This window comes from Pituophis catenifer, unplaced genomic scaffold, assembly GCF_029215685.1.
Source record: "Pituophis catenifer annectens isolate HBS135680 unplaced genomic scaffold, rPitCat1.0.hap2 SCAF_2, whole genome shotgun sequence".
NCBI classification, from domain to species: Eukaryota; Metazoa; Chordata; class Lepidosauria; order Squamata; family Colubridae; genus Pituophis; species Pituophis catenifer.
Genome location: NW_027256882.1, coordinates 262376938 through 262661927, shown reverse-complemented (window position 1 = coordinate 262661927; position 284990 = coordinate 262376938). Strand labels below are relative to the sequence as shown.

The following is a 284990-nucleotide window of genomic DNA, read 5'->3' as shown; positions in this document are numbered from 1 at the left end:
GTGCAGCACACCAACATTATTCATATGGCCCAACAAAAAGCAAGCCTTTATTCAGCATTTACAGTAGGTTCAATTTCCCAATCCTTAGCAAGTTATTTACAACTACAGCTAGAAAACTCTCCCACCTCCTTCTTCCTGTTTTGAGAGAAGGCACAACCACTTGGGATTCTAAGATGAAGAATGAGTGAACTTTTTTTCCTGTACTTCTATGTATTATATCCTTTAGGTGTTTTCTATATTGATGTGTATAGTTGGTTTCATGTACATGCATTGCTATATTTCTATACAGAGCTTTTTCTCTCTCACTATGTCAGCACTGTAGAAATACAATAGGAAAGGGCCAATTCTAATAGGGTATTGAGACTTTCTTCAGTTCTTTCTCTATATGAGAACTGTGCTTAAAAGGAAAATCTTTATAAGTTGGAGCATTGGGTAAAATATAAATCTCAAGAACAAATCCGAAGTCCTAGATCTGAGGGGAAACATCAAAGGCATAATGGAGATAACATACTAGGCACCAATATGCATGAAGATGTTCTAGATATCTTGGTAAAACACAATCCGAATACTACTATGCTACAGCTTCAGAAAAAGTCAATAAAATCCTAGGCCATATCAATAGAAGTATAATGACAAAATCAAGTGACATTATTGATCTCAGTTCTGCAGATGCATCGAATACTGTGTCCAGCTGTGTCTTTCCATATTTTAGAAAGGATGTTGATAAATAGCAGGATATCCAGAGATCAATCAAGGTGATAAGAGCACTAGCAGGAAAACGTACGAAGAACAGTTTGAACCTTTATGTATTTTTTTATTTAGATGTTTTTATCCTACCTTTATTATTTTTATAAATAACTCAAGCTGGCAAACATATGTAATCCTTCCTTCTTCCTTCTCCTATTTTTCCCTTGGCAACAACCCAGTGAAGTGAAGTGAATTGGATTGGAGAGAGAGAGAATGACAGGCCCAAAGTCACCTAGCTGGCTTTCATGTCTAAGGTGGGACAGAACTCACAGTCTTCCAGATTCTAGCCTGGTGCCTTAACCACTGGACCAAATTGGCTCTTGTGTGTTTTGCATGGACAAGAGAAGACTCCAGGAAGACAAAATAACTTATCTTAAAATGTTTTAAGAGCTATCTTTTAGAAGACAGGATATTTTTTTTTTCAGAATTGTTCCAGAAGACAGAATAAGGTGAAATTAATTTAAGTTACAAGGAAGTGGGGAATAGGGAAAAATTTAATGGTAACCCTTGTTCACTAATGGAACAGACAAACCTGGGAGGTGGAGGTGTTTGTCAAAAATGTTTAAATAGAGACTTGATAGCCATGTATCAAAGGTGCTGTAGTAGTGGACACCTGAAGTGTGTAGGAAATTGAATTAATGATCTCCAGGTCCTTTCCATCCTTTACATTCTGTGATTCAGCCACAGTTAAGTCACTAATAAAGAGTGTCATAGCATATTGTACTTCGTCAAATGCTTTACTAAAGATTACTTGTTCTTGACTAATCAGTGCTTTTTAGTGATCAAGTTGTTTTTAGGTGCTTATATCTTGATCTTTTAGTGATCTATTCTAGAATCTTCTTCGATATTAATATTTAGTTCTGGTTTTGAAGATTAAAACTAAAAAAAACATGTTTTCCAAACCACATTTTACCAATCTCTTTTTTTAATTAATTTATAATATAAAATACAAAAATGCAAAAGAAAATCGTAGGAAAGATAGGGTAAGGAAAAGGTAAGGGAAAAGGAAAGGAAAAAGTGTAGGAAAAAGGGGGAAAGAAAGAAAAAGTGTTGACTTTCAACTCCCTTTGGTGCAATAGAATAATACAGTATAATAACATTAAACCTCAACTTTTTATTTTTACATAATTGTATAAACTAGCAATTTCTATAACAGCAAATCTAATAGGTAAACCCAAAAATCAAGGTTTCATTTTTTTCCACCTCAAGCACAAAGTCCAGAAGTGATTTCCAAGTAGAAACCAAAGTAATTGTGTTTGTTTCTTTAATTGAAGCAGTCAATTTAGCCATCTCTGCCATCTCCATCAACTTTTGCAGCTAATCTCAAGTTTCAGTTTGCTTTTTAAATTTCCTAATATAACTCTTATTGGAAAAGATTGAATCAAAATAGTGATCAAGTTGCTCAACCTTTTTTGTTGTTGTTGGCTGTAAGCATTTTGCATTTTGAGCGGCTGATATAGTGATTCTTTTCTCTTTGTTTTGCATATGTACATTTTCTTAGAATCTTTCATCATTTCATCTCCTTTCTAAATGTTAGCTTTTTTGACAGTGTTTTTCTATTTGTGGCTTCAGTTTGTGCATATTCACAGAAAACCGAGCATGTCAGGGATTGGAGCCTAATCATCTAAATTATATGATCCTCTTATTATGTCGTATGAGGTATGATATTCTTGTTCATATTTTTAACCTATTGCACTATGTTGTTTGTCATGTACTTACTGAGTAGCAGTTACGTTTTGTGTGAGGAGGTAGCGTAGAACTACCTAGTTCAGGGGTCTCCAACCTTGGCAAAGCTGGCTGGGGAATTCTGGGAGTTGAAGTCCTCCAGGCTTAAAGTTGCCAAGGTTGGAGACCCCAGACCTAGTTGACCCTGCATGTTAAGAAGGGTCAGTCAGTCTGGTCAGTCATTGGTTGGGAGACAAGTTAGAAATTCTAGAGCTGTTGGTAGGATTAGGAAATTGAATAAATATTCTGAAAGAAAAGCAAGAGTAATCAACTTTATTACTAACAAAGCTGCATGGATTCAGCCACGAGGAAATGGGGAGTGAGGTGTAAGAGCTCCAATGTAAAAATTGTTTCTCATAGAATCAGGTCATAAGAAAGCTTCTTCTAAACTATTGGCTAATGAGATGCTAATGTATTTAAAAATTTTATCTATTTTCCTAATGGCTAACATTGGAGTTATTCCCCACAGAAAAATAAGCATTGCAGCAGAAGTAAAATTGATTGCTGATACTGTGATAAGCTATAATGGTGCTACAGAAAGATGGATGAAAGTGGCTTCATCTAGAATGCGGATATAAAAGTGACAGCTGTGTGCCATAAAATATGGTGAGCTGTATTTGTTTTGTTTCTCAAATCCTTTTCATATGGAAATAAAAATATAAGCATGCTTTGATTATATTTGAAATTAATATAAAAGAAAAGTGCTTAGGAAAATAAAAATAAAAGCTACAAACCAAGAGATTTAAACAAAAAATACTTCAGGGAAAATTCTTTGTCAAAGAATTGTAATAATTACAAAACATTTTTAAATGCAACATTTTAATCTGAAATTACTCATAGCTGTTTTCCATAGAACAACCTTTTCCAACCTGACACCTTTCAGATACACTGTGATTAAAATCTGAAATTACAGCCCTAAGATATTTATTTATTTATTAGTCCAATTTATATGCCGCCCTTCTCTGTAGACTCAGGGCGGCTTACAATGCATTATAGCAATAGCCTGCATACTTTTATGTATATACTTGCTTATTAGGGCTTTCGCCCCCCCCCCAAGCGGTGTTGTTCTATACAAAGCTGGCTTATTGCCCCCACAATCTGGGTCCTCAATTTACCTACTCGAAAGGATGGAAGGCTGAGTCAACCTTGAGCCTGATGAGATTTGAACTCGCACTAATTGCAGGCAGCTGGCAGCTAAGTGCTAGCACTTAACAGCATTTAGTCTGCTGCACCACCGAGGCTCATGTCCCATTGTCTGATCCATTTTATAAAAATACACGGCTTAAATTTTATAATTGCCCTGTAAACTTTAGGCATTGTGATCTATTCTATATACAGCTGCTATTAGCCGATCAGTATAACTCAATTACTTTCAACATACTTGTTTTATTTTATTGTTTCAAAAATTCACCGTATCAACCATATCAACCATATTGCTATTTCTGTTTTATTTGTTCATTTTATTTTATACTTTCTAAATACTTATTTTGTTTTACATGGGACCTTGGTCAATGCCTTCAACATATTCTGTCTAGAACATTCTACCATGTATCTGGAATCCAGTATCCACCATCCATCTCTTGTTTTAAAAATCAGCAAGATAGTGCATGTAGTCTTCAGGACTTCTAACAAATCATAGGTTTGTTTGTTTTTAATTGCTGAAAACTTGGAAGATCTTAGTCAAGAATGTTCAAAGCTTTCAACATCTCAATGAAATCTTAGAAAATGTTGGTAGTCATTTCTGAAATCACTTGGGGTTTTGGCAATCTCACATTAGCTCGTGTGCAGTTTAGCTTTTGAGAGGAGCATCTAAGTTATTGTGCAATATTTGTAGGACTGGGCATGAAAGCATTTCAACAACAAAATGGCTATCTCTCCCAAAATCTTCATTGATTGGCTACAAAAAGCTGGACAGGCTCTAAATAACAGCTAATTGTATTCTAATCTAATGGTCCTCTGGATTTTTGCAGCTCAAATTTGGTAGCTCTAGCCTGATCGTGCTCACTGAGGTTGCTGGAAGTTGGAGAATGCTAGATTGTCTATTCTAGCATAGGCATTGACCTCTTTGTACACCATGTTTAACTGGCTTTTGAATCAACCCAACCAATTAATCCAAACACTTTACATTTAGCCTCAGAAAGTGTCTTGCTTTGCGTTAGAGAAACCCCTCCTCAGCCCAGTGTTATGCTAATTATTTAAGGGAGCATTATGTGTCTTTTCTGTCCATAATTGAGAAAAAGCTGTGGAGAAGCTTTTCTCCACAGAAAATGCAGTATATCAGCCTTCCAGTTCTGTAGTTTTGATCCTCTACAGCCATGAGACAGATGGAAATAAAATAGAAGGACTTTATGGGGAGGGAATTGAGTATTTTCAATCATACAGGTATTCTCATGACAAAAAATAATAAAAATGGCAGGAGTGGCATAAGAGAAGTATTATAGCTTCTTTTTTTTAGCAACCAAGCAAGAAAGTGGTTGGTTTCTTTGTATCTTGGAAATGGGACCAGTTTTGCCCTGGCTTCTCCTACTCAGAAGTTTCAGAGCCAGGCAGGATAGCTTCTTTAGAAAAAATGACTTAACATAAAAACATTGTCTGGGTTTACACAACACTCTAGCTGGTGTATTATGCAAACTCAGGTAGTATGGTTAACCTATGGTTCAGTATACTACATCAGCACAGACAACTGCATTAATTAATTAAGCCATTATTTAGTTAGTCATGGGTTAGAGTGCTATGCCTCATACACAGCCTTGTGTGCCTGTATGCAGCTTGTGCTGCTCAGAACCTTATGGACCATGAAATTGCTTAGATCCAGTCAACAATCAGGAAAAAAAAAACTTGGGTGAGCAAAAATAAGATATTCCATAGAAAAATGGATTGTTGAGAACACAGAAAATAAGCATGTGTAAAACAGAATATCTAATCTAGGAGCAAAAGTGTTTGAGCTTTTACAGCAAACTGGGACTCAGTAAATCTCAGAGCACTTTGAGACTTAGAAGCTTACTTTATTTGAACTATTTTAAAACAAAAACAAAATGTCAATATCAAATATCAGCATGAAATATCCTATATGCTATCCCAGATTCTCAGAGATACTCAGGTAGCCTTTCTTTTAGCAAGGGCATCTAAAAAGGAGGGTTTCAAGATGGTAGCCATGACAGCATAATCAAAGCTTTGCTCCACTTTATGTTTATAATGTGGGGTTGTGATCATGTGATTGTGGGCCCCATCTTTTTTATCCCTCCCGTTGACACTGTCTGTCACTATTTATAAATTGACAGTGTCACTATTTATTCATTTCTTTTTCGGTTCCTACGTGAGAGTTGTGATGTGGAGATTGAGAGTTTTCCTAAACAACAGTTTTCCACTTGCTTATTCATGGTCACCTAACCATGCAATAAACAAGGTTGAAAACATGTTATTTATAGATATTAAAGAATAGACCTGAAAAAAGTTCCATTAAATTATTATGGTCTTTCAGTAGTAGGAAATCTCTTGGAGATAGCATGGAGAAAAGAGCAATTCCTAATGGAGCAAAGTGAGAATTCCCAGATGATCCTTGCAGAAGTCTCTCAATATCTTTGAGCACAGATATTCTCAGCTGTGCAAGATTGCTCAGTTTTACAGACTTTTGCTCTTGAAATTATCTTCTTGCTGATGTTGTTGCATGTTAAAACTGGAAATGCAATTCAAGTAATTCCAGGCTATGCTGAAATAGAACTTAATAGACGTCATCTACTTTACTTTCATATAAACCATACAGAGGACTGTAGCAGGATTAATTGAAATTCTTATGTAGTTTGTATGTGGTATATGAATTACCAAGAGGTTCAACTAACTAACATGAGCTGACAGAGAAGGATTGAGACTGATATGAACAATCCTACATTGCTAAAATGAATATTGCATATGATATTTGCCTGAAAATAAGTATATATTATAAGAAAGCATTCCAAAGCCCCAATTAAGACTCTGCCAGTTAGGGCCTGTTGCAGTGTCATGGCAATAAGCTTTAAAAAGACATTCTCAAGGGAGGCATATCTCACTATAATATCTCTAATCCACAGGTTGCAACTTGTTGTTGGATTGATTCAGTATTAGAAAAATGAGTTTGTATTTTTATTTTTCATGCTTTGGAAAACAGATGCATAATAATGTAACTCCATGTGAGACTATTTCCTACAACCATAATAGTAACAGTGAGTGGATGGATGGAGGGAGGGAGGGATGGAGGGATGGATGGATGGATGGATGGATAGATGGATGGATATGGCAATAGAAAGAAAAATGAACTGTTTCTGGACTGAATATTAGTAGTTATTTAAAATATCTACGTAATATATCTTTGATTTAAACAATATTTTGCTATTTAATATTCCAAGATGGATAAATCACACATTTCCAAAAACCATCTGGAAAATGCTATTTCACTGTTCTTTTATTTCAAAATACATGAAGTAATACAACAGCTAAATTCACTTAAAAATACAATTATACATCGCTTAACAATTGCAATCCTGCAGTCCTAGTTGCTGATGTAATTCCAGGTTCATTAAGCAGGAAGAGATAGGAATCCCATGTAAGCAGCCAGAGGGTGCATGGGTCCTGTGTGAGACTCTCACCGGAGGTACTGTGAGAAGGCAAGGGGGGTACTGTCGGAGGGGGTGCTGTAGTCAGGTGCTATGGAGTGTGGGTGGGAGAAAAAACAGGAGTGTGAAGAACTTCCAACTTCCTGCAGGCTTTCCCATTAATTTTGCTTCAGGGGATCTGGCAGGAAACATTGAAAATTGTGATTGCATGACCACAGTTCACTGCAATATCATAATCGAGTACCCAGATCATGATCACATGACCATAGAGATATTGGATTAGCCACAACTTTGTGTATCGGTTGTAAGTCCTCCCTTCATTCAGCTTCATCAGAACTTTGAACAGCCACTGAACAAGTGATCATAACCTATACTGCCACTGTTGTGCACTGCGAAGTTCGAAGTTGTGAGAGAAATCCTTAACCATTACATAATAAATAACTGAAAGTCATGATCCTGGCTTCCACCCAAATTTTCTGATGCAATATTTTTCCACCTATTTTCAGAATAGAATGTTTCCAAAGAGTTAAATATCCAAATGTCTCATGAAAACCCAATCTATGATCCAAGGTTTTTTCACCATTTGCACTCTTGGAAATAAATCACCTTTTCTGCTATATATTGTATAATAGCAGAAATAATAGCTTTCCAATACAGGCCATAAAATAGTATTCTACTATATTTTTATTCTATATATTGATAGCTGATGAATATAATCCCAATGATATACTTGAAAATCAGATAGATAAAATGCACCTTCCTCAAATGGTAATCTCAATTTAGCTAAAGAAAATGATCCATTATCCTCAATTTCCTATGTCAATTAATCTGAAGAAAAAAATATTTTATATTAACATAGAAATACCTCTAAAGACATAAATAAAGTGAGGGGCAATATTCATTTTAATAACATTACTTTTACCCCACATTAATAACATTACTATTACCCCAGGTTAATAGAATTTTAACCCAACTGTTTATATCCTAATTCAATGTTTTCTAAAAATTTATTTTTTTCACATATTGGGAAATATTTTGAGATATGTGAAATCCCAAATATTTAATACTATCTGATAATATTATCAGTAGGAATCACAAAATTCAATAATTTAGATAACCACATTCAGGGGTGAATTTAAATAGCAAAGGTAATAATTAGCAGTCCTGCTGAATACCACATTGTAACTGAAAAGAGACCAAAATTTAGTATTTTATCATACCAACACCAAGTTGCAAATAATAAATTTATTTATTTATTTGTATTTATATTTCATATTCCTAACCTAGGAGGACCTTTGCTCAGGTTTGCATTGTGTACCAGTGATGCCTTTTCCTGGATAGGGGGACCTCTTCGCTTGGTCTCTCATGCCCTCATCATCTCCTGTTTGAACTATTGCAGCATACTCTATATGGGGCTACCATTAGAAAGTAACTTTGTACCAGCTTCAGCTGGTACAAAGTCCAGTTGTGCAAGTAATTTTAGGTCCCCAAAGAAGGGTGCATGTAACACCTCTGCTCTGTGATCTCCATTGAGTGCTAGTTTGCTTCCGGATCCAATTCAAGAAGTTGGATGTGTCTTATAAAGCTCTATATGGATGGGGCCCAGCTACCTATAGAACCATCTTTGTCCCATTATATCAACCTATCCAGTGGTGAAATCCAATTTTTTTACTACCAGTTCTGTGGGTGTGGCTTGGTGGGTGTGGCAGGGGAAGGATACTGCAAAATCCCCATTCCCACCCCACTCCAGGGGAAGGATACTGCAAAATCCCCATTCCCACCCCACTCTGTGGTATTTGCCGGTTCTCCGACTACTCAAAATTTCCACTACCGGTTCTCCAGAACCTGTCAGAACCTGTCAGAACCTGCTGGATTTCACCCCTGAACCCATCCCACTTGGTCAGGCAGGGAAGATATGTTGCAGATCCTGTCAGTTAAAAAATTCTGATTGGTTGGATCTAGAAAAAGAGCTTTCATTGCTGTTCTTCCCATCCTATGGAATCAGTTGATATTGGTAATCCTTGACTTAAAATCACAATTGGGAACAGAATTTCCAATGCTAAGCAATGTGGTCATTAGACAAAACTTCACATGGCCACACTGGTAGCGATGACGGTTCTAGTAGTCCTAGTTGAGATCCTTAAGCCAGGACAGTAACATCAGTGGATAAGGGCCTCATGCTTCTCCTGCTTTGTTGTGCTTGCTTTTGCTTCAACTTCCCCAAGCAGTGGACACATGGCAGGGGACAGCAGGGGTCTGTGACAGAATGCAGGGCACCCAACATGGCAGAGATGGGGAAGATAGATGGGTAGGGGGAGTTGAAGTACCCTTGCAGTTGTAAGTGAGGGTGGGCTACCAAGTGCCAAATTTTGATTACCCTGCCCACAGTGACCACAGGACAATGCAACAGCTTTAACTTTGGAGACCAGGTATAAGCCCATTTTTTAGCACTGTCATAACTTCAAACAGTTGTTGTCTGAATGATTGTAGGTTGAAGACTACCTGTATTATTTTGGCTACCTTGATTGTCAAACTTAATCTTTTTCAAAATACATATAGACTAATTATTTACCCATGTATATATATTTTTAAGTCTAATTTTGATTCAGCAGACAATGTTATATTTCTACACAGGGTTCTAGACTGCGTCACCTTGGCTTGTTGCTGCAAAAAGTAATTTAATCACTTTTTAGAGAAGGGCAAAGAAAATAATCAAGCTTCTTTCAAATAAAGGCTTGACAATAACACTTTTATCAGCTTCAAGAGAAACTATAGGCATCAGTATTCACAGGAAGAGCCATTGTCACTTGGGTATTACAGAATACTTTTCAATTAAAAGAGCAAACCTCATAAAAGGATTTAGAAATGGCCTTCATTGAAAGAGAACTGAAGGAAGTTGCTTGATATTTGACAACAATAGCTACAGTGATTTGTAATCATGAAGGGCAGAAGATAACATATAATTTGTATTGGTAAAAATAGAGGGATGAGTGGAATTTGTGCAGTCATTCTCCTATCTCTGCGCAACATCATTTCTCAAAAGCGTCCTCACTTTAACAAACTACAGCCAACTCCAGTCTTATAAGGTCTTTTTTATTTGCTTCTTTATTTCTTCTTTCCTGCTGTTTCGTCAGTGGAGAATAAAACATTTTTATTTTTGTTTTTAACCAAGAGAGCAAACTACATTTCTGCTTGATGTAGGGTCGGGATTTTAAATTTATTAATAATTACATCTTTGCTTAATAATATATTGTTGTGCATGGTTATGCTGCTACAGCTTACAACAAAATTGATTTGTTACATAATGTATTCATCCTTTGAAAAGCATTTTATTCCAAAAAATGTATTTTAAATGGCTTAATAAATAAATGGCATGCTTATTTCATAGCTTGTGTCCGAGTTCCTTTTTTCTGAAATAAATGCACTGTTAGCCAAAGATGCTGCATATACAACTACCGAATTACCATTAAAACAAAAGTATATATTATTCTGTATTGTTAAAATAGGAGAGGGGAAGAGTGAATTTTGTAGAAGATTAAAATCAGTACTGTACCATGCCCTTTGTCACATTGTAAATATCAATTTAATTTAAAATAGCAGCAGGTGCTGTTCATTTTGTAGTGACTCACGTGTAAATATTGCATCTGCCTTTATAGGAAATGATGTGCGAACAAAATCTGTAGCTGCTATGATTAGTAGTTGCTGATCTTTAAAGATAAGTAGACAAGACTAAAAGGGGGAAAGTGGGAAAATGCGTCACTTTCTGAACAAGAAACTTTCTCGAGATACCAGAAGTAACGAGGCTGTAAATAAAAATGATTGTAATGAATCATTTCTCTGAAGTACAGCAACTTACAAGAAAAAAAATATGAAGGACATTAAAGATGTCCTTCGTATTTTGAAGTCATCAGGGGAAACCAAATACAGTAGGGAAAGCACATAGAAAATAAATGCGTTTGTCTTGGTTTGTTTAGATGAACTAACAATTGAACCCTATTGAATTTCTATCAAACCATTTCATGGAATAGTTGGCTATTGTTTTAGACTATTTGTCTAGCATTCCCCTTGTTTGTTGTTTCTGAGGTCCAAATGCTGCTTCCAATAACTTTCTGTGCCCTGAGGTAATTGTCTGGCACTCAGCCTTGGATTGCTCAGTGGCTAAGACGCTGAGCTTGTCGATCAGAAAGGTCGGCAGTTCGGTAGTTCGAATCCCTAGTATAGGTTTCCTGTGTGAGCAGGGGGTTGGACTAGATGACCTCCAAGGTCCCTTCCAATTCTGTTACTGTTATTCTGTTATCTCCATAACACCTGAGGGCAGACAAGAAGCAATGGGTGGAAGTTTGTCAGAGGAAGATTCAACTTGGAAATATGGAGGAATTTCCTAAGTAAGAATGATTAATTTATTGAACAGCTTGCCACCTGGGGTATTGGGTACTCCATCGCTGGAGTTTTTCAAGAAAAGATTGTGTAACCATTTGTCCAGACTGGTGTAAGGATTCCTGCCTTGGGCAGGGGAAAGGACAAGACCTCCAAGATCCCTTCCAGCCCTATGATTCTATGGTTCTAGCACTTTGTGTGACATTTTTATTCCCCAAATCTGGCTTCCCATCTTTCCAATTATTTCCTGCCACGCAGGCCTCAAAATTAGGAGTCACTAGACAGGGGCTCAGAACATTTCCTCATAGTTTTGAAGTCTTGCACAAGAATAGTTTCATGGGTTTGTCCATCAGCTTCACCAATTAACCATTAGTACTTGATGAGAGGAATATTAGCTTTGCTAAGTAGATCCTCACAGGGCTTGCAGAAGTATATTTTAATTATCTTAAAATGTGATTAGAGGGGCTTTATATCAGGAACTGAAAAGGCATATTAAGCAGACTGGGACACTGTAAACTACATAGTACCTGAATTTCATATGTGGCTAATTCTGAGGATTAATATAACCAGTTGATTTGAATGAGATTTATAATTGGAAGGGGCGATCATGAGCTTACAGTAACCACCCAGTTCTTACAGAATAAAGTTGGAAGGGACATTGGAGGTCTTCTAGTCCAACCCTTGCTAAAGCAAGAAACCCTATACTCGTGATGGCGAACCTATGGCACGCGTGCTACAGGTGGCATGCGTAGCCATATCGGTGGGCACATGAGCTCAGCTCCGGCATGCATGCGTGCACTGGCCAGCTGATTTTCGGGCTTTCTGGGCCCACCAGAAGTAGGGAAACAGGCTGTTTTCTGCCTCCAGAGGACCTAAGGGGGTGGTGGGGAAGGCCTGTTTCTCTCTCTCCCCAGCCTCCAGAGCCTTTCTAGGAGTCTGGGGAGGGCAAAAATGGCCTCCCCCCACCCGGAGGCTCTCCGGAGGCCAGAAATGGCCCATTTGCCAACTTCTAGAAAACTACCAAAAACTACAGGCTGAAAAAAAGACCTGAAATCCCGTCACCGCCACCGTGTTCTTCACGCCGGCCGTGCACGTGCACCCCATTGCCTGCCAGTGCAGCTCGCAGCCAGACCCGGCCAGGAGTATTATACTATTTTAGAATCACAGAGTTATTTAGTTCTAGAATCACAGAGTTCAACTATCTGCTCAGTTCAGGATTTGGTAGAATTATTGCAGATATTACTTTGCTTACAAATTTCCAAGGTACAAACTTCATCAATATGAACAAACCTGTCTGGAACTTCAGCCTAGAAGATCCCGAAAGTCAGGAGAATGTTAGTTTACAGTGCACCACATGCATACTCTTGTTTGGATCTGTGAACAAAATTGATCGATGAACAAGATCTCAAAACATAACATGTACAGCACTATCTGTATTTGAAAACCTTTAGTGAAGGTGCCATTGATCCACTGGGTGACAGCTTGTTTGGTCAGAAAGTTCCTCCTGATGTACTTCCTTACTTCCTTGTAGTTTTAACCAATTGGTTCTTGCTCTCTGGGGTAATAGACAACCAATTTGCCACTTCTTTTGTGAGGCAACCCTACTGATATTTGATATTGACCCTCTGTCATCTTTTCTATAAGCGAACACACACCCAGATCCTTTGGAGTGGTGCGGTGGCCTAGTGGTGGAGCTCTTGCCTCACTATCAGGAGGTTGTAAGTTCGATCCTAGGTAGAGGCAGATATTTCTCTCTCTGGGCACACTGAGAATATATCTGCTGAATAAAATTCCGCATTGGCAACAGGAAGGGCATCCAGCCATTAAAACATTCTGTTAGCTCCATTCAGTTGTCCAGACTCCACCCCACAAGGGATTATGGGGTTGTTAAATGAAGAAGATTATGATAATGAACACACCCAGATCCTTTAGCCATTCCTTCCAGAATTTGGCTTCCAGAGCCCTCACCATTTTGGTAGACCTTCTCTGAATTTACTCCAATTTTTCAGTGTTCATTTTGAATAGTGGTACTGAGAACGGGAAACACTTTCCAAAAAAGGTCTGACCAGAGACTGTACAGTGAAACAATTGCTTCTTGCCACCTTCTCTTTGAAAATGAATTCTGCTGAAATTTAGTATGCAGGTCAGATTCTTGTTATCTCTCAGTCCTCTGGATATTATAAATTCAAGGAGACCATGATCATTTCCCCCCAAGGTGCTGGTCAACTTCACTCCTTCAATCAGTTCCTCCTTCATAGTTAAGATAAATCCCAGGATAACAGACACCCTTGTTCTCTCCTATTTTCTGAGAAATTAAATTGTCACCAAGAGAAAAAAGAAATGCGTTGGACCTCTTGACAGAATTAGATACTAGGTAATGTTAGGATAATTGACATCCCGCATTATCACTACTGCATGTGTTTTTGCAAAATTGGTCATCTGATGAAAGCCTCACTTGTTTCTTCTGCCCGCCAATGTCATCTGTCATAAACTTCCACAATCATATTGCTTTTGTTTCTCCCTGCTTTTAGGCTTATCCAAAGATTTACAACAAGGTTTCTGTGCTTCTCTCTAAATATGTTTGAATATATTTTTTCTTAATATAGTTTGACTTCTTTATCCTTTCTCTTGGGTCTCCTTTTTGAAAAAATAGTAGCCTTTGAGTGTATGTGCCAAGCCTGACTCTCATCCCACCAAGTGCCAGTGACGCCTATTATATCATATTCATCTTCCTGAGTTACCATCCTTAGTTATCTCTGTTTATTCCCCATATTCTTTAGTGTACAAGTATCTGAAATTTTGAGTAGTGCTTACTGATGTCTCTGTGATAATGTCCTGTGAAAATCTGAGTCTCCATCCTTGCCTCTTGCTTCTCCAGTTGTGTCCTGTCTTCTTGGCCTCAGTTCTTCACTTTTGTTTTTACCATCCTTCTGTTTTAGTTTGACATGCCAAATGCTTCCCTCCAATTTTTGTAAGATGTTTTTTTTACCGTCTCCATATTTCCACTACTAATACAGTACAACTACTACTTCTACAACTACCCTTCCACTAAACCTTTTCCAGAATGCAATGAAATAAGTAAGGACAGATCTAGTTAGATCTAAACAAGACCTCTGAATCTCAAGAAAGGTTCATAAGAAGCTGTCATTATTATAGATATATTTGCTAGTCTGTGACCATGATAAAAACTGTCATGTTGTACAGATATATTCCAGTGGTCCAGGATGCACCCACATACAGTATTTTTTCATTTATGAGATTTAGGAGTTTAGGGTGATGTGTGAATGCAGCTAATTATTCTATAAGCACAACATGAAAAACCATGTTATTTGTTTGTTTATGATCATGTAATGTGTGAAGCTGTGATTAAGCAAAATTGGACTATGGGAGAATTCAGCCAATATTTTATGAATAGTAGCACTAGGAGTTTTCAGTTGGGAAGCATCCCAGATGGTTTCATGATCTATTTCTTGCTAAAGCACCTGAAAAAATCACACTGACAGGCAAGGGTGAAATTCTAATAGGTCTTCCCCACAGATAGTACCATTTCCTCCCAATAAATCTGGGGAGAGCCCATGGGGCAACTTGACACCATCAATATTCTAATAAGAACACATTTGCATGTCTCATTCCCCAATTAAGAATGTAGACGTGTCTTGAATATTTACCACATTCTTCTCTTTGGCCCCCCTATTAAAAAATGGGATTCTACCCATTTTTTAAAAAGTTCTTGGCAAAGTTTGTATTTATATTTCAATCTTTCACTCAACTATCAGGAGTATAGCTTCAATATAGATTTCTGAATACTTGAACCAAAAGTAGACAAGCTTTAGATTTAGGGAAGCTGACATTTTATAAAAGTTCCATAGTCTTGTTATAAAATATTAGTTACGTATATTATTAGGAATCAAATTGTGGGAGAATATTAATAATTGTCCAATTCTGAAAAGTTATCTTAGTGAATGAATGCAATGGAAATGTATTCCAGTCCCTATTCATGGATGTTGATCCACCAATCTAATTCTACCAATTAACAATTGATATAAAAAGTTTATCATATATAAATTTACTTAACATTCTCATTAACTTCTTAGTTAAATGTATAATTGTTGTTTCTAGTACAATGAAATCCAATTGATGAAAGTCACAAGGAAAAAACAGTCCAACTAAATTTTGTCAATACTATGAATGTATTTATTATGTTAAACAGATAAAAGCAAAATCTTTTTTCATGCTATAAATTTTTATTAAAAACTGAATATACATTTGTGTAAATAAATTAACTGGCAATTAAATTTATGCACTGTAATATTCTCTTATAAAATTGTAATGTCATTTTTCTCTATGTGAATCTTTCTACTTCTGACACCTAAAGAGACACCTTAATTCAACTGCAAATTGAATTAAACAATGTTCTAAAATAAGTACGTGCACAATAAATAATTTCAAAAAATTGTGCATGTATTTGAACATTCATGGCTCCTCTAAAACAGGCACCCTGATGCAGCAACAACATACCACATTTGAATTAAATGGATGCAAGTATGTCTAAAGACAGCTTTTGGAATCTGTACAGATTTGCATGTCTTGGGTATATTCAATATTCCTAAAGACAGGAAAAAGACAATGTATTGCAAATGCTATGAGTAATACTCTTCTAATCATGTTCATGGAAATAATGATTTCATATGAAAAGATAAGTGCTCAGACAGCAGAAGTGTTTCACCAATTTAGCTGCTCAGAATTAATATGTTCCAGGAAGAGAGACTTGTCCAATATTTCAAATGCTTGAAAGACAAAATTCGTTGAGGCTGTTGTTTTCCTGTTCATATTGATCCAACTGGTAATATTCAAAGGTTACTTGATTGATATGTTTTCCACTTGAGACTAACCGCAGTACGGTGTTGTCACAGCCAATCTTCATTTGAGCTAGTCAAAGGGAAATAATTTAGATTTTAATTGCTTTAAAAATGTGTAGTTATTAAACAACTTTAATGGATTGCACTTTTACATGCAGGACTTGTGTACACATTTTTGAAAGGCATGCCTATATCATTTCTTTATACGCTACTGCCTCTCTCTATATAAAAAAAGATCTCTGTGTATAGATAAAAGCAACTTCCATCTTCATGCACTATTATGCATGAAGATTAGATGTGTATATACTGCAGCAAATATATGGACATATGATTTCTAATGAGGCATCATCTTTCCACATTGAAATGCACATTATTGCAAAGAGGATAGGAAAAACTTTATTAATACACTAAATCAAAGAATGCCTTCACACTGATTTCATTGATGGCTTCAAAATAAGGTTGAATAATATTTTTCCTATTCTGGATTCATTGCCTTTATTCTGAAATGGTCTAATCTGACCTCAGTAAGATCAGTGTATGACTAATTTAACTAATATAATATGACAACAATGTACTGTTCTTTATAGGATCTCTGATTGAAAAGAATAATTCTTGAGGCACTAATTCTAGAAGCACTTTCCTTATATCAAGTGTGTTTAATTTGTCTTTATTAACACCCATTAAATCAAATTTGAACGCCCATAATATTTCATCATGTGAGCTACATTGTACTTGATTTTCTGAAAGATATAATTAATTGTAACTACAAAAATAGCAGAAGAAGGCAGAAACAACGGGCAGTGAATGGTACTGAAAAGATTGTGAAGATTTTTGTTTGTTTGAAGCAAAATAGATTACACTCAGCATCATTTATAATTCTCAGATAGAAAAGATTAAACCTCACTAAATTGCATAGAAGGGAAAAACACCTTACTGTATGGATATTTAGCTGAGCTAGGTCTTCCTGCGTCTTTATGCTGCATATATTATAGCGTGCAATTCGATCTAGATTTGAGAAGGAAGACTTTCAGGGCCAAGAGGCTCTAAGTGCCATGTTGGGTGGGAACAATAATACAAGGAGAATGAGGCTATACAGTTTACTTGGGTATGGACATGAGTTATTGTTTTTTCTAGATAGTGGACAGAGTTTGCAGAAGATGGCATGTCTGTGGGTCTAATAAGCTACAAGCTTTTCGTGTTTTTTGACTCAAAAAGGAACCAAATACTATATGGCAATTGTGATTAGGCAGGGTTAGGCATGGAATAGCAAAAGAGATGTTGGGGACTGCATAAAGTCTGTGTATTTTCAGGTTTCCCACTTTGCTCTATGGTATTTATGAGACCATCTTCACACAGCAATGATGACATTGACTGATTGATACCCACTCAGGGCTTGAGTCAGCAGCTAAGCAAAACTCTTTCCACAAGATAAGACCTTATTTTTTCAATACACATTGCCAGTCTTTTGTATTAATCCCAGTCATGAGAAGTAAATGTCCAAAAAAGTATTAATACCATGTCATTCCTTAATACCGTGAGCTTAAATGGACTCCAGAGGATGGTAGAGGACAGGAAGGTCTGGAGGAATGTTGTCCATGAGGTCGTGATAGGTCAGACATGATTTCGCAACTAACAACAACAAATTCCTTAATACAAAAAATGCAAGACATTCTGACTTGTCTAGATTTGTTGGAAAAAGTTTTTTGGGAGTTGTATTTGCAGTGCAAATTAGGATGCAAATAAATATCAGGAAAGCTGTTTCTCTCTAAAACACTTTGTCATGCTTTTTTTTTTTACTGGAAAGCTGAAAATCCTAAGCAATCAGTCCATATAATTATCTTTTTTTTAATCTACAGTGTCTATACTTGGACTGCCAAAATCTGGATGTCTATTAAAAGAAAACAAAGTATAGCCTTCCTCTTTGCTGCCCTCTAAAGGTTATCTGGCATTTTGCAGATATGGTAGCCTTATTATATCACTTTGAGGAAATATTTGAACAAGAAGCATTAACACAAGAGATTACCAGGGCCACTGAAAGAATGGCAAAGATCAGCCAATGGAAGCATCTTAGAAGGGTCTAACCCATTTCCTCCCAGCAACTCCATAAAATCTCCAGTGCCCCTGCAACCAGCAGTTGGTTTCTGTGCACAAGGAAAAGCAGAAGGACATGAAACCATGTTAAATGGGTAATTTAAAATTCACGTTTATTTTAGCAAATGAGATTTATAAGATCATGCAAAACAATCAAGTGTGTTTTAGTTTTGATTAGTGAAGTTCTCTTTCAATCCTTCTAAAGTAGTTCAAAATAGAGTTGTAATCATCTTCCCACCCTCAAAATACTCAGAACTCGCAAAGATTGCTATAAGCCGGTGATAGCAAATCTATGGCATGCATGTCACAAGTGATATGCCATGACATTTTTGGTGACAAACCTAGAGGCACATGAGAATGCAGCCTCTGAACCCTCTGGAAGTTATGTGAGAGGGCCCTGCTCTTGAGGGGCCTCTGGACCATTCAAGAATCATACAAGAACATTCTCACACAATTCTGGGAGGCTCTTGAAGACTCTCACACAACTTCCAGAGGGTCTGGAGGCCGTGTGAGAGCACATTATATTTCTCATGTGACTTCCGCAACCCCCCCAAAATGCAGGAAGGTCCCACATGATTTTCAGAGCCTCCAGAAGCCACACAAGAATATGTTGTGCTGTCCACCTGGACTTTGGACCCTCTGGAAGTCACACAAAAGTCAGACAAAAGAAGCCTCCAAAAAATAAGCAACAACAGGGTGTGTTTTTCCACTCTTCTCAGAGGCTGCAAAGGCATGCAAGAATATTCTCCTTAGTTTCCAGACTTTGTGTGACCTTGAGCTGCTTCAGATTGGCATTTTTTTTCAGAGTCAAACAATTGTATACGTACAGAATATAGGTATTTATAGTATAGGTGTCTTAAATTGATATGCCATCCATTTCACTATCCAAAGCAACTCTTTGTTATGAATTGTTTCTCTTTTGTCTGGGATGGGGTGACAGGCTAGCAGAGTCCAGTTAAGCATTTTCTTGAATTTTTTACACACCAAGCCCAAAAGTTTCCCATCATTGTTACGAGGAAAGGGGATAGTGCAAAGATTCACATTCAGATTCCCTGCATTTCCAGAGAGCCTAACAAAAATCAACTCACTCTTACACACAAAAGGGAATAAAAGAAATTGCTAGTTTCTATAAAAATCAGGCAAGTGAGTGTTAAATGAAATATCACATAAGGGCATAAAAATTTAAGAAGCTCTTTAAGATTTCCAAATGCAGAATTCACGAATATGGGAAGCTTTTGGAGCAAGAATGTAGTAAATGATAGCTGTCCTTGTCCCATTTAAGTGATGATTATTTAAACATCATGCTAAGCCAAAAACAAATAACCACTTTATGGGTTTGTACTATATTTATTTTATTTATTTATTTATTTTTCATATTTGTATACCGCCCTACTCCCGAAGGACTCAGGGCGGTAAACAGCCATAATAAATACAAATACATATAGAAGTTAAAAACTATTAAAAACAGATTATATAGTAGCTAATAACTCTGCTATTTACGTCAAACTACGAGATCTCCCCATATGCAAGAATATAGTTCAGAAAACATTTTGTCCTTTTTTATGACCTGTGCTGAACAGGAGGATGGGATTTTCCAAATCCACAGATGGGTACTGCCTTCCAGAGTTAATATCAAAGAAAGTTAAGGAGAGAGGGAACAAATAGAAAAATAGGCCAAACGTAGCCATAAGGACTAGCAGCAAATTTGCTGAATCGTGTAACCCTGTAGTGTAGCAGATGTATAAGGAAGAAACTGACAACTCACCTTCAAGTGAAAGCCCTGCAGATGCCCCAGGCTAAGATCAGATATTTTTATCAATGTTGGGTAGATAATGGAAAAACTGCAATTCCGATGCTGATGAGGAACTATCATCGTAAACCTTCCACTTGGAGTCTGGGAGATGATATTGCAAGCTTTAGTACAGGGGGAAGATACAGAATTACTGAGTCACAATTTGTTCACTAAAAAGGAATGCAGACTTTTTTAATCTGAGGAGATTTTGGCACCGACACAGATAAGATGCTAATCAGCTGTGCTGAGGTTTTCCAACAGTTTCTCCATTTAAAAATCAGGCACAAATTTTTCAATTTAGGGTCGCAAATATCACACTGACAGCAACAGAAAATAACCATTGCTTATTGGCCTATTTTACTTAAGTAATACTGAACGTACTATGTCATGTAGTAGGGAAAAAAAACCCATAGGGGCAAATAGCTTCCAGTGTTCAGAGAACTTAAGAGTTCTCAGTATCAAAGCGTGTAACCTAAATTGTTCCTACATTGGCAGGATAGGAAAAAGGATGATGTTGTTTTTTTTAAAAAAGTCAGTGAATTTGCCTACTCTTTTTTGCCATGTAAGTTCATCTTATAAAGGTACACTTAACCCCACGAGAAAGACCAGACCCAAAAATCAACTCCACGTAAAGTCTAAAGCTACTTTTATTAAAAGTGGCTCTAGTAACAGAATATTGAAAGTGTTCTTACTTTAAGCTTTCCTCATTTTAGCAGTCTAATTTTAGGAAAGACAAAGGGAAATTATTTTGTTGCTTTTTTTGTTAAAGCATTTGTGGACATAAATATATATTTATTTATTTATTTATTATTTATTTATTTATTTATTTATTTATTTATTTATTTATTTATTTATTTATTTATTTATTTATTTATTTATTTATTCAATTCCTATAGCTACGCAACTCAACCCAATTCTCTTTGGTTTCTCTTTGCATGCTCTTGTTTTACCTTCAGGGAAGAGTTCTATTTTTTAATGACTTTAACGATTTCTAAATGCCTGTGCCAAATCATGCCTAAAAAGCCAGAATAAGGACCCTCCATTGTCATCTGATCATGGCCCAGTTAAGTTGCAGCAGCACCTAGCCCAATGGTTCTCTTTTCTTCACCACGGACCCCCTTTAAATATCTTTTGTGGCCATGGACCCCTAAGATTTAATTCAATATTTAAAACATAACATTTCTTCAAATCTTTGTAGATCTCTTATGATGACGTTGCAGTTCCCCCCAGGGGTCCGCAGTGAGAATCACTGACCTAGCCAATCAGGGTTGTTCTTAAAAATGAAAAAAAAAAAAAAACAGAGGCGTGAACTTGGATAGAATGGAAGACTGCCAGTCTAGAGTAGACTGGGAAATCGGAAACATTCTAGAGAAGAAGGGAACAGCCTCCATTATGGGTAAGAAAACATAGTCAAGCTGATTGAGCCTTTGCTATACTACCGATACTATTCCTATTTATTTGATCACAGCTTGTCTGAATTGTTCCCCTTCTCAGAAATCACAGCCATTTCCGAAGATAAAATGAAAACAAGCTTACGGAAAAGATTAGGCTGCTTCTTTATTGTTAAGGTGAATCCGTTCCCTGCATCCTGAATCCTGAAGATGATCATGGCAACATTCTGAGATGACCTGATGGTGGTTGGGCTAGCTCCAGCTTCACAGAAATCTCTATACCTTTCGGAAGTGGGGAGAGGGTGATCCGAAGAGCTAGGAAACTTCTCACCCTTCAGTATCCAGCCATCAAAAACCTAGAGGGATGTAGGATTATAGAAGAGAATTCGGATTTAATATCAGATTTCCTCATCTTGATGCCTTCCATATTTACTGAGACTGCAATTCCCAAACTGAGGACATTCTGCCTCCAAAATCAAAAGGAGACAAATCACAATTTGTCCATTAAAGTAAATTCTTTGTTCCTTATGTTTCATATTAAATTTTAAATCCAAACAGATTGCTCATAATTTGACTGATTGTTATTGTTCATACTGGTATTATTGGCATCACATTATTGGCATAAATATGGATAAGAACATGCATGTTCTCATTTTCAGATTATTCCTTTTAGTGAGTTTAATACTAGTTAATGAAGTAAAAAGAGACTGACTCTTTTCATTATAGGAAGAATGTCTTGTAGGCTTTGGACCTCTCTTATATCTCATGCCAATCCAGGAATTTCACCAATCTGCTGCACACATGACTTGGCATTAACATCTATTATAAGTCATCACTTCATGCACTAATAATAATCACTTTGACATTCTCTGTAGTTTCTACTTCAAATATTTTAATAATTGGGCTTAATTATGAAAGATGTGTTTCTAAACCTGACATTTAAATTTGAAGCAGAGTGATCATTATGCAGTGTCACACAGATGCTGATTCCCTTCACTCCAGCTCTACAATCCATGCATTCTCCTCAGGGGTTCTGATCCAAGCATTATTGAGCCGAGCAGCCAACTATGCATATACTCCAGTTGAGGTGCCTAAACCTTGGGAGCTAGAAAATACTTTTGGAATGTTGAAACCATGTTTTAAGAACTCTCACAAAATGACTACCAACAAGGAATGTGGTGAAAATACCTACCACCTTCCAGAAAAACTTTCATTGACCAATTTAATTTTGATTTCTGGAACCCAGACAGAGAAACAAAACTCTGGGCTATGGCCATCTATCATGTTTTCTTTGAATTCTCCCAGGACCCATATGAAATTTACGTGGTATTCTTGGGGATTTAAAACGATGCAACTGCCACTTGGCTTTGTAGAATGGCAATTTTACAGTTAATGTTTCTAAAGGTGAATAAAAATAACCGCTTTATGTTCTAATCATCCCTTTATTCTTCAAACAAACATGTGAGATCCTTCATGTTGCAGATCCAAGGAAATTAAAATGTTCACATTACATGAAATTAAAGAAACAGACGTTTTGACCTGAGTGTTGATTATATTATTTTAGGAATTACTAATAAATTCCATTTAAAGATAAGGCAGACAATTGATTTTCAAGCAACAAATGCATGGTGTATGGTGGTTATCTGTGATGGAATGTAGTAGAATGGATTCCCAGGGTGGAGAGGATGCATTACAAAGGAAAAAGAGACAATCCAGTCCAGATATTTTGTGTGAAAGAAAGACGATGAAGTATATGGTAAATGCAGACAGTAGAGAGCTTCAGTTTGGCAAGATTCTGTTTTATAGGTGTAGAAACAATGAAGAACTCAGCTTGAAAGACTCTGGTATCACTCTTGGGTTTGGGGCCTCACATGATCTACAGATTGGACTTCACTTCAGGGTTATGTTTTGGGTAAAGAGGTGATGGTTTCCTCTGCTGCATTTTATCCTAGAAAATGCAATTATTTCTCCAGATAATATGCTAATGTAACAATAGCCAAAGAACAGCAAGTTCTCTCCATCTATTGTATCAACAGAACAAAGTTTCTTGCAATACTTTAACTCTGGCAAATGTATAAAGTATTGTGATAAATTTATGGTATCTTTCCTATAACAATATCTTCTGTGGGCTGTCAGCTTCCTTCTTTATTTCTACGTTTATTGCCTGCAGAAGTTCTAACAATGTTTTGTTAGTATTTTAATTCTACATACTTAAATACTTAATTTCATTATTAAAATAATATATTCCCTACTGAATCTCAAATTCATGAAAGGCATTGTAGTACAATGGTTGAGGGTTGGGCTATAGCTGATGAGTTTAAATTTCTACCCAGCCACAACTGCTAGTCTACCTGCCAGGCTTTCTGCTAAAAGAAAATGAAAAAAAGGGAAAACTGTGTGTATCCTTGAAAACAAGATGTAAGTGGAATGAATAAACAAAAATAAAATTCATGGTACTAAGTAGCAAGGCTATCAGAAGCAAGACTGTAGAGGAGGGATTTTGGATCCAAAGCCAATCTCATTCCACTCACCATGTCTGGAAACCTCAAATGCGACATCTAAAGCATTACCTTCTATTTTGATTTTTTGACTTTACCAGTGCCAAATATATACTGTTTTTTTTTATAAAAGAAAAGTGTACATTCCCTCACCCCTGTCTGATATAGAAACTCTCAGTCAGCAGACAACCTCTTACCTTCAAGAAATCTCCAGCTTGACAGTCAATGTTGACAAAGTCAAAATCTATACTGATGAACTCCTCTGGTTCTCCTATGAAGAATGTTGCACAATGCATCTGGGGTTGCTCTGCGGTGAAGGTGAACTGCCCTTCTATACTTAGCATGTCAAGACATCCTGCAGACAAGAATAGAAGCAAGTCAATTCCTTTTTCTTAGGGGAGGAATCTCTTTTCACATGTCAGATTCAAGGGCAGGGAATATTGAAGAGAGAAGCTGTGTGCATGCAAAATGAAAGACAATTATCTGTTTGACATTATTGAAAGAATCCCAGCTTTTAACAATCTTAAAAACAATACACATGTAATCTTCCAAAAATCATGCAATATAAAAACGAGTAACAATAATTCCTAGGTCAAGGCACTATGTTAATAAATTGGATGTAAGTATATATAACAGTTTATAAGAATGTTCAATATGGTTATACAAGAATAAGAGAATGATTAGGATGATTGAATTTAAAAGTAAAGATAATTGTCAATGCAGACAGTTGTAAAATATTATACAATGTTGTTATTTATGTTTTGTATTTTACTGTTTGGTGTATGTGTATGTTTTTCCTTTTTTTGGTCTTTTTTTGTTTTTTGTCTTTTTCTATTATGTTTTTGGTTTTAAAAATGTAAAATATTCAATAAAAACTATTAAAAAAACAATAATGTTAAGCTCATATTATAAAGAAGAAGTCAGTAGCTAAATAATTCCTAGGTCAAGGCACTTTTACATGTTTTTACTAAAAACAAGACAAATGTAACTCACAATTGTGCCGATTATATGCAAATGTCCCTTTTTGATAAAGGCCATCATTCTCAGTACGCTGTTTAATTTTTAAGAAGATTCTACATTCAATCCCTGGCAGATAGAGCTATAGAAGACTTCAGAAAGAAATCTTGGAAAGTTACATCCAGACTCTTCTAGTCAGCTTAGGTAGCTCCCAGATTGCTTAATTATGTTCCCAAATTGGTGAGAAAATTTTCTGCCATTTGGATACAATAAACATACAAAACTGTAGTGTAAACCTTAAAAGAAGCACTCTCCTAATCTAGACACAAATGGAAAACATGTGCAGAACCATATTATTCTCTCAATCACTACCTTTGCAAATTTCAACCCCCTACCTTCACCCCGTCATTAGGACTACAGACTCAAATATTTTCTTTTCCCTAAGCCTTCTTCTTAGTTTTTACTGTCATTTTTAAATCTCATCAGACAAAACCCTTCCCTTCCTTCTCCATATGGGTTTGAAAGTTCATTGGAGGAAAGTCAGGGGGGCACATTAATCTGTATTTCATGCCCATTATCAGGAAACAAAAGTCTAAGCTCCTATTATGCCTTTATTAGGATTAATTAAAATGACATAAAAGAATGTGCAAAAACTTTTGGGTTTTTCTTACATTGAGCCTGATGCTTCCAAAAAGCAGGAGAGAAAAGCAAGAAAATTCAAATTCTACAGCTCTGAGCTTAAATACTCACTCTTAAAATGGCAATTGGGAGCTAAATGCTTTATTACCAAAAGGTGCAATTGATGTCAGCTTTTGACTGTCATTTAAGAACAAAGTGATTCTTCCCAATTCTGGAAACACAAGTCCCCAAGCTCACAGGTTCCTGACTCAGAAGAAAACGGGGGAGGGAAAATCTTGAATTTACATCTTGGAAATGACTAGCTGATTGAATGATTATGTGCCATCAAGTCTGGATCTTCCAACTTCCTTGGATGTGATTTCTTCTCAAAAGGACGTACAATTATAAATATATCTGCACAATGTGCAAATTGGCATAGCATTTATATAGCATTTCCGAGAGTGCTTGGTGGGCTAATCTGGATAAATTTAGCAAGAAAATCATAGCTTGAAGCCATATGAGATTTGAACTGTGGCTTTCTTATTCTTCTTCATGAAAGAAACAGGAGTAAGTTTCTTTTCCTTACATTCTCATTCTGATTTTATTGCAATAAATAATAATACGGAAAGTAGAGGTCATAAACTCACTTCTGAGCTGAACTACATCCCATCCACCCTTGTAGCATTCAAGTGAGGAGGATAAAAGCAGATTTGCACTGCAAACTCCACCCCTTTTTATACATGCATTATTATATCACATTCACATATTAACGGGGTGGAGCTTGCAAGGCTGCTTATGTCAGAAAAGTGTAAGAAAAGCTCCTGCAGATAATGCTGCCAATGCCATCTTCACTGCTGATTCATTTCCTACTTCCTTTACCTTTATTTCAAACAAGTACCTGACATCCAGCCGTAATAATTGGATTTTCCAACCCAGGAGAGGATAGATAGGCAAAAGAAAAAAAAGCATTACTTTAACATGAAGTAGAGAAGGTGGATTAAGCTTATCTCACTTGTGGACTGAGGATGGGATGAAGGTGAGATGGTGGGAACACATCAGAATATAGAAATTGCTCAGGCGTTTTTTGTGCCATGGAAGGTGACAGAAAAAAGGTCTGGAAATAGGTAATATTACAGTCATGCAACAGCAGGCAAGCTGTATACTTTCTTTTCTTCCCTTTTCCAAAAGATTTTAAAGTCTGCATTCGGTTACTCATGTAAAATAGACATGGGAAAAGTACCATGTATCAGCGATAGAGTGGATTCATACATTATGGTAAGTCATGGTTTGTTTAATCGTAACTGCAACACTCCACAATTAGCTGGGTTTAGGCAATGTACTAAGCCATAAAATGTGATACAATGGCATATTCATGTAAGCCAAGTCAAAACACACAAATTACATTGTAATTTAGTACTATGTGTAAATGTTGCATGAATTAGTGTCTCTGTTTAATCCCTGAGATGCCAGTTAAAAGAATGAGACAGAGGTATTGTAAAGAAACAGAGGGAATGTCAACAGAGGTGAGCCTTTGGAGAACTAGGTAACACACCCATGAGAGTGAATTATATTTGGCTACATGGCATAATAGCAATAGCACTTAAACTTATATACCACTTCACAGGGCTTTACAGCCATCTCTAAGTGGTTTACAGAGACAGCATATTGCCCCCAACAATCTGGCAATCGGCAGATTGTTGGCAATCTGCTGGCAATCGGCAGTCAGCAGAAGTAGCCTGCAGTACTGCATTCTAACCACTTTGCCATCACAGCTCTTAAGAGTTAATTTTGATAGCCAATGAAGCTTTTCACTGCATTTCTGCAATCCTTTTCTCTTGCAACTCATCTTATTTTGAATCCCGTGTTTTTTTTTCCCTTATGCCAACTGCTTCCCTTCTCGCACTGCTAAACAAAGATATTGGGCTAGGAATGGAAAGAGCCTTCATGCTTCATTGTCATTTCATACTTGGCATAGGATACGGAGATCCTCTCAGGTCCTCACCACAAGCCTCCCTGAAAAACATTGCTTCTGTCATCCTTCCCCATCTTAGTAAGACCCTTGCAGCTGAGTGGTGCAGACATCTGGGGGACTGAAATCCCATACCTACAGAGGGCATCCAGGGAAAGATGGCTTGGAATTTTGCTCCCAGGAAGGAGCCTCTCGCTCTTAATTTCAACTCAGGGTCAGGAGCAAGCTTTGGAATCTGTCCCAGTGTACAGGTTCAGCCTTGGCATGCATTTAGCCATGAGGAAGGAGACCACTCATGAAAACATATTTAAAGGTATCTCCTCTCAACTCCAAAATACCAACTGATATCTCCTAGGAAGCTGGAACCATTCCCAATCCACAAGTGAGACAACCTAAGTTATCCAGAGCCATTATTTTCTTTTCCTGAAGCACACAGTACAGATTGCTACTGCTATCTATATCCCACCCACAACTTTTTCTCCTATCATATCTTCTCTTCTACTGCACCTTCCTCCACTGGTGGAAATCCCACTGAAAAGAGAACTTCATCATTATTTTCTTTTATCTAGCTTCAGACGTTAGCAATGTCCTCCAGGTGCAACCAGACAACTGATTGTCCAAAAGACATCAGATTGGAGAAGGTTCGACTACTCTCTCACTCACAAGCATCCTCTGGTATTCCCCAGCCAGCCAGCTGAATAAACCACCATAAACTTTTTCTTCTTTCTGGTTGGCAGTTCCAAGAGCAGAGATTTCACATTATCTATCTCTGAAATCACTTATTCAAAACTTATTTTGTCAATGTTTATGGAGATTCTCAGTCATCCAGGTCATGGTTGTCCCAAAGGTGTTTTTTCAAGAGGCAACTGGACTTTCTGATTTTTCTCTGAAGATGCTTCACTTCTCATCTAAGAATCTTCTTCAGCTGAAAAGCAACTTCATCCAAGCAGCTTCAGTTCCTTGCATCCAAGAAGCAAAAAAGTCTTCAAAGAAAAAAAAACAGACAGTCCAGTTTGCCTCTTGAGAAAGCACCTTTGGGGCATTATTCTGCCAATATTCATGATACCCTCACAAAAAGGAAGTTCTGATCCCCCTTTTCCAGGCGACGTTGGCAACAGAAACACAGTCCAGGAGATGGAATGCCACAGAAGGCGAAGCATCGGTCCCTCTCAGAAAGTTTTGCGCTCCGGCCGATCACTCTGGAAAAGCACTCCGCACTCCGCACACAGCTCCACAGCTTAATTTGCACTCTTACCAAAAGTGGCGTTTAGAAAAGGGCGCCAGGACGATTTCTCGTCGTTCCTCACTTCCGAGAAGCCGTCTCTGGTTACATTTTACCGCCGCACCCAGCAACCTTTGGGGCAACCTGCTCATTCTAGGGCTGGGATCGAGGTCGCTTGAACTCACGTCTAACCTTTTTAAGTCGCGGCGTGCGGACATCGGTAGCAGCAGCGCCTTCTGAACCACAGCTTCCCCAGCAGCGAGAGAATTACAGTTCCCATCACACACGCATACACACACACACACGCCCCGTCCCGTCCCGTCCCGTCCCGGAAGAAACTCACGCAGCGTCCGACGGTAGATCTGCTCGCCCGAGAGTTGCCTTTTCAGCTCCTGGTTGAACAGCAGGACCGGCCCGTCCGCGAAGGCGTCCTGCCGCCCCTGGAGACACAAAAGACAGAAGAGGTCCGAGGGGCTGGAGAAGGGGCCACCCAAGGCTCTTGGCGCAATGGGGAGGGTACAGGGTCTCTTGCTCGAGCAGGGGGTTGGACTAGAAGACCTCTGAGGTCCCTTCCAGCTCTATGCCGATTCAAAGATGGCCAAAGGGGGCCACCTCGGCGTGGAAGGGGTCCGGGCGGAGAATGGGGAGGGGACGGGGGGGGCAGCGGGACGCCCGCTCTTCGCTTACCTCGAAGACCCTGCTCTCCCCTCCGAGGGCGGCCCAGAAGATCAGGGCGAGCTGGCAGCGCCGGAATCCGACAGCCATGTCCGACAGCCTTTGCGCCGCGGCGTGAGGAAAAGAGTTAACAGCGGCGGGAGCGGCGCCTTCTCTGGGGCTGCCTCCTGGCCGCCTTTCCCGGACGGGTCCCTTTTATAGAGCTTTGGCAGAGGGGAGGCAGCGGGTCCCCTGACTGATAGGGTAACCCATGGTTACTGGATCTCTGCCAGGGAGGCGAGGAGTGCGCAGTGATGACGGGGGCCCCCCAAACCCGCAGCTGCGCTCGTAACCCCGCTGCTCGCGCGGTCCACTCGAGGCTCAAAGCCCCCCCCCGTTCCCTTACCACACCACGCCGCCCTCCCTCCTCGAAAGCGAAGTTCTCTGCCTCTTTTGCCACTCGCCCTTTTGGAAGAGAGACCCCGGCAACCGACGACTAATTGAAACATCGTGCCTTTCTTTTTCGGGGGTGGGGAGAAAGGAAGGCGCGCGTCAGTGTTCTGTGCTTTTGTTCCAAGCGAACTTTTAGCACGTTCTGACTGAGCCAGGCAGGCGAAGAAACAGAAATCAGATCTGGGGGAGAGTTTTTATTCAGATTAAATCCTGTTTTCCTAAAGAAACTTGTCAGAGGTGTAGATTTTAGGATGAGAAGGGAAATTTACTCACTCACTCACTCACTCACTCATTCATTCATATGGCTCAGTGGCCTGAAAGTATTTGGATGGAGTGGAAAGTCTTTGACTCAACCCTGACAGGACTGAGTGGCTGTGGCTGTCCATCCCCCATTCCTCCCCACCCCTATTCCAGGGATATTTTTTTATTATTGGGCTTTTTAAAAAATGGACTGACTAGCCTATCAGAGAGACAAGTCTTCACAGTCTCTGTCTTTTTCAAGTTATTTTTATTAGAAGGCTATAGTAACAGTCTGATTGTGCTTCTCTTTCTCCCTCCTATTATGAGAATGGGGGGGGGGGCTGGCTGTCTGAAGTGTTTTTATAAACCACTTTACTGACCTGGGCTCAAATTTTATGTCTCAGTAGCAGATCTTCCCTCTGTCCTTTAAGGCCATCCTGTTTACTCAATGCAGGTTAAAAGTAGACCCACCTCACTTCTTTCAACTGAGATGCTCTTCTGACTTACAAGCGGTTCCTGACAACTGACTTAATCTGCTGGAAAGCTTTGCCATCAGAATTGAACAATGTCAGCAAAAGAGCCAGAAAATGTGGTCAAGGGGAAAGTCAAGAGAAGGTCATCTTTGTTAGATCAGAGCCAAACCTCAGCCAGTTTAGAGCGTCTTGGCTGAAGATGATCCTAAATCCTGAAGGTGATCCTATCGCCCTTCTCCTCCCATTTACGACTGTATGACTGTAGTCTGTTGCTGCATCCTTACGATTTATATTGATTGTTTCCTAGTATGATTCAATTGCTTATTTGTACCCTATGACTATCATTAAGTGTTGTACCTTATGATTCTTGACGAATGTATCTTCTCTTTTTATGTACACTGAGAGCATATGCACCAAAGACAAATTCCTTGTGTGTCCAATCACACTTGGCCAATAAATAATAAAGAAAGAATTCTAAATCCTTTCCATAAATTCAAAGGATGCCCTGAAAAACGTTGCCTTCTTGTGCATGATCTTGGCCAGGGGATGCTTGAATTCAACACAGTCTCATGCCAATTCATATGGGTGTTATTTGCCATTGATTGTAGTTACTTGAGATGCAATTCGGCGGCATAGTGTATACCACAAGCTCTTGCCCCTCTCTCTAAACATTTTAACTGTTAGACTTTTATTTTGCTAAATAACTGAATATTTCTTGGCAAGCTGATACCTATGTAAAATATTTAAGCCAAAACACCATGTAATACATTATTTTTCTTTTTAATGCGATTTACAGTATTACATGGTGTTTAACTATTTTAAGCATAGGATTCTATATAAGGTAAAGCAATTTCATTTTAAGGGAATAAGTCCAAATGTCAGGTGGAAGTGGCTTTTTGTCATTTTGTCACTGCAACAGCACTTTCTTTATTACTAACAACCTATTAAATGCATATATATCCACACAAACCTACACACAAGCATGCACGCACGCACATGTGCACACACATCACACACACACACACAGCCTTTGATTGGAACTTATTCTTAGAGGTGCACATTCAGCAACAGAGTTACAGCTGAATCTAAAATTGCTAAAATGGTTAAGGCACCATCTGGGCTTCTATCACTGCAAGCAAAAGAGCAATTTGTCAGAAGAATATACTTTCTATACATTGCTTTATTATTATAGTGCTACTCTAATCATAAATGGTGGTGTGTCCTGAATGGAGACAGCCAGCAGTGGATTAGACAGGGCAATACTTGCATTCTGTTGAATAATAAATCTTACTGCTATTCTAAAATAACCTGATTGATTCTAGTTTCACCTTTTTAACAGGATCATCATTTTGATTTTTGCTCAAGGGAGACTTGGTTTAGGATTTGCATTTGTATCTTTTAAAAAATGCCATCCAGACAAATCTTGAAACCTGTGCATATATTCAGAGACCTGGCCACCGTCTGTGCTGAAGACTCAGGTGCAAGTCCGCCCTCAGCCATACAAGTTCATTGGGAGGATGGACATTTGCTCTCTCTTGACTCTACTCTACTCACAGGATTGTTATTCTGGGGGTGAAATGAAGAAAAGAGAGTTTGGATGGCTATAGCCCACTGATCCAAGCAAGCAGAATGCACTGGAATTACTTTCAGGGCTTCAGAGGGGCCCTTGCAGGAGTCAGTAGGTATCACAAACAAAATAGAAAAAGATGAAATGGAATGTAAGACGCTCCATAAATTGCCAATGACCTTTAGTTATAAGGCGCTTTATGAGCTACAAGTTACATTTATTTTGTAGAATACAAGTAAAGGCTTTGAAATAGAATACTATAAATTGAATATATCAAAGTGGAAAAACCATTAAAATTAGAGCTAATTATCAATGGATTAGCTGAATAGAAGAGATATAAAAATGATGCCCAAATTTATGTTAACAAATAAAACTTTGAGGCACATAGGCTCACAGATGGTAACATTTATAGGACTCAATGAGTTCTGTTCAAGGTGTACTTTCACTGTATTGGCTACATTTCATTATTATGTCTAGAACAGTGATGGCTAACCTTTTGCCATCGCATGCCAAAAGTGGGGGAAGCACAGGGGAGTCATGCGCGTGCGTGCCCACACCCATAATTCTATGCACTCCACCCTGCGCATGTGTGCGCGACCCCCCCACGTTTCCCCCGCTTTTGGCACGCAATGGCACGGTGGGCCCGGTAGGCCCATTTTTTGTCCTCCCCAGGCTCCAGAGCCTTTCTAGGAGCCTGAGGAAGGTGAAAACGGTCTTCCCCACCCCCCTGGAGGCTCTCTGGAGGCCGGAAACAGCCTGTTTGCCAACTTCCAGGGGGCCCAGAAGGCACAAAAATCAGCTGGCTGACGTGTGCATGTGCGCCGGAGCTGAGCTTGTGTGCCCACTGATATGACTCTGCATGCCACCTGTGGCACGCATGCCATAGGTTTGCCATCACGGGTCTAGAAGGAAGATCTATATTTTGCAACAACAGTTAGTGGTTGTGGTTTTTTTTTTTTTCTTTTCTTATTTCTTCATTATAGATTAACTCTTCATTAGTGATTTACTTGTAAGTGATTTATTTTCTCATGAGCCATCACCAAAATCAATAAACTAAACCAATTTTAATTTTTCTCACTGATCTCTATGGGATTTATTTCGTAGAAAGCAGGCACTGTATTTAATTTTTATGGTCCTGCTGCAATCACTTGCAATTTACAACAATTATCCATATAAATCTACAACATTTGAATAAAAAAAACATTTCACATTGTTAATAATTCTTGAAAAAGAAACCAGAAAATTATGCAAAAAAGAGCCGCTTCGACCTCAGGCAGCATATGAAATTCAATTAAGAAAAAGAAAACAGCAAACACAAAATAACAATATCGTGTTGCTTTAGCCAATTTAATGCTTTAAAAATATAGCAACAACACAAATTACATTCATTTTTTCATGACACCGTGGGTTATGGAGACTTCAAGTCATTGCTGAAAAAAATGTAGCACCAGTTGTGATGCTTAAATATATTTTCTGCATCACAAAACATAAAAAATTATAAAGAAATATACTTAGGACACTCAGAGCTGCATTCATGATTTTAAAAAATAGGAAAAAATAGAGTCACAATACTAAATATTTCATGCTTTTAATGTCTGATTTTTTTATTGAACAGTCACACATGATTTCACTGGTGATATTGCTAAAGCCCAAACAGTAACATACTAGAAAAAATGCTTTTTAAGTAATATACAGTAATCAAGATTCTCTTCTGGAGATAGACAAATTTATCTATCCAAACATGATTCAATATTCTTTGACGAGGTATGTGGTGTGATGATCACTAAAAGCCAATTTGAATGTAGGCAAATCTAATCTGATTAGCAAGTACTTTCAATTTCACACTCCTACTGTTCTCTATTCTACTTGGGTTTTTCTGCGTCCAGCTAAAAAGTTGTCTAGTTATTGCTTGCAAAGGATAAAAAACAATAAGAGGAATGTATGTTGAGGAAGGGCCCTCAAGTTTCACTCTACTGTGTTTGTCATGACTTGTTTGTATGGAATATAATTCAGCTGTTTTCCTTTCTGTGATAAAATACTAGAAAAATAACCATTGTTGTGTCAGACACCACAGTTATGATATACTTTGCCCATGTTTTCAGCACTAGCTAAACAAAATCCATTACTATTTCTTTCTCTTTGCTCTATTAATCCTTGATGTTTTAATGAACCAATTTTAGTGATTTCTGACCTGACAAGTAATTTTGTATGGAGCTTGATGTTTTTCCTAGATTATTGCTGCACTCAAAAATCCTACAGTTAAATTCAGCGGATCTACACCCCCCCACACACACCCAAAAGATTCAGGCACTGGAGCTCAGCGCCAGCTGGAAACCAATTCTGCCGTTCTTTCATTGGCCTTCAACCAGCCTTTTGGGTGGGTGGGTGGGTGGGGAACATCTAAAAGGTGATTTCCTCTCTCCCTGCGGGATCATCCAATAAAAAAAAAGTAGGTATCTATAGTTATGATCGGACAAAAGGAACTTCACTATTTTAATGAGCAAAATAATAACCTTAAAGATATGTGGACCAGGGGTGGGTTCTAAATTTTTTTACTACTGGTTCTGTGGGTGTGGCTTATTTTGTGGGTGTAGCCTCATGATCATGTGACAATTCTTTAGGATTTAGCAGAGGTACTGGTCTACCAGGCTTTTAACTGCTTGCAGAGCTGTACCGGTCTACCTATTTGTTTTTGCAGGCACTGGTCTACCCATTTATTTTTGCAGGCACCGGTCTACTCATTTGTTTTCTTTTAACACTGATCAGCTGTAGGGCGGCCCTTTGAAGCCCCGCAGCAAGAGTTTAAACAATTTTTTTCCCCTCTAGCAGATAGCTGGGACTCAGGAGGCAGCAATAGATTGGGGGTGGGGCCAAATAAAAGGTAAGAATAGGTGGTGGGGGGAGTGGGGGGCAGGGGGCGGGAGGGCAGGGGGCAGAACCGGTTCTGTGATGTCATATCGTCACCGCTACCAGCTCGGCGGAACCGGGCCGAACCGGGAGGAACCCACCACTAATGTGGATGGTATTAGGCAGGTACAGGAATAATTTTCAGTCAGTAAACTATTGAAATCAATGGGATAGAGGCTTGCTCAGAATGCTCTCGTTAAATTTACAGTACATTTCAAGAGAACAGTACATACTTAAACCCATTTTCTCCATTTCTTGCAAACAATGCCTACAGCAAAAATGTCTTTGTAAAATCTCATATACAGTCCTAGTTCTCTTCACTAGTTTCTTCATGGTATTTAATCCTCCTTCTCAGCCTGGATATCCTCCTTCTGAATTCAATCTGTTTCTTCTCAGTTCTCTAAACCTTCCCCTACTGATCCACAGGATGACTCCCTCTCTGATAAAACTGCCAGCCCATCTTCTGATCTAAACAAATTGCCTCTCTCCTCCTTCACTTGTGCTTTCCCCGCTTTATCTCTGACTGACTCACAAATTGTCTTTACTCCCTTTTTCTTTGTTTGGTTTCCAAATTAACTTTTCATTTTTTCCAACTATACCTCCAAGCTAAGCTTTTTCTTCTCTTCTCTATGGACCTCTGTCTAGGCCTGAGACTACACCCACAGCTTCAAAGTATTTTCAACAGAAACTAATATATATAGGTCAGGATTGAAGTGTGGAGTCCTTAGTGCTAGTGAGTGTGGGATTTGCTCCCAGTTTATATACACTAGCTCAATGATGGCTAACCTTTTTGCCATTGCATGCCAAAAGCGGGGGGACCGTGGAAGGGGTCGTGTGCGTGCACATGCCCACACCCATAATTCTATGCACCCCTCCCCCTGCGCATGCACGCGTAAACCCCCCCCCGGTCCCTATGCTTTTGGCATGTGATGGCCCGGTGGGCCCAGTAGGCCCATTTTTTGCTCTCCCCAAGCTCCAGAGCCTTTGTAGGAGTCTGGGGAAGGTGAAAACGGCCTTCCTCACCCTCCTGGAGGCTCTCCAGAGGCCTGTTTCTCAACTTTCAGTGGGCCCAAAAGGTCCAAAAATCAGCTGGCAAGCATGCGCATTCGCGCCAGAGCTCAGCTCATGTGCCCAATCTATTGCTGAGTCCCAGCTGATGGCTAGAGGAAAAAAAACTGTTTAAATTCTTGCCGCGGGGCTTCAAAGGGCCACCCTACAGCTGATCAGTGTTAAAAGAAAACAAATGAGTAGACTGGTGCCTGCAAAAATAGAAAAAACAGCCCCTTTCAGCTTCAGCATAGGTTAAGTACTATAAGTTGATTTGATCAGCCTCCCGACTCTCAGCTGATTTGCTGTCAGCTCTCAGAGGGCTGAAAAAGTTATTTTTGACTAGCGCCCCCCCCCCCGATTAATGGTGTCCCTCTTTACAATGTTAAAATCTGGTCACCTTATGTTTGAACCATTCAATTGTAAATCTTGTGGATTAACCTGTGCGCCTCCATCTGCCCAAGGTACAACTTGTCATTTATTGGTCTTCATTGAGCCAATTACTTTTTAATGAAAAGGAAGGTGAAAAATCATCTGAGGCTGATGTTAAATTTTATTCCAGACTGTTAACATCAGAAAGACTAATTTATTTTCAAATAAAGTCAGTCATAGCACATAAAAATATAAATGTGATTAAATGTTAAAAATGCTACAATACTCAATGTTTTGGGTGGAGAGGTTCTGTCGACAGACAGATAACAATAATTCTATCCTTCGTTGAACTCAATTTGGTAAATAGATGTCCATGTGATTTACATGGCAATAAGGCAGAGAAGATTTAGTCACTGTCCTATTCTGAGATTCTTTTGTTTCTTAGTTTTACTTCCCAGTTTACTATATAGGCTGGGATTTCTGAATGGCCTCTCTCCACCCCCACCCCAATTATTAACCAGAGCCAACTCAGTTCTTATTTGATTATACTGTGGCTTACACCCCACTTTCCTGAAATGTTATTCAATGAAAACTACTATAGAAAATTAAGTATATCATTTACTACTCCTTTTGTAGTGCTATCTGCAAATAGGTTATCTTCACTTATTGAAGACACTCTTGTTTGCAGACTAAGACACAAAATTAAAAATAAGTACACCATATATGCTATAGAATTAGTTAACAAAGATTAGAGAGTGTCAGATTTCAGTGTGACTCAATCTAGTAACATTTTGTCACTGATTCTGATTTTATAAGAGACTCTTGTATTTCACACTGTGCTAGAGCCACAGTATGGTTTCTTACAGATGTGTTACAGTTCTGTCTTGCCAGCACTATTTGAGTTGACATGAAACATTATCCCTAAGGTTTTAAATCGATTTTTCTTCAACCAGAAACCTTCTAGATATGTCAGGATGATAACTTCTAGCTATTTTGCTGGGAATTATGAGGCTCCCAATCCCAAGGTACATAGAATAGCTACATTGGAACAGTTGTCCTAACCTAAGAACAGCTGCAATAAAAGAAGTTTATTCCACTGAACTCAATGGGATATACTCATATACTCAACAAACTGCAAATAAAAATAAGCATAATCACCATGGAGCAGAGCCTGACTTGCTTTTTACAATTCAAGATATAATAGAATTAAGTAAAGGAAAATATTTTTAATTTTCCTTCGAAATGTGAACCTATTTAATTTTTCGTTAGTTTTTCAAACAGAATGCAACTTTGTTCAGTTACACAACATTGCCATTTTTCTAAATCTTGCAAAGTAGTTTACTAATTTAGAAATAATGTATATTATGGGAAAATCTGCATACAGTATATTGGTGAAAAAATATAGAGATGTTAGGGATGCGCAAACATCTGTAGAACTGCAAATTGAACTTAAGGAATAAATTGGCATAGAAATAGGACAATCATGAAAAAAAAAAAGATCCCCCCCAATTGAAACTGACATTTGCAAGAATGACAAATTAAGAGGAATAAATATGATACATTTCTACATTCCTAAATGAGACTGATCACTAAAAAAAATAAAGAGTGTTTTATGGACATTGTTCATCTCATCATATTCTTCCCCTTATAGTATTCCATGATTCAGGTGGGAATATGCAATTATTTCCTTATAGTGAAAATCTGTTTCCTTATGTGTTCACTCACTCAAGTTTCAAATGAGAAAGCTAAAGGCTAGCACTGACAGTGTTATCTAGTTTGGTAATGAAATGTCTTCAAGAAAACATCCAAGCTCAGAGAGCACCAAGGACCCACAGTTGAACCCCGAGCTACAAATATTTTTATTTATTTATTTATTTATTGGTTCGATTTATATGCCGCCCTTCTCCGGAGACTCAGGGAGGCTTACAATGCGTTAAGCAATAGCCTTCATACTTTTGTATATACTTGCTTATTAGGGCTTTCGCCCCCCCCCCAAGCGGTGTTCTTTTTTATACAAAGTCAGCTTATTGCCCTCACAATCCAGGTCCTCATTTTACCTACCTCGGAAGGATGGAAGGCTGAGTCAACCTTGAGCCTGGTGAGATTTGAACTCGCAGTAATTGCAGGCAGCTGGCAGCTAAGTGCTACTTAATAGCACTTTAGTCCACTGCACCACCAAGGCTCTACTGTTTCTCTTCTGTGAGAAAGAACAGCCCAAATTATCCTTCCCCTAAAGGAAACTCCAGTGTCTAAATGGGGTTAGGAAACAAACTCTGTCATGTCATGAAAAAGTAGATTAAAAAGGATAACATTTGTGTAGTAATACCCAGCAGAAAACATTAACAGACTTCCTTATTTTCTTGAAAATAAGCCACTGCACATCAATGCATTTTTTACACCACTTGTGATGATGTAAATCAACTAAATTGTTTCTGAAAAATAAACAATGCATTAGTAGACTGATAATCAAAAATCCTCCAGAGATATGGTGTTGAAAAAGCATCCTCAATAGCTCAAATTTCTTTGAGAGGTTTTTGCTACTCTAAGATACAATATAGTAAATAATGTGATATGCAGTTGGTCTTGGCTGATGCTTTCTTACCATTCCAGTTGTCTCCCCAAGACAGGTGAACTGGACTTCGTTTTTGTCATAGTGGTTGAATCCAAATGTTCTTCTGGGCTGGTTTTGGTTAGAGATGATGCGTGCCGAAATGAATAGCAGAATACAAACAGATGCGTCGCTCCATGGGATGTTCTCTAATTGCTTCCACAATTACAAATCTGAAGTTGGCATTTACAGCAAATATTCAGCTGCATCTTTACACCTAGCACTAGCTGAAGATTGATGTCGGCAAAGCCATTACTTTTATTTTCCATACATTTTCCATTTTCCTAGTTTTAAATTCATTTCATCTTCTTTCTATTTAAGTCTGAGAGATTTTTTTTTTTTTAGTTCACAGCTTGGGCATATTTTTGCTTGCAAATTTTACTTTTTTCTCTTACCATATTTTTATGCTATCTTCTATCTTTTGGACCCAGTTATGTGCTTATAATGCTACTAATGCCAAAGGATGAAAAGATGTTGTGACTTGGAGAGACTATAAATTTAGATGTTAACCATTGGAGTATAATGTTAACAAAACCTTATTATAATCCTTGGCTACAACAATGATTGCAAAGGCGTATTAATAGAGACTTACTACAATGCTGTTAAATGAGTAATTTTCTCCAAGTGCTTCTTAAAGTCTATTTAAACAGACACAAAAGGTGATTATTTCCTGCTTTGGGATTTATTTTTAATGATGTATAAATATCTACATGTCATTAAATGTGGATTCTAAACAAGTTTGTTTTTTTCCCCACTCAGTTATCAGCATTTAATACAATCTAAACTCTATAAGGACTTAAGACACACTTGTTTGACATTGCTGTATCTTTTACTGGTCTCGAATGTAAAAGAAAGGATATTAGACCATAAATAGCTTTTGCTCTTCTATTGATTTTTTTTTTGAGTAGGTTCTCTGATATAAACAACTTCCTTAATTTAAGTGTTTAATGGCAGAGCCGAAATGTCTGGCTAGGCCCACAGATGAAGTCCCGACTTCATTGTTCAAAGACAAAGACTAGACTAACTTCATGACTATAGAGTGATTTAATTAAAGAAGACAATAAATCTTCAGCCTTTCTCTGACATTACCTATCTTGCTCTGTCTCTTCAACTGATCTAATAGAAAAGTAGCATTAAAATGTCTAGAGCAAAGAGTAATGGATTGCAACTTTCCTTTTGAAGAGAGTACATACAAACATTCACTCCAAGCATTAAACCGATCCTCAGAATACACTCGTTCTACTACTGCTTATTGGGGCTACATCTATTTACCCAGAGGTAGTATTCACTTACCTTCACTACCGGTTTGAAAATGTGACCGCGTGTGCATGTGCAGGACCTATCTCTGTGCATGCGCAGAGCAGGGGTGGATTCTACTTACCTTTACTACCGGTTCGCAGCTGGGCCGCGCGCACTCTTCTGCGCATGCGCAGAAGCATTCTGATGACATCAAGGTCGGTGGGAGGAGCCTCACACTGGTTTTACTACTGGTTCTATAGAACCGATGCAAACCGGGAACAACCCACCTCTGGCGCAGAGCCTTCCATGCATGCGCAGATTGTCAAAAACAGGACGTGATGACATCCAGGCGGATGGGTGGAGCCTGCCACTGCCACCGCTACCGGTTCACCTGAGCCAGATAGAACCGGCTGAATACCACCACTGCTATTTACAGCATTGGATAGATCTCTTCCAAGTTTCATGTGTGTTCTACATTATTACATGTATAATTTTAACAAAGGAGCTGGGGTTGAATGGTGGAACTAGAAATGCCTGTTTTTCCACTTAATGAACATGTTTATCAGAACATATATTCAAAAATGCCCATACCAAAATTTGTCTAGTACTTTATTGAACATTTTAAAAACATGACCAAAAAGGATAAATGAAATAAAGTTTCACCAGGAAAAATATAAGGCCATATTCACAATAATAGTATTCTAAAGCCAAAACATCTAAAATTAAACAACAAATAGTTTGAGGGCACCTTTTGGATGAATTAATCAAGAAATGCAGTTTGGGGGTGGGTGGGTAGAAACATGAGAAAGAAAGGCTGTTTCTGGATCCTGTGAATAGAGTGACAGACTCGCCTTCACATGCAAAGGGATTAATGTATGGAAGATTCTCAAGAAAAGAAATTGAGATTTCAGCCAGAGGTCACTGGGAAGGTATTATGAATGCTAGTCCACAGGTGTATATAAGATGCCAGAGTGGCGTAATAAAACATATAAACTTATTCCCCTTTCACTCTCCATAACCCATTAAGGCCAAGCCTATTAGAGGATTCTATCTGAGTCAGATGAAGTAAGAGATGCATTTGTTGTCATTGAATTAAATTACAGGTAACTCATCAGATGCTGAAGGACATCAATGTGTCCCAAGAGTGAGCACAGGTTAGTGTCCACCATTATTCCTGTCAGTCATGACTTTTACTATTTTAAAGATTCCCTTAATTCAAAATAAATAAATGGGAAATATGTTACAGAGTAAGAATCAGCATCATCTTTATTCTCAACAAAATCGGTGGGGTTCCTTAAGCATAATACAAGTGGGATATAATAAATAAAATAAAAATAAATTTCCAGAATGTACGAAGATTAGATGGCTGCATCCCAGTGTTTGGCTTAGAAGGATGCGCTCTTGCCAAACAAACAGTCAAGCAGCAGTCAGAGGAGAGCTGCTCCCGGTAGGGAGGTCTTAGGAGTTAGAATGACCGGGAAGCTTTTCCACAAAGTTCCTTCTAATGCATTGATATTTTGGGACTGGTTACATTTGGTGTGGCTGTCATTTAGCAAGAGTGCCACCAGCTAAAAAAGTAGACAATATTTATACTATAAATTTTTACCAGAGAGAAGAGCTCATCAGCTGCTGAATTCTCCTTACATCTTTAAAGGCTGTTGGCAGTATCTGGGGAAATGTTATTTGGCTGCTCTTTGCTGGTTCTATACTTGAGCTATGATGTATTAACAAACAGCAAATGTTCTGGGTTAGCCATCTGAGAACACTGCTGCACAATGCCTCAACTGTGGAAAGGCTATGTAATCCCACTATAGCAGGGCTGTCAAACTCACAGCCCGTGGGCTGGATGCGTCACTCTGTCGCCACAGCCACAACCAGTTTAGTGAAGGGGGGGAAGTTGCGATATGTCACGTGACGCTGCCCTGATGACACGTGTTTGACACCCCTGCACTATAATCATCTCCACAAATTAAGCACAAAATGGTGTGCCTAAATGTAAGAAACCACTATCCCCCCACCCCCAAAACCCTTTTAGACAATTATTTGGGACTCTTGAGCTTCTATTTCATCTTCCTCTAGGATCCAACCAAGGTGGCAAGGCAGCATGCAACAATATCAAATCTAATATGGAAATAAATCCAACACATATAATAAATGTATTGACATCCCCATTTGTGTTCACAATGGCTAAATTGACAGACTTACCAAATGCACTTCACTTATGAATAAGCTGTTTACATGCACAGATATAAAAGGGAAAAAATGACAATATTGTTGGGAAAACATATCCTATTAGAAGAGAAGGGAATGTCAAACATCAGTACCAAGGGAAATGGGGGAACAGAAGAGATGAAATCTACTTCAGCTGAAGTTATTCTCTCCCATCACGTCCAAACGGTAGTTTTGGCCTGCAGTGCAGAGAAAGAAATATGAATCAGTCAATTTTAGGAGAAGAAAGTTATTCATTTTAAAATTGCTGTATGCTTAAAAGTAGGAGTAAAAAAAATGAGCGCATTGGAAAATAGGTTATAGATACAAATACAGGTATCATCAAGAGAATTTAAGAAGTCTTTAAACTGAAGATGAGAATCAGTTTTGTGTAGTGTTTTAAGATAGGGGTCCCCAACCCCTGGTCTGCAATCTGGTGCCAGGCCACGCCCCCTTGGGAACCAGGCCACACAAGTGTTGGGCAAGCGTGCAAACACACAAAGCTGCATTTGTGCAAGCAGCGTACACAAAACCATCCCCTCTGCCCCTCTCCGCATCTGCAATTGTGGCTGCCACCAGTCCACAGAGTCAGAAGGCTTGGGGACCACTCATTTAAGATGTTACAAACAGGAAACCATGAGTTCTAGATGGGTAACTTTGGGCCACTCACTTTCTCTCAGCCCTAGGAAGTAGGCAATAGGAAACCACTTCTGAAAATCTTAAGAAACTACACCGACTTGTCCAAGTACTTGCTAGGAGTCAAGAATGACTCAAAAGTACCAAGACAAAAATAAAACCCTAAAGTTGCTTTTGAGTTATTACCTTACATTCATACATTTCACAAATACTGCATATGGGAAGTGGTGATTTAGTGAGATGGCAGCTTTGTCTATAATAATGATTATAATTCTCTTTGCTACTCTGTTTCTAGAAATCCCTACTGATTTTGGCTTTTTTTTTCTTTTTTCTTTTGTTCTAGGAAACAAACCAATTTTGTTCTGGGAAACGATCAAACAATGAAACAACTTCAGCTGAACCTGGTAAGATAGGGTGGCTATGAGTGGGTCCCTCAATTTGATATTGGATGGGTTGCACTACTAAGACAAACCCAATGTGTAATCTGGGACTTCTTTTGGATTCATGGCTCCTTCTTGAAGAGCAGATAGCGGCTGAAGCAGGGAGGCCTTTGCTGAACTTCATATTGTACACAAGTTTTGCCTTTTCCTGGATAGGGAGGTTCAGTCACTCATGCCTGGTCAACTCCCATTTTGACTATTAGGATGCAGTCCACATGGGGCTACCCTTTAAAAGTACCCAGAAGCTTCAGCTGGTACAGAATGCAGTCACATGGGCAGTTATATGCACTTCAAGAATAATACATGTAACACCTCTGCCGCAGGAGCTGCATTGAATGCCAGTCTGTTTCCAAGTCCAATTCAAGGCGTTGGTTATGACCTTTAAAGCCCTACATGGCATGGGGCCAGGTTTCCTATGGAATTGTTTTCATCCCATTACATCAAGGTTGTAATTGCCCAAACTGGAAAGTGGAGAGGAGGAAGGGGAGAACAAACAAACAGTTTTAAGTTCTAGAAAATTTCTAAACCTGAAGTGCAAATTATATAACACAGACTGGATATTCTTCCCATCCAAAGTTTTCTCTCCTAATTTGTTTTCTCCACCATGAAGGACAAGAAGAATAGCTGTCTCCTCACACAGACAACAGGCAACTCAGCTGGGATCGTCAGAGAGGCATTTTAAAAAATGCTTTGAAAAGCCTCTCTGATGATCAGGCAACTCAGCTGGGATCGTCAGAGACTTTTCAAAGCATTTTTTTAACCACCTCTTCGGCCAAGAGGTTGCAGAAAAAAATGCTTTGAAAAGCCTCTGAGGATCCCAGCTGAGCCGCGTGACCATCAGAGGCTTTTTTTTTTTACTTTTAAAAGCATTTTTTCATCGGAAGAGGTTGTAGAAAAAATGCTTTTAAAAGTTAAAAAAAAGCCTCTGATGATCACGCGACTCAGCTGAGCATGGTGGGGGTGCGCAGGGATTTTTGCTACCAGTTCTCCGAACCACCCGCCACCATCGCTACTGGATCGGGCAATCCGGTCCAAACCGGGAGCATTTCACCCCTGCTCTCTCCTTTTCTCACAACGTTTCTGTTCAACTACCCAGCATTAGGTGGCCTGAAACAGCTGCCGCGGGAAGCAGACTTTGAATATTATCAAAGGTCAGGGATTGTTAGTATCCGGATTTAATTTTTTCATGGTGGACATTCAGCTTTAGGGGTCAAAATGGCTTCGGTTAGTTTTGAGCTGAAAAGTCTGCTCTGGTGGCCAATTAGTTATCACGTTAAGTCATTTATGTCCATGGTGTTCTCAGTAGCTCAGAAGGAAGATATCTGATAATTATTTGCTTCTCTGTAGATCTACTCAAGAATTAAATTCTTTCCTGCCTACCATAATTCAGATTAATAACACAAATTTAATTGTGGTTGGAAATGTTTTTCTCTATTACAGCATCCACAATGTAAGAAGGCCCCGAGTGCCTGCCATCCACATACCCACACCCCTCCAAATGTTCCCTGCAATAAGTGAGAGCCAACCTGTTACACCACCAATTTAGTAGTAGAATATATTCCTAGATTCTTTGTCTACTTTTTCACGTATTTTTCAAATAATTGTTTATATATTAATTACTGGTGTTAGTGTTTTTATGGTATTTTGTTATTATGCAATGAGAATATTTTTAACTTAAATAGTGTTGGTATTTCCTTGACTGTCTGAAAACATCCTCTGCTTGAATGGATCTTCTGTCCAACTGGGTAAAAGTTGGCACAGTGCCATCAGGCTGTCCTGACCACGCTCATCAAGCCCACGCTCATCCCTCTTCCAGTCAGAGTAGGAATGTGGGCCTCCCAGTGTGGTCCTGTGGCTCACTCCCCAAACCATCTACTGGGGTTGTTAGTATGTATTTCCATTTAAAATCAATCCCTGTAGTCAATCCCTTTCTGGGAAGGAGGGTTTGTCCAAGATAGATTCTTATCAATGCTTTCCCCCACCCAGCAAGGACTTAAGGACTCTACAGGGGAAACAATGGGCTTGGAGAAGATTTATTATTCATTTTATTTTATTTATTTAGTTTGTCAAACATGTACGAGATAACAGGTAGAAGTATAAACAAGGACATGAGCACGTGAAATGAGTATGAATAAATGGGGACAGTAGGATAGGGACGGTAGGCACGCTGGTGCACTTATGCACGCCTCCTTACAGACCTCTTAGGAATGGTGTGAAGTCCATGGTAGTCAGTTTCAGATTGAAGCTATGGGGGTTTGAGGAAGTAACAATGGAGTCAGGTAGAGCATTCCAGGCATTGACCACTCTATTGCTGAAGTGAATCGAGTTTGGAGCAGTTTACCTTGAGTTTGTATCTATTGTTTGCCTGTGTATTATTGCGGTTGAAGCTGAAGTAATCCCCCGCGGCCGCGCGGGGGATTATGGGGGCGACGAGGTGCTCCCATGTAACACCTCTCCTGCGCGAGCTGCACTGGCTCCCGGTGGTCTTCCGGGTGCGCTTCAAGGTGTTGGTGACCACCTTTAAAGCGCTCCATGTCTTAGGGCCGGGGTACTTATGAGACCGCCTTCTGCCACCAATAGCCTCCCACCGGCCAGTACGCTCGCACAGAGTGGACCTCCTCAGGGTGCCGTCTGCCAGACAATGTCGGCTGACGACTCCCAGGGGGAGAGCCTTCTCTGTGGCGGCGCCCACCCTCTGGAACAACCTCCCCCCAGAGATACATACAATAACAGACCTCCAGATTTTTCGTCGGGCCCTGAAAACCCATTTATTTCAACTAGCTGGGCTGGCTTGAGTTAAATTTTAAATTGATTTTAAATTGGGTTGTTTTAATTTACGGCCAAAATATTTAATTATTTTAAACTGCTTTTAAATTTTGTATGTATTGTTTTTTACTTTGGCTGTTCACCACCCTGAGTCCTATTTGGAGAAGGGCAGTATAGAAATAAGAACAAATAAATAAAATAAATAAATAAAATAAGTAGTCGTTGACAGGTAGGACGCTGTAGCAGACAATGTTGTGTACTATGCTTAGGTCAGAGACCGTAGGCAGCGTAGTTCAAGGTTATCCATGCCCAAAATTTCAAGCCTGGTGGCATATTAAAAGACTACCTATCTCTGTTTTCCCCAACATCTAAAAAGCTGTGGCAAGGAACATGTACAGAATACATAAGCATAACTTCCCAATTAGGACAGGGCAGGAAAGGCTACTCCTAGAATCTCTTTAATGCTCATTTGAGGATTGTAAGCATACAATCTGTAGAAGCCTACAGAGATGCTTTTCTGTTATAACAGTAACAGAGTTGGAAGGGACTTTGGAGGTCATCTAGTCCAATTCCCTGCTCACGCAGGAGACTTGTCCTAGAGATTTGAACCGCCGAACCAGAGGTGAAATGCTCCCGGTTCAGACCGGATCACCTGATCCGGTAGCGATGGAGGCGGGTGGTTCGGAGAGCCGGTATCAAAAATCCCTGCCCGCCCCCCATACCCAGCTGAGCTGCACAATCATCAGAGGCTTTTTTTTTTTTTACTTTTAAAAGCATTTTTTCTACAATCTCTTTGGCCGAAAAAAATGCTTTTAAAAGTAAAAAAAAAACCCCTCTGATGATCGCGCGGCTCAGCTGGGATCCTCAAAGGCTTTTAAAAGCATTTTTCTACAGCCTCTTCAGAAAAGAGAGAGAAAAAAATGCTTTTAAAAGCCTCTGAGGATCCCAGCTGAGTTGCCTGATCGGCAGAGCCTTTTGAAAGCATTTTTTTACAACCTCTTCACCGAAGAGGTTGTAGAAAAAATGGTTTTAAAAGTAAAAAAAAAATGGCCACGCCCACCCAGTCACCCCACCAAGCCACACCCACAGAACCGGTAGTAACAAATTTTAGATTTCATCATTGCGCCGAATTGCCGACCTTTCTGATCGACAAGCTCTGTGTCTTAGTCACCGAGCTGAAGGCTCACTAATTTTGATGGTCTTTTGCTGCAAATTCTGCAGACACCACAAGCAAAGACTTTAACTTAAACTATGGTGAGTTGCAAAGAAGAAATGGGAACAAGAAGAGACGTCCATGGATCTTTATTTAAATTAGAGTCTAGTTTGTTGTAAACCCTCAGCTGGTTTGCCACAGTTTTCTGCGCTAGTTAAGTTTTTATAATTTCTGACCTCTGAAGAATAGAATACAAGTTCCTATTCTAGATGTCTCCATTGCCAGATGTGGAGTAAAACTTCAAATGTTGTCATGTATGGTAAAGGTTTGGTTACAAAGTAAGATTTTTAACTCAATGCAATGCCCTTAACAACATTTTCTTTTTTTAATTTTTCTAACTTTGGGATTTCTGGTTTGAATGGATATTCAATTGAGAGGGTCTTTGATATTCCTAAATAATGCCATAATATCCATAATATCCCAGACACATCAGCCTATTTAAGTTAATTATTAATCAAAAGAAGAACTGCCAGAATAGTTATTAAATTTGGTGTTACTTACCATTCCTATTCTCCTTTTTTCCTCATTTGCTCCTCAAAGAAATCGTTGCACGCAACAGTCAAAGCAGCAACCAAAACCACAAATTCATTAAAATCCACTTCATTATCTCTGTTAATATCAAGATCATGCATGATCTTATCAACCAGCTGGGGATCTTTTTGACACTATAAAAGAAAAAAAAAAAGAATAGCATACAAAATTGTTTGAGGCATGGGAGTTGCATTAGAGATTTCTCTTTAGTTCCTTGAGGCTATGTATATACTTTCTCTGTAAACCTTAGGGAATTTTCATATGAACGATGACATTTACCATTGCCACAACAGCATCGGCAACCTGTGTTTGTCTCAGTAGATGTCCATAGTTTTAATATGCATAGATTTTATTTTTAATTTTTCCAACAATTTATTATCAAAAGGTAAGAAAAGCCTCCACTCTTTTGGCCTTCCACAAAGGGGTCAAAACCTGGCTGTGTAGCCTTGCATGGGGGGGACACAAGGACCCCACAACTATGGGTTGGGCTGGTTGGCCCCATAAGACACCCCCACACTAACCACTTCTAATCCACCATTTTGGAATTCTTCATCTTTTGAAATTTTTACAATGTTGTTGTATAATTTAAAATTTTTTAATCCTAAATTATTCTGATTTTAATGTTTAATTTTACTGATTATATTTGTACACTGCCCAGAGCCACTCTCTATTAAGGAATATGAAAAATAAATAAATAACAAAACAAACAAACAAATAATAAAATGTTTCTTCTACTTCTGTCGTTCAGTTAAATGAATCCAATCCTGGCCTCACCTATAAGGTGATGCAGCCATTTTGTGCCATCAACTTTCTCACTGCAGTCTCTCTTTCTTCTCTAAAACTTTAACTGTGGTTCTGGAGTCTAAAACATTGCCCACCCTGTGTTAAAGTCATCACATGCAGGACTGTGATTTTGTTTTTAGTGCATAATGTAAAGGGGGCAATCTTGATCAATGCCACTGAGCACTGGAGGAAGGTTTAAATTCCCACCATCCCTCACCACTTGATTCATGAAATCCCCACAGGTGTACACATAGGATCCAGATTTAAAAACAAATGCAAGTGATTAAAATAAACAATTTTTAAAACTATCTCCTTCCTCTGGGAGAGAATTTTGTAAGAAAATGTCTAGAGAAGAAGGCTGATCTTCCCAAACTGGTCACATGGTCATATTGGTCATAATTGGACTCTGTATATTTAAACTCTTAAAAATATATCAAAGGGCAGTTGCTCACTAGGGTATGATCTAACTTTATTATCTAGTTAAGATCAAAGAAAGAAGAACTGAAGCTCACAACGCAGGTGGACTTGTCCTGAACCTAAATATAGTACAGAGTTTGTTACTTTTGCCTGACCTACACAATTGTGTAGCCAACTTAAAGTGTGAGAAATCACCCACTGAGGAGATAACTTAGTAAATTGCTACACCGGATAAAAAGAATCCAATCCAAGAAAAGTCATGATTGATTTTTTAAAATTCTCCTTTCTGCTTTTACAGGGCTGCAAATTTTTAAGATGACACTTTTCTTAAAATAAATAGGCTACAGATGCCTGTTGTAGATCATATTTCTCTCCTTCCCCATCTCTGTAGAACAATGTTAGTAAAATACTGCATAGGAACAAATAGTGCAGCAAAAACCACATTCTCCCCAGAAACGTGTGCTGGAATGCAATAGTCTCCAACCTTTCCAGCTCAGCAGGTTGGTGGTGACGGGGTGGTGGTGGAAGTGGTGGCAATGGGGAAAGAGGGATGGTTTCACATGCACACATGTGACGCTTTCACAAATGCAGCGTCACGCATGCACACATTCACCCACCACTTCCGCAGCCCGGTTCCTCACGGGTTACTGCCCAGCAGCAGGCCAGAACTGGGGATTGGAGACCCCCTGCTATAGTGGGAGTTATTCTTGGCAGTCGCTTTGTTTAGCATAGATAGGAAATTATATTTAGAGCTGATACATTTTCTAATCAATTTGTGAATCATAGATTACCCATGATTACTCTTGTGTTTTGAAGAGCCACTGTACCTTGTGCTTGGGCTGCCCAACTTTCAAATGTCATTTCACATTATGGATTCTCCATTCAATCCCCAGGTCAAGGAAGCTTTCAAACAAAGAGTCATTGACACCCACGATGCTACTGCAGCATTTAAATAGGTTCAATGGCTCAGCATAAATTAACCTCCCAGTTAGAAAAATATTTCACAATTTATATGCCTCAACATCTTAGAAGAGCTTTTTCTAGACCTCATTTTGAGGAACTAGGCTCCATGGTAAGATATGGGAGGTTTCATGGAGCTCCATTTGAAGAAAGATTGTATTTGTGGAGCACCAGCCACTGAAGACATTAGGACAGTGATGGCTAACATTTTCCGGACCAAGTGCCCAAAGCGCATATGTGTGCGCCCAAACCCCCAAAATGCAATGCATGCATGTTGCCCGCCCCCACGCATGTGTGCATGGCCCCCCACATGCACCCCATCCCCCGCGCATTCATGTGCAGTCCCCCCACACCCCCCGCCCCCGCCGCATGTGCAGCAGAGACCCGATTACCAGCTGGCCAGCGGTAGGCGTGCATGCAAGCATGGCAGAACTGAACTAGGGCAACAGCTCATGTGCCCACAGAGAGGGTGCTGCATGCCACCTGTGGAACGCGTGCCATAGGTTTGCCATCACGGCATTAGGACATATTCATTTTGATCGCAAGCTGTATTCGGCAGAAAGGGCTGCTTATTTAGATTTTTATTTAAAAACTAAAAAGTATTGGTGCACCCTAGGGAACTGTCTTACTTTTTGCAGGGAATGAACCTGCATTTCACTAGTAAAACCACACTCTTTATATCAAGGCCATTTTGAAGAGGATGGAATATTTCGCTCAGATGGGATTAACTGCAAGGGTGAGGATTTACTATGAACATGTCCTATTGTTTTCTTTGTATATATTTGTATATTTCTATTAATTTTATACTTTTAATATGGTCAAATGACTAAATCAATAAAGTTTCTAGTGTATTATGTGAATGAAATGCCATACTGATTTTAGTTGTTGTTCATTGTCATATTCTTAGGGCCATCTTTGATAATACTCTACATTTATGCCTTTTGAAATTCAGATGCAATTTTTTAAATGTATGGAACATTTTTGGGCCATTTTTAAATGTATGGAACAAGCAATGAGGATATAAGGAGCACAAAAGGAGGGCAATTAGGTAAAGTACAGCTGAGGAACTATATTTTTGAAAATTTTCAGGCATTTATGGCTAATTATATTTTCATCTTTAAGAAGAGAAAAAGGGATGTTGGAGAGATAAAATGCACATTGATAGCAAAGCACATCGAAAGAGCCTATAGTACAGTGGACTAAAGCACTGTTATTAACATCTGCTGCTTGCAATTACTGCAAGTTCAAATCTCACCAGGCTCAAAATTGACTTAGCCTTCCATCCTTTCAAAGGTAGGTGAAATGAGGACCCAGATTGTGGGGGCAATAAGCTGACTTTGTATAAATATACAAAAGTATGAAGGCTATTGCTTAATGCTTTGTAAGCCGCCCTGAGTCTCCGGAGAAGGGCGGCATATAAATTAAAGCAAAAAAAAAAAAAAAAAAGGTATGACATCATGTGGAGACACCATAACAAAGTGCTGCTAGTTTACCTTAGAAAGAAGCTTTGGAAAGATGCTAGGTCCTCTGAGACTTGATAGTCATTATTACGCCAAATACCTCTTTCATTTGACATATGTTTGCATGCTAGCAACCAATAAAATAAGGCACTGGGAAATAATATGATATTTAAGATGTTCACAATTGAATTTATATTTGAAAGGGGGAAGGATGAAAGGAAACTGCAAAAAATGCCTTTAGATCAGCAAGATAAGCTATTGGGAGAATATGTGGCAACTGAAAATACATTGGAAAACAACAGTGCCTATAGAATATGATGGAGAATAAAAGGAATTTAGAATGGAGAAAAGTTAAATAGGAAGAAAAGTACAGCTAACAATCACCTGCCACTTTTGCTATAGCTCATTTCATAAATAATGCGCTCTCTCTCTCTCTCTCTTTCCCTCCCTCCCTCCCTCGCTCTCTCCCTCTCTCCACACATCCACACACACAAATACAGATATTTAACTGTCAGTTTTGAATTATTCATATTGCAGAAATAAATTTGGCATTGGTATACAAGCCATTATCAATTTATCAGTATCAAGATATTGAATCAAAAAAATGCAGCTAGTGTTCATTTCTATCTGGAATTTGGAATTCCTCTTTGCAATTCAGAAAACAGATAGTTTTCATTAAATAAATATTTATTAAACTAATTTATCAGACTAAACAACAAACTTCTTAAATCTCCACATGTGGCATAGGTCTATGAGCTGTACTTTCCCACTCTGATCTTGAATCACCTGAAAATTGTATCTTGTGACTAATTTACAAAATCAACCTATCTGTCTTCAACCCCATCTCTAGCAACAGTGAGGATACAGCCACCTGCTTTATTCCTCCTGAGCTACCATCAAATATAATTGGTGATGATAACTAAATATTATTATGCTTTTCTGTAATGTCAATTACAGAATTGGTGCCACCACATTCTTTTACATGATTGCTTAGACATCTCCAAATCAACAAAAATCTCATTAGAATCCACCAAAATCCAGTAAGATGTTATTGAGCTCTCATAATTTTTCAGACTTCTCAATTGAGTTCTTGCAAAATTTTGACATTCTTGCAGAAGATCATTAAAATTTCATGAGATTTCAAGAGTTTTATGAATACTGTTATATTTTTCAAGGATTGAAATGCCTCTAGGATGCTATGCATATTGCTGATTTTAAAAAAAATTGTAGCAGTTCTTTTCAGCACATGACATAAAAGACATCAACTTTTTATGTCATCAGCACAGCAGAGATATTTCATCAATTCCACTGAGAAACCAACTGTCTTTAGTAGCATTCATTTCAACAAGATTCCTGAACTATTTACCCCAGAATAAGAAATTTATGAATAGGCTCTGCTTTTTGTCTCTTTTGAGATCTAAGAATGGCCAGCATATGAATTAACAAATGTATTTGGCCAGTATTCCTGGAAATAAAAGGCTGGACTATTGTAGATGAACTTGATAAAATCCAATTTATTTCTATCTGAGTTTTAAAAGTATGTTCACAGATCTTACTCTGAACAGCTTTGTACAGTGAAATAAGATTGGTGGCTATTTGGGATTGGATATTTTGCATTATACATCTCCAAGTTTGGAGTATGCATTTAAGACAATATTGCTCCTAGAATCTACTGCATTGGCCATTTAGTTCTAGCAAATACTTTATTTTTTCAGTCCTCTTAATGGTACTTATATTTGTTCTGAAATTATGTATTTTAATTCTTAATTTTTTTTTAAAAAAAAACTTTATTACGCATCAGTTCCTTCTGTAATTCTTCCAATACATGGTAGGTTCTACTATTAGGCTTAACTAACACCATTTTGTTACTGAGCTTTATTTGGATAAATAACATATTTCACAAGCAGGATCTCAACTTATGATTTTCCCGTTCCCAAAACAAAAAGATGATAATTGTGCTTTCCATAATAATGAAACCAAGATACCAGGCTACCTAATTCTAAGAACTCATTCTCTTGGAAGTGGCATAATGTTGCATGTCTATAATGTATCTGCTGCTGCAGAAAATGTCTGCTTATCTGGAAGTCAAATGTTTTTCAAGCATCAACTAATAGCTATTCCTCCTCCCCAATTTATATTTCTAATACTGTAAATAAACAACAGAATATATGTAAGAACAATTATTCTTACCGCAAGGAAATCAGTAAGTTCACTGGTGAGAAGTTGTTTGAGTTCTCCTTTATTGAGTTTGTATTTGTCCCCTTCTTTGGCAGAGTAATGATGAAAGACTCTGATTAAGGTATCCATCGCACCTTCCAGTTGTGATGGCATACTGCAAAAGGATCAGAAGCTAATGGCCAGCTTTCACAAATGCTCCAAAAAGGCAATTACTCCCTTTTATGCAAACAAATTAACACCCCACTCATCAGAAATTCATTAGCATAGCATCCAACCTCTCTGCTGCTTTGATCAAGAGCACACAGTTGTTGTTTACCATGCTAAGTGAGGAGAACACTTTCTAGAGACGAATCCTGGAAGACATGTTCATGCATTGGGTTCCTCAAATATGGCAAAGCAGGCTACACAACCAGAAGTCCCTAAAACAAATAAGACTCCCATCTCCTCTCAACATTGCAGGCAAATGGTCCTTTTCAATGGAAGGAAAGAGGGAGAGAAATGTCTAGATGTTGTCAAATGACCACATTACTAATTCAATGTGATTCACTTGTTTTTTGCTCTGATTTAACCATTTTTGGAGCCTTAGATCCAAAAATGCAACCCAGGGATAAAGAAAGAAAAAGTTTATAGTAGGAGTATTTAAATACAACATTCAGGAGTTTTCCTTCCTACCTGTTTCAGATAAAGCAGTTCCAAACAAGTACTGTCTCCAGCAGGTACTGTATAGATTCTCTTTGGTTTTATCCTGAAAGTCCCACCCAACCTCTTCTAATTCCCCAGAGCTTCTAGAAGGAAATCACCAATGACAAAAAGCCTCAACTCTCAACTTTCGCTTTATTTGTGACAGCCTGTTAACTGTCAACAAGTGTTGCTATCTTTCCCCGGAGTCCTTCTGTAGGCTAGTTGGCTTCCCTGAGCACTATGTTAGGAGCTGAGAGCAGAAAGGCTACCAGTTCATTAAGCTACAGAGGTCGGAAATCCAATTAAGTTGCTAGGAAGCCAGCCTCCTGGGGAAACACAGGAACTGCAATACTGAACAAGAGAATACAATGAATTCTCTTATTATTTATGGAATTTATTTCCCATCCTTTCCCTAAGAGGCTGAGGCAGCATGCGTAATCAATCCCTGTTAATTTCTTTCCACACGGGTGCATCTACTTTGAGCAACAATGGTTCCATATGGGTTTTGCGAAATGTGTTAGGAGAGGTGACAGACAGGGCAAGGGGAAAATGAGCATGGCCACTAAGTTAAAACATACTCTTTCATCTCTTCTACTAAATATGTTTCACTTAATACAAAGAAAATTTATATCTTGGGTGATTCATTTGGCTTATAAGAGCCCTGCAGTATACATAGAGGCAAACAACCATGGCAGGCCCATGGGTATCCAGCTAACTATCAATTTGAGTTTGGATATTCTTTCCTTATTCCAATCAAACGGACTAAATTACCATGTCTTTGCTTTTATAAAATAGAATATTGTCATGAATTTAACTAGCTGGAAAGATGGTGTTACTCTTTACCAATTTTTAAAAAAAGAAGTATTTTCAATATATTGTTTTGAGATTTAAAATTTACAGTAGATAAATACTTAATGGATTAATTAAATTAATTAATTAAAATACTTAATGTTTCACAAGACTAAGTGGGCAGCCTCTGGGTCCCTAAGTACTATTGGAAATATGTGCCAAATCCCTTACCTGGCTAAATGCATTGAGTAGGAACGGAATGCATTTCTTGCTCTATTTCACATAATAAAATCTCAGACAGGGCCCGAGCACAGCCGGCTCTATTTGTACTTTCCACATTTGTAAAAAAATGACAACAGTTAATCTTCCTTTGATCTCACACAGTCCACTTCTACTGAATATTATTTGGGAAAGGCAGAACTATGGTTGAGGAATGTAACTCTGATCATAAAGTATGTGGATTTTTTTTTAAAAAAAGAAATATTATTTTACATGTATTTTTTATTATCAAGCACATTGCTACCCCACCACTTTCAAAAAGACTATCAAGGGCTTACATAGAATAAAAAAGATAATTTAAAATACTGCAGCCATGATAAATCTAAACTAGTTGGCTAAGGAAATCTGGGCATCCACACATTTTAAAATTATCAAGTCTGAAAAATACCGATCTAAATATTACCCTCAAACATCATAAATGTCAACAATAAAACAACCTTGAGCAAGGAGCAACAATAATTTTAGTCCAGAACCCTATTATGCATTACAACTAGATATTTTCTTTGGAGTGTGTCTCCCCCTTGTGTTTTGATACTGGGCAATTTCATCTCTAACTCATGCTGGCTGAGGAATCCTGGGAGTTGAAGTCCACAAGTCTTAAATTCTGGGAGTTATGATTCAGAATTTAAGTCCACAAGCCTTAAAGTTGCCAAGATTGGACACTCCTGCTTTAGAAGAAGTTTGTTGTTTCTTACATGTGGCCAGCAGAGAACTGAAATATATCCACATACTCCCCACAAGCCACTGGCTAAATCTTTTAACCTGTCATAACCCCAAAAATAATAAGAAACTACTAGTTTAATTTCATCCTTTCAGTCCTCTATTTTAAGTATTGCCATAATCAAGTGGACTAAAACAAAATTCCATTTTATTTAAACAAAGATGTTTGATGCTGGAGTGTTCACAGGAGAATTGAAGATGGAAGCCACAACTGCATGACCATAACTCTGCCTCCTTCTTAAGTGTGTTGTGTGTGCAACACTGGTAAAAAGGAATGGTTTTTGGTTGCTGACCACAGCCACTCTTTGACTTCTTTTTTTACTCCCCTTGTGAATGTCCCAGGCTTCTCCAAGAACATATGGCATGACTTCGTTTATCTGAAATTTAATATTATTAAATTTATCAACCCAGTCTTTTTGAACTAAGTCCATGGAGAAAACAACCCACCTAGGATGGAGTATCCATCAATTGAAATATGGTTGGTTCTGAGACTTCTGAATATTTATAATTTTGATTGCATGGTTTTTAAAGGGTATTTTACTGATGATCATTTTTATTGCTAATAGTAATTTATAAATAGGTTGAACACATTGTCAATTGTTTTTAATTGTTCCTTATTTTAAGGTGGGAGTAAATATGAGGTTGAATAATAGCATAAAGAAATAATTAGTATAAAGGAACAAAACAATCCAAGTGGTTTTGTAAATGCTACATAATAAAAATAGAAAATTAAGCCAATTAAGCTATTACTGGCATTATAATAGGGTAGTGTTGTGGAATTCCATAGTTGTGGCAACGTATAAATTGATTAAATGAATGAATGTTTTGGTACGGAATGTTTTTAAAAGACCTGATGTTCAAAACATAATCAGAAGAGGGAGCCCATGACATATTATGAATAGCTTGTAGTGTAATGCAGAGATGGACAAAATCAGGCTTGTTAGACTTTGACCATATTGAATGAGTTCTTTTCTGTTTTAAAGAACTCCATGAGCCACCTTCGGAAAAATCATGTTATTGATGCAATTAGTAAATCATTTGAGAATCAGTAATCTGCCAAGTATAAAAGTGCAACAAAATCAACCTGTGTATCCTAATTTAACTTTTTCCCACCTTTGTAATAATAAGCACTAGGCTAAGTTAATATTTGCTTTGTTACTTCTTTCATATTTTGCTAAACGTTCCTGCCATCGTCAGGAATATTTCTGGGTAATTTTGTATTCCACCATAAACCTGGTTCAGCATTTTAAAAGAACAATAAAGAGTTTATAAATTAATTGCAGTTATGTTGAGGACATAAAGACCTAATATTAAGAAACCATAAGTCTTGCTCTGCAACATTCTTGCCTCTCACCTAGGTAAGAATATATACACCTTCTTTGTTTATTTTAGAAGCCTCCCTTTTCTCCCTCTAAGTAGGCATAACACTGCAGGTGTATATTAATGTTACATAACATTGCTAGGACACAAAAGAGAATTAGCTTGGCTTAGAAGCATGAAATTATACACTTGGAATAATTTAACATATACTGAAGTACAGTCATCACAGAAAGCTTTTTAGTTTGGTTGATTTAAAAAAAAAGGGGGAGGGGATCAAATAAGTTTAATACTTAAAGCAAAAAACCTTCAGAAATTCCCAGGGCTGTAGGCTGGCTTGGAAAGCAGCAGACCATTTTTGCAGCTTGCCAATTAAACTACAGGGACATAGCCCGAACCAGCCCAGTGATGCCCTCAACATGATGTCCCGGTGCCTGGAAGCGGTACGGACCTGGATGGAGAGAAACAGGCTTTGGCTCAACCCTGCCAAGACCGAGTGGCTGTGGGTACTGGCATCTCGGCTCGAACAAGATATTCCATCTCTGGCTATAGGGGGTGAAGTGTTACCCCCTGTAGATAGAGCGCGTAACCTGGGCATCCTCCTGGATTCACAGTTAAATTTCGAAGATCATGTTATGACCGTGACCAGGGGGGCATTTTCTCAGGTTCGCCTGGTGCGCCAGTTGCGCACTTATTTGGACCGAGATATCCTACGCACGGTCACTCATCCGCTCATCACCTCCCGTATTAACTACTGCAATGCTCTCTACATGGGGCTGCCCTTGAAAACCACTCGGAGGCTTCAGCTGGTGCAGAATGCGGCCGCGCGGGTAATGTTGGGAGTGTCCCGACACTCCCATGTTACACCTCTCCTGTGCGACTTGCATTGGTTGCCGGTTGCCCTCCGGGTGAGATTCAAGGTGCTAGTGATCACCTATAAAGCCCTACATGGCTTAGGCCCGGGATATTTGGCGGACCATCTGCATCCAGCAACATCCCATCACCCGGTGCACTCTCACAGGGAGGGCCTACTCAGGGTGCAGTCAGCCAGACAATGTCAGCTGGCGACCCCCAGGGAGAGAGCTTTTTCTGTAGGCGCACCCACCCTTTGGAATCAACTCCCTCTGGAGCTCCGGGTGGCCCCCGACTTTCGCTCCTTCCGCCGTGGGCTGAAAACGTGGCTATTTCATCTAGCCGCCCTAGACTGATGGGGTTTTTAATAGAACTTAATGGGGTTTTATTGGATTTTTTGTCAATTTTATCATGGACTTTGTTTTTAATGGTCTGTTTGTTTTGTTTATTATTGTGAGCCGCCCTGAGTCCTGTGGAGATAGGGCAGCGTATAAGTCCAATTAAATAAATAAATAAATAAATAAATAAATAAATAAATAAATAAATAAATAAATAAATAAATAAAATTAGTCACGCTCAACTTAGCAAAGTCCTTACTTTAAAGCTCAGGGTCAGGTTTTTTGGAATAATCCACTGCACGTGCCAGGTTATTTGCATGGTATATTACACAACATCATATATTTAGGCTAGCAGAGTATGCTAATATAAACATAATATCAAAATAGTTATAATTAATCCTTCATCTAGTGGAGTACATATGCAGAGCTTTGGGAAAAAAGTAAATGCTCAGATCTACTTGCATTTCTTGTTGCTAGTAATTATATTTAAGTAGTAATCATAACCACTTATGGTTAATTTTACAGTAATTAATATTTAACTAAGAAAACTCTAATTCAATAGTCTAGGAATGTAAGCAGCCACCTACTCTTATGGATGTATTTCAGAACATAGGTCTGGTTCCAGAGAGTAGTGAAATCAGATTTCTCAAGGTTACTACACCAAAGGCCCACCATCCCTACAATTTTACCAGTTCTCATTTTTTTAGCCCCCCCCCATCTTTATTATTTTTATGAATAATTCAAGGTGATGAACATACTTAATATTTTTTCTTGTCCTATTTTTTTGCCACAACTCTGTGAGGTGAGTTGGGCTGAGACTGAGTGACTGGCCCAAAGTCACCCAGCCAGCTTTGCACAAAGTTTCCAAGGAAACCACAAACATCTCAGATGACATATCTTAGATGTTTGAAGATAGCATTATTATGCCCTGCTTGATGGTCCTGAAAATCCAGTTCAGAAATAGGTCCCATTGATTTCAATAAGTTTAACTTTCCCATAAGGATACATAGCACTTCAAATTTAAGCTAGAAACCTATGTTAGAATTTAACACCAACTATGAACTTCCTCATTATAAACTACTCATTTCCTTAAATAAAATTTATCCTTTCTAAATGTATTTAACAAAACTAATATGAGGGAATGGGATTCAGTATTATACATTTTGTGTGAGACCATAATTTTAAAAATGTTTTCTGTAGTTCATAGAACTATATGGAATTCTGTGTCCAATTGTAATAAAAATAAAGTTAATTGCTTGCTTCTTCTATTATGATAGAAGCTTCAACTAGATACCTTTTTTATCACTGACTGGCAGGCTCAATGGAAAAAATATGCTTTGTATCTGCACATTTAATGTCACAATTTAGAGTATAAACTGCTTGAGATCCTAGAAAAGGGCAGCAAGTGAGAGTATACAAGTTCAAGCTAGTTAGACAAATATTTTGATCTAATAGAATGGAATTTGTCATCTAAGATTGTCTCTCTAGGATGAGAGATGGACTGTGTATGTGTGCCAGATAGCAATATTTATCATTTAGGTTTGTTCATATTTGTATATTGTCTACAAAAGCAAAATCTAATGTTGCTAATCAGTCACAGCTCACAGCCAGAATACAGATTATGCAATTTCATGCATAATCTATTCAATAAACATTAGACAAACCAGCTTATCAAGGACATATGTCTGCCAAACGTCATGGGTGGTAATATGATGTTGCAGTACAGTTAAGTACTGCGCTCCATGGCTTAGGACTCAGTTATTTACGAGACCACCTTCTGCCTCCGATAACCTCCCACCGGCCAACACGCTCCCACAGAGAGGGTCTCCTCAGGGTGCCGTCTGTCAGGCAATGTCGGCTGGCGACCCCCCGGGGAAGAGCCTTCTCTGTGGGGGCACCCGCCCTCTGGAATGAGCTGCCCCCAGGGATACGACTAATCCCGGATCTCCGGACCTTCCGCCGGGCCCTGAAGACTTTTTTATTTCAGCAAGCCGGGCTGGGTTAAAATTTTTTTAATTGGTGAATTTTATGGGTAATGGGGTTTTAAATTGGAGAAGCCTAAGATAATTTAATTCTGTTTTAATGCATTTTAATATTTGTATTGTGTGTTTTTAATTTTGGCTGTTCACCGCCCCGAGTCCTTCGGGAGAGGGGGCGGTATAAAAATTTAATAAATAAATAAATAAATAAATAAATAAATAAATAAGTACAAAAAGGGCTAATTTTTGTATCTGTGGCAAGAGGCCAGAAACATTATTACTGCCAATAGTTTTTCAGAAAACTACAGAAGAATTCGATTCCAGTTAGCATCAGTTTTGGCTGCCAAAATCCTACTTACATTTCCAAAATCAAATACAAATGTAGTGATGCATTTGAAAGAGGAGGAATTCATAGCAGACAAGTCCCATAGAATTTTGCAGAATGCAGTAAATAATCAGAGAAACAAACTACTTTTATGTAATTTGAAGCATAGAACATTATGAATTTAATTTAAGATTATGACAATCTGTTTAATGGAAAAATGGAAAAGTCATGGATTTAAAAGTCTATGTATGAAAGTCGTTTAGAAAGAACTAGGGACCAACTGTAAAAAAGAAAATTATCAAATTACTTCCCTTTCTTCAGCAAAGGCTTGGCTATCTCTTTTCTTAACATACCTACTTCTATGGTCTTTTTTTTCCCCTTTAATGGGAAGATACAGTATTTGAGAGAAGGTATAGCAGAGCAAAAAGGAGCCGGAAGGATCTGGAGTAAACAAAAATATGCAGAAATATGGTATAAATATGTGCAGCTAGTCTTGATCAGATTTCTCCAACTTGTTGGAGAGTTGTAATCATTTAATACATCTTAAAGTTCCAAGATATGAAGGCCATGTCACCATCTAAAATTAATCACCATGCTTGTTAATGTAAAGGATTACTTTGTTTTCCTTGCATCTGCTCTCTGCATTGTGAGTGACCTATTTGTTCTTATTAGCCGTAGAAATCAAATTGGACAATTGTGTTATTTTTTTCTGATTGCCCTTTTTGCAGAATGTGATGGAAACACAGCCTAAAAGCCTAATTAAGTTTGCACACCAAATCATCCATTCCATTTTAAGACGCTACTGAACAGCAAACTATGTCATAATTCCTAGCAATATTCATTTATTGCGTCTACTTTATTATGCAATATGTATCTCTTTGATTATATGAGTGCTCCCCACTACATTCCCTTTTACTCTTAAAAGCATTTTTAATCACTATGTTTCCAGCCTGATGAAAAATTCTAATGAACTTGATTACTTGCTAAGATCTTTGTTATTACTTCTCAAAGAATATGTGCTTACTGTGAGTTTTGGTTCATCCCACTGCTAGCTTTTCTTACTTAATGTCTATGACAGCTGCTTGAGGAGTGAGAGGGGGTTACAATACACAACAGCCTTCTAGTAAGTGTCATTAAAGACACTGAAATTTGGTAGGTAAAACAAACAGCCAAAACCTGATTCAGTGCCAAAAAGGTGAGTTGTTTTTAACAGAAACACATTTAAAACATAGCAACACACTGGTATCAGATACTTGAACCTCTTATTGTTGCCACAAACATAGGCTTATGAACGTATATGGTGAGATTATCTTGTTCCATTTCAGCAATTTTGCTTTGTTTCTGAATAACCTTGGAAGAAATCCAACCTTTCTTCTCATCTTACAGAGCAGTAGTAGAAGGCCTTTTGGGGAAACTGCTTTGTAGTTTTGGCTTTTATCCAACTTAAGTAAAAAACTATTTTTTCAGGTTATGATTCCTGAAAAGGCTCAATAATTGCTCAATGATTAAAGACGCTAAGTTTATCATGATTGCATGATGGGGTGAGCTCCCATTACTTGCCCCAGATCCTGCCCACCTAGCAGTTCAATATCATGTGAATGCGAGTAGATAAATAGGCACCTCGATGTATAGTCATGTTGGCTACATGAGCGTTGAGATGTCTTTAGACAATGTTGGCTTCCTTGGCTAAGAAACAGAGATGAGCACTGCCCCCTAGAATTAGACATGACTGGAATGGGGAAACTTTTACCTTTACCTTTATAGTTATTCTTTAGAACATCTTAGAATTGGACTTACCAGGTGCAAATCCAGTGGATCAAACCTGGAGATCGCTCCTCCCAAGTTCCATGGCACATAGATTTTTTTTAATCAATAGAGCCCAGAGTCTTATGGAAGGGTTTCTCTGCAATTACTATGGGAATGTCCCCATCAATAGGAAAGTGCAAGCTGCAAATCAATGGTAAAGGTAAAGGTTCCCCTCACACATACGTGCTAGTCATTCCCGACTCAAATCATTGTCTCAAATCAATAGTAGAGTACTGCAAACAGTAAAAAACTCCATTTGTTCTGCATTAAGTTCCCCCACCCCAACTTTCTGTACCTCTGCAGTGAAGATAACAAATACACTGGCACATTTCTTCTGGTCTTTTTTTTAAGGAAAAGACTACCATGCTCTTTGCTTTCTGATTCATGATTCAGTCACTCCATATTGGGACTTGCAATGGTGTGAACAAAGCAAAGGAAAACAAGGGCAGTTTACAGCGAGTTGGGAACAGGTTTCCTTCCTACATTGTCCATGTGTCTCCTGGCAAAATGCAGTTGTTGGGATGACTTCATTTTGTAGCATACCTGTCTCATTTCAACGTTATCAGAACACGAGAAAGCAAAGGTGAGGACAAATGAAAGGAAGAAGGGATTTGAGACCAAGGGAGGACAGGAGACTAAGAACCCAGGAATGAGTATGCATAGATATGCATGGGGATATTACCAGTGGAAATTTTGACCAGGGTTCTTTAAGAAATACCAGATAAATTGCTCAGTCACTCAAATTAAAATATCTTTTGCAATGATTTTGATTTTAAAATGAAACAACTGAGCTCATACAATCAGCAGAAGCTCAGGTCTTTTAAAACTTTGCTGAGTTGTGAAATGTGGGCCATTTTCATAATATTTTAAGGACTGGCAGGCTCTGTCTAATAGTATTAATACAGGAACTCTTTATAAACCATTTCTGGTTTAGCATACTCTGCAAACCCAGCAAATGGTAGCTTATTTAGTAAATCATGTTTTAGTATGATGACTGAACAATATCACCAAATCTTTCTTTGTCCTCATATTCTTAATATGTTCAAGCCTGAGTTTTCAAACTAATCTTATCCATCTCACTTTGGACTTTAAGATTCATAATTTCCCAAATTACCTGACCTTTGGGAAGTTAATAGCAGTTGAAATCTAAGCCATCTGGTGAATACCAACAGTAGCAGTTGTTTTGCACACATTTCTATATGTAAAATGTTCCTATGTTCCTAAAACAGATTATATTCAGGAATTAAAGTGGGAGGTACTTTTTCCCCCTGAGAATTTAGGTGCTTTGCTTTTAGAGTATAAAAAAAAAAGGGAGGGGGATAATTCACAAAACCCACTCCTTCCTGCATTTCTCAACATTACTCATATTTCTGAGCATGACTCATTTGAAAGGCAGTTTCCTGGAGTAGTGAATCACAGAAAAATGCAGCCAACAGGCTCCTGTAAAATAGTCTGGCAGTATCTTGACAAGGTACAGGAGGCCCTGTCATAGAAAAGTTACTCAGCAGATGCTTAAAAAGAGAAAAGCCCCAGCCAACAAAGCAGAAAATGATTAACTTTAGAAAGGAAGTTTAGTTATTGAAAACATTAGGTTTTAAGGCACACTGGTTTGGAAATTACATTTTAAGAAATCTTCTGAGGGAAAATTTAGGGATTGTAGTGATCATAGCAGCATAGCTACACTGAATGCATAACTTCCAAGATTTTTGTTTTGCAAGTAAGAAGAGAAATATCTGAAGACCAAAAAATAACTCATTTTTTAAAACGAGGTACTTTGTGCTAGTCCACCAAAGATAGGATAAACCATTCCCAAGACTCTGTGACCTCTCATTGCTTATGCGATGTTGCCTTTGAATGTGAGTTAATATAGTTAAGAATTTGTAGTTTTATTATCTTTGGTATTGTTTTAGCTACTGAGAACCAGTTTGGTTTAATGATTAAGGCACTAGGCTAGAAACCAGGAGACTGGGATTTCCAGTACTGCTGGTGGGTAATTTTAGAGTACTCACTCTTTCTCAATCCATGACGTTAGGCTCAATTCCTGATTCATTGGATCAACAATTGGTTGATTACTTAAAATAAAAAGTAAACCTTGCTAGGGAAAAACACTATCAAGGAAATTAAATGTTCTAACTGCTGACTCTTCCATAGGGCTGCGTATGACATGACAAATTTGAAATCCCTAAGACATTTTGTTTTGAGCTCAGAACAGTCAAAACACTCAAAATGTGTTGCATTTTTATAACCATATCTTCATTTTTTAAAACAAACTTAGAATTCTTAATTATGCTCTGCTTTGCTGAAAGCTCTCTTCTTTAGAGGAAAAAGGTAGGATACACAATTCAGTAAAAACAAAGAAAGTTCTTAAGTACTAATATTAGTCAGCTTTAAAAAGGGGGTTTTCTTGAGTCATGAGAAGTTCAAGCTGGTGCTTCAACTAAGATTTTTTAAAAAAGTTTTACAAACATTGACTTGCCTACATTAGTTTACTAATGCTATTTTCAAACATGTTTGTCAGACCAGATAAAACAGAGGCGTGGATTTGATCTCTAAAGTATCTCCTTAACCCAGAACAGAATTACTGAGAAAAATCATTTATCACTGTTTTGATACCTGCATTCTGCCATGCCCAATTCAGAAGCAGTCTACATTGTCAGAGATGAAAAAAGAGCTTATTTTTGGATTAGCAACAGAGATTGCAATCTAAGTTAAAATACTGGTATAAGCAACTAAAATAAATGGCAGATCATTTTTAGTACACAAGGTGCTATAAAACAGACAAGTGGGGGTGAGGGGCAGAGAATAGGCAAACATTGAGGCATTAATGAAAACATTTAAAATGTTGTGTGTTAGTGATGCTTCTACAATATATCTCCTCTAGGAGGGCATGCCTATTAACAAAACACTTAAGTTCACGGAAATCGATTTTGGGAAGGCGTTTCTCTCAGCCCCCGTCAGTGCTTTTTCTCACTGGTTTCCCATATTGGACGTGTGTGTATGTGTGTGTGTGTGTGTGTGTGTATTTGGATAGGTGACCACATTTCAAAAAAGCAGTAGGCTAAAGCCACTCAACCACTGTTTCCTCAGAAAGCCAATGGGACTATTATAAGAAAACAGATAAGATGGTGCTAAATGCTGGTGCTTTAGAGTGGGCCAGCTTTTTTTTTTCATCAGGAATTAAATTTAATAAATTACAATTAGGTGGGCAAGAAGCCTGGCTAGACACACTTGTGGCCCTGGTGGGGATTTTACAGCGGAGAAAATGAAATCAACCAGTTCTTTTATTGATCCATTCACTACTTTGGAGATGTGGTTCTTAAATCTTTTATTTCATTTGGAGCCAGTGAGAAGAAAATGGAACTTTTTACAGTTTGGTAAAGTGAAAGCAAATTTCACACATCCAAACAAACTCAAATAAGTATATAAAAGTGTTCCTTTATTTAATTAAAAACATTTAAAATATTTTTATTTTAAAATATTGCAGTAAGCCTACAATTTACATGCTACATTACTGGAAACATTGCATATTCACAGCATAGTTAAAAATAAAAGTATTAAGTATATTAGTGCAAAGAACAGTCACTGGGATATTAATAATACAGTACTCCAGGGCCTTCATAGATCCTGGATTAGGAAAAGACAGGTTTGGCAAACTGTCAATGTTCTTCTACCGTTCCCCGTTCTTATAAAACAAAAGTTGTCTAAAATCTCAAACTAGTTAATATTAGTTAGGACCATCACTTGTGCCTGGATGCAAGATGTTTCTTTGATTAACGCTAATATGGAAAAACTTATTTGCACACCTGCTAATCGCTTGTAAAAATAATCTTGTATTGGTCTAAACCCAAACTCAAATATATTATATTGTCCGTATCAGGGGTGCTACTTTGTTTTTTCCCTTTGTAAAGAACATGTTTGTTCATATAATTTTGTATGGAAAGAAGGTCCACCAGCTGTAAACATTTGTTTACTAAATGTTACTGGAATTCGGTTTCATGTTCTGTCCATGGAAATCCAGACATTCCTGTGTCGTACGTACAAATTTAATAAGTTGACTTAGTTGTGTTTGAACTAGAGGAATAAGAGGGGGATTTTCTTGGGTATCTGTTTGAAGAGACGGAGACTTGCATCCTCTTGGTGGTGCGCACACTTCGACATAGAAGGGCATTTTTTAGATTATCCCTAAAGTCTTTTGAAATGAAGTAGTAGATAAATGGATCGATGCAGCTGTTTAGAGTAGAAAGGCAAAGGGCTGTAAAATATGATGCATATACGTTACTGAATCCATTGCTTTTGATCTGGGCATAATGGACCACCAGCAGAATATTGCTAGGCAAGAAACAGATCAAGTACATAGAAAGTACGATAATGATGAGCTTGATGGCTCTTCTCCTTTTCTTCCCAATTGTTGCATCTGTAATGGAAGCATTAAGAGTCTTTATCATGAGAATGTAAGCCCCAGTTGTGAGAATGGCTGGGAATAAGAAGACCCCAATAGCCAGAGAAAGGAAGTAGTGGAACATGTCGTTGGCCAACACAGACTGCGGTAAGACATCATGACATGTAGTGATGTTAAGGTTAGAAACATAAACAGTTTGGTTAATAAGATATAGTGGCACTGTGCCAAGCAGCAGCAGGATCCATACTGCAACTGAAACTTTCATAGCAATTTCTGACTTCCTTCTTGAGTGCAGTATGGGGTTTGCAATTACCCAATATCTCTGCACGCTGAGGCATGTCATAAAAAGAATGGAGCAGTACATGTTTCCATAAAAGAACCCAACCAGTATTTTGCACAGGACTTCGCCATAGATCCAGTTGTTGCCATTAATATGGTAAGCAATTTTCAGAGGGAACCAGATTACGAACAGGAGATCTGCCAGAGCCAAATTAGCCATATAGATCACTGCAGGATGCTTCTTCTTTGTTCTGAAGAAAAAAACCCACAGAGCCAAGGCATTGCTTGGCAAGCCAATGATGAAGACTATAATGTAGATCATAGGGAGGAAAATTGTAGTCAGTTTTCCTGTTAGGATTTTGGTTGCAAACTCATCTATTTTGTATTCTTCGTTGTTTGTTGAATTGGTTTTTTGACCAATAAAGCTTCTTCCTCCTTTTGAAAAGACAGTTTGGTTTCTCACTAAAAAAAGAAACAAAGCAAATATGTTAAGCTACTTGGCCATTAACAATCTCCCACATAGCCTATATAATGAAGTAACAAGTTATAAATACATAATTGGTACCATAAGTTTGCTTTGGATAAAAATACTGTTGAATTGAGGAGACTACATAGGCTAACTTGACTCCAGTAGGAAGACTAATAAGAAAAACTCTGCAGGTAGTCCTCAATTTATGACTGTTTAACAACAGCCTGGAATTATGACAGCATCGGAAACATTGTACTTATGACTGGCTACCAAGCACCCTACAGTCATGTAACTGCCATTTGGATTCTTTTCTGTCAGTTTCCCTAGGAAGTCAATGGGAAAGACGGCAGGGAAGATTGCAAGCTGCTGCCGGCTACTGAAAAGATTCCCTTTCATCTTTGTGGAATGGCTGAAAGAGTTATCCACTGAGCTGAACTTCTTCAGAGGGATGCAAAATAGAGCTGAAATCCTGAAGCTCTGTTCCTGCACCCCATCAAAGGAGTTCTCTTCCATGCACAAAGGAGACTTGGAGTCCTTTAGCAGGGTACAGAATGGGAACTGATGAAGATTTCAGCTTTGTTCCTGAACCCGGCCAAAGGAGGTCAGTTCCCATGGTGGGCTGCAAATAGTTTAACAACCGGTTCTGTACCGTAATGACTGGCTGGGTGGGCGTGGCTGGGTGGGCATGGCCAGGGGGTGTGACAGCACTCAGCCTCCTGCAGCACTCTGCCAGTCAAAACGGGGCGTGGAGGTTAATTACAAAATGTGGCCTTTGCTTCCAGATCCAGTGACCAAGAGGTGTGAACTTCACTGAAAATACACTTTTGTTTGGTTATGAAGAAATATCCCCAAAGTCAGATGTACACTAAATGTAGACTGACTTTTAGCTACACATCTTCCTAGCAAACAGCAAATTTTGAAGCTCCAGATAAAGAGGATTCATTTTAGGATGAATAACCACAGTTTGCATGTTGGAGGTTCCTAAAGGAATGCTGGGAAACTCTATATTTTAAAGAACATTTGAGGGAGGGGTGCAGAATAGCCCTTCTCTGCCTGAGGCTGTGGAGACCTGGCACCAATCAAAACACTGTTTGTGAAGCAACTGATCAACACTGATAGGGTAAGCCACTAGTATATGAAAATAAGAGCAAACTCCACTCCCTTCTAGTACTGATGATGTTACCTAGTTTGGTAATGCTGGAAGAAATATCCAACTGGGTTCAGTTCCAAGTGGGGAGAAAAGAAACACGGAGACTGCTTGGAAAGATGGTTTTAATGGTGGAAAAGACCACATGGTTTGATCCTGGGCAAAATGAGCACATGGGTGAGAGAGAGGGATAGATTTATACCCTCTTTTGGGCTATGACCTTGCTTCCCGTTCCTGTGGCAAGGGGAAGTATCCTGATTGGTTGTAGACTCCCATGTGGCAATATGGGTCATTATTTTGATGCAATGATAGGCTTTGTTTGTGCCATGTGGTGAGTTGGGTAGAAGGCTAATCCTATCATGTACTGAGGGTAAGGTTCTTTTGTTTTGTAGATGAGCTGGCCCAACCTTTTGTTTTGCAGATAGGTTGGCACCAAAATATCTGCTGGGGCGATCAACAAAGGTTGGGGCTGCTTTCCAAGAGCGTGTTTCTCCTTTTCTCATCCAGGGAGATATAATATTCTGCCTTTCTAATATTTCCTAGAATATTTCATTCTTCTAGGAGTGGGGTGGGTGCTAACTTTCTACAGTAATGAAACATCTGCAAGAAAACCATCAAGCTCAGAGAGCACTAAGGACCCCACAGTTCAACCCTGAGCTACAAATAACCTCTTCTATCAATAAACATTTTTTGGTTAGAGGGACTCAGAGCCTGCCTTATATGAGATGGCTCCCAGTAGATTTCATTCTAAATTTTGATATGATTTATGTAAATAAGAAATGTAGAATTATAATGGCTGAGTATTTGATCCTTCATACATCAAAAAAATACAAAGCTAAGGGATAAACAAATAAAAAACAGAGTTGAAAAAAGAAAAGGCTCAAGAAAGAAAAAGAGTAAAAGTGTAAGAAAGAAAGAGGAAAAGAAGGAAAACCGAAAAAGAATGATTTCCAACTTTCTTTGGTACAGATATAATCAAATACAAATACAAAATATATCAAACTCTTACTCTAAGATTAATATTTGTCTACATTATTTCCATAATTCCATATCTAATCATCAAAGCCCAGATCAACTTTTAATTTCAGTTTCTCACAAAAAGTCCAGTAATGGTTCATATCGCTTTAATCACTATTTGTTAAGGAAACCACAACTGATTTATTTAACTGCACCAAACACTAAATAAAACAGGAATGGAAAATCCTAAATGGATGGATAATCCATTTAGGATGGATAAATGGATGGATAAAGTGCATGGACTTCAATTCCCAGAATTCCCCAGGCATCATGAAGTTCGCCCATCTTAAAATTGCTAAGACTGAAAAACACTGATCTACAGATAGGGATTTTTCCATTCCTCTTTTACTGCTTCCTACTTACTTATCAGCAATCATAATGCAAAGTCCCCATTCCAAATTCACCCCAGTTATCATAATGCAAAATCCATATTCCCAACTCACCCCACAGTAATGATAATGCACTATTTTCCTGCAGCATTCTGGGCCTGCTAGCAAAAACAGGCTTGTTTTGGGTCTGCTAGGCCTCCCAGCACCACCCTGGAAGTGAAAATGGGGCATGGGGGAGGACCGTGACGCCCCCTTGCACCCTGTTTTGGGCCTGCTAGCCTCCCAGCACCACCCTGGAAGCGAAAACCCTGGAAGCGAAAACGGGACCCATGAGGCCCCCCCCCTCCCCATGCCCCATTTTGGGCCTGGAAGGCATCCCTCCACCAAACTGGATGCCAAAACAGGGGGACTCCTGGGAGGGGAGAGGCGGGCAGGGCCAGCCAGAGGTGGGATTTGCCGGTTCGCTGAACTGTGCAAATCCTTAACATTCGGTTCTAAAGAACCGGTTCGAAGTGGCAGCAACCCACCTCTGTCAGTTCCTTTTCATGCACAGAAGGCAACTGAAAGCCTTCAGCAGGCAGCTTTTTCAGCCAGTTCCCACAGATGAGAGGAACCCAAAATCCCAGCAGAGAGGTAAGGTAAGGCCTGGCACAGGCTGTGGGTGTGTGTCTCTTCACTCAAGGTCTGAAAATCCTGCTGGAATTTTGGAAAGAAGCATTTTCAATTCCTGAGTGAAGCCTCCCAGTTCTTACTCACCTTCTGAGACCTCATGGTCCTTACCTGGGATTCCATCTGTTTAATGACCCCATAAGATTGCTTAACAATTACAACCCTGAATGCCAGGATTGTAGTCACTGAGTAAAGCAGTCATGCATCTAGCTTAACAAGCACTTTGCCCAGCAACCAATATTCCAGTCCAAATTAAATTTTGATTGTGATTGAAAGTGTTACTCCAGGAACACTTCAGCATTCTGGATGGAGCCAAAAAAGGAGGGGCAAAAAGGAATGATCAGCTCTGCAACTTTTTTTGCTTTTTAATGTTAATGTCTAATTCCAATTTTATAGATTAAATCATATCTAGTCTGGCCCAAATAGCAAATTTGGAGAGGCAATTTCCTTTTTTAAGAAATAAAATTTGTTGCCATTGTAGAGGATTTAATGCAAGGAAGGAAGTTTTCTATTGGCTTTAATAAAAACATCTGAGGGACAACAAGATAGGGTAGATGTTGCATATCAATGAGAAAAGTTATTGTCTACCCCAACATCCTTGCTTTCTATAAAAGGGAAAAAAGATGCAATTCCTGCAATCTAAATTGCAGTGTCTCACCTCAGACAGATCAGAGTTTGAATTGATAAGCTATTATGGACAGAGCTACACATTATTAGAACAAGTGCATACACCAAATTCCCACTTTGCCCTGCTAGTGTAAGTTGGCCAGCTAGCCAAAATATATATAGCCCTCCCCCATCTTTTTAAAATATACGCAGCCCCCCATCTTTTTAATGTTTTATTTTTTTCAAATAGGTTCCTCAAGGAACTCACATTGGATGGATGGATGGATGGATGGATGGATGGATGGAGATATATACATATATATATACTTCTAACCCTGTTAGGTTTATTTTTATCTTAAGGGTCTAGAAAGAAAATAAAGGGAAATAATATTTTTCTTTTCTTAGAAATGCCCCATCCCACTTCTCTGTCAATTGGTTTATTTATTTAACGTATGGCATATCATACATGGATTAGCAATATATATATAAACATTTCACTTAGATTAATAAAACACAATAAATCTGTCAACTGGTATTGTAGCATCAACTTGACATTGAGAATCGTGTATTGATTCACAACATGTAACTTGTGCAAGAGATTGAGAAACAGGCACAATATTCTTGTCTGCCAGTTCCCAAGCACTCAATATCACCAGCTCATTTTACTCTAGCATACTTGGGACTAACTTATTCGTGCATTTTATATTATATTCATTGTGTGGGAGGCCATTAGTATTAACTGGATCAGAAGTTCACCCATTAATTTATGCAAACTCAGTTCAGTTCAGCGTTCACTGGAAAAGGTCATACTTTTGTTCAGTACCCCCCTGAAAGTATCTTGGGTGGTAAACAGGAACAGCTTCCCTTATGTAGAAAGTATGTACTTTGTCGTAAGCAGAGAGGGAATCCTTATTAGGCAAAGACGCGAAAGACGTAAAGGGCATTTTAGGTTCTTCTCATGTTGAGCAATTTAAGTTCACCACATACATTCCATGTTATTTGGCTCTGTAGAATAATACCTCAACATCTGAAGCTCTTCATCGTTTCTCAGCATTTAATATTAATGCAAGTTAATGAAGGTAAGTTAATGAAGGTAATACTAAGTATTAAACTGTAAACACTGCATTAATTATTATTGCATATGAATTTGCTGTGATCTTCTAGCAACCCCCCCCAAATCATGGAGGTCAGTTTAACCGCAGATACATTCTTCTTTTTCTTCCACCTCCTAAAGAATGCACCACTGCCCATGTCCAACTCATCAAACTGCAAAATTATATCATAACCCAAGATAGGAAGGACTTCTTGCTTTAGGATCCTATACCACTTGTTTATGTTGATGCAGTCATTCATATTATTGGATTGTACATACAGTAAATTCATCTATCACTTTTCTTAGAATCTAACACCCTCTTTATAATCCAGATTAAAATTTCTAAGCAATTAAAATGAAGGTAAAGTAAACAGAGTAGTTATAGTTGCTTAAGCATACACACACACATGTTCATTCAAGGAAGAATACTGTGATGCTCCTTTATGAAAGGCTAATTTTTATATTTCCAAATCTAATGCTCTCATTCTAAAACAGCTTTAAAAGGATGAGCTCTTATGCTATTCTGAAGATTTATTAACATCAACCAATTACTGGAAAACAGGTACTTCTGCCCTTAGCTAGAACAAAGTTCAACTTAGCTTGTAAGAAAAAAAAATAGTGGGTTTTTGAAATAATAAACTCTTTAAATCTTTTCACTAACAATCAAAGTACAAGAGGTATTAATTAGTTTGCTACAAGTCAGCTTTTCAAGCGGTAAACTGAAACTTCTCAAGCAGTCAAGGCAGAAAAAGTTTCCTGAACTTCTGGACTTCGTCTTTGTAACTAGAGATTTTAGCTTCAAAGAAGTTTAAAAAAAACAAACTTTTGCTTCTCTTCTAAAGAACCTGTTTCTGTTAGGAACTAGGCTGTGTCATCAGGTTAAGCTTCAATTTATCAGGCATAAAAACAAAAAAGCTTCAGTGAATAGATAACATCACTGCAGCAACTCAATGCACACATTCACTGGGGAGTTAAATCCCAATGAAGTTACTCCTGTTTTGATGACACAAGAACCTTTTCTATCGCCTACTAGACTGTCAAGCTAAATTCCCAATGTGGTGCCCAGAGAACAGCCGCACACCTGAAGAATCTCCCTCCGTGCCCTTCAGGTTACCTGTCCTATCTGGCATTTTCCTTTTTGAAAAATAGGAAACGGGGAGCCAAGCTGCGGACAACCACCAGATCCAGCCTCTTATTTTCCCAAGAAAGGCCCCTAACCTTTCTCACAAAAGAAAAACAACGGGTGATCTTGGCTAAGCTGTCCTCCTGATGAGCCCCAAAGGATCACCAAAAGTAGGAAGAAAGTTCGCCATGGGGCAGAAGGGAAAAGAGCAGGTAGCCATTCTGATAAAAACAGGTTTTTGTCCCTGGTCCTATGCCCACGGCAGCCATTTTGTTGAGAGGGCAAGCCCCCCACCCCACCCCATGTCCAGTAGCACCTTGGGGGGGGGGCGCACAGGATGTCCCCAGAACAGCCCGTCTCCCCACCGGTCCCGAAAGGCGGGAACCCCGGCTCCGATGGGGAAAAAAAAGATGGGAGAGGGCGAAAACTTCCCGAGCGCACCTCTCGCTTCTCACCTGTAACAGAGGCGACGGCCAGAGTTCCTCCCAAGACCAGGACCCCCAGCCAAGGCTGGCAGAGGCGCCCCATATCCGCGGCAAGGCTCCCACTGGATCGCGGCAGCAGCGGCGGCGAACACAGGAGAACTTCCACCTCCTTCCTTGTCAGCGCCCGGGAGTTTCACCGGAGTTTCACCGCAACCTGAAAAAAAGGAGAGGGCGGCGGAGGCGGAGCCTCGCCCCTTCGCGCCGGCCAGGTGCCCTTTGAGCCTGCGGGGAGGCGGGGAAGGCAGGAGTTTCGCCCGGCGGCGGGCTGGCAGGCAATCTTCTCCTTCGCCGGCAGCGCCGGGAGCGCCGCGCGGGAGAGCCCAGGGGGGAGCCGGGAACACCGAGAGTGGCGGGGCGCCAGTTGGCAGGATAGTTGACCTGTGCTTCTAACCTCTTCCCTTACAGTAGGGGACGAGCCCTGAATTTAAAAAGGAAAAGCTCTGTGCGTGGGGTTTTTTTTTTTTTATGGAATGCTTTTATTAAGACTAAACACCCAGACGACCCGAAACAACAATGCGTATCTATCATCACCGAGCACGCAGGTCTGATCAACGCTAATTGGGGGCCATGTCGCTGCCTCCGCCTGCAGATTTCGCAGAAAGGGAGGAGCCGCGATGGTGCCCCAAGAGAAGGGTTTACTCGGAATGGTGTCTACTGCAAACTATAAACAAACTTTCTTTTTCTTTTTTCTTTTCTATCGGCTGTCTTCAAATACATTTCAGCCTATTGCGCAATTTTTTTACCCTGATAACATTTACAGTACCATTGGTCTGTTTGTCAATCCCAACAACTTTAAAATGTGTGGATTTTAAGTCCCAGAGTTTCTCAGCCAATATGTTGACTGGGATATTCTGGGAATTATAGACTCTATACGTCTTTAAATGGCCAAGTTAAAACACGGTGCTGTAGATAAATGTTTATTGTTCTGTACTGAGCCTCCTCATTGTCTTCCTTCTGTCCCTGTAATTTTTCTCTTTAATATTAAAAAGCCCTCAAGAGCAAAATGAAGCAAGAACATTCTAATTTGCATAAAAGAAAACCCTAAATTTTAAACACAAAAGTAATGATAGCCTGCCCACTGCATTGATAAAAAGCAAGTTCATGAACAGAAAGCATTTGTCTCAGGGATGTCCAACTTTGGTAATTTTAAAATCTGTGGAGTCAAATCCCAGACTTCTCCAACCAGCTGGCTGGGAATTCTGGGAGTTTTCACAGGTGTTAAAATTTCCAAATTTGGGCACCACTGATTTATCTATAATCAAAACCTGATGATAATCTGGAGAAGGTCTGTCTGCAACACTGAAGAGTGATCTTTTTTTGCTGTCCTGCATGCTAGATAAATCCGTAACGGTTCATAAAGTGATAAATTGCTAGATAAATACATAACGGTTCATAAAGTGATAAATTGCAAATGTGGAGATTTGTAAAAACTGCAAATACATTTGCATTTTTAAACTGTACTTATCTTTATAGGGCCATATGAACATTCCTACAGATACCAACCAAAATGGAGCAATCATAGACAAGACCACAGAATAGGAATAAATATTCCCTCATCAGTTTTACAATGCCTTCATCGCTAGACTTCTTTTTATTAATTAACAATATTGATATCTATGTTGTTTTATTGTTGATCATTGGAATCTCTTCTTCATCATGGTGACATCAACCTGACAAAATATAACACAAATTTCAGCCCTTTATTCTTGTGCAGCTCATTACATGCAATTAAGTAAGCGTCAGAATTTGCATCCCAGTGCTCAAGACACGTTTTCTCCCTTGCTCTCTCTTACCAATCCCGACCAGTCATTTATGCTATTGATTGATTTTAAATGGGGAAATAATGGCTTATTTTTGTTGTGATTTTTATTTTAATCAGAAGGTGGCAAATTTGATACAAAAATATCTGGCCTCTTGTATATCAAATATATGATGCAATCAAAAATCAATATCAGGTTAAAGCTACATTTATGTTTTATAAAATATTTTATTCATCTCTGACTCCAGTTAGCTTATAACAATACTGGGCTCTTAGTCACTGCATCCCGTATGGCTGGAGAAAACATTCTTTCCTGGGCAGATTATCAGAGTGCCTCAGAACCATCTTTTTGCATCCCCCAGAGCCACATGTGATAGTTGAAAATCAATGATAAAATTCCATTTTGAATTGAAAAAAATGAACAATACCAGTAGAAGTCTGGAAATAAGCGTAACATTTTTAAAGGAACTGCTTAACCAGAAATGAAAATGGGAAAAGCTATGTATTGCAACCTTTCTTATCCCAAAATGTATTATCCTCAATTGGAAAAGCTGCCCCCGCAACCCAGGTAATATTGACGTATTCATCCTCTGATTGGGATGTAATCATGCAGATATCCTTCTAAACTGGCCTACTTTTTTCCATTATCTTCACTTATCTCTTCACTTCCTTTGTTAAACAAAGGTGTTAGGAGAAAGAATCTTACTTTAACCAAAGGCTTCCCTTTCTCTTTGGTAAAATAAAATATTTCTGAATACACCATCCTGATGCATCTTTGATAGAAAGCAACAGCAATAGAGTTAGTGGCACTTAAGTATGTTGGAAGGCGAAGAGATACGCAGATACACAAGCAAGCAGATTCCTTTGGAGGGGACAGGTAATAGTCACAATAGCTAAAATTGCTGCTGGTCAAATTTCATTGTGGAGAATAAATCTGTATTTAGGACACTATTATCAAGAAAACTTTGGCACTAGCATTCACCCTTGGAGCAGGACTTTAATTAATGAATTTAAGGCATGTTTTGATACATAGAGGATAAATGTTCTGTAGGTCCTCAGATCTTATGTCATAAAAACCTATATAACTAAAAACCAATATTTTGAACTTTACTTATGAACTAAGAGCTGGTGAAAGCCTTCAGAACAAATGTTTAATTCTAGATTAAACTTTGCCACATTTTGTCCATGTAGAAGGCATTATAGTAATAAAAACAAGAGGGTTACCAGAGCATGAGTCAAGTTATATATTTCTAAACAGGGATTACCAGATTAAACTAGTAAGAGGAATTTAGAGAGGTCACTGAAGTTATAACAACAATAATGGATCTATATGTATGTTTTAACTTTAGACTTTATTCTTTTGGAATCCTTCAGAACAGAATTAATTCCATTTTTCTGAACCCACACAGTACCACACAGTAGCTGTTACTATTATCTGAATTAAATTTTTATTTGTTGGTTTTTGTACAATTTATCTACTGTAGACTAGTACTAGTTTAACAAGTCTATGCTGAACACAACTCTAAAACTCTATGTTGCCTTGTTCAATAGCTTCATGGAGACATTTTATATAAGGGGGAAAAACATGGAACTTGAGAATGGTACAACATCCAGAAGAATATTCCCAACAACATTTTCTGGAAGTGCCCATGAAACATGGCCGAAATCCTGACATTTTCACTAGAATGTAGGGGAAACTGCAGTATAAAGCTTCATTTGTAAAGTATTTCCCTTCTTTCCCCTACATTTTGCAAAAAAGTTAGAATGGCTAGGACAGCTGTTCTCAAGTGCATATAATTCTTCAAAAGACGATGGAACAAACAACTGAAGAAATATAAATTGTTAACATTTAAAATGACCTCATTTCATAGTAACTTTATTTCAATTGACATGATTGTTTTATTGATTGTCCAGTTTATTACTTGTTTCTTTTCAGATTAACTGTATTGGATTTTTAAAAATGTATCTGCTCTCAAATCTGTTTTGGATAAAAGCTAACAAGTTTGAAAATTGCTATTTTGACCCCAAACTATCTGTTCCTTTTCTTCCATCAAATGTAGATTACTCTTTCTAATTGCTGATTCATTTAGTAAGAAGAAAAAGTCCAAAAAAATATGACAGTTAATGCATTTCTTAAAAATTAGCATGTGGCAAAGATCCAGAGCAAACAATGCAAATAAAAGCTATTAATAATATTTAAATTGGAAAGAAAACTGAATTTAAGAATTTATTCCTTCATTTTTGGATCCGGTTGATCTAATCCTTCTAGGAAACAAGATTGCATCAATTTGGGAAGGAACAATAATTACTTTATCCTTGAATGGTTGGCGTAATCTTATTTCTACAATATCATGAATCACTAATGTATTCAGTCTGTGGCTCTATACTGAGACAGATTTTAAAGGTAGAACTCATGGCTACACTCTCTGTCCTAATTTATATATCCTACTCCAAGATATCAAAATTGAGAAAATATTCTTCTGTTCTTTGTAATAACCCTGATGCTCTTTCCAAATGTTCAAGTAGATGTACATTCCTCACATAAGCAAAACTTTTATATTCATGGATTTAAGGGAGAAAGAAACTTATCATTCATTTGTTTATTGGTTGGATAACAGTCTACTCTTTCATCACATAAAAAGCATTTTTAAGCTTTTTTAAATCTGTTGTCAGATTATGCTTTTTAAAAAAATGGCAAGACATGCTATCTTGAAGTCCAGATCTGAACTGTTCCTTCTATGTAGAACAAGAACAAAGGAATATTTTCTATGTGATGCGTGATTTACAATCATTAGTTTATCTTCTAACAATTTCAACAGATCATCATTTTCAAAGCAAGTCTGAGGAAGTTTGCTGCCTATATTAAGACAAGTTATGTATTTGCCTACAGAAGTGTTTTAAATTCTGACTTCATTCTTATTTTCTTGGTTAGCTGGAAAATGGAAACAGTTCTTGCTATGATAAAATTGTAAATTTCATAGAAGCTCTGGTATCTGTATCGGGGGAAAATTTTCATACTGAGAAATGGTATATATGTGGGGGTCCAACCTTGACAACTTTAAGATTTGGGGGCTTCAACTCCCAGAATTCTCCAGCTAGTGGGGCTGGCTGGGGAATTTTGGGAACTGAACACCACGACCCTTAAAGTTGCTAAGGTCAGATACCCCGGTGTACATAGAAATATTATAAAAAGTGTATTTTCTGATGTTCAAAACTGCCCTGTTGGGTATTGGATTCATAAAACAAACAGCAACCTTAGATATTCTAATATGGGTTTGACTCCACCAGTGAACACATGTCCAACTGAGGTACAGAGTTCATTGTTACCATCCCCATCCCCATCTGCTTTCCAATTCACTACCCAGAGTCAACACTTAATTGGGTCTATAGGACGGGCGTCTTCTGACTGGCTTATCCTCTGTTGACCACCCTGGATTGCTTTGAGGACTTTCTTTTTCTCAGACCTTGCAAAAGACTTTCTCTTTCTCAGACCTTGCAAGGGATGTTGATCTTAAGAGTAGATGATGGGGGTGCTATTGCTGAGAAAGGGCTGGGAAGGAGAGGTGGGGACAGCAGTTGTGTGAGAAGCAAAAACTCTTCCTGCTTTAAACAGTGAATCTTCCCCTTTCTTGGAAGCAGTTCTTTCTGCTCCTGGTGGATCAAAATAGGTGAAAATTTACCACAGAGGTGGGGAACTATGGCCCTTTTATGACTTGTGGACTTCAAATCCCAGAATTCCTGAGGCAGCATGACTAGCTCAGGAATTCTGGGAGTTGAAGTTCACAAGTCATAAAAGGGCCATAGTTTTCCATCCCAATTTGCCAAATTAAATAACAAAAATAGGAAATGAAAATCCAGCTCACAATGGCTTTCTAGGTCAGGGCCACCAATGATTTGTAAGACTCCTTTGTGCAAAAAAGGCACCTTTATGGTGCCCCAGGTAGAAAAAAGAAAAAAAAAGATTCAGCACAGCTCGTATTTGTTGGCTGAACTTCCCAAAATATGTGCACCAGAAGATGTTAGCAGTGTTGATAATGTCACACTGTGCAATATGTATGAATTTTCTGAATTGATATACTCCTTTTGGAAGGAGGAAATCTGATGTAAGTGAGCATATATAGGTAGGTTTGGAAAATTAATTTTTAAAATTTAATTTGGCACCCTGCCTCCCATCACACACACACAACTTGGACACCTGCTTGTGGTGGCTCTGACCTAGATATTCTGAAGAAAATGACATTATAAATTTGGCTTTTAAATTCTCAGAGGTTCACAGCATTGTTTAGTTAGAGTTTAGCTGACTATTCCCTCTTCAGCATGACTAATTCTGCTATCATTCTGTTTAAATGTTTAAACTATGAGTAGTCAACAAAGCTGTCTGCTTGATTTCTCTGGTCTGTTCAAAATTAAGCAATTTTCTTTGCTCACTAAAAGATACAGCTGCCATAATACAGAATTTACCCTATTTTTTTAAAAAATGTGTTATTTATTTTGTCCATCCAAACATTACAAAGCCAGTAACCATTATGATAAAGACAGGAACACCCTAACACATCACCAAATTGGTTACTTAGGTTATTTTATTCCTTACTCCAATAGTGGGTTGCTCCCGGTTCACACCGGGTTCGTAAAAATTTGTAGTAGTTTGGAGAACCGGTAATAACATTAGCTGGCCACGCCTCCGAACCGGTCCTCAGCCCGGTCGCTGCTCGCTTACCCCACCCATCTCATCAGAGGCTTTTTTTTTTAACTTTTAAAAGCATTTTTTCTACAACCCCTTCGGCCGAAAAAATGCTTTTAAAAGTAAAAAAAAAAAAAGCCTCTGATAATCGCGTGGCCCAGCTGGGATCGTCAGAGGCTTTTAAAAGCATTTTTTCTACAACCTCTTCAGCCGAAGAGGTTGTAAAAAAAATGCCTTTAAAAGCCTCTGGCAATCCCAGCTGAGTTGCCTGATCGTCAGAGGCTTTTAAAAGCTTTAATGCTTTTAAAAGTTTTTTTTTTAAAAAGTTGGCCATGCCCACCCAGGCACATTACCCCCCCCCACCAAGCCATGGCCACAAAATAAGCCACGCTCACAGAACCGGTAGTAAAAAAATTTAGAACCCACCCCTGCCTTACTCCCAATCCTCCTGGACTATATTTGAGCTGAATAAGTTGCCATGGCAATTAATTCTTATAGTAATTTTATTAAGCATTGCAATTAAATGAAAAACTAATGCAAACTACAAAAAAGAAAAAATAGAAAGTGCAGAACAGAAGAAAAAACAAGAAAAGAATATAGTAAAGAAAAAGAAAAGAAATATATACAAAAACACTTCCTCATCTTCATAGGTATAAACAATTTTAGTAATTTGTTTATCTTCTTTTAAAATACAACAAATTATCTCTTGCTTCCATATCTCATTTCTTATTTATAAACACATTTTTAAAGCTTCATCATTCAGTCTTGGTTAGCAAAAGTCCATTAAGGATTATTAGAGATAGCAATATATCATTTTAATGTTGATCAACTAAATAAACTTTATATTGTTTTCTTCAGTGGTAAAATCCAAATTTTTTTACTACCAGTTCTGTGGGTGTGGCTTGGTGGGCATGGTGTGGCTTGGTGGGCATGGCAAGGGAAGGATATTGCAAAATCTCCATTCCCACCCCATTCTGGGGCCAGCCAGAGGTGGTATTTGCCATTTCTCCAAACTACTCAAAATTTCCGCTACTGGTTCTCCAAACTGCTCAAAATTTCCGCTACCAGTTCTCCAGAACCTGCTGGATTTCACCTGCCTGGTTTCCTTCTACTTTTCACAATCTTGATCTTTAAATCCTTCAAATAATGTTGTAGAACTTGATTTCTTTTCATTTTTTTCTTTCTCACAAAATTTTTTAGCAAGTCACTTTTGTAAATCCAGTATAGGAAAGTTATCCAGGTCACCCTTTTGGTTTGTTATTTGTGTTTACCTTTTAATTATTATGACATCATATTGAATGTAGCATCTTTTTCCATATTTGTAGCTTGTCATTTTAAAATCTACTTTCAGATCAGTCTCAGTCTTGTCCGGCAAAACCGGTTCCTCACCCATTATATCTTTTAAACACAGCCTATGCTTAATGGCAGCCACTCTTAAAATTGTTCACAAATACCCTTTAAATAAGTCTAATGTTAAAGTAGTTTGCTTCTCTAAAGTATTCTGTATTAATAAATCCAATTTAAGTGTTCTTTTCCTTTAATTGTAATCTCTACTTCTTTCTGGTTCCTTCTAGTATCCAACATTCATCCTATCATTTTTTTATTAAAGAATTCAAAATGAGCATTTTCCTATGGGGAGAATTCTTATAATTAATTTCAAATCTTATTTCAAATCCAAATGGATCCTTAATCTGTTTGTAGCTTTCTAAAATCAAGGCTTTAATTACCTTTTTACTCTTTATTCCAGAAAAAAAAAAAGAAGTCCTTGAACTTGTATTTAAAATTTCTTTTTGTAATGAAATCCACACAGTGCTATAAAGCTTGTCAATCCAAAGGTCCCTAATAACTGAAAAGTGATTAAAAAATCATTTCTAAAAGTGATCAGAGAAGGCAGTATGCAAACCCGGTGTCCTTTGGAAAGGCACTGACCATGGTTTGGGAGGGAGATGGCATTCCCTTATCTCTCAGAGCTCTAAACTCACTGGAAATAGCTGTCCTGCAGTCTCCTCATGAGGAGAAACTGTCTGGACCACTTGTGGGCAATCTCAAGTTATCTCCTCATGTGGAGAGGAATTACAAATATCTGGTCTACTCTCTAGGACTTCATTCCACTGTGGTTGCCTGCTATGGTTGCTAAAAGTGACGCTGTCTTCATTCACCATTTCTTCCCTTGAAGCCCCCCAATAACATGCTTTCTCACTTCCTGTAAAGGGTAAAATATTCAAGTTGAGTGTGATTCTCAATGGACCATTGGAATATAGTGTTGCTGTTGTTTTTAATATAGAAGTGGTTTTAATTCCCAAAGCAATTATATGAGATAGAAAAGTTCAAAATTCTAGTTTTATTTTTTTAAGCTTGGAGTATCTATATACTACTAAAACTCATGCCTGTTCAATACTTTGCAAACTTCAGTTGGGTGAAATGCTACAGCATAGGGCAAAACTTTCTCAACAAATGTACCTTAAATGAGCTAATCATCAGAATGCAGGGATCCATTATTCCTGAGGAAATAAAATGTGATAATTCTTTTGCCACTTTAGTGCTGCTGTGCTGCTGCTATTCAGCACTGCCTCAGTCATCCTCAATCATGTAATATTTATTTTCAACTTTCCATAACAGTTTCTCACAAGTTGATAGGGAATCCAGAAAAAGTTGATACAATTGCTGATGCACCTACACTTTTTTTTTGTTTTGTTTTTTATTAAATTTATATACCGCCCTACTCCCGAAGGACTCAGGGCGGTGAACAGGCACAAAATAAAATACATGATACAAAAGTTAGAAACATAATTAAAACCAGATTAAATAATTTAGTCCGAGACAATTAAAAATCCTAATAATTTAAAACAGATTAAAATTTTGATTTAAAAGAATTTTAAAACAGGGGAGAAAATTAGGCCAGGCCGGTTTGCTGAAATAGGAGGGTCTTAAGAGCACGGCGGAAAGTGCGCAGATCCAGGATCCTCTGTATCTCTGCGGGGAGCTTGTTCCAGATAGTGGGTGCCCCCACAGAGAAGGCCCTCCCCCTGGGGGCCGCCAGTCGACATTGTTTGGCTGATGGCACCCGGAGGATCCCCTCTCTATGAGAGCGTACCGGCCGGTGGGAGGCTGTTTGTGGTAGTAGGCGGTCCTGTAAATAACCAGGTACTAAGCTACTTCTTGCCACCTTCTCCCCAGGAAAATCGCTGCTAGTGGGAAATTGGCAGGGAGAAATTCAGTGGAGAAATGGTCCAGCCACTTATGCACTCTCTTGTCCCTCCCACACCCAGCAGCAGCCATTTATCTACCTGCTGGCAAGAGAAAGGAAAGAAGGGAAAGAGGAACCCAGAAGAAGGAACAGGAAAGGAGGGAGGGAGGGAGGAAGGAAGGATGTTGTTAGGGTTCCGACTGATCCTTTAATTAAATCATGAGCCTCGAACCAAGCTTCAAAAGAAATCCAGTTTGGGAGATTTCAAAAGAAATCCCCCAAACTGGGGGCAATTCAAAATTGCCCCCAGTTTGTGAGGGCAATAAGCTGACTTTGTATAAATATACAAAAGTATGAAGGCTATTGCTTAACGCATTGTAAGCCACCCTGAGTCTCTGGAAAAGGGCAGCATATAAATCAATTTTTTTAAAAAAAAATTATTAGGAGCTTCATGTCGGCAAGTTCCAAGTGAAGCCAATTCTGACCTCATTTACTGTATTTTTCGGAGTATAAGATGCACCTTTTCCCCCCTAAAAGGGGGTGAAAATTTAGTGGGGCTTTAGTAGTGCATCTTATACACCAAATGTAGCCCCACCCACCCACTGGCCCCCACCCTTTGGCCTCTGCCTCCCAGCAGTTAACTCCTTGCAGCAAACAGCAAGAAGAAACAGCTCGTTTCAACTTCAGCACAGCCTAATTAGCACAAGTTGATTGGATCGGCCTCCCGACTCTCAGCTGTTTTGCTCTCAGCTGTTTTGCGCGGGTCTCTGCTGCTTGCTGCAAGGAGGTAAATTGCTGGAGCAGATTTTTTTTTTCCCTTGTGCTAATCAACCTATGCTGAAAACAAAAATCAAAGTAAAGCAGGCTGATTGCTGTTTGCTGCAACGAGGCAAAATTGCTGGGAGGCAGAGGCAGAGGCAGATTTCCTTTTCTTGTTTTCCTCACCAAAAAAGGACTATAGTCTTATACTCCGAAAAATATGGTAATTTATGTCCTGGCTCTGACCCTATTTCCCCCCTCCCCCCAAGTGTGTCATCAGTCACATTCTCCAACAAAGCAATTTTGGGTTTGTAGAGATCACTCCCCTCCGGCCAATGTGGGTTACTGTGGAGACGGCTTCGGCTTATCAGTTGGAATGTGCTGTTTTGACTGAGACACTAGGTCCTTATGCAGCTGAGAATTTCGTTTTTCCATCCCCCTTGCCTATGGCAACTCAAGAGCAGGCCAGGGATGCTCTCCTACTGATTTCTTGCCTGACCAAGGTCATTCTGTTTCTTTGTTTACGAAAGGAAATATCTCTGAAATGATGAGCCAATGGTTATAGGTTCTCTATATACAGTATAAATATATGTAGTATACACACACACATATATCTATTTACATTAAAACAGTGGTTCAACATCATCATCAACATCTTCATCATTAAAACATTTTAAGAACCATCATATAATTCTAGGACTCTGAAATTAAGTAAGAAAAATAATGGAGTTTTTAGAAATGGCTAAAATTCTATCCATTTCGTTGGAATTATGTCCATAAATCACAAACACTTTGTGTTTCCAAGATTACAAGCATTCTTTTAAAAAAAATACCCATCCTTGGAACCATCTACTGCTTACTTACAAACTTCCAATAGACCTGGAAGGATTGCATTAAAGAATAACTAGAAGGGATCATTCCAAACTAATTCCTTTGTTGTTTAATAAAGTATTTTCACTAAATTAAACTATCCAAGGAGTGAATTACTGCTTTCGGCTTATATAAAAAAAGAACAAAAGTTTCCTTTTAATTTGCAAATTGTCCTCAAAAGAAATTACTATAAAGGAGATTGAATTGATGAGAGTACCTTAGTTGGGACTGCTTTCCTAGAGGTCCATGTAGTTGCAAATTTGCAAGCTGTATTAGCAGAAAGCTTTACCGATATTTAGAGCAGAGGGCATTATGATTACTATCTCTATTACTGGTAAAAATCAGGGTTCCGTTAATTATTTTATAGGCATAGTCAATAACAATTTTTATTTGTTTCCACAACATGGAAGTTTCAAATATTTCTTAGATATTCCAGTTTCTTTGTTTGGTCTCTACAGTGTCATGTATTCTCCAGCAGGATTGCAACTTTCAAGCCTTTTAGCTAATTAGTCTTTTAGCCTTCTAGAGATTCTTAGTCTTTTCTTTTCACAATATAACATAAGCTTGGAAGTCTGAACTTAAACTAATTTGCATGGAAAATAAGATATATGCGACATCAGTATAAAGTAGAAGTGATACAGATTTCTTTGCCAATTTAGGTGATGGAACTTTTTTTTTCTCAAAAGTTGAACTGTGGAATTAATGTTCAATTTTTTTTTTTTTTTAGAAAAAGGAAGTGCTACAACACACATTTATTTGATCTGGGTTTGAATAGGAAGTAATACTGAAAGGTACCCTGAGGTGTATCTGACCCATGTTAAAATAGTTTCATATGTTCTCATAATCAAAAGTTCTAGTCTACAGCAATAGCATTAGCACTTAGACGTATATTCCGCTTTACAGTGCTTTACAGCCCACTCTAAGCGATTTACAGAGTCAGCATATTGTCCCCAACAATCTGGGTCCTCATTTACCCACCTTGGAAGGATGGAAGGCTGCGTCAACCTTGAGCCTGGTGGGATTTGAACTGCCAAATTGCAGGCAGACAGCAGAAGTAGCCTGCACTCTAACAACTGCGCCACTATGCTCAATAGATTACCGGCCTTGGTCAGAGTTTGCATTTATCAAATGCCACCTTTGATTAAAAGGAGATAAATGTGACCCAGCAAATTCTCATTTAATTTGGCTTATAAGCAAAATCGGTAAACTCTGTTCCAAGCACCTTTACTGGAAATTAGACTGGCTTATCAAAGATAAAGCACTTGCAGAGGAGAAAGATGGGTTTAAGCCAAGAAGGTCAACAGTCATTACATTGTGCCATCTCATCTAACAGAAATGCATTCTAATCAATTATGAGGATCTCTTTATATGATCACAACAGTTTGTTTATTTCTAGGGTGGTGACTTGGCTGAATGCAACAGCTGTTAAACGTTCATAGGAACCAGACCTACAGTAATGATGTCACATTAATAAGATGCCATTCAGAAATGCATCTGGGAAATTCCCTTTGTGATAAATTTAAATTCATTTGCCGTGGAGTTCCTGACAGCAAATGTGAAGGAGACTGATGTTATCCAAAATGCAGAGATTGAATATATTTATTTTCTGTGCAATGGGAAAATAATAATTTTTTAAATTATAATTCTATGGTTGTTGAGCTTATGGGTAAAGCTACTGCACAAATTGCCACTCTCCTGCCAAATTAAGTTTAGGATGTATTAGGCTTTAAATAACTCAGGACCAGATGACTTTCAGGAATTATTTATTTGTGACCATCCTTTCCTACTGTCTTCTATAAGTTTTTACAGGACAATTAAACATGCATTTATTTAAATGCTGGCTTTGCCTACCCACTAACTCCTCTAAATATAAAAATATAAAATATTACACACAAACACACACGCACACATAATTGTTGTAATTTTTTAAGGATTGCCATTAATTAGAAATGGTGCGTCCATATTTTAGTTCTTTAGATGGAGGGAGGAGGAAGGAAGGAAGGAAGGAAGGAAGGAAGGAAGGAAGGAAGGGGTGTTTGTTATATATTATTTTTAATTTTATTTGTCTTTGGAAGAAACTCAGAGCCAGACATGATTGAAACAGCAATAAATAAATACTTCAGTGACCTTGAAGGGTTTGAACTTCCTTCTTTGTTAAGTGATGAAAAGCAGACCACTGCTCAAATGCTTCTAGCCTCACATTGAGTCTGAAATTCATCATATATAGTGCTGAAATCTTGCCTCCTATAAAGCAATCTATATGTATATCTTGTGTAGACATGAATTACAACTATCACCATTCTCCATAAACTTGTATCTGTTGTTGGAAGTGTAGTTCAAAGCATTTGAAAGACACCAAACTGGGGAAGGATGAAACAATGCTTCATTTGCTGTCTCAGCAAGAGTCAGATTTATATTGGCTTTGAAAGCAGAGCATCTTAAGAAATACATCAACATTAGATTTAAAATAAAACCCCAAGCATGCTGAACAGATGTTTTATAGCAAACTATTAGAAACATGGACAACTATTCAACAATGGCAAGTATGTGGGGAGTTTACCTATGAATCTTACAGAGAGATAAGGAGCACATTTTAAAAAATGATTTAAGGGATTATTGCATTGCAGTCTAGTTTTAAGCATATTTGTTTAAATGTAAATGTATTTAGGACTGCTGCCTTGGAAGAAAAAAGCTAGGTCACGGGTGTCAAACTTGCGGTGTCATGTTGCCAACATTTTTCCCCTTCCTGGAGCTGGGGTGGGTTTCGCCTGTGAGTGACGCATCTGGCCCACGGGTCGCCAGTTTGACACCCCTGAGCTAGGTGGTTCCATCCCACTCTTTCTTCCCAGTAACTTCTGGGAAGAGAAGCTGGGACAATCAGTTCCAGATGTTCTTGGCTCTCTGACTTTCATCATTTCTAACCAGCCTTGCTAGTAGTCTGGGTTGATGGAGTCTGAGGAGACCTTTGCAGGCAGGATTATGTTTGATCAGGGAGAAACACCAGAAAATAGAGACCTTCCTTCATAAATAAGAGATGTTTATAAATATCCAGTTTACAAAAATAAAACAAATATCAGAGATGTCCTACACAGAAAAGAACATTTAGTTATTTTTGTCTCCCTCATTGTACACATGGATGGACGGACCTATCTAGTTCAATATCTTCTCCTTTTTCTGAAGCATGTTTTTACTACACTAATATAACTTGGTTCTAGCATTTCCCATACTATAACGATTTGAGCAAAATAGGTGACCAGATAGGTAGAACCTCCATACGTAGAAACATTTTGAATGAGAATTGACTATGTGGCCTTCCCAGTCACCAGATCTTGAAAAAAATATATGCATTTTTAAATTTCTCCTCCTCTGCCTTGAAAAGAAATCCCAATGTGAATTAGAGAACTGACATCATCTAACTGTGCACCTTGCTTGAAACTTTGCATTCAGTTGCTATCTACAGTAGTAATGTAGAATTACAGTATTAAATCTTTCTGTAATATGCAACTGTGCCATTGCCATCTAGTGGTAGACAGGCAATCCAGCATCATCTCATCCTGTTCTGGTTTGCTTTTTGTATCAGAAAAGTTGGCACCGACTTTAGCAGGCTGTCTCAGTGGTTTGGCCAGACTGAAGATCTTTTTCACACGAGTGACTTATTATGTCTGTAAAGCATCCCCCAGCCATTACTGAAGTGATATAAAAGTCTGTCTGTATTACTGTTACTTTGGCACAGAAATAATTTGCTGGCAGAACTCTAGAAGGCACTATAAAGCACTGGTAAGGAAATGAACCATGTTTTTGTTTCCTTTGCATGTGCAGATTAAAAAACAAAAACAAAAAATGATAGTTTGTTACAACAGTTAGGAAAGCTGTGAGGAAAGAATTGCAGTGACAGGTAAAAATATATATATGTGTGTGCGTGTGTGTATGTATATTTCTTTTAGCCAGGTTTTTCCTACGTAACCAAGATTTTTCTACAGCCCTAGATCTCAAAGTTTCTGGGCTTTTTGTATCTTGCTGAAAAGCAACAACTCTGTGCTGCAATTTGGGAGACTCAAATAGCTATTTCTGCCTTATAAGGCGTCATCTCCCAAATTGCAGCACAGAGTTGTTGCTTTTCAGCAGGATACAAAAAGCCCAGAAACTTGTGAATGAGGGAGTCTCACAACAGACAACACAAAATGTCTGATAAAGCCTGAAAGTGGTGATTTGAGATATCACCCCACTATGGCTATATAAACATCTTGAGCTACGTAGGAAAAAAACCTGACTAGAAAAGTATTATACATATGAACCTACGAATTAAAAGAACAAATATATTATATATATATATATATATATATATATATATATATATGTATGTATGTATGTATGTATGTATGTATGTATATGTATATGTATATGTATATGTATATGTATATGTATATGTATATATGTATATGTATATGGCAGGTCAAAACTAAAATCATTAATGCTATTTTCCCACTTCCCTTTCTGAGAGAGGGAGACCTTTCCCTCTGATCAGGGTTCAGTAATGTCAGGGCTGCCAAGAGAAGCTTTATTAAAGGCAGGCCTGAAACTCAGCAACAGCAGCTGGAAGCCAGAGACTCCACTGGTTGATGGATTGAGATCTAAGGACCAGAAGGGGAGATTGGAAGCAACAAGGGACTCTCAACCTCCCAAAACCCTTCCAGATCCTGCCCAGGTCATTGGCTTGTTCACTCTGGGTGCCTGTACCTAGCCAACCTTCTGGCCAACAACCTGATTTTGCCAAAACTAGCTCCCACATTCTTTCTGCCCAGAAATAGCTTAATTTCTTCTAAGTGTAATTTAGGAATAAATATATATGTAGTTTAAAATATTGCCATTGCCACTCCAAACTAATAAACATAGAGTTCTTATTATGAAGTTATCTCATCACTTATTGGTTCTTCTTCTGTCAAAAACCAACAAAGACCCATAGTTACTTCCTAGCAGTTTCCTTTATTGCACCTCACATATAGATAGAAATCTTGTACAATTAAACCAACATTCTTGCATTGTTAGAAATACAGTTTACTCTGTGAACTGCTAGGGAAGAGCTACCTTGATCCTGTTTCTCCTGATCTAACCATCTAAACTTGGCTGTCACTGGTTCTCTGGAAAGCAGCACCTCCCTCCTGGGAATCCAGACTACCTTCCACCACATCTCATGGTGGCACAGCCTCTTATGTTTTGTTGGGCAGGGTTTTGCCTTGTAGCCCTCAACTTCTACAAAAATCTTTGCTTTTCCATTCTTTGGGGTCCTCTTTCCTGTTATGCAAGAACCCAACAGACATTGCAATAAAGCTTGGTATGTGCTCCTTCTTCAAACCAAATCTATTGCTTATTTGTTATTCTTCTGGTACTGCAACCTCTTACATATTGGCGGGCAAGGGACAACAATTATTATCCACCTCTGTTTTCTCCAAAAGACCAGTTGCCATGGTCTCAATCTACACACTCATGTGTACACAAATATAACTGTAATAATTTACCAGGATGGAAAATAGATATAGCACAAATAGAATGTGTAGTTACCTCAAATACAAGTCACAGCCCCTTTGAACAGCTTGCCTGAGAGGAAATCCAAGCAAAAGAGTCCAGAGCTGTGGCAAAGTTGGGTCAGAAAGCACTCACAGATTCAAGAAACAAATATGGGTGGTAGTCTGGTTCAAAGTCCAGGAGCAGAATTCCAAGAGGCACAGGTTTTCAGGAAGAGATCAAAGGAACAAGGCAAAGTCAGAATCGGAGGTGGTCCTGACACCAATCTAATTTTTACAGTACTGTAATAATGAATAAACAGATAATATAGTCCAATGTTTGTCAACCTCAGCAACTTCAAGATGTATGGACTTCAGCTTCCCAAATTCTCCAGCCAGCATCTTGGCTTGGGAATTCTGGAAGTTGAAGTCCACACACCTTAAAGCTGCTGAGGTTAAGGTTGAGGTTGAGACTCTAGAAAGAGTGCAGAGAAGAGCAACAAAGATGGTTAGGGGACTGGAGGCTAAAACATATGAAGAACGGTTGTAGGAACTGGGTATGTCTAGTTTAATGAAAAGAAGGACTAGGGAAGACATGATAGCAGTGTTCCAATATCTCAGGGGCTGCCACAAAGAAGAGGGAGTCAAGCTATTCTCCAAAGCACCTGAGAGTAGGACAAGAAGCAATGGGTGGAAACTAATCAAGGAGAGAAGCAACTTAGAACTAAGGAGAAATTTCTTGACAGTTAGAACAATTAATCAGTGGAACAACTTGCCTCCAGAAGTTGTGAATGCTCCAACACTGGAAACTTTTAAGAAGATGTTGCATAACCATTTGTCTGAAGTGGTGTAGGGTTTCCTGCCTATGCAGGGGGTTGGATTAGAAGACTCCAACGTCCCTTCCAACTCTGTTATTCTATTCTAACATGGATATACTCATGTTCAGCTGTTGACTGATATTTTAGTTATTTGTTTGTCCTATCATTTTTCTCCAGTTATTGCATACAGTACATTGTATTTTGGTTTTATATTTTAACCGTTCACATACTTTTTTGCCATTTTTTGGGGTTAAGCTTGACATGTGGACAACTAGTATACTATGATGCATCTGACAATCCTATCCCCCACACAAGTATCTTTTCATTTTATAAGATTTTCTATTATTCAAGCTGTTAACCATTTTATGGAGTTCTGAGATAGTCATGTTAGTATTTAAGAGACGATATAGCTCAAGTTCCTAATTTTGACATGGTTTATCTCTTCTGATCTGAGGGCCAAATTGGAGGATTGCTCCTGAAATGAATCATTTGTGTGTGAACTTCATCTCGTTCACACTCTAAGACCAGCAAAGCAATTTTGAACTTGCTTAGATCATACAAGCATTACCTGAAATTTAGTTTAGTGAATACTCTTAATAAAGATCTATTGTCTTGCATGCATTTGCACCTGCATTGTTGAGAATATTTGGTCTCAAGTGAAAGTGTGAGAAGGTCACACTTGCATCATCTCTGACCAAAGACCGCAATGGAAGGGCAACCAGTTGCATAGCAATTCTGCTACACCAACATGCATCATAATGGCTGCAGATGATCTTTGAATCATAAACGTAACCAATCCCCTCCCAAATTCTATAATTCTATAATAATAATAATAGTCTCTAGATTTATTGGGCTCCAGTATCTATCAACTTTGGATAGAATTACCAATAGAATTACCATTACTTATAATAATGATTATACCTAGTCAGTATGGAATATTAGAAAGCTATAAAAAGGATCCCATGAGGTACACATCTTTTTAAGTCTTTTCTTCTCAAGGTCAGGCTTATAAATTTCTCCTTGCAAGCTTTATTTCAAATCATCTGATTGTTGTTGAATAGCTTTTAACTTCTCTTTTCCAGCTATTCTCTTTATTTGTACAAGAGAATGTTCTCAAGATGTTTGGTACTTAATTTTCCATATCAGGAAAAATTCTAGTAAAAATAAGAAAGATAATTGTAAAGATTAAAATATAATCTAGCATAGATACACACTTGAAAATCTGCATGATATGTGTTTTTCTTCATTCTGTAAATTTATCTAGTCAGCAGTTGATTTCCCTTTCATATTTTGAGAAAAAAATTATCTCCATGTATATACATTTGCCACCAAAGAAAGGAAAAACTTAAGGGTAAGGATTAGAATCCAGCTGTTCCAGCTGTAGACCTCAGTGAATAATCAGTGCATGTTTCAGTATTTGCTGAAACTGCTTTAAAATTAAGTGGCCAGAACAATAATGCTGTAACATAAATATTTAGAATGGCTTTGTTTGAAATACTGCACAGAGCTTAGCACCACTAAAGAAGCCCGCTCAAGTTCTGGAGCAAAACAGTTTGATAAATCACATGAAACCTCTTCCTGAGATTCCTGAGAAAGATAAAGCTTAACTCTTGACATCATTGTTACTTTCGGCTTTTTCTTCTGTACCATCCCTAAGATAGAGCACAGTAGTTTCTCCAATGCTTTTTAGCGGAAGGCTCGTCAGTTAATTTTCCAATAATATTAAAATCTTATCAAATCACATATCTTTATAAATAAGAATATAAATTATCAAATGTTGTGTAGAATATCAAGTCTGGATGTATCAAGTCCTAGAGAAGCTCTGGAGCCTCGGGACAGCAAGAAATGGGCCTTCCAGTCCCACCGGAAGTTGGCAAATGGGCCATTTCCGGTCTCCAGAGGACCTCTGGGGGGGTGGGGAAGGCCGTTTTCACCCTCCCCAGACTCCTAGAAAGGCTCTGGAGCCTGGTGGGAGAGAAAAACGGGCCTACTGGGCCATCACATGCCAGGAGTGGAGGGACCGGGGGGGTGTCACGTGCGAATGCGCGGGGGCAGGGCACATAGAATTATGGATGTGGGCATGCACACTCGCAACCTCCCCCCCGCTTCTGGCACGCGATGGCAAAAAGGTTAGCCATCACTGACATAGACAATAGGTCTTCCTTGACTTACGACCACAAATGAGCCCAAAATTTCTGTGCTAGGTAAGGCAGTTGTTAACTGAGTTTTGTCCCATTTTATGACTTTTTTTGCTATAGTTTTTTAGTGAATCATTGCAATTGTTAAGTGAATCATTGTTAAACAAATCTGGCTTCCCCCGTTGACTTTGCTTGTTGGAAGCTGGCTGGGAAGGTTACAAATGATGGTTACATGATCCTGGGACAGAGCAACTGTCATAAATACGTGCCAATCGCAAGTGCCCAAATTTTGGTCATGTGACCATGAGAATACTGCAATGGTCATAAGTGTGAAAAACAGTAATGTCACTTTTTTAAGTGCCATTGTAATTTCAAATGTTCACTAAACCACTGGTTGTAAGTTGAGGACTACCAGTAAAAAATCAAGGATAAAGACCACGTAAACATTGAACTAATATGTACTCTATGAAGCTTAGGTCCACAGTTTCAAGAGAGTTTATTAGAGTTTACTCTACTATCATTTTAATAAAATATTATAAGGAGACAACAAATCTTGCACTGCTTTCAACATTATAACATTTATTGTCACAGAAGCATTTGTAAATGCAGACCTTAAATCAGATATTTAAAGTGATATTGTGCATTACATTCACATGCACAATGTTAACACAAACATCCTTGCATTGATGAGCTGATTAATGTGAATAAAAGCTGTTGTTCAGAGCAAGGGAACTTTCCAATAAATTATAGGTTTCTTGAAATACAAAACCTAGCCATTATCATACCAGAGTTCTCTTTCACCGATTTATAATCTAAGAAAGTAGTTGTGATATTATTCTGATAGAAGAGCTTGAGTTTTCAGCACAACATCTGTCCACTCATGATGTCTGTCCACTCACCAATGTCCTGAAATACCTCCTTTAATCCACCACCACTATGGAATTTTGGGTAGATAAGCTCTGTCTTCCAAGCATCACTCATCCTTTTTTCACTTAAAAGACTTCTTTGCCTACATGAATCGCAGGGACATTTTCAGGCTGGAGAATTAAGATTAGTTTTTGACTTCTTAGAATTCCCAAAGCCTGTGGTACTAAGTACAAATAGTACAGGTAGTCCTTGACTTATGCCCAGAGGTGGTATTCAGCTGGTTTGCACCCATTCGTGCTAACTGTTGATGGAAATTTGACTAAGGTTGCTGAACCGGTAGCGATGGCTGGCTGGCCACACCCCCAAACCAGTCCCCCATTCGCTGCTCGCTTGCCCCGCCTGCTGTGTTCATTGCCGCCATGTTCTTTGCACCTGTGCATCCCATTGCCTTGCAAGTCCAATGGGATACACATGTACGAAGAACATGCTGGCGACGGCAGCAGCTTTTTCTGTGACCTCCGGTACTTTTTGGCAGCCTGTGGCCAGCCACCACAGCCACAAAGCGGCTCTCAAAGAGACTCTCAATTGTTTATCATGAGAACTCCGTGCATAGGAAAAAGCTCCCGTAGGACATTGAACATTTAGATTCACACTTGTGATATTATCAATCCATGCATTATGTAGATACAGCAATAAAACACTAAATGGGAAATGAAGGGTCTAAGCCTTTGGGAGAGGGTACTATGTTGCTGCTTGTTTGACTAACTTTTCCAACCAGAAGCAGCTTTCTAGGGCACAAAACACCCCATATCTGCCTCCGGCATTCTGAGGAGGCATAGTAGTAGATTAAGGGGTCGAAGCAACAATTGAGGGCACTCAGGGAAAGACTGACCATATGGGCAAAAAAGATGTTCTGAAGCTCTTCAGGCGGAAAAAAGAGTTGCATTAATAGCAGGATATTGGCTGGACCAAAACATAGAAAGAAGGTGCACAAGACAATGCTGGACAAGAAGATTGCACGTCTTTTCCTCCCTGGCTGCACCATAAACCTGGACATAAAAAGTCGCCTTATAATGCATATATAACAAGCGGTAGAGATTAGTAACGGGCTGAAAAAGAAGAAAGTAGATAAGGTAAAAAAGTAATAGCTGAAGAATTCCACAAAAATAGATACGTTTTGCACCTCGAAGCAAGTGGTAATGTTCATCTGAGGTATCCACAGGGTGAGATCAAAGACCAGCAGTGGGCTCGCCCCCACTATGGCGAGCAGCCAGATGGCAAAACAGATCACAGAGGCCCGTCTTGCTGTGCGCCAGGACAGAGACTTAATGGGGCAAACCAAAGCCAAGAAACGATCGATGCTGATCCCTGTCATCAGCAGAATGGAGCAGTACATGTTGCAGGTGAAAGTAAAAGAGGCCAATTGGCACATAGTAGGCCCAAAGACCCAGTTGTGTCCACTAAAGAAGTATGAGATTTTAAGAGGCAGCATGCTCAGCATAAGCAGATCTGCAAAAGCCAGATTGAGCATATACACTGCAGCTGGCTTCCAAAGCTTCGTCTTCGTCACAAAAATATAAATCGCCAAAGCATTTAAGGGAAGACCCAGAACAAACACAAGAATCTCGACCACAGGGACAAACAGGATCAGCCATAGATTAGTGAAATATGTTTCAACATCACCTAAAAAGAGAATGGGACTTTTTTCTTTAGGGTGGATGTCTGACAGATTCCCATTTGTAGAATTGATTACAGCTGGCAAAAGGTTCCTAGGCTTAGATGAAAGAATAATTTGATCTGATGAATCTGGGGGGAAAGGGGGAAAAAAAGCAATATATAAATGAAATATATAAGCACTGCATGAATTGCCTGGCATCATTTCATATAACACTTTTCATCAAAATATACTACAGGAAATACTTGCTTAACAACCGCCCTGTTTAGTGATCTTTTGAAGTTATGCCAGCATTGAAAAAGGAACTTTGTGATTGGTCCTCACATTTACAACCATCATAGCATCTCCGTGGTTGCATTGCAATTAGCAGGACTTTACAACTGTTGCAGCATTCTACAGTCATGTAATCATCATTAGTGAACTGCACAGCCGACAAGGAGGGTGAACGGAGAAGCTGGAAATAAAATCACAACTCATGGTCATGTGAAGTCCGATTTAGTGACCAGGGGTGATTCGCTTAACAACTGTGGCAAAAATGAGCTTGTACGTTCATCATGGTCACATGTTGTCTTGCTTAACAATTGTGTCACTTAGCAGTGGAGTTGCTAGTCCCAATATGGTTGTTAATGAGGACCATCAGTAAGCAATAAGTTACAGAGTAGAATATAATCAGAAATCGGGTCGCACTGCTTCCGACTATCACATCTTACTAAGAAGCACAAGCTCTGATGAATCGCAACATTCTTCGTCAAATGCATAGTGTGGCTGGACTGCAAAAGGACCTTGTCTACCAAAACTCAAGTGGGAATGAGTGATGGGAGTCAATGCTGCCCTCCTGCAGTTCTATACTGGGAGAAGTTGGGCATCAGAAAAGTCTGTGCCTTTTAATAAAATATCTGAATCTGAAAATGTACCACCAGGTGCTGGGTTTTGGTTACCATAGACTAACATGGATCTCCTCCTACAATGTCTAGATCAGAATGTACTGATTTAGATTCTTAAATGTATCCATTCTGAGACAATTAAAGTTGCTATACTTTTTTTTTCTTTTTTCTTTTCTTTTGCCTACTATAATTGGGACACTTCAGGTTCTAAATCTTCAGATTCTAGAGGAGGTATAGAATTGAGCCGGGGGAGCATTACGACTAGCTACATTGTTCAGCAACAGTAACAATGACAATCACAACAGCAAACACAATAATTTTAACCTTTTTTTTTAACCTAGAAGAGACTCAATGCAAATAGGGTGCCTCTTTACAAGAAAATTCTCAGAAGCACAGGCATTTCCTTTCCTTTGAAATCCAATATTAAAGATAAAGCAAATATCCATAAAACTGAAACATTGTAATGAATAATATTTTGCAATTTTCCCCCTTTACCTTGTGTAAAAACAACTCTATTAAAAGTGGCTAATCACGATGACATGTACTCACTATTTGTTTTCACAGTAGCAAATAACATGCAGAGTATGAAGAGAAAAGAAAACAGCATCTTCATTGAAGAGTCCATTTCTTCTTTGGAAAAGATGCTAACTACTACTATAGGTTTCTCATTACAAAAACCACCTTCCTTTTCTCTGATCTAGGTTTAATGGAAACGTAATTTGCCTCTTTATTTTTTGTTCTATTGGGATCTGAAGGTTTGCTTAAACCTGAAACCATTTCAATCCATGAAGTCAGAGGGCAGCATAAGAAAGAAGAAACAGTGAGATAATTTCTCTCTTGGGCTGGTCCAAAAAGCAGCTTATGGGCAATCTCAGGCAACTTGGCTCATTTACTTTCTTCCTTTAATTTATTTTTCAGGAGAATAATGAGTGGTAATAATGGGAAAGCACCAATGATTTTATCCCTTGCACTTTGATTTTTGTCTTCAAAAAGTGCTTCCTAACAGCAAATTGTTTCTGAAAAACACTTTATGGTAGATGTTATGGGTACAGATGCATTTATTGTGCTTGTAAATGAAGAATGGCCAAGAAAAAAAGGAAGAGAAAGTAACAATTAAACTTCTTTAATCAACAGAACTCATATCTTCTCAGTGGACTAAGTGATCTGTTTTATTTCTCATCACTGTAACTTGAAATTGGAAGATTTATGCCTAAAATCAGCCGATAGTTTCATTGGTGAAAAATTATTTTTCATTCTAAATACAATCAATGTACGGTTCATTCTGTCTTAATCTCATGACTGTGTTAATCTCATGAGGCCATGCAATTCTTCAAAAAGTTCTTCAATTTCTAAACTTTTTGAAGCAGCTTCATAACTCAAAACTGAGTCTAAATTGAAATAAGTAACTTTAGGAAGGACTTCTGCTGCTTCTAAGAGTTGTTACAGATACTACTGTATATAATGTTGAACATTCACTTCTGTATATGGACTCTGACAATGACTTGAAAACCAGACCATTAATTTTATGACTTCATTTGTCTCTGTGGTTATTAAAGTATTGGAAAATCGGCATGGATAATTTCTAGTTTTGTTTGTACCCTGGTATATAAATCTCTCGTCCAGTCCAGAGTCAGTTCAACTAGTGAAATACATAGCTTGATGTTGCTTTCTTAAACTTCACAAACATCAAATCAATTAACTGGAACCCTAGAACAGGGGTGGGCAAATGTGGCTCTTTTACAACCTGTGGACTTCAACTCCCAGAATTCCCAGAGCCACATTTGCCTACCCCTGCCCTAGAACATGGGTTTTATGGCAGGCCAAAGCAGAAGGAGACAAAGACCAAAACAACAGGTGACATTTTATATTAATTGTGCATTTATATATCCAAAGGCACAGAATATTCCAGAGCTACTGGAAATAATACTGTGAGTAATTAGTATGGATGGTCCCAAAGGGAGAAATCCTTTGGCAAATCCAACCTTAACTCTATTTGTTTATAACAGCAGCAGGATAGAGCTGAAAACAAGACATCAGATCACTACTCTGCACTTGAAGAAAACAGTTTCCAACTGGATATAGGAATGATGTGTCCACCAAAAACTGCTTTGGGCTTTTTTCATTCAGTTTCCTTAATGTGGTTATTCACAAGTATTAATTGCCTTGTGCTAAAGGAATGTCATAATGTCCTCTCCAAACAGCTCATAATAGGATGGCCAACTCTGGAAATAATCTTGGGTCAAACTTAACTTTTGAATTACGCATGATTGGAATGCTTTAAAGTCTTTTAACAATGAAGGAATGAGTGCCAAGTTAACATTCTGAAGCAATAGCCATCTGTTGGATTGTTTTAAAAATAGGAAGCCATATCTAGGAATGCTACTTTTTTGTTCCATTTTTTTTTTAAATGTGGTTTATACCTCACCATGCCAGTCCATTTTTGTTATCTCTGCTAACTCAGCATGGTCAGCAAGCTGCAACCCTGACCCATCCAAGCATGTCTGAGGGGCTATTTTGCAGGAACAACCATATATTCTATATATGCTGGGTAATTTAGAAGCTGTTGGTCTCTTTTTGCATATAGCACTTAGCACTAGCACTTAGGCTTATACACTGCTTCACAGTGCTTTTACAGCCCTCTCTAAGTGGTTTACAGCATATTGCCCCCAACAACCTGGGTCCTCATTTTACCCACCTCGGAAGGATGGAAGGCTGAATCAACCTTGAGCCTGGGGAGATTCGATCTGCCAAATTGCAGGCAAGTAGCCTGCAGTACTGCATTCTAACCATTGCGCCACTGCGGCTCATCCCAGTTGTCTGTGCCTGAAAAGAAGTACAGGGGGTATATTCTTTAATAAATATTGCAGTGAAGCTGTTGAAGAAAGCCAGATGAAACTTGACCAAGTTAGTAACTACCCTGTGAAGGACGTATCTCTGGGAGAATATCTGTGTTGTCTCTAAGGAAGAACATCAACGTAATGGCATTTAATCAATATCAATCAATAAGTCAATGAAAGGAGCCACCATCCCTATTATCTTTATATTACAATTCTTTGATCTCTGAATCAGCTACAGGGACTGGAAGCATGGGAAAGATATTGTGGAGGTTTTCCATAGTTGATCCCAGTCAGTGTTAGTGGGATAGGGAAGATTAAACCTGAGACTCCTGGTCTGTGGGGTCTCTTAGGATTCAATGGTCTTCCTTCTTTTAAACTTCTACATGAAACTGATGGGTAAACTCACCTGGAAGCAGCCAAGTGATCCTGTCAAGATTCTGTCACAGTGCTTGAAGGTGGTTATGAGCCTGGATGGGGGGTAAACTGGCTTTAAACTCAACCTTAGCAAGATTTAAGGGGCTCATGGATCATTGGATTTTGTGATTTTGTGATTTTTGGGTTCCAGAGAGAATTACACTTTTCTTCCCTAAATGAAACTGGTACATAATCTGAGCTCTTTTCTGGACTCATAGCTCCTACTTGAGAGGCAGTTGACAGCTCTGATCAGGATAACTTGTGCGTATATTTGTCTTATGCACCAAATGCACCCCTTCCTGGACCAGAACCTGGACTTTCTCATGATTAATCTTCTAGTCCGGGGGTCTCCAACCTTGGCAACTTGAAGACAAGACTGGCTGAGGAATTCTGGGAGTTGAAGTCCACAAGTCTTTAAGTTGCCAAGGTTGGAGACTCACTTTACATGTGCATTAGCCCTTGTGCCTACCCTTGGGGAGTTATAATATAACTAGTCCACAATGCCTCAGTATGTCTATATAACAGCTCTGTTACCATGGGCTTTCAGGTGCAACTTAAGGTTCTAACCATTATATATAAAACCTTACATGGAATAAGGCTGGATATTTGTGGATCAGCTTTCTCCAATTGTGTGTGCCTATCCTATAGGTTTGGGTTCTGAGAATGCCGATTTATGAAACCCAGGAGGGGTGTCTTCTCTGTTGCTGAACTTTCTTTGGGAAAAAAATGAGGAACAGCCAATCTGTTGGCAGAGAAGCTTAAGTAATTTGTGCTATAGCCATAGAACCAAAGGGATTTATAATAAATACTGTAGAGAAGCAAAGAAAGAAACAAGAGCTCCATAGGTCAAACCCCATGTGAGAATGAATTTGTCATGCCTTTTAAATGGCCATGAGAGGATGGGAAAATTCAGGAAATTGTTGTAAGAGTGCATGACATGTTGCAATGGCAGCCAACTACATTTATAGAAATCTTTTCGAATGAAAAATTTAAAAACTGCAATTAGTTTTTTGTTTTGAAACAACAATATAGTAGGTACACATTTTGGAGTGAAATTTGCCATTTTTTAGTCAGTGAGTTACATTCGGATGATAGGGGCTCATAGTTATCAGCCGTTCAGCATTTTGGGAAGCCTCAATCCCAGCAGTGAAATACATGAGGATCAAAAACCCTGGGAAGATAATGAATTCTCTGTCAATGATCTTGAAAATTACTTTTCTACTTGAAGGAAAGGTGTATCTGTTAAGGTGTATCGCCTCACCTCACAAGAGACTCAGAAGAGACTGGAAAGTGACTCAAGCATTCAGCTGCTAGTTGTAGAAATCTGTTCAGCTAAACTGAAGTAATCATGGGAGTGACTTGCAGGTTATAAAATTGCTCAGCAACAGCATGGGCAACATAGGGCAGCACAACCACTGCAAAAAATAATGTCAATACAGAATAAATTTGTGGGTCTTGTTCCTTCATGCTTATTGAATCATTGTTAATTATTTGTTGACGTGGCTGTGTCTTTTCATGGTATTTTCTCAATAAAACTTATACAGTATGACTGTGAGAAAGCAAAATGTAAATCATACAACTATAATGCAGGAGTGCACTACTGCTACCTCTACTTTTAATTATTATTTCCTCCTCCACATTATTCTTCGCAGTTCTTGAAAGATTGTTGGCTAATTCTGCTGTAGTTATGGCAGCCTCTAGTGGCCAAAGAAGCAACTGAACTCAAAAGTCTACAAATTCTTTTTAATGCTTCTGAGTATTCATTTGTGTACAGTAGGTAAACAGGAGCATGTCTCTCACAAGCATACAACTCTCATATGTTGTCATCATAACATCTGAAAGACTTTGCCTTTTCTTTAAGACATTTCGCTTCTCACCCAAGAAGCTTCTTCAGTTCTAATGAAGACCCTTCTTGGATGAGAAACGAAACATCTTCAACAACAAAGTCCAGTTGCCTTTTGAAAAAGCATCTTTGGAACAACCATGACATGGAAGACTGGGAATCTCCATAGATGTTTAATGAAGCAGAGTTTCTCAATCTCAGAGCCCTTAAGATGTGTGGACTTCAATTCCCAGAATTCCCCAGACAGCATGGGGAAATATTGCTTAACGCATTGTAAGCCGCCCTGAGTCTCCGGAGAAAGGCGGCATATAAATCAAATTAAAACAAACAAAAAACAAAAAAAACAAAAACAAAAAAACAACAACACTGCACTACTGATACAACTCCATAGCATTCTATGCCTAGGTTTGAAGAAATCTCCACAGTACCTTTTGCTTTCCCTCTGAAAACTTACAAATAGTCCTCAACTTATGACATTTGAGCCTCAAATTTATGCTGCTAAGCGAGACATTTGTTAAGTGAATTTTCCCCATTTTATGACCTTTCTTGCCACAGTTGTTAAGTGAATCACTGGTTATTAAGTAGTAATAGGTTTGTTAAGTGAATCTGGTTTCCCCCATTGATTTTTGCTTGTCAGAAGGTCACAAAGGCGATTACATGAACCGGAATATAGCAACTGTCATAAATATGAGTCAGTTGCCAAGCACTTGAATTTTGACTGGGGGAATGCTGCAAAGTTGTAAGTGTGAAAAACGGTCATTTTTTTCAGTGTCGTCATAACTTCCAACGGTCACTAAATGAATTATTGTAAATCAAGAACTGCCTGTATTAGAAAACTTTAGGATATGGTTTGGGCATTGGAAAAGCAGTAGCATTACCTCAATGTACATTTATGGCAGAATGAATGAATGATCTTTTTTTAATTTAACTTGTGGCATATTTTCAATACAGTTTTGGGAGCTAGTTACTGAATTACGAATTAATAGGAAATCATAAACACAAAGACCATTTGCACATTTATTAATTGAGTGTAATTCAATTTTCAAAAATAAAATGTAAAATAGCTCTGCCCATCAACATTTGTACAGCTTTAATAGAACAAAAAATTACAAAGTAATAGATTTGAATATGTATGTGTATTTAACATACATGTATATATGCATACACATTTATATAAAAATAATATACGACAATAGTTCTTCATTTACTCAACAAGTGTAGATCTAAGGTTTATTGACTTTTGATTTTATTGTGTCCTAAAATCTATGCACACAAGTTCTCAGCATTTAACCTAGAACCCAGGAAAGTACTATGCCCATAAAAAAAGAGACTATGCAAACAGCGTCTTGGCCTTTTTGAAATTATGTGAAATCACAAAGAAAGAATTGTTCCATGGCTCCCATTGGTGCATTTTTTTTCATTACTCTGTATGCCTCCCAAATTGTTTCTGATGCTCAATATAATATAGTGCTGATGTGGCGGGAGAAAAACCCGCCACATCAGAGACTGATGAGAGACTGCCTGGATTGTTCTGGCTCACATCTTACAGAGTGATTTGGACACAAAAAGGAATGGTGTGTTGCCGTACCTCTCAGGGCAGCCAACCTCTGTGTAAAAATGTAGCAACATGATCCTACAAAATAGGTCTTAGGAAAGACAAGATCTCATTAAAGTTTAACAGCATTTTACAAATTTGTGTTCCATTTTTGCCTTAAATAAAGATGTATGTACATACAGACATACTACTTACAGTCTCCCAAAGTTTTCTCCATTTACTGCAATTCTTATAGTGACAGATTTTATGTTAATAAAACAGACTGATAAAGAGTGTTCATGTCCTCACAGCAGTATTTTATAAAATGGAGGCACATATACCAGAAACACCAAAAATGTTTCTATGCTAGTAATTTTCGATAGAGACTGTTATCAATTGTACTGATGCCAGTAGCCCTTTGGCTTGTTCTGCTGCCCAGAGGATTATCCGAAGTAAGGCTGCAGAGTTCAGAGTCCTTTCTGCAACATAATAAATTTCTCAACTGACGCTGACATTCAGAGGAGGCGTAATAATAGATCAAAGGGTCAATACAACAACTTACACTGCTAATGCAGACACAGAGGAGATAAGCAAAATATATATTACCCCTGTAATTGCTGTAAGCAAAATGTGCATAATGAACTAGCAAGAGAAGATTTGTTGGGCCAAAACATATAATAAAAATGGATAAAACAGCCACAGACAACAATAAAGCTCGTGTCCTTTTACCCGATTTTACAGCGATGTTTGAAGAGCTAAGGCACCAGATGATACAAGCATAGCAAACGGTGCAAACAATTAATGGCACAAAAAAGAAAAAAGAAAAGAAAATAGTGAAAAAGATACGGTAATACCCTTGGAGGTCACTTTCATCCAGTACATCATGACAAGTTGTTATGTTTAGAGGAAGTATGTTCCTTGTTTGCTCAGTGATAAACAAAGGAACCACTCCAGCAATAGATACGAGCCAGATGGCAAAACAAACCACAGAGGCACGCCTTAGGGTGCGCCAGGACAGAGATTGCATTGGATACACCACAGCCAAGAAACGATCGATGCTGATCACTGTCATCAGCAGAATAGAGCAGTACATGTTGCAGTAAAATGTTGCAGTGACAAAGCGGCACATTGCAGATCCAAAAGGCCAATGGTTTCCAGAAAAATGATAGACAATCCTAAATGGAAGCACACTCGCAAAAAGTATGTCTGCAAAAGCCAAATTGAGCATGTACATTACAGCTGGCTTCTTCACCTTCATTTTGAGCAAAAACAGAAAAATTGCTGTGATGTTCAGAGGAAGACTCAAGGACACAACGAGAGTATAGACTCCTGGAACGAAATAGGTCAGCCATCCACTACGTAGGTAGTCTTCCAGATCTTTCATTAGAACATATTTTGGAAAGTTCCGTGTTCTGCTTTGACTGCTAGATGCTGACCCAATTTCCAAATCGTTTTCAGCATCGTTATCAAAAAGTGGAATTGGTTCATATTCTTCTTCCTGTATTCTTCTGGGAAAGGATCTTGGATTTCCCAGATTGTCATTCATGGAAGAAGATCCTAAAAAGAAAAAAAATATGGTATTAGGCAATTATATATTAATCTTTTAGAGTTTAACAATGTATTTAATTTTGCTAGCATTAGGTTTTTCAGTTCTCATATGTCATACCTGATCAGCATAGTGCCATTGTAAGCAAAACATTTCCACATGACATCATTACAGTACTGTATTTTCTACCTTTTTTACACTTTTAGTTTATATTTGTGTCTGTGTGTGTGTGTAATAGCCATATATTTTATTGTAGCTGAATAGTAATTAGATATATCGAATTATTTAAACAAAAATTTCAATTTAAATAGAAATCCCGGAAGGTATGATGAGGGCAAGATTTTCCATCAATGGGAACTCACCCTGAGGCTCCACAGGCTGCCAGTCCCTCAACAGCAAATTCAGATTGGATGTCTCCTGTGGAACCATTAACTGTGAAATGAATTGGCTGAACTGTCTAAAGAAGCAGATTGTGTGGGATTTGAAGCTGCGCAAACAACATTCATGGAGACATCTAATTCATGGAGACATTTGTATAAATATGCAAAAGGATGAAGGCTATTGCTGAGCATATTGTAAGCCGCCCTGGGTCTCCGGAGAAGGGCGGCATATAAATCAAATTTAAAAAAAAAATAAAAAAATAAAGAAAAATCCCCCCCTTTAAAGAAGGTGCTAATCAGCTGATCGCCCTTCAGATCTATTATTCTCTTACTTCTAGAAGAGAAGAATTGCTGTCTGATTCTATCATAAATTTATGCATCTAGTTAGGAGTATGTGATCTAAAAAAGTAAAACCCACAAAAACACCAATTGTTTTTTCACTTTTTTTCACTGATTTGGCGTCTTTTGTTACTAATTGCAGTCACTTTGAGATAAGTGTAAAATTTCAATGAAAAAGTGTTCTATCACTTTTGGTAGAAATGTTAACAATTATTATATAATAAAATATAATAATCCCGTTTCCCCAAAATAAGACCTATCTTGAAAATAAGCCTTAGCATGTTTTTACGCATGCGCCTAGCATAAGCCCTACCTCCAAAATAAGCCCTTAAATGCCTTTGCAGCTGGCTGCCTGCCCATTCTGCCTAGTTGCTCGTGGTGCCAACACGAGGTGAGGAGTTGCCTCACACCGGCTTATCTCAGGCCTCCGCATCCAGGCCCCAACAACTGCCTTGTGGTGACAACACCAGCAACCATGTGCAGCAGGAGCCCATGTGACCGCTGGCCCACTTTTTCTGCTTGTTCCTGGCTGCAATGGAGCAGGAGGCCAAGCGATGCCAGTGCCATGGCCAGGAGGCGAGACAGGTGTCAGGGCATGGGTGGTCTGGCTGCAAGGGCCCTGTGCAGGGCGTGTGGGGCAGTTGCAACCCTCACCTCACAGAGGCAGCATTGGCACCTCATATGGCCTCCTGCTTCTGCAAGCAGAAGTGGGCCTCCCGTACATGGGGAAAAAATAAGACACCCTCCCAAAATAAGCCCTAGTGCTTATTTGGGAGTCCAAAAGAAAATAAGCCCTAGTCTTATTTTTGGGGAAACATGGAACATAACAATATAATAAGACTTTAGAACGGAAGTACAGTATCTTCTGTATGAGATAAAATTTAGAGTGGGATGAAAGTTCTAGAAATATGCAAGTATCTGAAAAAATAATGATGATTGGGTTGAGAGTTTGAAATGCTGTTTATAATATTTATCATTGTCATAAAGGTATGTTACATGCTACTTAGACTTGTATTGCTTGAAACTATATAAGACCATGAAAAAATAAACAAAAAATAATTGAATCCTTAAAAAGGATCTGCATGTTTATTAACCCAGCATTTATCAAACTACTAAACAGCCACAAAAGGCAAGTTTGGTCTTAAAAAGTGGCATTGATGCTACCAGTTGCATGAATCTTTGCCAGCCTCCAAATACTGTTTACTATACTGCTGGATTCAGGAGGTAGACTGTATTTTGGTCAGTCAGCATTAATGATTCTTGCTTATGTGAATGTGGGTTGCTGGAGGGGCTGTGTGGTGGTCTTTTTGTTTTGTCCTACATTTTTAGCATCTCTTAGATGGTGTGTAAATGTGGTTTATCTCTATATATCTATTGATGGCCAATTTGTTTAAATGTCAAGTTTTCAGGAACATTTTTGGATTTGCCTTGGTCTAAAATGCTAATACTTCCCCATTGTCTCTGTGTTGTGAAATTAAGGAGTTTTTGTCAAGTCTTTTGACTGCTGTGTTCTTAGTGGTGTTGGATGCATTGCTAGTCTTCTACCTGCCTGTCCTACCTAGTGACTGTTGCAGTCCTTGCTATGGATGAATCCATTTTTTGTTCTTCTTGGGTCATTATGTCTTATTGCTTGGGAGGACATTAGATGGTTTGTGTGCTATAGTGATGCTGTGTAGTTGTCATTGTCATAATGGTATGTTATATGCTGCTTAGAGTCATATTGCTTGAAACAGTAGAAGACAATGAAAAAAATGTTTCTGAGAAGTTTTTGATACATGGGAATTTTATCCTTTCCCTATGTTATACTCGATGTGTTGTAGTGAATTGTGTTGTAGTGAGTTGTATGCACTTTTTGATAAAGCTGCATGGGTATCCGTTTTGTTGGAAGATGTTGTATAGGTAGTCTGTTTCTCCTTTCTGGCATACTGACTTGCTGAAGTGTATTTATGTTTATCTGAATAAAGTTCTTACACAGCTCCTCATGGGAAGTTGCGTTGTTATTTTGGTACTCAAAAACACAATGTGGGTGAGGTTCCAATAGCTTGGGTTTCTAGTTTGACATCATTTCCTCCACTGCTGCTGATATCCTGCAGGGGAAGTGTGTTGTTATTTTCTTCTTTTGTAAATGTTATTCCTTTGAAAGTGTTGTTGATTGCTTCATCTGTCTTTGTCTAGCTGTACCTTTTTTATTATGACAAAGGTGTAATCTATATTCTGGTTCCATACTTTTTAAAAATACAACACAATTATTAAAAATCACAATGGGTAATTACAGGGAACTAAAGTTATTCCCATTGCCTTTTGGATATTATCCTGTTTATACAACAGGACAGAAGTGGTGTTTTCCTTTTTTTTCTTTGCCACCTGCTTTGTATGAGTAGCTCCATCTTGTTTGTGCGCATTTTAAAATCTGGATCCTCAGTTTCCTATCTTTCTATGTACAGTCATACGTTCTTAAAGGCAAATGGGTGAGATGGGCAACAATGTTGTTAATTGCAAAGTCATGTCCGACCCATTGCGACCCCATGGACAATGTTCCTCCAGGCCTTCCTGTCCTCTACCATCCCCTGCAGACTATTTAAGCTCACGCCGACTGCTTCAGTGACTCCATCCAGCCACCTCATTCTCTGCCATCCCTTTCTTCTTTTGCCCTCAACTGTTCCCGGCATTAGGCTCTTCTCCAGTGAGTCCTTCCTTCTCATTAAGTGGCCAAAGTATTTCAGTTTCATCTTCAGGATCTGGCCTTCTAAAGAGCAGTCAGGGTTGATCTCCTCTAGGACTGACTGGTTTGATCGCCTTGCAATCTAAGGGATTTGCAGGAGTCTTCTCCAGCACCATAGTTTAAAGGTCTCAATTCTTTGATGCTCAGCCTTCCTTATGGTCCAACTTTCACAGCCATACACTGCAACTGGGAAAATCATAGCCTTGACTATATGCACTTTTGTTGGCAGGGTGATGTCTCTGCTTTTTAGTATGCTGTCTAACTTTGGGCAACAATGAACTCAATAATAATAATAATAATAATAATAATAATAATAATAATAATAATAATAATAATAATAATAATAATAATAATTTAAGAAAGTTTTGAAATCTATTTGTTTAATAAACCAGATTGACTGGTGGACATGATAATGAGTAAGAGGCTAAGAATGGTAATAATGTTGTTTTAATGTAAATCTTATTAGTACGTTTAGATGGTAGGTATGCTTACCTTTTTATAATTCCAAAGCATTCTTTTAATTCTCAGCATAAATACATTATAATACATATTGATTTTATTCTTTTTATGTAATGTTCATTGCTGCTTGGTTTTTGTTAATTTTTATTGTGATCGAATTATCTTCCAATGGGTAATATTTCATAAAATTTTTGAGGAGGGGGTTGTTTGTTATGATTGAAAACATTTTCTAGTCTATTTTTCTATTCAGAAATAGAGATAACTAACTTCTTAGTGGCATAGCACAGTATCGTTTGTTTATTTAAAGGAACTGAAGAAGGAGGGAGTTATGAAGTTTGCTTAACTGGAATCTGCCTGGGATTGTTATTCTATGCTCTACAATCTGACTTTAAGGAGTACAAATCTTGATCTTCTATTCACATTGTTCAGTCTTTTTTTTTCTCCCTGGAGATTAAATATATCCCATTCTTTCAGTCTCTCTTATACAATAAATTTTCCAGTCCACTGAAGTCAACTGACTGGGTACAGGAGGGAGCTATTCACTCGTCTTCTTTAAATCCTAGTTTCAAATGATTTGTTACAGCAGATTATGCTACAACAAACACATGGCAGCATAAATATAAAAATATATTTTGTTAAAGAAATCATATGCTTTTACACTTGTTAAGCTAAATAATTCCTTTTTCTGCTAGAAAAAAACCTAATTCAGCTAATATTTAAAAGTGTCTTTTCTTTTACAACAACATATATTATTTTGCTTTGTCTGCTTATCTCCCATCAATTTAATGAGATTCAAGAAAACTGAAAGTTCCATAGTATTTCACCACTTGATAATTCAATAGGTTTGAAACAAAACTCAAAATATAAGAAAAGTCATGTTAGATTATACCACATATCCAATCTTTTCTCAATGTCTACTCTTAATAATGAATCAAATTGATGATTCTGCTTATGTGACTTGAACATCTAGACTAGAGCAAGTCTCCTGAATGCCCTATCGTCACAGGAATTTATTGGATGTGTTCCAGTTTCCTTTTCAATAGTAATCCTCATTCTTTAGACTATAATTCCTCTGAAGGTTGAATTGCCCAACATTTGCATTTTGTAAGCCTATGAAGACCATCCCATTCTGATGTGCTTTTAACTTGGATGGTTCTGGGTGACCATAAATTACTGTTTGATGATTAAGTAAATTTTTGGATTTGGTATTTCTGGGGGAGTATATCTTGCCTAATTAACAATTGAGTCAATTTGTAAATATTATAAATGAATAAACCACATGTCTGTTTCAAGCATTCCCTTAGTCACATCCCCAATACTAGAAATACATTTGAAAACTGAAGTAATAAATGTCCATGATTATTATTGATCAATAACCTTATACTCAAACAATATGTCTAATTCTTATTTAAATTGTTTAAGTTAATTAATATTACTACTCTTTGTTAATTCCAGTTTAATAATATGTTTAGGTTAACTTCCTTTCGTTGACCTCAAGTTCTAATATTACCACAGAGGGAGAAAACACCAAGACTGATTTTATAGACCCATAGAACTGAAGTCACATTGATTCATAGCAAGGATCAAATTCGATAAAGTATTTTGCTTTGCAGGAGGATCCATCCAGAATCACTCTCTCTCTCAAGCAGCTTACTCTAAACCCTCATTCTGCAAACGAATTGGGATCGCAAACTCCCTTCTTGCCCAAAAGTTTGTGCTGCCCAAAGAAAATGGGAGTTGTAGTCCAAGGCATCCAGGAAGTGGTGGGAAGGAAACGCTGCTGGCAAAAACCGAACTGAAGAAGAGGTGAGGAGCAGCCACAATAAAGACAATTCAAAAGAAGTGAGGAAGCCACAACAAAGCCACAACTGAAAACGCCGCTCTTCAGAGCAGACTTCCAAGTTTCTGTCGAAAGCAAGCGCAGTGGGATAGATTAAAAAAAAACAAACCCAAATTGAAATGTCAGTGGTATTTCTAAATCAGCCAACGTATATATATAATAAGTGCTTGATGAGTGTATTTAGTCACGGAAGGGAGCGAAGGCGGTTCGGGGAGTGGAAAATCCACCCTTTTGCTTGCCAGGCAAAGTTCAAAGCATCAGGTGAGGCACAAGCCCGGACGACTTCGCCTTTTGTCAATCCCGAGACGTTTTCATATCAAAGGACGTTCATTTCCAGGAAGGGGGGGGGATATTTATTGCCTGGCATCCAGAACTGCTCCTTGGGGAGAACTCAGCGCAGGGTCCCCGTTCGTGCTCGAAAAGATGGCTGAAGTGCCCCCCGCCCCGCCGCGACCACCCTAAATCCCACGCTTTCCATCTGGCAGGAACGCCGCCCCCCCCCTCTCACCGCCTCAGCCTTACCATTTCGCGGCGAGGAGAAGCCGTGCAAGGGAAGCGCCAGCACCACGATCCAGCCCAGGGCGACCAGGACGAGCGGCTGCCCCATGGCCGCCTTTGCCGGCGAGGACCGAGGGAACAGCCGCGCTCAGAGAAGCTCCTTCTGCCTTGTGGGAAAACGAAAAGAAAGGAAGCGCGTCGCCTTGTGAGGCCGAGGGAGGTCCCCCTAAACCCCCGCCCCAAACCGGCTGGAGACATGCTGCTCCTCTTCCCTCGCCCTCGCCCGCCCCGAGCGTCTTCCCTCTCAAGGAGAGAGTTGAGCGGGGGAAGAGAGCATTCCTTCTTTTGGCAATGCAAAGCAATGAAGACATAATGTACTATTTTTTTTGTTTTTTGTTTTAAATCACAGACTTTTGGCAGGATGATATTTGCATCCAAAAAGTTTGACATGCCTGTTGCTAACAGGAAAATAAAATGAAATAAACAAACCTGCTAATGTTTGGAAGGGGGTGGGGATATTTCGCAATAGGAAAACTACCTCAGTGCTATCCATGACTCCTCTCAAATGTTAATACACAAAGTCCAACAACTACACTTGTGTGTGAAGCAAAAAATACTGTTTATGTGTAATGTTTATGTTAATATTCAGTGGGGTTCCTGTTACAATTGCTCTAGACAGCTATTACACCAATTGCAACACTGAATAGAATCTGTGTTTAAACTAACACAGGCAGAGATTTAAGACTGGTACCACAAGTTGCCTTCTGTAACTTTTAGCGTATCTGTTGATGAAACATATTAAATAATTGCACTTGGTCATTTATTCCATGTAAATTTCCTTTATCTTGAATCCAAATGTATTTAAAATGCTACAATGCCCACATTGGGAAAGTTTCTTTACCTCTCTCAACATTATACAAGTCCCTTAAGATCTGGATGTGTTGTCAAGCCAGGGGGTCCCAGGGAACCAGGGAGATTTTGCAATGGTTCTCTTATTGGGGTTAATATCACCCTCTCCTGTTTGTGTGCTTATATATAAAATTATTCTTTAAATTGTGATCGTTCTTAATGCATTTATTCTTTTTTAATTTAGTGTTCTACACTACCCAGTCACTTTCATGGGAGGTGGACAGCTAAACAAATATAAGTAAATAAAATAATAAATATAAGTGTATATAATTAAAATGTAACTTTGGCTTTTTCATTCCTAAATTCCAGCAAAATTTCAACGGATTTGCTATAGATTTGCCAACATTCCAATGGACTGTTAATAATGAATGTAAAATAGTTTTTAAATGTTAGGGTAATGTATAATCAAACTCTTTGGTTTTCCAGTGGTCAACTTGATGCCTCTGAAAACCTACAAATGATGTCAGAACAAAAGGCTTGTTATCTTCTTTCTTTATTGTTCTCAGAAACTGAGTTAATGCATATGGCCTCTCAACTCTGAGGCTTTCCTTTACTGGATCCAAAATAAAACCACAATCATACAGACGGTCCTCAGGCTATCACCATTTTTTCAATGACTGCTCAAAGTTATGATGGCACTAAAAAAAATGGACTTATGACCAGTCATCACACTTATGACTACTGAAGCATCCCTGGGTTACCTGATCAAAATTCAGGCACTTGGTGATTGTCCTGTATTTATGATCGCTGCAGCTATCTTAAAACACATTTTCCTGCATTGTGCAAACTGCCTCCACTTCACTTCCTGCCACCACTTATCTCCCCCTCTATCTCTACCTTTTGGTTGCCTTGCACACTGTCACATCCTGTTTTATGGCTTGTGTCAACAAACTGTAAAAATCTTTCTACAATTTCATACTGGTTTTCATATGGTATTAGGTAAAGGTAAAGGTTCCCCTCACACATATGTGCTAGTAGTTCCCGACTCTACGGGGCGGTGCTCATCTCCATTTCAAAGCCTAAGAGCCATCGCTGTCCGAAGATGTCTTTGTGGTCATGTGGCCGGCATGACTAAACACCAAAGGTGCACGGAACGCTGTTACCTTCCCACCAAAGGTGGTCCCTATTTTTCTACTTGCATTTTTTACATGCTTTCGAACTGTTAGGTTGGCAGAAGCTGGGACAAGTAATGGGAGCTCACCCCGTTAATGCAGCACTAGGGATTCGAACTGCTGAACTGCCAACCTTTTGATCGACAACCTCAGTGTCTTAGCCACTGAGCCACCGTATCCCTGCTCATATGGTAATTACATAATGCAAAAGAAATGTTTGTTCAACATGGGATGAATCTGGCGTGGAATCAACAATAACAGCAAAGTACTTTGCAGTCTTCCTGTCCAACATACGTTGCTTTACAAGTGAGGAACATTCAGCAATTAACTAGTTTTGGGAATTGGCACTGAGATAATATACTTAAGTCGTTCTCCTTTTTCTTGTGACTCTTTAACTTGCAACAGATGTTCTTTTAGAATTGGATCCCAATGAGACTACTGTATGACTCCCAGAAAATTTCCATTGTCTTTCTCAACAATGTGCTGGGAACTGCCACGCAAAACAAGCCCGCATTCACCAAGGAATAGTACAATATCAATGATTCGTTTCACAATGTTGTACCACTTGACAGATTCTGCTTCAACTGATGCCTCCAATAGACTGCCAATGCCCTTGCCAGATGACATCTTTCTAGTTGTTGCCAAGCCAGATAGCACTGCCTGTGACTATTGTTTCTCTCATGTTCTTGGGTGCAAATACATAATTTTTGCCACTTTTTAGCTGCTGACCATTCTTTTGTTGATGCAACCATAGACTTAGATGCTGAACTAATGCTGCAACAAATCTTGTTCCAAAATAATTGACAAGGAAAGCAAAATAATGATTGTTTAACTTCACTTCATACAAGCCAATCTCGGTCATGTTTTTCACCATTTAAACTTTGAAATGTTAGAATACTCTCAGGAAAAACCTGGTTATCTGTATCTTTGGGAAATGTTTTAGGAAAGCCAGTATGACCTTCAATAACATAGTTTTCTATATCCAATTGAGAAGGAACATCTGTTATAAGAAGTCCAATATCAATTCCGGTATTTGACCTACTCTTTCTCTTCACTATGTCTGCCATGCCCAGATTCTGTAGACAATTAAGTACTCTCATCACTAACGTTCAATTGTTTCTTTAAATCTTTAAATTGAGAATTTACTTGATCTGATGTTTCTTGAAAATCCAAACTGGCCTCATGAGATTTGTTTCAGTTCTGCACTTGTCTCATGTTGTTCTGAATTTTAAGTTTCATTTTGGTTAGTTTTGCTTGTTTTGCATTTAACGCCAAATTGAAAAAGTGTTTGTCACCCCTTTTTATTAATCTCATCACGTTTCTATTTTCCTTGTGTTTTTGAGCTCCAGATTTTTGAGATGACATTTCATAACCATTCATAAACTGAAATGAAATATAAAATATATTCATAAACGAAATGAAACTAAACTTGCCAACATAAATAAATAAGTAATGAAATTAAAATTCAATAAATTACATAAATAATTGTTCAGAGTTTCAGATTTATAAAGGTTATGTCAAACAAGGCTGCAAGGCAGTTTTGCTACACACACAAAGTATAGAGTATCTCCTATTTTCCAATTTTCCAAGATGAGGTAGCTGTATTCCACCGCTATCTACCTGCTGTTGTCTCCAGCTGACCTTCATTTTCTTCACCTTGTCTCTTTTCTTTTGGGCTCACCAATGGTGGTGAGGGTTGGCAGTGATCTTGCATGCATGACCCATTGCTGGGAGAAAGCTGAGACTGTTGCAATGGGGCAGGCTTGCCAGGAGCCTGGTGGCTGGGAAGGCAGAGGCGGGTCCAGCAGAGGGGAGATGAGACAAGGAAAACAATGAAGTCAGCTGGAGGTAGTGAAGACGGGGTGAAGACAGACTACAGCAGCCATTTCGTCTTAGCCATGCAATTCAGAGTGGCCAAAAGCCAGAGATGATGGGGATATGGGTGAGTAGGTGGGAGCTGAAACAGAGGCAGATCACATAAGGCAGGAGAAGTATGAGGTTCTATATATCTAAATCTTCATCTATATATTATCTATATATTTATTTATTTATTTTATTTTATATCAAATTTATATACCGCCCTTCTCCCTGAGGTCTCAGGGCGGTGTACAGCCAAATAAAAACATAGACTACAAACATTAAAATACTATTAAAAAGATATATATAAAATTGGCCCCGTAATTAAAAGACAATGACAAACCAATTAAAAACATTTAAAAGTGTTAAGCCAGCCCGGCTTGCTGAAAAAAGAAAGTTTTAAGGGCACGGCGGAAGGCACCGAGGTCTTGGATTCTCCTTATCTCTGGGGGCAGCTGGTTCCCCCTGGGGGTCACCAGCCTACATTGTTTGGCTGATGACACCCCGAGGAGGCCCTCTCTGTGGGAGCGCACAGGTCGATGGGAGGCCATCAGTAGCAGCAGGCGGTCTCGAAGATATCTAGGTCCTATGCCATGGAGCACTTTAAAGGTGATAACCAACACCTTGAAGCGCACCCGGAAGACCACTGGGAGCCAGTGCAGCTCACACAGGAGAGGTGTTGTATGGGAGCGCCATGCAGCTCCCATAACTATCCGTGCGGCCGCATTCTGGACCAGTTGGAGCCTCCGGGTGCCCCTCAAGGGGAGTCCCATGTAGAGAGTGTTGCAGTAGTCCAGGCGAGAGGTGACGAGGGCATGAGTGACTGTGCGCAGGGAATCCCAATCAAGAAATGGCCGCAACTGGCGTATCAGGCGAACCTGACAAAAAGTGCCCCTAGCCACAGCCGTCAGATGTTCCTCCAAGGACAGCTGCGTATCCAGAAGGACTCCTAGATTGCGAGCCCTCTCCGAGGGGGCCAAAGACTTGCCCCCAATAGTCAGAGATGGAGTCATCTGACTATATCGGGATGCCGGGAACCACAGCCACTCAGTCTTGGAAGGGTTGAGTTTGAGCCGGTTTCTCCCCATCCAGATCCGCACAGCCTCCAGGCACCGGGACATTACTTCAAGGGCACCTTTTTTTCTTTTTGGCACATTTATTTTTATTATTTTTTGAGCCATTTTCTTTTTCTAATTTTCTATCACTGTTTACCTTTTAACTTGGCATCTTTTTTTAAAAAAATAAATAATGTTATAGTAACGGAAAATCTGGGTTAGTGCCTTGTAGTCAATGCATCTTCTATCAAAGCCACTGTAAAATTTAAAAGGAATAGTCCATTGTTGGAAATGGAGCAAGAAACTCTTTAATTTACTTGCATAAGCAGGCCCAGCAGTATTATTTCAGTTATTGAGTCCTCCCAACTAGATATAAAAGAACTAGTTATTGAAAGAAAATTAAAAATTAACTAGATTATGATTTATTGCATTTTATTTGTGAATTTTTTTGTTTTCTTACAAAAAAGACAGGCACAATTTATTTAAAATACCTCAAATACACTGCAAAAAAGAGATTACTATTCCAATTACTTCTTTACACTTAAATTAAAAGGCTGTGTATAGATTTTATTGAGGCAGTAGTGCATTTTTAATAGGAATGAATTGCAAAATATATATTTTATACAGTAAATGTTAAATTTATTATTACTTATAAAACTTTGAATTGTACAATAATTCATTTTACAATTGACAGGCTTCTGGAAAAATAGCACTTAAGAAATATTTGCCAAAGCTATTCTTTAGAGACTCATATTAGAAATTATTTTTCCTATGAATAATAAGGAAAACTGTACTTGATACTGATTTACACATATATAATTTTACTGAGGTAAGATTTCTATATATGCTGTTCAAATGTCCATATGTTTAAAATCAGACATACAGTGTTTCGATGTCACTTGATCTTATCTTTTTAAATTGAGTACCAACACCACAGAAATCAGGAAGTGTTTTAAGCTGATTCGTAGTTTCTTATTTTATTATTATCAAAGGATGAAAAAGGCACACAAGTAATTTCCTCTGGGCTGCCTTGAAGAAAGATCTGTTGTATAATAGATTTAAATATTTAAGCTACAGCCAGAACTGGGACTTGATTGGAACAAAATGTAGTGAATCATTTTCCGTAGAATTTCTTGTTCAGCAGAAAAATCAGGAGGTTTACATTCACTTTAGCTTTCTCAAACATTTTCATTACAGAAACACCTTCATATTGCATTTGAAGCAAGTCCTGCAGCAAGGAAGAAAAGTGAAAGTATTTTCAAATTGAAATCAGAATTAGCAATGCTTATAAATTAAACATGAAGACAAGCAAAATGTGAAAACAGCCCTCCCTAGCATTTTTCCTAATGCTAGATCAGGGTTGTCAAACTCCCGGTCCGCCGGCCAGATGTGTCATGTGCTGGCCATGCCCACACACAGTTTAGCAAAAGGGGGAAATGTCCTGATATGTCACGTGATGCCGGGAGTTTGACATCCTTGTGCTAGATGGACCTAAATTCAATCTTGAAAATTAAAATCAAGAAGTCTCAAAACCATTTATACCATTAATACAATTAAGGCAAACAGAAAACTGTTCATTAGAAAAACATTATATTCTATTTAGACAACTTGATGTGATCCTCTAGAAGTTGAGATACTAGCCAGCCATTATCATGCACTTTTATATAAAATTTATCCTGAAGGCAAGCAGTTTGATGAGTCAATCACTATTTGCTTTTGCTACAATGGATGGGAGTTTGTTGCTTCCTTGTTTTCCTTTATTTTGGGGAAGATTACTGTTCCTGCACTGGGAAAGAAGAGACACAAACCCAACAACAAATGCAAATCCAGTAAGATCCAAAAATACTGGCAAAGTATTGCTGAATTGTGACTACTTTAAAAAGAATTATAATCCTGCATTACAAGAAAGCACAAGTATCTCTGTAAGAAAACTGAATACAGATTTATGCAAATTATCAATAGTTATGTCAGGGTAATTATCTAATCCAGTGTTTCTCAACCATGGCAACTTGAAGATGTGTGGACTTCAACTGTCAGAATTCCCTATGATGGGTAGGAATTCTGATAGTTGATATCAACACATCTTAAAGTTGCTGTGGTTGAAAAGCACTGCTCTAATCAGTTCTCCTAATTTGTGGCAGTGTATGTTTTATCACAAAATTTATCAATAATAAATCTGGCAAAAATCCAAGAACTGATCTAGGCGTAACTGTTGGAATTCTGCCTTTTTACTGTTTGAAATGAAAATCCCTTTAATAAGAGTACTACTTTGTAAAGTCCTCCATTTCAAAATAGGTCCTCAGATGCTACCCTAATGCATGCTGAAAGTTATTTTCTTCTTTTTACTCCCACAATATAATTTAGAAAAGCCTCCAATTAAGCACATATGATTAAAAAACACAATTTACCTGAAAATGGAGCTGTACTTTTTCCATCTCCACACCTAAGAATTTAGCTTTAATATCAAAGTCACCCACCTCTTCACCAGGTGTAATTTCAAACATTACATTCTTAAACCTATGAAGAAGAAAAATAATCATTTGTAAGTAGAAATATATTTCACATTAAAATGCTACAGAGTTAAAACCAAAACACTTGTGAAAAATGACTCATTTAAATTCTAAAATGAAAAATCCATTTGAATAGATAAATCAGCTATACAACACCTACTGATTAGGCTGAAGTTCATCGATTTCGAGAATAACTCCCTTTTCATATAGTCTTGCTGCCGTGTATTTCAGTGAAATATTTTTCAGTTTGTTTCCACTTTTCTCCTCTTGCTTTCCATTTAATTTAATAGATCTTCGTGAATTTCTGTAAATTGAATCAGATGAACAAATATTTGGCCAGTCACAGAAAAAAAATGTTTTTCCTTTTGCTAATAAAGACAAAGATAAAATAAATAATGTTTTAGATTCAAATTTAAAATAGTTTATCAACCTCTATACTGGCGTTCTCTTTTTTTGAGGAGCAAAGGCACTCACAAGTTGTTATTAAAAGGAGAATCTGTGTTAATAAATTAATGAAATGAAAATAAGAAAGAGTTGATGATCGTTACCTCCACCCTTATTTTATGAGCCAGGACCTTCCCAATGTTTCGATGCCTGGATGAAATTTATTTATTTATTTATTTATTTATTTATTTATTTATTTATTTATTTATTTATTTATTTATTTATTTATTTTATATGCTGCCTTAATTTTTTTAAATAAACAATTCAAGATGGCAAGCAAATCTAATAGCAATAGCACTTAGACTTATATACTGCTTTATAACCCTCTCTAAGCGGTTTACAGAGTCAGCATATTGCCCCCAACAATTTGGGTTCTCATTTTACTCACCTCAGAAGGATAGAAGGCTGAGTCAACCTTGAGCCTGGTGAGATTTGAACTGCCAAATTGCAGGCAGTTGCCAGAAAGCAGAAATAGCCTGCAGTACTGCACTCTTAACCACTGCGCCACCTTGGCTCCTAATGCTCCTTCTTCCTCCTATTTTCCTTACAATAACCCTGTGAGGTAGGTTGGGCTGAAAGAGAGTGACTGGCCCAAAGTCATCCAGCTGGCTTTCATTGCTAAATTGGGACTTGAACTCCCCTTTCTGGTTTCTAGCCTGGAAGCCTTAATCGCCAGACCAAGCTGGCATTGGATATTCAAAGACCTGACCTTGTTTCTGGATTTTCGGGGGGAAAAATGCTGTGCAATAATAAAGATAATTAATTATGGGGAATGGGACAACTTGCCATACCCAACCTGCTGTGGCTAACATGCCATGGCCAACTCACCACGGCCAACTTGCTGCAGGACAACTTGCTATGAGACAATTTAACAATTCTATTTAATTATTTAAAGTAAATAAAAAATACTTTAATTTTTGCATTCACATTTCATTCTGTCCCTCCTTTTGCATACTTTCTTTAATAATTCTATTCCACCATTTCTTTGATACTGATGTAACTCTTGTCCTGCAGTGAGTTCTCCTGTGGCGAGATGGCCATGGTGAGTTGTCCTGCAGTGAGCTGGCCGTGGTGAATTGGCCATGGTGAATTGTCATAGACCCTTAATTATGTACTTCAGGAGTGTAAGGGGCAGGCATTTTTTCAGTCTGTGGAAGGGAATATATTCATTAATAATATTTTGCCCATCTAGGACTATGGGCAAAATATTGTGTCCCATAACATAGTATAGTTACTAGAGAAATATTTTGTTTTTAGGTTTGAGGTCTTAAAGACATAATTTATCTCAGGGGTATCAAAATCGCAGCATCACGTTGTCGTCATGTGACTTATCACAACTATTTTCCTCTTAGCTAAAACGGGTAGGTGTGGCCAGCGCATGATGCATCTGCAAGGCTGCAAGTTTGACACCCTTGATTTATCTGGTTTAACTTGCAGCACTCACTCCCTCTTCTTACTTGTTTTATTTAAAATGGCACAATCAGTGATCAACCATTTTGGTACTGAATTTCTTCAATATTAATGCAACATGCCTGCATCTAAAGCAGTGGCCCCCAATCTTTTGGGAACCAGGGACCGGTTCTGTGGAGGGCATTTTTTCCATGAACTGGGGGGGGGGATAATTTTGTGAGTTACCTAGATCCCATGCATGCGCAAATGGGATTTTGCTTGCTTGTGCGGCCTAGTTCCCGGAGGCCTGCAGACCAGCTGTTCTGCAAAGCAGGGGTTGGGGACCCCTGATCTAAAGGATATAAATTGATGAACCCTGCCTAATACCAGCTTCTAGAAAAGATCACTTGCTTTACATATGAAGTTGCTTATTTGAAAGCATATAGAATGACATTCATTGCACCAGAGGCTCCCAAACCTTTTTGGTTCGTAACACTCACAGTGTCTCAATTTTTTTTTCACAGCACCAAGCTGTTTTGTATTAAAATATGTAGCCATCCATATAATTATGAAAAATAGTCTCAGCATTGCCTAAGTTGAGAGGTTCATCTTAGTGGCATTTGTAGAGCCAATGTCTTTAAGATTTGTTTAAATATTTAAAAGGTTCAGTAATTTATTTTCTAACATAACACAGCATAGTTTTGATTTTTAATAAGGTGTAACAGATAACAATAATGCAAACATTTGCCATAGAAAGTATTTTCTTTATATATACAAAGATTTTACTCACTTTCTTGTCAAATTATCTAAACATGTTTTAATGTAGGTATTGTAATAATTTATTTGATCTTCATAAAAAGCTTTCTTGGAATTGAGTGCATTCAGTGTCTGCTGAAGTTTTACCAACTCTGCTTTTCGATGTTGTCTGTATCTTCTTTGATTTCTGATATCCTAAAAAATAATTTCAGAAGAGGAAAACTCATTTCCTTACTGGATTTTTTTAAAATCTGCAAACAAACCCTACCATAGAAAACTGTAAGAATAAGGTTTTAGGAAAGGGATGATAGGAATCTGAAGGAAAATTGCTATTTATGCTTTTATAGGTAATCCTCAATTTACAACCACAGCTGATCCCAAAATTTCTGTTGCTAAACAAGACAGTTGAATCACTGCAGTTGTTAACTTAGAAACATGGTTGTTAAGTGAATCTAGTTTCCCCATTGACTTTGCTTGTCAGAAGATCACAAAAGGTGATCACATGTCCTATGGACATTGCAACTGTCATAGATACAAGCCAGTTGCCAAGTGTCCAAATTTTGATTACATGACCATGGAAATGCTGCAATGGTCGTAAGTGTCAAAAATGGTCATAAATCGCTTTTTCAGTGCCATTGTAATTTCAAACGGTCACTAAACAACTGGTTGTAAATCAAGGAGTACCTATATTGGCAAAGCAGTTGTTCATTTATTTATTTATTTAGGAAATTTATATTGCACTCGCTCACTCACAATGACTTTAGGCAGCTTATATGCAATAGGAACACAATATAAAAAGTAATCTCCTTATCCAAACGAAGTGCTCATTGTGATGCTACATAATGTTTAATTTCATCTAGAAATAACCAGTATTCAACACTGAGATTCAATATTGGTATTTAGGAAGCAAGTAACTGGGACATTTTGCTATTATGGAGAATGCACTATACTTTCTACATGGTAATTGCAAAACTATCCTTGTACATTAAAAATAAACACTATGTACGAATCTTTCCAATTCAGGCAACTGAATTAAACATATTGAAGCTGCACTGTTTTTGAAGCATAGTTCAGAGAATAACCCACTAAGAGTCATTGTAGCATGAACTTGTAGTCAAAATAAGTTTATAATAAAATATAAATTATATAATTAAAATTCATGAACAAATATCATATTCAGATATCCAAGCCTGTTATTTCTTTAATTTGTTATTAGGAATATTTCATCAATGCTTATATTTCACTTTACAACATACTATTTTATTCAAAATGTAATAATACTGCTACAACCTTGGCTATTTCATTAATGATTTCTTGATATTTGTTTTCAGATGAAACCAGCCCAGCTTGTTCCAAAGTTCGCAGGTTTCTCTGGATTTTTCTTTTCTTTTGTTCTAATGGTAACTGCCCTTCTTCAAGAATAGATCGACTATGTTTCATTTTCTCTGGTGTTTTAGAATCCAAAATTGCACGTTTCTCTATTATTTTCGCATGTTCAGTTTCCTAAGAAAAAAACAGCAGTTCACATAAGTAAGACTACAGGTATATACTGTATTCATAGGCAGAGAAAGATTACCACCTTATATATAAGCAAGCTTATATGTTCATATCAGAATTAAGAATTTCATGAATACACAAAACCAATACATCTAAGGGGAACATTGGGCAGACATCAAGGAAGATTCAGCAATAGACAGACTTTGTGGTGGTGTGGCAGCAGAGAGTTGTAGCATTTTTAGATGGCTGGCTTTATCCATATTATTTCTTAGATTCATATCCTGCCTTTTCATCTGGAGATCAAGGTGGCTTGCTTCCTCCAGAAGATGAGATCTTTCCTCATTTTATCCTATCTGTGTGCTTGTTGGGCCATGAATGACTAATAAAAAAAATCACCCAGTGAGTTCTTATGCCTGAGGGCAGACTTGAATCCGGAACGCCTAACTTTAGTTCTTAGTTCTTACCTCTACACTGGTTTCCTTACCAGGAATAACCATTTTTAAAAGTGGATTAAAAAACAAGCCGAAGGCAAGAGATATATTTAGTTCTGTTATTACAACACAAATATTTCCTAACAGACAGATATAGCAAGTAAGGAAACCAATATATTGGTTAAGAATTTATTTATGCTCCCCAATCTCTTCAACTTTTCCTTTATAACCATTCTTCTAGATACTTTCTTCTCCTTCTCCAAATATTTTCATATTTGGATAGTACTCCAGCAATACATCTCTGTAAATATTTCTTTAAAGGGCTGAAAGCAACTTGCATATGGACTTTTCTTGATTTTATCCCCACAATAATTACGCTGGGAGGTAATTTGGCTTGACAGAAAATAAGTCATCCAGTGAGTTTTTATGGTTAAGTTTCCATTATTAAGAGTCTTCTCAGTCTTTGTCCAAAATCTTAATGACTACATTTTGACATCTATTTTCTTACAGTTGTATTTGTAGATTAGGTAGAGCGATATGTAAACATATCGCTCTACCTAATCTACAAATGTAAACATAAGTACTGTGATGCAGCTCCTGACATTTTCTCAGAATGTTTTTGATCTTTCTATCCAATCTCATATTTTTTTTTTTAAATTTGATTTATATGCCGCCCTTCTCCGGAGACTCAGGGCGGCTTACAATGCGTTAAGCAATAGCCTTCATACTTTTGTATATTTATACAAAGTCAGCTTATTGCCCCCACAAACTGGGTCATCAATTTACCTACCTTAGAAAGGATGGAAGGCTGAGTCAACCTTGAGCCTGGTGAGATTCGAACTTACAGTAATTGCAGACAGCTGGTGTTAATCACAATACTATCAGTCTGCTGAGCCACCAGGCTCAGATATACCATGTTGAAGGAGAAACCTCTCACTGGGAGAAACAAATAATGGCATCCCAATTTTCTGAGATCAGGGAGAGTCTAGCCAGCATGGTCTGAAACTGTGCTGACTGGGTTCTGTAGTTCACCATGTCTAGAAGTCATCAGGTTAGGGAAGGATAAGCCATTGGGTCTAGGGAATCATCCTGCCCTAATCACATTATCCTAGCTTCTAAACGAAGGAAGAAGAAAGACTCAAGAGTACTAATCTACATTATTGGAAATAGAGCAGAATAAACACATAACATACTTATTATGCAATTATTCTCCAGAATAGAGATGGCTACTTTACTTTAACAATATATTTGCTTATTTGTGTTTCACAATATTATTTCGGAATTGAAAAGTTCAGATTCATACAAAATGGGACGGTTACCTGAAGTTCAGAAGCTGGTACTTCCAGAATTTTTGCAAGTGATTCCCCAGGTTGAGCTTGTATTACATCCATAATTAGCCTTTTTGTTCTTAATGAAACAATCAGAAAAATTGTGATGAATTAAAGACTGTTACATTATATATATATATATATATATATATATATATATACATACATTATTTTATATATAGGTATTATATATCTATATATAATATTTTATTTTATATATATATATACATTATTTTATATATATCTATTCAGAAATAATTCTCACTATATCAATAGTCTTCCCATATAAGTACGGATCCTCCCTGAGGAGTACTATATAAGACCTAGTGGGATAGCCCACTAACACTAATGAAAAATGTGAATATATAATCAAAAGAGGAGGTATAGGTATGAGGGAATGCAACCTATCCAGGCAAAGAATTACTAAATGAAATCTAGAAGTGACGGCAAGCACTTTCAACACGGATGAATTTTCAGACAACCATAAGCCAATCTATTCTTGTTTAATAGTGGCTTTATGTTGATTGATTTCTGTAGCATGCTCTCTGGAAATGTATGTATGAGCCTTTGAATCAACATTGACTCCTGGAACTGCCTGGACAACTCCCTGGGTTATGACTCAGTTAATAACTGTCTTGTTTAGCAATGAAAATGTTTGGCTCAATTGTAATTATAAGTCGAGGACTATCTGTATTGCTTTTTCCTTCAGTTGTTTATGAACTGCACTTGACATGCATTTTAAGAATAGCATACTTTGTTCACTGTTGTTTTAATGAAAGGTTTCATATTGAAATACCTTAGATTAAGAATAAAGGTATAATTCTGTTTCTTATACATGTTATATCTTGCAAATAACTTTGGAGTGAAATGGTAAAATAATATTCGTTCTTAAAGTAATTTTAACTAAAAGATTTATAAAGAGCATAAGAACCAACACAAACTTAACAAAAATAGCAAAGAAAAAAGGAAAGAAAGAAAGAAAGATAGAAAGAAAGAAAGAAAGAAATAGAATCTTGTGATTCTCTACTAAGAACTAAATAACATCAGTAGAAGTTAATTTTCATCATATTCCCACAGAATGTCTCTGTTCTTTTTTAAAAAGGGTACTTTAAATATTTCTAACTGTACACATCCAAGGCAGATGTTTCCTCTAGTTTCCTGAAAGTCTAATCTATGTCCTGCTGCTCAGTGTCTTTTTCATGTAATCTTATCATGAAACCACTTCAGTGTTCTTTCTATGAACTTTCCAATAGCATTTTAATTTAGAGACACAGCCAAATACCATCATACAAATTCAACATTGCACTTAATAACATGACAGGAATTAAGGAAATTTCTAAGTACGTATCACTGTGCATTTGTGTTTTTAAGAATGATTATAAAACTCAGTATTAAACCTACTACCTATTGGACTTAAATAACATTTTCCTATACATACAGACACATACAGTATATTTATTACTGTCTAATACTTATCATATAGTCAAAGTCTACATAAAGATTTTCAGTCGCTAAAGATTATTAGTAATTACTATGATTCATTGACAAAAGCTTTTTCAATACCACATATTTTAAAAGCATACTTTATCATTAGGCCCTTAATGTCTTGTTCTTCCCCTTCCCGTAAATCATATTTCCTGGTCAGTGAAAGAGAAATTTCTGTTTTAACAAGTTGATTTAAAGTATTTTCCTTGTTAGGATCATTGGGATCAATAGCACCTTCCCCTGCAGAGAAAAAAAAAAGTTAGTGCTTCCAACTTTTTGCTTATGATTTTTTTTTAAAAAAATGCAAAGTCAGAACAAAAACAGAGGAAGACAACACTACACAAATAATGCTTACTTTAAAAAACTTTTCAATGATAGCAAAAATTCAGGAAGATTTTGTGTATGAACTATACAAAGTATATTTTCTAGTTCAATTACTTAAACATGTTATTCTACTGTGTATAGTTATGGCAATAAAAGAGATAAGAAATTTATAAACAGCTCTGACTGTATGCTACATGCCATTCTGATTAAAATAAGTCATTCTGTGGATTGCTTTTATTAAAGATTTGTCTAGCATACACACAAGAATCTGGAGTTTCCCTGACAGTTCTCATATATATGATTTGATATTGGAGATCTGTGAAAAAATACAATTTTTATTTTTATTAACTTAAGAATCTCAATCTGCAAAGACATTTAATAGCTTGCAAAAATGCACCTATGCTTTTTCTAATAATCAGTTCTGGCATTAACATTTGAATTTCATATTCACATAGGCATGTACACATATGTAGCTTACTTACTTTTCAGCTGGCAAAACACCAGATTTTTAAAAAATGAACCTAAAATCATATGCTGATAGAAAGGACGATGAACCTACTGATTATATTGAATCACATGGGACTCTGTATTGCAAGTTCTAAATGGGAAGAAATATATATATATATATTGAGAATGCTGGAAGAAGTTAAAATGTGTCTTCCAAATCATTACTTCTTAAAATTAATGTTAAGGAATAAGAATGTTGAGTCACAAGTCTGCAGAGCGTATCTTTTTATCAGCTTCTTTCCTAGCAGACATCTGCAGATATAGAGGAGAAATGTCTTGTTATGCTGCTAATCAGGCTCCCAGACCTAACCTTAAGTAGAAAGTGGACCACCTCACAATCTGCTCTTTATTCGTTTTGAACTTGATTTCATCAAATATACCCTTTTCATGGCCATTTATTCACTTGGGCAATACCTTCGTTATACTGTTAAGAAAATATATGCATTCAGTCCACTTTGATGTGGTAATTCTCTGATTGAGACCATATTATTTTTGTCCAGAACTCTATGCAATGTTTTCGTGTGTGTGTGTGTGTGTGTGTGTGTGTGTGTGTGTGTGTGTGTGTAGTTATGCAACTTCCATTGTAAAGGAAGGAAATGAATTTTCAAACAAACAAAAATCCTGAGAACTTGCATTAACTCACAAAACTATTGCTCTAGTTTAACAGATATTGTTTTAAATCTATGCATAGGTTATATCCAATCTTTTAGCTGCCTTTTTGTGGTTTTTGTTGTATTTTCTTACCAAGAAAAGTCTCTACATCTGGAACTTTCCCCAACCCTTCTAACAGTTCATTTAAGACATCATTTTGGTCTGGAGCAATGGCATCCTGATGTTCTAACAATAGCTGTAAATGAGATTATACTTGTTAAAACTACTGGAACAAACCTGATGTTTCCCTATACTAATAAATATTTAAATACATAACAGAACCAGAATGATATTAATATAAATGGAAATAATCACAAAACCAAAAGGGATAATAAAAAAGCATTTCAGGAGACATGGTAGAGGTACATGCAATATGTATTCATACAGAAAAATGCAAAACTCATATTCATATGGAAGAAATTATTTCACATGAACAGGAAAAAAATCATCCTGAAATGTCTCTTCAATGCCATTTTAGGAATCAAATAACAGGAAAATTTATGTACAAGAAAAAAGATACAGTCCTAAAATAAGATTCTTAATTTAATTTAATTTATTTCACCGATTTGTTATTCAAAACTGCTATTGTATATGCAAAAGTATGTTCTTCATCTGAAAATAATATAGAACTTTTTAAGTTAATACTGTTCTTCACTTTCAAATTAATTGGATTTGGTTAATATAGAATTGTCACAATCCTAAAGACATTTGGCACAAAAATCACATAAATTATTAGTCAATGAAACCAACATCAAATGTTTGATTTGAAGAATTCACTGAGAGAGGATTCTATTTAATGGTTTCCAATTCTCTTTATTAAAAAACTCTATTGCTCCTACAAAATACCTCATTTCACAGTTGAGAATTTTAATAGATTTTGGATGGCATCTGCTGGCAGAAGAAACTATGTGCCAATAAACTGTGAGAGGGCAATTTTTTTATTGTCCCCAGAACTGAGGAGCCCCATAGAAAAAATACAAAATAGGAGGAAGTGGGAAATTAGTCTCTTCCTCTCTTCAGTAGAGGATTATTTTGTTCAATATGATTTGCAACATTTCAGCCTTGCTATTATGGGAATGTTTTGGCTTGTTTTTCACAATAGTGTCTTTAAAAATCATTGTTCTTGTAAAAAAACAAAATGTTCTCTGGAGTTCTGTAAAGTTCCAAATGTATTCCTGCAAAAACATGATGTATTTCAGTTTCAGGAAACTAATCAACATGATTTAAAACTCAGGAATATTTTTTTAAAAAAAGGTTAAAGGGTCAAAAAGCAGTTAAAATTTATGCTTTTTAAATATTTAAGCAATAATCTCAATCAAATGTTTTTAGAAAAGTGTGCTGCATTAACTTTTCAATCATGCTTTTCCTACAGTCAGCAAATATTAATACTATCAGAGGAACTATATCTACAACCGTAAATAATTATTAGAGTTGCAGCTATGTTTCTTCAACTGTCCAAATTATCAACCTTGAAAGAAATGTTAATTTATAAGTATAAACAGAATGACCATCCAAATTGATTTCGTCTAATTAGCTTGCCTACAATCAGTAATTTTACTTGCGGTGTAAGAAATAAGGAAGACTACAATAATAAATAACTTCCATTAAATAATCACCATTATTTAACATTTCTCAAGTTGTTATTTAAGCACAGCCGTACTCTGAATATCATACCATTATAATTTTACAAAATCTAGTCCTAACCTTAAATTATCTGCCATGTATTAAGCTCAGAAGATCAAATCTGAATAATTCTAATCTTTCAGGAGGTTATTAAATTATATCACATTTTTATGTTGCAAACAGGAAAAACTAAGAGAACTAGAAATATTTTATAGAGGAGTAAAAGGGAGATCTAAAATTAGATTTTAGATGTTTCATTGCACCACTGCAGTTCCAGTTTTCTCCTATTTGGGTTATTCATTATATTTTTCTTGGAATATTTAAATAAGGCATGGTTATAATGGTTATGTATGGAACCCAATTATCCTTTGCGTTCTTTTTAAAGATTTATTTATACATATGTAATAGGTCTTGTTTAAAACTAACATTCTGAAAAAGTATAAAAAAAGAGATTAAAAGTCTGCTATCCAACTGTAATTCCTTTCCAATCTGTATGAAATGGATTATACAAAAATGTAAAAAATATAAACAGGTGTCTTGTTCAAAATACAAAATTTACTAAGAATTCCTGCCCTTTCTCCCAACAATTGTTATATGCAGTGATTGTCTTTGTTAACACTAAAAAACAGAAAGTAACACAATTCACCTTCTCTTTGAAAATCTATTGAATACTCTTGAACATTTCCTAACTTACAGAACTCTACAGAAATGATTTCTTATTAATGTCTCCAAGTATTTGTTCAAATCTTCATGTTATCACAGGAATCTAATTCCATTAGGAAGAAAATATTTGGTCTCTATTATTAAATTATACATTTTACATTTCAGCTCCACAGTGCCCAAACTTACAACTTTATTTTGTATGCACTTACAGAATGTGTGTTGATAATTTCTTCAATAGATATATATATTACTGGCTTACTAAGAGTCACCATATCAGAATATTCATCAATATTGAATTTTTCTTCAGGTTCAGGAACCTCACATGCTGCTTGAAAAAAATTCCTAAGGTGGGAAAAGAATAGAATTTCAGAATACTACATAGGATACACAGGATAGGATAAGACGATTTTCTAACTCTATACGGAGAAAAAGCACTTTAAAATACATCTTCTTCTTAGCGTTAATTTAAAGAGTCAATAGTAGTTTAATTAACTGCATCTATTTTCAGGCTTGTGGAAAAGCCAGAAAAAAGATGGGCTGCTTCAATGAATAGCAGAGGTGTGCTGTGCTCATGCAAGGCCTGAATCACACCTGAGAAAATTCTGATACAAGTTCAGCCTTAACAAGAATGCAGAATCTGAATGTTGAATGTTAAGAAAATGAAATGTTATCAAAAGAAATGAAGTTAAAACCATCAAGTTTACAAAAATATATAAAGTGAGCGATGTGTAGAAGAGATCCTTTCAACTCATGCTTTATAGTACATTAGATGGGTACAAACCTGAATTTCTCATATGTTTCGGAGAGATAACTATTCATTGACGAGAGATGAGCATTTTCCCCTTCAAAGAGATTATTTGATGCAGCATGTTGAAGGACTTTGGCTACACAACCTAAATTTCTCCTCTGATCAGAATGTATCTGCCCTCCAGCTGTCATGTCAATGATGTCAAAACCATCAGGTGCAACAATAGCTGGATTCATGAACCGATAGTACAGGAGATTTCCAACAATCTATTGGGGAAAGTCATTTTTAGACACCTCTACTTGGCATATTTATTCATAAATTTAACCCTACTTCTTAAACAATTGGTTATATACTACAAGCTTGAGATGGAAAATCAGGAATAAAATCCAATATGCTTGGATCAAACCTATGATACGCATCACTACATCACTTATCTGAAAATATAACTGATACCTATGTTTAGTATAATACTTAGTCTGAGTTATTATAATACTTATAATAGTATGATACTTTATCATGCTACTTAGAGAAAATAAACATTCTCAACATTCTCAGCTATTATTTATAGGTATTTATGTAAGAATTAAGATGTACGTAAATAAGAAAATATGCTCTTTTCCCTCCAATAATTACATACAAGAAGGGAGTCTTATAAACATTTTATAAACATTTTGTGTATAAGACATTGCATGTGAATGGATAGGAGGTGCTAATGGATGCAAATAACCTGCTGAAAATCATAGATCCTTTGAACATCAGTCGCATGAGAAGAACCATTTGGTGAATTTTAACTCTTTTTATAATGCCAAAAGCATTTGTCTGTCTTTTTTCTTTTCCCCTTAATTTATCCCACTTCCTTCTCCTTTTTTGCATCCAGTTCCCTTCCTTTCTTGGTACAGCTATTTATTCCTTTTCATCTTTTGTTAATCCTTTTGTTTCTTTCCTTCTCAAATTCTGGCAGATATATCTACACACATACACACATGCTTATCTACCACTCAAACATTTATGGGGGACGAATCTTCAGGATTGGCTGCAGCTGGAGATGGCAATGAAGACTGATAAGATGAAAAACTAGGCTTGAGGTTTTTTTCTGTCTTTATGCTGGGATAAGCAGAGGAGACTCTTTTAAATTCAATGTCATCTTCCTTTTCAATAAAAAACTGTTTCATAATGATAAAGAAGTACTTTAAATAGATGCACTGATTGTTGCGTTTTGTCAAAACAGTCACATGTAAATAAAATACTTCCCCCCAAATTAATGGAGGTGTGGTCAGTCTTTCTGATTTTATGTAAAAGCCTTGCCTATCCAAACTGTTATAAAAATGGACTGTAAAAGTTTAGTAATTAATACACTCGGTTACTTTCATCCTCCCCCCCCCCCCCCCAATTTCATACTAAAAAATAAGATAGCTTTCTTTGGCAGAGCAGTCTAACAGCATGCAGGGGGTGGGAGAGCAGGGAGATGTCTAAGTTAAAACATCCCATTCAATTTTTCTCTTTCTCTTTTCTTCCCTTCTCCATTGTCTTAAATGACCATATGCTGAGTATAGTAAGTTTTGGAAAAAAACAACTTGACACCAAGAAATATCTTCACTATGATAAAAAAATTTAGAGCTGAAATGAACTTTTTAATCTCTTTAATCATGCAACATTAGAGACTGCCTAAAGAAAAGAGCAAGAGCCAGTTTGATGTAGTGATTAAAGCATCAGACTAGAAACTGGAGATTGAGAGGCAAACCCCTTCCCAAAAAAAACCTTGCCAAGAAAACTGCAGGGACTAGTCCAGTGATGGCTAACTTTTTGCTGTCGTGTGCCAAAAATGGGAGGAGTGCAGGGGGTTGTGCGCGAACGTGCCCACACACACAATTCAAAGCCCCTGCACGTGCGTGTGTGACCCCCCCACACACTGCCCCTGCTTTTGGCACGCGATGGCACGGTGGGCCTGGTAGGCCTGTTTTTCACCCTCCCCAGGCTCCAGAGGCTCTCTAGAGCCTGGGGAGGGCAAAAATGGCTTTCCCCATCCACCCGGAGGGCCTCCAGAGGCCAGAAACAGCCCGTTTCCTGACTTCCAATGGGCCTGGAAGTCCCGAAAATCAGTTGGCCAGCGTGCACATGCATACTGGAGCTGAGCTAGGGCAATGCTCACATGCCCACAGATATGGCTCTGCATGCCACCTGTGGCACACATGCCATAGGTTCACCATCATGGGACTAGACAATACTGACTCAAAGGCACCAAAGACAAAAACAAAACAAAGAGTTATTGAAGCAACAAAAACCCCACTTGAATAATCAGAGAACTAAGACTGGATCTTGAATCATATGGAGAGCTAGAGTTGCATTCAAGTTATCCTCCCTCCAGAACTCATAGAAACTATAAAGCTAGGGGAACTGCAAGTTCAACCCTCTTCTCTTTTTGAACCCTTCATACATTCAGGCAAATGGCTCTTATTGTGAAGCAGGTATTTTGCATGGCCTATTGCTTTAGCTTTCTAGCCTGGATAACATATCACACTGCCACTTTATACAAGCATTTTCAAACCAAGACAAATGCAAGAAATTAATTTGTTCCAACATTACTGTAATTAGAGTAATAAATTGTTTTTAAAGATTTATAGCTAAACAAAGTTAAAAATATGGCTTTTATTTAAAGACTACTAAATCCTGCACCAAATCTCCCTTTATTTACAACTGATAAAAATTGGCAGGCATTTCCTGCCATTTTGAGGGAGGACACACATATTTCCGGTATTGTAGGCCTAAAACAGTTTTAATGTTGTTTGAAAAAAAGAATAAATACCCTAACGCAGAAAATTGTAATTATTAGTTGTAACTGATTACATTACTTATATTCTGTGATCTAGGAAATATACTTTACTAAAGCACCTAATATGCAATACTGTATATAAATAAAAACGTAATTAATTTTAAAAACACCCCATTCACATGAATTATATTGACCCCCATATTGTGTTATCGAAAAAGATTAAGTATCACTGATCTTTATCTAAGAAATCAGTTTTCAGATAGAAATATCATATTATATTTTTGTCCTGGTTCTCCTAAGTTATACTGTACCCAATGCAAATTAATACATAAATTCCCTCTCATATATTTAGAAAGTACAATGAAGCTGTTGAATCACCCTCGCAAATCTACCTTTAACAGCTCATCTTCTGTTGCATCTGGGAATTTCTCATGAAGTGAGTTCTTCAGAACTTTGGCTATATATCTCATTCCATAACTACATGCAAAAACAGATGAAAAAGGAAACAAGTGGAAACTTGGGATGAAAAACAATATATTTAAGTCAACCAAAAAAGAAAAACAAAACATTGCATTTAATATTTTAGAAATAAACAAAATAGGATGACATATCCAAAAAGTAAAAAAGAAAATACATTATGAATGTTTTTTTTCAAATCTAAAGAATGGGATTGGTAATAGAGATGTAAATACTTCCCTCTGCTGGTAAAATATCATTATAAATTAAAGCAAGTAAAGAATTACAAAATAAATTTGCCTTTTATTTAAGAGTTCCACCAACATTCTCAGAGGTTCCTGCACTTACGGCATTAAGTTCAGAGATGAGAATATGGAGGCAAGGACTTTATCAGTTACTGCTCTAAGACTCTGAATTGAGGATTCTAGTCGATTCATTACTTCAGGGTGTGCCAAGGCTTGTTCTGTCGTTACATCATAGGGTAATTTGCTACAAAAAGAGATAAGAAAATTATAATCTACAGAGCACAGAAGAATTAATATTTTATTGGACATTTTAAAAAATTATAGTTACTGAATTTTCTGGATTGGTTATAATCATTTGCATCAAAGCTTATTTTAATAATACTAAAGCATTTTCTGTGAACTTATTGAGACATCTCCAATAATCTTAGATTTTTTAATGCATTTGATTTCACCACCAACCCAATTTTCTTTGACTACATCTTATTTTCAATGCAATTTGTCTTCCATCGTTTTTAATGGCAACAGCCCAATATACCAAAGTGTACAAGGTAAATCCAAAACACTGAAATAACCTATATTTGGCTGATTATCACTAAATGTAAACTGCCAATACTTCTGATTATTCAAAACACTGACCTATACTTCCATGTTTATAACTATTTTGGTAGGAAAATAACAATTTAAATGGAAACACATTCTCACATCACCCTGAATTTCAAGATACATATTCACACATATGCAAAACATTTTAAGAAATTATCTTATGTAATCGTTTTAATAAGGCCCAAAATTGTAATGACCCTTCCAGGAAACATAGCACAGTATGGGTACACTCAAGAAGAGGTTTTTTCAAAAAAAAAAAATATCTGAGAAAAAAAGAAATATTGAGACCCCAAAGTATTCTAAAACAGAATGACTAAATATTATTTATGCAATAAAGGGCACAATTGGGATGAATCTAAAGTTTATAATAAGACCTGTAATTCGTTTTTATAGAATGAGTAGCAAGCATATAATCCTTATAATAGCTGTGAATCAGTCTACTCAGATATATTTCATTTTTATGTATCAAACCAACAATGCTTTTTGAAATGAAATTACTGTATTTTTAAAGTCTCTCTTTTGGGGCAGAAGGGCCTCATTCAGCAGAAATACAGATTTCAAGGACTTCGAGCCTCGGTGGTGCAGTGGTTAGAGTGCAGCACTGCAGGCTACTTCTGCTGATCACCAGCTGCCAGCAGTTTGGCAGATTGAATCTCACCAGGCTCAAGGTTGACTCAGCCTTCCATCCTTCCGAGGTGGGTAAAATGAGGACCCAGATTGTTGGGGGCAATATTCTGACTCTGTAAACCACTTAGAGAAGGCTGTAAAGCACTATAAAGTGATATATAAGTCTAAGTGCTATTGCTATAGCAAAGATGAAGTTTCACATTTGGAAATAATATTAAATACATAATGTATGTAAAAGTATTGCTGTCTTTAAGCATTTCATTTAGATAACAAGAGTTTTTCAAATGTCCAAAGATTTTGTACTCCATTGTTTTAGTGATCTAGTTTACTTAACTTCATCCTGTAGAAGTTCTATCTGTGTGGTCATGCTTTCACTATTTGAAAGGATATAATAAATCCATCAAATCAAACATTACTTTTCTTAGATTGCATGGCCATTATGTTTCTGAATGTGTTGCATGATGGTTATTTACCCCATTTTTTGAGATTAAATAAATACAATCTATTTTAAATCATCACATTAATTTAATTAAATCATCACATTCATCATTTTTTCAGAGCCTAAAAAAAAACTAAAGTTGTAAAACCCCAAATAGACTTCCTAACCATTTACTGCAGGGAAGTGAAAGTCCAGTTGCCTCCTGAAAAAGCACCTTTGGGACAACCATGACCTGGATGACTGAGAATCTCTACAGACGTTTAGCTATACAATTTGGGATGAACACCCTTTGAATGGTGTGGGAGTAGGAATGGATTTCCAGAGAAAAACTGCAGACTACAGGAACCAGGAGCACTACTCAGATGACCCTGAGAACACAGATAAACCTCCAAGTGCTTCAATAACCCCCCAAAAGGATGCAGATTACCAGCTGTCTGCAAGGAATATAAATCCTTCCATTCCCCACTATCCTGTCAGAGCTGAAGAAGCTTCATGGATGAGAACTGAAACCTCTTCAAAAGAAAAAACAAGAAAGTCTAGTTGCCTCCTGAAAAAGCACCTTCGGGATAAACATAACCTGGATGACTGAGAATCTCTACAGACATTTACTGCAGTGTTTCTCAACTTCGGCAGCTTGAAGATGGGTGGACTTCAACTCCCAGCCTAGCTGGCGGGGGAATTCTGGGAGCTGAAGTCCACCCATCTTCAAGCTTCTGAGGTTGAGAAACACTGATTTACTATGTTTTAATATAATCTTCCCCATTCTAGGGTTCTTCAAATATATTGGAATTCAGTTCACATAATTTCAGTTGTTGAGTAACGAATATTTTTTTAATTTGCTGTTTGTCATCTATTCTGTCATAATCCTTCTCTTTCATCCCAAATTTTGTAACAGAACCTACAGATACTGAAAAATCAAAATCAGTTTTATTCATTTGTGGCATACTGACCTCGCCTCTCCAGTTTGCATTTCCAGCTGGTTTACCCATGCTTTGTACACTTCCACAGGACTTGTATTGATGACTAGGGATTTGTCATCCATTATGTCCTTTACCACTGATGACAACAACTGTCGCAATGTATTCTGCCCTCGTGCACCTCGATTGAAGCTAACCACCATCTTTATGACAGTAGGATTTCCTGTGACAATATCCTGAATCTGATCTACTTTAGAACTGCAGTAAAGAAAATTAGCAACATTTATATTTTGACTTCAGACATCAAAACTATATTTTTGCTATTGTAGTGAGTTTTTTTTTTCATGAATCACATTTTTTGTAAAACTATTCTATTTAATGCAAGAATTAGCTGAAGGAACATTTTGAAATATAAATGTAGATCTACTCAATTAACCCACATCATTTCCGCTGAAGTTTACAGCCTGATCCTTAAAACTGCTTTAGTGTGATGAAAGCATCCTATGTTGAGCAACGAGAAACAACTTCCTACTTTCCCATTATATGAAAAACCCATTATATTCCCTACACAAGTTTAAAGGAAATGTAAGTTTAATGCATAGTTTTTCCTCTATTGTGCCTACTCAAACAAATATTAAAAAGTGAAGGAAACCAATATGCATACTTTATTTCTTCTTCTAGAGCAGTTTTAAACAACTTCAGAAGTAAGTATTCTTCTCGCTGATTAGAAGCATAATTGTATAGTGTGAAGATAACTGTATCCATAAATTTAGTGGATTTGTTCTGGGGCATCTGGAAGATGAGCTTTGCCAAATAAGTTGGATTAGTCTGTGTAAAGAATATTAGAGTTAATAGAATGAAATATCCACATGTGTTTTTCAATGATTGAAAATTATCTTTTAAAAATGCTACCATTAGACTAGAAATCAAAATTACCCTAATTGCACTATTGACATAAAATATATTGTGTTAAACTAATGCAGTACTCTAGCAATCTTTTCACTTTGTGTTAGTTTTCAACATACAACCATTTCTCTTATAACCATTATACCTTATAATCAGGGGATTACGAGGTTTGTTCAAATTGATTTGAATTGGTTTGGCTTCAAAAACTGTTACTGCCACAGCCAATAAAAGGACATCTATGATCGTCTGCATTATAAGTCCTCAGTCACTGATTACTTACCTGAAGAAGGTAAAACAAGTGTTGATAGGCTTCCAGTTTTTTCCTCCTCTCTTTGCTCAAGCCTTTGATGCCTTGCTTTTCCCCAGTTACCATCTCTTGCAGCTGGTTTTTGCTTTTTTTGTTCAGCTTCTTGCTATGTGACACAACATCCTGAAAAATGAAAGCCATGCCAACACTTCAAATCTGATATTTGGTAGATATTAAAGTTTGCTATTACAGTCAAATTCATTTCAGTTTAGCATTTTGAGAAAAATTTGTAGTATGGCTATGAGTACCTAATCTATTACAAAAATAAAACCACTATGACAAAAATATATCCATCCCTGAAAAAGAAGAGATTTAGTGCTTAGAGAATGGCTTGACTCTAATCCCCAGCAACAGAAATACAATTTATTATGAGAGATTGTTTAAATAAAATCTGGCAATTGAGAAGAGGAAGAGATAGAATAACTCTTGGGTTTCTAAACTTGAAGCTTGCTGAGCCCATTTGTAATGTTAACATATCTTGTCAGTGCAAGAAGGTACAAGTAACCAATTTAACAAAATGTTATTGTCCCTTACCAGTACTTTGCCTTTTTTCCCCCTAACAGGTTAGCATTATTTAAGAAAATTTATAAGACACATTTGAGGCCTTATGAATAAGCATGGATGGTGGAAGATGCTTCTCTTCAGCATGCCAACTCCCAACCCCTCCCAACAATATTTTCAATTAGAAAATAATGTTAAAAATGTAAAACCTCATGGCAGAAAATCTGGCAAAAACTAAGACAGGTATTCTCAGACAGCCTGGTGAAACTGAATGTCTATTAAATTCAAATGGATGTAAATTGATGTAATTTACATAACTTGCATTAATTATGTAATCAGGGCAGATATGTAATTTAAGAAATTATGTCAACCATGTCAATTTATATTTCTGCCATTACACTAATAATGTAATTGATACAACTAAATTATGTCAGTTATCTGGATTGTTTCAGAAATTGACTGCAAAGTTAAAACTGACTATTTGGAGTGAAGTCCAGACCAAAATTTTGTCTGTTGCATCCGAAGTCCACTTATAGATGCATACAATAAGGTTTAATGGATAAATATTCTAGATACTTATTTAAGATCAAATAACATCTCTGTCTTTGTGATTGATCAAGAAGAATTGCTGATCAATTGCTGGTCCTGCATTTTTAACAAAAAAGAACCCAGAAGCAAATGTAGAAATGTTTACAGTCTTTCTTACTTACAGATGTATTTATTTCTGGAATTCTCTGGAAAACCAGAGAGATCTCGCAATTACCCTTGTCAGGAAATTATTAACCAATATTTATAAGTATAATAACAACACATAATAAACAATATTATTTCAGAGAATTTTTAATATTCAATCAGACTACTTGCATGAAATCAAGTCCCAGGACACAAGTTTACAGGCTAAAGGGCAAATAAAAACATGCAATAAAAAGAAGAGAAAAAAAAGCAAACCTGATTTTATAGTTGTGAAAACATTATGTTCACTAACCTGCAATGTTATTCTGTTTTTAACTAGCAATCCTATTTTAATATCCATTAAGTTCAAATCTTTTTCCAACTGTTGACTAGATCGGATATTGGTGACCACCTCTTCCCTTAGTCTTGTAACTTCTAGCTCTTCTTGAAAATCTAAATCACTCTGATCCATGAGATGAGCAAATTTGCGCAAGACATTCAAAGGAGGATTTGCAGAACTAGCTATAAATGAAATAGACAAATTAAAAATTACAGCATTCAGTTCTAAACAAACGGTACCTGGCAGTCAAAAAAACTTTTATTTAAAACATGATTTTATTTATTATTTTTAAAAAGTTAAGCTGCTCAAAAGCTGAAGCTCTCTGGGCAGTTTCTAATTAAGCATACTAAGAATATATAATCAGAATAAAAACATATACACAATTACATAAAATACAAAAGAAAACACCATGTAATCTAGGCAACAGCATAGGAAATATTGCAACGCTCTCTACATGGGGCTTCCCTTGAGGAGCACCCGGAGGCTCCAACTGGTGCAGAGTGCGGCCGCGCAGGTGGTAATGGGAGCGACATGGCGTTCCCATATAACATAACATCTCTCCTGCGCGAGCTGCACTGGCTCCCGGTGGTCTTCCGGGTGCGCTTCAAGGTTTTGGTTACCACCTTTAAAGCGCTCCATGGCTTAGGACCTGGGTACTTGTGGGACCGCCTACTACCACCAATAGCCTCCCACTGGCCGGTACGCTCCCATAGAGAGGGGCTCCTCCGGGTGCCGTCAGCCAAACAATGTCAACTGGCGGCCCCCAGGGGGAGAGCCTTCTCTGTGGGGGCACCTACTATCTGGAACGAGCTCCCCCCAGAGATACAGAGGATCCCGGATCTGCGCACCTTCCGCCGCGCCTTAAAGACCTTATTACTTCACCAGGCGGGCCTGGCCTAATTTTCTCTCTCTTTCATAAAAGATTTTCAATTTTTAAATATCTTTTAGTATCTTATATATTCAATTTTAAAATTGGTTTTAATAAGTTCGGGGTTTTAAATTTGTCAGAGCCAAAACTATTTAATTTGATTTTATTCTACTTTTAAATTTTGTATGGATGTGTTTTTTATTGTCTGGCTGTGCACCGCCCTGAGTCCTTCGGGAGGAGGGTGGTATAGAAATCGAATAAAATAAATAAATAAATAAATAAATAAATAAATAAATAAATAAATATTCAAAAACTAAAAGAATATGAACTGAAAGACAATTTAAAAGCCTGGGGAAATAAAGTTTTTACCTGGCACCAAAATGATACTAATGTGGGTGCCCCTAACTCAAGTCTCTGTGGGGAGGGAATTCCATAAATAAGATGACATCACAGAAAAAGCTCTTGCATTGTAGAGGGCCACCTCTTCTCCTTTATTTAGGAGACTTGAGGAAGGCCTCATTTGATAATCTTAAATCTGGGTAGGTACACATGGAAGAAGGTATTCCTTCAGGTAACTTGATCCATAGGCCAGTTAGGACTTTAAAAATTAAAAACATTGAATAACTGAGTATGAACAATTTTGCAAAATAGTCTCAGGTAGATTTGCAGTTGGGAAATCAGCTGATGAATAAAAGTTGCTCTATGAGCCTCTAGTGATGGTAATGGATCACTCCTGAACTATGAACCTGCTTCTTTAGGGCCAGTGCAGACCCCTCCAGGACAGACAAGGCACCATTCTGCTGGAGAAATGCACCATACATATCTTGTCTGAATCAAGAGTCCATTATCCTGATCATGCAGCTTTTAGAACACCCAACATCTTTATTGGTATTAGATAAAAAGGAAAAGTAGAGCTGCAGTACTTACTCAATATTCTGTAATCTTCCCTAGCTTTATTTGCTTTAAGGAATGCTTGAATTTTCACAATTTCTTCATTCTGAAAAAAAAACAAACATAATATATATAGTATGTTTACAATTGTTACCCAGGAAACAAACTGGCTGCAAATATCTTTTGTAGTTTGTATTCTCATGGTATATTACTGATATTGTTCATAATAGTCTTATTAATTTTCTCTTTCTTCTGTCAAAAGACATTGGGATAATATGAAATTTGTGTGGGGGCACCTACTCTCTGGAACGATCTACCCCCAGAGATACGAGTGATCCCAGACCTCCGGACTTTTCGTCGGGCCCTTAAAACTTATTTTTTTCAGTTAGCCGGGCTGGCCTGATTTTATGTTGGTTTTAAAGTTTGATACTGATTTTAATTGAAATGTTTTAAATTATGGGCCAAATTTCATTTAATTATTTTTAAAATTATTTTAACTTTTGTGTACAAATGTTTTTATTTTGGCTGTTCACCGCCCTGAGTCCGAAAGGAGAAGGGCGGTATATAAATCTAATAAAAGATAAAGATAAAGATAAAGAAATTTGTTGTAAGCAATTAACTATTAAACTGGAGAACAAAAAAGAGAAAAATCTTACATGATCTTTGAAATATTGTATTCGTTTTTTGTATGCTCTTCTTGCTAACCACATTTTGATCCATGACTGAATCTGAAAGTTAAAAAATTAAGAAATATTTACATGATCAATATTTAAATATTTTTGTTTTTAGCATATTGTTAGTTTTTATTAGCATCTTATTTTTATTAGTTGGAATATAATGTTATATGCCTATGTGTCACATCTCACATTAAGACATGAACAAAAAATAGCTTCATTGCCCTTAAGCCAGTGCAAATTTTCTTCATTCAGCCTCCAAGCCCAATGCATCACATCTGGCTTCAAATCTCAAACGAGATTTCCACAGTTCCATTTGCACAATTATACAAATTCTCAATGAAAAGCACTCAGATGACTGGTATCTACTTTTTTAACAGGTATAATTAAACTTGTTCTTGCCCAATTTGTCCAATCTTTGACATTTCATCAGTGACTTCATTGCATTTGCTTCACTGGGCAACTACAAAGGTGTTACAAGCTGCAGAATACTTGTCACATTTTCAATATATTTTTTTTAAGTAGTTGAAACAATTCAGATGTACCCAATTAAAATGTAGGAAATCAGAGAGATTATTAGGCCATAGCCACTGGACAATAACAAGAATACATCATCCTGAAATTAGCTTTGTAATTCACTATGTACAAGATATATTTACCTTGGTAATAGAGGCAACATTTCTCTGCAACATCTGAAGTCTTTCCGAATAATTTTTCTTTTGTTTATACCCTTTCCAAAATGCCTGTTTATTTAAAACACAAGATGTATTAGCAATATGGCTAATACTAAATGAATTCCAAACCATCTCTAAGCATAGCGAAGTTGCCATGCTGTCTGTTCTTTGACTTGCAAATTTCAGAATGGACATTTTTTTCTTTTTCAGATAAAAATCTGTATTGTGCTCTAGAAGGGATACTGAAATGTGCTGCTATTAAAATGTGAGAGCAAACATGCTTTCTAACAATCATTTATAGTAAGCTTTATTTTAGTTTTCTATTTTGTTATTCCAAATGGAATAAATCTTACAATATTGGCCACTAAAATATAATAATTGTTGTAATAATTGCTTTTCATTTGCTACACAATGTACAGCATAGAATATATATCACACTGCAAAAATAGTAAGTATCTATTTTTGGCAAGGCAAGTTTATGGACTAAGATGGTTGTTAGATATCCCTGATAAAACTACTTTATCTTCATAGGCTATATTCCATCCCTGATTTAATTATTAAAAACAAAACTTTAATTGCAGCCATTAATTGCATATTTACAAGAAAGCCTTATCTGTACTGAGATGTTGGAGTGTTGGAAAACATAAAGAGGGAACATAGGTGCTGTATTTGTTAATACTCTTCATTAGGTTATTAGTCATTCAATACTATACGCATACTACCTGTATTTTTATCACTGATGGCTCCTGGGCTTGGAGGTATGCTTTTCTTTCTTTATATTTTTTTCTGACTAAAAATCCCCTTGCTTTAGCTTGCAGCTGAATGATCAGGTCCTCATTTGCAAACCATAGTTGTTCTCTATTATAATTTGATGTAATCTCACTGACAATTTTCTACAAGAAAAATAAATGTTAAGGAGACAGCCAAAACATAAGAAACTCAGCAAAATCCATATTGTTTCAGCAGTTAACTACACTACACTTTCCACCCAAACTGACCAAATTTATATAGACTATATTTTAATCTATTTTTTAGCCTCTTCTTTTGAATATTTTTCAAAATAAGCATTATTTTGGAAATAAGCTTATTAAAATAAGCAATATTAAATGGAAACTGTTAAATATCAGGTCATAATTATTTTCATTTTTATCTTTGTAACCCACAGTAACTGACTGATTGACTAACTGATTATATTTATATTCTGTTTTTCATTCAGAGGCTCAAGGTGATGTAAATAGCATTCCTTCTTCCTCTTTTTCCCTACACCAAAAATCCTATGGTTGGGTGGTCTGACACTGAATCATCAATCTGAAGTACAATAACCAAATGAGTTTCTGAAGCTGAGGAGGGATTAGAACTTGAGTTACCCCACTGCTATATCAACAACCACTGCATTACACTGGAGCTCTTTTTTCTTGAGGGTGCCTATGGCAGTGACAGCAGAATTTCTTATTATTTGATAATTATTCACAAAATATAACATTGCACCAATAAGATTAAATATAGTAACATAAAATAGAAATATCTTACTTCAAATCCAATGGAAACTGCAAACAAGTAATATAGTAATACATCATTCTATTTGTACTGCATTTCATCCTTTGATCACTCCTGTATTCGCCTCCACTTCTTATTCCTAGTAACTTGTTTCTACAACATCTTACCTGAATCTCTTCCCCAGTGAGCCAGGATGTTTTGGGAGTAATTCCTTCAGGAGGAGTACATGTACCCTCTCCGCTTTCTTCATTGAAATAATAATCATAACTATCTTGAATTAAAAATTTAATCCATGGGCCTTCATCAGGTTCTAAACATGTTGAAAGCAATATTTTATTGGTTACATGTTGCCAAAACACATAAATGTATAAGATATCTCTATCTTATACTTTAAGAAAAAAATACAATATATAAAATATTTTTCTTGGCACAAAAACTTGATCCACTCTACAAATTGATAAGACAGAATGAAGAATTGGATCTCTCATTAGAAAAATTGGGAGTAAGGTCCCTGTTGACCAATGGTATGTTACAAAACTTCCACAAATCACGTTTTGAGGTAAGAGATAAATGTACAAAGCATCGATGGGGGCTTTTTTAATTACCACCCAGTAACAAAACTAATAAGGCATCTCTGTGTATGTATTTGCATGGATACATGCATATTCTTTCTGTAATTCTTTCTGCAAGTGCAAAAGAATTTACCTCAAAGTTGCTAAACCTGAACAGACGAGCACAACCCATCCTGGCTGCTGTCTCTACCCACAATGGAGAATATGAGCTCGTTTGTATTATTGCTTTCTACTACTTGTCCCTGATCTTTCAGGGGAAGTAAACCAGTCACAGATAACACCGGATGTTGGGATTGGTGACTCACTGATTGATCCAATAACACAGTTCCTGTTTAAACAGCAAGAAAAGTTTCTCCACCATAGAATCATCATTCAAATACCTCGCACAGAAAGCACGCAAACATATGCAATTTGTGGGCAATAACACAGAAATGAAAATGGATAGGAACAAATGTATTATAGAATACAAAGCCAGACTGAGCCTTTCTGAAAGATAGTTCAGATGGAACAGCTTCAGAGGCATGTAAAAAAATCTCTTTAATTTTCAGTTCAATCAGGACTTTAAAGGAACAAATTATGCTGAATTACCATTTGGCACTCATTAAATCAAAGCATCCAGAAAACCTTCAATAAATATTTTGAGTCATACTCCTGGCCTTGTTTCAAGGCCAGCAAATACATGATCTATCTTCAACAAATGTGTAATGAAATATTTAAAGAAGTAGAGTGATGGAGTACCTCAGGAGCATTAAACATTTCCTATACTGTGTAAAATGGCACAAACAACAATACCTTTGGTTTTTAAATTCTTAGCTTCCTGCAAATGTTCATAGTAGATTTCAGCACATTCTGGAACAGCTTTCAGATTGAAATTAGGTGACTGTAAAATTGTGATGATCGATGCAGAATCACCTTTTTCTAAACACTGGTTTACCATACATATTCCAATAGCCACTAAGGAGTAGAATCAATGAAGTATTAGTATTGAACATTTCCCATATCTTACATGAAGAATAGGCAATCTGCAATTTTTTTTTCTTTCTGCACTTCCCAACTCCCGTATTAAAGGTTGTCTGCCTTTTTAAAGAGAGAATCAATACTACTAAATTATATGTGGTCCTCGGTTTACGGTGGCAATTGGGATCAATATTCCATTGCTAAGCAATGCAGTTGTAAAGGGCTATGGCAATTCCTGCAGTCACAGTTGTCATTGTTAAATGAATCCTACGGGAGTTAGGAGAGGCAACTTCCTGCTGACTTCCCACAACCAAAGTCAGTAGAGAAACCGATAGAAAGTTGAAAGTCCCAAGCTCAAGACAGGTAAGTGGCTGCTGCCAGGTGGAAGAGGGAGCAAGGGAGTGCATAGGAGTGTGGGGAGAGTCAAGAAGGGTAGGATGGGCATGACATGGCAAGGGTTGAAAAGGATACACGACATTATAGATTAATATAGGATGGTGGTGACTTTTTACTCCAATTCATGTCAACCAATGAGAAAGTTTAAATTTGCACATTAGTTTCCAAGACTAATTTGATTTTATTACAAATGTAATTTGAACATATAAAATTAAATGGGAGCGTGTTTTGTGCATGAATATGTACAGATCAGTGGTGGGTTGCTCCCAGTTCGGTCCAGTTCTTACAAGCCAGTAGTAAAGGCAATGGGAGTCTCCGCCCACCCGGCCAGATGTCATCACGGATGATCTGCGCATGCACAGAAGCACACGCACTCACGTTGCGAACCGGTAGTGGAGGTTAGAACCCAACCCTGGTACAGATGTATATGAATCAGGGATGAGTTCTACTTACCTCCGCTACTGGTTCGCAACAGGAGTGCACGCGCTTCTGCGCATGCGCAGGTCGTCCGTTATGACTTCCGGCCAGGTGGGCGGAGCCTCCCACCACCATTACTACCAGTTCGCAAGAACCTGACCAAATTGGGAGCACCTCACCACTGATATGAATGTATTGAAGCATTTATTAAACATTCTGAAAATCTGGGTGATAAATTGCCATGAAAGAAACCGTATATAACACTGACCCCTGAACAAAGATCTTCTTTGGCCAAATTTATAGTATAAACTAGGGCTATGCAAGGCAAAGACATGGGCTGTGACAAAAGCTACATTTAGCTTACTTTAATATACATTACAATTAAATACAGTTAATGCAATTACTTTCTAAGTATTTAATTGTTCTGCCCTTCTGTCACATTAAACATTCAAGGTAACACGTTATAATTCAGGGTAACTATTGAAAGGGTTCTGGGGAATACATCCAAGATTTTCAAGTGACTACGTGCAGTCCTAAAGCCTTAAGTTTGACATTTCTGATCTACACATTTAGAAGCACCATATGGTACACAGCCTCTCTTGAACTCATTCCAGAATGTAGGTAACAAAGCAGTATTTATTATTCCTTCACACACTGAAAAGAGAATTAATCAAGATAAGGGATTCTCTCCAGATAGCTCCCAGATGTGCTGGTTTTCTAGGTGAAGCTATAATTGTCAAGAGGAGGGAGGGAGGGAGGGCAGTTGGAACCTTGAAATTCCTTATTCTTGTGTTCTAAAATAATATAAGATACTGAGAAGGCTCTACTGCTTGCTTCAGCTCAAGAGTTTCTCCTCTTAAATTTGAGAGACTCAAATTTTGGCAACTTATTTTTCATTTTTAATGTTGTGTTTGATATTTGTTCTTTTTCCTCCCCACTCAAGAAATCCTATTAATTTCTGATTATCATTTTATATGATTGCATAAAAGTTGAGATATTTACCGGTTGTTTACATTCCAGATTGTAACATCTTAGGAGTGTATTTGGCTTGGAGCATTGGGAACAAAGCTCCCAAAGAATATAAATATTTAGTTTCAAAGTCCATGGCTTCATTTTTCAGCAAAAAACAGAGGAATGAATTGCTGTCTTAAGGTATTAAAAACAGCATTTGAACCTTTATTGCTTATCATTATGCCACCCTTTCACCCTTTTACACATAGAACAGGGGTGTTAAATTCAAGGCCCGCAGCCCACATCCAGTCCACAGGGTGCTTAGATCTGGCCTGCAGGGCCACCCTGGAAACAGCAAAGGTCCAGCCCATGATGCCTCTGCCAGTGAAAATGGACTTTGGGAGGGCCGCATGCCCCCAAGCTCCATTTTCACTGGCAAAGGGCTGCAGGAGGCCGTTGCAGCCAAAAACATTTTGGCTGGCAGAGTGCTAGCAAAACAAACTACTAGCAAAAGTGGCATTTGATCACAAGGCCAGGAGGCATCGAGGAATGTTTCCCCTTTTGCATTTGAGGATCCAAGAAGGGACAGGAAAGTAGAAAGGGAAAGACAATGAAAAAGAAAAAGATGGGAAAATGGGAAGAGAGCAAGGAAGGAAAAAGAAGGAAGGAGGGGAAGGAAGAAGAAAGAACGAAGAGGGAAGGAAAAAGAAAAGGAGGAAGGAAGGAAGGAAGGAAGGAAGGAAGGAAGGAAGGAAGGAAGGAAGGAAGGAAGGAAGGAAGGAAGAAAGATTATAATGAGAGGGAGGGAGGGTCTGAGGGAAGTCCTGCCTTAGCACTCGGCCACCAGCAGCTCTGCTGCCTTTTCACCATCCCCCTGTTTCCTCCACCTGACCTCTCCTGGTGGTCTCCCATTCTATTGTTGAGAATGCTTTGGTTACAAAGTGTTGTGACTCCGACCCCCGAGGCCGACTTATCGGAGGGAGAAGGCTCCGAACATGAAGGAGAGGAGTTGGCCAGGCCTCCCTCTCCAGGACCCCCCTCTCTGGCAATGCCTCAGGTGTCTCCCAAAGGAGAAGAGATTGGCCAGGGGCCAGGTATCTCCTCGCAGTCGGACAGTGACGGAGATAAGTCTTGGCTGGATTCACGCCAGCGTCGGAGAGACAAGTGCAAGCAGCAGAAAAGGAGGCGTGCCAGAGATTAAGCTGAGTCACTGGACCACACCCCACAGGGGATAAAAGGGGGTGAGGTGGCCATTCAGACTCTGTGACAGACAAAACTAACTACTAGCGAGTCACATTGTATCTTTGAAACAACGTTATCTGCCTTGGATTTAATACGGACTGGACTTGGCAATTCTTGAACTGTGTGTATCTTGTTTGGGTTTATTGCTGAGCACATTGTAAGCCGCCCTGAGTCTCCGGAGAAGGGCGGCATATAAATCAAATTAAAAAAAAAAAAATATGTCGGAGGAACAACCCCTCCCTCTATGAGTAAAGTTCTTGGCAAGCAGCTACTGGGTTGCTGCCAATCCTCTTATCGAAAGAATTTGTTGTCTGCCAGTTTTATTTAACCCCTGACTATCTGTTTGTGTGCGTGTGTGAGACAGAGACAGAACACAAAGCTCGGTCTCCTTGCATGGAGACGGAGTGACCCACAGACTTTGCCCTCCCACATACACCATGAGCAACCTGGCTAAGGAGAGTGAGAACTGCAGCAGGAGCCTTGAGGAGGAGGTAAGGACAGCTGGCACCCCCTTGGGAAAGCAGGGCAGGGCTGGATTGTGCGGTCCTGGTGCCCTGGGAGCTTGAGGGGGCTGGGTGCTTGCCTTATGATGCCTGTGGCTCTGGACAACCTGCACTGCCATCTTCTCGGAATTATCATAGCAAATATTTTATCTATATGATTTCAGATAATCAATTAATCACTTACAAATAAAAGGTAGTTTCCTGCAATATATGCAGTATTGTAATGAACTGAATGACATCAATGCCAAGTGTAGCAAGCATTTTAATTAATGCTGAGCAAGATTCATAACAGGCATTTACTTGTTTAATAGGGAACTGTGACATATGTCTTTACATGCTCAGCAGATTCCCAGCAAAACATTTGTTTTTGTTTAGCTCTCAATTGATCAGCAATATACTTGGGATCTTAAAGATCAATTTTTGTTCCCTTTTATCTATTTAATTCTGTTTTTTAAAGACCCATTTGATCAGGGCTATCAAATCTGGACTGCAAAATCCTGAAGACCAACTAGATAGTAGCAAAAAAAAAAAAAAAGTTTTCTGTATCTTTTTGTTCTCATCTGATATTTATCCAGATTTTTGCAGCCTTGAAATAATAACCATTCAGATGATCCAGCTTCCTGTTCCTAAAGTGGCCAAATAGATGTCTATAAGAAGTCTTTAAGTTTAAGATGCCAAATGATCTTTCCACACACGTTTTGAGAACCACACATAGCTTGTAGGGCGTATATAGCCATAATGACTAATAGTCACTGATTGCCCAATTCTCAAATTCAGGAGGTCATTGAAGTGAAATTGTGAAATCATTTTAGAAGCTCACATCTGTTGCAAGATGTTGCACATTAAGTAGTATTCTTTCATACAATCAAGTTACCAAAATATGTTCCAAGATAGAAGATGAATTTGAGAATGCACGCTGAAGTCAATTATAAATCTAATAGAGACTGCAAAAAAAGTAGGGCTTAATATAATGATTCAAATGAATTCTCACATTTTGATGCCTCTTCCAAGTTTCTGTTAGCATCATCAATTCCTTTCTGTATTTCATCTAGCCAAAGCATGGATGAATTGTCATGAGATTCCTGGTTAAAACAAAGATAAAACTAAAGATTACAATTTTTGAAAACTTAACTTGGTCAACCAAAATATCCCAAGATTATTAAGCTATTCTAAAAAGAGGCTACTGGTATGAATTTATCTTATGAAAATTAAAGGCCTGATAAGGATTACCATATTTTTCGCTCCATAAGATGCACTTTTCCTCCCAAAAGTGGGTGGAAATGTCTGTGCATCTTATGGAGTGAATATTGCGTCACAGACCATGAAGTATATTACCTCAGGGGTCCAAACAGTGGACTAGTGCTGGCCCTTTGGTGAATAGGGCTGTGGCGACAGGGTCCTTTTACAGTACTGAACCCCTCTTCTGTCTTTGTAATTGCTCACCTCTTCTGTCTCTTTTCCGCAGTGCAGGAGTCAATAGGCAGAGCTGGCACATGAGAGGACACCTATCTGTGGTATTTTTTTTCTTGTTTTCCTCCTCTAAACCTAGCTGCATCTTATGGTCAGGTGCGTCTTATAGTGTGAAAAATACAGTAATTGCAAAGGGAGGTCTTCTCTCCCTTTCCTTCCCAGAATACCTATTAATTCTCAACACAACTTACCTTGAATTATCTCTATTGTACAGAATGTCTAGAACAATTACTATGCTTTCAGTTCATGTAAGTCACACTATCATTACTGTATCAGATAAGATGTATTAGTCTGATGTGTTAATACTTTGTTCTTAAAACCATAATTGAGAGTTATGTTCAGTTTTTATATTCTAATTTTCTACTTATATATTTGAACTTATGTAAACATGGATTGTATGGTGCTATAATAATTAAAATAGCAGGCATGTATATTAAAAATGTATTCTCAGTGAAAAACATCAGAATGAAACATACATGAAGCTGAATCAAATACCAGAGGAAAAGTTAGTTTGTAACTTCAAGATTCTTGAAAGTACCGATAAATAATATTTGTAGCTCAGGGTTGAAATGAGGGATCCTTGGTGGCCTCTGAGCTTGGTTCCTTGTAGATGTTTCATTACCCAAATTAGATAACATCACTCATGCTACTAATTAGGTAATGAAACATTTGCAAGAAAACAACCAAGCTCCAAAAGCACTAAGGACCCCTCATTCTTGACTGGAAGCAGCTAAGTAAAGTAGCCATATTCAGCCCTGACAAAACAGCACAAGGAATTAAGCAAGGGGTATGAAAAAGAAAGGCAGAACTAGCCCACAGAAAGTTGAGGTAACAAGACGACTCCAAAATTAAGGCAAATTTGATATAGACAGAAGTCTCCCAAATGGAAGACCAGTTATATCTCTTTCTTTTTCAATTATTTGCATATTTTAGCTTCTTAAGGATAATTCAGAGAATATTTTATATACACCAGCTCCTAGACTGGAATACAGCTTCATAGCTAAGGATGCGAGCAATGGATGCATCTACAGTTCAAAGAACTGCATCCTCTTTTAACAGCCTGTTCTTCCTTTGTGCCAAGAACAAATTCCTTATTAAAAGGCTATAAAATTATTTTTACAATCCATTTGATTCTGCAATTCATTCGCCCAGACATATACAATTGTGTTAAAATGTATTGTTTGCTTGCTAGATAATGTTACGTGACTCTAGCTACCACTTCTCTTTCCAGTTGTAAATTAGGGTTACCAAATCGGGTGACCAAATCTGGACTGTAAAAATCCAGTCAACTACTAGAAGAGAGCAGAAGGCTTTGTATGTTTTTGCCCTTCATGTCTGGTAACTCTATGTTCCAATGAAAATGTAAGGAGACACTGTAAAATGTAAACAAATGTTTTTAAATTCAGGCACTATTTGTACATAATAATTATTTCACTCTCTACTAACAGTACTTCAAGAGTTAATTCTTGTCTGTGTTAATTGGAAGTTTAAGCAGTCACGCCTACTTCCGCATTCTGATGCATCATACCCTTCTCACTACAAGAAAAAGGACAAATCAGCTCTTTTCTGCAAAATTGCTACAGAGGATGAGTAAATAGATCTGATGCTCTGAGCTCTTTTCACTAAAATTGGGATTAAACAAGACTCTACAAGTTAAAATGCCTATTGTAGAAAATTAAAAATTGATCACTGCTACAATGAAAACTTGGCTCCTATTGACAACTGGATTGTTCTATCTGTCCTCCTGTTTGTGCCAGAAAGGTAGGATATCTGTGTTTTTGTGTGTCAGTACCTTGTCCCTTATTATTTTGTTAGCAATTAGGTCTGAAAACAAGCATGAAGGCTCAAATAGATTATTAAACAAGGTCTCAAATCAGATGGATTTCCCTTTCAAATTAATGTTTTTTCATTCATGGGACTTGGATAGAAAACACTGCATTACCATTTAGTGATATGTCCCATTACACATGGATTAGCAATCACTTAAAAGTAAATACTCTCAGAAAGAAGGATAAACATACCTTTTGTTCTTAAGCACTTTAGCTATTTATTAAGTAAGTATAGTTCTAAATAGTTTTTTTTTAAAAAAATACTTACATCCATTTGAGAACTACTCTATTACACAGGGGTGGACAATATTTCTTTCTTTCTTATAAAGGGCTACATTCCTTCTTGAATACAGGTAGTCCTCAACTTACACTAGTTCATTCAGTGACCGTTCAATGATACAATGGCATTGAAAAAAGTGACTTATGACTGTTTTTCACACTTACGACCATTGCAGCATCCCCATGATCACATGATCAAAATTCAGATGTTTGGCAATTGAGTCATATTTATGACGCTTGCACTGTCCCGAGGTCATATGATTTTTTGCAAACTTCTGACAAGCAAACTTGATGAGAAAGCGAAATCCACTTAACAACCGTGTTACTAACTTAATAGTTTCACTTAACAAATGTCATAAAATGGGGTAAAATTCACTTAACAACTGTCTTACTTAGCAACAGAAATTTTGGGCTCAATTGTGATCATAAATCGAGAACTTTAATCCATTGACAACTGCAGGACTTTTAGGGAGCCAATTCTCATTCTCCCCCCTCCCCCGCCTTTCAATGTCTTTCTTTTCCACTAAGAATTATTTACCCCCCTTCTCCCATTCCAGACTAGCAGACTTAAAGAAGGGGCAAATGACTCTTATCAGTGGCCTGCAAGGTCTTGACAAGAACTTTTGAAACCTGGCTGAGCGCTGCAGGTTGCTCTTTTTTGCTATACATGATAGATAGGTAGATATCTATTGGACGGCAGACTGTCCCATCAATTTCAAATTAACAAGATTTTACTAAAAGGCATAAGCTTTCTGAACTGCAGCAGGTTACTTATACTTGCTATATTACAGTTGGTTAGTATAAATCATGACCTGATGTGACGTTCTGGAGAAAAGAGTAAAGCTTTCTTTCATCTTAAATATCACTTGAATAGTCTAAAGTTGTAATCCTAAACACAACTAATTTTATTCCCCAACATAATACAGAACAAACAAAGCTTATTTAATAAACAGGATACTTTTCCACTCCTCTTATTTTCTTTCTTAAACTAACTTAAAAATGTCACTCTCTTGTTAATACTTGTGGAATAAATCTGCTTCATGGAGAAAGAAACGTTTAAATATCACTGCTTATTTCTGTTGTACAGTCTACATTTTCATTGTTTTTCAATTTTTAGGAAACAAGTGTGGCAACAGCAGCTTGAACTTTCAATATGATAAATCACTCCCCGTTAAGACTTTCTATGGCACTCCACAAGGCATGTATGAGCCAATACCTATTTCCACCCCAGATGGACTGACAAAGCCCAACCACAAAAAAGAAAAGTGTCCTATGGAAATATCCAACATCTCATCATTGAAAGTAAATAATATCACCATGGAGTACCTTACTAGCGCACTGAGTGTGAAGATGTTACCGGCTATATACATAGCTGTTGTCTTAATAGGAGTACCAGCCAATGTCGTAACACTGTGGATGCTGTTTTTCAGAATCAGATCAGTCCGTACTGCCATATTCTACACAAATTTGGCTATTTCAGATTTCCTTTTCTGTATAATGCTGCCATTCAGAATTGTATACCACCTGAATAGCAATAACTGGATATTTGGAGAAGCAATGTGTCGAATCGTGACTGTCATCTTCTATGGAAATACGTACTGCTCCACCCTGCTTCTCACTGGTATCAGCATCAGCCGTTACATGGCCATTGTTCACCCATTTACCTTCAGGACTCTACCTAAAAAGTTCTTAGCTACTTTAACTTGCGGTGTGGTATGGACGGTTGTTTTTTTATATATGCTGCCTTTGATAATCATGAAACAAAGCTATCATCTGGACCAGCTAAATATCATTACCTGCCATGATGTTTTTAATGTTTGTGAAACTATGCTCCCTTTCCAACACTACTACTTTATCTTCCTTGCAGTATTTGGATTTATGCTTCCACTTTGCATTGTTATTTTTTGTTACATTTCCATTATTCAAACACTCCAGGCTTATGAACAAAAGTGGTTCTGGTACGTCAAAGTTAGTCTTCTTGTCCTCAGCATTTTTGCTATTTGTTATACTCCCAGCAATGTTATACTGATTGCTCATCATCTGAATTATTATTACAGTTCTAAAGATAATTTATATTTCTTTTATCTGATTGCTTTATGTCTAAGCAGCCTGAATAGTTGTCTTGATCCTTTTCTTTATTTCCTGATGTCCAAAGTCAATGATAACACCAAGACTTATCTCACCATGGTTAAAATAGCTCAAGAAGAAAAAACATGACACGTGTCTCCTGTGATATTTGAAAAAGTTACAGATACATACATTTTTGACAAAATTACCTATTTAAGACTTCTATTTTTATAATGTCAAACATCAAATTTTATGCAAATACTGAAAGCTATTCATATTTATACCACTGAGGAAAATGTTTCATTCACAGGGTTAAAAGTTACACTTTTAGCTTGGTTTGATCATGTTTTGGTTGCAGCATATCTTCATAATTGACCACAAAAAATAAATAACCCTGGACTTTTTCCTGCAGCAATGAGTGATTCTTTAAATTTAAGCAATGTTATATTTCTAACAAATCTCAAAAAATATTTTACATTATGATTTAATGTTTAGTTTTAATGATTACTTGGCTAAATTTTAATGCTATTATCAGATTTATTAATGAATCTTAGTATTTAATCCTTTTAAAAAAATCAACAAGGTAGTAACACACACACATACATACACACACTTCATTTAAGCACCGAAGCTTCATTTAAGCACCGAAGCTTCACATTTAGAAGGTGAATACTTTAAGAGCCTTTCATGCTCTGAATCCCAGTGGAAGGCCTTTGTGTGCCACAGGGGGTTAGACTAGACGATCTTCAAGGTCCCTTCCAACTCTGTTATTCTGTTAGTCCAGCTGCAGCAAGGCCTGAAGGATGTAGGTCCCAAAATTCTTTGCCAAGTGGTAAATTCGATGCAGCCATGTCACAAGGAAATCAGTCTTCTAAATGATTTGTACAGCCTTAGTTGCTCCTGGTTTATGGGCATTTCCCAAATTGCATTGCTAAACTGGAAGATTACATGTACTGCTTCACATAATAGCAGCTAGATGATATAGCAAACATAATAAACCAGAGTTGTGCATAATCTAAGACCTAGAGTGGGATGTGGCTTTCAAATGTTTTGAATATGCCCCCAAATATTAGCTAAAATACTGTAGATACCAAATTGTCCCAAAGGTGCTTTTTTAAAAGGCAACCGGACTATGTTTTTTCCCCTTAAAGAAGAAAAAGATGTTTCGCTTCTCATCCAAGAAACTTTATCAGTTCTGGCTAGATGTTGGGGTGGGGGAATGAGGAAATGGAAGAATTAGTTCAGACTAATCTATCTGTTATGCGACAACCATGATCTGGATGACTGACACTCTCCATAGATCATATCAAATTATAATCTTTAATGTGACATGAGGAAAAAAAAACTATTGTGCATGTAACGTATTAACTATATGTTAGCTAAATTTAAATATAAATGAAATAAAAATTAGCTTTTGCTCTGGTCCTACAGTAACACACCCCTGTAGTTAAGAAAATAAAAAATTGATAGTGATTCTACTTTTGCATCGTAGGACTGCAGGATAGGACAGCTACATTTCATAAGTGTACAGGACAGGAAAAGCTACAGGACAGCTACATTTCATAAGTGTGCAACAGTTTTCATGCTTTCACAATATTATATGATTATTTTTTCATTATAGAATAGAATAGAATTCTTTATTGGCCAAGTGTGATTGGACACACAAGGAATTTTTCTTGGTGCATACTCTCTCAGTGTACATAAAAGAAAAGATACATTCGTCAAGAATCATAAGACACAACACTTAATGATAGTCATAGGGAAACAGTCAATATAAATCTTAAGGATACCAGCCACAAGGTTACAGCCATACAGTCGTAAGTGGGAGGAGATGGGTGATAGGAATGATGAGATGTAGATAGGCATGGGTGTAAAGCAGGGTTTACAATCTCAGATCACAACCTTAACCTAAGCATTTTCTGTTATAGAATGTAACATCCACAAAGATGCAAGGAATTTGTTAGTAACCCTCAAATCCATTGTGCAAATTCTTAAAAATCCAATCCTAAGAATGTCATTAAAACTGTGTCACTATAAATACAAATAACATAAATATTATAAATACTATAATCGTTTTTAAACAATGCATAACAGAGCTTCAAATTCATTGTTAAGACAATTAGATCTTTGAAAATGTCAAGCTGAGGACAATTCATAGTTCTCTAGCACCCCAAAACTCCACAGAATATGCAGAAACAAAATGTTTTGTCTATATTTTGAGAGAGAGGGATTTTAGGGGATTTACATCTTCCTGAGATGCCATCAGCATATTGTAATAAATAATTGCAATGCATATATATAGGAATTATAAAAACTTTTGACAAAATGGGAAAAAAGTACTGAAAATTGTCTACCTGACATTTGCGTGTTTTTGCATCATTCAAAACTGCTTGATAATGATAGGCATTTGCTTCTTTTATATTCTGTAATTTTGCTGTGGGAAGTAGCAGTGTTTCTATTGTTCTTATTGGATCTCCTCGATCAATAGCCTCATTAATAAAACCCACTGCCAAAATTTCTTTTAAAAAAAAGTGTAGAGTTAATATACTGTTAGATGAAAGAAATAAATGTAACTGTAGTTATGTATCAATATTCAAAGTGGTTTAAACTAATAATTGCAAATTTATTATTCAGCTTTTTTAAAATACACAAAAATATAACTTTTATTTAAGAGCGACTGGTTGAAAGAAGCATATCAAAATTACTTAGTAGTCTTAAGCAATTTTAATTGGACAGCAATATGGGAATATAAATGAGTGTGCTATAACTGGAGGAAAAACAATTTGAAACCCATTTCTTTTGGTCTAATTCTCCAAATATCTACAGAACACTTGTAAATTATCTGCTTGATTCTAATAATAAAAGCTAGATTAACACTTGCATGGCTGTCTTCAATATACTAACTTTATGCTATTTTTGGAACAAGGATGCTCAAGGCTTCTGTTTTTACAGATATATAAAGAGATCTGTTGAAATCTATTTGAAGCATAGGAAGTCTACCATTAATTCAACAGTTTGCCACTATAATTGAATTCTCTCCAAACTGTTTTTCAAATTGATTTGGGGCAGTGATGAAATCTAAAAATTTTCGCCACTGATTCTGTGGGCGTGGCTTGATGGGCGTGGCTTCAATAAATAAAGGGAGGGTTTTTTTTTCAGCCAACACACACAAAACATTTAACATGTAGTTTCTGGTTGACCAGTTTTTGTTATGGTTTGCAACCTCACAATTCTGGATATTTTTTTTAAAAAATGAACTGAGTACTGTAAATAAATTAATGCTATTTAACATATATTATATACTGATCCGTATTTTATTAAATTGTATGAACGAAGAGTTACATGGAGCAGAATACTTACTATCATTTTCTTCTTGTATTTGTGTATTAACCATGTCAATACAGTTCTGGATATCATTCCAGCTTAAATACTGTTGTCCTTGAGACAAAGCCTCTAATTTAATGGACAGCAAGGTGTCAGCATAACTGTGAAGAAACAATTAAAAATTTGCTTGTACTGTACCCTAAAGTTAGATTAGCTAAACAATTATCATAGTTTAATGAACAATTCCACACAGTAAAGCACCATTAAATTATAGAATTTGTATAATTATATAATTTTTCTTAAAATGTAAGTGGTAAATAATTCACAGAAATACAGTAATGTTTTTACCGTTGCAAGTTCTCTTCTTCCACATTGTTAAAGCCAATGGATGAGTTGCTGAGGTGTACTTTTATTGCCTCTATGTTCTTACTTTCCAAAGCCTGATTTAACAGCACGACAGCTGAGAGCATTTCAACAGCAATAGACAGTTCATCATGAGCTAAGTATTTCTGTAGAAATATATTCAGATCAGTAAGAAAAATAAAGCTTTCAAATATGTAAAAAATGAGTTATGGTTTAACCCTGAAAAAGCCAATGCTAATATTGAAGTAATACATCTATTAAGCCAACTGCATTTTTACAAAATAATGTGTAAGCTTTCAAATTTCCTCTTAGAAATGCAAACATTTTAACTGACCTATAATATTGCCTCAAGAGACATTTGAGAATTATTTTCATTCACAGTACACAGTAGATGACAGGTTTTGCTTACTCAAGATTAATGTTCTTGAAAAAAATTAAGAAAGCGCAACCTTAACTATCTGAAAATACAATAATTATTAGTTTGCATATTTCTCTGAATTACATATATATTTTAATTTTAATGTTATTTCATTTTTGATTTTATTAATAATACAGGAATGAACAAGCAAATGCTTTTATAGGCATTTTACTCTCTTTGCTTCTCTCCATGCTGTCTTTTCTTCAACACTCCATATCATTTATTAACCTTTTTTCCTTTTTCCTTCTCTGTTCTAATTCTGACAAGAAAATTAGGAAAATCAATCCTATTGCAAGAACCGCTTTGAAAGCACATATTGCTTCCCAGCCACAATAGCTAAATTGTTCAAATATAGAACAACCCACTGATAAATAAACTCAAAGAGCAAAATCTGAAGTAAAAAGAGGCCTCACAAAGTCTCTGCAACAAGAAACTTTATTTTAGCTGTAAACATTGGTAACTAACTATTAATAGCAAAGAAAGGATTTCTTGAGGTAGGTCAGGATGACCAAGGACTAAACTATCAGGGCAGAGGTGGGTTTCAGCAGGTTCTGACCAGTTCTGGAGAACCAGTAGCAGAAATTTTGAGTAGTTCGGAGAACGGTAGTAAAAATTCTGACTGGCCCCGCCCACATGTATTCTCTGCCTCCCATGTCCCAGCTGATCGGGAGGAAATGGGGATTTTGCAGTAAACTTCCCCTGGAATGGAGTAGGAATGGAGATTTTACAGTATCCTTCCCCTGCCATGCCCACCAAGCCACGCCCACTAAGCCACACCCACAGAACAGGTAGTAAAAAATTTTGAAACCCACCACTGTATCAGGGATGCTAAGTCCATCCTAAACTAAGGAAAATTTTGGTATGTTAAAACTAGCAGCAAAATTAGCCAGCTAATTTTGATCAAAATTTGGGAGATAAAGCCTAGTTCAAGAACAGAATTATTAAGTTAGGACTATATATGACTTTAGAAACAAACCTACACATTTTAAAAATCTAGTATTTTTTCTTATCTATCTTATTTCTACAATATTTGTGCAAACACATTGACAACCAAGAATTAATAAAAGTCTTTACAGAAAGTGCATGTTTAAAAGTCATAGAAGAAATTATACATATTTTAGTATAACTATTTTCCAATTAGTTGGCTTTGGGGACACATTCAAATAGCTTCCATCTTACCATAGCATTCTGTTGCTGAAGATTGAAGAGTTCAGTCTGATAGACAGAGGCAGCAGAAGGATAAACTTCAGGTAACTGGGCTTCAGGTTTCATTAAAGCAGCAATTGTCATGTTTGAGTCACAGTTACGAATTGCAATGTTAATATTGTCAACTGCAGTAAGTTCTAGTGTCAAAAAAGAGAAATATCCAAAAACCCAGTTAACCCTGTTCCATTGCATACCAGATTGTATATCTGGTATTTCTAATGATATAAAAGAAGAAAATTGTTAAGTCTTTTTTTTTTTTTTTTTTGGTGAAGCTAATTATTTATTTATTTTATTTATTTGTCAAGAACATATTAGGTAATATATATAAGTGTAGGCATGAATTGAATACATAAAATAGATACAAATAGAGGAAACATTAGGACAGGGACGGTAGGCACACTGGTGCTCTTATGTCACAGAAATCTGCTGAAAACTAACAAAAGGGGGGGGGGAATCTAAAAAAATATTCCAAACAAAAGGTGCTCATAACCCTGCAAGTTTATACTTTATTTTGACAATTTAATTAGAAAGGTTTTTATCAAATAATTTAATTAAAATAATTTTATTTCCTTGACCTCTGATTATTTTAAATGTAAAAAAATATAATCTAATGCCTCTTTTTAAATTTAAGATAATCAAATATTAAGGAAATAAGAAAAGTGGCCAACTCAATATTAATTTGTATGCAAGAGCTGATTTACTATAAAGGGCAGAAATTTGTTTTCTCTTCAAAATAACACAGCAGTTTTTAAAACTCTATGCTTACATATTATACTAAAATCAGTGAATACAACTACGGTAATCTTCTGATATGTTCACAGACATGAGATAGATGCTGAAGTAAATGGGAAATTATATCATACAGGAACCCCTGCACATGTGCTTTGATTACTCAAAATATATAAGGCCATACTGGATAACCTACTACATGTAAAATAATAATCTCTGCCTAGACTGAAGAACAACATTTAATAAAACTAATGGTTTCCTTTATATAACTAATATTTTCATTTAGTGTTTCAAATAATGGAACAAAATATGGATATGCTAATAAAAACTCTATCTCTAAAAAAATTCGGATCGATAAGTCAACTGATGCATATATAACAACCAAAAATGATTATATTCATGAATTCAATTCAAATATTATGGAGAATAAATTGCTCTTAAGTTAAACCAAAGAAAGCATGAAATGAAAAGTGAGCTCAAATCAACATCTAGAAGAAAAGCTCTAATATCTCAAGAAGCAAAGAGCAACTGACAGAAAGGCAACTGCAAATTTAGAACCCTCTTAAACATAGTGTTCAAAGAAAAAGAACTAACTTCAACAATAAATTACACATATTCACTTTTATATTATAGAAGCATGCCATACTTTCCAAAGTTCTATTTGTTGCAACACCAACTTAATAATACAAAGTAACTGGGACGGAGTAAGTAAATTCTATCTGTTATGCAGGAAAGTGTAATTAACCCAGTAATTGAACTGGATTAAAAACACAATAGTTGGGGGTGGGGGGGTGGGGGGGAAGCTACTGAACCAAAAAAGCAATGTGACAACAAAGCAAAAATGACAAAAAACACCATGGAACTAGCTTAGATAAAATATAACTGGACTCATATTTTATCGTTAGAACTGCTGAATCTTAAAATTTACCATGAGGTGAAGTTATAAGTGAAAATTAACAAGTTACTCACTAAATTTGTGAGAGTGTGATTCCTCATTGGCAACACTAACTTCATTCTGTATCTCATTTTTGTCGAGGATAATTGGAACCCCTGCTATCTAACAGATTAGGGGAAAACATTTCTTACTGTATTTTAATTAAAAGGCAAATAAGTAATCAATACCATAATATTCAAAACTTTTAGGTGGATATCAGTTTTAGGGACATCAATAGTAGGCTGTTACAAAAAATATAGTGTCCTTTCATAAAGCAAATAGCCAGAAATATTTCTTAGAACAGACAATTTCAACATTTTTCAACTTAGTTTTTTTTCCTGTTTATATCCAACCTTAGAAAATATTATGTTTCTAAGTTAAATTAAGAGTAAATTATGCAATATTATATATGAAGTATTTTGAAAGCCTCTCTCTTCTATTTGTAAGAAGGCCAAAGTATCAAGACTGAAATCACACTTTAAAGTTAAGCGATTTCGGTGTCACTCTAGCACGTTATAATCAGTTACCTGTGTTCTCTGCTCTTTAGTATCAAATAACCGTGCTAGGTACCAGGAGGAATTTTGCAGCAGAACTTCAAGCAGGCTCAGAGCTGGGTTGTTCAAGCCTGCCATTAGTGCCACTTCATCTTGCATGTCAATAGCCTCATTCACTTGGGCTAAAGCTATGTGAACTGAAAGGAAAACAATGCTTACAGAAAGCAAAATATTATAAATTTTTTTCTCTTTTAGCCCTTTGATACATGCAGTTGTTTAAGAGAACTTGCATCAAATCCTTCTGGACAAGCATGCAAGGACACTTCAGAATAGACACTTCTTAAATCCAACACTAAAATGCAACATGTAAGAGGGGTCAAAATTTACAGAACTTTGCAGCTGGCAGAAGAGGAGAGAATTAGAGGTAAAGCAACTAGAATCATAATGTTTCTATTGTTATTGAGAATGCAAAAGGGCAAAGAAGAATGTCCTTATCCAAGATTAGTAATAGTAAAACAGCAAAGTTTATCTCTGAAAGAATGACACATTACTGATGAAATTATAATCTATGCCAGTTTTAGAGTTCAATGAACTGTGAGAAAATAACACACACTGGTACTTTCCACTAATATTAAGAGTGGGTATGCCAGGAATCAATGTTTTCATAAGTGGGAAGAATACTCACGGTTGACCTTATTGATGTTTCCCTGGATTTCAGCTTGTGTAAGCAATTCTTCATATACATCTCTTTCTTCTTCCAAAATCGAGTCACTCTAGAAGCAACAATTACCATTATAGAAAGAAGGGTAGAGCTATTCCTGATTTTAAAAAGGAGGTTGTGCACACATACGGGAGGAAAATCCACATACAAAAGTATGCAACACACAAAAGGTATCTTTCGACTGAATTTAGAAAGAAATAATTACTTCTCAAACACAAGTCACAATATTCCTGAGTCTTTTAACTATATCAATAGTCACTTTATAAACAGAAAGTGAACATGTATCTATAATTTAAAAAAATACCATAAATCTAAGGTAACAATCTTTCCTGCATGAATAATTATTTTCTTTGCTACTCCTTCCCCATGTAGAATAATGTAATTCTTTACAGAGTGATTAGTGATAAATTCCAAAAATACTATATAATCTAAAGATATATTCAGGTCTTTAAACTAATATTATCTTTGTAATAGCATTCTAATATATTAAATTTTCTATAATGAACCAAAAAATATAAATTGAACTGTCTATATTGTATTTCTTAATCCACATTACACTTTTGGCATAGTAGAAATGGTAAGTGGGCCTCCCTTTTTTAATATTCTGTGAAGATTCTAAATCTGGAAAAATAAAGTTTGTTATTTAATCTCATCTTAATAGGTAACCAGAATTAGACCTTCCATATTGCACTTTTATTTAGATTGGCTATAATAATAAAAACTTACAAGATTCTGATTCCCCTCCTCCCTCTTTTATAGTCATGTAAATAAGAAAGACATAAAACATCTATCTAAGAAATTTTCCCCTCCCACCTGTTTGCATTCAAGCTACATATGTGTTCCTAGAGGAAAAAAGGAACCAACCCAAATTAGCTGACACTTTTCTCCTTCCAATCACTTTTTGAGGCCAGGCCATTATTTCTTCCCATCTCACCTCACCCCAGGAATGTACCTGTCAGCAGGTCTGCTTCCTAATTTTGGAAATGCTGATTTAAATTTAAATTAATTTATATTTTTCATTTTGATTGGTTTTAAATGTATTTTTGTAGAGGCATTTTTCCTTATTTATTGATATATTAATATGTGATGATTGATCTTTTGGGTGATTAAACAAACTTGTTTTATATGCAAAAAAATATTTATTAGCATTGACAAATTTGTCATTTTAAGTTTTTGAATCTTGCATATTTAAGACAGCCATAAATAAATTAAAACTGGTATTCTGTCACAACTCATTTTCACATCATACAATTAATAATAAATAATTTATTTCTTCACCTTAAGTCTTGCATTCTCTTCTTTTTTCTTTTTTGCTCCAGAAAGCTCCTTTTGATATTCATGGGCTAAATTATCATCCACATTTACTAACATGGCATTAGGATTTTGCAATGTTTTGATGGTCTGATCTGCAATTCCTTTCTCGATAGCTTCATTAATTGCAATAACTGCAGCATGCACTAAAAAAGAATAATAAACCAGAATAATAGTTCAATATTTAAAGATAAAAGCCTCAGTGAATTAAAATTTCCAAAATCTTTGTTATTAGCTATCATACTTTTACAATTCGGTTTCTGCACAATTTCTATTTAACCAGTATGGTTTCATACAAAACAGAAAGCAAGCAAAGAGAGAGTATGCAAAGACATGCTCACAAAAATTAACATCAGAACAGAAGAGCCTAAATCAGAGTTCTCCAACCTTTCCGGCTTTGCGGACCAACGGGGGGAGGGGGATGAGGTTCTATGTGAGCGGCTGGCAAGCGCATGTGCAGCTCCATTTGTGGGAGTGGTGGACATGTGTGCCCGATTCTTGCGTAAATGAAGCATGTGCACCCGTGGTTGCCCACTGCTCATGCAAGTGGGGATGTGTGTACCGAACGGCTCATGGCCCAGTAATGGCCCACAGCCTGGTAGTTGAGGACCCCTGACCTAATAAAAATGCTTCACCAGAATATCCAAAGTGTGGATATTTGAATGAAACCCTTTCATTCAAATATCCTTGTTCCTTTCCTGTTTTCAGGCTACGAACATACATAGCTAAACCAGTGGAAAGACTATCCCAAGAGATCATTAGAAAACAATTAGATGAGATTATTATTTTTTCCCTTGGTAATTATATTTTTAAGCTTAACTCTTTTGAATGCTATGTTTTGATTTTAGATACCTTTCTAATTTTTGATGTGGGCGTGGCTTGGTGGTGGTGGGGTAATGTGACTGGGTGGGCATTTTGATTTATTTTTTTACTTTTAAAAGCATTTTTTCTACCTCGGTGAAGAGGTTGTAAAAAAATGCTTTCAAAAGGCTCTGACAATCCCAGCTGAGTTGCCTGGTCGGCAGAGGCTTTTTTTCTTTTAAATGCCTCTGACGATCCAAGTGAGTTGCCTGGTCATCAGAGGATCGTCAGAAGCTTTTTAAAAAAGCCTCTGCCAATCAGGCAACTCAGCTGGGATCCTCAGAGGCTTTTAAAAGCATTTTTTCTACAACCTCTGAAGAGGTTGTAGAAAAAATGCTTTTAAAAACCTTTGAGGATCCCAGCTGAGCTGCACGATCATCACAGGCTTTTTTTTTTACTTTTAAAAGCATTTTTTCAGCCAAAGAGGTTGTAGAAAAATGCTTTTAAAAGTAAAAAAAAAAGCTTCTGATGATTGTGCGGCTCAGCTGGGTATGGGGGGGCAGGGATTTTTGCTACCAGTTCTCCGAACCACCCGCCTCCATCTCTACTGGATCGGACGATCCGGTCCGAACCAGGAGCATTTCACCCCTGCTTCAAAGTTTCAATGACACTGAAAAAAGTGATTTATGACTATTTTTCACTTATGACCGTTGTAGCATCCCCATGGTCATGTGATTTACATTCAGGTGACTGATAACTGACTCACATTTATGACAGTTGCAGTGTCATGGAGTCATGTGATCCCTTTTTTGACCTTCTGACAAGCAAAGTCAATGAGGAAACTAGATTCACATAACAACCGTGTTGCCAATATAAAAACTGCAGTGATTTACTTAACAAATGTGGCAAGAAAAGTCATAAAATAGGCAAAACTCATTTAACAAATTTCTCACTTAACAACATAAATTTTGGGCTTAATTGTGGTCATAAGTTGAGGACTACCTGTATTTTAAAATATGTAAATCTTTAAAATGTTCAAAACACACTAAAATACGTAGTTGCAAAAACAAGTACTTCATGCCCTTGTTCTAGCTACTATAGGTAGTCGGTAAATTTGATTGTCACCTCATATTTAAAGTTAATGCAGCTTTCAGGAACATTAGGAAACAGGTTAGAATAGCATTTCCTAAAATTTTGGGGAACTTACATGCAGCTTCATCCACTGAAAGCTCATTGGCCAAGATGCCTCCAATTTTACTAAATGATGGCATCTGTATACCATATTTTTCCAGTTCCTTCCGCATGTTACTTATTTCTTCCTCTAATTATTGGTGACAAGAAGAAGGAAAAAGAAAGGAAGGGGAAAAAAGATTATAATACAAGAAAAAAAAACTGTCCAGGTTACTAAGTGACAAAATCAAGAATAACAATAACACAAATGGAACAAATGTTATTCCTCTAATTCTTATCTCCTTTTTCTATATGAGAAATACTGTAGCACACATAGCTGTAGTGTTTGTTACCGAGCAGCTCTTTGTAAAATACAGCACATTTTTTACATAGCTACTTTACACCCACTTCAGCACAAAAACACAAAGAATGAATGCAAGTGAATGGAACTATTAACCAATTAAGGAATTAGTAGAAGCTTCAAAAAATAAAGTTTTCTCAATACAAAAAAAGTTACAAAGATAAAAAGTACCTGTAAAGTCTACTTTTCCAAGCAAATCCTGGATTTGTGGAGCTATTCCTAGTTTAAACAAATATAAACTGAGGGAGAGAAAGAAAAAGTAAATGAATAGCATAAATACAATAGGAATGATTAATTAAAGTTGAGTATTGCCCATTAGAGTTTCTTTTACAATGCCTGCGTTGACCTTTATACAATCCTGCATGTTTTGTTAGAAATGGTTCCTTTCTTAAAATAATTACAACTATATTCCTTTCAAAACACTTTTAAATTAGATTTGCAAGACTTCTGCATCTCCTTTCTTTAAGACAGTTCAAAATAATATATATAAAATATTGCCTCAACAGTGAAAGTAGTGAAAGTAATATTTCTCTCACATACATAAATCTGTGACTATCTATGTTCTTCAATGCTCTGGAGAATCTGCAACAAACTTAAAACTATTGAAATTACGCCAAGGAAACCTATTTCATTTCAGGGTACTTGAAAATCTACATAATTACTATTCCAAAATGTTTATAGTGGAACCATCTGGACAACAGCTGAACAAATTCACATCTTTATTCATGTCTTCCTGCCATGTGAAGTTAACAACTGTTAAGGATTTGGGAAATTTATTAAGATTACACAAGGGACTATCAAAATTGCTATAAAAGAGTGGGTCAAAGTGGTTCAAAAGTGGCCAAGGCATATTTTAGATATAAAAGGATTTTTTAAAAAATAAATAAATTTGGAGACGCTTATCATTTTAAAAGTTGAACCTGAATAAAAACAAAGAGATGGCAAACATGAAGTTATATACTAATTGTAAGTAAATGAAATTGACGATTTGCCAAGCTGTTAGAACACAGGGAACAAACATGAACAGAAAACAGCTGTTTCTGAAAACAGGAAATATTAGGAAAATTAGTTTTGCAGTAATTTAGAATTTTCTAGGAAGGAGTTCAAAGAATAAGTATTTAATATTTAATAGATAAGTTAAATGTGAACCTAAATTTGTCATGTTGTAATTATCCAAACTATTTTCTACTTGTGATCTCAATTTTTAAAGCAGCTTTGTATTATGTTTAGAACCAATGGCTATTAATAAAATACCAGTAAATAATTCCGTATCTTTCTAGTGTTCGGAAATTATTTTAATTGGCACAATAGAGTTCCTTAATTAGCCATTAATACATTCAATTTTGACATTTTAACAACTGCTATGATTATGAGGAGAGCATAATATTTAATAGCTAGAAAGAAAAGGAAAATTGAGGAGAAAGTATTGTGGACCACTAGAGGGCAATGGAATTTTATTTTTATCAATAAGAAACATTCACCTTAGCACACTTTTAGAAATAATATTTATTTTATTAATAAAATAAAAGTGTATTTATGTAATATATTCCTTTCTCATTTTTATTGATAATTAATTAATTGCTATTTTCGGCATTTGTAATGGTGTTGGGAATGTTAACAGTCACACACTGCTAGTATGAACTGTCTTTTAAAACAAGTATTTTGAAGCCTTAGGAAGAATTCATATTAAACAAAGCTGCAAGTCAACAATGTGGCACAATTATATATTAGAAATTATTCAGGTTTTGAAGTTGTTTTTAACTATAAAATATATGCAGATTATTGAAAAAGAAAGAACATTACTAATGCTTGGGTTTTATAATATTGTTATTGTTAGACATTGTGATGATGTAACTTGTTGCATCTGATGTTCAAATCTCAATATAAAGTCATTCCTCAAAAGAGTAGGATTATTCCGCATTCACATATGCTTTACATATGCTCTAGTAGGCAAGGGAAACAGATTTGGAAGATGCAGTGCTTTTATTCACACCCACACCACACACCCACAGACACACACACACACCACTTTACTGACAGTACAGCAAGGAGGAGGTGAGGATATCTCTAACCAACGTACCAGTCCTCTCTGAGGACTCCTGAGTTTTCTACCCTCACATTCTTGGCCTCCTGAGTTCTGAAGTGTATCTATTTCCCTCAGGAGAAGGAGTTCTACATGAGCACATGTTTATTCTGTGACACTCTTCTGGATGGTGCACAATAGGAAATCCCCTTACTCAGGAATAAACTTTTCGATTAATGATTCCAGATTTCCCCCGTTTAACTAGTGTTACCAGTCCAGAACCTGGAACATAAAACACTGAAGAAATCAAGCAAATCCTAAAGTGTTGATTCTTCGATTCAAGATACAGTATTGGCTTTGTATTAGCAGTGGAACCACCACATATAGTTTTGTTGCTGTGTACTTTCTACAACTAAACAATTCTTCAGCGGAAAGGTTGGGGAGACAAAAGCATTTTTCTGTGGAATTTCTATTGTGGGTGGCCATCTCCCAAAATCAAAATAACAAATGATAATTGGAATCGTTTAAAATTCCAAACAGTTTTTATACCAGCTAAAACACAATTTTCAAAGAAGGTAATTTTCACATTCCAGTTAACAATACATATGAATGCATAAGACAATAAACAAATCACCAAAATATAGTACCCGATACTAGGTTCCTTTAAAATTAAATGTTTGCATTTCCTAATAGAAGAGTTTAGAATGCAGCAAGACATTAAATTATTCCATCATTCATCTGATGATTCAGAACTGATGTATTCTAAATAATATCCAATTAATAGGACATTGTCTTGGAGGAAAGGATAGAGTTAAAACACACAGAAAAATAGTTTTCCTTGAAATTATGTATAGCTAAATGTGATGTAATAGAATGTGGGAAAGACCTTGAGAAACAGACAAAGTAACACTGCCGAAGGAATGGGCAGGTAACAGAGGACACAGCATCAGCTGTCTCAGGGACAAAGAAAGATCAGAAGGGACCTTCCCTAGGTTCTCAGGCCTGTAAAGGAACTGTCTGGTCTACCTGGGAAAGTTGACAGGTGAAGAGCTCCATATCTATGTTTTTATAAGTCTGGAAATCACTTAAGGCATCTTTAGTACATCTTTCAGATATAAATATCTGAAAGCCTCCCAGTATTCAACATTCTATAGAATTTGTGACCATGGATTATGATATCACTAGAGTGGAATTTAGCATCATTTTGTTATGAACTAATTGTTTAATGCAAAAAACACTTAATATTTAGAGTTTAATGTGTTTACTTTGTAAAAAAAAATCAAATTTACAAACATATTTAAACAAGCTCAGCAACCAGGTTTGCATAGTTATATTAAGGACATGATTTAGCAAGAAAACAAACATACAAATTTAAAGATCCAAAACATGTTTCAGCCACTAAAAACCAATGAAATTTGGCCCAATAAAATATATGACATGCCCATACAGTTTGTCTCACATCTATCTATGCTCAGTAATTTTCCTTCTCCTAGAATTATTCATAAAGGTGGTGCCCAGTCATCTGTCCAAAATTTTCTCTATTCTATTTAAAGATGGTAAAAATGATGACTTGACTCAAAAATCTTCTTTAAAATGCCAGAAAGAGATTGACTACACTAAATAATATCTGTCTAGATAAGAACTTAAGATTTATTGCTCTTCCATGCTCAGATGGAAGCTTGGATAGGATGCAGATATCGAAACCAAAACACTACATGCTGTCACGAGGAGAAATGCACTTTGTTTTCATATAGGCATTGTGTTACATCAGGGGTGAAATGCTCCCGGTTCGGACCAGATCGCCCAATCCGGTAGCGATGGAGTAGTAACAAATTTTAGTTTTCACCACTGTGTTACATATATGAAAATCAATAATATGCAATCTGCCACTCTCAGCTACAGCTTACTGAACACTTACTGATCAAAGTTTTGATGGCACTAAAAAGTTATGGCCTGTGTAATGTTTCCAAAATTACATGATTGTGATTTGGATGCTTGGCAACTGGTACACATTTAGGCCAATTGCTACATCCTCACGTGATCACCATTTGCAATCTTTGCAGATAGCTTATGACAAACCAAGTTAGTGGGGAAGTCGGCAGAAAGTCACAAATAGTGTTCACGTGATGTCATGCTTAACAAACAATGGCGATTTGCTTAATGATCATAGCTGGAATTGACAAACTGATATTGTAAGTCAGACACAGTCATGTAATGTTTTACTTTAGAATCATGTTGCCTACTGATTGAGTTGCTGGTCTCAACTGCAGTCAGTGAGCACTAGCTGTAGTTTCCTGAACATGTTTAAATGAATACTTGTCCCATACTAATTCAAGTATGAATGCAGAATATATATTTTTGCGCATAGTACTTACATAATATTTTCTGAATTATAGTAAATTCTATAGAAACAATAGGATTCCATTTATGACATCCAAATTTTTAAGAAAATTCCCTGAGCATGTTGCTAAGCCTTATTATGTACATAATAGCATAACCTTGAAATAGGACATTAGTGAATAAGTAATCAAAGATCAGAACAGCCCGTTTTACAGGTTTCCATAATTAAAACACAGTTTAACTATATACAGTAGAGAGAGGGGGAAGTTGGATTCTTTTCATTCTTAAACTGATCCCATTTTTATTTTTTGAAATTAATATTATGAAGCACTACTGCAGAATTGAATATGAACTGAACTTTATCCTTAACAGTTTAACTGAGTTAAACTGACTAATTTGGTTCATAACTATGAAGTAATTAGATTTTGCTGCAAATTTTTTAAACGGAGGAAATGAAAAAAATCTTAGAAATTTAGTATAGATCTATTTTACCTTAATGCATGAATGCAATATATCATTCTAGGTATGTTTTTCCTATCATAAACATCTGTGGTCTCCGGGTAGAAAATCTAAAGATGAAAAAGGCAAATTATCAAGCATCACTTCACTTAACAAATATTTAATATTATTCAGATTTTATCTACTAATGTGTTAAAGCAGAGGATCAATAGTACATTTTGATAAAGGAAACAAATTCTTACTCACTGGAGAATTGGTGTCAAATGTATAATTTGACACTTTTTCAAATACACTACTACTCAGAAATAAAATGAAGGACTAATCTCCAGTCTGAATTTTCTAGGATCCAGTTCATTATATTTGTACTTTATGTTGTGTGTGATAATTCATATAATCTATTATATTATATGGTATTATATATATTTGTATTTAATAATGTAAAGTATCTGTTCTATAGATAACCATCTTAAATGAAGTAATGATAAATCTGAATAATATATCACTATTAATTATGTTAACCATTGCACTCAAAGAAGTATCACAAAATTCCACAGATAAATATGACAGTAATAGGTTCTGGGCCTAGATGAATAATTTCTGCCTACTTTTTCAAATCAAAATGCCATCCTCAACTCTTTCAAAAAAACCTGAAAGATATGGAATGTTAACAAGTCAACATACACTGATACTGGCTTTAGTTCTCACACTAAAGTACACACAGAATATTTTCTTCTTCTCTTTAGCAAGATATGTACACTGGGCCATTGGCTTAGTAATATATATATATAAATTTAACCTCTGTCATATATTTAACAAAATATGACTAGATATAATATAGTTTATGTATTTTAATGACATTTCATTTTGTTTGAATAGTTTTGAAATAAAAATTGTTTCTTAGAATTTGCCTTGGAGGAATTCATGCATACAAGATTATAGTTATAGCATGGCTCAAAATATCATTTTGTCTTTGTTCTACTATTTCAGAATGTAAAATTGGCATCTATATTAAACATGTCCTAGCAAATTTAAATGGCTAGTATTTGTACCTCATATAAAAATGGATTGCAAACAATTGTACCAACAGTTAATGAGAGAATTAATCATGGGAGTCAGACATGGTTAAGAGTTTGTTCTAAGTCCAACTAGAATTCTAAGCAGAATTTTATGTCATATAAGATAAATAGTAATCGCTTGGTGTGTATTTTTTTTTCTTCAAAAAATGACAACTCTATAGTACAACATTTGCTTTTGCAATTAGGCATAAGAAATGAACGTTTCTAGGGTTTTTTTTCCAGGTTATAAAAGTACTGGACAAAATAGGCAGTGATTTGTTAGTACAACCATTTTAACTTTTTCACCGAGTCCTTCTTTCATGTTGGTTATTCAGTTACTCCTTACTGGAAAACTATAGTTAACTGGAATGGGAATGTTTCATCTGCAATATGAGTTCAATCCTTAGCACATTTACATACAGCTTCACAAGACTTCTAGCTATTATTATAAGTCTAGATTAGAAATGAATCAATGGTCGTATTTAATACAAAGCAAATATGTATCCTATTTTAAATATACTTCCTTATTTTAACAATTACTTTACCAGGCTACACAGTATTTAGTTTTCAAATGCTTACCTTTGGGAGGCCAATGGATTCCATTGCCCGTAACCACTGTACTGTATTATCAGTATGTCGGAAATGTAGACCTGAACGCTAATGCAAGAAAGAAAAAAAGAGACAGAAACAAAAAGGTTTACTTATTTTCCCTGAGCACACAAAAATTTTTAAATGCCTATATCTTGTACATGAAATTTAAATTGCATTTAAACAAGATTCTTTTTAAAAAAAGAAGCTTAAAAATAGCTTAAAATATAAAACTATTACTTGACATAAAAAGCACTTGACATGCTTTCTTGTCAACAAATAACTCTGAGCTATACTTTGCAGGTAGTTCTTGTTTAGCAATCACAATTGGGACTGTCTATTTGGTTATTAAACAAAGAGGTCTCTAAATGAAACCACTGACTACACTTATGATCTTACTTCAGCTTTCATTTGCTTTACAGATCACCAAAGGGTGTAAAAGCAAGGACTGGTCATACAGTTACATTTTTAATCACTATTGTAATTGAATGGTCACTAAACAATGCAATCATTAAACGAGGACTGCCTGCATTCTACATAAACACAACACAACACAACACAACACAACACACACACACACACTCACTTAGATGCCATGGGTATTTTTTGTTTTTTGTTTATTGCATTCTATGAGTCAAGGAAACTGTTCAAAGATTCCTTGAAGGTTTTCCTTAACCAAAACAAAACCAATATTTTAGAGTGGTTAGCAAATTAAAAGGTTAAGATTTTTCTATTTCCCTGATCTCTCAATTTTCAATACTCAAATAAGATACAAAATATACATAAATTATTTCTAAAAATAATGAAGATATATAGTAATTAATTTATTTATGCAGAAATTCTAATTTGCTTCAAATTTAGTTTAACCCTATTTTTTTTAAAAAGCAAAATCTGAATTAAGTAGATCAATATCAGTTCTAGAGAGGAATTCTTAAAAGAAATTATCCATGGCTTTATAATTTAATGTTTTTATAAAAATTATGCAGATAATCCAGAGACACAGATTAAACCATGCCACTCAAGCAAGCTACCACACATTGATTAGCAAACAATCTTAGATTTTTAATTTAAAATTAAAATTAATTTTCTTTTAAATTAAAAACTTTTTCCTTAAAAAAATTATTGTAATCATTAGAGAATAAAGATAACAAAAATGAAAAAAAAAAAAAAGAACCTCCATCATTTCCAACCAGTCAAAATAAAACTTGAAGCGGTTTGGGAGCAGAATAGTATATTAGAAAAAATAAAAATATTGCATCAGTTCCACAAACCTATTAAGTATGCTCTTTCTAAGAATTTAAAGCTTTATGTTTCTAGAGGAACAAATAGCAAAAATATTAAACTTAACAGGGTTTTAATCCTGACAATTGCTTTTGGTGCCAAACCTAATCCTGGGACATAAAAAGAACTTATTATAATCTTAATTATGGTACATGCTGCTACAGTATAAATATCAAACGTTACTAGAAATTTTTCTATGTAGTACTCAAATCTTATACAGGTAGTCCTCAATTTAGAATCATATGTTTAGTGACAGTTTGAAGTTACAACAGCACTGAAAATAGTGACTCAGAACCAATCTTTGAACTTAAAACTGTCATGTCATATGATCAAAATTTGGGCACTTGGCAACTGGCATGTATTTATGATGATTGCAGCATTTCAGGATTATGTGATCTCCATTTGTATCTGACCAGCCGGCTTCCAATAAGCAAAATCTATGGGGGAAAACAAATTTGATTAATGACTGTATGATTCATTTACCAATTGTAATGACTCACTTAACAACTCTGGCAAAAAAGGTCATAAAATGAGGCATGACTAATTTAACAAAGGAAATTCTGGTCCCAACTGTGGTCATAAATCAAGGACTTCCTGTATGTAAATTTTACCTTGTAACGTGTTTGTTCCACATCATAGATCTTCCTATCAGAGATCAGCTTTGGTGCAAAAAACTTAGCTAATTTGGCAAGGTAAACACCATTCCTTAAACCTTCTTCCAGTTCAGTAGTAGGTGGTAACTCTTCATCTAGACAGACTTCCATCCACCTGTGAAAACAAATATTCCTACATAACAGTTGCAGCTTTATTATAACATAATGCTTTAGATCAGTAGTCACCAACTGGTGGTCCGTGGACTACTGGTGGTCCATGAGAAACTTTTGGTGGTCTGCAGAAAACTTATTTGCATTTTTATATTGCACTAAATACTATTTATCTTTAAAAAAATCATATTAGTGGTCCGTGGGATTTAAAATTATGAATTTAGTGATCCCTGAGGTCCGAAAGGTTGGTGAGTCCTGCTTTAGATTCTTTTTGTAATTCAACAAGCTAGCCATGATTCAGAGAAGCGCCTTTTAGCCTGTGACCTACTTCAAAATCATGGATATGGTGTTCAGGCTTTCTCCAAACAATTTTTAATAAACCACAAGAGGACATTTACTGAACATATTGAGGATATTTCTATTGATGGTATTTCATTTAACTGAACTAATCTAACCAGTGGTGGGATTCAATTTTTTTATCAACCGGTTCTGTGGGCGTGGCTTATTTGGGTGGCCGTGGCTTGGTGGTCATGTGACCGGGTAGCCATGGCTATGTGTATAGGGACTACTCAGAGGGCTGAAAAAAGTCATTTCTGACCGGTCCTCGCACTTTTGACTGGTCCTCACACTTATAACCATCCTCACATTTATGCCCGTTGCAGCATTCTTAACAACCGTGTCACTCATTTCACAACTGCTTCTCTTCACCATGGTTACAAGATAGGGTGCAAAACGTAAAATGTGAGGACAGTTGTAAGTGCGAGGACCGGTCAAAAGTGCAAGGACCGGTCAAAAATAACTTTTTCAGCCCTCTGAGTAGTCCATATGCACAAAAGGACAACCCAGAGGACTGAAAAAATATTTATTTATTTATTTATTTATTTGTTCTTATTTCTATACCGCCCTTCTCCAAATAGGACTCAGGGCGGTGAACAGCCAAAGTAAAAAACAATACATACAAAAATTAAAAGCAGTTTAAAATAATTAAATATTTTGGCCGTAAATTAAAACAACCCAATTTAAAATCAATTTAAAATTTAACTCAAGCCAGCCCAGCTAGTTGAAATAAATGGGTTTTCAGGGCCCGACGAAAAATCCGGAGGTCTGTTATTGTACGTATCTCGGGGGGGAGGTTGTTCCAGAGGGTGGGCGCCGCCACAGAGAAGGCTCTCCCCCTGGGAGTCGTCAGCCGACTGTCTGGCAGACGGCACCCTGAGGAGGCCCACTCTGTGCGAGCGTACTGGCCGGTGGGAGGCTATTGGTGGCAGAAGGTGGTCTCGTAAGTACCCCGGCCCTAAGCAATGGAGCGCTTTAAAGGTGGTCACCAACACCTTGAAGCGCACCTGGAAAACCACCGGGAGCCAGTGCAGCTCGCGCAGGAGACGTGTTACATGGGAGCGCGTCACCCCCATAATCCCCCGCGCGGCCGCGTTCTGGACCAGCTGAAGCCTCCGGGTGCACCCCAGGGGGAGTCCCATGTAGAGAGCGTTGCAGTAGTCCAGGCGGGAAGTGACGAGTGCCTGAGTGACTGTGCGTAGGGAGTCCTGATCTAGAAAGGGGCGTAACTGGCGTATCAGGCGGACCTGATAAAAAGCCCCCCTGGCCACGGCCGTCAAATGATCTTCTAAAGACAGCCGTGCGTCCAGGAGGACGCCCAAGTTACGAGCCCTCTCCTTGGGGGCGTCAGCTGGCTATATCGGGACGCCGGAAGCCACAGCCACTCGGTCTTGGAGGGGTTGAGTCAGAGCCTGTTTCTCCCCATCCAGGCCCGCACGGCCTCCAGGCACTGGGACATCACTTCAAGGGCATCGTTGGGGTGGCCTGGGGTGGAGATGTACAGCTGGGTGTCATCAGCGTACTGATGGAACTCCACCCCGAAGCCACGGATGATCTCACCCAGCGGCTTTACATAAATGTTGAACAGAAAGGGCGAGAGGACCGACCCTTGTGGCACCCCACAAGCAAGGTGCCTTGGGGTCGACCGCTGCCCCCCTGTCAACACAGATTGCGACCGGTCAGAGAGGTAGGAGGAGAACCACCGCAAAACGGTGCCCCCCACCCCCAACCCCGCCAACCGGTGCAACATGATACTATGGTCGATGGTATCAAAAGCCGCTGAGAGGTCTAACAGGACCAGGATAGAGGAGCAACCCCTATCCCGAGCCCTTCAGAGATCATCCACCAATGCGACCAATGCCGTTTCCGTGCTGTGCCCAGGCCGGAAGCCGGACTGGAGCAGGTCTAGATCGACAGCTTCATCCAGGTACCGGGGAAGCTGTTGCGCCACCACACTCTCAACAACCTTCGCAACGAAGCAAAGGTTGGAGACTGGACAATAGTTAGCCAAAACAGCCGGATCCAGAGAGGGCTTCTTGAGGAGGGGCCTCACAACTGCTTCTTTCAAAGCGGCCGGCAGGACCCCCTCACTCAAAGAAGCGTTAACCATCTTCTGGAGCCAGCCTCGTGTCACCTTCCGGGAAGGCAGTACCAACCAGGAGGGTCCAATAAATATGTGGTTGCGTTCAGCCGTCCCAGGACCCTGTCCATGTCCTCGGGAGCTACATGATCGAACTCCCCCCAGATAACACTCTCAAGACCTGCCTCAGTCATCCCGTCCGGACATACCCAGTCAGAGGCCAGCCCATCCCGAATCTGAGCGATTTTGTCATACAGATACTGCACAAAGTCCTCAACTCGGCCCTGCAAGGGGTCATCCCGCACTTCCAGATGGAGGAGGGAGCGAGTCACCCTAAACAGGGCGGCCGGGCGATTATCTGATGACGCGATAAGAGCGGCAAAATAGCTAGATTTCGCCGCTTTTATCGCCACTAGGTAGGTCTTAATATGAGACCTCACCAGTGTTCGGTCGGATTCGGAGCGGCTGGTCCTCCAACTACTCTCCAGGCGTCTTTTCCGGCGCTTCATCTCCCTAAGCTCCTCGGAGAACCAAGGAGCTAGGTGAGTTCGGTGCCGGGTCAGAGGCCGCAAAGGCACGACACGGTCCAAGGCCCCGGCAGCCGCACTATCCCAGGCGGCCACCAGGTCTTCAGCCGAGTCATGAGCCAGAGTCTCAGGAAATGGCCCAAGCTCCATCTGGAACCTATCAGGGTCCATCAGGCGCCTGGGGCGGAACCACCTGGTCGGTCCTGCCTCCCTGCGGCGGGGTGCAGCGGTTAGAAAGTCCAGTCGAAGGAGTGAGTGGTCAGACCATGACAAGGGTTCGATGGCTATATCCCCTATATCAAGGCCACTCAACCACTGACCAGAGACAAAAACTAAGTCCAGAGTGTGTCCCCCTGTGTGAGTGGGGTCATGAATTAACTGAGTAAGGTCCATGGCCGTCATGGAAGCCATGAACTCTCGAGCCACCTCAGACGTTTCACCGATAGATGGCAGGTTGAAATCCCCCATAACAAGAAGTCTGGGGGTGTCCACCGCCACCTCGGCTATAACGTTAAGCAGCTCGGGCAGGGCCGTTGCCACGTGGCAGGGAGCCAGGTACGTGACCAACAAGCCCATCTGTACTCCACAACCCCACTTCACAAAGAGGGACTCACATCCGGCTATCTGTGGAACAGTGGTCTCCCTTGGATCCAGACCTTCCTTTATAATAACCGCCACCCCCCCCGCCCCTGCCCTGAGCCCTCGGCTGATGAAATGCACGGAAGCCTGGTGGGCATATATCCACGAGGGGAACTCCCCCCTCCTGGCCCAACCAGGTCTCTGTAATGCCCACTAGGTCTGCCTCCCCCTCCTGAATAAGATCGTGAATGAGGGGGGCTTTATTAACAACGGACCTGGCATTGCATAACATCAGCCGGAGGCTCTGGCCCTGAGAATCTGGACAGCCTGGGGAACGAGAAAAGCATTGGGGACCGCAGTGTGCAATCGCTCTAAGATAGCGAGTGCGCATTCCCCGAACATGATGTGGTCCCCAGCTTCCGCCATATCTGCCCATCCCACTCACTATGCTGATGGAACAGCCCTCTTCAAATCGAACTCCAACCCCCTCCCCGACCTCCGACCCCCGTCCCTAATGTCGCAGCCCTTCGCTAAGGCTGGTCTTGAACCCGGTGGATTTCCCCCAGAACCCACCCTAATCCCCCCCGAACCCCTTAAAATTTTTGTTAAAAACCCACTAAAAAACCCACTTAAAAAACCCCTCAAACTCTTCTTTGCTGCATGCCATCTCTCGGGGCTCCAACGCCCATCATCAAGATAGGCCCTCAATAACGAAGAGGGCCAAACCTGCGAGAGGGGGGAATCTCGCAGGGCACGAAGGTCATTCACCGAGTACATCTGGACATCAAGGGGAGGTGATAATCCATGGCCAATAGCCAGGGGACAGTTTGATGTTATCACAGTCAAGAGGAGTGAATGCCAGGCTTCAATAGAATTCCAATGGGACACATAGGACCTCATTGCCCTCTCACGGCAATGGCAGGAGTAAGAATGCTGTTTCGGACCGGTGAAGGGTGACCCAGCCCCCCTCTCACGGCGGCTGGTCAACCACGATCGTCCAAAGAACCGGAGTTGAGACAGCAGCTGTAGACCCACTCCACCAAGACTTGAATCCCCAGATGTAAACCTCCATTCAATGGAGGGAAAGAATGGGATCAGGTCAGTCCACATAGTCCAGGGCAGGCTCAACGGTGGAGATCATAGCAGTCAAAAAACTCCAGGGAGGTCAAGATGACACCTAGTCCAGGAGATGATGGGAGGGAAAAGAGGAGAGCCAAGGCAACAAACGCCAGAGGGGGGGAAAACCCTCAGTCATGGTCCAGCTCTCCCCCATCCCTCCAGATCTTCCTTATAATCATGCTGCTCGTCTCGCCCAGCCTTCATAGATCAACATGAAGGCCTCTGGGACGACCAAGGGCCAAACAACGCCCCACGATCACCCAGGAGATCTAACACCACTAGTAAGCAGCTGCCACCATCTCCAACACTCCCACACACCAAACTGCGGTGGCCCCTTCCTTGAACCGGCAGCCGCCATTTCCACGCCGCCAGCATCGCTGCCGCCGCCGTTGCCAGCCTCCCCGTCCTCACCTCACCCCCCTCACCACCCTAGCACATGTCCAGGGGGCGGATTGGGCTGGCGAGGATCCCTATGAGGGTGCCGCACCGCCGCCATCGCCGCGGCACTGACGCCGTCTTCCTGGCTCTGCCGCCTTCGCCATGGGAGGTCTGCCACCGCCCCCTCCTCCTTCGGGCCGCTCTCGCCGTCCTGTGGTCTCCACAAGCCGCGAGCCTCCGCGAGCCTCCAGGACGTTCTAAGAAGCCGGAGACCCCTCAGCAGAGAGCCCCGACACTCCTCCAGCTGGGCCAGGGCTGCAGCGATCGAAATTCAGCCCTTCAAAGGCCCCCTGAAGCCATAATCACCCCCCCCCCCAAAACACCGGAGTCACAGGGAAGTCACCATCTTGCGCATGCGCAGAAGAGGTTAATAATAATTCTATTATTCTATTATTATTCTATTCTATTCTATTCTATTCTATTCTATTCTATTCTATTCTATTCTATTCTATTCTTTCTATTCTAAAATTATTTGTACCAGATATAACAAGAGACCTGTATTACATTTTCATGTGAAATCATTCTATTTCAATATTTGCCATGTCAATCCAGTTGATTACTATTATTTACATAAATTCAAATCTTCATTATTTTCATTATGACTAAGTTTAAAACTCACTTAAGTCATTCATGCCCTGGTTATCTCATGAATGGATCACTGTAATGTGTTCTACATGGGTCTGCCCTTGAAGAGCATTCTGGAGGCTATAGCTGGTGCAAAATATGGCAGCACAAATATTCTTCAAGCAGTACATATTACACCTCTGCTTCACCAAGTGCACTGGATGCCACTAGAAAAAAGAGCCTTTCTAGTGTGGTGCCCACCTTTTGGAACATCATTCTCGTAGAACCTCTATTGGCCCCTACCCTTCTGGTCTTTTAACTGTGGCCTGAAAAATGGCTGTCCCACCAGATTTGAGGGTCTGGCAATAGTGGTGAGCCTTTGGCATCTCAATACTGTGTTTGTTTATGTTGAATTGAGTTTTTAATGTTAGTTTCAAGATGGGTTGTATGTTTGTTTTTATTTATATTGTTTTTGTTCTTAATTTCTGTGAGCCACCCCGAATCATATAGGTAACATGGGAGGTTGTACAAATTGAATGAATAAATAAAACGCCTCCAAGGTTTAAAGGAAAGCGGCAAACATTAGGGAAAGAACTAACACTGACACCCATTTTCAAGTGTGAACTTGTCCCATGTATTGGTTATTACCTTTAAAGCCCTACATGGTTCAGGACCAGGCTATCTTCGAGATCGCCTTCTACCACATAGCTCCCAGCGACCGGTAAGATCCCACAGAGTCGGTCTCCTCCAGGTCCCGTCAGCTAAACAATGTCGGCTGGCGGGCCCGCAGGGGAGGGCCTTCTCTGTGGCTGCCCTGGCTCTCTGGAACCAATTACCTCCTGAAGTCCGGATCACCCCCACCCTATTGGCCTTTCGGAAAGTGGTGAAGACCTGGCTCTTCCGGCTGGCCTGGGGCCGTTGATCTCGTTATAGTGATCTTGCGAGACCCGGCCACAAATTGCAGTATGTGTTTTAACGTTTTAATGTTTAACTTCCCATCAGGTAGTTGACGGCAAAAAGGTTAGCCATCACTGCCCTAATATATAAAAAAAAATAGGCTAAAAAAATTAGCTCTGTTCTTTTAGCAATAGCAACTCAGGCCTTGGACCAATTATGAGTAGCCTCAAAATATTTTTTAAACAAAAAGTATAGTCCATAGCCACAAAAAAATACTGTATTTCGTTGTTTTAGATACAAAACAAGCAAGAAACATCAGACAGACCTGTGATGAGCCATTATTTCATGAGTGGGAATGTTTTTAATAGCATGCCAACAACTCTCAGACAATCTCTTCAGACATTGTATAAGTACTGCTAAAGCTCCTCATTTTAGTAAAATAACATTTTCAAGGTGATGCAAGATTGATTTGCATTTGGACAGTAATGGAGACTGAAAGTGTATGACACAGAAGAACAAACCTTTGGAAACAACACACTCTGAAAATAGTTAGCACAACCATTTCTCTTAAAGTAAATTCTTCTGTAGCTATAAACAGTAATTATTCCAAATCTGTATCCCAACAACTTATAATTTTAGCTATTCACTGTCTTCCTTACTAAATCAAAGTCAAAATTGAAATATATTCATACCACTAGAATATACTACTCTGAGCTGATGGGACAATCAGGTAAAAACTCAGGAAAATATAAAGCCCACAATATGTTAATAATGCAAAACCATTTACTCATTTTTATTCAGCCTAAAATTAATTGAAAAATGTAAGCATCAGTTTATTAATTGACTCAAGTTATTGATAGCGACCTGAACATTTTTCAAAGCTTGCTTTTCAAGCTAAATAAAAACATTTGACAAAAGTGCTTGGGCTGACTTCTACTTAAATTTCTTTGTGATCGTGTAAATTTGTACATTTTATTTACAAATACTTTTGTGCTTTTTAATCTATGGTTTTAACACACTGCCAAAATGGGAAATATGTGACTTTGTCTATTTTTAAGAGACAGATTGTAACATTGAGAGAACAAGGGAGAAGATCCAGATCAGAAGAAGTGAAGAAGTAGGAACACTAAAGCTGCACTACATCATTCATGAAATGCTTCACTAGTGGGTTAAAGTAAAGAGAGGACACAGAAGTTATCTTCGCCCAGGATTTTCCTGCTGCCTTCAATAACACTAGAAACATTAGAATAAAAACTATAATGTGGTAGCATCATGAATTAACTAGAGTACTGATTCTACTGTTTCAGAAAACTACTGATCTTCAAGACCAAGAGAGAATGGATGTTTTATCTTTAATGTTAGCATCAGGAGAGGTTGAAGGAAATGTCATGGAGAGTAAGGAGGCATCATAATCATCAGGTTTGGAGACATCAGCATGAATTCCATTCGGGTAAGTGTGGCTCAGTGAAACTGGATAAATTCTGAAGCCCAGTGGCCCATTGGCCTCAGTCTAGTCAAGCTTAATTAAGGAAAAGACAATAATGTTTGAGCAAGAGGCCATCTGAACCTGGATATAAGATCTGACTCAAATGAGTATCTTAAAGAATCAGCAATTCTGAAGATAAGAGAACAACAATTGCAGAAGCTACTCATAATTGGTCCCAGGCATTGGAATTTGAAAAGGTGTGGAACAGATGGCTAATATGTGGTATAAGAATGTTATAACTGACTCTAATTTCAGTGATTTGACATTAAAATTGAGTCAAAGTGGAAAGTAAGAGAACAGCCCAAAAGAGTACAGGTAGTCCTCGACTTACAATAATTCATTTAGTGACCATTCAAAGTTACAATGACACTGAAAAAAATAACTTATGACCATTTTTCACACTTATGACCATTGCAGCATCCCCATGGTCACATGATATACATTCGGATGTTTGACAACTGCTTCATATTTATGACGGTTGCAGTGTCTGGGGTCATGTGATTACCTTTTGTGACCTTCTGACAAGCAAAGTCAATGGGAAAGTCAGATTCACTTAACAACCGTGTTACTAATTTAACAACTGCAGTGATGGACTTAACAAATGTGGTAAGAAAAGTCATAAAATGGAGCAAAACTCACTTAACAAATTTTTCACTTAGCATCATAAATTCTGGGTTCAGCTGTGCTCGTAAATCAAGGACTATCTGTATATCATAGTGATGCTCTGTCTTCAACCTTTCTTGCTGATATCTGTTTCCTTGATTTATGACGAATTGATGAGCATTGAATAGTACGTATTTGAAACAAAAAAAAAAAGTAATGTAGAAATAGTTTTTCAGACTAAAAGCCACGGTGGCGCAGTAGTTAGAATGCAGTACTGGAGGCTACTTCTGCTGATCACCGGCTGCCAGCAGTGTGGCAGTACAGGTCTCACCAGCTGAAGGTTGATTCAACCTTCCATCCTTCCGAGGTGGGTAAAATGAGGACCCAGATTTTTGGGGGCAGTATGCTAACTCTGTAAACTGCTTAGAGAGGGCTGTAAAGCACTGTGAAGCGAACTATAAGTCTAAGTGCTATTGCTATTGCTACCAAATTTGTTTGTTTGTTTGTTTTTTAAAAAGAAAAAAAAATAGGGTCAGAAAATCATCCTAACCAACTCCTGTTTTTTTGGCCATCAAAGACTAACAGATTAACAAAGACTACAATTTTAGATTTTTTTTCCTGGCATCTCCTAATAGTATTTACTTAGAGAGAAATTATATTAAATAAGTTGCTATTTCAAGATTTATATTGTCCCGAAAAAAAATGTGCTGTTTTCACTTAAGTGTTATATTCTCTATACGAAAGAACAGAAAAGGTTAACTGAAAAGGCTTAGTCATAGACAGACCTTATTGCACAGAACAATGTTGCAGCTAGCCATCATTTTATTTTTTTCCACTTCCAGTAATAGGTAACTAATTTCACCTACTGAGTGGCATAGAAAGAACATTTTGATGATTCCACGTTAAATACACAGGCTAAAGTCTGTGACTAACAGGTCCCCCATGATCTGACTGGGCTTAGGTAAAATTATTTTCTGGAAGGTTACAATGAAATTGGAAAAAAACTATACTTTTACATCCATTCTGGGCCTCATTTTAGTCATTGTTATATCAACAAAGGCATGAGGATTTAACCCTCAGCTTTGATCTGTTGCCCACTCATTCCTCTCTTATTTCCACAATTTACCTGACAGCAGAATCTGTGTTACTTCAGAGAAGTGTCTGATTTAATGGACTAATGGGGAAAAGAGTGACCTAACTATTAAAACAAAATATACATTGAATCCAAATTGTTTTATATACATATATATTTTGCACATTCTACACACACATTAAATGTACATTTTATTTACAGATACAAATAAGAAGCAGAACGTTATGCATATATAGAGGAATATATTATACAAAAAACCCATGCCCTCTTGAACCATTTGAACTCTGTTAAATTCTTACCTGCTGATTTGAGGGTTTACTGTATGTAAGCATAGAGAGCTTATAATCATATTATCTTAACATCACACCATGTTGATCTTATCAAGGAACACCAGGGGATAGAAAAATGTAAAGAAAGAAGGCAAGAATGTCACAGCAGACAGTGTCAAAGCTAAGAGCTAAGCCCAAATTCTAAAATTATTACTATTATGCATTACTATTACTATTAGTCTTCTCATCGTTCCTATCACCCATCTCTTCCCACTTATGCATGACTGTAATTTTGTTGCTTGTATCATTACGATTTATATTGATATTGTTTCCTAGTATGATTTGATTGCTTATTTGTACCTATGACTATCATTAAGTGTTGTACCTTATGATTCTTGACGAATGTATCTTTTCTTTTTATCTACACTGAGAGCATGTGCACCGAAGACAAATTCCTTGTGTGTCCAATCACACTTGGTCAATAAAGAATTCTATTCTATTCTATTCTATTCTATTCTATTCTATTCTATTCTATTCTATTCTATTCTATTCTTTCTATTCTAAAATTATTTATACCAGATATAACAAGAGACCTGTATTACATTTTCATGTGAAATCATTCTATTTCAATATTTGCCATGTCAATCCAGTTGATTACTATTATTTACATAAATTCAAATCTTCATTGTTTTCATTATGACTAAGTTTAAAACTCACTTAAGTCATTCATACCCTGGTTATCTCATGAATGGATCACTGTAATGTGCTCTTCATGGGTCTGCCCTTGAAGAGCATTCTGGAGGCTATAGCTGGTGCAAAATATGGCAGCACAAGTATTCTTCAAGCAGTCATATTACACCTCTGCTTCACCAAGTGCACTGGATGCCACTAGAAAAAAGAGCCTTTCTAGTGTGGTGCCCACCTTTTGGAACATCATTCTCATAGAACCTCTATTGGCCCCTATGCTTCTGGTCTTTTAACTGTGGCCTGAAAAATGGCTGTCCCACCAGATTTGAGGGTCTGGCAATAGTGGTGAGCCTTTGGCATCTCAATACTGTGTTTGTTTATGTTGAATTGAGTTTTTAATGTTAGTTTTAAGATGGGTTGTATGTTTGTTTTTATTTATATTGTTCTTGTTCTTAATTTCTGTGAGCCACCCCGAATCATATAGGTAACATGGGAGGTTGTACAAATTGAATGAATAAATAAAAGCCTCCAAGGTTTAAAGGAAAGTGGCAAACATTAGGGAAAGAACTAACACTGAAACCCATTTTCAAGTGTGAACTTGTCCCATGACAAACAAGTAATTTCAGAAATCTGGAGAGTTTCTGAAAGGAAGAAAGAAAATCCACTAGTTTTTTACTTACAAAATAGGTAGCCTGGCTTTCTGTTATTTAGATATGTAGATGTTGTAGACTTACAGCATTTCTAACTTCCCATCAGCCTCAGCTAATATTGAAATCCAGTGTGAGCAAGCTATTTCCACAATCAAAGCAATTTTTCATATAGGCAATGTTGTTCTGTGCTTAACTAGATCATGAGGTATCAAGAAGAACTTTAACCATTAACAGTCCTGTTTTATTCAGTCTTGTTCTGCCCATACATTCCAGTCAAAGGTAGATTATGGTATTCAGGAGCTCAATCTTCCCCTTTTTTTTTTTTAAAGAAAAAAAGAGTTTAGGCTGCAGAAAACCCTACTCTCTATTTCAAAATACCCCAATTCTTTGTAGATATTGAACATATCTCTTTAATACCAACCACAAGAGGCAACCCACGCTGCCTTATCCACCTCCTTATCAATCTTCTTGAGTCATCCTGCATTTACAACCAATAATGTTTCTGAATGAGAAAAAAAAAAGTCATCAGGGTTTTTGAACCCTAATCTCCAAAATTATTTACTCTTCCAAATGTAAAGAAACCAAATGTGAACAAACTAGTAATATTCTTGGGAACCCCAGCAGAGTTGGTGAGGGAAGGATTTCATGTCTGCTGTATTGTTTTCCAGAGATTTCTAGTGCAGGCTTTGCACCCTGGATGCCATGTGAATTACTGATTTACTGTATGGGTGCATTTCCTCTTGCTCCTGTTTCCTAATTATTTATGCTCCCTTTGGGGTTTGTTATGGCTGGGAAGAGTAGTCTACTTTGCTACTGCTTTTCTATCTTACTAATGGCTTTGTTTCCTTTATACGAATCGTGAGACTCTTTCTTCTCCTGGGGGAAATGAACAGACAGGTAGAGTTCTGAGGAAGAAGCGCTTCCTCTGGCAACAAATTTGATGCCTTCTACATCATGTTGGAAGACAGGCTGGCAGAGAGAATATTCTCCAGTGGGATTAGGGGATGGTGGATTGCTGGAAAAAATGCCAATCAGGAAGATAGCGCAAACAAGAGCTGTGGGTTGTTTTTTTTTTTTTTTTTATGAATCAGATTTAAAATACCTGTTTGTTTGCCCTAGTTTTCTTTCCATCTCATTGCTGCCTACCAAATCAATGGGACAGCAATTAATGAGGCTATAAAGCCTAGCCAGCACTATCCTGGTTCAAGAGTTCATGGGATACCAGGTGCTTCCTGGAAAAAACTGGTTGGGAGTAGTGCCAGAACCTCCATAAGATTTTACTGTATTGAGCTATTGTTCAACTGAGTTATGCCTGAAGTACAAACACGGCCAGTGTGAACCAACCACTCTGACTGGCTTTGAAACCACATCACAGCCCAAAAATAATACTGTTTTCCTCAAAAATGTCCCAATGTAAAGATCTAGTTCTTACTAAATTTAGCCATGCTAAGCCTAGGGCTAAAACTAAATATCTACAATAATAAATAAAATTCCCTAGACCCGACTAGTTAAGTTACATAGTATAATGCAAACTTTCTACATTTTTATTTTATTGTTCTTCTGTTACTTGGTAGAAGCAAGCAATCAAAAACCCACAAGCTGACTTTCTAGTCCATCAGTTCCAGAGCACAGTACAGCATTAATATAATCTGTTTTGGCCTTTTGCCATACAACTTTGGGAATTTTTCCAAAAACAAAATCTCCCATGCAGATGTACACAGTATAAGGTTAGAATTCATTCATCCTGAAGTATTGGGGCCAGATTCTACAATATAGTCCAAATGGATTTTTTCTGGAAAGTCGACTACAAAGGAACAAAGCTAATTTAAAATTTCTTTCTCATCTTCATAGTGTTCTGGTCTACCTTACGCATGGATCAGAATGGCAAATCAGATGAGTTAATCATGCTGGGAAATAATTACACATTAAAGCATAAATTGAGCATAAAAACTGAAACAGAGATTACAGTCTCTGTTATGCATTTTGCAAGGTCAGTTTTTATATGTCTGGGTTTAATTATAACTATATACTTATATCAAACATGACTGGCTGTATAATATTACTTGGCAATCTTCTTATGGCTGAAACCAGGGGTGAAATCCAAATTTTTTCTCTACCAGTTCTGTGGGCGTGGCTTGGTGGGCGTGGCAGGGGAAGGATATTGCAAAATCTCCATTCCCTCCCCTCCTGGGGGAAGGATATTGCAAAATCTCCATTCCCACCCCACTCTGGGGCCAACCAGAAGTAGTATTTGCTGGTTCTCCGCACTACTCAAAATTTCCGCTACCAGTTCTCCAGAACCTGTTAGAACCTGCTGGATTTCACCCCTGGCTGAAACCCTTTCGAGTGCAACTATATTTTAATATTAGTTCAAGTATAATAATACAATTGATATAAAATGAGATTTTGATATGACTAAGCACATAAAGAACAGGCATCTGTACACATGAATAGAAGCAGAAGAAAATTAATTAGCTCAGAGTGATTTCCCAACATTTCCAGATGGTCTTCAGTCCAGAAAGTATATAAAATCAATCTGTTATTGACATAATAGTTTTTTTATAATTAAAAATATAATGATCCATACTAAGTTAAATAGTGCAAAAACAATTTTTGATAGTTTAACAATTAAATAATTGTAAGCATTAACTTTCCTAACTACTGATAACCGAGAGGAACAAATATGATAGGTGAAAAAGAAGCAATTAAGTGATCTATGCTTTTTAAAAAACAAGTTTCTGATAATATAAGGGAAATAAACTCCCAAACGGTTCAAGGTTGTTCAAGAAATTGGACAAGAAAGATACCTAACCTATTTTACATTTGTTACATATCTATTTATTAAACAAATTTCCAATCTAAAAAATAAATATAGATCATTGGATTACATATACAATGACATCACAATAACAACTTTGTTTCCACAGAATTACAATTTTAGCATCATGACAATAATAGGATGTACAATTAATCCTTTTGCAGAAAAAATGGCAGCATTGTTGAACATTCTATAACAATAAATAATGGTAATAATAATTGCTTCTTGGATTGATTTATCACTAAGGATTTATTTGCCTGATGGTTCAAGGTAACCCACAGTACTTCTCCAGGAGTAAGGTTATGAGCTGAATAAATATTCCTATTCCAGCAAGCCGGCCTGGCCTAAATTTCTCCTCTTTTAAATGGGAATTTTAAATTTGGTTTTAAATTATTGGGGTTTTAAATATGGTTCAGCCAAATTTATTTAATTTGTTTTATCTCTATTTTAAATTTTGTACTTATATGTTTTATTTTATGGCTGTTCACCGCCCTGAGTCCTTCGGGAGTAGGGCGGTATACAAATTTAATAAAATGAAATGAAAATGAAATGAAATTAAGGTGCTTGAACAAGGAAAATACTTCGGCACAGCAAAAACTTCAAAGCACTGTAAAAATAGTCAAAATTTTCCTCCTATAATTTTGTATATTCCTTTCAAGAATCTATTGCAAAAGTATTTCACATCTTTCATAGGAACTGTTCACTAGACTTTATTATTACAAAACAACTATTTTTTCAGCATTATTACAGTTACACTTTATTAGAACTGAGTTATGAAAAATATGCTTTCAATATTGAATATAATCAGTATATTAAACTTTGATTTCAAAATGTTTAATTTAAACAAATTTCCAAACTATGTAAACTAAGAGTAGACTGGTAATACAGGTTACAGGAGAGAGACAAATGTTTAGTTTTTCAGATTTTCAAGACAACGCCCCCCCCCCCCCCAAAATGTATATAGCTGCACATTCTGTATTTATTGGTTCGATTTATATGCCGCCATTTTCCGGAGACTCAGGGCGGCTTACAATGCGTTAAGCAATAGCCTTCATACTTTTGTATATATCTGCTTAGTAGGGCTTTCGGGGGCCCCCAAGCGGTGTTCTTTTTTATACAAAGTCAGCTTATTGCCCCCACAAACCGGGTCCTCATTTTACCTACCTCGAAAGGATGGAAGGCTGAGTCAACCTTGAGCCTGGTGAGATTTGAACTTGCAGTAATTGCAGGCAGCTGGTGTTACTTAACAGTGCTTTAGTCTGCTGCGCCACCAAGGCTCTTATTAGTCTCATGGTTTTCAAGATCTGGAAAGAATCCATCATCTGAAACACTTAAATACAAAGTACACTTATTTTAATCTAGATGCATTACTCATTGGTCTTGGTTTAAATATGAAGCAGAAATACCAGCTGTATTGCAACAGCATTCAAGGAAAGAAAAAAGGCATTCATTGTATCTAGGCTTGGAAAATGTTGTTCATTACTAATGTTCATCTCATATTTGGGTTCCGTCATCTTACCGCATAAGAATCATAATTGAGTGTTAAAATAAGCACGCATCTCAAAATGACAAAGCATTATTTTTTTCAGAAAATGGAAATTCAGTTCTTAATAAACTCCAATCTCATAATTTAACAACTACTGCATGTCATGTTAAATTAATACATATATACCCTTCTAATCTTACAGCTTCATTTAAAAAAATAAATAAATCAGAAAATACTCCCTAAGCATAAAATTCAAGTACTTGTCTGTTGTGCTTCACAGCCGCCAATGTTTCTGAAGATGAACCCAATATAGCGTCTGTAAAATGTGATCTACCTAATGCAGAATTTGAGAACTGAATCAATACCCTTGTACAGATTTTGAAAAACAATTAGCTTTTATCATAGCTTCTGGACATAAAAGTGGTTTACCTATGAATAGGATTCATTTCTCTAAAAAAAGAACTTATGAAGCTGATAAAATCTTAGTGGTATGGGTATATACTTGCACACATACATACATCCTTTATTTTCCTATTATAAAGTTTGTTGAAATAAATTTAAGACTATGGTAGAAAATACCTGTTTCTGACCCAAACAATCTTGCAATACCACAGTATTCCAGGGATGTTTTTTAAAAGTACATACAAAAGTACAGTTTATATATATATTTATAAATGAAATCAGAACAAATGTATAAGAAATATATTCCTTATTTACTTCAATCAATTCCACAGCAACGGGGTCTCCAAAATATTAACAAGAACTCTAAGGAAGCCAACATTTCTAAAATTAAATAACCTTAGGCTGATTTTATTGTAGGTACAGTAGAATGCCAGGTAGCTTTCAGAATACTATAGCAACCATTTCATGTTGCCACATTTGGTGATTCAACCATTTAAAAACAGAGTAATTCTACTTACAAATACAACAAATTGCATATTTGAAAATAAAAGTTTATGAAATTATTTTTTTTAAAATTTCCAACAAAACCCAGAAATGTTGACTAGATGATTATCAATTAAATAACATTTACTCCTACTCTCTGATTCTAAAGAAACACTAAAATGAATAAAAGATGGAATGTTAGCTACTATCAGAACCTCAGAGGCGACATTTTCATTTGCTGCTTCCATCTTTTGGAATTTCCTCTCCACATAGATCTGGTCTGCTTCTCCCTTCTTGAGTTTCAGGAGAGCAGTTAAGACTTGAGCCTACCATCTTGGTTGTAACAGAACCAGTTTGGTTCTGCCTAGTGCTTAAGGCACCAGGCTGGAAACCAGGACACTGTGAGTTCTAGTCCCACTTTGGCCATGAAAATCGACTGGGTAACTTTGGGCAAACTCAACTCACAGGGTTGTTGTGGGGAAAATAGGAAGAGCAAATAGGAAGCAAATATTGCGTGTATTTGCTGCCTTGAGTTGTTTATAAAAATAATAAAGGCTGGATATAGAAAAGTAAGTAAACAAGTAAAATAAATCTAGCACAGAAAGGCCATGGACTATGAAGAAAATTATACTCCTGTTCCCCTTCCCAGTATAACTCCAGACTGGCTCTCTCCAGGGAAAAAGAGGATTCACCCATGAATTGGCCTCAGTTTGCCACTCCTTGGCAGCAGGCATCTAAGTCATTCTTTTGTCTTTCCTTTGCCACCAGCTTCATAAAAAAAAAAACACAGCCTTGGTTCCAAATCAACCAATCACTGCTTCCTTGTCAAACCCTGTCACCTGCCAATTGGGTGCAGGGATCAGAGGGAGGTGGGAAGAGGGTGGGGATATGATCCTCGCAGCTTCCTTTGCACAACACAAACTAAAGATTTCTAGGGAGTTTAGTTGGAAAGCACAGTTACACTGAAGTGGTCACAGGTTTCCCACAGGTTTCCCAAATTTCATTTCCACAGGAGTTTTAGATCCCTGGGTTCCGGCATTGTATAAATTAGTCCATCTGAGTCACCTTGGTTCAATCATTGTTGCCCTGTATCTTCCAATTTTGCCCAAATGTGCTCCAAATTTGAAGGTTACAAATGGACACAAGAGTTTTAGCATTATAATAGAGAACTCATGCCCTATTGGGTTATTGTTTCAGAGATATTTCCTCACCTAAACAGAGAAACAGAATAACCACTGGCAGGCAAAAACAAAAAACAAAAACAGAACGGTGGGAACAGGAATAAGGGATTATTTGGAGATGCAGGTTGGGAAGAAGACATGGGGGTATGTGAGAAGTGCCACATGGGTTAGAGAGGGAATGCAAGCAGTTGGCATGGATTGGGAAGGGAGTAGGTGGTATACAAAAGGAGTTACACAGGTTAGGCAAATTATAGACGGGCACCATGGGTCAAGAAGGGAGTGTGAGAAGTGCAGGTTGGAGAGGGTTATGGTTATTATTTTTAAAAAAATTAAAAATTGAAGTTGAAATGTAGAAATCATCAGCTAAATCTTGGGTCTTTCTACCTGAAGTCAACCAAAGCTGTTATTCTCACAACTAAAAATTAAACTATAAAAATAAGGCTTACATCTGAATTATGGCAGTTAACACAACGAATGCTATAGAAATGTGGTGGACCACTATAGTTGACTAGGCAATCCAATAGTTAAGAGACTAAACAGACTTTATCTCAGAAACTCAGATATGCCTGGCTATGTTATCAAATGTTATCATGACGTAATTAAGAAGGTAGGCTGTTTCCTAGTACAGGATGCAATTAAGAATGTAGGTCTGGCACGCAGAGCCATATCTGTGGGCACTTGAACATTGCCCTAGCTCAAGTCCAGCGCACATGTGTGGGCCAGCCAGCTGATTTTCATGCCTTCCGGGCCCACCGGAAGTTGGGAAACAGGCTGTTTCCAGCCTACAGAGGGCCTCCGGGAGGGGAGAGGCCATTTTCGCCCTCCCCAGGCTCTTAGAAAGCCTCTGGAGTCTGGGAAGCCTACTGGGCCCATCGGGCCATCTTGTGCCAAAAGCGGAGGGAGCGTGGAGGGGGTCACGTGCATATGAGTGGGGGGTATTGAATTATGGGTGTGGGCATGCGCATGTGTGACCCCCCCCCCGTGCTCCCCACACTTTTGGCACGCAATGGCAAAAAGGTTTGCCATCACTGATGTAGGTTGTTTCTTAATACGGCATTTTAAACTTTATACACTATTGTTTTACCCATATCACTTACCAGCATCCCAATACTAATTCGCTAAGTTAATCTTTAGTGTTTTGCAGTATTTTCTCAAGGTCACATAGTGATGAACTGAGGTAAATTTCAAGGAAGAATTTATCCCATGGGCATCTGTAAATCATAATTAAAAAGCACATTTTGCTTGTAAATTTGAGCGTTACCATTATAACAACATTCACACATTAAACTAAACTACATCATTTTGTGGCCAAGGGTTAGCAGATTGAATGAATCTAGTCACTATGATTTTAATTTGTGCAATTTCACATATGAGTTAATGCAATTATTGGACCTAAGCAACTGTGGTTTACTTGAGTCATGTTTTAAGAAATCACTATTCAATATGACATGTGCATCTCTTAGTATTGCAGCCCTCCTTTCTTCCATTAATTTTTTATAATGATCTTTTGTAGGAAGAACTAACTGGACATGTAGTAAAAATTTTTTTTTACTTACAAGTCTTACAAGGCAATAGAAACAAAGGTAAGTTTATATAACTCCAACCAATGTGTCCAATATTTTGAACTATTCTGTAAAAAACCAAAAACCAACAGAACGAGTTGGCTCATGAAGGCAGGAGCCGAAAATTGTTTATTTCATCATTAGAAATGTGGCTCCATTTCATCATATATCTGGTCTAAAGGATTAGCTGAAAAATAAAATTGTAACAAAACTGACCTAACATTTCATTACTTCTCTGAAACTTCTTTTAACATTAATTGATGTATTAGCCACTGATGAAATTTCAGTTCACAACTTTCAATTCCTTTTCTACAGGTAGTCTTCGATTTACGACCACAATTGAGCCCAAAATTTATTTTGCTAAGTGAGACATTTCTTAGGTGAGTTTTGCCCCATTTTACGACCTTTCTTGCCACAGTTAAGTGAATCACTGCAGTTGTTAAATGAGTAACACAATTGTGAAGTGAATCTGGCTTCCTCATTGACTTTGGTTGTCAGAAGGTTGCAAAAGGCATGTCCCCAAGACACTGCAACCGTCATAAATATGGGTCAGTTGCCAAGGGTCTGGATTTTGATCATGGGAATGCTGTAATGGTCGCCTGTGTGAAAAATTGTCAAAAGTCACTTTTTTCAGTGTCGTCGTAACTTCAAATAGTCACTAAATGAACTATTGTAAGTCAAGGATTACCTGTATATCTAAATTGAGAGTACTGCATGCAATTGAATAGTTACATCATTCTAAGGCACAAAATCTTTAATTCTTTTGCCAAGTAACTAGTGACAACTGCCATCTAAATTTTTTAAAAGGGAGTAATTAGGAGCCTTATATTTGCACACCTGTTTTCTCTATCAGATGTGCAAAGCTTGTAATTAAATATTTTTACTCTAGTTGCTAGGGAAGCATTCAATGTGTTCAGAAAGCCAAAATAGATATTTTCATTTTATGCATTTCAAAACAGTAATAATAGGTTAGATTAGATCCCATAATGGAAATACCAGAGTAGACAAGTTTCTATATGGTTTTAAATAACTATAACTTTCTAATAAACTCTGCAATGATGGCAGAATTGGGGAAAATAGGAAGGAATACTACACTTTTAAAGATAATCATAAGAGGAGTATTTCTGATTCAAGTTGTATCTATGAATTCTTCTATTCCTGCATTTGAACAAGCTCAAAGAATTAGTGAGCCTGAAATAATACTGAGGACAAAATATTCAGAGTTAGAATGACACAATTCCCACCTCTCAAATAATATGCTAGCTGCTTTGGCCTTCCCTAAGTAACTTCCAAGTAACTTTTTCCTAACTATTTTTAATTTGCTTTTACTGTTTTTTACAAACAACGTTTTCCAATACTCTCCAAAATATAGTCTCTAATAAACAAAGTATGTTCATATGAGAACATTCATAAAGAAGAAGCAACTATGTACAATCTATTTAATCGGAAGACTATATAAATGGGTTATAGCAATTCTACATAGGGGAAAATTCCAGTATAATGTTGCAAGGAAAACAAGGTGATCTAGTATTGATTTTATTTCTGTTGTGTCAGGAAAGAAGAAATAGATAGAATAAACATTATGATTAAAACTACTATGAAGAACAGCTCTAATTTATAATTTACATCAGGAAGGCTCAAAGCAGATAACATAACAAGCATAACAAGTATAGTATTTGTACTGAATAGATGTGATGTGCATGCGCGCACACGCACACACATATATAATTCTTTATATTGTTTTATTCACCATGTACACATGTATACATCCAAGCTAGACTGTGTTGTTTCTCTGCGTCATATATTATATGTGGGTATATACATAATTTTCTATTTATTTATTTAGTCATATTTATGCAGTGTATATTGAAGATGGTGATCCTTTGACAGCTGTATGCAACAAAATTTTATATATTTTTTTAAAAAAATTATTAAGTTTTCCAAAATTTTATTTTAATGTATGCCGATTAATGTACATTCAAAGTGACAATAAAGTTATTATTCTATTCTATATTATTAAAAGTTTGCTGTGATTTATAAACATTCTGCACGTTTCCAAACAATCATTTTTACCAATACAAAGAATTCCTTTATTGTATGTCATCCAAGAAAAGTGGTAAAGTAATATTCATGTTATGAAAATATTCTCTTAATGATAGCTCGATTAGAAGGCTTCCCATGTTAGGGTTTAAATTTGAATTGGGTTTAAAACAATATAGATACACACTCCTTCCTACACAAAGAAGGAAAGCTGGATCAGTATTTTACACTTTTCCCATGGTCCATTTTAGCATAGATATTTAGGTAGAAAAAAGCCTAGACTTGAGTCATAGTTTGTTCACATTGTTCTAAAATACACAAACGGCATTACAATTTATATCTACCAACTATTAATAATTGAACAGTTTGTTATAGATCAAATTACAAAAAGCTTCTGCTCTATTGTAAAACAGACTCATAAAGCTTACAAATTCCTGGGACAATCAGTATCTTGCATGAAAGAAAGAGATTAATAACCACTGAAAAGATGTTAATGCATATTCTACCAAAAGGAAAACCAGGGCTGTAAGCTAGGAACTAAAACCAATAATGAAAAGCAGAAACAGAAGACAGACTATGGAAAAACGCTTCTATATTGTTGCCCCAAAACCTATATAAATCTCTCCCTCTGTGTACACACATACACACCTCAAAGCTGTATTATTTAATGTATTTAAAATATTAATAATTCCCTTTTTTAAAATTATTAACTCTTCATAAAGTTTTTACAAAGTCTCAATAATATACAGAATTACATTTCTTTCCAGTGATCTAGTTAGACTCTGAAAAATTACATTTTGCTCACCTAATTGCATTTCTAAACTATATTCATTCATTGAACTGATTATAATGGCTACCTAATATTCACATTCAATGTCTGAGCGCACATACATACATGCATTTCTACAGCAATTGCTTTAATATAATTTACATATATTTCATCAGGTATATGGCATTATTGTAGTAGAAGTGGTGTTTTAGTTTTTCTATAGTTGAGATAGCAGACTTGATACTCTTAAGAAGTCAAAACGCTTAGTGTGTTCTCAATCTTATTCTTACTCTTAACAGTAAGATCCCACAGAGATCTGTCTTGGAGCCAGTATTTCTCAACATTTTTATTAATGATTTGGAGAATGGGGCTGATTGGCTGCTTATTAAATTTGCAGATAATATAAAATTCAGAGGTGCAGTCAATATACAAGATGACAAAACAAAATTGTAATCTTATCTAGACAGGTTGGAAAATGGTTGAAAATAACAAGGTGTTCTTTAGTAAGAAATATAAAGGAGGAAAAATATGCAGCACATTTGTAAGATGGGGAAGCATAATGTTGGTGAAAGAGTTGATTGTGGTTATTGATAATAAGCTGATTAAGACAGTGTGAATTAAAATGACTAATGCTTTTCTGAGGTGCATTAGAAGCATTATCACAGACAAATGAAATCTGTAATCCTCTGTACTCCGTAATTATTAGATCACTTGAAGATAAATTTGTATCATTTCCAGAAGGATATTAGCAGATTAGGATAGCTTCAGAAGCAAGCAACAAAAATGATAAAGCTACTTGAAAATATGCCTATAAAGATGTCAAGTCTCACACAACAAAGACAAGATCAAGGAAACACTACCTACATTTATAGTAAATTAAATAAGGTGGAATATTTTTGAATAATTTGAAATCTTCCTTTCCTGTATGGGAAAATAATGTAGATCTGGCCTTGGGAATTGGAAAGCAATGAGCAAATTGGGGAAGAGAATTTTAGAAACAATTATTTAGTTCTCAGAAAAAGGAAAGTGGCAGAAAGAAATGAAAACAGACTGGAGAGAAACTGAAGATTTTCAATATTCTGGTTTTCTACCTTATAACAATACAAAGCATTCCAAGAATCCCTGCTCTGCCTGTTTCAAAACGCTGACGCCCAGGTTTCTTCCTTCTTAGGATAAGTTGTCATTTATGAGATAAGTTAACAACTGACTCATCCGTTGTCTCTTGACTGTTTATGTCTACTCTCCCTTCCTTAGCCTCCCTACAATCTCTGCCAAAGGATGAGCTGAAGAAACTTGGAAGGTTCAATCTGGAGAAAAGAAACCAAAGAGTGACATGATATCACTGCAAAGAAATAAAAGGGTGCCATTCAAAAGATGACTGGGAACAATTTTCTATGGATGGAGAAACTAGAATCACAAATGACAGCAGGAAAATGTATCTACCTTGATTTTATTTAAGTAAAATATTTACGGTGATAAGATCTCTGCAACAGTCTACTCATGGAGGTTGTGGATTCTGGAGATTGTAAGAAGAAGTTGGTTTGCCACTTGTCAATGATGTTTTAATTAATTTCCTGCATGCTGCATAGTTGAACTAGATGAGCCTTGTGGTCCATTCCAACTCCATAATTCTATGATTCTACAATTCCATTTAATGTGAGAGATCTATTTCAGATGTACTTCATCACAGTTTCTAAGCACAAATCTTTTAAAACTTTAACTATTTACTATGACTATTACAATCCTCGACTCAAAGGGATACATTGCTGAGATTCTCAGTTCCCATTCCTTTATACAATTAATTGAAGACTATATCCTCCGGCCTCCTTCCTCTTTCAAGAGCTATTTCTCAATTTGGGAAGGGGACTTGCATCCCATCTAGTATGTACCACTTTTTGAGATATGTTGCTTTAGAGGTTTTGCCATTCCATTTTTTTTAACTGCACATTTCTGCCAATGTATGAATGCCTGATAAATCATAATTTTTCCCTCCTTTTATCTCAAAAGATGACAAATGTAATCTGTATCCAAAGAGCGATGTAGCTACAAGGATAAATTCTGGCACAGAAAAAGTCAGTGTGTGCGTGCGCGCGCACGCACATTTGAGAGAGGGAAGGAGGGAGAAGGAGGAGTGTGTGTGTGTGGGTGTGTGTGTGTGTGTGTGTGTGTGTGAGAGAGAGAGAGAGAGAGAGAGAGAGAGAGAGAGAGAGAGAGAGAATGTGTATTTGTCATGTTGATTTATTTACCTGTATCACAAGTTAAGCAAGCATTTATATGTGTCTAACTGTATTTGTCTAGCTGTATTTTCAATATTCTTACCTCTAACCGAGTGAATTACTTGGCTAACTAATAAATCATGTGATTCCACTTTGAACTTAAGGAACCAGGAGTAAATGTTGAAATCAGAACTCTGTCACTGAAAAATCACATGTAGAACTATATTTATTTAACAGTAATAGATCAAAGTCCATTGTCCAAGGACACAAACAGAATGGTAGGCAAAACAGAAGCAAGGCGGAGAAGTAACTAAAATAAGTAATTCATCCTACAACTAATTCTATATTAATATGACCTGCTTAACTGGGTCACAGATGGAGTTAGTGTCATACAAACCCTGTAATCCAGTCAGCAGGAGGATGAGTAGATCATTTTAGCTCAAAACAGACCCCAGTCACCTTGAACACAGCCTAATGGACTTCATTAAAAAGAAAAAATGTTTTTTTTCCATCATATATTATCTAGTCTTATCCCAAAACAGACATCTGCAAGAAATTTTCCAACATAATGGCTAGAGAATAAAATGCTACAGGTTTATTGTACTGTGCCTTCCAGTTGAAGTTCTAAAATAGTCACAGCAAAGAATTAAGACCCAACAGTTCCACATCGTTACTGCAGGTTCTGTAAAAGAAAGTTAGCATATAATATGCAGGAGGAAAACTACTCAAAACTACGTAAGTATACTGCTGCAACATGCATGACTTTTATTTATAAGATTATAGTCTAGGCAACAAATTCCATGCATCCAATATTAGATAATGCAAAGCAGCTTCCAGTTTTTTTAAAAAAATAGAAAGCAACAAGAAGCTAAAGAGAGCTTTTAACCCTCTCTTGCAGGCATCCTTAAAGTACTTCATCCCTCATCAGATTGCAAACTTGCATTCATAACTGTGCAAAAAAAAATCCACCACAATCTTTTTCTGTATTCTAATACTGTATCAAAATCTCTCTTACAACTTCCCATAAATTATCTTTCCTTGGAAAAGAGCTTCAGTTTTTCTATTTCTCTTCCTTTTGCTGATTGGATTACAGTGTCTGTATGATACTAACTCCATCTGTGACCCAGTTAAGCAGGTCAAATTAAAACAGAGTTAGTTATAGGATGAATTTACTTATTTTAATCACTTCCCCACCTTGTTTCTGTTTTATCTACCATTCTGTTTGTGTCCTTGGACAATAGATGTTTTTGACTATTTCAAAACATCTTCCATCTGCTTTTCTTTTACACATCTCTTCATTTTTCTGTAATTTTGTTGGATGCTCCATTTTTCAAATCTGAAAAGTCTCACTGGAAATGTGGAAATTTAGCTGAAGTGTGAGCAGTTAGAGGAGCTGTACTTTTTAATCAGGATGCTCACATACCCTGCAAGAACTCTGCTCCCTGGATCAGAATTTCTCTAATATTTCAGAACAATTTCCTTTCCAAGAAATAGTGAGAATATTTGAACAAAACAGTAAGAAATATTTAGTACAGCATGAGCTCAAACAGCTGGTAAGGAAATGATGTGGCACTTCATTCACACGCACATGCCCTGAATTTCTTCCAATCAGTGTTATAGCCTCTTGTGGTTGTTTTCATCTAAACACTTTCTTGTCTGACCTGGGATCCTCCAGATCTATTGGGATTACAGATTCAAAATTTTTAGTCAGTTACTGTTGTGCTAGATACACAGCTTTACCTCAGAGACAACTGGATGATACCAGACTAAGAAAAACTACTTTAAAGTAACTATGTGCAGCAAATGCTTTCACCATGCCATACAGTATGCATTTAAAGGGGAAAAAAAGATGGTTATTGTAAGCTACCCAAAGTCTCCTGATAGTGAGATGGGTGGCATATAAATTTAATCAATAAATTTCCCTGTCATGTCTGCAAAATTGGCATTGTTTTCTCCCCTCTTTAAAAATTGGAAAGGGAAATCAACCCAAAGGTCAAAAGTAAATTAGGTTGCAATCTCTGCCAAGAGCATTTCTTTAAAACTTCAAATAGCTTCTCTTGATTAAGAAAAGTTCAGTGCAATTGTATGCCTGTAAAACTAAAACTCCACAATGGTTAACTTCAATAATAGGCCAGTATCTCTCTCATAGCTCTTTCATAGCTTACAGGGTTGTTGTGGGGAAAATAAGAGGAGGAAGGAATATTAGTTATTTTCTCAACCTAAAGTTAAAGGAGAAAATAATTAAAATGTTAAAAGTTAAATTAAAATTAATTATATGGATGCTCAAAACTCTCTTATTGCACTAAGGAACAAATGTATCACAAATATAATATAGTTTTAAAATTTTTATCAATCTTTGCAAGCCAATGATGCATACACTTTATGGGAGCAATGATTATATTTGAAATTTTAAGAATATGTCTCCCAAAGATAGCTCTCATGGGAAGACTTGCGTATTCAAAGGCTGACTATCACAGTGACCAAAGCTTTTCAGGAAATGCATTTAAAACAGAAATTAACTAATTGTGACTAGTTTTCTCTTCCTACCACACCCATTTTCTGTTGGTCACATTTCTAAGCAAAGGACATGGCAGCAACCACCCATCCAGGAATGCCTATGGGACCTATGAGTCATTCCTCCAGTTTGTGAACAGACAGAAAAGTGTAGCAACTTTGCACTGCTCTCATTGCCCGGTTCTATTAAATCCCAGTAACAAAACAAGCAAGTGGTGCTGTCCTTGCAGTTTTAATGCGGGACAAAAAAATGAAAGCCATGGATGGATGGATGGATGGATGGATGATGGATGGATGGACGGACGATAGACAGACAGACAGACAGACAGACAAACAGACAGACAGACAGACAGACAGACAGACAAACAGACAGACAGACAGACAGACAGACAGACATATTGCTTTTTCCCCTTCCCACATAGTGTCATCTGCTGGTCAGAAGTCCAACCCAAATCACTCTCTGTGAGTGCAGGCAGCTGTACTGAACAGCAAATTTAATTAGATGTCAAACTGCTCTTTCAACAGAGTGTTAAACTCACATTTACCTTTGTATATGGATCTCGCATAAGAAGTATATTCTGCCTCTACAGAAGCAACCTGTCTACTTTCTCCTTCAAGCCAAGACAAAATGTCCAGGGAGAAGAGAGCCTAGCAACAACAAGGGAAGGGGTATGTCACAATGCTGTATCCCAGAGGGAGCTTGACAGGTCTCAACCACAAAATATGCCAAATCATGTCCACAGAAAAAAAATATCTTGAGACAAGCAGGAAAATACTATTTCAAAATGGAAGCAATTAACGACTTTAAGCCACATTTCCTTTGGGTTAAGACTGAGAAGACCGTCATTTAAAAATTGCTAATGAAGCTGTTCATGTCATAGTTAGGTTATAAAGATGAATTCAATGTGAGACTGAAGACAATCTTAGAAAAAAGAAATTAGAAGTTGATGCTTTGCACAATTCAAGATTTCCTTTTGATTTTTTGAAGGTAAAAGAATGTAAAGATGCTTTATTTATTTTATTTAAAATAAAAATTATATTTCGAGCAAAGAACCTGGCATCTTTGTTAATGATCACTTCTCTAAATCACATAGGACACAGATTGGTATGATAGGACACAATATTTTTTTAAAAAGATGATTTAGGCCTACAGTAGTTCACACCATTTTTCTTTAACTGATATTTCAAATCAAGGGAATATCTATATACAAAGAAAACTGGTAGTCAAGGAAACTGGGTCCTTTTCCTAACATTCTTAATTCTTTTATAAACAAAATATTCAACAAAACAAACTCCCCATATGCAGTCTTAAAGAATTGGAACCAAAAATATTGTACCTGGTTATTTGGTGAGATCTAAGAGGTCTCTGCAGTTGTTTTCTGCAATTAGTATAGGAAAATATGCTTTTTTGTTTTTAAAAGCATCACTTAAAAACAACAACAACAACAAGCTCAAAAGCCTTTTGTCAACTTCTCAGCAACCATGTCCACAGTGGCATATTGCTTTTAGTGAGGCAAGGCACATTAAATTTTATCAGAGCCTTAGGAAATGGGATACAGGTCCTCAATTTACAACAATAATTGAGCCCAAAATTTCTGTTGCTAAGTGAAATATTTGTTAAGTGAATTTTGCCCCATTTTATGACTTTTCTTGCCACAGTTGTTAAGTGAATCACTGTAGTTGTTAAGTTAGTAACACGGTTGTTAAATGAATCTGGCTTCTCCCTTGATTTTGCTTGCCAGAAGATCAGAAAAGGGGATCATGTAACCCCTGGACATTGCACTAGTCATAAATATGTGTCAGTTGCCAAGCATATGAAATTTGATCACATGATCATGGGGATGCTGCAATAGTCCTAACTGTGAAAAAAATGGTCTTAAGTCACTTTTTTCAGTGCTGTTGTAACTTTGAACAGTCATTAAATGATATGTTGTAAGTCGAGGACTACCTGTACTGCATATAACAACATGCTTCAGTGTATCCTCACTGCCTAGTTGCTAGGCCTTGTTAGGTTTATTCCTGTTCATGTTTGCTTTCATTTCTCCTTATTTTTCCAAATAATTGTTATGCTTACATAAGCTATTTATGAGTTAATTTGAAGTGTGGTATTTTTCTTATTTGGCATTTTTAAAAAGATGCATTGTATTCTACTGTCAACTGAACACGTTTATAATATTATCTTATTTCTTCTATAACCAGCATTCATCATAAAATGTTGTGTTAGAAATAATACAGAAACCAAAAGCAGACTTTGGTTAACCTGACATGCAGCGGTGAAATGTAAAATTTGTTACTACCGGTTCTGTGGGCGTGGCTGGGGGGGAAAATATGACTGTGTGGGCGTGGCCAATTTAAAAAAAAAAACTTTTAAAATCATTTTTTCTACAACCTCTGAAGAGGTTGTAAAAAAATTGCTTTTAAAGCCTCTGACGATCCCAGCTGACTTGCCTGATCTGCAGAGGCTTTCTTTTTTTTTTTTAAAGTCTCTGACGATCCCAGCTGACTTGCCTAATCGGCAGAGGCTTTCTTTTTTTTTTTAAAGCCTCTGATGATCCCAGCTGAGCTGCGTGATCATCAGAGGCTTTTTTTTTTACTTTTAAAAGCATTTTTTCAGCTGAAGAGGTTGTAGAAAAAATGCTTTTAAAAATAAAAAAAAATCTGATAATTGCGCAGCTCAGCTGGGCAATGGGGGGGGGCAGGGATTTTTGCTACTGGTTCTCCAAACCACCCACTTCCATTGCTACCAGATTGGGCAATCCGGTCCGAACCGGGAGCATTTCACCCCTGCTGACATGTCAGGATAACCTGACATGGCAATCAGATTTTTGGGTACATAATTGCCAGAAGTCCTAGCCATGGAAAGCCTGAGATCTTCAATTTGTCCCAAGCAACATCCCTCATATCTATTTCAGTTATTTCAGGATAAATTTTAAATTTAGCCATGAGGAATTTTATGAATTTTACAAATTTTCTGCACTGAACATTTATCCATACTTGCTATTCATTTAATAAGAGCTATATTGCATAAACATCATTTGTACAAACAGACCCCCATGCTTGCTGAGTTGTTCAGTTATATATTAAGAAAGTTCCATTATTTTTCAATCAAGGCTTGAACAATACTACAAGTTCACAAAACATCTATTTCAGAAGCAGAATATAAGCAAATACTAATTCTTTGGGAACCTTGGCAGTTACTTTCATGCTCTGCTTGTAAGCTTCCTGAAAAATATATTTGGCCACTGTGGGAAACAGGATGCTAGATGATATGGTCTTTGATCTGATTCATAGGGTGGCACTTCTTAATTATTTGTGCTTGTGATGTTAAGTCTGCAATAAAAATTAAATTGTTGAACTTCACTGTTAACATTAAAATTGCTTATCAGCATTTAATGTGAGCTGGTTTAAAGTTAACACCAGATTTAAGTCAATCTTTAAAAGTTCCATATTTTTTAATGACTTGGGTTGTGGAAGTAGAAATCAGATGTTGCCAAGATCTATGCTACAGTAAGTTATTTAACTTGTCTTAAGCAACCAACTAATAACTTCTTTTTGGAAACAAAGAAATAAACAGAAAATAAAGTAGAATTATACACCTTTATTTTTCAAATGTAGTACATTTGAACCCACCCTTATTTTACCTCTTCCTCAAATGCTGGATTTAATAATTTTCTAGCAATTATCTAATAAAATGTTATTTAGAAAATACTTCCTTTTCTGAACACGAGAAAACTGGCTTTTATAATAAGATCTATGTAAGAACAATGCAAGCTAAGATGATATACGGTACTTCATATACGGTAATACCAATGAAATTAATGACATCATTGGTGACATTCATATTGCCTGAGCTGAAGTCTTTGGGAATTTTTGTTTATATATTTATTTGTATCCTGCCATTATTATTTCTACAAATACCTCAAGGCAGTGAACATATCCAACACATCTTCCTCCTCTTATTCCACCCCCCCCCCAACAACAACCTCATGAGGTGGGTGGGTCTGAGAGAGTGACCAAAGTCACCCAGCTGGCTTTCATGGCTGAGGTAGGGCTTGTAAGACATACTATATCAATTTGGTTCTTACAGAAAGATTATCATCCATAGTAAGTTATTAAAATTCAAATGAATAATACTTACATTTTATCCACAAAATTAGCTACTAGTCACACAAATCATTTCATCTTTACAAGGTTCTTGCACTATCTTGTATCTTTGATTTATTCTCCAACCCAATTTTGTGTATTTATCCTTGTTGTCCTGACCAAGTAAAATCTCCCATATTAACACAGTATGATGTAATAAGATATAAGGCAAATGTATATCAATTTAAAGAACTGTTAGTGTACACAAACCATCTTAAATATACAGTACAGATGTAAGTTCATTAAGCTTCTTGTAAAACTGACATGCAGAGTTTTAAAATATCTGTATTCAATAAGTTAATAAATAAGTGGCAATATGATTAAACAACAATGAAGCCTCTAGTTCAGGGGTCTCCAACCTTAACAACTTTAAGCCTGGAGGACTTCAACTCCCAGAATTCTCCCAGAATTCAGGGAGTTGAAGTCCGGCAGGCTTAAAGTTGCCAAGGTTGGAGACCCCTGCTGTAGTTAACTGTAGCTTCTTAGCTTCCAAAATAGAAAAATACCAGTCTGAAACTAATCATAATGTTAAGAAGTTTGAGAATCAACTGATTGACAATATTTGTATAAAAATCACAAACTGAAAGTCCATTTTTTCCAAGCTGCTTAATTATGAGAAAGCAGAGGGAAAGGGCTGCATTAGTGAAAAGCAGGTTTTTCTTGTATCTCACTTCATCATCTAAGATGAACACGTAGAACACAATCCATGTACAGTAGAAACCTAACTATTGTAGTGCAAGCTCTACAATTAATTCCAATTTAAAGCAAATTAAAATCAAGTCTGTAATACAGCAAGAATATAAGATACACTTTCTTAACTAATAAATTGCACATTTTATTCCATGTTTTTTATATTTAAAGAAAATGTTAACTCTTTAATGCTTGTAAAATTAAGCTGGATAATTGTACCTAATGAGATAGCAATAGCAATACAGTTATATCCATAGAGCGTTAGAGCACTCTCTGAGCAGTTTACAATGTCAGCATATTGCCCCCAACAATCTGGGTCTTCATTTTACCAACCTCAGAAGGATAGAAGGGTGAGTCAATCTTGAGTCAGTCAGGATTGAAGTCCTGGCTGTGAACAGAGTTAGCCTGCAATACTGCATTCTAACAAGTGCGCCACTAAAGATACATGAACATTTAATTTTTCTTATTATTTTAAAGATCTCCTCACAACTTTCATGTAATAGTTTCTAAAACTAAGTCTCAAGAATAAATTAAGAACAGTATAGAAAGACCAATTCCTGATTTATGTTATGCCTTCTGCCCACATTTTTTCAAGCTAAACAAAAACAAATGTGTTTTAAGGTACAATCAGATACTTATCCACTTGGAGTTAAACTACTTGCCATACTTAAATGCAATTCGATTTCTTTAATGAATTACACCTTCAGAAGAAACCATTGTTTACAGAAACATAATTAACTGAAACAATTATTTCAAGTTTATAGCACATATTTTAGCTTACTAAACCTACAACTCAGGAAGTATACAAACAGTAATTTTAGAAAACACTCAATATACACCCACTTCAACTTATTAACTATGGAATTTTGAATTATATAGTCATAAGTCAAGTTTTTTTTTAAACAAGCATGACAATCTGCAGCAATCTCTCGCTAATAAGATGTTAGCTGAATACTGGTTTCAGATCCGCTACCTCTGTTCCAAAAGCCTTCAAAACAAATTCTGAGTGGAATGGTAAATGACCTACCACACAGAAAGGTGAAGCTAGAAAGAACTCATGTTTAAGAGCAGCTTGGCCCTAGAATGAATCACCAAGAGAAACTATCAGATATCCATTATTATTTGAAATTTTTTTTGAAAAACATTTATAAATGGATCTTTTAAGTACAGAATGTCCTGAACTTGAAAAAAGTAGTTGATAAATTATCAAAGAAGCTACAGGATAAAAGGACTATCCAACCTACATAATTACCAAATTTATAGCTCTGGAAGTACCCAGTCCCACCTTGCATCAGATTTAGGATAGCATGTTCTGACTCATTCCCAATTCTGGAGCATGAACTGAGGAAAACAGAGTTCTAATACTTATGTATGAGAAAAATATGCCTAAGGGTACCTTTGATTTGTTTTAATAATCAGAATAAACACATTGTAGGAAATATGTATCATTATGAAGAAATGAAGAGTGTCAAAATTCCATATATGAATATGAAGGTGAAATGGACGTTGTCTTACCTGAACGTCCCTTTTCTGGGCGCTGCGTACACTATCCATGCATGGGTTAATCCTTCAGTGCTTGGCAAACAACTGAGTGAAAACAAAAGGCTTTTGTTCCCCTTTCCGGCTCCCAAGCCACGCCTCTGGTCCCATGATCCCCCAGTCTGAACGAAGGCGCAGCAGACAAGAACCCACACCAAGAGTAACTTATATAACTCAACTTTATTAACTCAAAATAACTTAAGGAAGCTAAACTGGTCTCAGCCATAACAGTGGCAGGCAGCCCTAACGGGCGGGATATGGATAGTGTACGCAGCGCCCAGAAAAGGGACGTTCAGGTAAGACAACGTCCATTTTCCTGTGCGCTGCTCCCACTATCCATGCATGGGATATACCCAAGCTTAAACTCCCTGGGTGGGGAGCTGACTGCCTCCAGAGTCCTCCTCTGTCAGTACTTTCTGCAGAATTCTGCGGCCAAAAGATGCCTCGGCCGAGTTGTACGCATCGATCTTGTAGTGGCGGATGAACGGTGTGAGGGATGACCACGTTGCAGCTCTGCAGATGTCCACGACCGAGGCTTGGGTGGCCCAGGCCGCCGTGGTGGCCGCGCTGCGAGTCGAGTGCGGTAGGATCTTGCTGGGGGCCGGTTTGGCGCTCAGGTCATATGCCAGGGCGATGCAGGCCTTGATCCATCTGCTGACTGTGGCTGCTGATATTTTCTGACCCATGGACTTCGGGTTGAAGGAGACCAGGAGTCCCTCTGTACGGCGGAAAGGCGCAGTCCGTCGGATGTAAGTGCGGATGGCGCGTCGCACGTCCAGGGTGTGCCACCTCTTTTCTCTGGGATCACGAGGTGAGGGGCAGAAATCCGGCAGGATGAGCTCCTGGGCTCGGTGGAACCACGAGTTGACCTTCGGGATGAAGGCAGGATCCAGGCGTAGGGTCACCGTGGAGTCGTGGAAGATGCACAAGTCTTTGCGGACTGACAGAGCCGCTAGCTCTGAGACCCTCCTCGCTGAGGTGATCGCCAGCAGGAAGGTCACCTTAAACGATAGGTACTTAAGAGATGTTGAGTCTAGGGGCTCAAAGGGGGCCCCGGTCAATGCCCGCAACACAAGAGGTAAATCCCATGAGGGATAACGGTGAACTGTGGGGGGCCGCAGGTTGGTGGCCCCATGAAGAAACCCTTTGATGCGCGGGTGGTGCGCGAGGGATTGGTACGGATGGCACGTAATGACTGTTGACAACGCTGCCGTCTGTCTCCGTAGGGTTGCAGGGGCCAGGCCCTTGTCTAGGCCAGCTTGTAGGAACCGCAGAATGTCCCGAATAGCGGCTGACGTGGGGTCGATGTGCTGGTGGGCGCTCCAGCGACAGAACGCCTGCCATGATGACTCGTAGATGCGGGTCGTAGCTGGACGTCTGGCCGCCTGGATAGTGGCAACCACCTCGTCTGGTAGGCTGTCCTTCTTTAGGATGACCCGTTCAAATGCCAGACGGCTAATTGCAGCCACTGTGGCTCTGGGTGCGTGACTGCTCCTTGGCACAGGACGAGCTGCTGCAGTGGGATCACCCATGGCTGTTCTACGGACAGTGCTACTAGGTCGGCGAACCATGGTCTCCGGGGCCAGTTCGGGGCTACCAGGAGTAGGTCGGCTTTTTCTGCCAGTAGCTTCCGAATGAGTCGCGGGAGCAGCGGGACCGGTGGGAATGCGTACAGGAGACCCTCGGGCCATCTGCAGCGCAGCGCATCGTGGTCCTCCGCTTGTGGTGTCGGGTAGCGTGATATGAAGCGGGGGAGCTGAGCATTGGTCGGGGTTGCGAAGAGATCTACGACCGGGTTTCCGAAGCGAGAAGCGAGTTCTTGAAACAGCTGAGGGTGGAGCTGCCATTCCGCTTGATCTATTGTTTCGCGGCTGAGCCAGTCCGCCCTCACATTGGTTGCTCCGGAAATGTGATCTGCTCTGATCGAGAGCAGGTGTCTCTCTGCCCAGCTGAACAGCTCCTCGGCCTCCTTCATCAGTGTACGGGACCTCGTGCCCCCCTCCCTGTTGACGTGCACCTTGGCCGAGATGTTGTCGGTCAGGATTAAGATGTGATGCCCCTGCACCGTCGGCTGGAAGTTGTGCAGTGCCAATCTTATCGCCCGAAGCTCTAGGAGATTGATGCTGCATTGCTGTTCTTCCTGCGACCACTGTCCTTGCGTGACTAGGTTGTGGAGATGGGCTCCCCACCCCCGAAGGCTGGCGTCGGTGGTGAGTATCAGACGGTCCGGCTCTAGAAAGCTGGAACCCTTTAGGATCGACTGCGATGTCCACCACCTGAGGGACCTGCGGGCCTGCAGGGTGAGGCGTACTTCCTTCTTGGAGTTGGCCCTTCCCGTTCGTTGGAAGGGGAGGAGGAACCACTGCAGGGGTCTCGAATGTCTGCGTGCCCACGGTACGATGCCGAAGCAGGATACCATCTTCCCGAGGAGGGTTGAGAGATGGATCAGGGCAACTCTCCTCCTCGTCCGGGTCTGCAGAGTTAAAGTTCGGATGCTTTGGACTCTGTCCGGTGATAAAAATACCTGGCCACTGGCCGAATCTATCAGTGCCCCCAGGTGAAGAAGCCTGGTGGTGGGCAGGAGGTGGCTCTTTGCGAAATTTATGGTGAAGCCGTGATCCTGGAAGACCTTGATCACCATCTTCATGTCTCTGTAAGCTTGGTCGGGCGTGGACGACAGGACCAGAATGTCGTCCAGATAACAGAGCACCCGGATCGGGACGGCTCGGAGCTTGGCCGCCACCACCGCTACCAGCTTGGTAAAGGTGCGGGGGGCTGAGGAAAGTCCGAATGGCATCGCGCGATATTGGTAGTGACGGCCCGCGTATTCGAACCTCAGGTACTGATGGTGATGCGGGTGAATCGGCATGTGCAGATAAGCCTCCCGGAGGTCGACTGATTGAAGGAAGTCGCCCTGTCTCACTCCCGCTAAGATGGACTTGAGGGAGTGCATCTTGAACTTGCGGTATTGTACCGACAGGTTCAGGCGCTTTAGATTCAGTATGCCCCTCCAGCCCCCGGAATTCTTGGGAACCAAGAAGAGGGTCGAGTAGAATCCTGAGCCCCGCTGGCTGTGCGGGACCGGCTCTATGGCCTCGACCTCCAGGAGGTGGGCAATCTCCTGCGACATCAGGTCCTGGAGTTCCGAGGATCGAGGGGTTGGACAATGGACGAACCGGTGGGGCGGCTGGCCGGAGAATTCGATGGACAGTCCGGAAGAGGTCGTACGCCTTACCCAGGAGTCCGACGTCGATCTGGCCCATTGTTGATGGAAGAGGATGAGCCGTCCCCCTATGGGCCCCGTGGGCCTGGAGTCATTTCCCCCTTCTGGCGGGCTTAGGGCCGGCTCCACGGAAGTTGCGTTTAGGCTGCTGGTGTCTTCCCCGGTCTCGGAACTGTTGTCTGTCGTTGAATCTGTCTCCTCCCTGGTAATGGGAGCGGTGTGAGGAGGACCCCCTGGGTCCGGCGCCTGCACGAAAGGGCTGTTGGAGCGGGTAAGGCGTGTACCTGCGCTCCTGGCGCCTGTAGGTTGATGGGAGGATCTTCCTCTTGTCCTTCCCTTCAATCAGTAGGGGTTCCAGCGAGGCACCAAACAGCTCTGGTGCTTTATATGGGGAAGCCGCCAACTTCCACTTGGCCTTGAAGTCGGCTTTCCATGGCCGAAGCCAGAATAGCCTCCTAGCAGTAAGAGTGGAGGCCAGCGCCCTTGAAGCGAACTTGGCTGAGTTCAGGGAGCTGTCGGCAGTGTATTCGGTGGCAGCTATTATCTTATTTAGATCTTGATGCAATCTAGTGTCCTCAGGCGGGAGTCTGTCCTGCAGGTGACGAAGCCAAATGAGCGAGGCTCTGTTGAAGAAGGACGAAGCTGTCGCGGATCTGATTGCCCAGCCAACGGCCTGGTGCGCTTTGCGGAAGGCCCATTCCATCCTCTTCTCTTCCGCCTTGAGCGTGTCTAGAGGGTCGGTAGAGATCAGGGAGCTGGAAGATAAGGCTGTCACCGGCTGATCTACTGAAGGGAGCACCAAGAGGTCCTCTAACTCTGGGGCTGAACAGTAGAGTTTCTTATCGAGGTTGCTGGGTGTCGCCAGGGAGGCCGGCTGCACCCAGGGGTTCTGAATCACGTCCGTGAAGAGCTGCGGGCAAGGGATGTAGTCCTTCTGCGGCTTTGAGGACTTGAAAAGGGCGTCGTGAGGACCCGCCGTTGACGTGGAGGGTGTTGTGACGTCTCCTGGCACTCCAAGGTTGGTTGTGAGTCGTGCCTTGTGGAGGAGCGACTTGAATAGAGCCGGGCGGAAGAGGCCCGTAAAGGCCGGGGTGTCCGGTGCTAGACCCTCATCCTCCGATAACTCCATCTCCTCTGGGCCCTCCTCCGCTTGGTCTGATTCGTCTGATGAAGAGTCTCGACCTTGTTCTGGGAGGGGATGGGTCTGGGGTTGAACTGGTCATGCCTGGCCCGGTGCAGTTTGTACAGGAACCTGGGATGCCTGCTGCATAGTTGCCGTGAAGAAAGATGACAGGGCCGCTGAGAACATGGCCTGAAAGTCCACTGGGGGTGCCAACCCCAGTCCGCCTTGACCCTGTGGGTCTGCCCTTGACGGTGTGGCACTTGCCTCCCTAGCCTGGCGATGCTGGTTTGGTGCGGGGTACTTTGAGGCCTCCAGCCCGGGCCTTGACGCTGTCTCGATGCGGGGTGTTGTGCGAGTCGGCCCAGCCCCTTCAGGGGTTCTGGGAGTGACTGTGATGTCGCCCACCGACATAAGCCCCCGTTCCTCCTCTCTTGGGGAGATGGGTGTAGGCACCCCAGGTGCAGGATCCCTGGACAGGACTCCTGAAGCCGCCTTGTGCGCTCTCTCCCACTGTCGTTCCAGGGCGTTGTGTCTCCTTAGGGCATCCCTATCCTAGAAGGGAAGGGAGCCTTCAGAGGCCGCCCTGCTGGCCGAGCTCACGTGCCTCTTTTTTGATTTCTTTTTCCCCCTTTTTTCACTAATGCATGGGGGGCTTAGTTCCAGTTCCATGTCTGACGATGGGGGGGAGCGAGACATGGCTGAGGCGGCTTGGAACTTGAAATAGAACCTTGCCCTGAAGCTCGCGGGTGCTCGATGCCTGAGCGCCCAGGGGGCTCCCCAAACCTCTTTAAACATTGGTGGTGGAGGAGGTTTGATGCCCCTTCCAGCAGTGGGGGGGGAGAGGAGGTGCCAGTTTGCAGCTGGTTCCCTGATGGGGGGGAAGCACAAGCTGACAATCTTGCCCAAAATGGCGGCCCGAAGGTCCGCCAATATGGCGCTGCCACGTGGTGCGCTCCTTCACGTGGGGCAGACTTGGCAGCGGGCTTACAATGGCGGCCCGAGGGTCCGACCAGACGCCGCGCAATCCCCTAACGAGGGGTTATTCTATAGTGCAGGGAGGGCTGTCTCCTTCTTCGGTGCTTGTCCTGCCTCGCGCCCTCGTCCCGCTGCAGTTCTGCGAGGCTCAGCCTTGGGGCCGGCTCGAGATCCTCGCCACGTGGGCGGCCGGCGCTTCCGGCTCCGCCGGCCAGCTGATGAGCGCGCCGCCGCTATTTGGAGGCTCCGGCGTGGGGGCGATGCTTTGAGCCCCTTGCCAGCTGGGAAGGGCTCAGATCGTGCCGGTAATGCCGCAGTTGAAGAGAGCTGGCCGGTATGAGGCTGAGGGGCTAGCGAGCGAGCGTTTGAGCGCCCTGCTCCACTCCCCCTCCTCCGCTGAAATTCGCTCTGCACGAAGCGAAGCAAATAGAAAACGCGAAGGGGAGCTACTCAAAAATAACACAAAATCCTAGACGCTTAAAGGAAAGGAGAAAGCCAAGAACTAGAGCAATTTAAAGAAAAAAAGGAAGAAGAAAAACCCACACAGACACACAATACCTTAGAATCTGTGGAGCTCCAAAAATCACTACAGTGTTTGCCAGCAACTGAGTGAAGACTGGGGGATCATGGGACCAGAGGTGTGGCTTGGGAGCCGGAAAGGGGAACAAAAGCCTTTTGTTTTCACTCAGTTGTTTGCCAAGCACTGAAGGATTAACCCATGCATGGATAGTGGGAGCAGCGCACAGGAAAATTAGTATTGCCTTCTGACAGTAATGATCTGCTTAGATCACTTTCACAGCAGTCTCAAACTTCCAATAATCCTTTGCGTGACTGGAATCTAACAGAGGCTTCCTATCCTTTATCACCATGGTTACACCATCAAACATACACATTTATCAGAAAGGTCAAAATGAAATGGGGAAAAAAGAAATATTCTGATAAAGCCAAGGATAGAAATATAGATAGCAAATATTTTTACAACTTTGCAACAAAACCTGGGATGCACTACCTGATTCTGTAGTTTCTTCCCCAAACCCCCAAAACTTTAACCTTAAACTGTCTACTGTTGACCTCACCCCATTCCTAAGAGGTCTGTAAAGGACATGCATAAGTGCACCAGCGTGCCTACCGTCCCTGTCCTAATATTCCTTTTTACTTATTCTTTTCATGCATTCAAATTATGTTTATACTTTTACCTGTTATCTTATATATGCTTGACAAATAAACTTATGATTATGAAAACAAATTGATCAAGAAATAATTTACAACAGGGAACATAAAAAAGGGAACTATGTAAACAGAGGTGGGATTCAGCCGGTTCTGTTTGGTTTGGGCGAACTGGTAGTGGCGACTATGGGAGGCTCCGCCTACCCGCCCAGATGTAATGCATGAGCTAAGAGCATACGCGAACGGCCATGTGCATGTGCAGAGGAGGTGCGTGCGAGCGAAGCAAGCGAGCGTGCACGCATGCTCACATTTGCAAACTAGTAGGGAAGGTAAGTGAATCCCACCTCTGTATGTAAACAGTATTAAAACTGAAATATTGTCTATAAAATATTAAACATTAGAATATTTGCGTGTTGCAAAGAAACAAATATGAAAAAGAGGCATAAACTGTTTTATAAGCAAACTAAAAGAAGGAGGATCAAAAATAAATCACTTATTCATTCACAAAAGGAGTACAATCTCACATAAATCCACTCAAGAAGATTGTAGATGAAAACTGTGTGCAGTTGTAACAGAAGCCAAATTTTATTCATCTCTTTCTCTCTGTCATAGTTTCACTATCTATTCAAAAACTGTAAGTGGGCTTGCACAATGTGACATTATGATTTGACAACAGAGCAGTAGAGTACCAAAAGTACAAGTTAGGGGAAAAGCTTAGCAAAAAAAAAAAAATGAATTAAAAATAAGAGCAAATTAGAGACATCAGCCCACTTCATGGGAATCTAAAACAACTTTGAATGTCTACATCATGCTCCAGGTCCAGGTTTTATAAGTCAGAGCACAACCCTAATTATCAATTAAAATTCTGTGCCTACCATAGGTCTATGACAAATAACAAAGCAGGTCAAATCATTCACAAGAAGGTTTTATTTATAGCAGCACCATTTGTTCAGTGGCAATCCTGATCGAAGTGTCTTTGATACATATAACTTGGGAAGGCCTTCAAAATGGCCAGATCAAACCTTCAAGTGGATAACACAGTCAGAGCTTCAAATAACAGCATTTCACTTACAGAGTCACCACACACTGATTGAAACTCAGAGATAGAGGCCAAAATCTCAAATAGCTAGGGCATTAAAATCTTGACCAAAGTTGAAAGAAATCAGAAGAAAATCAACAATTTTACATTAAAAACAATACACAATATGAGGTTAAGATGTAGAACTTTCTTTGGACTGAGAGTCACATTAGTTTTTGAATAGTGTTCTGAAGTATATACTCTAAAAAGGGGAAGAGTCAGGAATACAATTACTGAAGTATACCTCGATAATTAAATTAAGAACTGTTTAATTAAAAGACTTAGTTTTTCTCCATCTTAATCTCCTATAAAATAATTCAATTTCCTTATCTAGGAGAAGGAGGGTGAAAAAAAAATTGCTTCTAATTCATTTCTAGCGTCTGTAGTTGAGACAAGGGGAACAGCAGTGACAGTCTTAAACTAGATTACCCTAAGATTGTTGTCATTCTCCCATTACCCAAAGTAATTAGGTCTTTATTTCCCCCTTCTTTATATGGTGACATCTATCCTCCCTCTGGGATAAGCCAAATCAAAACCCAGGGGTGAAATTCAGCCGTTTCTATCTGGTTTGGGCGAACGGGTAGTGGTGGCTGCAGGAGGCTCCACTCACCTGCGTGGATGTCTTGACATCATTTTTTTGCAACATTTTAAGCCTCTGCACATTGTACATGTGCAGACGACAGCGCGTGTGAACATTTGTGAACCAGTAGGAAAGGTAAGTGAATTTCACCCCTGCCAAAACCTGACATGTTTTAGGTATTTTCTCAGAAATGCATCTATTTATGTTGGCTTCCCAGCACAATGTTTTACTTAATATTAGCTGTTTTAACATTTCTGTAAAATGAGATGTACTGCCAATATCCAACATTTTCTCACAGCTTTACAACAGAACTTTCCCAATATCATTTAAATGATTACCTTTTTGCTTCTTCTAGATGGCATAAGTATTCATAAGCAATATTCTGACGTCTCCTCTCATCCATCTCCTCTGCTGAAAGCCGTTCATCATCCACAATAGCTGTAATTAGAAAATCACGTCAAATTAAATGTAAAGAGGAATGGTCATGGCATTACTTTTAGTAGGACAGAAGTTACTACAAATTAGCAATTGCTCATTATGAACTGAGCTGATTATTTAAAAGATAGATTAAAGTTCCATGTTTTATATTCCATATTTTTTCACAAACATTCTGCATTTCTATTAAAGGTGAAATGCAAACGACAAAAAGCTTCTATTCATATTAATTACCAAAATACTAAGAGCACAAATTCTGAAATAGACTTTTAAGAAAAAGCAAAAGAGAACAATATTGACTTATTTTATTCCAGATCAGATTAATCACAGCTGCAAGATATTTATTTCAGCAGTTTACAACAAAAAAACCAATGAAGCAATATTAAAACCAGAAACTTCAACAGAATAAGATAAAACAGATGAAGCCTTCCCATCCTATGGGGAAAAAAATTCTTCCTTAAGTTTTATTCATGGCAAAAACACCTAAATAACAAAATACAAATATCACCTAAAATAAAATAATTAATATTATTTCTTTATATGGTCCTAAGATCTGGGTCTTTGTCATCTTTAGTTCTGGACAGTTCTGCAGATCTGTTCTGCAACTTAGGGGTTCTCCTGGATTCACAACTCCTATTCAAGAGGCAGGTGGCAGTCACAGCAAGGGCAGCCTTGGCCAACTTCAGGTTGCGCACCAGTTGTGGCCTTTCTTGGATCAAATGTCCCTGCACTCTGTCATTCAAGTCCTAATCATCTCGCATTTGGATTATTGCAATACACTCTACATGAGATTACTTCTGAAGAGCATTCAGAAGCTACAGCTGTGCAGAGTGCAGCGGTGCAGGCAGTTTTCGGGGGCCCAAGACTAGCCCATGTAACACCACTGCTCTGCAAGCTGCACTGGCTACTAGTTTGATTTCAGGTGCAATTCAAGGTGTTGGTAATTATCTTTATATAGCCCTTCCTGGCATGGGCCCAGGCTACTTGAGGACCATCTCATCCCACTAGGATTGACCTGCCCCACTCATACTAACAGAGGAGGTATGCTTAAGCCGCCATCAGCCAGGGTATTCTGGCTGGCAGGGTCCAGGAATCCTTCTTCACTATCGCTCCTGCTCTTTGAAACATCTTGCCTCTCAGAATGAAGTCGGCTCCTACCTTCCTGACTTTCTGCAAGAGCTTAAAGTCCTGGCTCTGCCAGTTGGCTTGGGGTTCCAAAGAGTGAAGTTTCACATTCACATTGGTTGATAGATCAATAACAGATCCCATCTCTCCCCCCTGCTTACCCCACTTCCTCCTTCCCCATTTTTAGTGAGGGTTGTGTATTATATTTTTGTAGTATTTTATTTATATAATTTTATATTTTTAATATTGTAAGCTGCCTACAGTTATCCTATAGTAAGATTAAACAGCCAATTAATTGTTTAAATAAGAAAACAAATTTATTTATTTATTTATTTATTTATTTTTATTTATATGCCGCCCTTCTCCGGAGACTCAGGGCGGCTTACAGTGCGTTAAGCAATAGCCTTCATACTTTTGTATATTTATACAAAGTCAGCTTATTGCCCCCACAAACTGGGTCCTCATACTGGGTCCAATAAAGCATTTAAAACTGTATGTTCTTGATGAGTTACTGAAGACCTTCTTTGTATAGTCACAGTTTGCCAGGGCCTCCTATTCCAGGTAAGTTGCAGGTGGCACAATAACTGGAGCTGGGCAAAGGTTCCCCTTGTCATTGCCTCTGCCTGCCTATCTAGCAGTGGCCATAAAGGTCGGGGGGGGGGAGAAACCCCTCAAATCACAAACTTGCTCTTTCAGAAGAAATGCCATCCCATTCACAGTTATAACTGGAACTAACAACCCTTTGGACAAACAACTCTGTGATGCTAGGATTAAACCTCGGCCTTTTATCTTATCAGGCCCTGACAGCTATGGTTTTCACAGTATTTTTATATTTTATCTTCAGCTTGGCCTGGTAAAGATGTAAAATTGAACACTGTTTTTGTATTGAGGATAATACATTTCAAACCACAGCTGACCTTTCTCTGCAATTTCATGTAGACATTAAAATAAGTGGAAAGAAAATCAAACCTTTCAGCATCCCATAAAGGAGTTCCATGGGGTGATCTCCCCATTCCCCACACAGAACAGTCCACTCAAGAAGCATCAAAACCACTGAAACAGACTATCACTCACTCCAAACCCTTGTAGATGGTCCCAAAAATATCATGGTCAATAGTACTAAATACTGTGGAGTGATTACCAAGAGCAGAAAGGTGTCCTCCTGTCATCCAGGTTATGACAAATATCTACCACCAGAATAACAACTGTCATTTTTGTCCTAGGCCTTGACCTAAATTCAGATTAAAGTTTTCTATAATAAGTATCTGTGGGGCAAACTCAGTAAATCCACAATAAATAGAATAGACAAGAATAGAATTTTATTGGCCAAGTGTAACTGGACACACAAGGAATTTGACTTGGTGCATATGCTCTCAGTGTACATAAAAGAAATGTTCATCAAGAATCATAAGGTACAACATTAATGATAGTCATAAAAATAAGCAATCAAATCATATTAGGAAACAGTCAATATAAATCGTAAGGATACAAGCAACAAAGTTACAGTCATACAGTCATTAGTGGAAGGAGATGGGGGATAGGAACAATGAGAAGATTAATAGTAGTGCAGACTTAGTAAATAGTTTGACAGTGTTGAGGGAATAATTTGTTTAGCAGAGCGGACGTTGCTTACCTGAACGTCCCTTCTCGACGCGCTGCTGGAGAATCCAAAGCTTTGGGGTTATTCAATAGTCGAGTAGCCTACACTGAGTGTGTTCCTTTAAATTTCTTCTTCAGACACGCCCACTTGCTTGACAGAGCCTCAGTTTTGTTCACGAAGGAGAGGTCGTTGTAAGTCGTCAGGGAAGAGTCCGCAGCAGCCAGGCTGGGTGGGTTGGATTCTCCAGCAGCGCGTCGAGAAGGGACGTTCAGGTAAGCAACGTCCGTTCTCCAACGCGCTGCTTGGAGAATCCAAAGCTTCGGGATGTACCCAAGCAAGTTCAGATAGGGGGGGTTGGCTGCTGAGTGGCGTCTGAAGAAGGACACACAGATTGGAGAACACGGCGACCAAAGGACGCCTCCGCCGAGGCGAAGGAGTCTACTTTGTAGTGCCTGATGAAGGAATTCAATGAGGACCAGGTAGCCGCTCTGCAGATATCAGCAACGGAGGCATTAGTGGCCCAGGCGGCCGTAGTGGCGGCGCTTCTGGTGGAGTGAGGGAGGATCCTTGGTGGAACCGGTCTGTTCTTCGAGGAATATGCCCGGGAGATGCAAGACTTAATCCATCTCCCGATAGTCGTAGAGGAGACCTTCCGGCCCATAGAGGCGGGTAGAAAGGAAACAAAGAGCGCCTCCGATTTGCGGAAGTGCTCTGTCCGCTTAATGTATCTGCGAAGGGCTCGGTGGACATCCAGAAGGTGCCAGTCAGCTTCCAGGGGATGCCGAGGATTCGGGCAGAAGTCCGGGAGGATCAATTCCTGGGCCCGATGGAAGGCAGAGTTTATTTTAGGTAGGAACGAAGGGTCCAGTCTCAGTACAACGCAGTTCGTGTGAAAAACACAGAGGTCCTGTCGCACAGACAAGGCCGCAAGTTCGGATATGCGGCGAGCAGACGTAATCGCAACCAGAAAGGCTACCTTGAGGGTCAGGAATCTGAGGCTGACGGATGCAAGGGGTTCGAATGGAGGGCGTAAAAGAGCCTGCAGGACTAAAGTCAGGTCCCAGGATGGGTAGCGATGGACGGCTGGTGGACGTAGGTTGGTTGCTCCTCGTAAAAACGCGCGAATCGCCGGATCCTGCGAGAGAGGAAGATTTCCGGGAGTCGATAGAACAGTACTCAGCGCGGCAACTTGTCGCCGAAGCGTGTTGGGAGCGAGGCGCTTATCGAAACCGTCCTGTAGGAACCCCAGAACCTCAGGAACGGAGGCAGACGTAGGGTCCAGGTGCGACTTTGTGCACCAGGCACAGAAGGAAGTCCAAGACGCGTCGTAAATCCGGCAAGTAGACGGTCGTCTGGAGGCCTGAATAGTGGGAATAGCGCTTTTGGGCACATTGCGTTTTCTCAGTCGGATCCTCTCAAGCGCCAGGCGGTCAACTGCAACCACTGGGGTTCTGGGTGCAGTATGACCCCCTGGCTGAGAGAGATCCTGTTGTCTGGTATCCGCCACGGAGGCGCCACCGATAGGTCCATCAAGTCCGCAAACCAGGTCCCTCGAGGCCAGTGGGGTGCGATCAGGATAACGTTTGCCCTTTCTGCTACTATCCTGCGAATCAGGCGGGGAAGGAGAGGAAGGGGTGGAAAGGCGTAGAGGAGACCCGTCGGCCAGGGAGACGTGAGAGCGTCGACCCCTTCTGCTTGAGGACATGGGTACCTGGTGAAGAACCTGGGAAGGTGTGCATTCTCGCGGCTGGCAAATAGGTCGACCAGAGGCATGCCGAACCGGCGAACGAGTTCGGCGAACAGGGCCGGATGGAGACGCCATTCGGCGTGGTCCAGATGCTGTCTGCTGAGCCAGTCCGCCTCGGTGTTCGATGACCCTGCGATGTGTTCTGCTGCCAGCGATAGAACATGCTGTTCTGCCCAGGTCAGTAGAAGAGTTGCCTCCTCCATAAGTAGCCTCGATCGTGTTCCTCCTTGGCGGTTCACATGCGCCTTTGCGGTGACATTGTCCGTGCGTATCAAGACATGATGCCCCGCCACCATTTGCTGGAACCGAAGGAGAGAGAGACGGATCGCACGCAGTTCCAGCCAGTTGATCCCTTTGAGGCGCTCCTCTGGAGACCAGGTGCCCTGAGCAAGGTGAGAGCGAAGGTGACCTCCCCAACCTGAGAGGCTGGCGTCCGTTGTTACTACAAGTCTCTGCAGATTCTGAAAGAAACAGCCACGCATCAGTCTCGGAGAAGTCCACCAGTGGAGGGTCAGAGTGACTTCTGGCGGAAGAGACACCCGAGCAGATGAGTTGCTCCGTCTGGCCCTCTGAAAGGGCAGGAGGAACCACTGTAGTTGGCGAGAGTGGAACCTCGCCCAAGGGACGACCAGCAGACAGGAGATCATTTTCCCGAGAAGGCGGGACAGGAGAAGCAATGCCACACGTCGGGAAGACAGAACCTGAGATGCCAAGGACTGGAGGCTGGAGTAGCGGTCCGCCGACAAGAATACCTGGCCCTTTACCGAATCTATTATGGTGCCCAGGTGAAGGATTCGTGTAGTGGGTTGCAATTGGCTCTTCGGGATGTTGAGAGAGAAGCCGTGTTGGCGAAGGCAACGGCACACTATCTGCAGGTCCCGGGAGGCTCGGGTCGGAGTGGAAGAGAGAACCAGTATGTCGTCCAAGTAGCAGTGGAGCCGCACTGGCTGTAGACGCAGGTGGGCCGCTACTGCTGCCAGGAGCTTCGTAAAGGTTCTGGGGGCAGAGGAGAGGCCGAAGGGCATAGCCCTGTATTGGAAATGCCTGTTGTCGTAGGCAAAGCGGAGAAATCGACGATGTGAAGGTCGAATGGGCACGTGGAGGTACGCTTCTTTCAAATCTATAGACGTCATCCAGTCCGAAGGTCGAATGGACGCCAGAATTGAGCGTAGAGACTCCATCTTGAACTGATGATAGATGATAAACTCGTTCAGCCTCTTGAGATCTAATATGCCCCTGTAACCCCCTGAAGCCTTGGGGACCAGGAAGAATATTGAATAGAATCCGGTCCCCCGATGTTGAGGGGGAACCGGTTCTATGGCTCGTATTTGGAGGAGGTGGTGGATCTCCGCCGCCATCAATTGACGCTTGGGTAGATTGGATGGAAGAGGGCACTGTATAAAGCGAGAAGGGGGACGAGACTGGAACTCCAGGGTAAGTCCAAGGCGGATAGTTTGCAGAACCCAGGCGTCCGTCGTTGAGGCCTCCCATTGGTTGAGGAAGTGTCGCAGACGGCCGCCGATGGGAAGGTGAATGTAGTCACTTTCCCCTTCTGAAGGAACGGGCTCCCGTTCCGCGGAAAGGTCTTTTGGCCGTTGGAGGCTTCCGGCCGCGGTCCCTGAAGGAGGGCCTGTCGAAGGGATGGTCGAATCCTTGAGGGTAAGATCTGGAGGAAAAGGCGAAGGACCCCGAGGGTCCGGCTTCTGCTCGAAAGGGCTGCCTGGTAGAGTATGTAGAGGTTTTGCGATCTACTCTCCGATAGGAAGATGGCATGACCTTCCTCTTATCCTTGTCCTCGACAAGGATGGGGTCTAAGGAGTCTCCAAAAAGACGAGATCCTTTATACGGTGTTGAGGCCAGGCGCCATCTGGATTTTGCGTCAGCTCTCCAATTTTTTAGCCAGAGTAAACGGTGCGAAGTAACCGAGGACACGAGGGCCCTAGATGCAAATTTTGCAGCATTAAGTGAGGCGTCCGCCGTATACTCAGTAGCCGCCACCAGTTTGTTAACATCCTTATGGAGGCGGGAGTCCTCAGGCGGAAGACGCTCCTGAAGTTGACGGAGCCATATCAACGTAGCTCGGCTGAAGAAGGAAGCCGAGGTAGCCGCCCTGACAGCCCATGCAGCCGCATTATGTGTGCGTCGAAAGGTGAACTCTGCCTTATGATCTTCCGAGCGCAGACCATCAGCTACGTCACCAGATATGACAGATGAGGAGGTGAGATTGGCAACCGGAGCATCCACGGTTGGCAGCTGAAGGATGTCATGCAAGCTAGGTGCCGAGCAATATAGCTTCTTGTCCAGACCTGTAGGTGCCGGGAGAGACGCAGGAGAAACCCAGGAACGCTGAACCACGTCCGAGAATAGTTGCGGACACGGGATGAAATCTGCCTCCGCTTTTGGCGCCGTAAACAGGGCCTCGTGATGGGAAGGGGGATCCTGTTGATCTACCTGCGTCGATGGATCTGCTAGTCTAGTTGCTATCTTAGCCTTATGTAGAAGGGACTTAAATAGCGATGGTCGGAAGAGGCCAGAAAAGGAGGGCTTGTCGGGAGGCATATTCTCGTCTTCCGATAGCTCCATGTCTTGAAGCTCCGCATCACCTTCTTCCGAGGACGACTCGCCGCTGCGCCCGTAATCATGATGGGATGAGTCCGGACGCAAGGTGGGCTGGTAATGACTGGTCGCTTGATGAGCTAAGCGAGGTGGTGGTGGGGGAGGCGGAAGGAAATGCGCCTGGGGCCAGGTCACATAGTGAGTTGGTTGCTGAGCGGTTGCCGCTAAGGTTTTGGAAACTGTGTCAGAAATTAGGCGTTGAATGTCATACGCAGGTGGTGCTGGAGGCGCTGCGACCACAGCGCGTAATCCGGCTGCAGTTGGAGTAAATGTCGCCTCAGGTTGCCTTCTGTGAGTAAGAGAGGTCTTGTAAGAAAGGTCAACGGGTCCCATAGGTGGGGCCGAATCCAGAGCAGAGCCCGAATCGTGTTCAGGCTGGGCAGGTGTGGTGAGTTGTTGTTGGTTAGCTGTCTCCTGTGAAGGGAGAGCCTCAGCCTCTGCCACAGTCAAGGTAGTAAAAGGCAGGTTCGTGGCCTTGGACCTGTGGGATTGCTTACGTGCCTTTTCAAATTGTCTCTCCAGAGCCCTGTGTCTCCTGGAAGCGTCTCTGTCAGATGCAGTAGAAGATTTCGACCTTTTAGAGGAAGTAGCTGCAGAAGAGGACGATTGATGATGAGAACGCTTCATAGTTGCCTTGCGTGTCCTCTCTGGAAGTGGCCTTTCTGGAGAGCACTGACCATCTTCAAAATCAGAAGAGAGCTCAAGCTCTGCCATCGTAATCAGGTGAGCCTTATTAAATTCTGTAGTTAAATATTTACTTATATATATATATAGATAGATTTTTTTTTTTAAGGTAAAACAACAGTAACAGTCAGTAAACAAGAAGGTAAGTAAAGAAGGTCAGTCTTGGAACATCCAATAACAAGAAGGTAAGTAGAAAGTTCAGACTTGAAACTTCGTTTCAGAGTTGGAAGAAAACAGCAGAAGCAAAGTCCCATTTAATTTTGACAGCAGGCTGAATCGAAAAACTGTGTATGTGTAAGCAGTTGCCGGGCAGAATAGCAGTCAGGCTGAAGCGAAGAACTGCGCATGTGTAAGCAGTTGCCGGGCAGAATAGCAGAATAAAACGTCCAGTCAAATTTAACAGTGAGGCTGTGTAATTAGTTGCCGGGCAGAATAGGAAGCCGTTGGCGCGCCAGAAGTTCTGACAGGGGAAAAATGGCGCGAACCCTTGAATATACAAAAAGGCCGGTTGCCAGGAGAATGCTTGCGATCCCTTGTCAGGCGATCGCCGATGAGCAGTCCAGCAGTGTATCAGAGAAGGGCGCGAGCTGTTAGGACTCTGCTCTCAGCGCCCGAGGGGAAAAACAGGGCGCGCGAGTCCCAAAGGCACTCCCAGCGCCGCCCGCAATCTTGATGAGGTGACGGAGAAACGGCTGCTGGGCGCCGCCAAAGCGTGCGCACATAGCGGCGGACGAAATAACAATTCTGCGGCTGTCTTTAATGCGCTCAATGCCTCAGAAGTTCAGCGCCTTGAGAAGACACTTGGAAATGGAGTGTGCCGCTGAGAGCAGGGCCTTAACTCCACGCCGCCCAGGGAGGCCAGTCAATGGCGGGGGCGGTATTGCCGGTAGGCCGGGGAACCAACCCTCACGCCGGCGGCAAGCAGGGGAGGAAAACGGGCTCTCTTTAAGAAGGAGAAGATCTTCCTGGCTATGCAGTCCCAATTCACTCACCGCTGCTGTTATTAGAGAAGAATCCAAAGCTTCAGAAGAAACAATAGTCAAGTCACTAAGTGGAGAAAATTTCAGACAGTGTCACAGGCTCGACTGAGTGAACTAAACTGAGGCTCTGTCAAGCAAGTGGGCGTGTCTGAAGAAGAAATTTAAAGGAACACACTCAGTGTAGGCTACTCGACTATTGAATAACCCCAAAGCTTTGGATTCTCCAAGCAGCGCGTTGGAGAATGATGGCGTTCGGGGAAAAACTGTCCTTGTATCTAATTGTTCTGGTGTGCAGTGCTCTATAGCGTCGTTTTGAGGGTAGGAGTTGAAACAGTTTATGTCCAGGATGTGAGGGGTCTGTAAATATTTTCACATCCCTCTTTTTGACTCGTGCAGTATACAGGTCCTCAATGGAAGGCAGGTTGGTAGCCATTGTTTTTTCTTCAGTTCTAATTATCCTCTGAAGTCTGTGTCTGTCTTGTTGAATTGCAGAACGAAACCAGTCAGTTATAGAGGTGCAGATAACAGACTCAATAATTCCTCTGTAGAACTGTATCAGCAGCTCCTTGGGCAGTTTGAGCTTTCTGAGTTGGCGCAGAAAGCCAACTTTTTTGTGCTTTTTTGATGACTTTTTGATGTCCATTTTAGATCTTGTGATATGGTAAAACCTAGAAATGTGAAGGGCTCTACTGTTGATACTGTGTTGTCTAGTATTGTAAGAGGTGATTGGTATATAGAGAGAAGAGAAGAGAGAGAGCACACAGCCTTGGGGTTTTACTTGGGGTTTTAAAATGGCTATTTCTACTGTTATATAAATTGTGTCAAAACTTGATTTACTTCACAAGGCCATCTCAAAAAAAGTTCCCTTAGTGAGGAGTTGGGGCTGCATTTTGACACCACCATTACTGAATCTATATTTAAATTCCCTAGTGACTTGTCAGAACACTGATTTTTTTTCTATCAGAGTTGGCACATCGATACATCCCAATGCTACTTTATATGGATGATGCAGGTCATTTTTTCTAGGCTCCAATTATCTTAAAATGTGCACTAAGATTTGCCACTCATTGCACAGAGGATGAATTAACAATAAAATATGAAAAGACAAAAATATTAGTATTTACTTGAATCCATGTGTAACAACTAAATGGACACAAAATTAAACAAGCTAAAGTTTTCAGTATCTTGGAATTGTCTTCCAGGCTTTAGGCAGAACACAAATCTAGATTATGTAACAGTTTTAGCAATTAAAACTTGTTACAGAACAAGAGGTACCTTTTTTGTGTCAGCCTCTTTTTTTTCCCTACAGCTATTTACAACCAAGTATGTGCCCAGTTTTTCTATGTTCACAACTAGACCCTTATGACAATTATTCAGAATTAGAAACTGGACAATCCAAATTCCTAAGAAATATACTCCAAGTACCACCCTGTCTCTAATGCTATGCTCCACTACAAAATGGGATCAATTAAGATTGAGACAATAAAACTGCCTGATTTTCTTCACATAATGCCTGGAGTTAATTTTTTCCCCATAGGTTTGACCTCCCTGACATTCCTAGACAATTTTTAGTGCTTAGATGGAAGTGAGATCTCCTTGCTAAATTGCAATTTTATGGCTTTTCACAAGAGATTTTTCTTTCTTTGGGACATGAACAAGCCAGGAGAATCTTAACACATTCTGGATGTGGAAATACAAGACCAGGCTCTACTGCCAAGGAATGCTTTCCTGAGCAGCCAATCTTATATGTTTAAACTGGCAAGATACTTAAACAATATTATACATCCAAGATGAGAAGGGCTTTAACGCTGGCAACCATTTTGAAAGGCAGATAGAAAAAAAATCAATACTATATGCTGCTTGATTATGTCCATGTGTTACAAGCACCCACATTTTACTGTATTGCTGCTTTTATGCAGATATTATAATCCATTTTATTTCTCTTTATCTGATAAAATATCTAAGTCATTCTGATATTTTCTACCTCTATGGATATAGCCAAATTCTGTTATGCTGCTAGTAAGACTCAAGCTGACTAATGTCCATCCCTCAGTACTGTAAAGTTAGTATAATTGTGCCTAACTTTTAAACAATGCTAAATAAGTATTCTGTAGATAGATGTCACTTTATTCTAATTTATTTTAACCTCCTAAGACAGGGGTGTCATACTCAAGGCCCAGGGGCCAGATCCAGCCCATGGGGTGTTTAGATCTGGCCCATGGGGCTGCCCTGGAAAAAGCAAAGGACTGGCGCACGGTGCCTCTGCCAGCGAAACCAAGCTCAGGAGGGCTGCCAGCTCCGTTTTCGCTGGCAGAGGGTTGTAGGAGGCTGTCACAGCTGAAAACGGTGGCCCTCCCAAGCTCCGTTTTTGCTGGCAGGTTACAGGAGGCCATTGGGAGCCCATTTTCTCTGGCAGAGCTCTCAGGCCACCACAGGTGCCCCAGACACAAGTGACATTGATCTGGCCATGCCCACCCTGGCCACGCCCACTCTGGCCCCCCAAAGTCAAACAATGAAATCGAGTTTGACACCCCTGTCCTAACAATTTTAGCTTTATGTCTTAATTTTAGATGAATAACATTGTTTTGATACTAGAACATAAGCCATAGATTAAAAGTATATTGTCACTATTGTTACTGCTATAAGGTATGTTTCTATTATTTATTTATTTATTTATTATTATTATTAATTATTTATCTGGCCAAGTATGGATAGACATACAAGGAATTTGTCTGAGTGCTTCTATACAGAATTCCTTGCATGTCTAACCACATTTGGCCAAATAAATAAATAATACCATAGAAACATATCTTACAGTGGTAACAATAGTGACAATATATTTTTAATCTAAGTCTAATTTTTGGTCTACCTTTTTTACTTTGTTAACTGTTTTTTTCTATACTGATCTTTGTCCAAAATAAGGACAAACATGAGGTCAGCCCCATCCCTACTTGCCTTCAGAAGTTGAGTCATGGTAACTGGACTTCTTTTTCTTTTGGTTTGAAACCTTTTGCTGCTTATCCAAATAGCTTCTTCAGACTGAAGATACCCAACTCTCTACCTATTATTTCAACACTCAGCGTTTCCAAACATCATCATTAGATAAAGCTAGCCTCCATGTATTTATTTAATCAAGATTCACTGTCCTTTAAACTACTAGTTATTGGAGAGTAGATTTCCAAATCTTCTTTTGAAGCAGTTGATAAAAACATTTGCAACTTCATATATCAGTATGACCTTTTAATTAACAACTGCATGGATTAGGAAGTTTATGAATGCTTTTAGAAATTATCCATTTACCTCAGCCCAAAATCACATATTTCTAACTCCCAATTGTCAGATTATAGATTATACACAGACATAAACTCCTCATAAGCGTTTCCTCTATAATTTAAGCAGCCTTTCATACCACCAAAAACCTTGTTCAGAGTGATAACTAACTTGAAATAGAGGAGTGTAAACAAAGGCCATATTTTTTATGAGACATAAAGAAAAAAATACCTTTTATGTCTGACAGGCAGAAGAGAAAGGAAAGCTCAGTGACCTGCCTGGCATACTTCACTGATCCACAATGTATTTTGCATACTATGTGAACCCAGTCATTATGGATTATAAAGTATGGTTTATCAGCATCATTTATTTAATATTACATAAACATCCAGGCTTTTTTCTAGAAACTCTTTCAAAGAGACCTTATCTGAGAGGTGGGGAGAAGCAGTGAGAAGTCCAAATAATTGGACTCCATGATCAAATGGAGATTCGAAACAATATTTTCCAAATATCTCCAAATTTGGAAAATACTTGTTAGTGCTTATTTTGTTTACTTTCAAAAAACTTAATAAAGTTATTTAAAAATTCACTTTGAATGGTTACTAAGTAAATGGTTGTTAATTAAGGACCATCTGTATGTAAATCAGGCCACAGGCCTAGGTCAATTTCTATTCAGCACAACTAATTCACAACTAAATCTCTATTCAGCTGCAACCGACAAGTGTAAAAAATTGTCATAAGTAACTTTTTCAGTGCTGTTATAACTTTAATGGTCACTTAACAAATGGTTGTAAGTCTATGATTACCTATTGTATACTCTGTATATCAAGTTTTTAAAGCTCTAAACTATGTCAATTCCTGCAGCGAGTCTCCAAATAATTCCGGCATTATTTATCACTGAATAGATGCAAAAAGTTCTTCTGATCTATAAGCAAAATAGGTAGAAGCTTTTTATTCCTATTTTATTTACTCATATTCGGTAAATTTGTACCCAGAATGATTCAGATTTTTTAAAAGTGACCTGTACTTCCTGTTTAAATTGCATTTGCACATCAACCCAGAACCTACAACAATGAAGGGCATCTCTAATAAATGTTTTTATAAATAAGGTCAATGTAAAATTGGAAAAAGCTAAGCAATATAGCAATTAAATAAAATGGTTCCAAATGCAGGATTTGAATTTTGACTTACGGATGTTTTCAGTCAAAATCAGTATCTCTGGCAAAATTACTTTAACATTTTGGAAATGAACTGTACTCCCTTATCTAATAAATTGGCTGCTGGAACAATTTGAGTCATTTGGGGTTCTTGTAATGAAATTACTTTCATGCTTCTTGTTCCTCGTATGCAAACCCAGATTACTAACTAATTAGTACAAAAGTTATTTACATGAAAAGTCTGGCTCTGTGCTGATGCAAAATTACTACACATTTTCAACATATATGCGTGCATGTATGACAACAGTCTACAATATTCATGGATTAATGAAAGATAATTTAAGACTAGATAACCTGTATCTTATTATTTTCAGTCATGTCATGTGATAATTAAACTTATATGCGCACGGTCACTCATGCCCTCGTCACGTCCCGTCTGGAATACTGCAACGCTCTCTACATGGGGCTCCCCTTGAAGAGCACTCGGAGACTCCAACTGGTCCAGAATGCGGCTGCGCGGGTGGCTATGGGTGCGATTCGGCGCACCCATGTGACACCCCTCCTGCGCGAGCTGCACTGGCTCCTGGTGGTCTTCCGGTTGAGATTCAAGGTGTTGGTCACCACCTTTAAAGCGCTCCATGGCTTAGGACTGGGGTATATACGAGACCGCCTTCTGCCATCAACAACCTCCCACCGGCCAATATGCTTCCACATAGAGGGGCTCCTCAGGATGCCATCAGCCAAACAATGCCAACTGGCGACACCCAGGGGGAGAGCCTTCTCTGTGGGGGCACCAGCCCTCTGGAATGAGCTGCCCCTAGAGCTTCATCTTAGCCCAACCTGCGTACTTTTCGCCGCGCCTTTTTCCAGCAAGCCAGACTGGCCTAGTACGAATTTTAAAATGGGTGTGTGTGTGTTTTAATTCGCTGGCCAAATTTTATATTTGATTTTAATTGGTTTTAAATTTTATAAATCTATGTGTTTTAACCTGGCTGTACACCGCCCTAAGTCCTTCGGGAGAAGGGCGGTATAGAAATCTAATAAACTTGAAACTTGAAACTATATGCAACTGTAAAAATTGCAAAAAGAAAGCACAATGTTCCCAAGCAAGATAAGCAAGATTAAAGACTAATTACTGTCTCAAACTTCATTGTGGGTACAGTACTTTCTATTAGAAGGGCATAAATTACAGGTTTTGGGGGCAAGCAGATATATCATAGGACATGTGGCATGCAGTGCCCTCTCTGATGGCATGCGAGCCGTCACCCCAGTTCAGTTCTGCTACGCATATGCACACACCTCCCACTAGCCAGCTGGTCTTTGGGTCCCTGCTGCGCATGTGTGGGGTGAACGTGCAAGCACAGGAGGCAGGGTGCCGACATGCATGTGGGGGTGCATGCAAGACCCCATTTGTGCATGCGTGTGGGGCAGGGCATGTGCAGCGGGGACCACAAGCACATTGCATTTTAGGGGTATGGGCGCACGCATGCGCGCTTTGGGCACTCAGTCCAGAAAAGGTTGGCCATCACTGTCATAGGACAAAGCAAGCATGATCATCAATATAATTTACTAAAAGAGCTACAGATTTTGCCATCATTCAACTAGAGAATAGTTTGGATCTGAAGAATCAGGAATACATTTCCACACATTTAAAGAAACTTGTGGCTTGTTTTTTCTAACATTTTCAAATTCCCATTAACTGGAAATTCTGGGTGTTGCTATCCTAGTGTATTGGGGAAGTGAAGAACAAACTTGAAGAAGACTGATTTATCCAAAATACTGTAACAATTCTATTAGAAAACATATGTTGGTATATGTTAGAAGAAGTGAGGGGAAGTTCACTAAGCATACCAAAACTATTAGCTCATTGGAATCAGATCCATATTAAATTTTAAACTTTTTTGAGTCCAAACTTACGAAGCTTTTTTAAATTCAAGCTTCTAGCACATCTATTCATACTGTCTCCTCCAATTATTTCCATCCTGATGGATATCTGAAGTGTTAAATGACTATCATTCTTAACCACTAATATCTTCAACATCTTGCTGAAAATAGTGTCAGTTATACGCTAATACATGTGACAGGAAGACATCAGACTTCTATCTAATTATCATTTGTTCTACTCTAAATGATGACAGTTCTCTTTCTTAACTCTACTGCCTGAAATCTTTTAATTAATAATAATTAAGGTCTGAACTTCCTCCATTCAAAGATTATGTTCCACTACTAAGAATAGTTATTTGGGGAAAATGTGTTTCTATAGCTGAAACTATTTTTCTCTACTATCTCAGAATTTAAGAACCACTTTATAATCCATTTTCCACTTGCAAAAGATAGGAGTTAGCAATTAAATGCTATCAAGGAAATCATCCACTGAGCTGACTCATTATTCAGGACATGATCTCTTAAGGTCCCTTCAGTCTAATTCTATGCAATCTGTCAAACAGACAGAGATAATCCATAGTTAGTCACGCATCTTCCCGGTCTAGTCAATCAGTTCTTTATTATGGCCAAAATTAGAATTTCATTTCTAAGAGACAGAAATTAAAAATTAAATATTTAAAAAAAACTACAATAACCAAATAATCAATATCATTAGAAACAATAGCAAAAAAAAAGGCTTCAAAGAAATTGAATTACATATCATTAATAACCACTGTGCATTAAATAAATCTGAATAACCTAGAAACTTAGTTAATAGAGTAAGGAAGATACAAAACCTAACTTTGTATTTTTATAAAATGGGTAGCACTATAATACATGGATTGCATTTTCAACCACCAGTTCAGCAACAACAAACTCTTACAGAATAAGAAATATTCTAGAACTTTCTTTGAATGAAAGCTGTGGAAAGTGAATGAAAACATACTAAGGTTAGTGATCTCCTAAATTTAGGGATGGATATTTTGTTTAGGTACTATACTTTAAAAAGGAGAACAACTATTTAAAAAACCTCTTTAGGGAGGGCTGATAAATCTAATTGACTTTCTACAACCATAACAATTAAAGTTTGACACCACCTATTTATAGTCTTTATATGTATTTATACGTATTTTATATATAATTTATTTGTATTTATAATACAGTAATAACATCATGTGAAAATTCATAACTCTGTAGCTTCTATAATTAATCTCCAATTTAAAGGTAATTAAACTTTCAGTTTAAAGGTATCAGTGAGGATCAAACAACCTCAGACCACAGAAAAAAAACAATAGTTTCAACCAGAATGTAAATATAGATAGCCATCTGCTGGTTTCCACAGTATTCACAACAGCTTCAAGGTGAAGGACTACATTAGGCATATTTCACACCTTGTCTTCCTTGTCTATATAATTTAAGTCAATGTTTCTCAACCATGGCAATTTGAAGAAGTGTGAACTGTGCTGGCTGGGAATTCTGAGTCCACACATCTTCAAGTTTCCAAGGTTGAGAAAAACTGATTTAAGTTACTAACAATGCACAGCAGCTTTCCTTTCTATAGGACTTTATTTTTCAAAACTATTTGTGGACAACCTTTGGAAGAGCTGAGGGTTGACTTAATTTTTTATGAGGAAGGAAGGGATTACAAAAGTTAGGAGGCTGCCAACAGAAATGGCTGAATCATGCAAGCGGTACCAGAAATTCTATTTTTTTCCCTTAAAAAGTTGGAGCTTATTTTTTTCTTCATTACATCTGTTTTAGAGGTTGCATTAAGATAGTCGTGCATTTTCCACCATAGAACAGAAAAAATGCACTGCCCAATGCCTTCCCTACATTGAAATCAGGGAAGGCTGTGGATAGAATTTCAAAAAAAAAAAGACCCTACAGGAGCTCCTCTATAACAGATAACAAAGATGACAATAAATGAAGCAACGTTGTCATTCCAAATGTTGCAGAAATATCAGAAAAGTTCAGGAGGATTTTCAACCAACACAACATACGTGTACATTTCAAACCTAAGAACACAGTACACTAAGACTAAGACACTTTTCCACCCCAAGGAAAAAACACCTAGACATAAACTGAGCAACATGGTATATGCAGTACAATGCAGTGAGCTATGTGCAAATCTGTACATTGGGGAAACAAAACAACCACTTCATAAATGCGTGGCCCAACATAGAACAAACATAGAACAAACCGATCAGGACTAGATTCAGATGTCCATCTGCATTTAAAAGACAAAGGCTGCTCTTTTGAAAACAGCAAAATCCACATTTTGGACAGAGAGAATCGTTGGTTTGAAAGAGGGGTCAAAGAGGCCATTTATGTCAAAATTGAACCGCCCTCTCTCAAAAGAGGGGGAGGGATACGACATCATCTATCTCCAGTCTACAACACAAGTCCTTTTAACAGTTCCAAGAAGGCTCCACATGCATTTGCACCACTCAGATGACCCTGATGACATAGATAAACCTCTGCAAGGAGTATAAATCCTTCTATTCCCCATCATCCAGTCAGAGCTGAAGAAGCTTCTTGGATGAGAAGTGAAAAGTCTTCAAAGAAAAACCAGAAAGTCCAGTTGCCTCTTGAAAAAGCACCTTTGGGATGTAATAGATATACTATTTAATAAACTATTTGCTGGGACCAATTTCAGATTTCCATTTGCACAAATTAATGTTTAAGAGAGATATAGTATTGTCTTAACATCTCTCTTACTGGTACTTTTATAAATTGCTTCATAAAGAGAGAAACCTCTGCCTTTTTGAAAAAAACCCAGATTACATAGATAAATAGAACATAGAAACATGAGTCTCCCAACATTGCTATGGCAACTAGACTAAATGGTAGGCAAGTGGACTAAACATTAAATTGAGCTTTTTGTTTAAAAAATCTTGTGCCTTATAGAACATTCAAAACAGCAAAATGGCAAATCTTTAATTTGTCTACTTTCAGTATTTAATCATCTTGAGAGAAAAGTAAAGGCATACCAAAAAACACATTTTAAGAATCTGCTTGAAGAATAGGTCAGTAAAAGGGTAGGATTCCATAAAAAAAGGCAGCTTCATGAGAAATGTTGCTATGTTACAAAATGTATCTATACATATTACAGAAGACTGAAACCATAAATTAGTTGAATGGGCATCGATGAATGCAAGGTTTAAGGTAATCAGACTTACAGAAGTAGCTGAAAAAAGCTAACCTATATATAGCCATCAGGATCCAGAGGAAGATAAGTATGTAAGTGGATTTTGACATAGTACTCAATAAACATTTGTTATTCCAGCTTTCCTTAATCAGTTTGACTTTAAAGATGCATTGAACTAAAATTCTCATAATCCCAAGTGAGTTTAACCAATAGTATTGTAGCATAAAACACAACTGGAGGATTTCCAGTTTGGGATGGACCAAGTTAAGTTGTCAGTAAAATATGAAAATTAACACATCCTGTATTATCCTTACCAAAAGTGTGGCCTCATAGTCAACACTGGGTGGGTTCATTTGTTAAGTATGGTTTAACTTAGAATAGCTGGGTTCACAGAAGACACTATGCCAATACCAAATAAACCACACTATGATTATGCATGATGTACAAAGTCATTGCACTCAAGCAGTTACAAGTATAAGCCTAAAAATCAGATGCCTGCAATAATGCTGACAATTTACACTTCTATATTGCAGTGGAAAAGTTCACACAAACCAATAAGGAAAGACAATTGCCTGATCCACAGATAATGCTAAGCTATAACTGAGTGAGTTAACAAATCAAAATAAACCAATCACATAGTAAATTGTTACAGGTTAACCACATTATTGTGTGTGTCCCAGTTTCTAATGATGTGTTTTTGAACAATTTATTTAATAGATTCTACAATGTATTATTCTCAAAGATATTTTTAGTAAAATCATGAGAAAATGCCAAAAAGTAAAAACAAAAAAAAAACAAAAAAAAAACAAAGTCAGATAAAAAGATGATGAAACAAAATGGGATATTTAACCAAAAAGCAGTTTTAATCACTGAGAGCGTGATGCAACATTTTATCAGTAATTTAAAGACCAACACCAAAGAACCAAATTATCTAACCTGAGTGGCAGTTCTAAGTTCAGTGTGCTATTACACTAGCTTCATCTCTAGCAGACAGGGTGCATAGAAGAAAGATGAAAGAATTTTTGTCAAGGCTCAGGTGGAAAGTGGAGAGGCAGGCCTCCAGGTATTTTGGCATCAGAAAAACCAACAATTTAAATTGGTCAAAGAGCATTTTTGACCACACTGTCAGATGACTATCTAGGAAAGTATTGCCTACCTTTTCTTTCTTATTTGCCTTTATTGTTTTTATAAGTAACTCAAAATTGATGAGAAATTAAGGTTCTACATTTAGGCAAGAAAAACCAAATGCACAGGTATAGAATAGGTGGTACCTGGCTCAATAGCTGTAACTGCGAGAGGAATCTTGGAGTCCTAGTGGACAATCACTTAAATATCAGGACCAGCCCGCGATGCCTCTGCCAGCTAGAACGGACCGTGTGCGGGGGGGGAGGGGCTGGCCTCCATGGCCTCCTGCAGCACTCTACTGGCCAAAAATGGCTTGATTAGGTGGTTGGACTAGAAGACCTCCAAGGTCCCTTCCAATTCTGTTAGTCTATTAAAGCAATGAACATACCTAACACTCCTTCCTTCTATTTTTCCCACAAAAACCACCACCCTATGAGGTCAGATGAACTGAGAGAAAGTGACTGGTCTAAAGTTACCCAACCTAAAGTGAAGCCTAATTTGAAACTAAAACTAACAATTTCTTGATTTCTATCCTGGGGCCTTAACCACTGGACCTACTTGGTCCTTCAGAAAACATACAGGTTACCCAAAGGAGTTCATACTCCCAAACTACAAACTGGTCAATAGATGACCTTCAGTTATTCCTTTAAATTCAGCATGTCACTATACACAGCAGTTAATATCACTTCATGTCTCATGTTACTGTTAAAATAGTATAATCAATAAAGCTTTTGGCTTAAAACCCGCTGATCCTTGTTTTGAGGATCAGTGCAGTATATTAGCTAAATTATGGGACTTGGAGTAAGGAGATCCAACCCAACAGTTTAGCAGGTGACTTCGGACAATCACTTTCCCTCAGCTGTTCTGACCCAGCTTTAGCAGAAGCAAGAAACAGGCTCCTGGTCACGAAAACCCCCTCTTTATTTACCTCTTGTGAATTAATTGCATTCACCCACCGAAAAGTCCAGGCAATAATCCTTAAAGGAGTTAACTGCAGTAACAGACCTTATCAGTTCCTTGCAATAATTGCAAGGCCGTGAGCTCCCAGCCGAAAGGCTGCAAATTAAGTTCTGGCAAGCAGTCTCTGTGATACAAAACACAATGACCAAAATCTTCAGAAATATGAACTGTTGTTTCCTACGACAACCGTTCCCCTTTCCTTCTATTTATTCCCCAGCCAGGGAGGGGCCATTCAGTATCCACATGTGGTTTGCTTCCCAAGTCGACTCCTTGTCCTCTGTTATTCACCTCTCCTAACTGCTCTGCGCCTATGTGCATCTGGAACAGGCACCAGCTGTTCTTCCTCCTCACTCATATCAGCCTCCAAAGACAGCTGCCTCTCTGGTGGCTGGGAAATGTCGGACGGTCCTGGCTCTATCTCTGTGTCCGATGCAGAGCATCCATCACAGCCTTCTCCAGACTCCAGAACTGGCCCAAGTTCCTCCTTAACCTCCTCATTGTCCGAGTCTGCCACCAGCTCTGCATCAGCCTAACAACAACATCAGCCTAACCTATCTCACAAGGCAGCTGTTGTGGAGAAGAGAGCATTACATATATTGTCTTGAACACCAGTTATGTAAGGTAGAATATAAATTAATCATTTTTTTAAAAAAATCAGGACTTCCACATCCTCTTTGGCATCAACTGAAAAGATACAGAGTTGGGTGTTGTCAGAAAAATTCTGAATGACATCGCCAATGAGTTTACATAAATGTCAGAAAGCATTGCAAGAACTTTAACAAACAAAGGCAGTGAATAAACCAACCCCCATTTTGGCTTGAATGTCTTAGCAAGACCTGGATGTACATTAATAGTTTTCAGATAATGTATTATTATTTATAAGCCATGAGATGGTGGATTCTATCATGTTCTAAAATTATAGTATTTCACAAAGCAAATTCATCTCAAGAATAAAGTATGCTATACTTACGTATCCATCTAGAGTTTTCTTGATATATTTATTTATTAAATTTATATACCACCCATCTCCCCAATAGCTGTGATTCTGGGTAGTTTACAGATATATAGAGCTGAATTACTCTTTAGTGTAATTCTTATTACCATAATTCTGTAGTAAATTTAGGAAAGTGAAAACATGCATATAAGTGAAAAACTGAAGATCTAAATAAAATAAGATTATCTAATCTCTAGATAGATTAGATAGACAGACAGATATTAAAGACAACTGCATGTCCTGATTATATAGTTTCTAAAGGTAACTGTGACCTAAAACAAATGGTACTTAATTTCTTCAACCACTTTATGCTCTTTTGAAGAAACACTACCCTGTTTCCCCCAAAATAAGAGATTCCCTGATAATAAGCCCAATCAGGCTTTTGAGTGCATGGCAATAAGGCCAAGTGCTTATTTCAGGGTTCAAAAAATATAAGACAGGGTCTTATTTTTGGGGAAACACAGTATTATCTTATTGGTAAAATAACCAACTGATCTTTCACCTCTTGCCTTCAACTAATTTGTATTTAGTTCATGATCACATGAAATTAATAGTCTATGCAGTTCCAAAGTTATTTGCCACTGGAGAGAGGCCAGCCAGCTATTAAAAACCCAGTCGTACTTTTACAAAAAAGTTGGCTCATAATGAAAAGTTCTGAAGTAAAGCTAAGTAGACAGGCTAAATTAAATCTCAGTTTTATAGCAGCATGTTACAACCTTTTCTTAATAAAGAAAATCAAGGGGGAAACTTTTTCCCAATCAAAAAACACCATGAGAAAAATTATTCTCAATTTTACAGTAGAATGAAAACACATTAAAACACAAATTTTTCAAAAGGTAGATATTATAATGCTAGTCATATAAAGGGAGATGCAAGGTGGAGTTCACAGACATTGCTTTGGCAGTTAACAAAAAATGGGTCAATTTTTTTTTATTAATTTAATAAAAAAACACTCTTCTTTTTGTATGAATTTTACAGAAATAGAACTAATCTAAGTATACAGATAAAAGTTTAAAACAAATTGGAACTGGCTGCCTTTGTTAATTACTGAATATTGATAGCAATAGCACTTAGACCTATATACCACTCCATAGTGCTTTACAGTACTCTCTGGACAGTTTCCAATGTCAGCATATTGACCCAACAATCTGGGTCCTCATTTTACTGACCTCGGAAGGAAGGCTGAATCAACCTTCAATCCCATCAGGATCAAACTCCAGGCTGCAGGAAGAGTTTGCCTGCAATACTGCACTCTAACCATTGTTCCACCAGGGCTTCTTTTGATTTTATTTTGATTCAGGTAGTCCTGACTTAACACCCATTCATTCAGCTAGTGTTCAAAGTTATGACACCATTGTATGAGGAGTAGTTACAATGGGTTCTTGTAGCTTTGGCTGTTGAGCTTCCCTCTGTTCATGTGGTTGCAATTTGGGTGCTCAATAACCATCTTGGAATTATGACATTGCTGTATCTATAGTCATATGATCACCATTTCCCCCCTTCATTGCTAGCTTCTGACAACTGAAGTCATTGAGGAAATTGGCAAAAGGTCACAAATGGTGATCACATGATCAAGGGATTATGTGACCCCACAGAATCTATCTAACAACAGCAACTAGGGCTACTGATCGTGGTAGGAGAAACTTGTCAACTTATCCCCTGTCATGGTCCGATCATTCCCTCCTCAGGCTGGACTTTCTCTCCGTCATCCCCCGCCGCTGGGAGGCGGAACCAGTGAGATTGTTCCACCCCAGGCACCTGATGGACCCGGAAGGATTCCTGACGGAGCTTGGGCCTTTTCCCGCCTCCTTATCCCACGATTTGTCTGAGGCCCTGGTCACGGCCTGGGAACAGGCCGCAGTGGGGGCCTTGGATCGAATCGCGCCTTTGCAGCCTCTGACCCAACGCAGATTCTGGGTGGCTCCCTGGTTCACCACGGAGCTCAGGGAAATGAAGCATCGGAGAAGATGCCTGGAGGGTGGTTGGAGATCCTCCCGATCCGAATCTGACCGAACACAGTTAAGAACCCATATTAGGTCTTATCTTGTGGCAATGGAAGCAGCAAAGCGCCAATATTTTGCCCCTCTCATTGCATCTGCAGAAAATCGCCCAGCCGCTCTGTTTAGAGTGACCCGCTCTCTCCTCAATCATGGAGCGAGGGAGGATCCCTTGCAGGGCAGAGCTGAGGATTTTGTACAGTTTCTGCAAGATAAAATCACTCAGATTCGGACTGGGTTGGACTCTGACTGGGCAGAGTCTGACGAGTCGACAGGGGCCTGTCCTGATGGTAACATCTGGGTTGAATTTGAGCCTGTTTTGATAGATGAACTGGACAGGATCATGGGTCTGGGTGCCTCCACATGTTTATTGGACCCTTGTCCCTCCTGGCTCGTTTCTGCAGCCAGGGAGGTGACTGGAAGCTGGATTCAAGCAGTTGTCAATGCTTCTTTGAGGGAAGGGATCTTCCCCACCGCCTCAAAGATGCGGTGGTTCATCCCCTCCTCAAGAAACCCACCCTGGATCCAGACTCCCTTAATAACTATCGTCCAGTCTCCAACCTTCGCTTTATAGCGAAGGTTGTTGAGTCTGTGGTGGCACAGCAGCTCCCGCAGTTCCTGGAGGAAACTGACTACCTATCAGGTTAGTCATACCAATCGGGTTTCAGGCGCGGTTAAGCACGGAAACGGCACTGGTCGCCCTAGTAAATGATCTCTGGCGGGCCAGGGATAGGGGTTGCTCCTCCATCCTGGTCCTTCTTGACCTCTCAGCGGCTTTCGATACCATCGACCATGGTATCTTACTGCAGCGACTCAGGGGGTTGGGGGTGGGAGGTACCGTTTTACGGTGGTTCTCCTCCTACCTCTCAGGCCGCTCGCAGTTTGTGTGGATGGGGGGAGAGAGATCCACCCCGAGGCCCCTCACTTGTGGGGTGCCTCAGGGGTCGGTTGACCTCCCTCTGCTCTTTAACATCTACATGAAGCCGCTGGATGAGATCATTCATTGTTTCAGGGTGAGGTACCATCAATATGCTGATGACACTCAGCTTTACATCTCCACCCCGGATCACCCTGGGGATGCCCTTTCTGTGATGTCCTGCTGCCTGGAAGCGGTGCGGGCTTGGATGGGAAGAAACAGACTCAGACTCAACCCATCCAAGTCTGAGTGGCTGTGGATACCGGCATCTCTTGATCTAGTGGCCCCGTCACTTGTGATGGGAGGGGAGATCCTTACTCCCTCAGAAAGGGTCCGCAATCTGGGGGTCCTCCTGGATTCACGGCTATGTGTTTTTAATATGGCTGTACACCGCCCTGAGTCCTTCGGGAGAAGGGCGGTATAGAAATTTAATAAACTTTCAAACTTTCAAACTATCCCTAGAAGATCATTTGACGGCCGTGACCAGAGGGGCCTTCACACAGGTACGCCTTGTGCGCCAGTTGTACCCTTTCCTAGATCGGGATGCCCTTGCCACGGTCACTCATGCCCTTGTTACGTCTCGGTTGGACTACTATAACACCCTCTACATGGGGCTGCCCTTGGGATGCACCCGGAGACTACAGTTAGTCCAGAATGCGGCCGCGCGGGTTGTTACGGGGGCTTCTCAGTACTCCCGTGTGACACCTCTCCTGCGCAAGCTGCACTGGCTGCCGGTGGCTCTCCGGGTTCGTTTCAAGGTGCTGGTGCTCACCTATAAAGCCCTACATGGCTTAGACCCGGGGTATCTGCAGGATCATCTCCTGCCTTCCTCCCACCATCCGGTGCGCGCTCACACAGAGCGGACCTCTTCAGGGTGCTGTCAGCCAGACAATGTCAGCTGGCGGCCCCCAGGGGGAGGGCGTTCTCTGTGGGAGCACTGATCCTCTGGAATGGGCTGTCCACCGGCCTCAGGACAGCCCCGGACCTCCTCTCCTTCCGCCGCGAATTGAAGATGTGGCTTTTTCACCAAATGGGCTGAATCCGTAGGGGTGACTTCAAATAATTTTAATAATTTTTAATTGATTTTAATTTAATTTTAAACTGATTTTAATTGTTTATGTAATTCTTTGTTTTGTTTTTGTAAGCCGCCCTGAGTCCTACGGGAGAAGGGTGGCATATAAATTACATACATACATACATACATACATACATACATACATACATACATACATATATAAATACTGGAACTGCTATGGTAAATTGGCACATCATGTGATGTCATGCCTTATTACTATGTCACTAAACAATGCAATTCATGCTCCCAATTTCTATGCGGTGAGGATTACTTTTAGGATGTCCTAAATGTTCTGACCTAGGCTTCCTGATATATACACCAAGAGTTTATAAATAGTCCAACAGAAGTCTGCCACAGTCCTTCGGATAAGGCTGGTAAACACCCACCTTTATCTTCTTTGACACGCTGCCAAAGACCTAATTGGCAATTATCTTGGCAAGGCCACATGGAAACACAGAGTTAAAAATGGAGCTTCAAAGTACAAACCAACACCATCCACAACGTTGCTTCCTGCAAAGGCCCACGTCCCTTTGTTCTTCCTTTATGTCTTATGAGAGGGGCCAATCATGTCCAAGCTTACTCCCGAGTCGTCCCTTTTGTTTTAACTGTTCTTGCCTTCTAGCAGCTCTGCGCATGCGCGCACTAGAAACAGGCTCCCCCTGTTCCTCTGTCTCTCTGATGTCCAACTCTGTAGGCTCCGGAGTCCGCACAAAATTCCCAAATGGCCCAACTCTGCCTCCGACGCAGAGCTCTCGTCCGAGCCTTCCCCAGACTCCAGGACTGGCCCATGTTCCTCCCCAGACTCCTCACTGTCCGACTCTGCTGCCAGCTCCACAGGCTGCTGGTGGACCACAACACTAAACCTGCAACCATCATTTAATAGATTACCACATGCATTTGCCCAGTGAACTTTTTGTCCCCAGTTTTAATTGTATTTGTACTGTTTACACACTATTTTCCCTTCTTTTTGTCTTTTAGTGCCAAAGCCTCCTTAAAAAAGCTTCTATTATTAGTATAATTATTGTCCATAGAACTTCAAACTCAAAAGCAAAATTTTTGTACAAATTCCAGAGATTAGGTGCTAAAGTGGCCAAGCCGTACATCCAAAACTTTCATTCTGTTTCCCAATCCAGAGGCCCCAGGAATAAACTACTGAAATACAAAAACAAACCACTGAACAACACTTGTAGAGTTTTTCCCACAGTTATGGGAAAGAAATAGGTGGATTAAGTCTTCAGTAGTCACCAAGTATTTATGAACTTTTAAGCAAGCCAACCCTAAAAGGAGTGCAGTGGTTTCATAAGTACCTTCTGTACGCTACAATTTTTAAAAAATTACATTTCGCCTTTAGCTACATTCTTTTATTTATCCAAGGTATCCAAAATCTTAGGAAGGGAAACAAATCTCAAATCAAATTATCGCCTTTTGATAAAACCTCTTTTGGAAAAGTATTAACTACTGTACTTGACAATAATATTTATAACCATATATGCTTGATTTTTATTGAGATAATTCATAATTTTCTAAAACTGATCCATTTTTGAAAATAAGAACTGACCTTTTCGTTCATTTTGCTTTGTTTTTTTATTTAAACTATAGACAGAAGAAAATATCTATTGCATTTTGTATTTTCAGTGGAAAACAAGCATGCTTTCTATTCTTGTAGCCTTTACTGCAGACACAGATATTCCTATTTAACCAAATATGCTCCATCTAGCCTAATCAAATCTATGTAATTTTACCCGTTTAATTTTAAAGCTATCATTAATTGCAGGCAAAGGCTTTTCCAACAGTGTTTTCTTCTGTCCCTCCCACATTGCTGGGTATGAGAGGGAGAGTGAATTGTTTGTATGCCCAACAGTAGACAATTAGGAGTCCTGATGAATTACAAAAATCTGGTATTTACTTTGTGACCTTTTCAATTATTTAAAGGAAGGGGGTAAGATAAAAACAAGGAAGAGAGAGGCATAAAATCACTAAATAACTGCTTCCCCCAAAAAACGAAAATACAAGTTTCTATAATCTGTTATCAGAATCACATTAGAATTAATTTGAATCCTTATTCCAATCCAGTAACCCTGGGAAGCATTCATTTTAGTATAATTTTAAGGCTATTATATTTCAAATAATTGTAATTGTACATTGCCCAGAGTCACTTCTCATGAGATCAGGACTATATAAATTTGATTACTAAATAAATAACAATTCAGCAACTATTAACTATTTTGTTATATATAGATAATCCTTCCTTAATAAATTCAATTGGGATTGGCAATTCAATCACTAAGCAATCCATTTATTAAGCAAAATATCAATGACTGCAATGACATGTTTTTACTGACAGAATCTCCATTGATCCTGTTTGTTAAAAGCCACCTATGAAGCATTTAAATGGCAATCATGCGACAGTGGAACGCTGCAACCATCATAAATGACTATTGATTTTGAAGCACTGAATCGATCATGTGACCAGGGAAGCTACAAGTGTTCTTAATTGCAAACTATGGTTGTAAAGCTACTTTTTTGGCTCTGTCGTAACTTTGAATTATATTTAAAATAGAACAACAGAGTTGGACGGGACCTTGAAAGTATTCTAGTCCAACCCCCTGCTTAAGCACCACTTAAGCACCACCACCCTAAACCACTTCAAATGGTTATCCAGCATCTTCTTAAAAATTTCCAGTGTTGGAGCATTCACAACTTCTGCAGGCAATTAATTGTTCTAAATGTCAGGAAATTCCTTAGTTTTAAATTGCTTCTCTCCTTGATTAGTTTCCACCCATTGCTTCTTGTTCTTGTTTTTTTTTTTTTGTAAACAATCATTTTTATTTGTATTTTTTATCAAGCATATATTTTATGACAGATACAAGTGTAAACATAATTATAAATACATGAAAAGGATATGAATAAAAGAAAACATTAGGACAGGGACGGTAGGCACGCTGGTGCGCTTAAGCACGCCCCTTAAAAACCTCTTAGGAATGGGGTGAGGTCTACAGTAGACAGTCTAAGGTTAAAGTTTTGGGGATTTATGGAAGAAACCAAAGAGTCAGGTAATGCATTCCAGGCGTTGACAACTCTGTTACTAAAGTCATATTTTCTGCAGTCTAATTTGGATCAGTTTACCATGAGTTTGTATCTATTGTGTGCTCTTATATTGTTTTGGGTTGAAGCTGAAGTATTCATTGGCTGGTAGGACATTGTAGTAGATGATTTTATGTACTATGCTTAGGTCAGACCGAAGACAGCAAAGTTCTAAGTTGTCTTAGCCCAAAATTTCAAGTCTGGTGGCATAAGGTATTTTGTTGCGAGCAGAGCAGTGGAGGACTATTCTTGTGAAATATCTCTGGACTTGTTCAACTGTATTAATGTCCGATATGCAGTGCAGGTTCCAGACAGATGAACTGTATTCAAGAATTGGTCTGGCAAAAGTTTTGTATGCCATAGTTTGCAGTTCAATTTTACCGGAGAAGAAGCTTCGCAAGATTAGGTTAACAACTCTTAATGCTTTTTTAGCATTAAAAAAAAAAAGTTCTACCCTCAGGTGCTCTGGAGAATAGTTTGATTCCCTCTTCTTTGTGGTAACCCCTGAGATATTGGAACACTGCTATCATGTTTCCCCTAGTCCTTCTTTTCATTAAACTAGACATACCCAATTTCTGCAACCGTTCTTCATATGTTTTAGCCTCCAGTCCCCTAATCATCTTTGTTGCTCTTCTCTGCACTCTTTCTAGAGTCTCAATATCTTTTTTACATTGTGGCGACCAAAACTGAATGCAGTATTCCAAGTTAACTGTTATTAAATTGAGCAAGTTGTTGAGCAAGGACCATCTGTTCTGATTCTGAAATATGCATAGCACTTGACATCAGTATTCTGCATTAACAACTGTAATGAACTATTCAGAAAGACCTGAGCGTTTCTTACTGAATAACATTCAGTCTACACCATTTATAACTATTATGAATTTGTTCGGTTTGCAAGCAATTGTTTCACTATATGCTTCTCTATGCCAAAAATTCCATTTATATTATTGATTTGTATATCAATATATTTGTAAGCATAAAGAAAATTAAAATGTATAGAATAAAGCATTAAAATGTGTAACTAAATTTTTTAAAATGCATCTAATGAACTGCTCAGAGAATAGAAAAGAGTTCTACTGAATTTGGGAATTAAGCAAAATAGTGTAAAAGCTTAATTCTTCCACTTCACAATAAGGTTTTTTTTAATAAGAAACCTCTGCTTCATCAAAATATTGAAGTCTTCACAATTTAATGTAACAATTTAAGTAATGAGCTATGGACTTTAACGGTTCCAACAGTGTTTCATAGGCTATATAATTTTTTTGATTTTCCTCCAGGAATCTGCAAAAGTATGTTTATCTTGGAAAAAGAAATCAGTCCACCTGTTGCTTTCCCAAAATTTTTACATGAACTCAAGTTGAGATGCCTTGACTTTCTAAAGTAAAGATAGCTTCTAATTGGAAAACCCATTCTATGCCTCAAACCAAAATAATTACAATGTCATAAATGAATCAAAATTTTAAAAATAAAAAACAGAGAAAGATGGAGAAATACAAAATATCCACTAGGCTGCCTCTTACCAATAGCTTGGAAAGCTCCATAAGATTTCTCTGTCTAAGGCCTAAAATGATAACAAAGATCATCAATAAGATGTCAGATCTAATCACACTTGCCAAAAGAATACAGAAAAGGCCTTCCAAAAAGGATCTTAAGATTCAAATAGGCATGTAATCTTCTTAGCACTTGGATAGAACAGATTAGGAAGTAAAAAAAAATATTCTGAGAAAAATCAACAACAAATCACTTCTAATATTACTGTCAAGAAAACTGTATGGACAAGTTCATCCACCAGAGATGCTACGTTTCAGAAAATTTTCAGTTAAACTGGTCTCAAGTAATAAAAGTTGTAATGTTAAAACCAGCTCTTAAAACAAAGGCTTGGTTTTGGAATTGGAAAAAATAGGCAATATAGACTAGATGGGCAGTTATTTTATTTCATAACCCTGAAGTACAGTGTCACTACCATATATTACTATTCATTCAACTTTGCTGTATGTTTGAGAAAAACTAGATGGCCTTAGCAGAACAAGATACAAAACTAAACCACTGCCTCTTACAGCCATCTTAAAGTTGATCTGGATCAGCACTTCTCAAGTCAATATTATATTCATTTGAAAAAAGACCTATAAGAGGCAGATTACTTTGGAGGAGGAAAACAAGAAAAAAAAAATCTGCCTCTGCCTCCCAGCATCCATCGGTATTCATCTGGCTAGCGTCTTAACAGCAAACAGCCTGGTCAGCTCAGCACATTATTGCAGCCCCGGCACATGACTCATTGCGCCCACCACCAGCCAACTGAGCTGAGCTGCTGCCACTGCAGGGCAATGCTGAGCAGCTGATTGGCGGTTGGATCGGCCTCCCAGAATACCGCTGATCAGCTGTTCTAGGCAGCAGGGATCGCCACTGCCACCTATTGCTATCTTTCGCCACCGTGACCGTTTGCTGTTCACCGCCGCCACCGTTCACCGCTGCTGCCTATCACTACTGCTGCCTATCACCGCCACCATTTTTTGGATGAAGAAAGTGCGTCTTATAGTACAAAAAATATGGTACTACTTAAAAATAAGCAGTCTATTATTTATTAGTATCAATGGAGAATATCTTGATTGCCAAGAGAAATATCAACAACCTCAGATATGCAGATGATATCACTCTAATGGCAGAAAGCGAAGAGAAACTAAAGAGCCTCTTGATGCGGGTGAAGAAGGAGAGTGCAAAAGTTGGCTTGAAACTCAACATTAAGAAAACTAAGATCATGGCATCCGGCCCTATCAATTCCTGGCAAATAGATGGGGAAGAAATGGAGGTAGTGACAGATTTCATTTTCCTGGGCTCCAAGGTCACCGCAAATGGGGACTGCAACCAAGAAATTAAAGGATGCTTGCTCCTGGGGAGGAAAGATATGGCAAATCTAGACAGCATATTAAAAAGCAGAGACATCACCCTGTCAACAAAAGTGTGTATAGTTATGACTATGGTTTTCCCAGTTGCAATGTATGGCTGTGAAAGTTGGACCATAAGGAAGGTTGGGTGCCGAAGAATAGAGGCCTTTGAACTATGATGCTGGAGAAGACTCCTGCAAGTCCCTTGGACTGCAAAACGATCAAACCAGTGAACCCTGACTGCTCTTTAGAAGGCCAGATCTTGAAGATGAAACTCAAATATTTGGCCACCTAATGAGAAGAAAGGACTCACTGGAGAAGAGCCTAATGCTGGGAAAGATTGAGGGCAAAAGAAGAAGGGGACGACAGAGAATGAGGTGGCTGGATGGAGTCACTGAGGCAGTAGGCGTCCAGAGGATGGTAGAGGACAGGAAGGCCTAGAGGAACATTGTCCATGGAGTCATGATGGGTCAGACATGACTTCGCAACTAACAACAACAAAATATATATATATAAACTGGCCATATTTCCCAATTTTACCAGGAGAGTCCTAGATTTTGGAAGATGTTCTGGAGACTTGATGTACACTCCAAACTGGAAAAAAATTTAGGACAATAAAGACAGCAGAGGAAAGGACATATATCAGAATCAACATCAGCACTTGCTGCTTACTCAGCCTAGTATTGCAAAAACCCAAGATCACTACACCACAGCAGAGAATTAGTTTCCTGTATCTTTGCTGCCATTTTATGGCCAACCAGGATTTTTGTAATTCAGATATAGTAGTAACTGAGCCTGCAAGCATTCTTGAAGTTATGGAGTAACAATAACCTGTAAATGCATACAAATTAATGGTTGTTGTAAATTTGGCCATCCTATCAAAAATCATCTTCAGAGCTGGGATATGTGTTCAAAGCAGAGGAGGGAACTGCTAAAATATAATTCTGTATTTCTATAATTTTTTTTCTACTAGCAGGAGAAAGAAAAAAAGACAATACTAGTCAAACTATGCATTACACACTATATTAAGCTACAATGACATCAGATTCACAGTATTTGTCATTAGGGTAATTTAAAACAGTTCTCCAAAAAGACTAGAAACCTTTAACAGAATATGTCCCAGAGACCTTTAATCTGCTTCCAGGTCTAATGTTAGGGTCTAACATTAGACCCTAACAAAGGTCTAATAAACAAGCATACCTTTTATCAACCTATTCTTGACTGTGTTGCTGGAAGGTAAGCTTGAAGTAGAAAGCAAGCAGCATAAGCATATCCTAAGATTAGCACATCCTAAAAATTACTTACCTAATCAAGAACTCAAAACAGATCTTTGCTCAGTTCATAAGTATATTATGAACTGAGCAATTATTATTTCTCAATTCCAGTTTGCAAACACAGCAAAATCACTACTCCCAAGTCCACCCTCCTATGATGACAGCAAAAAAATTGTCTGGCCCAAAATCAACTTTCAATTTGGAGTGATAAGAGGAAATAGAAACCTTGGGCTTCATTTCATGAAGATTTTTTTAAATTTTTCAACATGGTCCTTTTCCTTGTATAGGTTTCTTCAAAACTGTTTTTTCATGGCTACAGACCACTTCTTTAGATATTGTTTTCATATGATGACGAAGACTGTTTGTAAAAGTTGATGGCATAAAAACTTGATATTTAATCTACCACAGAACTTTGATGTGTTCTGTTTTTCCAGAATTTTGTAATGTGTCATTTTATCTTGATCCTGTGTGTGAAAAGTCCCTGAAGTTATCAAAGCTCGTATCAGAAAGCAATAGTAAACATTTAGTCTTTTCTATTCAAAGAAAACACACAGATTATGAATATAGGTGGAACTCATCCTTATATTAGAGAGAGGAAGCTACTGTAAGGCACAGAATATATTTTTAAATTAGTTTCTGATTGGCTTTCCTTAATTTAGAATTCTTTTCAGCACTTTATGTACACAAATGCATAATACAAAACTAAGGTCAAATCTGGATCTCCTGACAATGTAATCTTGTCCCTTCAGTTATCAACTCAGAGGCACATGAAGAAAGCTACAGCTCAACAATGGATTTGCCCTGGGTCCACTTTGGAGTACTCCCATATTGCAACAGTTCCTAATAACAGTCATCAGAATTAATTGCTAATTTAGATTCTAAGGATTAATGTTAAATAAAAACTTATCATTCATCAACTTTGCCTTATATCTGAGAACAATTAGATTGGCTAAGCAGACAAGATACAAGAGTCATCAAGCCTACACATTACAAGAAGAACTAATACCTGTTTAAATTAGAATTATATTCTACAGAAACAAGTTCTATTATATAATTACACTGAGAAATATTGGGTATGTTGGTCTATCATTGAAATAAAAAGATAAATCAAGCTTTCAGAATTCTTTAACTTTTAAAGGCTATCTATCTGCTATTAAACCCACGCAAGTTTTTAAGCATTGCAATTATTCCTACTTTTCCATGTTCACTCATTTTAAATGCTGACATAAAGCTGCTTACCATATATCTAGAAGAAAGACTTCAGATTGTTATTAGAAGCTTTAGTTCTATATTGCTGTAGTCCTCATTTACTGACCACAATTGGACCCAGCAACTCCATCACTAAATGATGCAGTCATTAAGTGAAACATCACATGATCATGCCAAACCTGCATCAGTTCTGCTGGAAGTTATTAAGTGAATCACCCACAGTTGTTAAGAGTGACACGTGACCGTGATTTGCAACTTACTGCCAGCTTCTCCATTGACTTTACTTGTCAAATTTGGGTGCAAAGGTCACAAGTTGTGATCATGTGACCACTTGGACAGTGTGTAAATTTGAGTACCAGTTGTAAAATTACTTTTTCACTGTCTCTGTAGGTTTGAATGGTTGATAAATAGGATGGACATTAACTGTGGACTATCTATATTGATATCACCCACTGGGGTCTTGATATTCTGTTACTCTTTATTGGCTGACGTAAACTATAGTAACTCTAATCTGAAATCAAAATATGTACTATACATTTCACTGTTTTCAGTTCAGATCTAATATATGGTACAAGAAGCAAAAGTAGAACATATCTAGTGGTTGTCATGGTATCTGCAGTTCAGAGACGACAACAACAGCCTTAATAGAACTTCCTAACTGCAACACACATCGAAACTTGCTCAGCACGATATGCAAATACAGACACTAATTTCAATGAGCCCAATTTTAATCGAATGGGTTGCATAGGAATTTTGTGCTGACTTCAATTTGTACCTAGGACTGCTAGGGAAAGAGACTTGCTGCTTTATGCATCCTGAAAATTTCAAAACAGCATTTATTCACATCTGTCTCCAGACCTAGTTAAAAAAAAAAAGCCTCTTCACTAAATAGAATGCATAAGTAAACAAAAGTTTAGTAAGTGTGAAATGGAATACCAAGTAAAAAGAATTTTAAAAGTCAAATTGTGTAGATTACCTTGCTGAAGAATACTCAAAAAAATATATTATCTTTTGAATAAAAAATCATTCATCAATTTCAATCTCCATGTAACTAAATCTAACAAGACAAATGTAGTCTCAAGAAAAATTCCAGTGATGACTTGACCAAAAGGTAAAAAAACAATGAGCAATGTTCAAGTTTTTCATCAAACCAATGAAATAAAAATATAAGAGTTTGATCCCCATCTGAAACATCTAGTTGGTTTCAAGCAGGGGCAATTTGCATACAGTTCCCCAGCCCCCCCCCTCCCCATTCTTTTTCTTTTTTACAACCACAGAACAGTAAAAATTTATCACTGAAATTCTACAACTACACATAAAAATTCAGTAACATGCTTTTTTAAAGGTGTTTTTTTTTTTACAATAATATAATTCAAGATGTATTATGCTGCCCATGGGCTTACTGTATTTATTTTGCTTTTTTAAAAAAAAGTAAGTATGAAAAAATTGAAATTTCAATCCTGGGTCACTGTCATACCTTTACACATTTTGGCCATTTTTTTCAAGTTTTGTCTGTAAAAAGGTTACCTGACTTTGGTCCTTCTAAAGATTGCATCAATATGGCCACCCTGAGCTCCACAGAGAAAAGCCTGGATATAAATGTAATAAATAAATAAATATGGTTTATTTGCTTGATATAAGTTTATAGTTAACTATGACACCCAAGTATTTTCTCTCCACAAAATCAGGCCATCCTGATGAACTTTATATCAAGCAAATATATTAATCATATATAAAAAGGATGAAGATTAGTATCAAATCTAGCTGCCAAAATTACTGCAATCACTATTTATATGTAGCTAAAAGCTAGCTCAAGAAAACATAATAATGTTATAGATACACCTAAAATGTACATAGCTAGCAAATATGATTTGTTTTTAAAGAGACATTCATTTAACTACATAGTCTCGTGTTAAAACCATTACAATTATACAAAAATTAACTTACTCATTGTGAAAAATCATAACCATTTTACTTATAATCTCCTCAATTCCTCTACACAGGAAGGGTGTGTACATTCTACAAGTATAAATTCAATCATGTGGCATGGGATATAATTCATGTTATACTTTTAGATTCAAAACTTCATGCATGCAACCAATTATAAACAGTCAAGTGTACTGAAATGCCCGTTTAAAATGCAGTCTAAGAAAAGATGACACTTCAGCAGTAACTAAGTATGATGACGTAAGCTCTTATGAAAGTTCATAAAATAGATCAGTCACCCAAGTGGTTTTTTAACTCTCATTATTTGATTTCAAATCTCAGGGGGTGGCAACACTTTACCCAACATTGTCTGAGCTTAGAGGCAAATAGAATCAGGCCTGAATCATTCAGAGATAAGAAACTACCAGAAGATATCAAGGCTGTAGAATAGACCAGAATTCCAGAAGAAGTCAATAGCAAACTATTTCCATACTATTACTAAGAAAACTAGATGGGCATAGCCCTCAATGTATGACAATTGCTATAGTATGGTCATTAAGTGAGTCACCCCATGATCTGATCTGATTTTACAATCATGAGTCACCATGGTCATTAAGTGAACTACATGATTGTCAAGGGAGTCCAGCATATCCAATAGGTGTTTTTTGTCATTTTCTACTGGAAAACAAAAAAAAAGTTGCAAATCATGGTCATGTGACCACAGGATGTTGCATGCAGTTGTAAATGTGAGCCGGTTGCCAAGTGCCCAAAATGTGATCATATGACCGGGGCATGCATTTCTGATGATCACACGTGCTTTACAGGCTGTTAAGCATCATTTCTAAGGCTGTCATAACCTTGACCAGTTATTAAGCACCTGGTTGTTAAGCGAGGACTACCTGTATATCTATAAAGTTGAACTGAATTCAACTGGAAGGAGACTTGACTTCTCATTTGACTTCATCTTTCAAAGAATTTTAAAAATGCAGTAAAAGTATAAAGTGCATGTCAGAATAATTATATTAAGTGGAATTGTTACTTAATTCCCTGTGAACTAAATACGGGGTTAAGCACAACAAGTCTAACAATCCTATAACCTTCTTTCACTTATTAACTCCATTTCAATTAACAGAGGTAGTTAATTAGATTGCCTCAAGCCCAAGTAGTACAGAAAAGCAAAACTTCAGTTTAGAAAATATAAATTAGAGTCGCATATGAAAAATACGGTAATTGTATTGATATTGTTCGAATGAGAGAATGTAGATTTAAGGACACAGCTGTTTGATCTCTGTTGAGCTATTTGGATAAGTCTTTGGATAAGTGAGTTTGCACCTGAGGTTAACACTTATTATAACATGTACATGCAATATAAGAAAATAAACACAGTAAAACCTCATTTTGAGTAAACACTTGTGGAGATACCAGTTATTCTCTAACCTCCAATAAATACGAAAGTATGCCACTGCATGGCATTAATGACATAACTGAGGCAATGATATGACTATAGTCATTATAAAATTAAGGTATAATACTGATGTGAAATAAAAACAATGAAAGTAAAATCAATGTAAAATTAACTGCATCATGTAGACAACTTCAGATACAATTGATCTGTCCTTTATTTGGTGGGGTGGGGGGAGCCTAAGGGGAAATTTAGTCATGGCATCCAAATATATTACAAACATTCATTGTACTAGAAATTTGAATTGAAGATTCTCCTAATTTATATTTGTTACCATTAAACAATCCGCTCCATTTCTTATTCAATTTGACTTACTTTCAAAAAAGATCAAGTAACTATGGCTTAGTGAATAAAGCTCAATCTACTGGAATTACAGACCACAACAGCTAAATTCGTATCACAAACTAAACTAAAAAGTGATTTGTTGGATTTTGACTTAGTGTGACAGTCCAGCCTGGATGTTTGTAACCTGATTGCATCAGCACATATTTCCCAAACAATTAGGAGGAAGATAATAAATAACAGGAAAGTGAGGTATAAATCCAGTAGGAAATTATTTGAGCTTATCTTGTTATATGACTGCCTATAACATTAAAAAGTAAATCCTTCATTTTTAATATCTGCAATATAGGATTCTTCTTTGCATGAGAGAGTCATTTGTGATTCCATCTATATTTAACCAAATATTAGCCACATTCTGCTCTTGAAACTGTTCCCAATCCTTGCCTTGTCAAACAAGAACTGTTTTCTCCGCCTTGCGTTACTGTCACCCTTGGAAAGGTGTATCTTTTTCCAAACCACTTCCTGCTCAGTCTGAAGGACTCTGAACTTCTGCTACAGAATCACGTGGTTGCCCTTTGTGTAGGCAATGATTGTCAGAAGAAAAACAGCACATTCTTCAGCTGGAATTTTTAGACCTTTTGGGGACATGAGAGCAGTGAGACAAGGTGGAATACTGCAGGAGGAAAAGGGCCACCAAACCAATGTATCATTTTTTTTTAGTTACCCAAACAAAACTCAACCAGTTTACAACAAGGAGCAAGTTCACCAACAACACTTGACCAGTTTATAACAAGGAGCAAGTTCACAGATGTCATTCAAAGCACCAGAGCAAAGTTCACAAGGTAGAGCTTATCACTTCAAAGAGGCAAAAGAAAGGTTTCTTTCCCACTCAGGAACCCCACCTTCATCACAGTCTGCTCATTCAGAATTTGTGTACAGGGCAAGCCAGCCTCTTGTAGGCTGTATCACCCAATTTCTATTTCATGTGGATACTCAGGATTTACATAGGCCTAGCAATTATTTATTTTATTTATTTATTTGTTTATTTTTTAAATTTTTATACCGCTCTCTCTCCCGAAGGACTCGGGGCAGTGAACAGCCAAAATTAAAAAACACACAATACAAACATTAAAATACTATAAAAACGAAATTAAATTTATCTTTAGCTTCCCCAATTTAAAACCCCTTACCCATAAAATTCCCCAATTAAAAGATTTTTAACCCAGCCCAGCTTGCTGAAATAAAAAAGTCTTCAGGGTTCGGCGGAAGGTACAGAGGTCCGGGATCAGTCATATCCCTGGGGGTAGCTCATTCCAGAGGGCGGGTGCCCCCACAGAGAAGGCTCTTCCCCGGGGGGTCGCCAGCCAATATTGCCTGACCGACGGCACCCTGAGGAGGCCCTCTCTGTGGGAGCATATTGGCAGGTGGGAGGTTATCGGTGGCAGAAGGTGGTCTTGTAAATAACCGGGCCCTAAGCCATGGATAATGTTGGCGTCTTGGAATTTTAACTGCCCTTTCAAACCTTGCCAGGAGAGGTATATGGAACAGTACAGTACAAGTAATGGGAGTGGTCAAAGTACACAGTACTTGCTTATCTGTATCACAAACTTAATAGCACATACAAGTGTAGTTGGGTAAATATCTACAACAATAGGCATGCCTTTAAAGCCTCAAAGTAATCAGGTTATGACTCAGTTCTGTTAGGTTACTCTGAAAACCAGCTAAAACACAACCTCAAAGTCTTCAAAAAACTAATTTTCATGTGTCCCATGTCAAAAAAAAAGTATTCAGGCAGAGAAAATGTCAGAAGGGACAATAAAAAGCTTTTGAGGAAAAGCTGTAAGTTTCCACCTTAAAAACAGTGAAACCAATGCAAGTTCCTTCATATAAGGCATGCAATTCTGAGAGGAAGAACAAGGATTTCTGAGCCCAGCCTGTCATTTTGAAAAATTGTTTCAAATACTGTACTTTTAAATTTGTTTTTAAAAATGTATGCTTACTGCAAATCAGGATGTTGTACAGGATCGGTGACACTTTTTATTTAACACTGTTAAAGGGTGCTAACTTGAGTATCTTGGATCTAAAACCCTACACTTGGGTACAAGTGTCCTTGAACTTCAATTCAATGGGCTTTAGCTCATATCAATCTTCTCTTAAGGGCCACAAAAGCTACCTCATAGATGCTGATTGTAGATGGCATTTACCTGTATGAATACTTTAGGAAACCCTACCTAAAAACTCCAAATCTTACAGAAGGACTATTACTCTCTCTCCCACTAACACCGTCTCAAAACTACTAGAGACATCTGGTTGAGAGGACTTTTCACATCCCCTTTCCAAGTCTAAACTTCCTTCCAAAATAAACAGGCAGAACCTTTCCGGGTCTCTCTTAAGGGATCCCAGTAACATGGGACACCCTTGTTAAGTTATTTGCCGGCGCTGCTTGCAGCTTCCAGCTGGAAGGGCGAGAGAAAGCCCATCCTCCAAACCACTCAGGTAACTCAAGCAGAAGCAGCGACAGGTGTTTCCGCCGTGGCTTCTACCGTGAACAGCGCCCCGCCGGGACGCCACCCGTCCCCCGCGCACACATGCCCTCCTCCCTTTCGTGGGGGGGGGGGGGAGAGGGGAGGTTTAGGGGGCCGCGCGCACCCTCACCTGAGCGCTCGGGAAGCCTGCATCCCGAGCCCCCCCCCCGACGGAGGAGGGGAGGGGGAAAAAGAGGAAAGGGAAACAAGGTGAGGTTGGGCGCTCCATTTTGGCGGCAACGAAGCCCGAGTGTTACTCACAGCCATAGCGGGGTCTCTGCAAGGCCGGCGAAGAGGGCTCCTCATAATGCATTCTCTTCGGCGCAGCTGGGAGTTCTGTCCAAGCTGGAACAAACTTCGCGGAATCGCCGCCCCCGTAATCCTCGTTTCCCGGAGGACCACCGCTGCAATCTTTAGCCGTCCTGTAGCCACCGCCGCCGTTTGCTGCTCTCCCAAATGCGGGACACACAAACACACACTCACACGCACAGCAGGGGGAGTTGCCTGTTCCTGGCGTCTTCCGCAACAGCCCCGAGGCGGTCTCGCTCGTCGTAGCCGCTCTCGCAATCCCTGCCGACCGGAGGCGCGCGCGTCTCGCCGCGGCGCGCGAAAGAAGTTTCGGGGCAGCCTTCTCGAGCCTCCCCGCGGCCTCCCCCGCTCTTTTTACCTGCCCTCCTTCCAAGCTGCGCCTTCCCGGGCCGGGCAACGCCGGTGTGTGTGTGTTTCTGTGTGTGTTTGTGTAGCCGCCTCCCGCGTGCGCTCAGCTCTTTTGCGGAGTGGGGCCCCCCAAAGTGAACTCTTCCTCCACCCCCAGCTCGGCGCCTTCACTCTTTCTTTCTCTCTCTCTCTCTCTCTCTCTCCCCAGCCCCGTTATTTCATCGCCGGGGAGGGGGGGACGGTGGCTGAGGCTGCTCCACAACGACCTCTGCTGCCCGCAAGAGGCGAGGCGAACGGGTGGGTCGAGCCCCCTTCCTCTCCTCCGCTTGTAATCTGCATAGGCGATTTTGCAGGAGGTCACGGGGAGCTCTCGGCTTTCTGACTTCTTCCCTTCCCCTCGCCTCAGCTCGGCGGCGCGGCTTCGAAAGGTTTGCATGCTGAGCAACACGGGGACACAAGGAAAGAAAATCATTAGGGTGTTTCGTCCTATTTCTGTCCCAGGCAGTTGCTCGGTTACAGAGAAGAACTCCTTTCGTGGCAACTACACTGCTCAAAAAAATAAAGGGAACAAAGCAGAAGACGTCCGAGATCTAAATGAATGAAATAGCCTTATTAAATACTTTGTTCGTTACATACAGTAGTTTTGTGTTCCCTTTAGTTGTTTGAGCAGTGTATAAACTACTGTATGTAAAGAACAAAATATTTAATAAGGCTATTTCATTCATTCACATCTCGGATGTCTTCTGCTTGGGTTCCCTTTATTTTTTTGAGCAGTATATTTCACCAGTGGACACCTTTCCCTTATCTGAAATTATTCGCTGCCAGCCTTCAGTCAATTTGTCCACATAATTTGCATTGTGGCAGACATAAATTCACTACAGTTCAGTTCCGGGACGCCTTAAGTGTTTCTAAACATGCATAGATAAACCTTTATTTATGAGCTTATCCCGCAACTGAAAAAGTGAGGCTCTAACCTGGCGCTCTCTAAATGTGTTGGGTGCCATTGTCCCAAAGGTGTTTTTTTTTTTTTAAGGCAACTGGACTGGGTTTTTTTCCTTGGGGAAAGATGTTTTGCTATTGATTTGGGGTAAAACAAATGCTCACCAATCTTGACATGCCTCTGATCACAATCACAGCTTGGTAAGAATGTTCCAGTGATGTATTTGATAACAACCATCCACCTAATCTCTGGTCTTCCCTTTCTTCTGCTTTCCTCAGCTAAATCGAGCATAATTACCTATTCTAGTGCATCATTGATTCATCCACCCACACAGACCATATGTGATACCAATTTCCATAGCTACTGGCTAATTTGACCATTAGCCAAGTATTTAGAGATGATGGAAAATTAAACCCAATACATCTGGAGGATATGAAATCAGAACTTGAGAGCAAGGACTACTAAAGTCAACAATACTGATTTTTTTTGTTAGACATATTTGATGTAAACTGCAGAGTACAAAAATACAATTATTTAGAAATCAGAAGGCATGTTTTTCAAAACCTGTCTGTCATGTAATATTAAATATTAATTGCTTTTAGAAATTAAGCCTGGATTTAGTTTTGAGAAAACAAGAATGTATGGTCCTGCTTGTAGAACAGTTCATCCTTAATTAGAATGATGTATCAGATTAATAAACTGTTCTTTTTGTTTATTTTGCTTTTGTTTGGCATTATAATCCATCTTGGACATCATTCTAGTCATCTTTGGTTTCTTAAGCATAAATTAAAAAATAAATCATAATTGGCTGATTCAATTTTTAAAAAATATTAGGAAAAATAAAGATATTATTGATTGGCATGGTTTGGCCCTCATAGAACCTTAAAATACTTCATTCTGTTAGTGTTAAAGAAACAGATACTAGTTTGCAGATTAACTAGCTAGTGAATTATAATGAATAATCAAAATAAAATGAGATTATGCTGTATCCATAGGGGAGCAGCTGAAGTTCATACAATAGTGCTTCCTCGTTACCCTGAACACAATCATGCTGCTGCCGAAACAGTAATGATGGTTGTTGTAGGATTGCAGCTTTAGACTAAGGTACACCTTGTTAGAAATAATCATCTAGACCAGGAAGATAAGATCAAGGAACACACATTCTTGTTAACCAGACAAATGAGCTTTGCCTCTCATCTGAATAGAATATTTTATCACTCTGTCAATAGTTGACAGTAGAAGGCAGTTGACTGCCTTCTCCAAGTAAACCTTTCAATAAGTTTTGAAAATGATTACTCAAGACGTATTTGGGTGGGAGGAGCTGAATCATCAATCCAAGAATAGAATTATAAGAAATACGTATTTGGAAACAAGAAAAAACAAAACAAGACAAGAAAAAATGGACATGACATTCACATGATTTCTACATTCAAAGGTTGTTTTTTTTAGTGTGACTACACCCACTGACTCCAGAACTTAGTTAAAATCTGAACACATAACACAAGTTGAAAGTATTTGTAACAAGCCTTGACTATTTTCTGTTGTCTAGACTGGAACCATAATCTCAATTTTAAACAAACCACAGTTTAGGTGTTTGCTGCTTGGACAGAGGATCTTCAGTATAGCTTTTCCACATATTTTAACATACCCCCAATTTTTTTTTAATGCAATACACATCTGAAGACAATGTACCGTTATATACTTTTGCAGGTCAACAACAGACAGATTTCAGCAAAAGATCTAATATTTCTTGCAAAAGAGCATAGAACATAAAATGATCTTTAATCATGCCCATTCATGTAGGATTTTGGTACAGAATGTCCGTCTGTACTGCTGTGGATTGAACTAATTGTACCCATGCATATATGAATGGTTGTACCTAAACCATATAATATTAGTATCTATGATAAACTCGACAAATTTATGGTATAATTCACTGTTAAATGGAAGCTGTTCCACACAGAAGAGATGAAGATTATTCAATATTGCTTTGGGGTTGCCAATCTTGCTCCTTCCATTTGTGTTAATGCTGTAATTCCTAGAATTCTCTGCCATTATGCTGCTCTGGTTATTCTAGAAGTTGCAGTCCTTAACATTCTTTGAGTGGAAATATAAATTTTCTAAACAGTTCAATATGCAGTTAATTCTTCGTTCTGATCCTCTTGAGTCAAATAAACAAATCTGTAAAATCACATTTGGTAGAAGGTCTCAATAAACTCCAAATATAAGCATACGATGGCAGAGTGTAATTTTTAATCCAACAGACTTTCTACTGCCAGTCTGCTGGATGATAGACTGATTTCCATAAGAATTTTTCTGTATGCACATGTTTTATTAAAATAATGCACATATGTAATCTCTGCCCCTCTCCCATCTGTATTTTTTAAAATCTTTACACATAGTTTTTGTATGTCACTACTGAAGAAATTTTTCAAAGTAAAATGGTCATGCTTCCTCTCATGTTTTTTTCAGAAACATTATGAAACACCAAAAGAGGAACTGAAATATATTTGAAAAAAAAATATAACCCAAAACACATATTATTTAAACAGAATTTAAAAATCTAAGAGCCCAGAGATTTTGCATTTAAAAGCTACTCCTGGTTGAAATCCTTAAATATTTTAAATAAGAATGAAACAAATGATGAAAGTTAATAGCATAGTTTCTGGCTGCCATATCTGGGCTACTGTTGCTATTACAATACACTTATTGTGCTAAAATTAGGTGCATTTGCATTTTACCTTTTTAAAATAAATGCCTTCAAATTATATCAAATGAAAATGTTTTGCTTTGTTTTTTTCATAGGAGTAAACCAGTGGCTTGTTACTGAAAAATCATTTGTTTGCAAAGGCGTCTGACAGTTATTTTTTGGAAACAGCTCTTTTATCCCATGATACAGTGTGAAAATTCACTTAACGATAACCTTCAGATATCAAAAATAATGTTCTGATGCTTTTTGTCAAGCAGTTGATTAAATCTAAATTTCAAAACAGGAGACTGGGATTGTTTTGCTATACAAATATTTATACAAATTACTATGTGTTTTCAAATTTATTTATTGCTAAAGGGCACAGTTATAGGATAGATAGTGGTTTGGTCAAAGAACTATAGTTAAATAAGCCATAGTTCAGCATAATCTGTAACTAAAAGTCAATATCTATAATGCTGATTTTTTTTCTTACTCATGAAATAAAATGAAAAGCAAATTAAAACCCTCATATAAAATCATAACTAGCCTAATTGCAATTGTTGTATTGCAGCATTTACTTGCTATTTGTTTGTTTGCTTCTGGTTGTCTTCTCTGAGATGATCAAATTTAGGAATTTGATAATTTCATCTCCAAAGCTGGTCTCTGCATGATACATATTCAGTAAAAAGGCTTTTAAGTGTATAAGAAATGGACATGAGCATTGAAAGATGGCATTATTTCATCTGACTCATTTCACATTTTCTCACATTAAAATTGCTATGTTAAATTGCTCTAATTGAAGTGTATACAACTGTCTGTGTAAGGAAGGAGAGCGCTCTGCTTCTGTTCCTGATCTCCTTGGGAAGCAGGTTAGTGAGTAAAGGTTTTAAGCTATCTGTCTGTCTTCTTATTCTAAAGAATCTTTAGAATAATTAATTAACCAATTTGATTTATACCCAACATTCAGGAGCTAAAGACAGCTACATGACATTTGCTTTTCTTATTTTTTTTCTTGACAGCAACAGCCCAGGTTGAGCTAAGAGAGTTGATAGCCCAAAGTCACCCAGTGGACTGCCATGGCTGATGGAAGACTCCACTAAACTGGCTCTTAAATTTTAGAAAATTAATAATGCCTGAAAGTTTAGGAATGAAGTTTTCTCTTTATTTCCTCTTATATGAAACAACAATCTCAGGCAAAAAAAAAATTAGCATATATTCCAACAGTCTGAAGTACAATTCAAATAACATTTTACTCCCAAAAATTTTTTATTCTAAATTATTGCATCCTTATCGGGTGTCTTCAAGCATGACATATAACAAGAGAAAATAGTTTCCATGCATTATAGAGAAGGAAATTAATTTGCTTCTGCAACTCACTAGGCAGAAAGAATCAATAAGCCATGGATTATAGTTAGTGTTATGTATATTCAGTAACAGTCATGATTTGTAGGTATGTATATCACACTAAGCCAAAAATAAACAAAATGTGTCCTGTTTTATATTTTGGAAGCTACCTTATGAATATTTGGCTTTAAAATATAGTATGAAAACTTTCTGAATAAAAATAATCTGACTCAATTTTATAAACACCCAAAGGAAAAAAATAGTTGTGTTATAACAGTCTTAAAAGTTTGGCTTGAAAGAAATCTTAATATTCTCAGACAATGCTTTATAAATCAAGCATGGAATTCTATGGCACATACTCAATCAACATGTTACACAATTTTGCACACTGACCTCATTAGACTGAGCTGCTGCTGCTCAGTTTCCACCAACCCACTTGATCTTTCAACTAAATCCTTTTTGAATTTTGGTGTCAGTAGTGTATGAATCTTTAAAACAACAAAGACAGTTAACACCTCTTGCATATTTAAAACCAGAAATAAAAGCAGTAAACTATTCCAGCTCTATCAAATCATCAGACAGGTTCTCCTTGTAAAATTCAAATTGCCTCTAAAATTTAAAACCCTTTTCTAATAAGTTCCCCAATTTATTTCACATTCATCCAATTATGTTTTATTCACCTTCTCCTATTCTTCATAGCTGGTGAATTACTTCGCAATACCACGACAAACCCAATGCATATCTGCCTCCAGCTCTTTGATTCCTACATATTTTCCACTTATTAATTTTGTCAAATTAATACCTTCAAATCTTTTCTACACCAATTAATGTATTCGGTTATCACTAATTCATACTGGAAAAGTACTCAGTGTCAATTAATCAAATCAAAGTCCTCATAAGTTCTGGCTCCCACTTATTGTATAATAAAAGCTGGGCCTGATTGATACCTAGCCTCAAACCATAATTTGTTATAATCCTTGATTTAATGTTTCAGTTCACATTACTTCATGTCTTTTATTATGGATTTGAAACACAATGCTTTATAAATCCAAATAACCCACATTATGGAATAGGACAATGCATAACCTACGCTAGTGATTGATTTCAAATTGACCGTGCTACGAAGAGTAGGGCTATTGAGATATGGATTACAATCTTCTGGATGGCCACTAGGTGGCAGTTAAAAGGTGGAGTTTTAGGTATCTGTTTGCTGCCACCTAGAGGTCCTTTATGCACTCCAACTGACTACATGTGAGACAGCAGAAGTACTTACAGGTCCCAAGTAGAATATGAACAAATGTATTAAAACATTGTTAATGTTTGTATGAATTATCAGTATGCTAGGACTTTGTTAACTGAACATATGTAAGTATTGCATAAATAAATAATGCATTTCTACTCTTCGGTGCAGGGGCAATAAAACATAGAGTGAAAAAGACTCAGGGTGTCAAGGAAAGAATAATAGAAATGTGGGTGAAAATATGCAGATTTCTGAGCCACTCAAGATTGTTTGTCAAGCCACAGCATAGAGTCAACTAAAGCTGAGAGCAAAAACATACTGGAAAAATGGCAGACCCACATTCTTATTTTGAATTGGCTGCCCTGGACATGTTTTTGAGTCACTTTATGAACAGGGAAGATTCATTCAGCCCATGTGCAAGAAGCTATAATTTGTTTCAGAAGGAAACAAAAATATATTTGGCTTAATAAATGTTTCAGCTGTGTATTCTCCATTTCATCCATTCTTAATATGCAGGGAGTTTCATCATGTAACTGAAAAAACGAATTAATTTATTTACAGAAAAACAGGGCCATATGAAGACAAAGGATCTGAAGAACATAGCCTGTAGTAATAACTCAGATTCTGCCTTCAACAGTTCTGCTGCATTAAAATAACTGCAAAAAGATTTTTTTTGTGAGAAGATATATGTAGAAGTGTTCATACGGTATGTACAATATATGAGGATATATATCTCTATGCAACTTTCATGTCTCCAAACATTGCTGTAGTTATATAGAGAATGAATGAAATTTGAATCATAAAGAACATGAAGGAACAGTGAATGGTTAAAAGGAAGGTTTCTTTTCTCCTTCTTTCAATTATGTCTGATTCCTGGACACTGCCTGGAAAATCCTGCAGTTTTCTTGGCCAGGTTTTCAGAAGTGGTTTGCCATTGCATCCTTCCCAGGGCTGAGATAAAGATACTGTTGGCTTTATGAATAAGGAGGACTAGAACTCACAAGCTCCTGGTTTCTAACCTGATGCCTAAATCACTATGCCAAACTCTTTCACTAACTAAATTTATTTATGCTTATTTTTTTCAGGTGGTGTGTTTAATTTCTGTTGCTTTATATATCTTACTTTTTAGTAAGAAATGTGCTTTCATAATACTGTTTATCCCAAAGAGAACTGTGATGAATATCTATGTGAATACATACGATAGCTAACTAGATGGGTAATATTCTTTCTGAGAACATGGTTTATTTTAATTATGACTGGCTGAAGAATCCATAGTTGCCAAGAAGAAATGGTTTGCAAAACACACATCATATAAAGCCAAAATCATATAAGCACAGTAGAGCTTTGTATGATGTGTGAACTCATTGTATTTTGTTTCCCTAAACAACCATTTTATTTTAGAAAGTGTCATGGATTATTAAGAAATCCTGCCATGTAAGCCTCATGACTAAGTTACACATTATTTAAATAAATCACTAATTAAGCAAACTGTATATCCTAAAAGTAAGAAACTCCAAAAAATAATGCATCAAGCAGTCCTGGGGATGAGATCAACCACTTATTCTTATTGGCTTACAACTATATCTAGAGTAAGGAAGAGGCAATCCCCTAAAGTAGGGGTGTCAAACTAGTGTTGTCATGTCATCATCACGTAATGTATCACGACTTTTTCCCTTTGCTAAATCGGGGGTGGGCGTAGCCAGCGCATGATGCATCTGGCCTACGGGCTGCGAGTTTGACATTCCTGCCCTAAAGAGTCACTGGGGGAAAATATTTTTCAACTTCTATTCTAGCACTTAAAACTAGCCAAAAAGTTTGGATGATCCTATCCATTGTAAACCGGCTATAGCCAGGTGTAGCCACTATATATATGGCTTCCTTCATTCCATATTCACTATTCATTCAAGGCTATAGGATAACCTGGGGGATGTGAGGATGCTATATGCGCGGAGCAGGTCAGCCCTTGTTATTTTTCAAGAAGCCCCAGGAGTAAGACAGTAGAGCTAGGGTGATAGATAACGGATAAATTCATGCAAAGAATTTGCAAGTCCACTGCACCATTTCCTTATGGGATGGCTTATAAGGCCATGGCACAAAAGCTTGGTAGAGACAGGTCAGATTGATTCCCTGTGAACATCACCCTTTCCAAATCAGGCATCCTGTATGATTTCCATCTATAAGTAGTTCAGAGTCAAAGAAGTCCTGTTCCCAAAGGTTCAATTGTATTCTACTGCTTTGTTCAGATATTCTCATTGACAAGGATTCGTTTTGGGTTAAGACATTGGGCTGTCATCCAGAAGGCTGGCACACCGAGCACCGTGTGACAGGAAGAACTCTCGTTACTTGCACCAGCTCCTGCCAACCTAGCAGTTCAAAAGCATGCAAAATTAATGCAAGTAGATAAATAGCCATCACTTTGGTGGGAAAGTAGCAGTGTTCTGTGCACTTTGGTGTATAATCATGCCAGCCACTATGGAAGCGTCTTCAGACAATACTGGCTTCCTCAGCTAGGAAACGGAGATGAGCACCATCCCCTCGTTGGACATGAGTTGGATACAACTGGGCAGGGGGAAAGTTTACCTTTTTTAAATAGATGGCGGTCACTGAAATAGGTGACCTTGTTATATTAACAGTATTATGTTATGCTCAGTATGTCATTTCAACCATGAATTTCAGTATGTTATGCAAACCCAGAAAACTGACTTGAGGAAACCATAGTTTAATTATGTAAAGTTATGCATATAATGCAGAAAAAGCAATACAGGAACTTTTCACGCTGTCATGAAAGCTTAAATTGCCAAAAATAATTGTTGAAGTAACATTTTGATATCACACACATAAGAATTGACCGACATTATTGGACAATATTACCAGTGATCATGCAGAAATTAATATTGTAGCCTGGCAGCTAGTTTCTTCAGATGACTCAGGTATGTTTCTTTGAAGCTCCATCTGGTGATCACACTGCAGACTACACTTCTGAACACCTTCCGCCTCTTCATTTATGTTAAGGAAGTTCTGAAACAAGCACTGACTAGTATTGTCTTGAATAGAAACAATTCAGTCCTCCGTGCATTTTTCTGCTCACACCCTTCCTATTGCTCCTACTTTCGAATTCTCATACTCCACAATGAGGTATTGCTGTACAACAATTCTTTCTTCTGCAATGAAAAACTGGCATTACTACTTCCACAGGGAGTTGCTGTTATTATGCAATGCAGTGGAGTTGATCAGTCAGCTTTCTCAATCGCGTGCCCTTGAGAACTGCATGGCTGACGGCCAATCGGGCTGACAGGGAGTGGAGGGTACTAAATACGAAGTGGAAGAAATGTAGAAATAAACTTGCCTCGGGCAAATAACCATTTCATATTTTCTGCAGTGTGTGTGTGTGTGTTTGAGAGAGAGAGAGAGAGAGAGAGAGAGAGAGAGAGAGAGAGAGAGAGAGAGAGAGAGAAGGGGGAGAGAGAAAGAAGTGGGGGAGAGGAAAAGTATCACAATAGTGGAATGGCTATGTCATGCTATCATAAATATGGAATGAAAAAACAGTTCCTGATATATCCCTCCTTTGACTGGAACTAGAAAGGAGAGACTTGGTTAAATTACTCCCATTAGGAAGTTACAGCTGGCCATAGTAATACATCTTCTCCAGGGGTGGGTTCTATTTACCTTTACTACCAGTTCGCAACGGGACTGCGCACTCTTCTGCACATGTGCAGAAGCATTCTGATAACGTCAGCGTTGGTGGACGGAGCCTCCCACCGGTTTTACTACTGATCAGTGGTGGGTTTCAAAATTTTTTACTACCGGTTGTGGGTGTGGCTTGGTGAGTCTGGCATGGCTTGGTGGGTGTGCCTTGGTGGGTGTGGGAGGGGAAGAATACTGTAAAATCTCCATTCCCACCCCAATCCAGGGGAAGGTTATTGCAAAATCACCAGTTCCTCCCGATCAGCTGGGACTTGGGAGGCAGAGAATAGATGGGGGTGGGGTAGAATTTTTATTACCGATTCTCCAAACTACTCAAAATTTCCAATACTGGTTCTCCAGAACTGGTCAGAACCTGCTGAAACCCACCTCTGCTACCGATTCTATAGAACCGGTGCGAACCGGGGGCAACCCACCACTGATCTTCTCCCTTTCCTTTTACTGTCCTGGGAGTACTTTCTGTATAATTGTGTCTTAATTTTTCTGAAAATTTTGGGAGGACATAGATCCATTTTGGAGATGATTTCATTTTGAATGAAGCCTGAAAGTGTAGGAATAGAAATTCTTCTGCATACAATGCACACTTTTTAATAAATTCCATTGATGACATAATTGCAGAGAGGGAAATAGACGGAAAGAGCCTTACAAAGCCAACTTGGAATGTCTCTTTCTTTGCAGTTATTGTTTAAACCAAAAAGGAGGAGTGCAAGAAGCACTGGAGAGAAAGTGCACAATGGATCTAAGTTAATTATTTTTTATTTTTCCAGCTTTCCAAGTATAATGATTTCCAGCAGAATGATGAGGAAGCAGTGATCTATTTTAATATATGGTTTTTCTGGACATGAAAATGATACATTTTATACTTGGATTCAGGATTAAGAATTCAAATCTTGGTCCAGAAGTCAAGTCTATTTTTTTTTTCTAAAAATGTAATCCGAAACATCTATCTTAAAAATAATTCCAATTAAAATCAAGCATTCTTTGATTTGTTTTTGGACCAGTCTTGGGATGGAAAGTAACCAGCATAATTTAGTCCTTTTTTAAAAAGCAAGTATAAATGTTACTAAGCAGAAAAGAAATTGCTCATCTGTTTGAATCCATTGTCTGATGCAATTTCCTGCCCTTCCATTCTTACCTTTCAATCAGGATACGCCCATCATTTTTGTAAGGTAAGGAAAACTGCAGAATACATCTATACATAAATTATCAGGCTTCAAACATGCTGCCGGCCTTTGAACCTAATATATTCTAACTAACTTATATTTACGTATGTCTCATACATACACAGCTCTCATTACAACACAATTTATTTTATTACACAGTCTGAGAGGAAGTTTAGTTCTATGAGAGAAAAAAGGAGTTCTTTATTCCCAGGCCCATTGCCTGGAGAATTATCCTCAGAGAATTAAAAGTTGAATATCCTCTCAAGGAAGTTGAACTGGGTCTCCTAGCAGACAGAGAAAGCTAATTAGCATTCCAAATTCCCTCCCACCAATGTCAAGTTCACATACAAAAACTGAATTTGTTGTGCAATAGTTTGCATTTAAAGTAAGGCCAAGAATTAGCTAATCTGACATTATGATTGGAATCAGTAATGTTTGGGTGAGAGGCAGGAATTGTAGATGTGGCAGTCAAGCAAGCAAATGCTTGCTAACAATAAGTTCAGTAAGCCCAGAGAGTTTGCAAGAGAAATTTGGAAAAAGCGATTGAACTATATATAATGAAAGAAGTACGGTATATATTCCTTGAACAGCTTGAACTAATTTACTTTTTTTGTAAATTCCTGAAGACAGGATTTGGACTCCTCCACTGGATTGTAACCAACATTGATTATGCTAATTAGGGATAGTGTCTTTACCAACATCTGGGAAACAATATTATTCATTCCTGCTCTAAGTTGAAAATAAGTATCCTACTACAGACCTCACATGTTATTCAGAGAAACTCTTAAAGAGACAGAATAAACACAGTCTAAGATACGGTTTACAGCCCAAATTGCTAGAAGCTCTTTGAATGCCAAGAAGAGGTCATTGAGATATCTATCTATCTATCTATCTATCTATCTATCTATCTATCTATCTATCTATCTATCTATCTATCTACCTACCTTCTGGAGTAAGTTACAGGTAGTCCTTGACTTATGACTGATTGTTTAGACTTTAGACCATTCAAAATTACAACAAGCCTATAACATGTGCTTTATAGCCTGTAAAACACTTCTGGCCTCAAAGAATGTTGTGCCACACACATCCCACAGTCATATGACTGTGTTTTGGATGCTTGGCAACTGGCTGGACTTTAGAACTAGTTTGCAGAATCCCATTATCATGTGATCACAATTTGCAACTGTTTTGTTGCAAATTGTTGTAAAATGTTTCCAGCATTTTTTGCTGATTTCTGGCAAAAGAAAAAAAAGAAGAAAGCCCATTGGGAAGATTGGGTTCATACTTATAACTGCAGCATTTGCTTAACTGCATATTCATTAATGACCATGGAGCTTAATGACCATGTCATAAAATTGGGTCTAATCACATGAGCGCTTAAACTTATGACTCTAATGACTTACAACTAGAAGCCTTATTGCAATTGTGATCTCATAAATTTGAGAACTATCTGTACTTACATAATCTTCTGACCACAAGCAAAGCCTGTTTTCTGCAGTACTATAGAAACAAAAAACCCAAACGTATAGAACTAGTGAAATCACACTACCAATATATTTGAAGAAGCTGGATCAGGCAGGAAGTCAAATTACATCAACATGCCAGGCTAAGTATAGTTGTCACCATCCAAACTGTCCTGAACACTCCAACATTACATGCTAATAAAATGGATAGAGCAAGAATGAGAGGTAATTCTATCATATACCATATAATCTGCATCAGTATAAATTAAATATCCTAATTAGTTGGTGAAATAAATAAAACATAGAAAAGGGTTTAAAATATTCTTACATTTGCAAGTTATATTAATATTCTAACAAATTTGGCCGCCTATTTGGTATGCAAGATTTAAAATAATTTTTCTCCTACAGCATAACATGAGGGAAAAAAATACATATAGGTCGTATTTATCATGTGTGGCAATAATATTAGCAAGTAATCTATTGCTGTCCATATGCTATAACTACCTGCAGAAAAAAATGTTTCTGTAATTGCCATAAAGAATGATCTGCAAACAATTTTAATTTCACTTTCAACATAATATTTCTGATGTATTATCAACACATTATGTTTACAATACCCTCAGTTCTATTAAAGCTTCTAATTTGATTTTGTGTACCCAGTCACATATTTAAACACTGTTTAGTTTTCAAAACAAAATTGCATTCATTATCTTTTTATTTTGGTAACAAATATATGCTAACCATTTGATATGTATATCCTCAGTGCAGAGAACAGTTCTTTATTTGAATATAATGGAGTTTGCTATTCAAACTGGTATGCATTAAATATTTTTTGCTTTTATTGCACAAATTAATATTTTGGCAAATACTTAATATAGTCATAACTTTTTAGACTGATACTATACATCATCATCCTATACAGAACATGCCTTTTCACAAGTATACAAATGCACATGACCTCATATTTTGGCAGTTAGCTGAGACACAACTTCACAATGTGACAGTATAAAAAAAAAATACCACTTAGTGGGGAGAGGGCAATAGCATACCCATAGTTCTCTTGTTGTCTTGTTCAGCCAACATTCAAATTTAAAACAGCATTGAAAAGTAGATTTACGACTGATCCTTGAACTTATGGCTGTTACATTGAACCTGCAGTCACATGATCACCATGTGTGACCATCAAAGCTGATTTCTGACCAGCAAAATCAATGGAGAAGCTGACTGTAAGGTACAGTCATGGACACATGGATGTCATGCTTAATATCCATTGTTGAATTGCTTCATGACCACAGCTGGAATTGATGTTGTAAATTGGATGTCACTTAGTGATGGAGCTGCTGGTTCCAATTGCAGTTGTTAAGTGAGGACTATCTGTGTTGACTTGCAAGGCAGTCCCTAGATCAGTGATGGTTAACCTTTTTGGTGCCGAGTGCCCAAAGCATGCGCACACATGCATGAATGCATGTGCGCGTGCCACAACCCCCAAAATGTAATGTGAGTGCCCCCCACGCATACGCCCTGTGCATGCATGCACGTTCCCTGTGCATGCGCCCCCTACGCCCCTGCGCATGTGCCCCTTGTGCATGCACCCCCGTGTATGCACCCCCCTGCGCATGCACCCTGTGCCCCCATTTTGGCTTCCAGGTCAACCCCATCGAATCCTAGCTGCCTCCTGCCTTCCACGATCTCCAAAGTTTCTCCCCCACCGAGTCCTAGCTGCTTCCTGCCTTCCACGATCTCCAAAGATTCTCTCCCCATCGCGTCCTAGCTTTCTCCTGTCTTCCTGCCACGGAGAGGCACCTGCAGAGGGTAGAGCCTGCGGAGATTGGGGAAGGCCCTGCCCCCATGCATGCATGGCAGAGACCTGAAGACCAGCTGGCTGATGGGAGGTGCGCGCATGTGCGGTGGATCTGGGCTGGGCCGACAGCTGGCGTGCCCTCAGAAAGGGTTCTACGTGCCACCTGTAGCACACGTGCCATAGGTTTGCCATCGCAGCCCTAGATAATGAATGTGTATTGTATGGATCACCCAATTCGATTCTTGCAATACACTTTACACAGGATGGCCTTTGAAAAATATTCAGAAACTACAATGAATGCAAGCCTTACAGAGTATGTACCCAATGTTGGTAAGTATATGTTGCTGAATTCTGGATCCTGCTGCATAGGTAAATAAGGCATCCATAAGTTGGTTATAGTTGTATGTAGCTCTTCAGTGATGACACAAGAAATCAGTTTGGGAGAAATTATGAATGAAATCATGTATAAATAAGTAGGAATAAGAGGGAAAAAGTACAAAAAAGTGACTCTGAAATCAAAGCAAGATTGAGAATAGTGTCTGGTTAGTATTTGCTTAGAAAAGATATGTCTGTTTCAGGTACATGGCCTAACTGTAAGCCTTTTCATGGCTACACTTAACAAAGAAATGAATATAAATTGAAAAGCATGATTAATTTGATGGTAGAAGTGCAACTTTGATAGAATTAATGAAAAATAAAGGGATAATGAGGTGGCTTGAATGTGAAACAGACAAGTCTTAAGAATGGATTTATGGGTAAATGAACATGGAAGAAAAGAAGTGAAAAAATGAGAGAGAAGTCAAATGACTGTAAGAAGTGAAAGTATAAAAATGAATGGAAAGCAGATGTGAGAAAAGAAAACATGGAAGCTTCCTAGAACAGAGCAAAAATATTTTATGGAGTGCCACAGAAGTGTGTGAAAGTAAAGACTCCTTTTTGAATAATGAGGTGAGAAAGGCTGCGGATGAGGGGGGAAAACCTCATATACGAGAATTATTGTGCCAAAAAAAGAGTATTAGAGAAATAAATAGTGCTTTTTATATGGAGGGAAAATATTTGCAAAATGTAGTCAAAGTAAATTAAAAGAAGCAAGAACATGTTTAACATGAGTGTGAAAACTGCATATGTGATCGATAATTGGAATAATATGCTTGATTAAAGGCCAGACTGCTTGGATCCACATATACACTTGCCAATGCATTATAACATCCTTAGTTTTTGAGAAGAACATGATTGTATATGAAGGCCAATGTCAGCTAAAGAATTAGCAGCTGTGACTTCACATTGTTCTGAACAGATAATAAATAGGCCAAGATAAAGGAGAAGACTAAGAAAATCATGTTTAGATGGAGATGAGATCCTAAAAAAGGCAGGAAATTTAAAATACAAAGACAATGTAAGAAGCAGTGTATGGATGTGGTAGAATGAAGAATGATATGCAAGGTACAGTGAGTGACATAAATGTAAATTGGGCTGAGCTATGTTTCCTTTTCTTCTTATCACCTATGTTTAATACTTTTGATTTTTTGTTCCAAACTCCTTTTTTGTGCCCTTCATAACTGGTGCTTATTCCCTTAGGGAGAAGCAAAATGGGTATGTATGTATGTATACTATCCAAGTCAAAGATGCATATCAGAAGAATGAGATCACCAGTTTATCACTTGCACTTGAAATAAAACATTCAGAAATTTGAAAGTGACGATTGATTGATTGATTGATTAATGCCTAGACAAGTTATGCTTATGTACGTCAATATAAACACAGATATACAACGAGTGCTAAATTCAGAAAAAATGATGGTGATCTTGGCAGAAGTAAATCCAGATTTGCAGTGTGAAGAAACTTTCCCTGTGTTTCTGGGATTTTTTTTAGGTGTCTACAGGACAGGACAAGAAAAAGTAAGTACTGTAAATTAATAGAATTTTGCAAAAGATTTTTCCACTCATATTAGTTGGAAGAGTGTGATATTCAAAGTCTTGTCTTTTCATCCTATTCTTCACTTGGTGTACTTCTGTCCTAACATCTGCAAAATGTATTTAGAGGCCTTGTCTAGCTTGAATCACTTAAACAGTCTGGGATTAAAACTCCCACATTCCAATGAGTTGCAATCACAATGCATCTGGACAACTGTTAATAGAGAAAATAGCCTTAAATTAATCTTATGCAAAGTGTACAGACATGGACATTTGATGTTTCCATCAAAATTTCTCCATATAATATTTCTCCATATTATTTCTACTGTACAAGTGGGGCCCTGAAATAGCTTAATATCATAATACAAGGTGGACTAATTCCGTCATGAATGCATTTCCCACCTCAATGCACTTTTCACCTCAGAGCTGCCACACATTTGCTCCCCTGAATGCCCCCACTCTGCTCCTATAGTCACTACTAATTATAGCTACTAATCAGGGATGGGTTCTAAATTTTTTTACTACCGGTTCTGTGGGTGTGGCTTATTTTGTGGGTGTGACTTGGAGGTCATGTAACTAGGTGGGCGTGGCTAGCTGGTCAGAGTCATTTCTGGAAGGTCCTCACACTTACGACCCGTCCTCGCACTTATGACCCGACTCATTTGTTTGCTTTTAACACTGATCAGCTGTAGGACGGCCCTTTGAAGCCCCGCGGCAAGAGTTTAAACAGTTTTTTTCCCTCTAGTCATCAGCTGGGACTCAGGAGGCAGCAATAGATTGGGGGTGGGACCAAATAAAAGGTAAGAATAATGTGGGGGCTGGGGAGGTGGGAGGGCAGGGAGGGAGAACCGGTTCGGTGACGTCATATCATCACTGCTACCAGCTCAGCCGAACCGGACCGAACCGGGAGGAACCCATCACTGCTACTAATTCCTCTAGTAAGATGGATATCATGCTACATGGTAAGAAGACAGTCTTCTCCAATTTGCTGGCCAGATTCTAACTCAACTGGGCCCTGAGAATTCTAAATGTCATGATCAGATATAATCTGGAGGGGGCCAGTGGGAAAATTTGAATAAGAACTGTCTGACTGCTGAGATGGAACTGGAATGTTAATGCATTATAGAGGCAAATATTTTTCTATCTCTAACCACTCTATTTTTAAGAGAACAAAACCTTATTCTGTAGTTCACCATGTTGACAGTTACCAGTTTTAATTGGAATTTATTATATTATTTTATAGATACGGTTAATGACTGAGGGTGGGGAGAGGAAGAGATATTATAGATTTCCAAAATAATGTGTTTTCAAAGCACAGAAATTGAGGGACTGAAGTTACTGAAGCTAATCAGATATATGATAAAAGTTCCATCTGATATGGATGAAATGTGCCTGCATTGCCTGTGATAAATGTATTTACCCATCACATGAATCAGCAAAGTTCCCTTAAGGGTCTTGTGTCATATAATAACAGATGACCTTCTTTTGGCTCTTAGCCAATTTATATAACCCTTCTTTTGTTAAAATGTTCCCTGAACAACTGTTTCTATTGCCAAACTGTAACTGAAAGACCTGCCAGACAACAAAGATTCACCCCAAATGTGGGAAAACTTCCCTAGCTTCTGAGAGTGAAAGCTTGGAAATCATAGCAAATGTTTTACAAAACATGATTCTAGAAAGAATATGTTCACCAAGCCATTGGCCAACAATTAAAATGGGTTTGTTTAGGTTTGGACTTTTTATCCATCTTATTATGTAATTCCAGTCATATTGACTAAGCAGGATGTATATAAAACACTTTTAATGTAATGGCTTTGGATTTCAGTTAGTCTGTCATCTATATCCAGCCCATTATGGTTTATTTAACAATCTTGTGAACACAACCAGTTTAGTAATCCTTAACACCATTACAACCAGCAGCTTTAATTAACAATATTGAGTCTTTATCCCTCTGCTAGCTATATTAATGTAGGCTCTTCAGTTGCCTATCAGTCTATAAGGTAAAGGTAAAGGTTCCCCTCGCATATTATGTGCTAGTCGTTCCCGACTCTAGGGGGCGGTGCTCCTCTCCGTTTCAAAGCCGAAGAGCCAGTGCTGTCCTAAGATGTCTCCGTGGTCATGTGGCCGACATGACTAAATGCCAGAGGCGCACAGAATGCTGTTACCTTCCCACTAAAGGTGGTCCCTATTTTTCTACTTGCATTTTTTATGTGCTTTCGAACTGCTAGGTTGGCAGCAGCTGGGACAAGTAACGGGAACTCACCCCGTTATGTGACACTAGGGATTTGAATCGCTGAACTGCCGACCTTTCGATCGACAAGCTCAGCGTTTTAGCCACTGAGCCACCGCGTCAGTCTATAGGCCATACTGATTCCTGAGAGAATGGAGCAAATCTCTTCTGCTGACTCTGTAGTTCCCAGCTAGATCCACACATCCTGGTTATTCAGAAAAACTAAGTAAGTATCACTTGCATAAGTGAAAAGAGAAACAAGAAATGCCACAGCTTTGGAATGGCCTGTTTTTAACTCCTATTTTCTCTGACTGTATTACTGTAAAACAAGAAATTTGCAATATATATCAATCTAGGCCTAGTAACAACAGATTTTGGGCTAGACTTTGTGAAAGATATTGGTTAATTAAAGTGTGGTTTGCCAAGGGTTCTATATCCAGTCTCCCCTAAGAAAAAATATAAACATCAATTTATAGTATTAAAAAATATCACAGGAAAAGCTATGTGGCCAGAAACATCAAACTAAAGGTAGGTAATTACTACAGAAAACTATTGAATTACAGGTAGTCCTAGAGTTACAACCATTCATTTAAAATAACAATGGCACTGAAAAAAGTGATTTATGACTATTTTTCACACAACCATTGCAGCAGCCCTGTAGTCACATCAGTGGTGGGTTCCTCCCGGTTTGGCCCGGTTCTCCCGAGCCGGTAGCGGTGACGATATGACATCACCAAACCAGTTCTGCCCCCCGCCCTGCCTCCCGCACCCCACCCCCCCCACGTTATTCTTACCTTTTATTTGGTCCCACCCCCAATCTATTGCTGCCTCCTGAGTCCCAGCTGATGGCTAGAGGGAAAAAAACTGTTTAAACTCTTGCCGCAGGGCTTCAAAGGGCCGCCCTACAGCTGATTAGTGTTAAAAGAAAACAAATGAGTAGACCAGTGCCTGCAAAAATACATGAGTAGATCAGTGCCTGCAAAAATACATGAGTAGATCAGTGCCTGTAAAAATAAATGGGTAGACCAGTCCTGCAAAAAATAAATGGGTAGATCAGTACAGTTCTGCAAGCATTTAAAAGCCTAGTAGACCAGTACCTCTGCTAAATCCTAAATAATTGTCAGATGACAATCAAGCCATGCCCACAAAATAAGCCACGCCCACAGAACCGTTAGTAAAAAAAATTTAGAACCCACCCGAGTCACATGATCAAAATTCAGACACATGGCAACTGACTTATATTTAGGTCAGTTGCAGTGTCCTGGGGTCATGTGATCACCTTTTGCGACCTTCTGGCAAGCCAATGGGGAAGCCAGATTGACTTAACAATCGTGTTACTAATTTAACAACTGTAGTATTCATTTAACAACTGTGGCAAGAAAAGTCATAAAATGGGGCAAAACTCACTTAACAACTGTCCTGCTTAACAACAGAAATTTTGGGCTCAATTGTGGTCGCAAGTCCAGGATTACCTATATATATATATCCTACATATATATCATCTTAAACCTATGTTGCAATTAATGAAGCCAAAATATCCAGGCTCTTCATCACTCAAAAATAACAACATTCTAAAGCCACCATCTGTTTGTTGAAGCACAATTGGTGTTTTTTCATATGTGGATTTATTATTAAAATATATGACATATAAATTAGAAATATATACTCCTAAAAGGGGCTAATATTATCTGACTTAAAACTGTATTTTGCTGCTTGATACCTGGTATGGATGAAGGACTTTGAGTAATAGGAAGTTATTGTAGTTGGATGAATATGATTAGACGTTGGGTGACAGGTTTATTTACAAAATAAATGTACAATTGAAACCAGGTGTTTTCTTTTTAGGCTTGATGGATAAACAGATTAAAAGAAAACATGGTACTTTGTTTCTACATATAACAACAGCAGCAAGACTTCTGTAAGCAGAAATTTCAACTATGGAGGAATGGATGGTGAAGTTAATGGAATTGGTTGCAATGGCAAAACTATTTTGAATTAAAAAATATACTTTGTCTACTTGGAAACCATTTTGGATTTTTTGCTTGAAACTGAAAGAAATAAAACTTCAGTTTTTGGAATTGACAGTTAAAACTGTTTATGATTATTGAATGCTTATCATTCATTTTAGAAGAGGCTAATGTATTCTAGATTTGTATTTGAATTGTAGAAAGTTACTTTTTCTATTTTTCTTTTCTGCACTTTTTCTGATCTTTTTTTTCCTAATCCCTTTTTTCTATTTCCTTCTATTTTCTCTTTTTTTATAAATATATAAAAACTAATACACTCCCAATACCTATTTTTCTTATTTCAATTTTGTTTTTTTCATAGATATGCCAGCAATTTTGTTGCAACACAATTTCAAATATGATGAAGAGAATTAATGGTGCATGCCGGCAAAGAATGATAGAAAAATCCTGGGACATTTATTATCAGGACTATTTATTGATCTGCCTTCCTAAGCCCAATATCTAAGCTGTTTGAAAATTTTAGGAATTTATTTATTTATTTATTTATTTATTTGATTTCTATACCGCCCTACTCCCGAAGGACTCAGGGCGGTGCACAGCCAGACAACAAAAACACATACAATACAAAATTTAAAAAATAGAATAAAATCAAATTAAATAATTTGATTAAATAAGGAATTAAGTCTGACACATCTTGAGGGCCTTTATATTATATTTTATATTATATTTTAAATATTTATATAATATAATATATATTATATTGTATTGTATTGTATTGTATTGTATTGTATTGTATTGTATTGTATTGTATTGTATTGTATTGTATTGTATTGTATTGTATTATATTATATTATATTATTAGAGCAATTTTACTGTTAGAGCAATTAAGCCCCAATTAAGCCCCCAAAAAGTAATTCCCCAGAACAAGTGGGAATTACTTTTCTCTACCATTAAAAAAATTATCTTTGGGACCAGTGAGAAGATAACTACTTACACCAGTTCAGAAATAATATTTCTCTTTTTCTTAGGCAGAGGTGGTATTCAGCTGGTTCTGACCAGTTGTGGAGAACCGGTAGCGGAAATTTTGAGTAGTTCGGAGAACCAGTAAATACCACCTCTGACTGGCCCCGCCCCCATCTATTATCTGCCTCCCGAGTCCTAGCTGATCGGGAAGAAAGGGGATTTTGCAGTAACCTTCCCCTGGAGTGGGGAGAGAATGGAGATTTTACAGTATCCTTCCCCTGGAGTGGAAGCCACGCCTACCAAACCATGCCACGCCCACCAAGCCATGCCCACAGAACCAGTAGTAAAAAACTTTGAATCCCACCACTGATCTTAGGAGCATCTAGGGACTGGAGGGCTCATCTATTCACAGCAAATTTAATAATCTATACTTCTTTTGCTTCTTCCAAGATCAGAATTCAATAAAAGCAAGGCAATGGTCTCTGAGGCTTGTACAGAGCCCATGAAGAGACAGTTGAGGACAAATCTTCCATTAGAGGGCTCTTTTTCCATTAAATTGTGAGAGTCAGCCTATTGTGTTGTTCAGGAATATCCTCCTGGAATAGATGTCCCACAGATTTGCAGTCTTAAGTACATGTTTCAATTGTAAGATAAAATACACTTACCTATATTTGATTGCGGAACATCCAAGTGAGATTTTAAAGTTCTTAAATAGCTACATACCTTGTTTTCAGGTTCTCCAGACTTCAGGAGAGCAATACTGAAGCATGAATCAGGTTTTCTGGCGACATTTCATCCCATTAGTTTGTGAGGCTTCTTCCATGTAACATTTCAGCTGGTGTGTGTGTGTGTGTGTGTGTGTGTGTGTGTGTGCATGTTAAAATATTTGTAATCTGTGTAAGATTTGAATTTAGGGGGACTGATTGGTGATTAAAGGTCTTCTGGGAGGGATTGAAATTGTTGGGGGGTGGTGTTACCTTCACTTTGATTGGCTTCTCTCATTTGTTCGTTGTAGACTTGAGTCTCTTGTGTTTTTGTTATGGGTGACCAACATCAAGAAAGCAAGTTATCCAAAATTGCAATGAAGAACCAATACTAAAAAAATTAATAGCCACCCTTAGACCTACAATAATCATACATTCAAATGGAAGAACATGAAATCTTAGACCACACGAATGGCAAAAACCCAGAAAACCTCTAAAAGCCAGGCATTCAAGTAAATGGGTAATGAACAGATCCATCAATATATTCTACCATTCAGTCAGGTCCCAGTCTAAAGTATCTGCAACAAAACGAGGAGGGCCAATCAAAAGGAAAACAGTATCACTCTCAAAGCTAACTGAATTACCAGGAAAAATGCATTCACTTATGTGCATCTCGCCCTTCTCCAGCTCAAATCTTATTCAGGCTACAAATACTGTGGCAACCACATATCCACTCACCCTCATTTCTGAACTATCGCACCAAGGAAGTTTTGCAGAGAGAATAAGAATAGATATGTTCTAAGGTAGGGGGAAAAACTGTTTTAGAACTTCAACTCCACACATTTAAAGTGGTCAAAATTGAGAAACACTGCCTTAGACTATGCTATTTTTATACCTGTTGCTGCAGTAAAGCTGTAGATTAAAAGGGCTCTTTTCTCCTCAGATAAAACAGGTAATAGACTTTTCTGCCATAATTGTTCCACCACTTGATTCATAGAGTTTTTTTTAGTCTTCCCTTACTTAGCACACAGCTAGGAATTGTACTTACAACTATCTGGAGGCCTTGGGGAAAGTACCCATACGTGGATACCGAAAATTGAAATAATGAAGAGGGAGTAAAATCAGAGTGATACTGGTATTAAGAGTGATATTGGAAGTGAAAGACTTGGTATTACATATATTTAGAGCCTCAATTGGATTAAAGGAAAAAGCGGGGAGGAGGGGGGGAAATCTGAACGCACTGGGTAACTAAGTTAACTAAGCAATTCAGCAAATGTTAATAGCTCAGCAAAAAAAAAAGCAAATGCTGACTTAGGAATTATTATAAAGCAGAAAAATATACCCACAAGTGTGATACTGTAGATTTATGGCTCACTCAAAAGTAGTGTGATGATCTTCAGTTGGGGTTAAGAAGCAATATGAAGCTTAGGTCTTGCACATAGGTGTTTAATTATATAGATTTTCCCCACCTCATTTTTGCCAAATCCATGCCATAATCACAGAGCAGTTTAGAAATACAGTTTGCAGTTATATATGGCATTTGTTTTAAAGCTGCCAGTCACATTAACTGGCTTTTAGGTCCATTCTGTGCATAGTAAACAGATAGCGTTGTTAGCTGTACAGAACTTAGCTTCAAGATGGATAGATGTGGTTATCAGGTGACACAGGGCAGAGACTATTAGCACCATCATAGCTTCTGCCTGAACTTCTAAATAGCTCAGTAGAGGTATCAGTGGCACATATCGAATGTTTCTGTATCCTGCTATTTAAGGATACAGAAATCACAAAGAAGAGAGAAACATTCAAGAACTACTACTGAGTATGCAGCAGTGCTTCCTGCTGTGTTTCCTGCCTGATAGTAACAGACGTTATTAATATGAAGCAAGGTCCTAGGCTTTGATAGTGAGGTTGGTTTAACAGGAAGACAGGAAGTTCAGAGAAAAATGTTGATTCCCTCAGCCCCATCCTGCTCCCCACTTTTTGAGAATAGCAGCTTTCTTTGTACTTCCTGCACTTTTTCAAACCCAGATCTGCTTTAAAGCATTTACTAAAAAAAAGATATGTGCAGATATGCACAACTAGGTTCCTATACTGATTCTGAAGGGAGCATGGAGGGCCATCCACATTTACATGACTCACATTAAGTTAAAATGAGAACATTAAGTTAAAATGAGAACAGAGAAAAGGATGTTGGAAGGATAAAAGGAATAACTGCTGTTTCAGCTTTAATCATGGAAACACGCTCTAATTGACACAGAAAAGGAACCAGATCTAGGAAACACATTATTGGCCAACTTGAATCATCTTACCAGAACAGTTTGGTACCATTTCAAAGCCAAGGAGTTCAAGGTGCACAAACAAAAATACCTATGACTGAATACTTAACTGTGCACATTGGGATGATTGGAAGATGCGATTTGAAACTATTAATGTCAATGCAACATTACTCTGTTCAAATCTAGAAACACATTTCAGATGTGCAGTCTAAAATATCCCATACTTTCCCCTTATTTTCTTAGCACACATGTACGCAGGGCAGAAAACAGTTTCTTAAATTGACATTTTAAGTCAATTGACTTTAGTCAACTTTAGTCTAAGTACAAAATGTTTGCTTCTGACAGTATTTTTCCATGTTGAGGACAATCTGGAGGGAGAGCAAATCAAACAATTCTTCTCTTCTCATTTTTACAGAAACCAACATCCTATAGACCTGCCATGTAGTAGAGAGCATATCATGTTCTCTTGAATCTTTTTTTCTCTGCAAGATAAGATTCACTATTTGTTGACCTTCTGTGTAAGACAGGAAAAAGAAAAGTAGCAACGTGTGTTTACAGTATTTGAAGTTATCTCAAGATCTGGTGAGAGGGATGGCACATATGACCTAAGAACCGGCATAGAGAAGTCCACAGTTTTATCTCTTCCTTTTTGAATTGAAAGTTAGTTAAGCACTACATGAAAAGTGATAACACAGCTCAAGCAAATTTATTTTACATATGTGACATTTTGATCATTAGAGGATTAATATAAGTAATCAAACATCAGCAACATCACAATGGAGTTGGGTGGTCTATTAAGTAAGTAAATAAATCTTAGCCACAGCCTGTCATTTGAGTAGATTGCATTTGTTTACAACTCTATTGTACTGCTGTAGTATATTCTTTTTTAGCAAACTTGTTTTTCCCAAACTTCCCATTGTATCCGCCACATCCCATTGTATCTTTGCACTGTCTTTGATGCTTTAGACCCTGCTATTCCCTATTCAGATAGGGAAGGGGGAGAATGTGGTCACAGAGACAAAAGGATTTACAAGTATTACAGGTTATATATTTCAGACAAGATGAATACACACGTCTTTGGTTATTTTTGTGCACTTCCTCCTTTTAATCTTCAAAGTGTACTTTCTCTTTTTGGCTAGATCTTGCCAAGGTTGTATCCTGAATTTGGCCAAGCTTACATCCTTAATGAGAATGTAATCTGGAGTCAAAATATTATTAGAGTCTGAAAAAGTAACATGACTGTAACTATAATGAGATTTTATTATGTTGGCCTTACTCTGGAGCTGGTGCTCGGATTTCCTTCTAAAGCTTAGTTATGGCTCCAGAATTTTAAGTGATTACATTCATGAAGGAGGCAGACAAAACACGTCATTCTATATGGACAGTGCATATCAAAAGCATGGTTTACAGCTGGTGATTCATCATTATTCCCAATCTGTACAAGGCTTCAGATTTCATACCTAGAAGTATTAATTGTCCCCTAAGGGCAACACAGATTTAAAAGTTTCTTCCCTCTGAATGAAAAGAAAGCTGTTAAAAGATTAAAGAACGGACTACAAAAGGCTAACCAAATTACAACAAAAGGAAAATATTAAGAGCTATATTGAACTGACAATAACAATTGCAAAATTCATTAACAACGTCAAGATTTTCTACAAATTTAGGACACAATTAGTATGGATTCTTGGCTTAAATCAGTATTAAAACACAAACATCTACACTGAAAAACAATTAAAACATAAAATATTATAGATCACACACAGAGAAAAAGCAGTTAGCCTAAATCTTCTCAGTTTTATTTAGAATGTACATAGTTAAGGCATATCTACTTTTCTCCAGTTGACCTTAATGTATTCCTTTGGGGGGGAAATGAGTCAGAATTTAGAGGAAAGATAGTGTGTTAAATTATGGTGCAAGTCTATGTATGCATGTTAAGGACACACAGGATTTTCTCCCCCAATGGGATATATTTATACCTTTTACCTCTCTGTTACTGGTTCAATCTCCTTAAAACACTTTTATCAAAATGTATGTATGACTGCCAGACCATATAAAGACAGCTCTACAATTAGCTTTCCCTGACAAGTTTCCTTTCAAATGTACTGAACTATAATTATCGTAATTCCCAAATAGCGTGGCAAATTGATTTTAAGATTATAGAAGTTGTAAATCAATACTCTTGAAGGGGATTGAAAGAAGTGCCTTAGTTAGCTGGTCAGCTAACTTTTTCACTTGCTTTAATCTGAATTTTTGCACTGAGCAGGAGATTGGACTTCAAGGTCTA

The 284990-nt window shown here is 38.3% G+C and overlaps 7 protein-coding genes across 7 annotated transcripts; 1 reads left to right on the top strand and 6 right to left on the bottom strand.

The window, feature by feature from the left end:
• Positions 1-16218: 16218 nt before the first annotated feature.
• CRHBP (corticotropin releasing hormone binding protein) lies at positions 16219-29600 on the bottom strand. The gene is made up of 7 exons (XM_070935833.1): positions 29523-29600; positions 29179-29275; positions 24267-24424; positions 21717-21927; positions 20154-20302; positions 18321-18438; positions 16219-16367 (listed from the first exon to the last, which is right to left on the bottom strand). Exons 1-7 carry the CDS (start codon positions 29598-29600, stop codon positions 16219-16221), a joined length of 960 nt encoding a protein of 319 aa, XP_070791934.1.
• An 18564-nt stretch (positions 29601-48164) lies between these two features.
• Positions 48165-54743, bottom strand: S100Z (S100 calcium binding protein Z). The gene is made up of 3 exons (XM_070935832.1): positions 54660-54743; positions 54000-54141; positions 48165-48323 (listed from the first exon to the last, which is right to left on the bottom strand). The coding sequence occupies exons 2-3, from the start codon at positions 54138-54140 to the stop codon at positions 48165-48167; spliced, it is 300 nt and encodes a 99-aa protein (XP_070791933.1). The 5' UTR covers position 54141; positions 54660-54743.
• An 11679-nt stretch (positions 54744-66422) lies between these two features.
• F2RL1 (F2R like trypsin receptor 1) lies at positions 66423-74831 on the bottom strand. The gene is made up of 2 exons (XM_070935831.1): positions 74660-74831; positions 66423-68213 (listed from the first exon to the last, which is right to left on the bottom strand). The coding sequence occupies exons 1-2, from the start codon at positions 74730-74732 to the stop codon at positions 67117-67119; spliced, it is 1170 nt and encodes a 389-aa protein (XP_070791932.1). The 5' UTR covers positions 74733-74831; the 3' UTR covers positions 66423-67116.
• Positions 74832-95969: 21138 nt separating this feature from the next.
• Positions 95970-98453, bottom strand: LOC139310392 (proteinase-activated receptor 1-like). The gene is made up of 2 exons (XM_070934552.1): positions 98378-98453; positions 95970-97075 (listed from the first exon to the last, which is right to left on the bottom strand). Exons 1-2 carry the CDS (start codon positions 98451-98453, stop codon positions 95970-95972), a joined length of 1182 nt encoding a protein of 393 aa, XP_070790653.1.
• Positions 98454-103925: 5472 nt separating this feature from the next.
• F2R (coagulation factor II thrombin receptor) lies at positions 103926-112395 on the bottom strand. The gene is made up of 2 exons (XM_070935830.1): positions 112265-112395; positions 103926-106013 (listed from the first exon to the last, which is right to left on the bottom strand). Exons 1-2 carry the CDS (start codon positions 112347-112349, stop codon positions 104818-104820), a joined length of 1281 nt encoding a protein of 426 aa, XP_070791931.1. The 5' UTR covers positions 112350-112395; the 3' UTR covers positions 103926-104817.
• A 5356-nt stretch (positions 112396-117751) lies between these two features.
• Positions 117752-258510, bottom strand: IQGAP2 (IQ motif containing GTPase activating protein 2). Its single transcript, XM_070938821.1, has 36 exons — positions 257916-258510; positions 217597-217696; positions 175789-175945; positions 173888-173965; positions 172287-172363; positions 167603-167670; positions 167108-167221; positions 165067-165245; positions 163753-163840; positions 160884-161047; positions 159272-159432; positions 158960-159084; positions 157954-158117; positions 150946-151036; positions 146281-146442; positions 145084-145226; positions 144142-144312; positions 143405-143488; positions 142728-142799; positions 142108-142177; positions 140286-140494; positions 138773-138922; positions 138251-138414; positions 137620-137844; positions 135104-135244; positions 134692-134776; positions 131563-131795; positions 130991-131123; positions 128589-128691; positions 127112-127253; positions 125520-125607; positions 123563-123775; positions 122307-122467; positions 119844-119987; positions 119582-119690; positions 117752-118401 (listed from the first exon to the last, which is right to left on the bottom strand). Exons 1-36 carry the CDS (start codon positions 257965-257967, stop codon positions 118288-118290), a joined length of 4734 nt encoding a protein of 1577 aa, XP_070794922.1. The 5' UTR covers positions 257968-258510; the 3' UTR covers positions 117752-118287.
• F2RL2 (coagulation factor II thrombin receptor like 2) lies at positions 153122-155749 on the top strand. Its single transcript, XM_070938820.1, has 2 exons — positions 153122-153185; positions 154650-155749. Exons 1-2 carry the CDS (start codon positions 153122-153124, stop codon positions 155747-155749), a joined length of 1164 nt encoding a protein of 387 aa, XP_070794921.1.
• Positions 258511-284990: the final 26480 nt, after the last annotated feature.

What these genes read in the sequence shown, in the direction of transcription:
- CRHBP (XM_070935833.1), bottom strand. Translation starts at nt 29,600, where the DNA reads ATGGCTGTCGGATTCCGGCGCTGCCAGCTCGCCCTGATCTTCTGGGCC. An exon ending in GGGAGAGCAGGGTCTTCGAG is followed by an intron (nt 29,276 to 29,522) that starts GTAAGCGAAGAG and finishes TTGTGTCTCCAG; the next exon opens with GGGCGGCAGGACGCCTTCGC. An exon ending in GATCTACCGTCGGACGCTGC is followed by an intron (nt 24,425 to 29,178) that starts GTGAGTTTCTTC and finishes TCTTGTCTGCAG; the next exon opens with GATGTCTTGACATGCTAAGT.
- S100Z (XM_070935832.1), bottom strand. Translation starts at nt 54,140, where the DNA reads ATGCCATCACAACTGGAAGGTGCGATGGATACCTTAATCAGAGTCTTT. An exon ending in AACTTACTGATTTCCTTGCG is followed by an intron (nt 48,324 to 53,999) that starts GTAAGAATAATT and finishes TTTCTTTTATAG; the next exon opens with TGTCAAAAAGATCCCCAGCT.
- F2RL1 (XM_070935831.1), bottom strand. Translation starts at nt 74,732, where the DNA reads ATGGGGCGCCTCTGCCAGCCTTGGCTGGGGGTCCTGGTCTTGGGAGGA. An exon ending in GGCCGTCGCCTCTGTTACAG is followed by an intron (nt 68,214 to 74,659) that starts GTGAGAAGCGAG and finishes TTCTTTTTTTAG; the next exon opens with TGAGAAACCAAACTGTCTTT.
- LOC139310392 (XM_070934552.1), bottom strand. Translation starts at nt 98,453, where the DNA reads ATGGACTCTTCAATGAAGATGCTGTTTTCTTTTCTCTTCATACTCTGC. An exon ending in TGCTACTGTGAAAACAAATA is followed by an intron (nt 97,076 to 98,377) that starts GTGAGTACATGT and finishes CTTTCCCCCCAG; the next exon opens with ATTCATCAGATCAAATTATT.
- F2R (XM_070935830.1), bottom strand. Translation starts at nt 112,349, where the DNA reads ATGGGGCAGCCGCTCGTCCTGGTCGCCCTGGGCTGGATCGTGGTGCTG. An exon ending in CTTCTCCTCGCCGCGAAATG is followed by an intron (nt 106,014 to 112,264) that starts GTAAGGCTGAGG and finishes TTTTCTTTTTAG; the next exon opens with GATCTTCTTCCATGAATGAC.
- F2RL2 (XM_070938820.1), top strand. Translation starts at nt 153,122, where the DNA reads ATGAAAACTTGGCTCCTATTGACAACTGGATTGTTCTATCTGTCCTCC. An exon ending in CTCCTGTTTGTGCCAGAAAG is followed by an intron (nt 153,186 to 154,649) that starts GTAGGATATCTG and finishes TTCAATTTTTAG; the next exon opens with GAAACAAGTGTGGCAACAGC.
- IQGAP2 (XM_070938821.1), bottom strand. Translation starts at nt 257,967, where the DNA reads ATGCATTATGAGGAGCCCTCTTCGCCGGCCTTGCAGAGACCCCGCTAT. An exon ending in TGGAAAAGTAGACTTTACAG is followed by an intron (nt 167,222 to 167,602) that starts GTACTTTTTATC and finishes ACCAATAATTAG; the next exon opens with AGGAAGAAATAAGTAACATG. An exon ending in TTCAGTGGATGAAGCTGCAT is followed by an intron (nt 165,246 to 167,107) that starts GTAAGTTCCCCA and finishes ATTCTTTTTTAG; the next exon opens with TGCATGCTGCAGTTATTGCA.